Source organism: Oreochromis niloticus, linkage group LG20, assembly GCF_001858045.2.
Source record: "Oreochromis niloticus isolate F11D_XX linkage group LG20, O_niloticus_UMD_NMBU, whole genome shotgun sequence".
Taxonomy (NCBI): domain Eukaryota; kingdom Metazoa; phylum Chordata; class Actinopteri; order Cichliformes; family Cichlidae; genus Oreochromis; species Oreochromis niloticus.
The window spans coordinates 14,323,817-14,610,193 of NC_031984.2; the positions used below are offsets into that span (position 1 = coordinate 14,323,817).

Sequence of the window (286,377 nt, forward strand, 5' to 3'; positions counted from 1 at the left end):
GTACTTTTAGAAAATAGGAACAACAGCAACAGCTGTTGTTGTTTTAAAGTTTTAAAGTTAAATTCTAAGGTTGACTGGATTTTCTTTGATACTACAAATTGTTTCTTACTTGCCATAAAAACTGCTTTTATTCAATTTAATTTAAAGTGATAAAACAGAGGCGATTCTCCATATCAATTTCTGACAGCAGTGGATTATCCTTAAATATATACTTTGATATAACGCCGGGATTACTACAAGCAGCTCTGTGAGTATTGTATTTCAGAGTGAGCATCATCTCAAGTGTCCCCATTCATCTGTAAAACTAAACTCAGGGTTGTCTCTTTTTTCTCACCCCGCGGTCTGGGACTTTAATGAGAGGCGGAGCTGCGGTGGCAGGGATTATTCATGAAAAAACACTGACATTTTTTCAAACAAACGCCTTCGGGTTTTAGTCACTTGCCAGTTAGTGGCGTTTGAGGACACAGAAAAACACAAGCCGACTCTTTTTTTCCCCAGCTGATAACCCCACAGGCAGATTTCATGAAACGCTACGGCGCTCTGACGCCAGACAGCAGGAGACCTAACAGAAGAGCGGAAAAAACGACCGCTTCTCGATGACACGACGCACTGGCCCTTTATTGCTCAAATATTTCAACTTCAATATGTTTTATATTCGTAAAATACATTTTCCCGCCGCCTTTACAATTCTTTGCTTCTTAGTGTCTCCGGTGCTGCTAAAAGATACGACAACGTGTCGGGTAAGTTAAACAGAGTGCACTACAAAAGCGAAGAAGAGCAGGATTTATTTGCGTGAAATTACTGTAAACGCTACATGAGAGTGTATTATTATTATTATTATTATTTCCAGTCAAATTAATGAGTGGACTTTAATCTTTTGCTTCTATTTTGTATGTTTGAACTACAGCGGTTCAAGTTGCGCAACCATGTTTACAGAGAGGAAATGTAAATTAAATCAGAACACAATGATTTAAGATGAATTTGAATGACTTATTTAATTAAGAATAATGAAAACACACGCCAATAAATAAAAAAAACAAGAAAAAAAAATCCTTCCCAGAGACCAACAGTTTCTTGCTGTGACTGGTCAAAAATGGGGGACTTATTTTCCTCACATGTTTGACTCTTTTATGTCGGAGTCACGCTTTTATATGTGATACGTGATTAATGTGGGTTGAATTAAGCTGACTGCGACTTTCATTGGTCTGGATGGCAGCATATGTTGCCCAAAACCTGTATATCCCTTATTATAGCATTAACAGTGCCCTCACAGATATCCAGTGGGCTCTTGAGATGTTCCTCGTGTTGCTCCTTTTTAAAGCATTGCACATGGTTGAAAATAGTTTCAAATTATAATAGGCCTTTTTTCTTTTTAAAATCACATAAATATCTAAATGTTCTTCGTGATTTCTTAATATTTCCTAAACATGTTTTATCTTTCTTCTCCTTACTTTAGATTGGAAACCCAAAAGGTAAGTTATTTAATTTCTTTGACTTTTCTCCTTGTGAAAGTGTGCGAAAGCATCCTAACGCTCTTCTCTCCCTGCACAGATCATGTTGATGAAAGATGTCCTGTGGAAATGATAAGTTCTACAGTTGCTGGGAAGGCTTACTCTGAATGCGTTTCTGTTTATGTCTGGTTGAAAGCTGAGGGTACGGAGTGCAACCACGCCTTCAAAGTTCACGTATCCACCCTAAACACACATGTGGATGTATGTCACCACCTATAAAACTGTTATGTGGCACGACTGACAAAGTTGCTTTCTTCCAGATTTTAACAAGAGCCCGAAGCTTAAAATTCTCAGTCCAATTAAGAAGACACTTAGGCCTACCCTGAAAATACTGCCACAGAAAATACAGGTTGGTGTTACCTTTGCAGCTCCACCGAAGAGTTAGAAATGTCAGTATGACTATGCAGTTCATGATGTTAACAGGTACAGTGGTATCATCTCTCATTCTCTCTATCTCAGCGTGAGAATAAAACACGTAAAAGTGAAAAGTTCAGCTGTTGCGACTGTAACATCCCGCAGTTACCAGAGAGAAACACCAGTCTTCCCATGGTAAGATGGCTTTTTTCCTTCGAACTGCTAAAATATTAAGCATAGTTTTATAGATAAATATAACCTGATCGTGGCTGTTTTTTGTTGTTTTTTTCATTTGCAGTGGGTGCTTGCATATGACTGTGTAATGGCAAACACTAGAAACATTGTTTCCGTGTTCTACAGCACAAAATCACTAAGCTGCAATGTCACTTACAAAGTAGAAGGTAAAGGTGATCTGGAATCTGGAATACAATCTGTGCATTTCTCTACTGGATAAATACACTGATTTTTTTCAGACAACATGCTCTCATTTGATATTTTAATTGTGGTTGTGAACAGAGCTGTGAACATTTAGATTTAAGTTGGTGGCTTCATGTAAATCACATAATTTCCATAGTCATCGAAAACACTTAGTGACTCAACATCACCGGTGCACCGAATTTTGACTTTTGCTCATTATCAAAGCAATGGAAAGATTATCCAGATAGTTCTACGATGCACATTCGTTGTCTTTGAGTTGTTCATCTGCACACACTCGTGTGCCTCCAGTTATTCAAATATCCTGTGGCTTGTTTTGTGTGTGACAGAAAGCCCAGACTTCGATCTGTCTGTGGATTCGTCATCTAAATCTATCACTGTCGCTATGAAGAGAAAATCCATCAACGTCACCACGAAGACTGAATCTTTTACTGTTGCCATGAACACTGAGAAAGTCTATGTCAGACACTGTTACAAAAATATATGGGAATGCAAGGGCGAGCCCGAGCGGTGTCCCCTGACAGTGAGTATTACGGGCAAGTTTACTTATTACCTTGTTTTTGGTAGTGTTTGCACACTTATGTGTCATTCTGTCTGTGAACACGATGGCTCGAAAAGTTTTTAATTAATTCTGATGAAACTTTATTGGGGTCATGTTAACAATTCAATAAAATTTGGGTTACGTCCACTGAGGGGTCATCAAGGTCAACCTAATGCCCGATTGGTTGAAAATGGGCAAAAAAGAATATAACTTAGAAACTATGACTCTTACAAATGTGGTGTGTATTGTCAAAATGTAGAAATTACCACATTTGACCTTTGACCTCTCCTTCAAGGTCAATATATTTATCTAAAGGTCAACGTGGTGATAATGCTATATAAAGCTATTTCAAATGACAATAATGTGTCAGCATGGGTTACTTTTTGAGTATAGTTATTATGGTGTTGTTACGTAGGTTACGTTAACAGGTTATAACTGTTTAAATACATAATATATTAAATACATGTACAATGTGCTCGAATAAGTATTATTCTTTGAAAACAACATAGACTGGTGATTAAAATCTTTTTTCACTTGATATTTACTACTAAACATTTAAATTAATTAACTTAACAATCCAATGAAAACTACAGATGTGCTATATTCACATAAATTAAAACTAGTTACACTTCAAATGATGTAAAGTATATTAAAATGGGTTTCAAGTGGGCAAATTATTGGCCTGCACTTTGCTCTTGTTTTTACTGCACTGCAAACATCTTAAAATATGTTTAAAAAGAACAAAAAAAAAAAAAAATGGAAACATAAAAAAAAATACAGTTGAATTCCCGTAATACTCACTTTTTTAAAAACAGCAATAGGGCTGACCAAAAAATTGTACAGTAACACCAAATATAAGAAACAAACACAGGCCAGAGGGTAAAAGACACAGAAACAAAAGATCCATGGAAGTTAAACAATACAGGAGTCCCTAGAAAGTAACCTAAAAATCACAGAGAACATCTCACACTTGGTCCAAGGCCGGGGACTCAAAGTGGACTTAAACGTAAATATTCCATAAGAGAGTGAGCTGCCTTGACCAGCTTGTGTTGAAAAGTAGGCACGATTTGTTTGTAATGTGTTTGTGTGTGCTTTACAGAGTGATACATCCCAGTCAGTCATTCTCAACATCTCTTACCTGCTGCCCTGTGTGTGCATAGAGGTGAGCTGAGTGTAATCTTCAGTGGAGCAGTATTTTGTGTTGTCAGTATTCTTTCTTACACCAGGTCTTGTGTGCATTGGCAGGCATATTACACCCACGCCGACGCAACGCGGCGTAAAAAGTGCCCAATTGAAGAGACGGGAGTCATGGGTGAGTGTGACTGAGAACGTTTTTAGGCGTTATGATGTTTAGAAAGGGAGATAAGAAACTTTTGAATTGAATTCTTTTTTTTTAAGCACAAAATGTGAAAGCAGGACAACACCAAGCAAATGGTCCTCCGATTACATTAAACTATAAATAAGTAACCAGGTTTTAAGGAGAGAAAAAAAAACTGTGCAGACAAACCAGAGGGACGCACTTCTGTCTGAAGACAGCATTAAAACCGTGCACAAGCGAAACATTCTTCAGTGTGTCTGTGTTCACAGCATGATTCAGATGACTTAGGACCTGAATTTACTGACTCCTAGTTATGGCTGATTCAGTAGAGCGAGACAGATTCTTCAAGATAAGGCAGTTTAATAAAGTAACAAGTCAAAGAGAATAAAGCCCTCAGGGAAGTGAGAACTCAAAGGCTGGCATGGAAAAATGAGTCCCGTCACAGTTTTACGGCAGTTGAAAAACCAAATCCCATAACTTCAGAGCCTCAGCTTACACAATACTTCTTATCCAAAATTGACTTTTTGAGTAAGTATAAGGGTGTCGTCATTTTGCCCCTTCTCAAGCTCCATAAGACCTGGTAGTACGTCCTCCTCTGAGCTCTGTCTCTCTGATGTGTGGCCCTCCTCCGCCTCATATCCTCACAGCACTCAGTGTGACTCCACTTCCACAGTTCTGAGTAAAATCCTGTCTGCGTCACTCAGCCATCCACGGTCATTGTTAATGGTGGTGAGCCATGACCTCGCCTCTGTCAGTGCGCCCCAGGGTGGCTGTGGCTACAATGTAGCTTGCCATCACCAGTGTGTGAATGGGTGGATGACTGGATGTGTAAAGCGCTTTGGGGTCCTTAGGGACTAGTAAAAGCGCTATACAAATACAGGCCATTTACCATTTACAACAGGTTTATGTGAGTTATGTGGAGTTAAAAAAAAAAGAAGCTAGACTCTGACAAGTTATTTGTTAATATGATGTTTTAGTAATCAGACGTGTTTCTGTCATCTAACTCTTTTAATATTCATAAAGTAAAACGTTTTTTAGTAAAACTAATTGGAAACAATATCATGATATTGCATCATTCTGTGATCAAAGAAGGGACAACAACAACAAAAAAACCCAGAAAACAAACAAATAAACAATTTTGGGGGAAAAATGAAAGATGTAACATTTGATTTTGAATTAATGAAATAATAAATAAATATCAAAACACTTTTTCTTCTGGCTCTCAGGAGGATATACCAGTCCTCTAAAGCTAGGACTTCTGGCTTAAGCCATTTCTTTGTATTTGCTTTCCTGTCCATTAAACTCATCAAGAATCAAAGTAGGTCGTATTTTTTAAACTTGCAGATGGAGAATTTAGCAATCCATAATTGTACAAAACAAAAAAGAAATATGTTATTATTTGTCCTTAATAAAGCAACTAATTCTGCAAATAATAGTAATGTGTTCAGTTTTGGACACGTCCAAAATATGTGGTAATGGCCGGCTTTTTGGAAGCCACAGTTTCTCCAACAACAAGAAGAGCCTGAGCTTTGGAAAAGGAGCGCTCTACAGCTTTTAAAATGCTTATCTGTGAAATACTTGATAAATACAAGGCTCTTCATCATTCCCCTTGTCTTATAGTCTTTCACAATGCCAAAAAATGCAAACCTCACACAAGCTACAATACAAGTTTTGTAACACACGGGCCTATCACACTAAAACAAAACAAACCAACTCTTGTAATGCAGGATTCTGCAGCATAGGATGTTACAGATTTCCATAAGCACATCCGTGTCAGTTACTTCCATCCTCTTCTATTGTTGTGTTCAAGGAAGTTTTATTGCATTACCAGAAAGTGCTGCCAACTTTTTGTGTACACTGCTGTAAATCACGAGCATTGACACACAGCCCATTTACCTGTTTTTAATCTGTTTTTGCTGGCCACAGAGAGTACTGTGAGCCAACCACTTTTCTAAACATGTGCAGTGGTTGTGTTCTCTAAATTCATTCATTTAGATTGAATACATATTAAAGAGATTAATTTTTATCCGTATGACAAATACACATAATTACCCACTTAATTAACTTTTTGAACTTATGATCTGAGCTTTGCGACATGATGCGTTTCCTATTGGAAGCAGCCATCAGAAGATGGGTACAGTGTGGACATAAAGGGGCGGACGTGGTCAGCAACAGTACTCAGGCAGACTGTGATGTTTCAATGATGCTCAGCTGATACTAAGGGGCCCAAAGTGTCCCAGTAAAAGGGGCTTCACACCATTACATTCAAATTCTGACTGTGACCCAAAGGTCACAGCACAAATCAAGACTCATCAGATCAGGCAACATTTGTCTGCTCTTCTGTTGTCCAGTTTTTGTTCCTAGCTGACAGGAATAGTATGCTGCTGTAGCCCATCTGCTTCACATCTAGATGTGTTTTGCATTCAGAGATGCTCCTTGGCATGCTTTGGTTGTAACAATGGTTATTTCAGTTACTTATTGTATTCCCGCAGGCTTGAAGCAGTCTGGCCTTTTTCCTCTGACCCCTGGCATCAACAAGGCATTTTCACCCAGAGCTCTCCCTAGATATACTCTCTTGTTCAGATCATGCTCTGTAAACCTTCCAGATGATTGTGTGGAGAAAATCCCAGTAGATCAGCTGTTTTAGAAAGTTGTTTTGACCCTGTCTGCATGCATAAATACGCTGAATTACTGCCATGTGATTGGATGATCAGATATTTCCATTAACAAGCAGTTGAACAGGTATACATAACACTCTGGCAGGTTAATACAAGTTTCAATATGTGCTGTTATGGGGACTTCTTTGTTTGTTTGTTTACATAAGATAATACAAAAGAATCATGTTGCTGTATCCTTTTAAGAGATAATATTGTTAAAGAAGTTATCCAGCAGAGCAGCTGTGACTCCATTATTGATAATACTGCCAGCCTGCTACGCAGTAACTGATACAAGACGCATTTTTGTATTAATATGATAACAGGATTTAACACGTTTCATGGTACTTATATAAAGCTTTTTCTACTCAGGTTGAGCACTTTAAGCACTTACTACAAGCCTCATTCACCCATTAATTCAAGTGTCTTTTGTTTTCTATGTCTAAGGACTTTTAAACTAATGTTCATGCACTCACCCTCTGATGGATGCGTCGGGAGAAACTTGCCGTTCAGTATCTTGCCCAGAGCTACTTAGACATGAAGGTTGGAGGAGCCAGAGTTCAATACACTGACTTTCCACAGCCTGCTCCACCTACTGAGCCGCAGCTGTCCCAAATGAGTTACAAAGCGCTTTTAAAAACAGCAATAAAGTGCTGTACAATAACACCAAACATAAAAGGCAAACACAGGCCAGAGGGTAAAAGACGCAGAAAAAAAGAGCTACAGAACTTAAACGATACAGGAGTAAAAGTAACTTAAAGTAACAGTCAACATCTCACACTGGGTTGAAGTTGATTTAAAAGCAAATGTTGCCTGCCTTGACTTTTTTTCCTCTTTAAAACTCTATAACAGGCCCAAGCGTAAGAAACCCCCAGATTTCTAGTCTTAACCAAACTGAACAATCCTGGTCTATTTCTTCCTTCTTTTAGTGTCGTTACTAAGTTGTGCCAGTGGTCTGATGATTCTAGGTTTATAGTTATGGAACAAGAGACTCTTGAAAATGCACATGCAAAATTAAAAGTGTCTTCATGACGATGGACAAGAAGATGTTCTTTTTTTTGTTATTATTTTTGTCTGTCTCGTTGTCTAAAACTGACCCTTAAAATGCATATGTTCACATACATCTGTGTGTTCATGCATGTCTGTTTGGTGGTGTTTATTGTGATCCAGTGATACAGGTTTGCCAACGTTTGCATCCCGGGAATTATATTGGCATGCCGTTTTAATTTTTTTTGTGTTAACATCGCCTCAACAGATGCCAGAGATGTGTTTTCCTCCTCTGAAATCACTTTCTACACGGACGGTTTTACGCTGACAACACTGTGCCCAGCCAGCCGGCTGAACATCTCTGCCTCCCTCTGCTGGATGCAGCACAAACACCTCTGCACACCTGTGCTTAACTCCACCCTAAAGAAGAAAGACGAGCTTGTAAGCATAGCAGTATCCGTGACAAATATTTGTGGAAAAAAACAGTCTTTTTTTGTTTGTTTTTTAAACACCAATTTTGACTTTTTAACAGAAATATGACACTACTGCAGTGGACAAACACCCTCAGATGTGTGTGCAGGTGAGAAGCACCTAGATGCATTGATTGGAAACAGGCACCGCTACCTGCCGTTTATTCACAGATGTTAATTCGTTTTTACAGCTTTCTGTACAAGGCATACGTAACATCTCTTGCCCTTTTACAGCAGGTGAGTGAGTGGATGTGGGATGGAGGAATTTTACTAACAGCTCTAATAAGTCTCAGTTTGTTTGTGTGCTTTCCCTTATGGACTCAGTCTTCCTTTGTCCCCCACAGATAAGCCTTCTTGGGAGGTCTCTATTGGACCTGGAAGGCAGATGATAATAGTACATGTCATCTCGTTTTCTCCAGCGACGTTCTCAAGCCAACTCTGTATCTTTACTGAGAGTGGATGCACAGCTGTAGGGAAAGCACATTCAGTTACAATGGTTGGTAAAAATATGCATTTTTAATACAGATTAAAAAACAAGGCAAAAATTCATGCTAAAAGACAAATATGTGAACATGTGTGCATATGTTCTCTATTTTATAGGAAGGAAACAGAAGTGAGAAAATAATAAATTTGCCTCTTCACTTTTATTCTAAAAATCCTTGCATCCAGGTAAATATACATACACACATACATGTATGTATTTCTGGATTTTATGCATTTTATCATCTATATTCTCGTGTTGTCGTGCAGGTGTGGCAGTCGGATCCTGCTCGTCATGGAAGAAGAATTTTGTGCCCACACTGTAAGTGTACTCGCAAAACTGAACCTGCCACCATAAGTTGGTGCATCTGAATGTTCACACACACACAACTCCTACAAAGTAAATAAATTCCCCATTATCTGTTTTGTTTATTCTTTCCCGTTTTTCTTACAGACACGCACAATAGACGCGGCTTGTATGCGGTGGCAGTTCTGATATTTGTGTTTGTAGTTGCATTGTTTGGAATTTTTATCCACCGTGCTACAAAGAGGGGAGCTGCAGGTTAGTTCATTTGCCTCACTGCGAATCATGTTTTCATATGAAAAGCATTTACAGTTTCAAGGCACAGGCTAATTTAAATTGAATGACTACTCTGTCTTGCATTTATTTCAATTCATTTCATGTCATTTTAGCTTCACTGTTGGTCTTAAAGGAGCAACTGACACACGTACATTTTCCCATACATTCAGGTTGGCTGTATATCCAGAGGCCACTGCTGCTGGTGTGTTCATCAGGTCAGTCGGACCATATCTCTGCTGTGTGTGCATTAGCCTCAATTCTTCAGGAGGACCTAGGTGCCACAGTATGCACACCTCTGTGGGCGCAAAACTCTCAAAGCCAGGATGAGTCAGGGCCTGGTGTGGCAGATCTGGGCCCACTTCCCTGGCTGTATGGGCAGTGGGATGCTGTCTGTGAGGAGCAAGGAAAAGTGCTTGTAATTTGGAGTCCTGAAGCCAAGAAAACCTATGAGAAGTGGACAATGGAGAGGGCAAACACAGATAAGAGTGAAAGAAAAGAGGAAGACTGCAGAAATGCACACATGAAACACGAGAAAACCAAGGCAGAGCTGGAAGAGGATTTGAAGCAGAATGGAGGAAAACTAGGAATATTCAAAAAAGAAAAAGCTGTTGGAAAAAAAGATGGTGCTAAATTATGTGACGATAAAGACTTGTACCGACAAAAGGAGGCCTCTGCATTGATAGAGCCAATGTTAACAGCTGTGCTGGCTCGCTTAGAAAGGGTGCTGCAGGAGCACAAAAATCAAGAAGTTGTTCTTATCTATTTCCAGGGCCTCTGCCACAGCAAGGACATCCCAAAAGCCTTCAGAGAGGTCCGTCAGTACTGCTTACCCCAGGATTTCAGGGGTTTAATAGGGGAGCTGGGAGAGATGGCAAGAAGGACAACAAGATGGCACTGCTGGCCCAGAGTCCTTTCTAAAGTGCTGGCAATATGGCTGGCACAGAAACTAACTCAAAGGCTACAGACGCTCGTGCCTCAGACACAAGGAAATAAAGTGCAATCAAGAAAATGTCATTGATGAAAAAGACATTAGATAAGCCTGAGCAGTCTGAAGAGGCCTTTGGCTGCCCTACCTGGGACTGTGCAGGTGTACGAGTTTCTGCACGGGTCACCATGGAAAGCAGAGAAGTTTTACTCTCAAGTTTCAAAGTGACAGAAGTGTTTGTTTTTGTTTTTTTTTTTGCTGGAAACACGATCCACAAGACACGGGAGATGGTGTTCCATTGCAAGCTCCTGAAACCCTCACTCTATATGAACTATTCATTACCGAGCTCTGTTGTGTCTAATATGCCACCAGATGTTTTGCATGTTAAGAAGAGGTAAACACTCTGTCCTTTGCACAGCATTTAGCCTCTGACAGAGGGTTCTTTATATTACGTTCGTGACTGAAGCCCCAGTGAACACCTGTCTTATCTGCGTGAATATGCTAACCACTATGAAAATCTTGTTGCAAATAATACCTCACTTTCTTCATGAACACATTTAATATTTCAAAGTGATGTGACAGCACAGGTGACAAACTGCGTGACTGCTGTTTACAAAAAGCCTCAAATTTGCATAGGATTTTCTAAACACAGACATTAAGCCAAAGCTTTCATCCGATTTCCACTTTTACTGCAAATGTAAAATGCGCTTTACTAACGACAAGGTAACTGCATTCATATATTTATCTTTTTGGCCTTTAGTGGACTTAATAACTTTTTATATTAATAACTACTACTTATGACTGGGGCTGCTTCTACAACTGTGTCTACAAGCGTGTTATTGCATTTTTTTTTGCACACATACTATCTCCTGCATTTTAAAAGTGAAGAATAATTAACATTTTTGCTTTTTTTGTTGTATTTTTTCCCATTGTGCTTTTCACTATGCTTATTTAATGAATAGAAACAAAATTTTGAACATGAATGGTAAGACTGGGCTGGGGGACTCAATGAGACAGAAACAGAAAAAGCGAGTATTATTCAAATTATCCAACGGAAAACATACAGTGCAGTGGTTACCTCAAAATCTCAGAGCATTAGAACAAGAAAACCGTGTCTGTGGTACTTTCCCATGTCTTATATTTATTGCAGGAGTTTTATTAACTTCAACGGTGAACATTATGCAAAGTGAGTTTAAACAGAAAAGTAACATCTAGTCTGGATCTACAGACAAACGTGATTGACCTTTGAAGAAGTGTTTGTTCGGTTTCACTAGTTATTCCCTGAAGCTGTTTTCCCTTCTTAAGTATTTTATGGTGACATTAGCCTGCGGCACTGTTTGCATTATAAGAATATGTTTTGAATAAAAAACAGACTGCTTGACAAAAGAATTACTTTGACAAAGTATCTCTTTAATCGCAGAAATGTCTTTTTTCTGTATTTGTCGCCTGTTTTATAAGCTTCATATAATAAGTTGTTTGTTCATTTGAGTTACGCCAGCACAACAGCGACCAGGAGCTTGAGTGACAGACTTGCTAGACAGGATTAATCGTGAAGTAAACGTCTGCTGCATTATTTAGAAACCCACAGCAAAGAAAACACGAAGATTTCCATGTAAGCTTCTAGATCCCTACAAGAATCTGGAGGGTAGTTTGATGTAATACGGTAGCTGCAACAAGGCCACAATTTTATTATGTTACATGAATAAATACATCAAATAAATATGTAAATCAAACAAGTTACATATCTAGCTAGTATCATTTTGTTTAAACTGCAAAGGAGGGCATTTACTCTGGTAATATGTGGTAGACAAATAAATGTATATATGCATCTGCATGGTTTGCATATCTCCCTTAAACGAGCCATGTTGGTCATGTTTCAGGTGCCATAAAATGAGAAGTGAAACTAAAGAGTTTGTTAGTGCAGGTGTTTCAGTTTTCTTGATAAGATTATTAATCTAAAACAGTGGACCTAATAGGCATGTTCAGTCAGAGAGAAGTTAAAGGTATGCAAACGGAAAAAACGAGTCAGCAGCTTGCAAGTGAAAAAAACAACAACAACCATAAAGCGTCCGATGATGGCAAAGTTTAACTGAGCAACACAATGAAACTGCCCGCTGACTCCTTATAACTGTTTCAATCTGCTGCAAAAAATTTAAAAAAAAATAGACGTTAATAACCATAAAAATGTTGTTGTGACCGTTTAAGATAATGACAAACAACACACTTTTGTTCTGATCTGCTTCTCGTTACTTTTTGACTTTCGCTCTTCACAACAATCAGTGTGAGTCATGTTGCCAAGCAGGTTTGTTTTTATAATTTGGTGTGCGTGTGTCTATTTGTGAATGTTGCTGAATGATTCACCAGCCCTGCAGAAATACACTGTGCAGCTGACAGCTTTGCCCCCTCCTCCTATCCAACCTGCGCAGGTGGCGCAACTACACGCCCAACTCCAGATTATTCAGTTATCAGGAAGGGCGGTGAAACAAAATCCCAGGAGCCTCACAACACGTCGCTACTGTCGAGCTAGACATGATCGCGTTGTTCTCGTGCCGCCGAGCTCGGTGTTTTAAGTATAAGAAGCTCTGATTTTTATGTGTCCCGTGAGGAGGAGAGCGTAGCCGTGGAGCAGGAGACGTGCGTCGGAGTGAAAGGGCTTGTGCCAGGCGCAAAGGCGCACTCCAAAAATATGGGTCTCACACTCCGGTGGGTGCCACACGTGGTCTCCCTGCTGTTATCGCTGTGTTTCTGGCTGTTCGTGTCGGCAGGCGCGCTGAAGATTTTTAACCAAGACACACCTGAGTTCACCTGCAGCAAGGTAAGTGGGAATCCTGGGAACTGAGAAATGTTTCTTTTGGAATCAAGCGGTTAAAGAGTCACTCTTCTCTATGGGGCGAGAGTATTTATGACCGCTCAGTTCTAAGCTTGTAGCGCTTGTATTATGTCGACTATAGCGTTTATCATTATCAGGTCAGACACTAATAAAAACAACGCTAGTTATGGTACGCTAGTTAATGATTTAAGTGATCTAATTATAAAAGTGTGTTACCAAATTTTGTTATTGCTATCTTCTTTTTTTTTTCCTTTTTAAAAAAAAAAAAAAAAATGTAGGTGCAAAGGGAACAAAATTTACTGTGCAAACGTCTTTTTCTTGGAAAATTAGGATAAGAGACACCCTGTCATGAGACAGATGTTCATTACTTATTTACTCATCTACCTGAGTCTGGCACCTTACTCCGCCACTCCAATTCCGTGGAAGGTAGCTTGACTTCCCTGAAACTGTTGAGTCAGAAATGGCAGTATTCATGCACATGATGCAGTATGTAACATTACTTACATAAATCTTAACTGTCTTTATTCCTTGACTTTAAGCGGCAGTGAACATCATTGACGTTGGCGTGACATTTTCATAGGCGTTGCTGATTTGTCAAACAAAGAACAGAGATAAAAGCATTCAAAGCAAAAACAAGGAGCATACATAGAAGGATACAACGAAACATAAGCCTTTAAATCCAACACTGAATAAACATAAATGTACACGCAGGAGTGAAAGCAAACAAGTCATTGCAGTAGCATCAGATAAGAGTTAATATAGTGATGAGTGATGGCAGGATGAGTATGGATCCTCTTTAATTCTATAGATGTGGGCAAAAATAAGAGAGAGTGGTGCAGGACACGTAACAGGAGAGAAACAGTGATGGAGAGTGACAGATAGGTTCAAGCTGCGGTGACCCCTAAAGGGAGCAGCCAAAACAAGGGGAAGTAAGATATTGTAGAAGAATTACTCTACTACTACTGCAACAGAAAAGTAATAACAATATAAATAGACAGAACAAGGGAAATATAAATGCATACAGGTTTTTTGTTTTTTTTTAAATAACCAAAATGTTATTATAAAAATATTTGGAATCAGGCTTTCAAATATCTGAAGCTGCTCACTACAGTTGTGTGATAAATTGAAAGCTTTTAACTTAGAGACATATCCTGGATATTTTTTTACAAACTATTTACCAGACATTTTACTTACAATTGTTGACATCAATGGTACTTTTTAGATGTGATTCATTCAACTCTTGTTCACATTTTATTCTTTCTTCAGGGTTTGACTGACTGCCATGTGGATCAAGGTAGCAGCATGATCAGTTCTTGTGCATCCACTCTCACTGTTATCATCTCAATCCCAAATAAACCTGTTTGTCTAAAGCAGAAACGCTCTTGTTTTCACAGCTCCGTTTTCTGATGTCTTTCCTGATCCATACAGTAAAGTTGATGTTACACAGTTGCAGCTCGAAAGCGTTCTCTGCTGTTCAAACAGACAGAACTGCAGTCTTTGCCTTCAAGTCACCATCACTCTACAAGGTAGCTTTGCCATAAATCACTTTGAGAGACTACTGGGACACATTTCATAATGATGTCAAGCATCATATTTGATGGCGATGCTCTTAATGTTAAAATGTTTTCCTGCATTCTTATCATAGCTGTCCAGCTTGTTAACCTGTCGCATGTTGTGAACTAATGTTGTATTTAATGTTGCTGACATGATGATGATCCAAGCCGAAGAAGTGGGTGACGTGATGGATGTTTCTGAGGAGTCGGGGGATGACAGTGAAAAAGAAGGTGTGTGTGTCAAACAGAACAAAGTGTCTGAGTTTGTTAGCAGTTAGAATCATGTGCTTCAATCACAAAAAAATGAAACCTCATATTTTTCCATGACATTTTTCTCTATATTACAGCTTTTGTGAAAGTGCATTTTAGCATCCCGGGAACGTTAGAACGTTGGAAGGTACTCTATTTTAAACAACGCAACTCAACTGTTGACAAGTCGACATATAAGGTAACATTAGGGAAGAGTGAAGGTATTATTTAATGTCTGATTTGTTTTAATTATGGATTAATTAAGTAGTCTGTGGAGGTGGAGACTATGTTTGTTGTGTTTCACTACATGAAAGAGTACCCTTTATTTGGCATATTTGATCAATTTAAAATGTCATAATCATTCAAACAAAAACTCTTACCTATTAAACATGCCAAAATAGTGTCAGTTTTTCATGTTTCCAATGTCTGAGTTTAGGTTTTCCTTCTCCCGTTCCAGTCCAGATAGTAGCACAAGTAAGCATAGATTGGAATTGCGCTTAACTTCAACGAGCCTCAAAAAACAGGAAATAAGTAACACGTCACACTTTTTTTTTTTTTAGGTTGTTGCAAAATTCTATAAGGAAGTAGCACGTTAAATAAATAACTGGAAACAAGCATACACAGAGATGAAGAGGATATTAATACAAAGATTAAACAAAAGGCTAGGGGTATTTATAGACATATGAAGTAATCAGTTAAACACGGAGGGTAACAAGACATGACAGCAACTAATTTAAACAATGACAAATGAGGCACTGAAGGGTCCACTAAACTTATGAAATACAAACAGTAACTAGAATTAAACCAACAAGTACTAAAAGCTCAAAGTAAATTCAAACCTGTACAATAAACTAAAGTAAGAGTCATAAAATCATAATGCAACCAAACATAGCACCCAATACAAAGAAAGGCAGACAGAAACCAGAACTCAGAAATCCACAGAAATTAAAAAACACAAACCCCGGGACACGGCACAACCCTACACCTCCTGGAGCCCACACGAGGGCGGGCCCATGTTGCTCTTTTGGAGCTCAGGCTATCAACCATTAATTAGAGATATTTTGTTGCTTAACAAGTCCACTATTTTTTGGGGGGGATCACACCTCATTTGTATTTTGTGCTTCACTTGAGTTGACTATTCAATTAAGGATGTTGTTTTAAACTGTTCTATTGATGTGTTTCTGCCTAAGTAACAGATATGAATACTTTCTCCATTATGGATAGACTCTCTGCATTCTCATAGAATCAATCTAAGAGCTTTACTAAATACAATTAAATGTTTTAAAGTTTACTAAATATTTCCTGCACTTCCAGCTGCTGTTGAGAGAAAAAGTGGACTTTGGCAGTCCTGTTATGGTCAGTGTAGACTCAAAGAGTCAAAATATGACACTTCCCTCTTTAAAAGACGGTGAGTTTAAGTTAATGGGAGCAAAATTATGATGAATTGTAGAGCAGTGTTACCCAACATTTACTACACCCTCTGTTTTTCAGTTTGTGATAAGGAGCTTAACGGAACTATAAAGGAATGTGGTAAGACACTTTCACAAACCAGAAGTAAAATGCAGGACTGGTAAAAACGGTTTTACACCATTGAGTGAGTTGATCCAGCCAAGTTCTAATTTATGACTATTGACACGAAGGTCCCAGACTCCGTGTGGTGAGAGATCATCAGAGGGATGTCATTCTGCAACTTAAAAACGCTGATGTCAGACAAGGAGATGCAATCAAATGGCAGATGGTTTGGGATAAAATCCCTGCAGAACAGCGTGCATGGGTGGGTCAATATTAAACTAGCCAGGCCAAATTTATATTTTGTTCTGGTAGTGCAAAATCAGCATCATGCATGTTTATTTGTTTAACTTTGTTTTCATCTTTGGCAGCCCGAAGAGGAGAATCAGGTAGTCATTTCATCAGACTTTGTTGCACCATGCCTGTGCTTCCAGGTAAGCTAAAATATTAAGTGACAGCTAAGCTATTGGCAAATACATAAGTAAATAAATATATATGTAAAATAATAAATATAAAATTATTTACAGGCATGGTGGAAGGGATCATTAAAAACACAAATCTGCCCTTTCAAAAACAATGAAGGTAAATGGTGTTGCCTGACATCAACTTCAGAACACATTTGCATGGGACATTAATTTTCAGACATGGAGAATTGCATGTTGTTGTTGTTGTTGTTTTTTTTAGATGCACTCAAAAATATGCAGCACAACGTGTCTGCAACTTTGGTGGAGTCTCATTTTTGGGATGGTGGCACAAGGCTGATCTGGAATGTAAGTGCGCCATGTATACTGGAAGCAGAGGTGTGGCTGTGCAAGAAAGACCAGGTGGGAGGCCAGTGTGAAGAGGTGATGGGTTCCAGACAGAGACTAGAAGCTGAATGGGATGAACGAAGCAACAGATACTTGGTAAAAATGGCAAAAATACTGAGTGTGATGTAATGTAGTTTTCATGAGCCAATATGTTATAATTTTAGAAATGACTGCTATGAGTCAATATATTCTTTTCACTGTGTCTCCAGAAAAACAATGCATTGTTAGCACCAAAAATAAACTTTAAACCTTATAGTCAGAAAAAGGCAGAAACAAAGAAGCAAATAGGAATTTTTTTTTTCCTTCTTCCAAATGTAACAAACCAGACATAAAGCAGACAGCAAACAGTCAGGTAAGATTATTTTAATAACTGGAGTCTTATTTCTGACCATCTTCCTCATTTTGGGTTTAACTTCATACGGAGCTGCCTTGTTTGCCTTGAAATATCTCTGTCATGAGTCACTCAGTTCAAATCATCCTCTGCCCTTTTACGTCACTCAGACAAACAGATATCTACATCTACAGAAGAATGGCGAACAGTTCCAAGCTTGATTCACCTCAAGAAAAAACAAAGAAAAGAAAGAATGTGTCCAACATTTAAATAGATATTCAGTTGTACCAGAATTTGAAGTCTCAACATGAAGTTTTAAGGGGGGGTAAAAATATAGTTTTAAACTAGAATGTTTAAAATGATCCAGTAAATTACCAAAAGGTTGATTTCAACACACCAGAAATTTACACATGCTTAAAAAGCAGAACCATGGGGAATGTGAAGCCATGATGCTTTCTTTTATCTTGATCACATAAAAGAGATCACATTCATGAGCGGTGATCTTACAATATCAGAACTAGATGAAAAACAATAACAGAGGTTTTATAAATGTCTTGAGAATGCAAACTTTCTATTTTTGTTTTGTTTTGTTTCTTTTAATCCTTGAAATATTTAATGTTTGTGGATCATTCAGTGCACCATTGTGTGGGAACAAAGCTTTTTTACAAAAGTTTTTTCAACTGGCTGCAATCGAACGACAGACGAAAAACGCAACTCAGGTGATGCGTGAAGAGCCTCTGTCAGTTGCACTTGTTGATTTGAATAACATGCTGCACTTTGTTCTGTTATGATGGTTCACTGAAGTCAAAAGGATTGGTGATTAATCTTCTCTTTGTTCTTTATCGCGCTTTAATGGCTGTGACTGACTATGACTTTTCTTTAACCCTTCAGCAAACAGGAGAGTTCAATGTGTCATCTCACCCTCTGCTATGTGTTCAGGTGATGCCTCAAACATAAAATTATACATGAAACTGAATGTATTCTTCACTATGCAGACTGTGCTAACATAAACTCCTGCATTTATTTTTAGATGAAGATTAACGGGACAAATTCACCCTTAGAGCTCCAGTGTCCGTTTGCCAGTAAGATTGTGTATTACTATCTATTCGATTAACGGATTGATAAATTCTTTTAAAGCAACATCCAAATAAAACCCCACTTTCTTTCATTAATATGTAAAAAAATAAGTAATTACATAGTGATTTTTTTTTAAATATAACATTCCGTGTCTTTATTAAAGTTTCATATTTTCACATTTTTACAGCATCTCGATTGCGATGGAGCCTGGTGCTCATCATTGGATTACTATTCATGTGTTTAGCAATACTGGGAGCGTATTTGATACAAGGGATTCTACAAGGTCAGTTTCCAGTTAAAGTGTCACTGAAAAACAGAATAACTGAATGAGTGTTCTTAGAAAATATGTTAAAGGCATCTTTGTTTTCCATACAGGCTATGTTTGGAAATGGCTGAAAGACGAAGACGTTAAAGGTAGGAAAAAGCATGACGTTAATTTCACACTGGGTCACCAGTATTTCCACATTCCTTGTTTTCATGTTTTTGTTTCCAAGCTTACTTGGCTTGACTTTTATGCCATAATCTTGATTTGAGTGATAATTCCTTGTAGGTTTGTTTGATCAAATACTGATTATAGCTATTGAAATGTTCTATTTCAGGGGCTGTGGGCGGTGTTCATGTCGTGTTGCTCTACCCACCTGATGATAACCCTTGCCTGCCAGAGCTGTTGTGTCATTTGGGCTCATCTCTCCAGACACTGGGCTTTACTGTGTCTCTAGACCTGTGGAGCCACACTGAGCTCAGCATGCTGGGACCTGTGCCATGGCTCCACTCACGACTTGATCAGCTGCAAAGGCAAGGGGGCAAAGTGGTGCTAGTCCTAACCCAGGCCTCCTGGACAAAGGCTGAAGAATGGGGAGCTCAGCGCTCTGAAAGGAAAAGACACGTGGAAGAAGAAGAGGCAGGAAGAGATTACCCTGGGTCTTCTCGCTGTGCGGATGTTTTCAGTGCTTCACTGAGCTGTGTTCTAGCAGACTACTTACAGGGCCGTGCTGGCGAACGGTTTATGCTGGTGCAGTTTGAATCCTTCCCACCTGAGCCCCCAGGTAGTTTCCGACCGCTGCCAGAACTTTTCCGAGGCCTGCACGTCTACAGCCTTCCATCCCAGAGCCTGGGTTTCCTGACTGAACTGGCTGGAGCTCGTCAAGTAGCTACTGCATCAGCCAGACGGAAAAGAGCAGGGGGGCTCAGGATGGCATCCCGGGCTCTAGCCCAGAGACTGTCAGCATTCACAGCAGGGTCAAATGTATTACGTCTTGTGGGGGTGCACCAGAGTTGTGTTGCCGTAGGGGTGGAAGACTCTGGGGAAACTGTGCCTTTGCAGCCCAGTCTTATCACACCCCCATCCAGCCCTGACATGGACCTGCAGGCCAGTGAAATGGAGTGGGCCTGACAACAGGACAGGACAGCTATGGTTTCGTTTTGGGATGTGCAACCAGTAATGACACAATCTGAACTGTTGCTGATCATTACATTTGCTACTTCAGCTTCTTTATTTCAGGAAAACCTCTGGAATCCTAGCCTGTTGAAAATGAGGCATTAAAAAAATCAGTCATATTATAGCTTGAGCCAGTGCTGCTCTAGGAAAAGCAATAAAATATCACCACCTCCAAAAGAAAAAGGTGACAGCAGATGCAAAGGTCTGTGGTGACTATTTTTGACAAATAGCATGGCTCAGGAGGGCTACAAAATGAGAGTAAAGTGTGGAGAAAAACTCACTGTGTGCACACTTCTGTTTCTATGACACTACTACACACTTGTACTACTACTGCAAGCAAAAGTTTGTGAAGTTCATGAAAAAAATCAGCAGTACCTGTCCCATTTTTGGAGGTTGACATGCATGTATCTTGGCAATTTTGCAGAATGTTAAGAACAACTGGAATTTCTGCATTGATTATTCATAAAATGTGTTCATCATCATCAACTTACACATGCTATTACATGTCTTTATTGAGCACTGTGAGTAATAACTGGCAGAGCAGACAGTGGGAAAAAAGTAAGTGAACTCTGTTTCTCTACCTTTGTTTTAACATTTCCTATAGCTGCTAATGAGGATTTTACCCCGCCCCCAAAACTGTTTCATTTCATTAGTATTTCTGGGATGACTTGAATAAGCAGCACACTTTTATTATCTCAAATTACCTTGAGATGGGCATTTCAAAATATGAATTTCCTTCTTTTTCAACCATCATGTTCACTTACTTGGTTCAGCAAATTTATAATATTTACTTGGCCCAAGGTTAAACCTTATTTTATGAGTAACCAGTACAGCAATACCAGTTCTGTATAACTGCGTATCAATGCGCTGAAAGTAATGAAGAAAAAAGAAACCATAATGTTGTGTTTCTGACTTTATATATGTAAATATATTTAACCAGTTTGTCTTTGCATGTTCATTTTGTTTTATACTGTTTTCTTTTTTTTCTTGTTGTCTTAAATAAAGAGCTAATGTCGGTATGTCTTTGTGACATCAAATGAATAAGCTTCCGTGCATTTGCAGAATAAGCTCGTTGACATTTGTTTAACATGCATATCTGTGAAAGCTTTAAGAATAAAAAAACACATTACAACAACAGTTTTTGTTAAATAATGGTTATTTTTTTTTAACATGTTATTATTATCACCAGTTAGGGGTCCTAAATGCATCTAAGCTTTAATTATGCAGTTAAGAGTCAACCCCAGGATGGTGGTAGAGTGGTCACAGCAGAAGGTTTCCCGGTTCAAATCCTAGCTGAGGCTTTTCTGGTGTGTGTAGTTTGCAAACATGCAGACTACACACACCACCTCCAGAGTGTCTGGAGTGGGCCTTCTTCCACAGTCCAGAGACATACATTGTAGGTTAATTGGATGAGAGGTAGATAAAATGTCAGTAAGACCACTTAAGGTAGATAAATGTGAATGCATTATGTGCCTATCTGGGTATTTGTACCTGTGCTCTTTGCACCTGCAAGCACAAATAATCACACTGTAAGAAAATAATCTAACAATAGAAAAATATTATAATCATTTAAAATAAAAAAAAAAGATTAAACTAACAGAGATTGAAACCAAGCTCAAAAGAAACACGGCAGAGCAGATCTGCGTTTATTTAATATTCAATATTGATAATTATAAATGCTAGTTATGAGGATCTTTATGACACCCTCTCCATATAGTTAGGGCTGGATCAAGTGACACTGAATCTTACCTTAGTTACGCTGCAATAGGCCTGGGCTCCAGGTCATGATGTGCTGAGTGTTTCTTCTTCACTTACCTCTTTTACTCACTCATGTGTTTATACACCACTCTGCATGAATGCATCATCTCTGGCTCTCTTCCATGGTGTGTCTTTTGTATGTCCTGTCTTGCTAACGTTCACCCACAACCAGTTGGGCAGGTGGCTGCCCTCCCCTGAGCCTGGCTCTGCTTGAGATTACTTCCTGTTAAGAGGGTTGTTTAATTTTGGGGGTTTTCTTTGTATTATAAAGCCCAATATGAAGCGCCTCAGGGTGAGTGCTGTTGTGAGTTGGCGCAATATAAATTGAACTGATTACTATTTATACACTATAATTAGAACTGTACTTGAAAATTCGTTTTAGAGATTTATTATGAGGGAATTCATGGTCAGGTCAAAATGGACCTGAACCATAGCATGACGGCATAGAAACATCAATATGAAACATTTAAAGAGTTAAATGTTTACATACTGTTTCATACTTGGACGATGCAGCTATATTCTTCTGGGGGGAATCGGTGACGTATGAGTATGTATGTAAAGCTGGATGCTGAATGATTGGTTGATTGTTTAAATCCCAGCAGGTTTGGGTGGTTCCTCCTTATGGAAAACAGAGAAGCGACTGGAAGCTATTCACTCATTCATTCATCTCACTGCAGCCCAGCACTACGGTACTACAGCTACTCTGTTGCGTTGTGAGCACTAACGGCATTAGCTAGCAAGCAACTGCTAAAATGACACGATTGAAGCGTTCAACGTGAAGTGGATGTCCAAAATGTGAAGCTCTGCCTGCATTTTTATGAACCTGGATCAGCGGGGAATCCGACAATCATCATCATCAGTGGTGCAGCAACAGCAGCAACGGAGGTGGTGGCTTCTTTTTAGTAAGGTAAGACCTGGATCGTCAATAAAAGCTGAAGCTAATTTCAGATTGGCTGCATTAATGCGACTTAGTCGATATTTAACGCTAAATAGCCTAAGGAGGATATGGTAGCCGATATCAACAGTCTTTAATGACACACCGGACAGATAAGCAGACTATGATAGACACAGCGTTAGCTTAAGTTAGCAGCTAACTACTGACCTTAGCCAGCTGCTAGTCGGCTAATTGGTGGTGCTGATGCTGAGCTAACCAGGCTAACGATGAAGCTAAGGCAGGCTAAAGCTGCTTGTTTTAGAGACTAGCTTTTAATAAGTCTAATAAAAATTCATACTGTTCACAGATCGAATTTGGACTGCATTTAATTAAATCAGATTTGTATAGCAAAAACGATTCCAAAAACGTAGGAAGTGAAGGCTGAGATAAATTTGCAAAAAATATATTAAAAAAATAAAGATGGGTACTTTGAACAGTTTAAAGTCGATTAAAACATTTCAGAGGATTAATCACACACACACTACACTTGGTAACATCTCAAATGTGCATTTAATATTTATCTATAATATAAAATGAGTCATAAATGATAACATAAATGAATTATAAAATAAAGGGCAGGAGTATTTCCAGCTCCTTTAACATCCTGTGGAAAGGCTACTTCAGCTTCTTGAATCATACCTAATGAAAGCAGCATCAAATTGCTTTATTTCTGCTTTGTGGAGAAATAATGAGAATCAAACAACCTGAGAGGCTTTCCTGTTTCATAAACCAATATAATTTCTGAGACATTTTCCAGTGCATAACCTATTACTGTCACGTAAACAAATAAAAATGTAAATAAAAACTTGTTATGATAAATGCAGGTGGACCCAGGAAGCAGAACGCACGGAGGCAGAGTTGCAGTGAAGACAGTTTATTTACAGTGAGGGGGGGGGGGGGGGTATTTACAAGGACAACATATATACAACGGTGTATGAATGGGGACGTGGAGCCAGGACGTGCTGGTGACGAAAACACACATAGGTAGTGCACTCGATCTAAAAAAAAGGAGAGGGACGAGAATTAGGAGGGTCTTGCCTGTTAACCGAGAAAAGCTTAAAACTTTACAGAGAGTTGGAGAGCTTACTTGGCACTGTTTAAAGCCCAGAACCTCCAGGCGAGGCAAAACAGTCGAGGCAAAATCCTAGGGAGGAAACAAAACTGCTTACAGTCACCAAAAAGTAATCCAAGGGCTCCAACAGGCAGGGGCAGAATTTCAGCTCTCCAAAAATGCCAATACTCCAACACTAGTCTTCTGTCAGGTAGCTCCTAAAGAACACTTCTGAAGAAAGCATCTGATGAGTAACAGGTGTGCCAGGTTCAGTGACTCACTGCCCCGCCTACCTATACAAAAAGGGAGGCACCAAAAACACATACAGACAAAAACACCACATAACCAAAATCCAACTCCTAACAAAACTAAGCTTCCAGGCACCCTTGGCTTTAAAATAAGTATCCAAGTCAGCACTTGCGCAGCAAATGTTTCAATAATTATAGCTATTTGTAGATCAGAAAAAGAGTCTTACAGCTACACTAGTGTGGTGAAGGTGCCTGGACGTTTGCACAATATGACTGCAATGTAGCTGATCTAGTGGTATTTAAGTAAGATCATAATAATATGGCATTGAATCACTCAATACAATCTTCAAAAGTCAACCATCACAAACATACTGTGTGAAGGAGTCATGAGTGGCAGAGAATTCTGTGAGCATGGGGAAAACATGTAAGACAGTCAGATAGCGATGAGGTACATAGCTGGAGTGAAAGATGGGTTCAAGGTGGGAGTGTGATTATATCAGAGATAAGCTCTAAAAACCTTCTTGTTTCTAGTGGTGACAGACAGATTGACAGCTTAGGTCAGATAGGAGTCTTCGTGGTCTAATGTTGCATATGGCAGTGTGATTTGGGAGAGGTGAAGGTATGATCTGGAGAGAAGAGGAATGAAAGACAAATACCTGTCAACTCATCAATACTGCTGCTCAACCATCCAAAGTAAGTACATAGTATACAAGAGCGGCGAAGAGGACAGTGCAGGCAGAGTGGAGTCAGGGGTAACTTGTGAAAGGATAACCACAAAAGTGAAAGCGAGGCTTTACAAGATGGTAATCAGACCTCCTGTGACATAAGGTTTGCAGATGGTAGCACTAATAAAAAAAACAGAAGCCAGAGCTGGAGGTTGAAGATGTTAAGATATTCATCGAGAGTGACCAGAATGGACAGGATTTGAAATCAAATCAGAGGGTCAGCTCAGGTTGAGCAGTTTGAAGACAAAGTTAGAGAGGCAAACTGTGATGATTGGTCATATGTAGGTGGATAGTGGATATATTAGGCAAAGGATGGTGAATATGGAGCTGCCAGGCAGAATGAAAAGAGGAAGAGCTCAGAGGAGGTTCATGGATATAGTGAAGAAAGAAGAAGAAGAATTTTAGTGCGTTTTGCACAGCTATGGGTTGTATTACAGAGTTTCTTTTGTATTGTCCACCACATAGTTGCGATCAGATCTCTAAAAACACAGTTTTTTCTGGAAGTGTAGGTGCATTTGATGACACTTGCTGTGATGTTTAAACAAAACGTAATTTTTTTTATATGATTTGTTTTTAAACATTAATTGTTTGCATGTTTGTGTGCATGCTGTCTATAGGATCATGTGGTGGGCCTGGCCGTTCCTGCCTGCTCTGGTGCTTCTCTCAGAGCTCTCTGTGGTGAGAGTCCAGACGGCACCGTGCCAAACCTGTAAAAAACTCACTGAGAGTTTCATTAAGGTAGTCCTTGTATCCAAAGAAACTGTCAATGCATGCTTGTCTTCTTTGAGCAGGTTTAAAACCTTAACTTTTATTCTTTCTAGGGCTTGGAAAGAACAGCCAATAAGAACTTTGGGGGAGGAAATACTGCCTGGGAGGAGGAGAAGCTGGCTAAATATGCAACCAGGTAAGACTAAATTTTTGTTGGAGTACCTAGCAAACACCTGCTCATATATTCACTTTGTCTAATACAACTAGTTCCAACTTTTTGCTAAATTAAATTCACATAATAACTTATATTACTAGACATCATGCCCTCTGCATATTTGTATGATAGTTTTGGTAAATATTTGCCGAAAATCTTCTCCCGGAAAAGGTGGGGTTAAATCATATTTAAGGGGTAGGGTGTTCTTACTTCATGACTATGTTGCTGTCTTTGTCCAAACTTGTCGTGTTCCAGTGAAACTCGCCTACTAGAGATAGTAGAATCTGCTTGTGAGAAAACAGATTTTGAATGTAACAGACTGCTGGAGCAGATAGAGGACCAAGTGGAGACATGGTGGTTCCACAGGTAAATTTTTCTCAGCAGCTTCTATGTTTTGTTTGTATGAAAACTGCTTTCATGCATGAACTTTTGTTAAATTGAGATGAATCGGAGCAGCAGGAAAAGGTCTTCTGACGCACATCTTAAAATGTAATTTAGAAGAATGAGTTGCCTGTAGAGTGTGTAGGAGGCACCATCAGTTTCTTCTGTGTAATTGGGTTATGCTGATGTGTTTTGTCATGCCCGTGTCTTAACTTCCTTACTGATGTGATCTGTACATTATACAGACAGCAGGAAGCACCAGACCTGTTTGAGTGGCTGTGTATAGGGGAGCTGAGACTCTGCTGTCCACCTGGACACTTTGGACCTGACTGCAAAGGTGTGGCTTTAAACACAAGCTGCCTTATGTCAACACTGACGACCTAGTCGGTCCAAAAAATATCAAAAATGCGTGAAACTCAGTGATGATCATCAGAATCATGCTAATTGAAAGTCTAGGTTTAAAGTGTAGCGCTGATATCCTGCTTATCCCATACAGAGTGTCCATCTGGACCTGGTGGTATATGTGGAGGTCTGGGCCGCTGTGAAGGGGAGGGTACTCGCCTTGGAGATGGAGAGTGTGTCTGTGATCCTGGGTACTCAGGCCATCTTTGCCAAAGCTGTGCTGATGGTTACTACAGAGAGAAAAGCTCCAATAACAGCATAGCAGCCTGTGCAGGTGCCACAGATTCAGATAATGGTTTCCACACTGTTAAATCCTGCCTGGGGTCATCTAAACTTGACCCTCACCCTGTGACTGTGTCTTTCATCCTTTGTAGCCTGCTACCACTCATGCAAGAAATGCTCGGGGCCGCAGGACTACAAATGTCTCGACTGCAAACCCGGCTGGATCCTTCATGACAACAAATGTGTTGGTGAGTTTGTGGCTTTAGAGTTCACTCAATAGCAATTCAGTGATTCGGTGCCAGCTTTCTGTCGTTTGACATGGCTTGTATGTCTCTTAGACATTGATGAATGCGGTACAGAGCTGGCTCGTTGCCCTTCTAACACCTACTGTCACAACACAGATGGATCATATGAATGCAGAGGTATGCTCTTTTCTCTAGTTACCATTTTCATTTTCCTGGACCTTATTAAATCATGCATATTTTGTGCTGCTGCTGTAATAAGAGGCAGGTTTTTAGTTACATCTGGAGAATATGCGATAATACAGTTTCAGTAGTAGCTAAGTCTCATCACAAAATGTGAGTGGTGTTATTGTATGCTACTTCTCACAGTTCAAGGAATGTTTAAATCAAACTGCATAAAGACATGGACTCATTGGCCACTTAATTAGTTATACTTTGCTCTTAACGAGTTGGACCCCCTTTTGCCTTCAAATCTGCCTTAATTTTTCATGTCAAAAAGTCAACAAGTTCCATAAAACGTTCATCAGATATTTTGGTCCATATTCTCACGCTAGCATCATGCAGTCGCTGTAGATTTGTCAGATTAAAATGACTGATGGGAATCTCACATTCCACCACATTCCATAGTTGCTCTTTTGGGTTGATGCCTGTGGAGGCCATTTGAGTACAGTGAACTCACTGACGTGTTAGTAACATCGTGCTTTATCCTGCTGAAACGATGCTCGATGCTCAGGCCCAAAGTGATCCATGAAAATATTCCCCTTGCCATTACACCACCAGCAGCCTGAACCAGTGGTACAAGGCAGCATAGATCCATGTTTTCATGCTGTTTATGCCACATTCTGGTCCTTGCATCCAAATGTCACAGCAAAAATTGAGTCTCATCAGACCAGGCAGCCTTTTTCTAATCTTCTGTTGACCAACTTTGTGGTCAGCAGAAGCGTGTGGATTGCAGTCTGGATTTTCTTTTGCTGCTGTACACATCTGGTTCAAGCTCTGATGTGTTGGGAGTTCAGAGATGGTTGTAATTAGTGGGTATTTGAGTGACTTGTTAGCTTCCTTTCAGCTTAAAGTATTCCAGCCATTGTCCTCTGACTTTTGGCATCAGCAAGACATTTTCATCCAGAGAACTGTCACTCATATTTTCTCTTCTCTTGGACCATTCTTTGTAAACCCTGTGTAGGAAGATGCTAGTAGATCAGTAGTTTCTAAAGTACTCATAGCCAGGCTGGCTTCAGCATCCATGCCACATTCAAAGTCACTTAAATCACCTTTCATCTCCATTCTAATGCTTGGGTTGAACTTGTTTGCATGCTTGAAATGAGTCGCTGCCATGTAATTGGTAGAGATTTGTGTTCATAAGCAGTTAAACGGGTGTACCTAATATCGTGGCTGGTGACTGTACCATGCAAACGCATCTCAATTTGAATATGAAATGCAAAACAGTTGAGTCCAATTACTGGTTACTTGTTGTTTCTCTTTAGGTGGTGTAGGACAGAGTTCTTCTTCCACAAAGGAATTTGTGGGATTCCCAAAGAGTTACAATTGTAATATTGTAATTGTAATTTATTTGATCTAACCTCACTTGTTGACTTCAAGTTATTTTAATCAGTAATATTTGTGGTTTGTTTTAAGTAGTAAGAAAAAACTGAAAAAAGGGCAAAGATATTTATCAAGTATGGTAACAAAGCCTCATTACTTTTATAGTAAAAGGACTTGATAAATGTGCATTGGTGTTCCTGGTTAAAAAAATCTTTATTATAGCAATATGTAATGCTGACCACTGCACTTCTGGCGTATGCAGGATGTGACCAGGCATGTGTGGGCTGCATGGGTAGTGGTCCTGCCCGCTGTAAAAAATGTGCACGTGGCTACAGATTGAAGGGAGCAAAGTGTCTTGGTATGTATATACAAACTGGCTACTGAACCTCAATATCAGTTTCCTTTTCTCTTTTCCTGATGTGTTTAAACTGGTTTTCTTTGTGTCCTCTTACAGATATAGATGAATGTAGTGAACGTGCCATAGCATGCCCGGGACTCAATGAGGCCTGCATAAATGAGGAGGGCTCCTTCCACTGTGACTGTGCTAATGGCTTTATCAGAAGAGACAGCATCTGTGTTGAAAATAAACCTCCTGGTAAGAAAAAGCCATAAGGAATATGCAAACACACACATGCAGTGTACAGCTTCTCAGACCTCTTGGTTTCTTTTCCTTTTCCCTCTTCAGCTGGCCCAGAGAAGGGACTCTTTGACGATATGACAGATGATGAGGTCCTTGTACTGCAACAGATGTTCTTTGGAGTGGTAATCTGTGCCCTAGCCACCCTTGCTGCCAAGGGTGACATGGTCTTCACAGCTATTTTCATTGGAGGTGTGGCTGCTATGGCTGGTTACTGGCTGACCGAGAAGGGAGACTACATGCTGGACGGATTTCTGAAGGGACGCTAGACTGCATTGGACCGTAGCTTGATTAAAAAGACCGGCCAATTTGGGTAAATAGGAATCAGTTTGAGGCAAGAAACTAGCTTTGCAATGCTAGACTTTCAGGGATTTACTTGTGACTGGGGAATTAATTTAAAGGGCGTGGGTTAATTTATGTGTATGAGTGACATCACATGGGAAGAAGTGAGAACTTGAAGAACATGAAGCCGTGAATCTTTAAGAGGAGTAACGAAGCATCACTGCACTGATAGAAAGGAACTGATCTTACTTCCCTACCTCAGCTGTGTTGGGAACAAGGGTGACATAAAGACCACTACTGATTGTGAAAATCTTATGCATTTTGAATATGATGTCTGGTCTTTGTCTCTCTTGAAAAGATTTTTTTCATCTACTCTATTCATGATGTCCATCTGCGTTTTCACCATTTCAGCTCCCCCTCCCTCCCATAGTTTGAATGGCACATGAGTTGAGTGTGTCGGGTTACTAATGCACTTGAACTTACTGCTGTGGAACATTGGGTAGGATGGAGACGTCACAATTTCCCAAACCCCTCCCCCCCCAGTGAAGCACTCATAAAACTCTGGGATATTTACATTAAGAACAGCCATTTATTTATGTTCACAGAATAACTTTTTACCTCTTTGTCCCAGAATAATTCTTTGTAATAATAATGCATGATAATAGGATTGGAAATGAAAGATACAGCACCCTATCTATTTATTTGTCCTACTTGGCATGGAAGATAAACTTTTTAATAGCTGCTGGGTCACCAACATTACATATTTAAGTACCAGGATCCTGTTACAGGAAGCGGGTTAAGCCAACAATGCTGAGTTTGTTAACCCTGAGAAACATTTTTTCAGTTCTAGAAATAGTTAACTACTTTTCATTTCCTCATTCAAAAGGCCACTGTTAAAGGTCAGAGCCAAGTACATTATCCTGCAGAAGTCAGAATAAAATCTGTAGCTGTCAACCTGTCTGAACTCTACTGAATGTTACTAAAACAATGGGTGTTTAAATCATTCTAATCTGTATAAAGCTTTAGACACATGATGCTGATTAATGATTACTCGTTTGTCATGTTGTAATCAAGTGAAAATGAGGCGGCAAGGACTTTAAAGGACTCTAAAATGCGATTAAATATATTTTAAAGAGACTTGGTCCACATATTGTTGTTCGGTCATGAAATTTTGTCAACATTTTGAAAGACACAGTTTCTAAAGTTTGGTGTCTGAACCTCAACATAGTTTCCACTGAAAATGGCCCAAACCAGTCTCGCCGGGTGTACCCAGATAGCAGTAGTGACCAGAAGTGGATCCATCAGCAGTGCTGAATAGTCTAACATTTTCTGACTTAATGTAAGAATACAGTAAATTGTGCCTTTTTACCGAGTCATCATTAAGCATAAACAAGCTAAATATAGTTGCAACTAAGTAAATACAACAAGGAACAAATTAAGCTTATTTGTTTCAGTTTTATGTGATAATCTTTATATTCCTCTCTTTTTTTAAATTTCACTGTTATTTTAGCTGTCTGGGAAGAGTTTCTCAGTTTCAGTTTGGACATATCCATAGATTGGGATACCCTTTTTTTTTTTTTTTTTTTTTTTTTTTTTAATGTCATATCTGACAGTTTAAGCAATTTTTATCTACTTATGACACACGCATACTGTCTCACTTTGCAGCATATTTTTACTCTGTGCAAAACTGAAAAATAACTCTAGCAAAAAAAAGACAAGTTATACTGCTGCTTGATTTTCTTTGTGGTGTCTTCTATCATTTGATGATGTACCCAGTGAAGGCAAGCCCTTCACTGGGTACATGCCAGTGCATGTCCTGCAGAACCAGTCAGAAGTGCCGGTATTCTCATAAGGTAACACCTGGAAACAACGGATGAAAATGCTGTGCAGTTCCACATGAATAGGATATTCCATTGTCAGAGTATAACTGATGATTACTTTCTTTTTCTACTCATGCCTGTAACTTGGGGTTATCGTCGTCAGAGTTCAATGAACTTGCGGTAAACTTTAAAGCTAAACAACTCAGAGTTCATTTTAAACTCAGTTTTCTGAACTTCCTGGAACAGGACCCAGCTCTAATCTAGATACAAGCGTTTTGTGTTGCCTTTATTTTGAAGTGATATTTATGTTGTCATATTTTATTAATATTTTCTTTATACGTGTGTGTGTGTGTGTGTGTGTGTGTGTGTGTGTGTGTGTGTGTGTTATCAGCATATATTTTTTTAGAGTTAAATTGTAATTCTGGGAGATACATTAGCATCATGTTGGATTGCCACTGAAGAGAGCGTCACTTTTTATCCGTCCAATTATCTATTTATGTTTATTTTAAATTATACTTATTTTCCGAGTGTGGAATGTTGTCCAGAGTCAAAATTCATTAGCGATGTTTGCATTACAATAAAAATTCTGGCACTCATGTTGTTTTTGTTTATTTATTTATTTGATCTTTGTTAGAGTCTCTGCTCCTACACACATACACAAAACAAGGGGTAAAAGATCTGACATTTCCTGTGATTGCATGTTGCATTATATTTATAAATGACGGAAATCAAGAGTAGTTCATCACTGAGATAAACTCTTGGCACGAGTTAACCTTTATAATAAAAACACATTATCATTGTTATTATGTAGTCATGTTAAAAAGAAAGTCCATACTCTTTCAGTTCTAAGGTTTTATTTACAGGATGTAATGATACAAAATCTGCTCCTTAAATTATGTAAATATAACCTCAGACAAAAAGTAAAGTAAAAATGCAGAAGCTGTTTTTTTTCACTGCAACACCTCGACTCTTCTCTTTTTCAGCCATTCGGTTTATTTGCTGCTGCGCTTGGGATCATTGTCCTTTCACATGACCTGGACTCACCTAAACTTCAGCTGTCAAACGGGTGGCTTCACGTTTGACTTTAGAGTACTTTGACATACAGAAGAGTTCACGCTTGATTCAATAACTGCAAATTGCCTGTGGCTGCAAAACATGGTGCTTGACAGGTGATATGAAGTGTTTGTAGCAATGATGTTTGGTTTTCATGTGGCCACCCTTCCAAACAAGTCATACCTGTTTAGTCTTTTTTTTTTTTATTATTATAGTGTTGTGAACTTTAACATTTAACATGATAACCGAGGTCGGCAGAGCCTTTTTGTTTTTGACAGTTTCTCCTCAGTGTTATGCAGTCGGACCCTGGGGTGAATTTTCTGGAACATCCACTCCTGGAAAGCTTAGTAACTATATTGAGTGCTTTTCACTTTTGAATACTCTTTATGACCATATACTATAATAATAATGGATTGGATTTCATATAGCGCTTTTCAAGGCACCCAAAGCGCTTTACGATGCCACTATTCATTCACTCTCACATTCACACACTGGTGGAGGCAAGCTACTGTTGTAGCCACAGCTGCCCTGGGGCACACTGACATACTGACTGATATACCTCAAATTGTTGCTAATAATCTTGCTGGTTATCAATAAATTAAGAGGAAACAGATCAGCTCACCTAGTGTTGCTTACTTTCTGAATTCCTATGGAAGTAATAAGGGTGTACTAACTTTGTCAAACACTGCTTCTGTATTTTGTCTAAATTTGTGTTTAAATAAATGATGACATTGTATGATATGTTCACATGAGGTTGTATTGACCTGATTTTAAGATTTGCCGAAGACCGGATAGGTTGTTGGGTTTTTTTTTAATAACCTGATACAAAAACTGTGAATTGAAAGAATCCAAATGTAATCCAAAAATGTTTTAAAATTAGTTCCTTTAGTGATCCTACACTGTACATTTGGGATCCCATTTTTCCACCTGACACACATGCTACAGTGAGGCCTGAGTCTGACGTTTTGACCTCCCGGGGAGGTTTGACCTATTTCAGTGTTCCACTCCAGTTGATGGGGTTGAGGCGCAGCAGCTCTCTTTCATTCAGGGCCTCCTGGGAACGTGTTAGTGCTCTGTCCCTCCAGCTCTGCTCCATTAGCTGTTCACAAGCAGAGAAAGAAACAAGAAGGAAAAAAAAAAAAACACCCACACTCAGACACTCACTGTATTTTTGTAACCTGAGAGCATGATGAAACATTTCCAGGGCACTACCGGATGGGGCCATAACCACAAAAGCATTAATAGTGGATATATAATGTATGTGAGGGGCTGTACCCTCTTGTTCTCATCTCTGTACACCGCCATTGCTTTGCTGTGCTGGATCCTTTGCTCTCGTTCACTGGCCAGATCGAGACGGTCTGCTTCTCGGAGAGTCTCTGCTTCCTTTATTTTATTGGCCAGCTGCAGCTTTATTGCTGCACATTTCTCCTCTATTTGTCTCTTCAGCTGCTCTCGCAACTCCTTCCTATGGAGATAAAAAGAGCAGCTTTTCTTTGCCAGAAACAACTCTTGCTGTTGTTTTTCAATATAAAAAGGTCAATGCTATCCTCCACTATTTTACCTGTACTCTTCTCTCTCATTGCTGGTTCCATAGAAGGGTTTTCGCCATACCTGATGATATCTGACACAGCAGCTTTCAGTCATTGTCTTTGAAGTCAGCTCTTCAAAGAAAAGATGGAAATGGAACAAGTGATTCAGTGATAGTGAAATTATTTAGTGCACCTACCTGTAATGCTCTCTTCTCTGCATGATCAGTGTCCTCTGGTGGTTGTGTTGGTGAACATCTGGTGTCTCCAGACTGACGGTGCGTTTATGGACAAATGGTGGGTGTAAAGGGTTCAATCTGGGAATACTCTAAGGAGGATATTTATGGATCAGTTTGTTTTTTTCTTGTTGTTTTTTTTAAAACAATATATTTCTATGATAAACCACACAATTAAGAAATCTCTGCATACCTGATTGCTTTTCCAAAACTGTGCGGAGTCTGAAATTACGGGAAATTTCACGGTTGTATCCAACAGGCAGCGACCTTGCCGGACAGGAGGTGCGCGAGGAATACAGACTGGTGTGGAAGCTATGGAGATGGCTGCTGTGAGGATAAAGAAGTGAACAGAATTAAAGGAGAAACTTTTAAATAAAACCAGTAATGCTTAAAAAAAAGGACAACAAATGGAAAACAAAATCTCTCCTTACGTAGTTTCATCTTATACTTCACACTTCTATTCGCACACCAGAGGAGTCCAATGAAACTTTCAAAGCTTCCAGAGCTCTACTTTTCCTCTTAAAGGTGTAGTTGCCTTAGCATTAAATCAACATGCAACAACACATAAAAAAAAATAAATCCAAATTTAAATATACCGGATTGCTATGTGGTGCTGCCTAGAGATTATACTGACGTACCGATGTATGTGTTGAGTATCTTGCGGTGGCAACAGTTGCCTTGGGAATCAAGTTACACCCTGTCAAAAGAAAGCTACTGAATGGAGTGGTACGCATCAATGCACTCATAAAGAAAGATTAGATTGTGCCAATAGCTATATTTAGGGGGTGTCCCTGGATCTCATCTATGTAGAAAGCCTGAGGCAAGAAGGCTGAATAAACCACTCGTGGATCATTTCAACTTTTAACCAGCTTAAAACATTTTATTCAACACATAATAAAAGTTCTTAAAGGTTAGCCAGCGTAATACTGCATAATATTGAAGAAATTCAGGATTAAAATTTCAAGTCCTCCATAATGCTAATATTGTTATATTGTTGGGTAACTGCAGTTTGTGTGATAGAAGTGATTTTCTTGTTTCTGGTCCTTCAGATTCCCAGTTTCTCATGGTTCTCCCACAGCCAAGCATGGTACTTGTTTAGCTTATGATCATCAGGTTTTACCTTTGACACAAGAATCGAAAAAAGAAAAAATTAAACTTGAATTTAGAGCAAACAAATGAGGAAGCAATGGAAGCAACTGAAGTAAAATAGTTGGGATTATACCCACCTGTCTCCACTCATTGATACAGAAGATCCTGTACGAGTCGTTGCCGTACTTTCCAATACCGTGCAACTCAATAGGGTAACGCCACTGTTTAGTTAGATACTCATCTACACCAGAGAAAAGGGATTGTGAGGATTTTTTTTCTGTTTCATATATTGTTACTAAAACCATGCAAAGACTACCAAAAATGAACAATAAAATTACAATAATATATATAAATAAATGGACATTGCATGTGCACAAAGGTAGTTGCTGCTGTAATCCACTAACAGGCAAGAATATCCACCTGAGAAGCGGATGAGTGTTTTGGCTCTAAGCTCATACAGGCCAAGTGGCTTCATAAGTTCAGACATGGGCTTCCAGTCGGCCTGTCGGGTCACCTCTGCAGATGGATAACGCTCAAAGAACTGCCACAGGACTGGAATGGCCATTTTACCTGTATTAAAGAAATGCCAGGGTTCAGCAAAGCTTAATGCAACATCCTGAATAATTAAATGTGTGTGTTGAATCCTACCACTGGTTTTGTTCAGAAAAACTGTGGCTACCAGCAGCTTCCAGGGATCATGGAAAAGAGTTTCCTGTACGAGGTTGAAGGGAGACCGGGGAGGTGTCCACTTCTTGAAGGCCTTCCTCCTCGGTGGGCTAAGTCCTGAGTGTGGACAGTGCACATTTCTTTAAATTACACACTTTATTTATTTCATGAATGTTGATATACATGTCCGACGTAAAAGCATCCAGTTTCCTGCATTAAACATTACCATCTCTGCTGGATTTCCCACTGAAATAAGGACTTGTTTTCCGCTTGCCTTCCAAGCTTTTGGACTCTAAGCAGACAGGAAACATTTATGGATATTAGAAGAGTGAAGCTGCTTTACATCTTTTGGTTGGGTTCAAAGTTAAGTACCTCATAAAATGACACAACAGAGAAAATCATATATTCGCTGAGCACAAAGTGGTGGAGTCCTATGATGGCTTCATTAATGCAGTAAGATTACTCAATCAATTCTGTCCTCCCTTAGACTAATGATGTGATGCACTCTCTAACAATGGACTATTATTCTTCGCCCCCTCTTTATCAGATCTAAATGTATGCATTTTTTTTTCTATTTGGAACATTTTGTGTCAATTAAGGCATTTGGTTTCTTTGATTTTTATGTATTTCTAGCTGCAAATATAGAGGATAATGGAAGACATAAATAACCACTAATGCACTGGATAAGCTCAAATTAAACAGCTAAAAAAACATGAAAAACTTTTACAAATTGTCAGTCAGTGTGGCTCATTCTTACTATTCTGGGATTCTCGAACTGGTGTACAGCTCCCATCAGTGGTATCAGGTAACAACGCATGTTCTTCAGCATCTTGACGACTGTCATCGCCAGTCTCCAGGTCAGAATTAGGAGTGTTGTCACCTTTGCTTTCATCACCTTTTTTCTCGCTCTCAGCGGCAGGTTCAACATTCAAAATCGGGGCCGAAGGCTTCAAATCTGCTTTCTTGTCCTCTTGAAGAATAGACGTGTTTGGTTGATTACTTAAAGGAGCCAGTCTGAGTAACTTCTCTCTCAGTTGGCCTCCTCTTTGGGGGCTCTTTTGCAGTTGTACATTGTCCACTTTTTCTGCGGTCAAAGCTTGTAAACAACCATTTAAAGTTTCAGTAGTTTTGTCTCCATTCACATTCACTTCTAATACACATGCAGTCTTCTGTAGTTTAGTGTCAGCATCAATATGATTTGTGTCGTCTGCCGTCCTCACTTTTCCGCTTTTAGTATCACTTCTGAGGGAGGAAGAGGCTTGTTTGGATTTATTTGGAGGTGCCTCTAGAATTGCTGTTTCATTTTCTGTTTCCTCCTGCTGTCCCTCTAAAGGCTTTTTCTTTCCTCTCCTCTGCTTTACTTTGGGAGGGGGTGCTTGTGAAGGGGTGACAACATCATCTTTGGATGTGGTGAAATCAAAGAGGCTTATGTCTAAGTTACCACTTCCACTTTCCAGGAGGAAAGTGCGTAGGGATGCTCTGGACCGGAACCTTTGCCCTTCGGGACTTAAACAACAGGAAAATCAATTAGATGCTGATCTAAGGGCTTCTGTGGTGCACTTACAGGTAACATCTTACAGAGACAAGATTGTAAAAAAGACCAAAACTGAGTCACCTTGTAAAGTAGACATCTAGTTTGCCTGCTGTCTTGCCTGCTTTCCGCTGCCTCACTTCTCTGATCCAGCCAGGGGGCAATGCGGAAGAAGGGCACAAAATCTCCCCTTCTTTGAGACTTTGATGATTCATGTCCACACTGCTCTCCAGTTCAGTATCTTATCTAGTAGGATGCATTTTTAGTTTCTTTGGAGTCCTGTTGAAGTGAAGACAACGAATAAAAAAACCTTGGCTTTATTGTTAAACTATGAACCTGTAGTTCTTGTTTTGTTCCTGCGAGTTTACTTGGACATTTACAAAAACAACACATACAAGGCGTTTGCTCATTCTACAGTTTGCTCACATAAAGCCACATTAAAAAAAAGGATTGCTGGATATTACTGGGCAGCAGATCAAAAGCAAAGAGCTAAAACGTTAACAAAGGCGTGTGCAGCATACATGAATACTGATCAGGCTTTAGATGTGCATCTTCTTGTCTCGACGTGGCTTTACCGAGTTCTTTCTGATGTCAACACAGAAGCAGGAAGTAGCGAGCAAGTGCGAGTCTGCGCAGTGCGAGCTACTCGCTACAAGAAACGGTACAGGGTGAAAAAACAGAACCAAGCGAACTGCAGCAACCTGTTGACAAAAGAACCTTTGGTGCTTTTTTTCTGTTAAAGAGCGGAAATGAGAGCTGTCCTAGCATGGAAGGAAACGATCCGTGAGCAATGGTAGGAATCTGAGTGATTAGGTTTGCGCTGTCAGCCTCGTCCCGATGCTCAGATGTAACGCTAGGTGGTTAGCAACGGTGGTTGCTATGTAAACTAGTGTTAGCCCGCTAACTAGCTTTAGCATCGCAGCGATTCCATTATCATCAATGTGTGATCTTTTATATCGCTCTCATATTAGATGTCGTGCATTATGTATTTTCCATAAGTACAGTAGCTTATGATGGTTCTTTGGTAACCGATATAATCATAGACGTAGGATCTCTAGTTCTCATTACGGTTTATTTTGTTTGTTGTGCAGAATTGCGTGCTCCTAATAACATCTTTTTATTGAAGAGGCTTTTTAAATAAGGTATTAACTTGTTTGCCATTATTTCCCATTACATTCTTGTCAGGAATTAAGGTAGTCCTGTTTAGTCTAGCATTTAAATGATCAGACTTCCCGAAAAAACAAAAACCGAGTAGGTGTTTGGAGAGATGTTTTTGTGCTGTTTCAGAGGGAGAATGGAAGTCACAGAGTAACTCATAATACTCTAATGATACAATGCCCACTAAAATGTTTATATTGTGATCAGATCAAATCACAATACTTGATATGTTGCAGGAGTCATCTTGGATAGATGGTTGTATCTGAATAGGAAAAATATGACTCCCCAAAAAGGCAAAAGCAGGACTTGTATACTTAGCATGATAACTGCAGTTATCATACTAAGTATACAAGTCCTGCTTTGTTTGAGTGAGACAATGTGGGATACGTTAATAATGCTGAGAAGTCACTTGTAACATTTTAACAACTTTATTTGTTTTCTAATAAAAACATGCTGTAGTTTTTAATTAGATATTTCCAACTTCTTATATGCATAAATGGAAGTTAACTTTTTTGGTGGTGTGATTCAATTAATTTTGAGCCACAGATCACTCACATTTTTTACTCTGACATTAGACAAAGACGTAGTCCAGTCCATCTAAAGTTTGTGACATCTGCTGGTGTCCCTACCCCCAGTGGACCCACTAGGGATTTTTATTCATTTTATCTATAGAGGTTTTAATTTCCTGGCTCAAAACTCCATGCACGTAAGCACAATTGATCCGGATATAGTCAAGTAAAAGAGTGAACGTTTTTACCAGATGGTTTAACACAGTCTTTGAGAGTGAGAGGATGCCTGAAGAATGGAGAGGTGGTACTGATTTTTAAGAACAAGTGTACAGTAACTACAGAGGGATAAAACTCATAAGCCATACCATAGCTATGGGAAAAAGTGTTGTTGAAGGTAGCTTAAAGAGTGAGGTAATGATCAGTGAGCAGCAGTATGGCTTCATGCCACGAAAGAGCACTACAGATGGGATTTTTACTTTGAAAGTGTTGATTGGAGACGTATAGGGAATGTCAGAAAGACGTGAGCTGTGTCTTTGTGGATCTGAAGAAAGCATATGATAGGCTGCCAGGAGGGGAACTGTGGTACTGCATGAGGAAGCCAGGAGTTGCAGAGAAGTATGTGAAGGTGGTGCAATGCAGGACATGTATGAGGACAGTGTGACAGTGGCGAGTTGTGTGGTACAGATTGGTTCGAGGTGAGGGTGGGATTACATCAGGGATTGTCTTTGAGCCCCTTGTTGACAAGACAACATTGTGATAAATAGTGAGAGTGGGGAGCAGTTGGAAGAGAGCTTTGAAAGGTGGAGGCACGGACTGGAAAGAAGTATAAGAAAGACAGAACACATGTGTGTGAATGAGAGGGAGACAGGTGTAACAAGTTTTCAAGAAGCAGAAGTAGTTAAGGTGGACCAATTTAAATATCTGGGGTGAACCATCCAAAACAACAGACAGTGCACAAAAGAGGTGTAGGAGAGAGCACATGCAGGGTGGAGTGGATGGAGACGCGTGATTTTCCTTGTTGTTAGGTGTAAACATTTTTTGGATGTTTTGTGTGTGCGTGTGTGATTTTGAGCAGCTCCCACTTACTGTTTTTAAGTTTTGTTACTTACTGTTGTTAACCCATTTTCACACATAAAAGCCTAAAATTTGATTAAAAAAGGTGTTTTCAGGGGATAATTATCCACAAAGCACAACTGAGTAATATATAGTTAATGCAAAGTGTCTGAGCTACCTTATGTAACAGAATCAACAGAAATGTAAGTATTTTCCTGTTTCTGCCTAAGTTGCATAAATTAGAAAAATGTAACTTATGCTCAGCTAATGTTTCCCCACTTAAAGAAATAGTTGGAGGAATGCCAAATCTCATTTAGGGGAAAAGCCCTGAATTTGTTAATTTCAGAACATTTGGTTTGATTTGTTTGCACTTGTTTGTCCTTGCTAAAGATGTCCTCTGTTTCTTCAAACTCTGAATTTTATGGGTTGTTTTTTTTTTTGGTTTATTCGGTGTATGCAAAAGAAAAAAAAGAAAAAGTCAGTGTGCTATATTAAAGAAATTCCCTAGTTCAATACTGAGAGAAGACACTGGAGCTCCCAAGCTAGTTCACTCCTAATTCCAGTCGCAAACCCCAGATCAGGGAGGGAAGGTTGCATCAGGAAGGGCATCCAGCATAAAATCTGTGCCAAATCAAATATGCAGATCCATCCGCTGTGGTGACCACTTGGGAAATAAGGTTGCAGCTGAAAGAAAGTATTAAAGAAACATTGGACACTTGCAAATTCTCACACTTATGAAACTGGAAGCCATTATTCTCCATGCTTCACAGTGAGTGTTTTCACACCGAAACAGATTGTGTGCATCCTTGCAACCTAGCAGAACTGTTGAATGTTTTCCCTCTTCATAGGAACCTGATTTTTTTAGTGTTTTTATTTATTCTTGGTTTTTTTTCACCAGGATTCTTAACGTCTATATTTCTAATATTTCTTTCATATTTCCTAACAACATATTTACTAATTCACAGTGTTGCAGTGACATGTTTTGGCTTTATCTTCACTCATAAGTTTGTGAATTCCTCCAAAACCTTCAACAGAGTTGCAGGGTTGCAAAACCTTCCCTGTGTGCATTTTGGCACACAGCAATAACGTACTTGTAAAATCCACCTCCATGGCACTGCTAGAGGTCAAAAACTCCACAGGGAACCTCCATTATATGATTTCAGTGATGAATGGATCCTCATAGCTGTTGCTCGTGAACTAATCAATTTATTGAAAAACCATTTGAACACGGATCTGTTCTTTTGGGTTTTTTTCTGCAGCGTTTATGACCTCGCCTTCAAACCAGATGGTAGCCAACTCATAATTGCTGCAGGGCTTCGTGTCCTGGTGAGGCTTTTCTCTTTTCTTTAGCCTAAAAATGCAAACATGTAGAGAATACTTTCATCGTTCACCTCAATTTCACCTCATTTTTTTTTTTGTTCCAGGTTTACGATGCAACAGATGGCAGTATTATTCAGCCTTTAAAAGGACACAAAGACATAGTGTACTGTGTGGCTTATGCCAAAGATGGTACTAAATTGATTTTCACTACATTTTTCTGTGTCAGTCATCTTATTTTTGTTCTTAATTCTTACTCAGTAGTGCATTCTTCTGCAGGTAAAAGATTTGCCTCAGGGTCAGCAGACAAAAGCATTATTATCTGGACTTCTAAACTGGAGGGTATTTTAAAATATACGTAAGCAGCGCTATTACTTATTGCTTTAGTATTACAGAGTTGTAGTGTTACACCACAGTGCACAGTCTGTACTCCTCCATCATTCTTTCTTTTATTTGTTTATCTGTAGTCACAATGACTCTATCCAGTGTGTTGCCTACAACCCAGTCACTCACCAGCTTGCCTCCTGCTCATCTGGTGACTTTGGTGAGTGCACCTCAGTGGGGAACTTTGATAAATGTGACCTAATGTAAGTACATAGAGAAATTAAACCTTGTCGAACTTCTCATATTTTTAGGCCTGTGGTCTCCAGAGCAAAAGTCTGTAAACAAACATAAAGTGAGCAGCAAAATAACATGTTGTGGGTAAGTGAAGTCTGGAGCAGCAACTTTTATGCAGCAGCAGTACATTTTCATTTGTGCATTTATGTTGCTGTGCATCATTTGCTTGCAGGTGGACAAACGATGGGCAATACCTTGCTCTGGGTATGATGAATGGAGTGGTGAGCATTCGGAACAAAAATGGGGAGGAGAAGGTCAAAATAGAGCGTCCAGGAGGCTCCTCTTCTCCTATCTGGTCCATAGCCTGGAATCCCTCCAAGTTAGTCCTAAGTTATTATAGAAATGGAAGGATGTCTCCACAGATTAACACATAGCCACATATGTTTTTGGACTGTCCTTCCAAGATTTTGAGCCAAAATTGTGGAAAATTAGATTTATTATTTAGGTGAATAGTTTTTGTAGGGCCAGCAGGGGGCAGTGTTCAACCAGTGAGTGGTGGACCTTTCTCAATGATGGACTGAATTATGATGCCTGGGAACAGCTGTCTTTGCTCTATGATTCCCCCTACAGCCAAAGCAAAGAGTACAGCAATGAGAACTATGCAGGAGCACAGAACAGGTCAATTAAGGGAAAAATGCAACACAAAGGTGAAAAGATGCAGGAAGTAGGATAAAGATAAAAGTCATAAAAGACAGTAGAGATTTTATTGCTGAGTTGCCTCATATGGGAAAGTTGGTAATCAAATTGTGGTCAAAGCATGAGGTCAGTCAGGGAACAGCGTTTGCTAGAGCTGCTAGAGATTCAGGGTTAATAGATGCAGAGGTACATAGGTTTACGCTGTATTCTGTCCTGAATTAAAACAATTCTGGGAAATTTACATTAAAAGGTTTTCCATTACTTTGCATCACTGAGAGAGTGACCGCCGTGTCCCCTAGCTGAAGGTTGGCTGCTGTGCTTTTCACTGTCATCATTACTTAAATGACAGAAGCCTCATCAGTGCTGAATCTTGTGATTAATGCTTATGTCTGTAGTCATTTTGTTGTGTTTTCACAGGGATGAGCACAATGACATTCTGGCTGTGGCAGACTGGGGTCAGAAGCTCTCCTTTTATCAGCTCAGTGGAAAACAGGTGAATGTCACAACCTATCCTAAACTATCATATTGTATGGCATTGTATTTAATATGTATTTGATAACTTACTAATCATCATGTCATGGCTTAATAGCTTAGACACAGAGATACACTCCACATAAAGATGAGGTTGTGCTTGATGAAGAATCAAACACAGAACTTTCACTCATGAGTTTTTATGTACCATGTGAATCCAAAAGTAAATGTGAAATTATTAATTTAGACACTGTGGACTTCTTATTTTCATTTTTGAAATAAACTTTTCAGTTTTACTTTCTGTAGGCATTCCCCTCCATCCCAACCTTTAGGCTTGTCCAGTGGTGTTACCATTAAGTGACCAAGTGAGGGCATTTAGTCTTTGTATATTGATATGTTCTATTATGGATTGGTCATTTGACTTGGAACAGGCCCATTGGTATGTTACGGGTAATGGATAGGGGGTCATTAATGAAACATATGTATATTTTTGTAACAATATAGGCTTTGAATTTATTGTAATTTTCCACTTGTCATCAGTACATTGTATTGTTTTGCTCAATGCGCTACACTTGCAAGATTAATTCTAACAGTTTTGCGTAAAAATGATTAAAAACCACAAATTTAGAAAATTTTAGATTAACTATTATAGATAAAAGAAACACTGTGGGTGTGATAAACACAAGAGGAACTGTCCATTATCCATTTTCTTAACTGCTTAAACAGTTTAGGGTCATGGGAAGGAGCTGAATCTTATCCAAGCTATCATGCAGTGAAAGCTGGGCGAGTCCTAAGACAAAAAGAGCAATTAAAAAAAAAAAAAAGAGTAGTCACGTATAAAATTAAGCATCTTTCGCTCATTTTAGTTGCTAGAATAGCTTGGTCACTTTGTCACAAAATCTCAAAAAACATTGATTACACATGGTGACACCAGATCATGCCTGTGTCGGTGTACAGACACCATGGTGATTTGTAATATCTATACAGTGTATACAGTATCTTGTTATCGCAACATGTTTGTTTCTAATCTATCTTCTCTGTTACTTTTAACTGTTGAAAAGACTAAACACATGCATGACTAAACACATTTTCATGGAAAATACCAGAAGACTTAGAACATTTTGAAACACTGTCAGTAATATGTGCTCTAACTTGCTAAAGCAATACGACGGCAACATCACAAAATGAGTCTGTTTGTTCAAAATATAGCGTATTTAAAAGTCTTTATGGAGTGTTTCCTGTTTTAATCAGACTGTCAGGGTCTATTGAAACCATAACAGTACATTGGAAGTGGTCCTGCTATGCTTTAATGCCCCCTTCGCAATTCCTCCTTCCTCCTAAATTCCCAGTGGGCGACATCGTAATTATAGACAAATATGCAGTGTTCATTACTCTGCCGTTATGCCTTAGGCTCATATTTTGTCATTGGCCTATTTATCTATTGAACATGCTGTTTTGATTACAACACCAAGAATTGTTCACAATGAGAGAAAATAACTATGGATCGTCAGGGAAGCTTTATCCCAGAGTGAGAAAAACCAGATGTACCAAATGGGGCGACCTGATATGATGTTGTGCAAATGGACTTTGAAGACTGATACAAAGGAGGCTATTTAAACCAGAGAAACACTTTCTTTTTTGTCTGGCTTTTCATCGAACACTCAAAGGAATTGGTTGAATGTACTGAGGACTTTGAAGTGTGCAAGCCCAGACAGTGGGGAGTGCCGGCCTGGGCCCTTGGGCAATAACTGCAAGAAATGCTTGTTTTATTTTTATTTTTAATGTCCTTTTCTCTCTTTGTCTCTCTCAGATTGGAAAAGACAGGACTCTCACCTATGACCCGTGCTGCGTCGGCTACTTCTCTAAGGGCGAGTATATAGTGATGGGTGGCTCTGATAAACAGGCGTCCCTCTACACAAAAGATGGTGTGCGGCTAGGAACTATTGGAGAGCAGAACTCCTGGGTGTGGACTTGCCGGGTTAAGCCTGACTCCAACTTTGTGGTGGGTCCACAGCTTGTGAAGCCAAATGTCTAGAGAAATTGCTCTCACTGTGACATACACCATTATTTAAGTGTTGTGATAGAAGAACGAGAATAAAATGCAACACGCTCAGAGCTCAGACGTGACATTTAGGGTGACATTTGATCCTCTAACAGAGTGCCTCCTTAACTGCACAGATGCACAAGCCGTTTCATTTTAAAGTAACACTTTCCCTGCTTTTCTTTTCACTGTGTTTAACTAAAAGTGACAGGAGAGATTTGGTTGCTAGCAGATTCTCTCAGTTCTGCCGTGTAGAGGCTTTAACAACAGGAACATTTTCCCACTCTCGCAGTCTGTTTTTAGAAGTGTTAATGGGATGTACTGCTACATTGTTGTCTCTTACCTAGGTTTTGGGCTGCCAGGATGGGACCATCGCCTGCTACCAACTTATCTTCAGTACAGTTCATGGCCTCTACAAGGATCGTTACGCTTACAGAGATAGCATGACTGATGTCATTGTCCAGCACCTCATCACTGAACAAAAAGGTGCGCTTTTGCTCTGGTGTACAGGCTTCTGAGTTTAAGATAGGCTAGCTATTGTGATGCCTCGTCAAAATAATTGTTTGCACATCTTACAGCTTCACAGTGAGATGATCAAGCAAAGCAATGCAGACAGCATTTGAGGAGATAAACTTATGAAATTATGAATAACTTCAGGAGGGATTCATTGTCATTTTCCTGTTGTCATATTATTCAAATTAATCTAATGTAAGGGCAGATGGCCTGCCTTTTTAATGAGTAGATATCGAATGTTTTGGTGAACATCTTGCTATAATAGGATTTTCTATATAAATGAGATGGGAGAGTATTTAATTTCCTCGCACAAACGAGGGAGGAAGATTTGAAGGAAAAAAAAACTGAGGGCAAACTTATTCAACAGGATGCATTGGCTAAGATGATTCAACCTTCCTCACCCGCCTTTCATGACTGCTCTCTCCCATTTATCTCAATTTTTTATTCCCCTCAGTGAGGATCAAGTGTCGTGAGCTCGTGAAGAAGATCGCCATCTATAGAAACCGTCTTGCCATCCAGCTGCCCGAGAAGATCCTCATCTACGAGCTCTATTCAGACGACTCCTCAGACATGCACTACCGCGTCAAGGAGAAAATATGCAGGAAGTTTGAATGCAACTTGCTGGTCGTCTGCTCCCAACATATCATTCTGTGTCAGGTCAGAAGAGATAGAGGTCCGCAGTTTTTTTTTGTAGTGGCAAAATATACAAAAACATTCATTTAAAATTGCTTGCGTCTGCCAGAGCCTGTGTGTATGTGTATGGTCTCCAGTGGGGCTGCTGTTCTTTGTGAATTACACTAATGCACACTTGATTGTGCAAGAGGCTGCAGTGACATTTGAGCGCTATTAATACGATGAAAGCACAGTAAATCAATGTTTAGACATTTACTTCAAGCCCAAACAGTCCAGAAATGGAATGGCTGTTCCCCCAGATGTTTCTGCCTAGTTTGCAAAAGACTCCAGCTGTGCATGTGCTCTGTGCGCTCTGTCTCTCTCCCTTTCTCAACCCTCTTCAAACTGGATAAATTAAGACAGTTGAATCGGGGGGAAGGCACCATAGTCTGTTGAACCAGTGGATGTCTCTTGGGTTTGCTCTCTGCTTCTTGTCTCTGTGTGTCTGACAGTCTGGTAGGGAGGAGGAGCGGCCGTAATGCGGCGGTTATTTCCTTTTAAATCTGTCTGTGTGTGACAGAGGTGCTTCAGATCTCTCTATCAGGCGTACTCATGTTTCGTGCCTAAAAGAACTTTTAGACCATATAAACGGGCTGCGTTCATGTGGTCTGTGCTGTATATGTCACTGTCAAATCAAATCACTGTTAATCTTTATGGCATTGCTTTCTTTAAACACCTTTTGATGCTTAAAAGAGCACTGTGTTTAGGATTTGCGAGACATTTACGAGTATGTTTGAATTGCTTAAAGGATGAGATTAACACACTGTGAAACGATGAAAACAGAAACGTTTGACAATGCTGCACCAGTCAGCGCTCCATTTGTCAAATATAATTGAAGCCTCAGCCTTCTCACTCTGCTCTTCTGCAGGAGAAGAGACTCCAGTGTCTGTCCTTCAACAGTGTGAGGGAAAAGGAATGGGTGATGGAATCTCTAATTCGATACATCAAAGTGATTGGTGGTCCACCAGGCAGAGAGGGCCTACTCGTAGGGTTAAAGAATGGCGCTGTGAGTACTCCAAGAAGATCCATTCTCACACAAAGTAACCACAGAAGTGGGAGTCATGCTCACATGTCAGTGCTCCTGGAATTTGAACATAAAGGAAACTGCTGTCTTAATGAAGAAAACATTTTTTTTTTCGGTATATCCGTTACTGGAGTCAGTTACAACACAACTGATTCTCTATTCTCTATTTGCAGATATTAAAGATATTTGTTGACAACCCGTTTCCCATCACGCTGCTGAAGCTAACAACGTCAGTGCGCTGTCTGGACATGAGCGCCTCCCGCAATAAACTGGCTGTGGTGGATGAGCATAACACTCTCCTCGTCTATGACATCAGGAGTAAAGAGCTACTTTTTCAGGTCAGCAGGCAGTGGAAAGGGCGTGACGAAGGAACCTAGCCTCGCGGGCTTTGAATTGCATTTCAGAGATGCAGTGGAGTGAAATAAAATGGAAACGAGCATGTGTGCTCAATTAGTTGCATTAAATACAGGAACAGGTTTACAATAGCCCAGACTTGTATGTGTTTCACAGTCACCTCTGACCTCATTATTCCTGTGTACTTGCATTTGCTTTCCTTACAGGAGCCTAATGCCAATAGTGTAGCCTGGAACACCCAGTGTGAGGACATGCTGTGCTTCTCTGGGAATGGCTACCTTAATATCAAGGCTAGCAACTTCCCTGTACACCAGCAGAAGATGCAAGGCTTTATGGTTGGCTACAATGGCTCCAAGATATTCTGCCTCCATGTGTATTCCATGTCTGCAGTGGAGGTGCCGCAGGTGGGTATTATCTTGTCAGCCCGCTCTTGTGGTGCTCCGTGTGGTGGCACTGGTCTGTAGCCAAAATGCTTCTGAAATAAAAATGGTCAAAATGTAGTAATTTTGTGTGAAACTGAAACTGATGGTTAAAATTGTTAGATGGCTCTTGCTTTTCATCATATGTTACTAGGTCATTTCTAATAATTCCTAAAGTATTCATCCAGTCTTTGAGGAATTGGGCTCGTATGAATTGGAATTTTATCAAGTGTAAATTCCAATTGTCAAATTTCAAATCTCATTATATTATCTCCGTTTGACCTTTTGACCTCTACCCTTACCCTGTATTGGCCGTTATATTAGTGTTCATAATGCCATAGAGTTACATGCTTTTTAAAGCATATTAAATATTAAAGAAGTAATATTTTTCATTTTCTTCCACAATATGCTGTTAAAAGTACTGTGACTCATCGAAATGCGTACCAGCGAAATGCGTTTAACCTTTGAATTTCCTCTGTTGTTGATCTGCATTATTTCTACATGTCTGCAGAAACACGTGCCACGATCCTGGTCATTTTATCATAAATATGGTAACAAATGATATATATGGATGCAATTTATATCAGTTATCGAAAAAAAAGTGTTTCGTAAAGATGCTTTGTTTCTGTTTATTGATTAGTTTGTGGCTATTCTTTTCCACAAATTTGTATTTATAATGCTTTTAACTGTGATGTTGTTGGCCTGCCAGTCTGCACCCATGTACCAGTACTTGGAGAGGAAGATGTTTAAGGAGGCCTACCAGATTGCCTGCCTGGGTGTGACAGATAGTGACTGGAGGGATTTGGCCACAGAAGCCCTGGAGGGACTTGACTTTGAGACTGCCAAGAAGGTCAGCTCTCTCTCACACACACACACGCACACACACACACACACACACACACACACACACACACACACACACATTGTTTTGATTAAGTAAGGCCGGTCTTACCATCCTTCACAATTTACTACTTCTAGTAAAATGAGCAATAGAAATATACAGTACCCTACTCTTCATCATGTTCACTGCAACCACTTAACGTCAAAATATGGACATTACCCAAGTTAGCTAAATCAAAGGTGAAACCACATCCTTAATCAGTCTGCGATGCTAGTAATGCAAATAAGAACACAAAACAACAGATTCTCAGACACAATTATACTAAATCTTTCCTCTCCACCTTTTCAGGCCTTCATTAGAATCCGAGATCTGCGCTACCTGGAACTAATCAATAGCATTGAGGTAATACTAAGTCCTCAGAGGCTTAATTTGGTTATAATTTTTTTTTTTGTTTTCTGTTTTTTTTTTCCTGGCTAGTGTATATACTGACATCATTAAATAGTGAATCATAATTACTGTCATCATACAATAATGTCAGTAATTGTAAGGCTTTTTACTGGACTAGACTTAAACCTCAAACAAAGGAGGAACTTGTATCCCGACTGACCTTTTCCAGTTGAGTCCGCGCTGACATGCAAGCGCACAGCTAAGCATATGCACAAATCCTTAATGATGTGCTTGCTGAGCAGAGCAGAATCTGTTATAGCTTGGGTGTTTCTGCTTGTTCTTATTTGAAATGTGGAAATGTTCATCTTTGACAGTCTGTTTTTGTCAGTAAAATTATTATATATGGAAAGAAGTGTTTCTTTCATTCAATAAAAATGGTGTTTGTTGTTGCTGTGGCTGATGGCAGAAGAGGTTTGTGAAGATTCAACACCCTTCAGTCTTGTGTAACTCTATGTGTATGCAAAGTCACATGCATAACTGTGTGGGTGTGTGTGTGTGTGTATGCATGCTAATGTATGTGACTGTTAGTCTTAGCACTCAACTCAGTGTTTGTGTTGACTGATTTGTAGGAGAGGAAGAAGCGGGGTGAGAACGACAATGACCTGTTTCTGGCAGACGTCTACGCCTACCAGGGGAAATTCCACGAGGCAGCCAGGCTCTACAAACGTACTGGCCACGAATCCAGAGCGCTGAGCATGTACACTGACCTGCGCATGTTCGACTACGCCAAGGTGATTAAATCACTGACTGAAACACATGCTCTTACATATAAGATATCGTATCGATACAGACAAAAACACCTGCGAATCATTGCATGTTTTCGGGGTTTAGAGCATATGGTTTTCTTCAGCATGTGCAGTTATGCCAAATTGGGGCCCTGCACTGTGTTCAGACAGCCCCCCTTTACTGTCTGTCTTTCATCTCCTCATATATCATCAGAATCTCAACATATATCATCTGATCTGCACACGCATGGCCAACTTTTACGCACATATCCCTGTACGACATGTAGTTACAGTTGGAAGTGGGGCACAAAAAGAGAGAAATAAAGCGAGCGTCTGTTCCTACACGAACACTTTGATGAGGGGGTCAGTTGGAGCCGAGACAAATTCATGCTTTATTATGTTTACATGCGGTGCCCCCACTTTTGATCATCACCATTGCACTCGCATTGCTGGAGCAGATGACACAGCCATGACTCGTTCATGTATATTTGTGCTTGAGTTTGTATCAGATTGTATGTGTGTTTGATGTGGCTGCTGTATATTTATGTGGCTGTGTGGCCATCTGGTCCCTCCGGCTGTTTGTTTTAGGTAGGATGGACACCGGAGGGAAAGGCCTTGTAGCTGCCTGCTGTTTGTGTGACTCGCTTCCTCCTGTCTCACACTTGACCCACATGGTTGTGCCCATCTGAACTGGACTTTTCTTTCTCTCCTTTCAGATTACTGTTAGGAATCTGCTTTTGATGAACTGTTGGACATTACATTGTTGGTTGTTGCCCATCTTAATTCCTAATTATTGAATGTGATGTAAAGTTTGAAACTTTCTCTCTCTTGCTGCAGGAGTTTGTTGGAGTGACAGACCCAAAGAGCTCTCGGATGCTGATGACCAAGCAGGCAGACTGGGCTAAGAGCAGCAAGGAGCCGCGGGCAGCAGCAGAGATGTACCTGTCAGCAGGAGAACATCTCAAAGCTATAGACATTATAGGCGAACACGGCTGGGCAGACATGTAGGTGTCAGTCTCTCTCTTAAACATTTTGAAATCCTGCTGCTCCTGTTTAACTTTCTTTAAAACGACCATTTTTGATATGTGTGTGATTTCGAAATATAATTTAAACTTACCCTAGATCTAGTTCTTCTGCTTCAAAGCTTTACAGAAAGAAAAATAAGTTAATATGCTATAAATGTTCATTACATACATTCTCAGAGCTCTCCATCACCTTACATTCTAGGTTTAGCAAAACTGTTGAGCCACTCAACGTTACTTTTTCTTTTGCTAGAAAATTGGAAATAAATGCATCAATTAAATGAGACGTTAAACAGAAATGGAAATGTAGCTATAAGGCAAAAACAGAGTTTGTACAATTCTAACAAGTATGAAAGTCAATTATTGGCATGATGACTTTTATTCAACACAGCTTGAACTCTGTTAGGCACGCTTTCTTGTAATTTCTTAAAGTAGTCTTCAGGAACAGTTCTCCAAGCTTTTTGAGGGACAATCAAAGCTCGTCTTTGGATGTTGGCATCCTTTTGTTCCATTCTCCGTTCAAGATGATCCCGCACTGCTTCAGTAATCTTGAGGTCCAGGCTCTGAGGAGGCTAATCCATGACTGATAGTCTTCCAATATGTGTTTTTCTCTTCAGGTGCTTTTACTGCATTGGCAGTGTGCTTGGAATTATGGTCATGCTGAAAAGTGAAGTTACTGCATATCATATAATTTCCAGATGGTATTGCATGGTGGATCACAATCTGACTTTTCTGTGCTTGTAATTACATCGGTTTTGACAAGATCCCCAACACCACTGGCTGAAATGCAGCCCCAAACCATGACTGAGCCTCCAACATGTTTTGCAGATGGCTGTAGACACACATTGTTGCTCCTCTCTCCTGACCTCCTCCGTACATACTGACGATGACTTAAACCAAAGATTTCCAATTTGGATTCATCACTCCATAAAACCTGTTGCCACTGACTTTCAGTCCAGTTCTTGTGTAGTTTGGCATACATTGTCTTTTTCTAGATCTTGCCAGGTACATTTCTCAGGTCCAGTTTCAGGTTCTTGCTGAACTTCTTTCTTGTTTTATAAGAACATGCCTTTCAAATACCGTTCATCTACTGTAGTATTTTTTTAGGCCAGCTGCTTCTTCTTTGTCCACTTGTCCAGTATCTTCAAATTTTTTCAAGGATAGGCACACCGTGCTAAGATATGCCAATTTCTTTGTCTAACAGCTCTTTGGAATCACCCTGTTGGAGCATAAATGCTTTTTTTGTTCCTGATGAACTGTGCTATATTTAGTATTTCTTTCATAGATTGAAATAAATAAATGTGGAAGAAATTTAGTATTTTTGCAACAGGCTGCTAGTAACAAAGTGCATAAAGGTACAATTTAACATGGGTTCTTTTTCAATTTGTCTGTTATGTGTAGATGTAGCTCCCGTGAGTTAGATAGCTTTTGTTTTTAATCTAGAATGATTCATGGGTAAATGTTAACTGGCTTAACAGCAACAACAATAAAAAAGCAAAACATTCCTCTGAAAATGGTCAGGCCCAAGGTCTGACTAAAAATGAGTGTTAAAACAGCCATTATCCAAAGAAAACATCAGAAAACCTGGGGATCTATTACTCAAGACCAAAAAGATTACAATAAAGTCTGGGTCCTGAAGAAATCAGTGATGAGTTTTTTTCACAGTGCACAGTACTTGTTTTTTTATTTTTACTTGAGTGCTCTGTCATTAGTGAAATGATGATGGGACAAAATACAATAAAAGAGCAGCATTGTCCATTTAGATGCAGAGACTCCTAATTTGACTTGTTGAAATTTAAGTTGCAGTTTGTGTTTTAATTTAATAGCACAAGGCAGCAATAATAAACGTCCAGCAAATGTCATGAGTCTCAGTCACAGGCCATTAGAGCCAGATATGCGAAGGGGAAGCCATGAGGGCTAAAAATGTTCCCAGAAACAAATATCTTTCCATTAAATGGGACTTACTGTGCTTTTCTTCATCTTCCGTTATATATATTGTTACAATGGCTGGTGCTTATAGTAAACATGGCCAAAGTTAATACTAATAATAATAATAGTAATGAAGTCAGCATATGTACAGGTAATCCCTGTAAGCCAAAAGCTCAGACTTCAAACTGCTTTAACTGCTTATTTTAGGGAGTTTACTGATCTTACATCTGTATGATGTCAGTGAGAACCAGTATCCTTACACGAATGTCTCAGGGAGACGACTCTGATTGTGAGCAGTCCACCCACTTGCTGCTTAAAGAAGGAAGAAATTTGTTTCAAACCATTCATTTCAGACAACTGATGAGCTGTGAGGCGGCACAAATGGCTATTATTAGATAAATAAGGATTATTTTAAACTGTGGATCTTGCAAAGCTACTCTAGTAGAGTCTAAGGATAAAAATATGGAGCTGGAAATGAAATTAAGATTTCTCCTTTAAGGTTCTATCATACAGCCGTTATTGTTAATGTGTGCTGTGTGTCTGTGTTGTTGAAAACCAGGCAAATTGATATCTGGTGAGCATGTCAGAACTCCCTGCTGACTCCATCTGACCTGCTCTCTGCACGCTGTAAGTGTCCTGTGGTGCTACCAGTGGGTCAGTGCAACTGACACTGCTGTTGAACATAGTCCGAGCTCTTTAGCCTGAATCAGATTCAGCTCGTGACCCTGACTGATTCCCATTCTTTCTGGGGTCACGAGCATAGTTTGATACAGCAGGGTTCATCTTCTCCCGCCCTCTTTCTGTGTGCTCATTCCTGTCTTCTCTCACCCAGGCTGATCGACATCGCCCGTAAATTGGACAAGGCTGAACGCGAACCGCTAGCAAAATGTGCACTCCACTTTAAGAGGCTGAAACACCATGGCTATGCCTCAGAGACTTACTCTAAGATGGGGGACTTGAAGGCTCTGGTGCACCTGCATGTAGAAACCCGGCACTGGGAAGAGGTCTGACACACTTACGCACACCTGTTCAGCTTATTATAACTTATATATATAAAGTCCTGACAATCACATAAATATAATGTGAAGCATATAGGGCTGCACTTAATAAACTGCTGCGGCACTTGCACTTTAAGCCACAAAGTACACTGCTCCATATTTGGGGTTTGTTCAATTTTGCAGGGATCCTCAGAAAAGTACACTTTATTTGTCAGAGTAACCACAACTGAAAGCAAACAATAAGATAATATGTCTGCCCGATTTCGTTCTACACTGACAAAGTGAAGCCACACACACTCCAGAGCTAATCATCCAGCTTTGGATTTCTCTGAATCCATGCCCACATGATGATTAGCTAGTGAGAAGCTCAAAACATTACTGCAGTGAAAGAGTATCAGCTTTAAATTCTGTTCTGCTTCCAATCAAATTCCTCCATCAAGGCGGATCATGACAAGAAGAAAATATTGCATTTCTTTAATCCATCTGCAGTCTATAATCGAGTTAAAGGCGTTACAAAGATGCACATTGGCGATTTGCATGTTGAAACACTAGAGCCAAAAACAGAACATCAAATTATGATCACATGCTTCTTGCTGTTATGTCTGTTGAAGTCTTCTTGGAATATTTAATCCTCAGAGAGGGAGAGAGAGAGAAGAAAGAGCAGGGGAGGGAGGCAGAGGTTGACAGAACTACTAGGCTTTATGTGCTTCAAGGGGGCGGGGTGGTGGACACCAAGACGAGCCAGACGGCACCACAGACTGAGTTACAGCATAGGCCATATGGATGCTATTCACTGCTCCCACTCTTCTTTAAAACAAAGTATTTCTTTAAATGAATGGGCTCAAAGGGCTGAAACACACATTTGTTCTCCTTTACTGTATGGTATGACTGCTGTGTGATTCTTGGCTCAGATTTTGCCACAGGACATTGAGCTAATTAGTCACCGTGATAGGCGATATGTGTCCACGAAGCACTACAGCAGCTCTTTACAGTTTATACTGTCATTCGAACAGCACGAGACCTGCAGTTGGAGTTCTAATTGAGTGTGAAATCAATTTAGCTCATGCAATTTTCATTGTTCTCGGCTAATAAATAATGGCGAAGAAGTATTTGGACTTAAGGTAACATGTTTGGAAAATGTGCGGTAAGTGGAGTAGAGTCATAAATAGCCAGGCGAGTCCAGCGTTATTCTCTATATGTGGGACTAAAAACACAAGTCAGGCGGTCACAAGCATATAATGCTTCTTCTGTCTTCTGTCTTCTGTCTCAGGCCTTCTCACTGGTGGAGAAACATCCGCAGTTCAAAAACGACGTCTTTGTGCCGTACGCCCAGTGGCTGGCTGAAAATGACCGTTTCGAGGAGGCTCAAAAGGGTGAGCTTTTACATCACCAGCAGGGTTTCACTTTTGCTTTTAGTAAGCCAGTGGGAGAGGGGCGACTTATGTCACAGTTTCTTCTACAATGCATGTTTCTGCTTGTGTTTACATATGGAAGTAATAAGGCCAGCTCCAAAACTGAAATGTCTCACTACTTCCTTGAGATTCTCTATATCCACTGTAAAACATGATCCTCTTTGCTCAAGCATAGCAGGACAGAGCTGGGCTGCCTGTTAACTGAATGACATGCTTCCATGCCTCTAATCACCAGTACTACAAGCGGCTCTGATGATGATTACCAACTGTAACCATAGTTATAATCAGCTCATAGATTTATAATTATGATCTCAGCAGGCATATTTCCTCTTCTACATAATCTTCCTCTGCCTGTCTCCACATGGAGTGCATGACTGAGCAGGTCTGGATGTACTGAAACTTGCCTGTGGTCATGTGTTTTGCTGATTGTGTGTATTTTAGTTCAGTATTGTGTTACTAATGATTGTAATGTGTCAAATTCTGGCCTGCCTCCTGTCCACTGCACTGGGACTTCTCAATAAATAACATTTCAAGAAATGATTAATTCTGCTTAACTCAGGTGAATTTGTTTGTTATATATTCTGGAGGTTTAGCTGGAGCTCACTTGGTACCAAAATCAGGTTCTGATTAGTACTCCCAGGGGTTCAACAAGATTTTGGAGTACATCGTACCTAAAGCATGTCCTATTTCTTAAATTTGAAGTTGTCTTTTATTGCCAGACACGCTTCTCAGTATGTCCCCAAAAGATAATGTTGTTATCTTTATTTTGCTAACAGCACAATGTAAGCTGTAATTGTCTGCATGGGAGCTCTGGCTAAAAGATTCTGACAATTGCTGCTGTGCTCTGCAACCTTGTCAGCTTGGTTTTTGTGTTTCTGTAAGGGGGAGGGGGAGGAGTGTGCGCCCATTACTAACAGTAACCATCAGCGTCTGAATGTGGTTTTTATTCAGTTAGACTGATGAATGTTTGCCATAATACAGCCTGACCCCTGCTGTGGTTGCAGGGGCAGGGTCATTACTGAGGTCGACTCCCTAAAGCTGTTTCTAATTACCCTCTGATTGGAACATGAAGGATAGTGGTCATGTTTATTACGGCTTTAAAGTCAAAATGTTTTGGCGTTTCATATTAAGAAGCTGCCGTCCTGCTTGGAAAGGACTTGTACTAGTTGTTACGTGGGGTTTTTTTGTGTTTTTTTTTTAAATGGGATGGCACTTCTTGTTAAATACTCTAGGTAATATGTAAATGTGTATGTCCCATAATGTACTTGCACTTCTTTTTTCTTGGCTGTAATAACGTTATTTAATTCTATAGAATGTAGTTTCATCAGATTAGTAGGAAAATTACAGACATTTTTATACATACTCCCATTTTCAGAGGTGTGAAAGTAATTGGTTGAACACTTTTTGGACTCCATGACTGCCTATAAAACAAAAATGTAAAAAATATATATAAATTTGCAGCATGGTGGTTAGCACTGTTGCCTCACAGCAAGAAGGTCCTGAGTTTAATTTCACCATCAGGCCGGGTTCTTTCTGTGTGGAGTTTACATGTTCTCCCCATGTTTGGGTGGGTTCTCTGCGGGTACTCTGGCTTTCTCCCACAGTCCAAAGACATGTCGTTAGTGGGGTTAGGTTAATTGGTAACTCTAAATTGCCCATAGGTGTGAATGAGTGCGAATGGTTGTCTGTGTGTATGTGTTAGACAGACTGGCGACCTGTCCAGGTGTACCCTGCCTCTCGCTCTAGACAGATGGGATAGGCTCCGGTCCCCCCGCGACCCTGAAAAGGATAAGCGGAAGAGAATGGATGGATGGAACTATATAAATGCCCAAAAGTTAATTCTGTTCATGTGGATGTAGCGTTTTCAGTGGGAGAAACATTTTGTCACTCATCCAAAAAACATATAAATGGTTTTCAATCTTAAACAGGCAATAAAAGATTTTTATTAAAGCTGAAAGTTTGCGCTCCAGTCACATCTTGATGGACGTTAGCAAGTGCTGTGTTTCCTCCCTTGAGATGCTCTGATAGGCTTTTACTCCAGACACCTTCAGTTGGTGCTCGTTTCTTCAGTTTTGTCTTCAGTAAAAGAAAAACATTTTCTCTTGGGAGATCAGGTGACTGTTGGGCCATTCCCGTTCTCACATGCCATTTGGAAACTCTTGGGTTGCTTTTGCAGTATGATTTGGGTCATTATCCATTTGCACTCTGAAGTGATGTCAGATTAGTTTTTCAACATTTGGCTGAATGTGAGCAGAGTTTATAGTCCTGTACACTTAAGCAGTCACATCATCAATAAACACTAGTGACCCAGTTCCACTGACAGCCATACATGCCCATGCCATAACACTGCTTCTTGTTCCTGAGTGTAACCAGTGGTTTGCAGCTTGTTGTAAACCCTCTGTATTTACAGTCACAAAGGCGTCTCTTGATTGTAGACTTTGAAAATGATACGCCCACCTCCTCGAGAGTGTTCTTGACTTAGTTAGATGTTGTGAAGTTGTTTTTCTTAATCATGTAAATAATTCTGTCAACATGCACTTTCCTTCTGTGGTCTTTCAGGCGTTTTTGGTGTTGCTGAACTGGTCAGTGAAGTCATTCGTGCTGAAAATGAACCAGATTATTGATTTGGCCACTCCTAACATTGTTGCTATCGCTTTCTATGACGGGTTTATTTTCTTTTTTACAACCTAATGATGGCTTCTCTCACTTGCATCGGCATCTTTTTGAAACTCATAAGCTGCGAAATGAAAGCGTCACACTTGGAGTCAATCCAGATCTTTTATCAGCTTATTTTGTCCTGGAATAACAAGGGAAATGTCTCACCTCGCTGTGAAACTGCAATTCATTTTGACCCTCTGAAAATGGTTGAATATGTATAAAAATGGGTTTTACTCTTAAACAGGTAACACAATGTTTTTATTAAAGCTGAAATTTTGCACTTCAGTCACATCTTGATTGTTTGATTTAAATCTACTGCGGTGGTGTCCACAGGCTCAATTACAAAAAGTGTGTCATTGTCTAAATGGACTTAATTGCATGTGTCCCCAAACATAAAATAACAATTATGCTTTAAATTGTTTCTGTAAATTCAGCATTACCTCAAGAGCAGCCAGTCTGTATGTCACCACTTTTCTGCTTTTATTTTTCAGCATTTCACAAGGCTGGACTTCAGAATGAGGCCGTGAAAGTCTTGGAGCAGCTTACCCAGAATGCAGTAGTGGAGAACAGGTTCAATGATGCAGGGTACTATTACTGGATGCTGTCTATGCAGTGTCTGGATATTGCCAAAGGTAAGATGTACAGGTATCTTGAGAGCAACCAGCCATAACTCATTTTTACTGTAATGCTTAATGCATTTTTTTTCTTTTAACCATTGTCTGTCTGAATCAGAAAGTGAAGAACAGAGGGGAGAAATGCTGAAGAAGTTTGAACGTTTTCAGCATCTCGCTGAGCTCTACCACGTGTATCGCTCAATCCAGCGATACACGGTAAGAATACGATACACCTTAAGCCTTCATTTTGCATAGACGTAAGCAGAAAACCGTGAATCGGTGTTTAAGTAACAAGGAAGACATTTTTTTTTTTAGCTGTGCGTACTTGGAAACAATACCTACTATGTAGTTAGCGAGGTAGTCTAGGTACAAAGTTCCTTCTGCATTTTCTCACTTTTCTAACAGTCCACTGTGATTTCTGCCTACGTTTGAATCAACTTTTATACTCAAATTCATCCAGACTGCTGTGTATTTGACAAAATTAGGTCTGGCTCTGCAAGATTATGTCAGTCCAAGAGTGTCAGGGTTTAAAGAGAAATTAAAATATTCATAGAGGGTGTTGGGTAGAGGGACAAAAAAGAGAATTAAAGGCAGTCAGGTTGCAGTTTATTGAAGGGAAATATCAGCTTGAAGGAACCTCCATTATTAGATTCTTGAAACCTCCCTGACCTCTATTACCATCAGTCCTCTTCTCCAAGCCTGCAGCTCCAACTTACTTTCAAACAAGCAGTTCTTGCTTATGAGCCCTGTATGGGTGACCTGGCCTGTGTCAGCGTTCTCAGTTTGTTGTTTCAGCTTTTTGCTCTGCTATGGTCACACCCCTGCAACAGAGAGGCATCGCTGTGATCCAGGCCAGAGCAGGAAACCTCTATATCTCATTTTAACTCTCCCAGACAGGCACTATAGATTTGAACTATCAACTATAGGGATAAAGGGCTGTTGGTGATTTTTTTTTTAAGAAAATGCATCTTTTCCTTCAGGGTACTTTGAGAAGGAATGAGGCACTTTTAAGGGTTAGGCTGCTTTTAGATCAGGTTAAAAGATGAAGGGAAAAAAAAGTTGGAAATGGAGCTTTTAAAACTTTCATCTGAGATTTCTAACACTTTGTGACCCCTTAAACTTACATGTGTATATTTTTAACTGTCTTTATCTGTAGGATGAGCCCTTCAGTTCTCACATGCCAGACACGCTCTTCAACATCTGCAGATTCCTCCTGAACAACCTCACAAAGGACATGCCACCAGGCATCTCTAAAGTGTATCCTAACATTTCAGAAAATGGACTTAACGTAGTGTTAGATCTCAGCAAATATTTTGAAAATCGAGCATTATGGGGGCCTCTTAATGTGGAAAACTCTCTGCGACAAATACATACCATTCTAAAATCACGACTGGCAGAGATAGTGAAGATAGAGCGGTGGAAAATAGATAGACGTAGGGAGAAATCAGGAGAGTTGGCGCCACTCCGGAAACCAAAGTGCTGCTGAGAGAAAGAAAAGGGGTGTTGATGGGGAGGAGGAGCCGATGCCAGCAAGAAACACATTTTCTGTTATCTAAACAAGTGCTTTGATTGCTGAACTTTGCGCAAAAGTGTGCATACAAAAACACACTGAACAGTACGTTTTAATTTGAACACATACACGGTCGCGTACACCCACAGCCACATAGGCAAATCCATGTAGGCACACATCGGACTGGAATGAGGAAGGAAAGCACAGCCTTGGAAGAGGAAATCAGGCCGAGCAGCTGCAATCCTCTGTGGCCAAGCTGAAATGTTCCAAAAACTTTGAACTTAGATTTATAGTCTCAGCAAATTGCATTCAAGTTGGTTCAACACTTAAAACACTGCACGCACACACACAAAATTGCACTTAAAGAGCTCCACAATAGGACGTGCACTGATCAAGAGTCACAAAACTGGGTGTGTAGGAGGAGAATCGAGAGCGGCGGGGTAGAGAGGCAAGGACAGAAACGATGTTGAGTTTTAGGTGATGGAGAAGTGCCTTTGTAGTGCTGTTGCAGCTGCAACTCATTGACCTCTGGTTGCCACTCTCAGAGCTCCTCTAGTAACAATATGTTTCTGTACAAATACAAATAAGCAACTCTTCCTCAATTAAAACACAAAAACCCCTACAAACAAACTAATTTATTACTTTCTGGGCATGCAGTCAGTGTTGCTGGCTTAGCGCAGCTGATGTTCTGCTAATGTAACACAAGTATAAATACGCCCACAATATTTGGAATAAGATATCTACAAAGCAGTAATTCTGTGCCAAATCTTCCCCAGGTTTATTTTTCCTTGACCTGATTATAGAAACACTTTATATGCGCTGGCCAAGCAGAGCCGACAGCTTGGTGCATATAAGCTTGCAAGGTATGCATACGAGAAGCTGCAGGAGCTGCACATTCCCTCACGCTTCCAAGAGTCTACAGAGCTGGGCAGCCTCACCATTCGTTCCAAACCTTTCCACGACAAAGAGGTGTGTGTGTATGTGACGTTTTTGAAATTTTAGAGCTGTGACCTTTATCATATTGGTTAAAACCACCTGTGTTTGCTGCAGGATCTGATTGAGGGCATGATGTGCTACCGCTGCTCCACCAACAACCCCCTGCTGAACAACCACGGGAGTGTGTGCATTAACTGCAGGCAGCCTTTCATCTACTGCGCATCGTCATATGGTCACTGACACTCATACACACCGTGCGCAGTATATGCCACCAAGGAATCTGCTTGTTTTTATGTTATTTTTTTAAATGTCGCATGCTATTTTGTACAGATGTGCTGCCGCTGGTCCAGTTCTACCTGGAGGAAGACATCTCTGATGAGGATGCTCTGTCTCTTATTGATCTAGAAGTTCCTCACACAGATCAGAGGGCTGCACGATGGCAGGATATAGACAATGGTGGTATCCTTTGCTCATCAGTGATATGTTGATATATAGAAAAACAAGGGTTATTAATGTGTTATAAAAGAACTACCGCGCCTTTACTGTGCCGCGAGTCTGTATTCCTGCTGTAACACAGTGCACATCACCTCAAAATGAAGCACGTGGCTCTCCTCTGCCTTGTGACAGTTCTAAGAAGCTGTTTAGTCTGCGCTGGCCTTGATTCTGTACTTGTGGGTAAGCTGTCAGAACTAAGTCATCTTAGCTCTCGAGCTAATAGGGTTACTGAGGCTCTCCTGTCTCATCTTAATGACACTAACCCTCTGAGAGCCGTAGCCACAGCCCTAGTGCAGGGATTAACCTGCATTAGCCAGCAGACACTCAAGGGCACTGAGGTATGCTGTGTTCTTCCAGAGCCGTGAAGTGACTGACAGCCACAGCTAATTTTGAACACTTTGCCTCTTAGAAAAGTCTCTCGGGGATAATTTTCTAAGGGGTTTTCCTGCTCTGCAAACATAATTACTGAAGACATATACGACAAGTAAACAAAATGTGTGAAATGTGTGCATTACCTTGGTTATATGTTCTCAAATAAACACAATAAGATCTCCAATCTTTGAGGATGGATGAGGGTTTGGACGATGAAGAGGAAGATCCATTTACAGCCAAAATGAGCTTTGAGGTAATAAGAAAAAGGACAAAATAGATGAGGTGATTAATATTCTGCCAAATGGGCAAGCCAGCTGGACAGGGTGAAAGGACGGAGTCCATAATGGTTCATTTTTGTGTATAAACAGCAGGGGGGCTCAAACTTTGTCCCAGTCAAGGTGAGTCGTTCTGTGCTGCGCGCCATGAGCAGGAGGGACGTGCTGATCAAACGCTGGCCCAGGCCGCTCAAATGGGAATACTTCCGCTCCCTGCTGCCTGAAGTCAGCATTACCATGTGTCCTACCTGCTTCAAGGTACGGCGTTTATAATGCATTCAGCTAGCAGAACCCAGTGTTAACCACCTGGTCTCCTCTTTGACGAACAAAGTTTTTGAATTATTTCTTTATTTTCCTGTCAAGTTGCTCACACTCACACATTGTGTTTATTGCAGATGTTTCACAGTGAAGATTATGAGCTCCTGGTGCTTCAGCATAACTGCTGCCCATACTGTCGGAGGCCCATCGACGAACCAAACTGACGGTGAACTGAAAGTGGAGCACCTAATTTAAACATTTTTGTCTTCTGATTAGATTTTCTTTAAAACTGTGCAGTACGTTTGGCGTGTGTATATTATAGGAGCAGCTCTTTGTTATCCAAGGTTGAATGGCTGAAGTAATACCTAGTGTTTGTGTGTCGGTCATTACAGAGTGTAAGAAAAGTGCACCATCAGCCAATAAAGCCACTGGATTATTAGGATCAGATTACCCCGGGCCAGTCAGTGATGACATCATTCACTCTATAAGTGTACAGTGTAAAGATATAAATAGAAAACTTTTTTTTGATATAATAAAAAACATATTTGTTGTGCAGAGAATTTTCCTATTCACAATAATGAGATAATATTCTACCATTGAGTCTACAGCTTTATGCACTACAGCTGCACTGTACGTTTCATAACAATACAAGATCATTTGTTGTTAAGTCACAAGAAATTGATTTTTATATGCTTGCAAATATCCTTTCAATAAATTGTATATTGGCAATTTGTAAAACTGCGAGTTTTCTTAATCCTTCAAAGACAATAACTGCCCCTCTTGATTTGTGTTTGTGTCTCTCAGATTCTAATTGCAGTTCACTCAAGGCTATGACTTGAGCTCTGCATTATGCATTGGTTAGGGATTAGGCTTTTACAGATGCAAATAAGTTGGACCGCTCAAGAAATTTCATTTATAGTTGGTCTACTCTGCACGGTTCAGATCACAGACAGTTAGTTTCCTTCCCTTTCCCTCCTACTCTCTCATCTCATTCTGATGCAGCACTGATGCGCATGACAGTAATGATGGGGTTTGGATAACCATGGCTGTTACCTCTCACCTTGAAATTGCTTAACATACTGCATATCTATTTCTGGAGTTTTCTCCTTTGTGTGTGTGTCTGTGTGTGCGTCTGTGAGAGAGAGGGGGACTCTCACATTGTGCGTCTTAATTCCATCTCTCCTAACACTTCACTCTTTGCAAGTCCCTAATCCGACTAGCCTGTTTAAAAGGTGCCGCACCTCCTCAGGGGGCTGCAGAGAACACCTTACTTCTACAAGAGCCGTTCCACCGTCCATCCTTTCTCCCTCATTTCCACTTCAACTACACCAAAAGACTCCCTCATAGTAGTTTATTCTAAAAAGAGAGAGAGAGGCACAGACTGTTTCATCCACTTTTAAGGTCTCAGAAGAAGAAAAGGCATCAACACCCGCAGCCATGAATGGCACAGAAGGACCCAACTTCTATGTACCCATGTCTAACAAGACTGGGGTGGTGCGCAGCCCATTTGAGTACCCTCAGTACTACCTGGCTGAGCCCTGGAAGTACTCTCTTCTTGCAGCGTACATGCTGTTCCTCATCATTTCTTCCTTCCCCATTAACTTTCTCACCCTCTACGTCACTGTCAAGCACAAAAAGCTGAGGACCCCGCTGAACTACGTTCTGCTCAACCTGGCGGTGGCCGACCTCTTTATGGTAGTTGGGGGCTTCACGGTCACTCTCTACACGGCCCTGCATGGATATTTCGTCTTAGGTGTCAGCGGCTGCAATATTGAAGGATTCTTTGCCACATTAGGAGGTAAGAGTCAGAATTGTGTAAACTGTGTTTTCTGTGTGGATTTAGAACAAAACAAGTCACACTTTAACTTTGATATTGTTTTTGGCTCACTCTCATAGGTTTGAATGTGTTAAGCCATTCATTTTCGTAGGAAATTAGTTTGTCTAATACTTAAACTTGAATCTAAGCTTTTATTATTTCATGTTTAATGTCAGTAGAGATTACAAACATGCTTTCTTTCATGTTTTAGGAGAGATTGCTCTCTGGTCTCTGGTGGTTTTGGCTATTGAGCGCTATATTGTGGTCTGTAAGCCGATGACCAACTTCCGCTTTGGAGAAAAACATGCCATGGCCGGCCTGGGTTTCACATGGGTCATGGCCCTGACCTGTGCTGCTCCCCCTCTCTTTGGATGGTCCCGGTACAGTTAGTTTCTGTGTCTACACTCTGTTTGATTAATATTCTGAGGACCATTTTCCCAGTAAAGCAGTTTTATAGTTATGTTTTTTAAAACCTGCAAAGTAGTGTAAATCACACATGCGGCACAAATACTCTGTGTAATGGTGCTGGCGGAAGTCTTTGAGTTATTGTGTGTTGTGCAGGTATATCCCAGAGGGAATGCAGTGTTCCTGTGGGATTGACTACTACACTCCCAAGCCTGAGATCAACAACACCTCGTTCGTCATCTATATGTTTGTCCTCCACTTCTGTATCCCCCTGTTCATCATCTTCTTCTGCTACACTAGCCTCCTCTGCACTGTGCGAGCGGTAGGAATACCACTGCCAAAGCAATATTAATAACAAAGACTTGATATATTGTTTAGCCCTGTAGAAAAATTCCACTTTATTATGTTTTTGGATTCTTTTTTTTCACCTTGCTCCCTTTCACAAGGGGTACTGCACATCACAGAGTCTCTGGAGATGTAAGGGATTTAGGGGCTCAAGGACACTTCAGGAGGGCAGATCCCTGCCAACATGGCAGCTTACACCCAGGTCCTTTGGCTAAAGGGCAGTCTGCCTGCTCACTGTGTCGTCCTGATGCCTTTATTAATAATAGAATAAGAGCATTTATAATGTATAAGTGATTATACACAATTATAATGCAGATTTTCATTTAAATTGGCTATAATCAGCATTCTTTAGTAAGTCTGTCAAATGGCAGTTTAAACATGTGGAAACAGATTAAAATAGGTTGCTTATAACCTACAGAGATTTTTTTTATCTGAATCTGCAGCTCCTCCCAGCTTTGGGGAGATTCAGAGGGAGTTTCAGGGAGACTGTTTTTGGCTGCGTGACCCAGCTTTAATGATCTGGTACACTCTTACTGCTCTAATAGCTTCTCATGTGTGTCTTTTTGATAAGGATACACCAACTGCAAAATACTAGGCAAAAATTTAATATAATACTTTGGCTGACAGCTTATACCAAGTTTACATTATGATAGTTTATTGCACTGATTGGCCTACTGCAGTCAACACAATGTCAATTTTGTGTCAATATATCAACGTTTTTAGCAAAAAAAACCCCTGCATCACCTGCTCTGCACCAAACACTACAAATACACTTTATTTGTCATTAGCTGGTAAACAAAAAGGAGAATCAAGCATCTAAAGGGGAAGATAGGTATAGCTAGTGTAGTGAGAGACAGTCTCTCCTAAAATCTAATCATTCAACATTGGTGTGAAATATGAGCAGGTCTTTACGTATGTTAAATTACATTAGCCTGGTGTGAGCCTGAGGTAAGTTTTCATGCCTAAAATAAGTCATTGTTTGTATTTTTGAAACTATCTTACAGCACACAAAGTTAAAGATAAATTTAAAACCATTACGATTTCTCCATTGAAACGTACAGCTCAAGCACGTGCTGCTTGTAGCTAGTACAGACCTAAAATAAACGCTGATAATGGACTTACGTTCTGCTCAGCACCAAACAGTACAAATACAATAAATCAAATGCATTACAATGCTAATGCCTAGCTAACTCTTAACCTCTATACTAGCTATGCCAAAAAGTCTTGTTCTGAATAACGTATTCAACCTTTGCTGCCCCCATGTGGACAAAAACATTAGTGCACGTTCACAAGTGACAGGCATGAATTCTCATCTGTTTTTGGAGAGGGTAATTGTCTCATGTTAGTGAGAGATCGGTAGAGCTAAGTCAAAACTTTAAGTTCAAAATTTGAATTTCTGAAATAATGCTGCAAAATTCTGACTTACTTAAGGCAGGGAAAAAATGCTTCAGTGGTGGAAACGGGCTTCCATAGGATAATGCGTTTGTTTTTTCCACAACATAAAAAACACAACTAAATAAACAGTGTTAGTCATCTCGGTGGTCTAATCAGTTTTGTTCAGCAGTCGTGATGGGCTCAAGCCTTTTGTTTACATTCGGATTAGAGGTTTAAGTTAACCTGAATCTGTCTGTCAGGCTGCAGCTCAGCAGCAGGAGTCTGAAACCACCCAGAGGGCAGAGAAAGAAGTGACTCGCATGGTCATTGTCATGGTGATCTCCTTTTTGGTATGCTGGGTGCCCTATGCCAGCGTGGCTTGGTACATCTTTGCCAATCAGGGAACTGAGTTTGGGCCAGTATTCATGACTGCTCCCGCCTTCTTCGCCAAGAGTGCCGCTCTGTACAATCCAGTCATCTACATCCTGCTAAACAGACAGGTATGACGAACAAGAGTATTTTCATCAACTCATTTTCACTTTGACACAGTTTTTGCAGGAAATTGTGTGGGCTTCATGTGCCTGATAGCTGTGGTTACTTTTCAGAGAAGCGTTTTACATTGTAAATTTTGGCTGATACAGTAACAAATTTCCTGTTCCGAGCAGTTGGGGTTGTGTTTTTTTTTTCAGATGTGTGTGATTCTACCAGATTTGCCCATTTTCAAATGATTTGGTTTAATTATCTAGTAGTGTTTCCATTTCTTTATCCTTCATTTCAGCGCTCACTTCAGACTAACAAATCGTTAACTTGGAAACTACAGGGATACACTAATGTATTCTCTACTTTGACTAGTAAATCTGAATTTAAGAAGATTTCTCTAATAGTTAATTCGTTTTTTCTAATTAATTATGGCCAAAAATAAAAAATAAAGTAAAATAAAAAAATTTCAAATGAGCAGATAATGACCTGTAATTGTCTTTTCTTTCATTTTTAACCTTTATTTCATAAATTAAGCCATAAGTTCTGTGTTTATAGGTTTCTTTGATTTAAGCATTTCTGTCATATAAAGGCTGAGATGTATTGTCGCCCCTGTTGTTGCATAAATTGCACTTTTTTTTTTCTTTTGAACTCTCAATGATTAAATTTGTAGTTACACTTAAATTTAAATGATTTACACTTAAACAGTTTGCAGGTGTCTTTTTATAGGCAATAGTTTTTCTGATCTGGCTCACTAAAAATCAAATTGAGCTGTATGTGGCCTTGCGATGTAAAATGAGTTTGACAACCCGTGAAGGCGTCATAACTCTGATTGTGATTTGTTTTTGTGCCCTCCAGTTCAGAAACTGCATGATCACCACGGTGTGCTGTGGAAAGAACCCATTTGGAGAAGATGAGGGCGCCGTCTCCAAAACTCAGACTTCATCCGTCTCTTCAAGCCAGGTGGCCCCCGCTTGACCTGTGCTCCCTTTCTCACCCTCTTCTGTCCCATCTGTGCCTGCCTCAGATGGGGACCCACCACCGCCAAGCAGCACTACCTTCAATCAGCCAATCCTCTTGACTTACCTCTCCCTTTGTCTTCTCTGCAGTGTTGCCACTGCACCTTCAAGCGGGACTGACGCATTTAAAAACCAGCATGTGTGTTTTTAATCCATTTAATTATGGAGGGTTCAGCTGGTCTCACAGATTTTAACCTGGCATCCAAAGGGGTGACCACTTGGTGGTCATCCAACTGAGCACCATATGAGCTCTCCACTTTCCAAAAACACACAAAATGGGTAAAAATCCAACTGTAAGTAATTATCACAGCTAATTATGTATCCAAAAACGTGCTTTAAACAGTCAATTATATGAGTGGAATTACTCTGTTTAGATAATCAGATGACTTTTTAAGCTCTACTTTTGTCTCTCTAACTTTATTCTAGTTGCCGTGTTGATCAAGCTGAGAAGGTTAGCTTCTTGGTATTGTCTGAGATGATTAGTGTAAAGAAAAATGGACCTCCTGCAAGAGTCTGTACATGTGTGAGTTGGATGTTTATGTATGCGAATGTCAGAATGCTAGTGTGTGAATTAAGGTGAAAAAGGAATATTACTGTAATGGCTAGGATTTGTGGCAGTTGTTCTGTGTCCTGCAATAAAAACAAAGCTAAATATCTGCATGACCCCCCCTGCCCCTTACTCGTTTTCTTCATGAGAACATTTACAAGGATTTCTGAGAAGTTCCAGATGCTAGCTTGTGGGCTTTTAGGTGGCAGGCCAAATCATAATGGTTTTCAAATGTTAAAATTCACTGTGGCGCTGTAATGCATTTAGAAGTGAACCACTCTGAGAATTAGTATAATAAATGCCATTACTAGACACTTTAAAATCCTAAATACTGTAATTTATTTCACAAACTCTGACAAGTCATTTGGCATCACAAATACAGTCTCTCCTCTGATTATATTGAGCTCACTTTTTTTTTTCTTAAATGTAAATTTCCCTCTTTTAAATTTGATCAGAATCCAACATGATTACCATTCATTGACAAGCACACAGATCAACACTTATATACTGATGCAGCTCTTCCCAGTGAACTACATTACATTTGATTTCATAAATTTCAGTCATTTATATTCTTCGCCCCACTCCTCCGCAACCCGTCATCAACCTGCGAAGCACATTGGGACATATTGTTGAAAGCACCAATGAAAGTCCAACGCCCATCTTCACCGATCACACCTGAGAACGTTGCAGGCTTTAGGAGATGAGAGGAGTTTATCACGGTCCTACTAATCCTGATGAACAGGCCACTTGAAAGCATTATAACACATCTATAAATATTGCTATGGACATTATATTACAGTACAGTGCATCATTGGCTCGTTCCCTTCAGAAAAGGGTTCAGTGCGTTAAGGTTGCCACCAGGGCGAACTGTAGGTCCCAGTAACTGTAAAGACATCCCAAAAAGCCCCATCTCTGAGCTCCCACACATTCCCTCTAAAGCGTAGTAGAGTCCAGTCGGAACTGCGTCTGTTTCATGGATTAATATTTGGGAGAATTTCTTGGCATCCCCACGAGAAAGGAGGGACACTTTGCAAATGTATGATGCTTAACAGGCAGGTTTGAATCCTTTGCTCTGCCGCTTTTCATCCTGGTAACAGTTTGCTTGAAGAATAATAACACTTAAGACGGATAGCTCCTGTGACCGACATTCCCAAGTAACCATGTAAGTGGGAGAAAGGCAGCTGGCAGCAGGAGGAAGAGATTGTGAGCAGAAGATATTGGCAGGTTCAGGCTTCACTGCAGCACTCATAGATGTTGTCCTCTACAAGGGCAATGACCTGCTCAAACTTGTGGTGCAGCTGAGTGCGACGTGCAGTGGGGTTCGACTCCAGAGCGTTCACCACCTGACCGAGGGAGATAGAAAAGAAACACACAACAAAGGAGACTTTCAGTGGCTGTCGAGCATTCATGCATCTATCTATCTGGAGAGATTTAGAGAACCAGCCAGACATAGAAAGTCGAACAAGTGAAAGGGAGAGGCAGCAGAGGAACAAGTGAAGTACTTCAGCCTCTTCTGCTGCCTTCATGCATGCCTCCACACCACAAAAGCGTTCGCTCTTCACATATTTACAAAACCCACATCTGCTCTGTTTTTCATGCCCAATAGTTGTCACCGTGTCAGTGGGATTTATGGGCTCTTAGCGGCAGTGTGCTACCAGGCAGAGCGAACTGAGCTGGGGCGAGAGAATAGGCAATCAGGGGCCATTCAAAGAGCTCCCTGAATCAGAGTCTAAGCCCATGGCCCACGTCAGTACAGTAGCTTGACAGAGGAAAGCAGCTAAACGGTATTATCATGAGGGTGCTCCATTAAAGCACAGTCACCACTGACTAAGCCTCTCTAGAGAATAGTCACGGCAGCAAGGAAACATGGGGGAGTACAGCAGGGGCTTGAACAGGGCTAGTTCAACGCGACGCATGAGATACGAAGCGGCACCTTAACAGTCATTAAGCAGATGGGGTTGTGATTAAAGAGAAGGTAAACAGCACGCTGTTTGCTTAAAGTGAAAGGTATCCGTGGGCTGGAAACAAAGGATTGGACAGACTGAATAGCGGCTGCTGCTAAGAAGATATTCCACACGGAGTATTTTCCCCGCTTAAAACATTTAACACCAGAAAAAAATCCAACAAAATACTGCAGGTTTTCAACTAAGGCATTACGCGACAGGTTGTGAGGGTGTCTACAGTATGTTACATCTGTCAGCGTGGCTGCGATCTTCCCTACTGATGCGTCACGCTCCGATATCCATCTGTGAAACTTAATACAGCAAGTGGGCTCAACTGAGATGTTTCATCTGCCAAATAGGGGCTGTTGTTTCAACAGTTAAACAAATCTAATCCAAATACGAGATCACAAACACAGAACTGTGAATATCTCTTACCTGGTTTCTGTATCTCTTGGCATATTTGTAGATTTCTGTCAAGGCCAGGTTGGTGTTGAATTCATTTCTGTATTTCTGCCGGAGCGATATCAACATGTTTGATTACATTTTTAAAAAAATAAGAACGAGCCTGTGATTGCAGGCTTTTGTGAAACTAAATAACTCACACACAGGAACTTTTGGAATCTTTCACTTACTCGTGACTCTTCAGCCAGGTGAGCATTCATCTCCTGCTCGCTGAGGGGTGGCATGTCTTGTATCTGCTGGTAATAGCATTGCACTCTCTTCTTATACTCTGGGATCTCCTTGGCATACAGCAGCTTGTTGGTAGGCGAGTCCTGGAAACAAATGGCAGCTTTTAGTCAGCGTACTCAGACATTAAGAACACCTTGCAAATCCAGAGGTGTGAAATAAAAACAGCTTTGACCTTAAAGCTATGCCGCCATTTTAGCCTGCTTTAGATTTCCAGACTACTACATTTGTCTTTCTTAGTCTCACTACATTTACCCAAAGTTATGGTTGCTACATACTCTGAAATCTGCATCATTATACATTTCACCTTTTAACTGTGCTGCTCTCGTGCTAATCTAGCAGTAATAAAGCTTTGACAAGAGCTGAACAAAGACAATGTGCTCACTCACAGTCTGCCCTTATTATTTTATGGGTAAACGCCTGCTATTTCCTGCTGATCCATTTTTTCGAGTCTGCTTTCCCCTGCTGTCAAATTCCCTACATTTAAGTTGTGATACCGCCATTCTTGGCCAATGAGGTTTCTGCACAAGCCCATCATTTTCTGGCTGCTCGGCTTTAAATGCCATTTCAATCCAGTGTTTCTGACTTTTCATACCTCCTGCTGTGCAACCCACCTCCCCCTCATCCATGGAGACAGAAGTGAAACTTTACATCAACCACCCGCTGGGCCCTACTGCATCACCGTCAGCATCTGAACTCTGGGATCTTGATGTGGGCCTACGCTTAATTACGATGCTTCTCATTGATGAACAAGTCACAAAAAATGTAACCTCTGTTAAAACCTGATTAAATATTTTTTTATATGCTTCAGTGTTTATTTGCAATAAAACACTCTAAAAAGGACATTTCGTCCAGTCAGTGCTTATGGGCAGGCCAAGGATCGTCTCATATCATACCCCTCACTCCGTCCCCCTACATTTGAGTGAAAGAGCTTCCTCCTCTTGGAATAAAATGAACACTTCTCCCACTTTGCCCTAATAGCGGTTTAATTAAACTGGATGTTATTTGTTGATGAGCCCATCTACACCAGTCTAAAGTGAAACAATGGAGGGAGGGAACCATTTCCTTTGCGCACACAAGGAGACTCGAACAGTTATAGCCGGGGAAGAAACAAACCAGTCTAAACAACTCTCTCCACAGTCACTTTAGGCTCTCACACTGGTGTTTATTCAAGCAGGAAGAGAAGTAGTGAGGCTAAAAGGCTGTGGGCATGTTCAGGTTTCAGTTGTGGCTGCTGTTATGAGCGAGTCTGTGCCAGTCTCTGCGTTGCGTGTGTGTTACTGGGAGAGAGAGAACGGGACAGGGAGAAAGTAGGGCATGGAAAAAGACGGGGTTAAAAGTGAGGGACAGCCACAGCTTTCAGCATCAGTGAAGGTGCTTACAACACACCTTGGTATTTCTATGTGTCATGAGCTATTTGTGTCACCTATTGCATGTTTGTGTGGTTTAATGTGCTGAGGGACTGGATGGCTCCAGCTACAGTTGCTCCTTCTGATAGTGAACCCTCTCTCTTCCTGTCCACAAGGTCACTTCCTGCTGCTCGCCCATCTGCCTGGTAACCCCCCTGTGACCCTATGGCCCTCTATGTCCTGCATCTCGCCAGATAAGAGGGTTTCTGTGGAAACAGCGAGCCATGCTTAGTCTCCTACCCCTCCCTCACCCCTGCTGGCTCCTGCTAATCCAGACCCTACACTCTCCATTCCTGAGGCACATTCACAAACAGGCGACCGTGTATAGAGGTGTGTCAGGCCACCGTCCTTAACCTACAGGAGAAAATGTGGCCATATCCTTGAACCTGGCGATTCCACAGACAGATGTGACACAATAATGAGACACCATGGAAAAATCTGTCATATCGGGAGGTTTTACGTTTGTTTCTACATCCATAGGTACACATCCGCCCGCAAGTACATGTGACTATTCGTTGTGGATGCGCTCGCTTTTTGGCTCGGACCTGAAGTGTATAAATCAGACTGTTTCTCTGTGAAAGAGGAGCATTATTTGATGAGTCCTCGGCTCCCTCCAGGGAGGAAGCCAGTCAGAGAGAGACAGGAAGCAGAGCGTGCTCAGGGTCACGGTGTCTGAAGGATGAGACGGATTTGTGAGCAGTGAGGACATTGACATGCAAGCACACATATACAGACAGACAGATAGACGAATGCGCACACACTGGCGCGCAGCACAAAAAGAGATCCCTGGTGCTCATGACCTTGGATCAGCCGACTGGGCTGAAATAACATGAGGAGAGGAGGTAGATGGGGCTGACAGTCTGAAGGCTTTGGGATGAAGGTTCACAGTGGGACCTGAGGTTTGTGTGTGTTAGTTAAATACAGTAGATACATAGAGCTGATGGACGGATAGATACGGTATGATAAATCAGAGGTTTTTAAGGCAGGCAGAGAGAGCCCAGGGGGGATCTATTTCCATATATAAATTTAAACACACACAGAGAACATCACAAAAAAATGTCAATAAATATACTTAGATAGAAGACTTTTATCACTTGGTGCTTTTCTTAGAATTGTGTTTTGTAGGTTTTTTTTTCAGCTTTAAAGTTTTCCACTGGTATTCATATGGGTTCGTATGCTGGAAACAGGAACTGCAAAAAGCAGCTTTGAAAACGAGAAAGAGGAAGAGACGTTGACAGAGAGAGATGGTGACAGACTCACTTTGCCTAGTTGCAGGTCAGAAATGGAGCAGGCATCGATGAAGGCCTGGGCGATGACAGATAGACATGCGTCCATGTGATCTGTCTTATCAATGTCAAACACAAACTGAGGATTCTTCAGGATGTTTACCCAGAACCGCAGCGGTAAACTGCACAGACAGAGCGAGATAAGCTGTTAAAAGTACTTGCACAAAGAGGCTGACCAAACAGGATTTTAATCGGACCGTTTAGTTGCCTACCTGTTGGTCTTCCAAATGTGCAGGGTGTCTGGGTCTGTGATGCCCCGTTTGTCAGCCTGTTCCTCCAGGAAGTCAAAAAAGTATTTAACAGCCAGAGGAGGGCGGTCTGGAGGGATGCTGAGGATGGCCTGAAAGAGGTCATCCAAGAACTTCTGAAGAGTTCCCTGTGGAGGAAGAGATAAAATGCGGCTCACACATATGCAGACACATGGTTTCATGCGACGAAGGAATTTCTGTGTGGCTTCTGAAATAAATACAGGTAATAAAATATGAAACAGAGAGATGACTTGTGTTTTGTTTTGCCCTTCGATCTCTTGAGTATAGTTACCTTTGTAGACAGCAGGCGTGTCAGGTAGATTTCAGGCAGGACTTTCTTGCGATGACTCTGCCTGTGTGACTTCTTGGTCTCCATTAGCTCATCGTGAGGTAGCACCTATGAAAAAAACCCAGCAAAAAAAACATTAATTGCACATAGGTCAAAGCAGTGAACCCCGACATGAGTAGCTGAATGAATGCACCACTGTCTTTGCTGTACGAAATACCAGAGGGGAATTTTCTGGTTCTTGCATTAGACACATGATCCACATAAGGGTATTTTGAAGCTCTAAATAATTTACAGAAATAGGGAAGTGATGGGATTTGGGAAATTCTCATGGTTTTCCTCCAGTTGCCGTGCACAGCATCATGTCTGGGACTTGCTCATACAAGTCTACATGGGGGTAGCGGAAAGAAAGAAGCAGTCAAATTCCACCTACTTGTGTCAAAAAATGACTACTGAACTGTCCTGCAAAACTAACTATTCACCCGGCAAATTGTATCCAAGGAACTCATTATTCTAAAGTCAAAGGGCCCATATCTTGGCTGACGTTTATAAAAGAGCTTAAGCGGCATTAGTGCTGTCATGTCCTCTCAGCAGCTTTCCTTTTCACCTCCATTCACCCCCATTCTCTCTGTCGTCAGGCCTGCTCTGGGCTGAGTAACACTGGCACGCAGAGGAAAAGCTCGGGTAATAAACTTAGACATAGCTCATAGAAACAATGATTGCCTATGAGGAGATACTCACCAAGTGTACATACTTCTCAGTATCCAGATCTTTAACTAAGGAGAGAGAAACAGAAAATAAATAACATACAGTGAGAAACAATGTGCAATCAGCAAGGTGGAGACCTGACAGAATAAAGAGGATACGGTAGGAGGGAACACAGGGGAGTTTGACAGATAGGAGGAAGAAAAAAAAAATCGGGGGAGATTGACAGGACTGCAAGAGAGATAGAGTGCATGCAAAAGGAGAAAGTGATTAAGGTGGACTGTGGGCCAGTCGAGGAGGGGAGCTGTCTGAGAGAATGAAAGAGAAAGATTACGAGTGAAAGGAGAGAGAAAGGAGAGAGATTAGGGGAGACAGACACACAGAGTCTGTGATTGGTTCTGGAGCCGGTGTAATGAGATGGTAATGCTCGGCCAACGCTGAGAAAAAAGCATTAAACCTTTCTGTTTATATATAGATCTAAACACGCTCGTACGCAAGCATGTGTACACAGATATGAGTACAAGGACACATGTAGAAGAGTGTTCAAACACGAGTACAGGCACAAAGACAAATGCAGTAAATTACTGTACACACCCCGGCAAAGACAAAAGAGAGGCATTTGTGCGGATACACACACAAACACCCTCATAGTAAGTGTGGTCTCATTACAGACTTCATAGCTAGAGATGCTCCTGCCCAACGGGCCTCAGTCCAGACCCTCAACACTGATCACAGGCAGGCAGGACAGTGTTTTCTATTAGCCAGGGAGCACTACAGGCTCATAACACCCCATTGATGCTTTGAAGCGGGAGCCAGGTTTGGTCCACATAAGCCTATTTTTGGCCCATTATGAATGAGAACAGAGGCTTTGATGGACACAGCCTGAGCAGAACTGAGCTCTGGTGTGGTACTGATTATGTAAGGTAGACCTTAGACAATGAAAGGACAAGCCATTAAAGGCTGTATGTAAACTCATCTGTCAACAGCCATAGCAGTCATTTTGTTCTGGGCTGAGATTGGACAATGGGCCAACTTGTGTCACATTTTTCCCCCCCAAGGTGACTCATGCTAATGGAATACATCTATAATGTGGAAAAGCTGCTCTGAATGAAGTTGTAGCATTAGTGTGTGTTATGATTTATTAGGTGCAAGTGTGTTTAGATGTGCGCTTTTGGGGACACGAAGGTGTGGGGTTTCATGCGTGTTTACATTACTGTGTCATGTTCTCGTGATCAGCTACTGTAAGCATGTGCTGGTTTTCCTGTGATGGAGTGGGTGGTTGTATTTATGCAAGTGTGGGCGAGTGCGTGACAAAGAGAAAGCTAGTGGGTGTGTTTGAAGGTGGCGTACCTCTCCCCAGGGTGTTCTCTTTCTTGTCTTGCATGCTCATGGCCAGCGATGCCCCCTCTGGGATCTGTGAAGAGGGAGAAGGTGAAAGGAAGGAGGGAGGGAAGAAAGTAGAGGAGAAAGGGCACGGGGTCAGGGGTGAGCGGGGGTGCACCAGAACAGCGTCATTAAGCACGCCCTCGAGGGAGTGTCCCGCTGAGGGCTTTGCATGTGCGTGTGTGTGTTGGCCTTGCGTGCATCTCGAGAGGTGGCGAGTTTGCGGGAGCCTGGCAGGGCTCATTAAAGTCAACCCACGGTGAAATGGATTGAACAGCCTCGCCGATGAACCCAGACTGTTAGTACATGCTGCAGCTCACTGCTTTCACAGCTCTGTCCCCATGGCTCAGCTAAGACTAAACAGAGCACTTAACAAGTACAGGTAACAGGTCAAAGGGCGAGAGTCACCGAACTTTTGTTTACTTACGCACAAATGGACATGGACATAAGCAAACACACACACGACAAGACATTGTTAATGGGAGAAAAGTGCATGACATTTTACTTTTTTCTTATTTATTTTTTTCATAAAGGCAGTTTGAAGCTGTAAGTAGCATTGCTGACAGGATGCAAGATTCTTCCCTTTAACACTTATTAAATTCTTATATGAGAAGCAACGATTGGCTAATTCCCTGCAAACTGCGTAATTAAAAATGTTTGTGTCCTTTAATAAATGAAAATGAAATAAGTACATTTTAATAATGCTGTACAAAACAAGCTTCTATTTAATTTCCTGTCCTATGGTAAAGCAGTAAATGAGAAACTGTATACATATTAGTGTATTAGTACACAGTATACATTATCAGTTACTCACGCAATGCCAGTCATTACTTTTACTGGTTTATTTAACAAGGACATTAATAATGCACATGAATAAACACTGGTGCAAATGTGCCAGAGTAAGCAAAGAGCCTTTTTTTCTATCTGAGATATTTTTGATAACAATTAACTAACTTTTGAAAAAAAATAAATTTGCAATTTAAAAAGTGGCACACAACTTTTTTAATAACTTTCACAGCAATCATTTCCATAGCACTCTGCCAGGCGTCAAATCCAGATAATAAATTCAAACTTTTGTTACCAGTGAATTACTACAACATAAGCCATTTAAGTCCCCATTAAATCAAAAATGTGCTTTATTATTGTTATTTCAGTTTGAATGGTTGACCTCCAGTTTAAAATGATTTATGCAGCAGGTCTTTTCACCTTTATCTGTGGAAGAAGAAAAGTTTCTTAAATTGCAGTTTAACACTAGGGCAGGGGTGGGCAATTAGTTCTCCCAAGGGCCCACGTGGGAAACTGGGACTGTTGTGGAGGGCTGCAACAGTAAGATGAACTCATTTCTGCTTATTATTAATTTAACTTTTTATAAGCTTATTGGTTTGGCCCTCAACAACAACGAGTTTCCAATGTGGCCCCTTGGGAAAATGAATTGTCCACCCCTGTGTAGGAAATAGGAGTTGGAAGAAACTCCAACCCATCTATCTTCTTCCGCTTATCCAGCTGAGGGTTACGACAGGCTGGAGCCTTTCCCAGGGTACACCCTGGACAGGTCGCCAGTCTGTCACAGGGCCTACACAGAGAGACAGACAACCAGTCACGCTACACCTACAACCAGTTTAGAATGATCAATCACCAATTAATGTAACCTCACTAACCGCATGTCTTTGGACTGTGGGAGGAAGCCGGAGTACCTGGAGAGAGCCAACCGGGACTCAGGAGAACATGTAAACGCCACACAGATGGTGCATTCAAACCCACCACATCACCGTGCTGCCTTCAAGTCCAATCCATTTACACTAAATTATGACTCTAGAGCTGAAATCAGCAACTCTTGTTTTTCAATTTAAAGTTTTAAATTATTTAAAACTAAACCAGCTTCAAAGGTTTTACTTAGCATTTACTAGACGGATGTTTCGAGGAAAAGGTTTTTGGGTAGGCAAGCTCCATTAGAGTACTATGCCAAGTTATTATAGTTTTGTATTTTCTAATTAGATTTCAAGTTTAATTTAATTTTTGAGCTTATGTATTTAACTCAGTTTAGTTTCTAGAGTTGATTTTCTTGTTTCAGTTTTATATTTGTTTGAAAATGTTTCACTTAAGTTTTTATTAGTTTGAGTGTTAGTTTTAGTCTTTTTTAATCATTATTGAATGAAGGACACACATCAGAGGCAAAATTAGGAAAATCAGTACAGACATTATGATAAAAACAGTTAACTCGTAGTCTTGTAGACATCCAGAGTCTCTATAAGCACGTCAATCAAAGCCTCATCTGGCAAATTGTAAAAAATTCTGACCAAACTAACAAATACTAAAACTATTTCCTCTGTATTTTTTTATTTTAATTTAGTTGATACAGTTGACAAAACTGTTTCAGTTAGTTTTATTTTTATTTTTTTTCAAAAGTCTAGTTTTTATGAAAATTTTCCTTCACATTTATTTTCAGCTTTTAGTTTAGTTTTGGTTAACTTCAATAACCTTGATCCTATGTTGAAATCGCAAAGAGGAGAGCATGGGAGGTTACTGTATTTGTTAGATCTGTGTGTGAAATCAACACGAGCCAGCGTTTAAACCCACTTAATGCAGTGACTCACGAGGACTCCATAATTCAAACAGTTAGCGCGCAGCAGCATCAGGCTTCGCTGAATGACATTTAAGTTTGAACTTTCAGAGGAACCTAAAACACTTGTCCCTTCTGATGTGGTTAAATAATAAAAACACTTTTAAGCATAACCCGGCCCTCGAAATGTTGTAAAAATCATGCACTTTTAGTTAACAACTCCCTAATTTAAAATAAATTATACTGTTGCAGATATTGTATACTGAATTGAGCCATCAACGGTGTGCTAATGCTGCAGTAAACGATTTGTGCAGTCACAAAGAGAAACATGGTGCAGCAGCGAACTCCAGCACAAACAGAAACACCTACAAAAACCAAAAAACCCAACAAAAAACGCCACAGAAACATCTCCCCACCCGGTGACAGCCAGTGACACCTTTTACACGGGATGCTTTTCAGTATGCTAATTTGTCTCCCAGTTAGGATGACAGAGAGAGATGCGAGGTAAGACGGAGCCGATCCTGCCAAATGATAAATCCTCGATTCTGCAGCATCAGTCTAACAGACATCAATTCGGGCACCACATGTGGAGGTGTGGCAATACATGTCATACTTCCAGAAGCCTCCTCTTTCCTTGAAGTGCATTTAAGAGATATATGATGGAGGAGGAATGATTTCCGGGTCAAGGGAAGGAACGAGGACGCAAGAAAGCACAGGCAGGCATAATGAAAAGCACCGCATGCTCCAGTTCACACTCTCAGCATCCCTGCTGTTGCTGTTGCAACATGCGGGATATACAAATTCACCAAGGCAACACCCACCACGATGGTCTCTCACAAGCACACACCTGGTAATGGAAGACTGTGTTGAGTTTCTTTCGGCCATCCTCCATCACTGAGGAGTTGTCCAGATCCTGCAAAAGCTTACTGTTGCTGCCTGAGTCAAACCACTCTGGAGGAAAGAAAAAAGGAGAGACAAGCAGCAGCGTTAGACAATTTCCTTCTAAATTTGGAAAAGAATATGCAAGACGGACCGCAGCCGTGCTCTAACTCTCTGTGTCACGACCTGTGGAAATATTCTCGGGCCATTAATCAAATCAGCACTGCAGGCTCCACAGCTTTTGAAAGCAATAACTCTTTGTGATTATGACTGTACACTCTCCTCAATGCATTCTGTCATTTATTACATTGCAGCCTCAGGTTAGTTGAGCTTCATGAGAGGAATTGACCTTTTGCAAAGGAGATTACTATATCTTGGAGGGCTAGGTAGGGGAGAGGATGAAAATAATCAGAGAAAATGTGCTCTTACCCAGGTCGACATCCTCGGCCCGAGGCCACTGGGAGAATGGGAGGTTTTTATAAAAGGCTTCAAGGATTTTTTCCTTAACTTGGCAGATTGTGTCTGTGTTCATGACCCTGACAGATAGGGAGTCCATGCCACAGCCCTGGAAGGACACGTTGATGTTCTGCAAAAAAACAAAAGCATGGGACGATTTGTAAAAATATGAGTTTGGATCGTCAGCATGACATTGTCAGCATGGCATAATTAGATGAGATGTCAGACCTGTGGCTTGGCCTCAATATTCTCACGTAGCAGCCACTCCTCATTGAGGGTGTAGCGGGCTTTCCCTGTGATGGCGTCTATTGAGCCCTTGTTGATCTGCTGCTTGATTGCACACAGCAGCAGGAAAAAAGGCTCACCCACTGTTTCCTAAAGAATTTGCGAAAATCAAAGCTGCGGTAATTCCTTTTAATCAAACTTGTGTGAGTCATTAATTACTCAGCTGAGCATGCTTCTTTCCCATCCTCACCTTGAGGTAGCTATACATGCAGATGGACATCCAGTTGGTTAGCATTTTCTCTACTACGGACTCAGTCCGGCGGAGCATTAGTTTGGGGTTTTTGGAAGCCGACGCATCAATCAGGTCCACCAGCAGATCTTTCATGATACTGGTGTAGTACTCCAGCTTGCCATGGAGGGCGATGGTGAGCAAGGACGCCAGACTGCATCTGAAGGGTGAGAAAACAGATTAGCGGCTGAGACAGATGAGCAAAAACAGGCTCTGGCAAACATGCCCTGTCAGTGTGTGGTCAGTGGAGATTTAAAAATAGCTACATTAGAAAAACAATAACAATATTTGGTCCTCCCCTCAGCACCTGTGACAGCAGAGCCAAATAAAGGTTTGATCTAATGCAGGGAGTGTCTGAGTCAGTACCAGGGGTGCAGGGGATTTCCCTAACAAAGCCCCTCTAATCCATCAGAAAGAGGCTACATCACTCAGTAAGTGCTGATGTTGTGCTGGGAAAAGGATGTGGTCTTGCCGCTGGAATTTCTCTCTGATTCACAATGACAGCCCAGTTTTAGGACATCAGGAAAAAACAAAACAAGTAACACTGATATATGTCTGTATATTTACAAAGCTGGAGCAAAAGGTTTTCCACAAGCTATATGCAACAGATAGAGAGAAAAACCTACACCTTTAACCATGGTCTTGTGTCCTGTGAAAAACTCACTATACATTTGTTTTTAGACCGCAGCTTCAGTTTTAATGTTAAGACTGATTTTACACTGAGTGTTAAATTGGTAAGTCAGAAATTATTAAATAAGTTAAGAAAACAGATGGATGGAAAAAAGGAAGGACTGATAAACTTTGATCTATTCAATGGATTAAACTTTAATATAAGCTCATTACAGGCACAACACCAGCGTAATGAAGCCAATACAAAGTGCCAAAAACTAGAGTTTGTTAAATGACCACTTAAGGCTGGCTGCAGAAATGAGTCAATCTCAATACACTACTATTTTAAAATGCCCACGTTTACACAAAAAAGTAAAGAAAAAAAAGAAAAGCATATGTAAAGTCTGGCACAAAAAATATTTTAGTCTATTTAGCCTGTTATAACTTAAGCATCATTAGTGACTGTTAGTTTCGGGTTCCCTTTTAGGAGGCATAACGTGGATTACTATGTGTCTAACTGTACTAAAAGCCCACCCAAAAGCGATGTGTCCAGATAAAATCAAGTATTTAATTTTTAAGCTACTTTCCACTTATTAAGTTGTATCTGTGTCTGTGCAGCGCACTCATACATGGAACCTGTTTATTAATCAGCCTTGTTCACCATTCTTCACTTCAGTTGTTCGCGGTGTGGTCTTTCGCTTTATCTTATTCAGTATGGCTCTCTGAGAAAAAAATGTTTCCTACCCGTCTACTCGACAGCAGTTTTTCTGTCTGTAGTACAAATGAATGTAGCAGTAAGAGAAGCAGTTACCTGTCCCGCACAGCAAAGTCTTTCTGCTGCTCCAGGGCATGGACGAACGTGATCAGGAAGTGTTTGTTGTTGAGGAGAGTGGAGAACAGAGTGATGCCCTCTTCTATGTTAGGCCTTGTTGTGTTGGTGGCCTGATGACAGAGGGGAGATTAAACAGTTATGTCTCTACATGACTTCACCTTAACTGGATTACACACCTGCTGCGTCCCCCCTAATCTACTTCACCTCCTCTCATCTTGAGTGACCCATCTACCGAACACTTCATCTTTCTATCACATCTCTACCCCGTGTACCTTCAGGCACCTCCCACTCTGGTTTCCTCCACACTATCTGCACGTCCTGCTCCAGTCTCTTACTGCGTGTGATAGTCTCTAAATGCGCCGAGTCGACTTAATGAGTATGGCCTATCTATGAGTGCGTCTAAAGCAGCCGTGTGATGAAGTCTTCCCTCTGGACTGCAGCCATATGGTGTGGTTTGCAGCCTGACAGAAGGAGAACAGGGGTGTCCATTAAGATAAATGCCCGCCTATGAGATTTATTTGCTGTGACCTGGAAAACACTTCCTGGGAAGACAATGTGGATCCAAGGCACTTCATCACTGTTAGACAGGCTCCCCTGGCTGCCGACCCAAAACTAGCGCTGCAGTCTTTACTTTCTCTCGTTGTAATGTGCGCATGCATGTGCTTTCACTTTCAGCACACATTCACACAAATGTGTGTGAAAATGCACGCCCCCCTCTTTTACTCTCTTTATAACTCTTGCTCTGGTCCATCCTTACACACACACACACCTACACACACACACCACCCACTAGAGATCTATTTCATTAAAAAGCATACTGTGAATTTGTCCAAGTGCCTGTAGGAAGTGTGTCTACAGCCTGCTATCAACTTAGCGGGCAGCGCGTTCATTAACAAGCTATCATTTGTGTCCTTTGAAACACCTGAATGACATGCATACATATGTGGGTTCACACAGACAGTACACTGACATAATCCAGACACAAACTTAGCAACCACAGGAAGGAAGGCAAAGAAATCACAATATGCTCTTCTTTATAGCTCACCGACAACAACCTTACCACGAAACCTTAATAAGCTTCAGCGTGACCCAGTTGAACAACAACAAAGTGAAAAAGCACTTTGGCAGGAGAAAGCCTAACCTAACAACCTAATGGCTTAACCCCTCACCTGCCAATCCTGCAGCAGCGGGTGGGTCTCTGGTAAAGCTCGAGGCCCCAGTGCATCATTCTCGTAGACAGGTTGGACCAGACTTTTCTCGTAATCTGAGCACATCTGAAACACACAATCACACACAGAAAACTGTCATACAAAGTCTGCTGTAGTCATAAACACCGGAAGATAAACAGGGGAAACAAAAAGAACTGGCTTTTATGCGCTGGCAGTAAGTTTTGAAATCTGGAGGCAAAGGACAGAAATTCTTGAAAAGGTCCCGAATGACCATGAAAAGGAAACATGACACCGTGACACAAAACGTCATGATCCTTAATGGCTTTGGAGACAAAGTGGCCAAGAGCTAAGAGGCAGCCTTTCAACACAGTCTGTCATTTCAGGACAGCCACGTCTGGCTGGCACTCTAACTGTGTCTAAGTCTGTGTCTAACACTGTTTCGTGTGTGTGCGCGTGTGTAATCTCAGACAACCAGAAGCTCTCATGGAAAAACAAGAGCACAAAGGCTCATTTACTGTCTTAGCGGACAAATATGGCAGAACGCAGACCATGATACATGGGCCTAATCAAGCTAATGTCACAGACTGGTTTGCTGACCTCCACAGCGACAGCACTGAGCTTCAGATTTTGGTTGTGGCCATCTCGTTTATTCAAAGCCGGATGTGACGCAAAGGGGTGAGTCTGACTGAGGATGCACACCCATATGGTAGTAACTTGCAGAGGCTGTCATGCATTAAAGCACGCTGTGCCAAATCATCAGTTTTTTTTCTCGAAATGTCACCATAATTTACGGAATCAACATTATGCTGAGTTGCCTTGAAACTAGCGACTGTTTACAGAGATTATAAATCAAGGGAGAAGTAGGTCATTAAAAAAACCTTCTGCACAATCTGGCCTCTTTTTGCAACCATACATCTGCTGGTATATACAAAAAACACAGCTTTATGAGACTTTGCATCGGCTTCACTTTCAGACCTGGAGGCTACGGCCAGCCTTTTTATACAGTCTGTGGGAGAAACGATACTGCAGTAGCAACACTGGAATTTATGTTTCCCTCCATGTAGCTTTTCAACACTCTCCTCCTCTCTTTTCCTTCCCGAAAACCCCCCAAAACAACAACAAAAAAAAAAAACCAGCGTCCACTGTCCACTGAAACCGACATGGCTGTCATTGCGCAAGATCGTTTGTACTTGCAAAACAGCGTGGGTGTGTGAGTTGAGAAAAAAAGAAAACGATGTGTCTTTTGAGAGATCGGGGGAGAAAGTTTCCATGTCACAGTGCCCACCATTGTTCTGTCTCCTTGAAAGTCCATGCCTGTGGTTGGAAGACAAAGCCTGCTGAGCTGTGCCCGTCTGCACTGGTAGAAAAACACCCACCCACAGATAGGCCCACAATGTACCTTCGGGGTGGATCACACATCAGAAAAATGCTTACCTATAGAGAACATATTAACTGTCCTGCAGGGTGCCAGACTGAGCTACACCTCACTGGATTTCTGCTGTATGTTTAAAAGTTCCAAGGTGAATTTTTACCCTGCATATTACAAGCAGTGACAAATGGGAAATGGGACATGTAGGGCAGAAATATTAAAACCCCAGTGAGAAAAATGGTATTGTCAATGTGCCAGTCGAAATCAGATAACAGGGAATAAATAGGGTTTCTCACCTTGGGGAAGAAGGTGCGTGTGACAAACTGTTTGTACTCCAAAAAGGGGATGCCCTGGCTGCGATTCAGTTCCTTGGTCAGGTCTGTCATGTCGGTCTGGAGTTCTGCAAAGCCTGAAGGCACAAAAAAGAAAAAAATCCCCCCAAAACAAAACAAATGAGATTGAATCATGGGTTCTGTTTGTACACCGCAGTTTCTTCCTGTTTCTGGCTCCTCGAGCTTCATTTGTTGCTAAGTAAAGTAAGCAAGAAATCTGTTTGCAGGCTAATCCAGTAACCATCAATTTTTCCCATCCTGCTGGAAGACTGGTTGATTTCAGAGGAAGCTATTTTAAATCAAACACAGAATTGTATCATTTAATTTCCTCCATCTACTATCATCTTCTGGTTAAATACTAAATATACCAAATCCTAATCCTCTGATCTTTTTCCCCTCTCATCCTTTCTCCCTGCCAAACTGTGCAGCCCATCACGACACGCAGGCAAATATTTACCAAACGACAATCAGAGCAGCCAAATCCAGTCTGAGGCTTTTATCCAAAACATGTGTACAGATCGAGGTTTACATGCAGAAACAGCATCAGCGTGTCCAGACGCTGACTCCAATCTGCATGGCAATGTTGTAGCCACTTTATTGGCTAGCATGTACCAGCAGAGGATAATGTTCACATGTAATGACACGCCGGAGATCTCTTTATAGAAAAGTGCATCCTGTCGCAGGATGAGAGACGTATTTGGGTTACAATGGCTGTTTCTTCAGAGTGTGTTTGTGCAGAAAGAAGAGAATACTAGACCAGAGGGATTTAAAACATATTTCATTACACCGCCAGGTTATTTATCCTCCTGCTCGCTAAAGCATCCTCTGAATCAGTTCACACTGTCAGCTCCAGATTATAAGCAGCAGGCCTGAATACCAAACCTCCCCTCTGCCTCACTCTTCAGACAAATATCATGACACTCCCATTTGTGTAACCTGGAATATGTCAATTACCCATCTTCTTTAACCCTCTCCCCCCTTCGCCGGCTTTTATCACATCTTCTCAGCAAAAGTATCCAGCGCTTTGTTCACACTCGCCCTGAACTCAGCCACAAATCTATCTGTGTCCTCTGACAAAATAACCTCTCCTCTCCTCCTCTCCCTCCCACGCTTCTGCTTCTCCTCAAGCTTGCGGCCCTCACTCCCGCTCCTATCGCTTCCTCCCTCCATTTTTCTTTCTCTATCCGTCCCCCCCATCTCCACACAATAAATCTGGGTGCTCAGATGCCGAGTGGCCTTCACACTGCTTTGGTCTAATGCCCTAGACACGCACACGCACACACACAGACACAAAACCAAACACAAACTCACAAAGGTCTCGTTCCTATAGGGCAGAGGGAGCAGAGGCGATGTGGTCACTCAGTGTGTCTGTCTGTGACTGATCATTTGGCAGAGACTATGTTTCATGAGTCACGCTTACTAGGCACAGATCTGTCAACTGTTGTATCTTTCTCGCACTTCAGACTAGAAAACCTCAAAAACAAATATACTTTTTTGCTCGCACGCGCACACAAACACAGATATACACAAACAAGTAAACACAAACAAGTGTGGTCAATATTTCTGTCTTCACGCAAACTTTTTTTTTCCAAATCGCTGGTCTAAGTGACTTTGATAACAAAGTTTGTACTGGAGTGTGCGCGCGTGTGTGTTGTTCTTATAAACACACCTTTACGGATCTCCTCTCTGATCTGGGACTCCATCTCCTCCATTTGGAGCAGCGTTTTCTGCCAGTAGCGTTCTGCCCTTCGGCTCTTTGTGCAGTACACTACCAGAGCTGAGAAAAAAAAAAAAAACACAAAAGAGTGAGAAAAACACAATGCAACTAATTTACAAAACAACTGCTGTTATCACACACTGTCAACTTCCTGGAAATAATAACAGGGTCAAAATGGGACTAAGAGATTTTCGAATGGATGAAATTATTTTCGTGTTTTTCAGCTTTTATGAGCCCGTGGAAAACACTTTGTGCCAATGTTTTTCGCAGTGAGAACATGAGACGTAAAAATGATTTACGTTTTTAATGTCTAAAAAAATGTGTGCACTAATATTTCAACATTTATGTCACACCCACAAAGTCTGGCAAGAAAAGAAAGGAGGTTGGGTTTTTTTGTTGTTTTTTTTAATATCTGAGAACAGATTCATACTGGGAAACTGTGTGAAAATCCACACTAACACCAATTTTCACCCATACACCTGCCCCACAGACACACTCAAAGATTACAGTGTATACACACACATAAGCACACAGATGGAGTAGACGGTAAGAGGAACACTGTGGTCTTTGTGCAATGGATACTGAAGAGGAATGAAGGGAGGCGCGGGAATCTATGACCCCCGAATTCCTTTTATCTATTTCCCATCTGGAGCACGCATTGCTATAACAGGCATACATCCATCATGTTCTGGTAAGTATGTGTACACAACTTACCCACAGTGCACAGCAGCAGCAGCACACAGCACACTACAATGGATACCACGATGGCCATCTCGCTGCCGCCGAGCTGCACTGTGGCAACTTTGCGTCGAAAGTTCCCCACTTGCACCTAAAAAGAAAAAGGAAATGACAAATGAAACTGGGTCAAGCTCCTTCAAAAATCTGCCTCCTCTATTGTTCTGTTTTAAGTTTTCCTTTCTCCTTCTATGGATTTTTCTAGCACCGTGACTGTCAACTATATCGCCTCATGTCCTACATTTACTTTTGTTTTCTTAGAAGCTAATTTTAAAACATTAAATTCAAAATAAATTACTTTCAGCTCTTAATTACTGCAAATAAAAATATACCCCCCAAAAAACAAGCTACCTATTCTATAATTATCTGACAAGATGTGCAATTTAATATAACGCTTAAATGATCCCATCTCCATCTCACTAGTCCAGAAATTTGATGAAAATGCCCCAGCTGTCAGATCTTTTGAGTCAGCTGCTGGTTAGCTGTTGCAAAAAGCCAACTCTAAAGCTGTGCAAGCATGTTGAAATCCTAGCAGATGCACTTAGAGTAGTGGGAATATCAGCAAATGATGTGTAAAGATAATTATAGCAGCCCAAATGAGATAAAATAAAGGGATTGTTTAAAATGGTTTACACTGATAAAGGAAGAGTGGCGAGAATTAAACCCCTCTTCCTGGATAGTTGGCTAGTAAATGAATGGCTGGAGTCAAATTGTTGTCCCTTTTCCTGCACTACATTGTAACCCAGCAAGGTAATATCCAAAAAGGCAAAAAGAAAAAGTTGAAGGCAGAAGGTTGCAGAACACACAGTAATGAGCAGTAGATGCATTAAAACTTTTCTTTGTAACACAGAGTGAGCGGAGTGCAACAGAAGCAGTTCTTAATGAGAGCACAAGTTGCTGCAAACATGCACAAGCACATCATTTTTTTCTCCATGGGCACAGGTGCACATATGCAGAAAAAAAAATTACACACTGTAGATTTTGAAAAATGGTCTCTCGCTGCAACGAGTCACCCAGTTCAGTCTAACCCAGATGTGACAAGAAAAGAACTTTCACTTCTGCCTTCTGATTAGTCAGCAGGGTCTCTCTGGTCCCTGCTCACATCATTCCCGCTCCTTCCCCAATCTGAACATATTTCATAAAAAGAGACGGAGATAAAAAAGCCTCCAATCCTCAGACCAAATCCTTCTTACAGTGGTCTTACTCTAACGGGGGGAAGCTGGCTAACCGGGCTCCCTCATTTTCACATTCCCTCTTGCTCTTTCTGTTCCAGACATTTATTTACTCAGACCAGCCAGAGGAGGCCTTCTTCCAGAGGTTGCAACAGCCAGGCCTGGTGTAATGGAGGGGAAAATGCCATTGTTCCATGTTCCTGTTTCGCTTGGGGTACAAAAACACTGCTTCCCCACATCCACTTCTGCAGCACTTCAGAGCCAAGCACAACACAGGCGTACAAAAATAGATCTTCCACCAAAAGTAAGTGAAGTAACACAAATGGCCATGAGCTATGCGTCACCCCAACATGTATGCATTTATTCAAATGTGCCAGCACAAAGGAAAATGTACTTGCACTCTGTATTTATGCCCCTGTCAAATGCGCTTGCAAATCATCCTCAGTGCTCGTGTGCAGGCAGCAGACAGCCCACCCATTTGTGTTATGACATCTTATCTGACCCTTGCCCTGACTTTATGTGTTTGCTAATTGCCAGTGTTTATTCTGAGACATCCTGAGAGACAGATGGGGGTGGAGGTTTGCTTGAGCAAGCCACAGGTACACAAGGAGAGAGAGACAGAGAAGGAAGGAGAGGCTTTACTTCTATTTTTGTGTCAAAGTGGAGAAACGCTTCTTACAGTTCACCTCAACTGTGGCAGAGAATGACTAACATATGTTTTCTGAGCTATTTCAGCAAACCACTCGCAGTTTGGCTCATATTTAAATATAGATGAATGCTTTCCCCCTTAATAGAGCCCTATCAAAACAGACCAGAACGGATATCTACAGATGGGGAAGAGAGATGGGTAGGAAAAAGAGGGTCTGGTTTTATCAGGACTGCTCAGGGCTTAGCCATGTCTTGATTAGGGCATTTAATGGAGAATGAAAGAACCGGGAAACAAAAAACAAAGACACAAGTGAAGAGTGAGATCATCGCTGACTCAGAAGATTTTTGGTATCAGTGTGAGCAGTCTGTGCATGAGATGATAGATGAACTGATAAAAGATTAAAGACATGAACAACAATTGGCAAACACACAACTATTTGTTGTGGCACTGTGGCACAGAATGACGACTAACCACCCCCAACTGACTACTATTTCATGATGGAATGCGGAGCGACTACAACCCATTTATAATGCATGTAGAGCGGCACACTCACAAATGACTTGCAGAGCACGCATTCAGATTTTTGCAGATAAAATCCGTTTCAGTGAGCATCACAGGTGGTACAGATTCTGACTAAATGCTTGGCTTGAATATCGTGTAATATTTGGTTGAAACTCTAAAATTATCGAGGTCCAGGCAGCAATATTTTCAGCACAAGTCTGGATTGTACATTTGCATGTTATAGTGTTTTACAAGCTTTAATACTTACAAAGACAGGAAGCTCCCTTTCGCTGGAGCTGGATAGTCCGTTGATAGTGCAGTGGAACAGCTGGTCATTGTGAAAGGTGATGTTGCAGGGATAGGAGCCAATCATCACTGAGTATTCCTCCGGCATCAGCTCCAGATCGCTTGGTACTTTCTGTGCCAGGAATGAATAAAAACAGCCGTCAGCCGGTCAGGGGTAAGATAGCAGAGGGGCCTACTTCGAACAAGCGCAGATAACATTCACGAAGAGATTTACCCCACACATACGTGCAGACACATAGGCATTCTAGTGTGCACGCACAGAAACCGAGCCGTGGCAGGCCTGTCATGCAGCTGTCATGCATAGAAAGGCAGCGGGAAACTCATCCAGTTTGGGCTAGAGTTCAGCTCGAAGCACAAAACATTCCCACTCCCCCTCTCACATGGCCAGAAAAGTTTCTACAAACAAACCCGATCACGGTCATCCGTGTCTGAGCCCAGAATAACATTCTCAGGGCCTTTACAGAAGCCTTTTGAAATAAGATGCATGGACAATGTTTTTCAATCAGTCTAACTCTGCTGCTTCCATTCAAGCCTGGAATTTCACTGCTTAAATAGACACTCGTCTGATTTTACACATGAAGTGTGATTTCACTGACTCAGGAGGTGTAGCACTCAGCTTATTTAAAAAGCAGCACAATATCTTCCGAGGATCTAGTGCAGGATTTTTAAATGCTTAAAAATTTAAAGTAGGGATCAGGGGAACTCACTTTGCAGATGGTGGGCACTGAGTTTGAAAGATTTTTATCAGGCATGACAGAAATGAAAGATGTCCTTCACTTCCAATATGGTCATTTCTTGATTTTGAAGCTTGTCCCGTGTTAGGAACTAAGGCTCAGATCACTTGAACAATGCTAATTACATGTTAATCTTCATTACTTCTTCTTCTTCTTTTGGCTGGTGTCTTTAAAAGTCACCACAGTGGATCATCTTCCTCTGGCACAGCAATCCCCTGCATGTTGTCCTAGACTACATCCATGAACCTCCTCTAAGGTCTTTTTTCAACATCCTTTGTTCAGTTTACCCACTATTACTCCTCCATCTCCACGTTCCTGCTCAATCTGACCTGTCCCTAATTATTCCCATTATTTAGTAGAGTCTCTCGCATATCGTCAAAATATCTGAAACTCTTAGACTAAAGTACCCCTTTTAATATGTATAACATAAGATCTAGTTGTCTGTTCAAGGGTCACGGTGGTTCAGTGGTTAGCACTTTTACTTCAGGTTCGACCCAGGCCGGGTCTCTTCTGCAGGTTCTCCCTATGTTTTGGTTCCTCCCTCATCAAAAACATACTGGGTACGTGCTGCCTATGTTGGCCCAGAGCACTCATGCAAAAGAAATTCTTAATCTGAAATATTTTACTAATCGGTTAATTAAGGTTTAATGAGTAATGCAAGAAACGTCATTCCACCAGAGTTCAATAATAGTTTGTCTAGTCAGGAACGTAGAAACTTCAGTACACAAAGATCAGGCACAGATGATTAAATCGACTGTAAAAAGTCTAGCTGCATTACTTCAAGTACTTTATTTGAAAGTAGAAATCCAATCAGGAAGCCGAACTGTAATCTTGCCACAGAGAGCTCTACTGTGAAACAACAAAGAAGAATTTTAATATTCATCTTTGCAGACTAACGCCAAGGTTTGTGTATGATTGCATGACTCCTTGTGTTTCTTGTGGTTTTACTTTTTATTGTGTCACAGCCTTCTCTGTAATTAATTTGCTATGTAGTGTTATTGTTACTAATAATGGACTAACCTACAAACAGAGAGACCTACAAACATATGAGCCTTTTTGTATGAAATGGCAATTTCCCTTCAATATAAGAATGACAAGTGAGGAAGTATGTGTGTGTTTATCCCCAGTGTGCTTCCTTGTTTTGATTACACCCTTAGGACACTGTTCTGTCCCCACTGCAGATTGCAGCCCCCTGGGTCTCTGTCAACAAATGCTTCCTCGAACAAACACAACACACACACACACATCATACACAGACACAAAAAGCATCAAGCTATCACACCAATATGTTTGAGCATATTCTAAGAAATAGATTTTTATAACCCCAATATGCACAAGATTTTCACACGGAAACTAATAGAAAAGACCAAAACAATGGATTCCACAGGCCGAAAACAGAATAAAGGATAACAAAACCCACCCACATTCCAGCTCAGGTTCTTAATATAGGCTGGCTGGCTAACAAGCTCCCTATTAAACAAACACATTTCTCTTCAGCCTCTCTCCCCCATTCAGCTCCACCACAAGTGGAATCCACCTTCCTAAATCAAACAGGAAACAACAAATGAGTCGACCATGTAGATGGGCTGAACCCGGCACACACCGACACATAAAGAGGAAGCTGCGTCGTGTTCAAACTTTCCTGTCTGTGCTGTTAGTATGTGCATTTTTTACGGTGTCACAGCCAGAAACCCTCTAGGGTGATGAATTCATGCAGACAGGTGCTTAGATCAGCCAGAACGTAGAACATGGGACCTCCAACTAAACAAAGCCCCCCTTCCCCCTTAGACCTGCAACATTAGAAGTCAACACATTACAGGGGACAGAGCCTTTGAAGTGTTTTATATGCCTCTGGTTTATGTGAATATGAATAAAGAAACAGTCAGCTCTGTCGGCTCATAACAGTGGGGGCATTCAGGTTTACAGCAGTTATGCTTTTGAAACCACAAAACAAGCCAGAAAATAGCGTCACTAGTTCAAGGAGTTGAGTATGTATTACGTTTTTTTCAAAGCTCGCCACATAACAACATAAAAGGCCTGATGTCTTCTGATGGTACCTTTAAGTCTGACCAGCTTTTTGATGAAATAAAGTTAAAATGCAAATTATTTGTGTGGCGATGTCTGAAGGGACTGGCAGACTTCTGGGGATTTCTGGGGATCTTTTTGTAGACCAACACAAAGTGAAGCATGAAAGTGATTGAACAGTGTCGCTCACATTGATGATGAGTGTCAGCTGCTCCCCTGAATGGTGTTTAATTAGCTTCTCCTTGTTGGCGGTGAAGAACTGAGGATCCTCCACATATTCCAAGGGAAAGTGACCTATGTGAGGTTCCTCCTCTTCTTCTTCGTCATCGGTATCAGACGAGGAAGGCCTGTCATTCGTGTAAAGGACTCCATTCAGCAAGAACTGCACTGAGGTCGGCTGGGACTGGTTGGATGGAGGAGAGCGGCAGGCAATCGTGGAGGGGGTGAGCACTTCACACTGCTGTGGAAGGACCAGAGAGGACAACAGTTACTTACTTTGAATCAATAATTTATTTGTGTCTGCACATTTATGACTACATCACAGGAAAAAATAAATTTTTTCTAGTGAATCACAAGATCCCACACACCTGACTATCTGACTGAAAGCGTCTTACCAAGCAAAATAAATTAGGAAATAATTAGGATACTCACTGAATGTCCAATTCCCACCACCTGCATGGTGACACTCTGTACCAGATCAAAACCCTGGCCTGTCACTGTGATGTTCCTGCCACCACTGTGACACACACACACAACAGAGAGTCACATCTCAGCTGCGACAAAAAAAATGTGTCAAATTCATACTGACATGCAAATACTTTGGGACCCTTCTCCAACATGAGACAGAGACAGGACAAGATAATAAAGCACACCAGTTTGAATACACTGAAAAGCCTCACATGTCATCAAAGACATGCCACTGCCCTGTCACACTGAAGCTGTGCAATTTAGAGAACAATAGGAAGAAGACACCGAGGACAATATTACAGTAATGACTTATGTCTGTGACTGGGAATGCGAGGAGAACTCCAAAGTATTGCATGTGGAGATTTTTAATCCTTGAGATGTGTGCGGTGGTATACGTACCTGCGGAAGCTCATTTTGGGGCGGATGGAGGTGATAATGGGGTTCCTCTCATAGGTGTATGTGGTGCTAAGCTCTGGACCCTCACAAGTTTTGTTCTCAAACTCTACACACACTGTCACTGGGTCAGTGTGTGCCTGTGAGGCAGGAGGCATGACGCATTCAATTGTTTGAGCTGTTTTCCTGATAAAAGAAAGAAAAGAAAAAAAACATTGTAACCTCAGAACTTGCAATGTCTACAACTGTTTAATCCCCAAAATGTTTCCAATTACAATTGAAGTCATGTTGGCAGAGTTACACAGAAGTCAAAGAACTGCTTTGGAAAGCATTAGGGATACAGGTAAAGGTGCTGAATTTTATGCAGGCTTTAGAAAGCTGTGCAGCCTGAATAAATAATTACAGTGTAGCTGCATTTGTTATCAGCTACAGAAAAGGGCGCTATTAATATGGGCAAAGCAAAGAAAGCTATTTAAATCCTTTGTAGTATATTGGTAAGTATTCAAAGTCACAGAGAGTTTAGAACCACTTGAAATTTGACCAGCTTAACAAAAGTTGCAAAAACTGCTTGATAAGTCGCACTCACTTAGTGATAATGCATTCCTGTGTGGTGTTGACCTTGACTTTAACCTCAGACCCAATGTTAAGGTGTTCCCCATTGATGGTCACTTTGGTTCCTCCAGCACGCAAGCCCCGCTCCGGCTCCATGGACAGCAGCTTTGGGATCTGCATGCAGAGGAAAGATACGGGACACTACTAACAACAAGTCACGTTTATCAGTAGAAATCTGACAGCTTCTGTCACTGGAAAAGACAGGCTTAGTAAAAACTGTGTTTGTGCTCTATGATGCCTTTCTTGACAACAAATAAAATCTTTCCTTATCCTTTGAGGTTTAAATATCACATCTTTACAGATGGGCTGAGACAGCTGCTGACTATAACAATAAATTAGTGAGGAAAACTGTGAAGACAGCCCACGCTGCAGTATGTTAAAGTGCTGCTGAAGCCAACAGGCATTTAGGCCCAAGTAGCAGAACAGCTGTACTGTACTGCGGGTAAGAAGCAATAATGTTCATGCATACACATGAGAAACTTCATGCACACGTAATCATACATGCACAAAAGCACCTACACACAAATAAAAAGCCTCCTTGGGCAAAGATGAATATCCCTGTCCGGCTCTGCAGCTACCAGCATCAGCATTCCTGCTCTTTTCAAACTTTTTATCCCCGCCGTGAACCTCGCCTCCAGGGAAACCTCTTATCCTCACTGACAGGATTCACTTCCTCAGTGCACAGGGATGGAGCAGACCTATTGTGTATTTTTGTTTAGGAGGGGGCGTAAGGAGGCAGATGTTTCCGTCAAGAGGTTTGAGGAAGGAGATGCGGTAGAGGCACATATCCTGTCTCCAGAACTGCTTCCCCTTTCTCTCACATCTTCTCCTGCAGTAAAACACCTCCTGACACTGACCACTTCTGAGATGGATAAGGAAGCTCAGGAGGAGTTCCCACGACAGTCCTCACTATGTTTGTTGTTCTAGATTTTAAAAAAATCCTCATGTATCAAGAAGGGTTTCAAGATTGGGATGATTTCTCTGTGGGATGACTCACAAGGAGATCTGTTTGTAGAAGCTCCAGAAATGACAGCCCGTTCCAGCACTGAATTGTAAAAAAAAAAAGTCTTTGTCTATAAACAAAGAGAAACAAATGGCTTACATGGGTATTTCCACTGGGTGAATACTCTTAGAGACTGAGAGACTGTGTGGGTTGAGGTCAATTAACACAATGCTGGCCAGCTCGCCTCGTCCGGTGATGAATTCAGAGCAAGGGGACATTCCAACAATCACCGTATTTGTTTTTTCTGGCATTCAATGCCGAATGACAATGGTGCTTAGCTTACAGCTCACATGGATGTTTGAAGATTCCCACACACTAGCATTCCTCTGAATCATAAAACGCATCTGTTAACACTTAACTGACACACATGGGGAGGCTTTCCCAGTGGGGAAGGAGCAAAAAAAAAGGAGCATAGATGAAGAATGTGGAGGAAGAGGCAGATAGAACAGAAAGCAAAAACCAGCAGGAGGGTGGATATCTGGAGAATACTCACTAAATATGAGAAGGTCTCCTTTGACTTCCCCGTCCCACTCTGCTCCACATCCACTTGGACAATATCGCTCCTGTTATCTGCAGCCCTCCCAGTGACACACACCAGCCTGGGGACAGAACACCACAACAGAGGATCAGTTAATAAAAGAGAACAATATGAATAACAAGCAAAAAAAAAAATGATGCTCACAATTTTAAATCAATAATCTAATTTGAAAAAAAAAAAAGGAGTCGCTCAACTCAAATTGCAAGTGAGGGAAACCAATATAAGAATGAAAAAGGAGATCTCGATCTGCTAAACAAAGACACATAATTAATCTTGGGGAATAGTGTTATGAACTAATTCATCAATGCCCATTGCATTTACATAGGGGATCCAATAAAGCCCTGGGATATCAGATATTAGGGGAAGTAAAGTTCAAAGCTCCTTAGACCAGATGTGTCTAACCACAGAGGAGATTAAGAAGCTGCCTTTGCTTGTACTCTTACCTCCTGGCTGTGATTATACCCTGTGCCATCAGTGCACGCTCTACAGAGACGTCTCATGTTAATGACACAGTGGTGTACTGAGGCACAGAGACCTACTGTTCTGGGACCTCACTGGGATAAATGCACCAAGGGGGGAACACAACCTTTATCGCCTCACATGATCTCCTTCCAGCTTGACACCCTGTCGGTTTATTTAGTCAGGTGCCTGCTGCTACAGTGGTTATAAATTCTCAGCCAGCGATATATGATTGACAGAGGAGACCCAGGGAATTTACATAAGTGCAGGAGCTGTGCTTAGTGTGGGAGGACCTGGCAGGACACACAGTAGATGGGGCTGGGCTGGGTCGGTCTAGGCTTGGCTGAGGTCAAGCTGTCGGGGCTTTCTAAATATCAAGCCTTATCCAAAGTGACATGTATTCTGTTTTCATCTAATTTAAGCTCAGACCCTCAGCAGCATATAATAACCCTAATTAAAACATAATTTTTTTCCCTTTTTTTCATAAGCCGGAATAGGTGTTAAAAGGAAACTAAAATAACCTGCAGTACCAACCATCTGTTGATAGCAGGGTCTACATTCATGCTCATTAATTACAGAAGCATCAGGTAAAGAATGCCATTACACTCAAATTACACTCCTGTCAGTTATGTGGCATGAGGGCAGACGTGCACCTGTTTGAGAAAAAATGCATCGCTTCACATGCTCTAATTTAGAGAGGAAAGAAAAACAAGGACAAACAAAATGAAACATGACTATTCACAGGATCAAGCCTGAGGGAAATAAGAGAAATTGGAGCCTGAATCAGTCTCAACTTGCAGGGTAGCTTCAGGCTGGGAACTAAACTGTTATCAAAACAGTACATCATATTATATGATGTTTGCTATTGAACCATAATGTTGAGGATAATTCTGCACAGCAAAGACACAAAGTCATTTTTTCCTGTGAAGTACAAGACAAAGGATTTTCTCAGCAGATAGATGCTATGATGAAGTCAGTCAAACTGAAACTAGGTGTGTCTCATAGTTTCAGGAAAGGGTTTAGAAAACTTTCTCATGGCTGTATAAGCCAACGCATTAAAGTATGATGGAAACCCATGAAGGCAAAATGTGAAATGGAAATATTTGATGCGACATGTTGAAAAATGTCAGAAAATAGCAAAAAAATGTCCCAGCATGTCCAAATCTATAATATATACACTAAATATTAATCTTCTTCTTTTGGCTGCCCCCTTTTAGGGGTCACCACAGTGTATCATGTGCCTCCATGTCACTCAATCCATGTCATCCAGTCACACCAAACCCCTGCATGTGGGAGTTGGTGTCTCTGTGGTCTTCCTCTTTTCCCGCTGCCTGGCAATTCTATCTTGAACAGCCTTTGTCCAACATATCCACAATGCTTCCACAATCTGAACATGTCAAAAACATCTCAACATTGCCTTCAAACCTACTCCATCTAAGCTGTCCCTCATTATTCCCATTATTTTTTAGTGACTCTCACATATTCTAAAACTGTCTTTAATCCTAAGTGGAAAATACCCCTTATAATGTCTATAACATCAGGTTAAGTTGCCTTTTCAAGGGTTAGACAGCATGGTGGCCTCTCTAACTTTGTCTCTGAACCACTCAGTTTGAGCCATCCTGCTCTCATTTCTAATCCTGTATATCCTGGTCACTCCCAATGAAAATCTTAACCTTTCTTAACCTTTTAAACTCTGCCACCTTCAGCTCCTCCTCCTGTTCTTTTGTTATTACTACCATCTTAAAACCACACATCATAGTGGGTCTCACTGCCTTCTTGGAAACCTTCCCATTTACTCAGGCTGCTATCCTTCTTTTACAAATCACCCCTGACACTCGTCACCACCCACTCCACCCTGCCTGAACTCTCTTCTTCACCTGTCTTGTACACTGTCCATTGCTTGGATCCTCTCATTGAACACACTCTGTAATATACTGACTTTACACTGATAAAAAACACTGTAAAAAAAAAAGAAACAAAAAAGCCCAACAAAATCTTCACATTGGAGAAGCTGGAGCCAGGAAACTGCTGCCATTTTTGCTTACAAAAATTTACTTAAACAATTAACAGAATTATCAAAACAGATGTTGAATAATTTGGAATAATTTCCTGTTGATTGACTAATCAATGCAGCTCCACTCGAAGTATATAACAATAACTTCTCATGGCATAATTAAATTTCCACCAATTAACTCAGATGAATTATTTTTAATCTTCTGCTAAATTAGACTCTTGCCAGTTACGAGACAATTAACTTCTCAGAGCTAGTGTGGCAGCAGTGACAGTACTTGCTATATATCCCACAGTGCCAAATGAAACAGTGCAGAAGAAAACTATGCACCCTCCCGCATACACAATGCATGTTGCAACACTTCCATGTTTAATTTTTAGATATGTACCAACGTGTCCAATGTTCCAACGATGTGCAATCAGATAAAAAAACATAGAAGTAGACTTTTGCAAGATATGCAGATAATGTGGTGTGTGCATGAGGGTGTATGCTGGATGTGATGTTGATGTGGTGTGATCCTACTCAAAGGACAGGCAGACTCCCTGCAGGACCGCACAGGGCCTGGGCTGACCCCTGCTCCACATTCCTGCATTGCCCCACTGTGGAGATATTACAGTCGGGAGGGCAACATTTGTTCTAGCACTGAGATGTCTCTAATCATTTCTCTTGAGTGGCTGCAAAATCATCAACAATCCAGTCCGTATGTGTCTGGATACAAGTGTTTTCTGGGGCCGAGCTAAATGGACACACCGAAGGCCACTCGAGGTTCGTATGAAAATGATGAAAAGGGAGGGCAGCATGGAGGACCTGAGCCAAACATCAAGTGAAGCACTTCAATAAATGAGGTGTGCTTAGACTGACTGTGCCATTAATTAACATGTTGACACCGGGTGAGAAGAGCATAGCCTCTCCAGTGCTGCACATTTTCCTTTTGGCACACAGATGTGAACTTTCACCTTTCAGCACACGGGCAGACACCTGTCTCAACAGTCCTGGTAAATGAGGTCACATGCACAGGTGTGTGTATGCTTATGAGTAGACTGGGTATATGAAGAGAGCGATACTGACGGCTGGCAAGGTCTTATGAATGAGGGCATTTGAAGCAGACCTTCCTGCTTCAGGGGTGTGGTGTGAATAGCTTTACATTGTGCCTCAAAATTAAGTTGTGAAGGTGATGAGACAGGATCACTAATCAATCACCGGAGTGCCCCACAAGGAAGAAGTAGAAAAATGTCGAGTTTCCCATGCATGCGCGCGTCTGTGCAAGTCAAATGTGCTGACACTGTCAGACACACTGATGTGTTATGATTTGTCAGTGCCACTTCCAGCAATGACGATGTGCTGTCACAACAACCAGCCTTTGGAGCCAATAAGGAATGACAACATGGGATGAGCTCATCCCGGAGTGAAACGTGATTCGTTGTTTTCTACATGTGTGGTTTGGGGGGAATGTGTCAGGCAGTTGGAGTGACAGGTAAGACCCGCAGGTCACCCTAGAACTGGTCTTAATACAATGATTGGCTTCAGTGGAGCAAGACCAGATAAACAGTTCCATTCAAGGAACATTACAGATACGGAATGAAAGTTCGGATGTAATTGTCGAGTTACTGACTTTTCACTGAGTTCTGCTCGAGTCGGAGTCGGGCTCCTTCTGTCTCCATGGTGACAATGTGACGGTTCCTGAGCTTTGGAGGGGTGGTGATGGAGCCATTTAAAATGAGAAGTGTGCTGCATAATAATATTTGTGAAAATTAGCCTCATGAATACATGAAAACTGAGCCACACGTGGACAGTTGGTATTTTAATTTCATGATCGGTGGACCTATATGAAGCAGATCTAATCACTGTCACAGTCATCTGTAATGGTGATTAACAAGAGGAACTATATAAACTGCCCCCGTCTTGGATTGTCTTTAAATAAAAGTTGGTCAAGCACAAATTAAAAAGTATGGATTTCCTCTGCTGGCTTTGATGGTCTAATTGAATTTCTTTTCTTTGTAGCACGCCAAATAATAAACCATTTTCCACCCGACCTCCTAGATGTTTGAACTAGGGTTATCTGGCCTGGGATCAAAAACTTTTACTTTGCTTTCCTTTATACATTTGGCATGTATATAATGAATCCATCTCTATCACTTTCATATGCTCTGGCTAATCTGTGGGTATCTAGAAATTTAAAACATTTTGCAGAAGAAAAGATAAAACCATTTTTAGTGCATTCTTTTTTCTGAGAATTTGAGACTCAGGTGTACTTTATATTTCTACTTGTGGCTAAATTGGCTTCGAGCCTTTATCAACACCTAGAGATCTGCTGGGCTAACTGTTTCTAACTCGTCACCCTGAGATTACCTACATTTCTTTCTTTTTTTTTTTAACTTTAGTCCTATTGTGCAAACATGTAAGTCTGCCCTTATTTCTTTACATTTTGCTTCCAAGGAACCAAACTATAATGTAATGTTTTTAGCAAGCTTTGTGAATCTTTTCAAAGTCTTCTCTTTACCCATTAGTTGCTTTTTATTCATTTTAACACTGACCTATGAGACATTCGAGCATAAAAAAGCAAAGAGCCTATTTTAAATTGTGTCTTCAGACACTCTGTTACAACAAGTTGGTTGTAAAAATGATTTTTTGTCAATTTTTTAAAATTTGGGCTTACAAAAATATTGAAGGTAACACAATTTGACAGGCAAAAAAATAATACATTTTCAAGAACAAGCTGATTTCTAAAGCGATGTTAGACAGAAAATATCTGGAAGTATCTGAGAGTGATGTGTAGTGTGTCCTTAAAAAATCTGAAGAAACTGAACAAGTAGAGAACAACAGAAGAAGTATCAGGCCTGCAAAATGATCTACAGCAGATGAGCAGCATCTGAAAGTCATGTTCTCAAGAAATAGGAAAAAAACAGGACCCGAGAGATGCATCTGGACCTCCAGTTGATTAAGCTACTGTTCACTGAAGCCTCTCCAGAGCTATGACAAATTACAGAAATACTAGACTGAAAATCAGTGCAACAAATCTCATGAAGTCTATAAGACTGATTCCAAGTTTGAAATTTGGTTGAAATTATCAAAAATATGTATGGAGGAAGTCAGTAGAGAGGCTCTGTCGTGGTTTGGGCCTGTATGTCAGGCAGTGGTGTTACTTACAAAAGTAATCTAAAGAAGAGCTCTGAATGTCTTTAAGGAACTATTCCTGAAAACTACTGAAAAAATATCAGGAAACTTGCTTAAGAGACTTTAGGCTGTGGGGGAGCAAAGACATGCATGCAAAAACATGCTTGTCTCTGGAGTGGTGGACAAAATCAGAATACCTGAAGAGAACCCATGCAGGCACAGAAAGAAAATGCGAACTTTAAATATAAAAAGCACCAGCCCAGTCCATTGCAGGCCAACATAAAGACTATAGATGTGTTAAAGACTTAATTTCTAATCATACATTTGCATTCTCATGTGTACCTATAACAGGTGATGTTTAAAAAAGTTTGATGTTGCAGTCGATGTGTGAAAATGGCGTCTGTTTAGATAAATATGCTTACATAAATATTCTTTCCCACCCGGATTAGAACTTTTTCCAATTAATTTTTTTTTTTACCCAAAATCTTTTAAAGCATGGCCCGTTTACTACTTTCTCATACTTTTCCCAGCTGTAGACGTTCCAGTGTAATAGAGGTAGCTTCCACCATCCAATAAAAGTAGGCAGGTGTGACTGGATGATCTGATTCGAGGGTGTTTTAGCACACACAGTGTTCATGTCTGAGATGTACATGTCAGGAGTGTTTCAGTAACAATGAGAAATCTTTCCATCACTTGATCTCCGTGTGTGTGTATTTCAGCCTGCCATCCACCTGAACGCTCACCTGCCTGAAATCCTATTAGGTTACCATGACAACACCATGACGACAGATAATTGTCAGCTATCATCTCACAAGTCCTGACACCAACAATGGTGCGTATTTCATCAGGGTTAAAAAAAATTATATAGCTGGTGTACAGGGCAATGAGTTCAGTTTTGTTATTTCAACACAGCAGATAATGGGAAATGTAGTTAAATATATAAAAGATATAAACGAGACAAACTGATATGATTAAGCAAATTTGCAGGGAGAGGCTGACGTACGCTGCAAACGTGTGAATCATAATTCAGTTATATGTTGTAAAACTTACTCTGTGGAGACAGTGTAGAACTGAGGCAGCAGAGTACAGTTCACATCTCCTATAGAGACTCTCACTGCTTTAGCCCTCCTGCCCAGGTTCCTGCCCTGAACTGTCAGCAGGGTGCCTCCTTCCACTGGACCACTCAGAGGGGAAATCTGTCAGAGACAAAGTGAAAAAAGAAAATATGAGAGGGGGGTAAAAGGCAGTGAAATTGGGCAATAAATTAGAGCTCATAAGTAGATTACCGCCCTAAAAACACTCCACTAACGATGGGCGATAATGAATATGACAAAGAATTAGGAGAATAGAGGTGCCGTCTCTGATGCTGACATGGAGTGTGGCACACACACAGAGATAAGGGCCCATGTAAGTGTTCTTCTGCTGAAGACTGAGATCTAATTGAATAGACACACACTTTAGGTATACACACACACAAAGCAGACTCTTAACTGCGGTAGTCTGAGACTCTTCAGCCTCTAATCCTCTACAGCACATGCAAATAAAGAGCAGACTAAGAGCCCCCTTCACATCCCACAAGAGACAGAGAGAGTGAGAAAGTGAGGGCTGAAGAGCCGAGGTGTAGAGCACAGCAGAAAGGTGGATGAGTGGGGAGGCAATTTAGGGGACTGATTGTCGAGAGGAAAGTGAATGCTGATGGTGGTGGTGAGAGAGCAAAGCCTCAACAGGGGAATTAATGCACAGCACTATTCCCTTTCATCTGTTTTCCTGTGTCTGCTCTGTCAAATTCCTTAGTCCCATTTCTGCTGTTGTTCAGAGGCATACTCTCACGCATCATTTCAGCCCTCGCCTTTGGTCTCTTAACTTTCCATTCTGGAGCCAAGGAAAGAAAAGAAGAGGACCGTCACCTCTCCAGTCGCCATGAAAAATTCAACTTTCTCAGATAACATCTCCAACGCCCAGACAGAAGCAATCTAGCATCATCTTGCCACTGTAGCATAGCTATCCCAGCAGTGCGCATGCTTTTCTGGATGTCCCTCTGGCTGAGCCGAGGTCACGGTGACCCCTCTGTGTTATTAGCCTGGCTCCGGCTCTGTCAGAAACTGAGCTGAAAAATGAAAACAGCACTTCTGTTTGGTCTAGGTGAGAGGACAAGGCTCGGCCCTGCATTCAAATAATTCGAAACCCACAAGACTGACAGCGCAGATAAATAAACCATATATTTCCTAGCTAAAACGGGAGGCGGTTGAGAAAAGAGTGAATGTAGTACTTTTATTATGGTGTGAAAACAAACTGTTGGAATCCAACCCATTACTTACCGTATTTCTGTGAGATTTACACTGCAGGAAATGGTGCAAATGTTTTTGCGGTTATATTAAGGTTTCGGACATTAAGTGTGGCCACCCCGTGTCTACTTACACCGAGTATATATACTTCCTCTAACAAAAACGTCACATTCTTTCACACACATGTAATCCACAAACAGCATATAAATGCTTGTCCGTGCAGTTGTGCACACACACACACTGTAGTATGTCAGACAAACACAGAAAAGCAGCCGGCAATATGCAGTTATTTATTATCACTATGCGTCGTATAGCGCGTAGTGCGTCCCCGCGGTGCCATTGAGACCTGACAGCAACATCAGCTTGCATGCTGTTCATTTACACCTCTTACAAGTCTGTGAGTCCTGATTTACAGCGCAAACTCTGCCAGGCCTCCTGGGAGATCACAGGGTGTGAATGTGCCTCAGCAAAAAGCTCCAGAAGGAAGGCTGGAGCTTTTAAACAAAATTACTCCACGTTCTCGTATTCAAATGAAACATGCTCCAAATGTACATGCGTGTATTTAAACCTGCACCAAACAAACCAGCTACCTAATGAAATCCACATGTTTCCCTTTTCATTTTTGGGGGATGGAGGTGGGGGGATTGTTTTGAGGTCAGAGCTTTCATCTTCCTCTCCTCACTCGACTTCCTCTGCATCAGACTAATCAAGGAGGACGTGAGGACAAAAACAGGAAAAAGCTTCTCACTATACTGTACCCTTCTCCACCCTGTCTTTGTCCAACTAGCTCTCCATCCTCTCTCCCAAACCATTTAGGTCTCACCCAAGTCCTTCTGTTTCTTTTCTTTTCATGTTGTGACTGAACTGTTTTGCAGTTCCTGTTTTGGTTGCCAAAGTACCTCTAATCAATGGATTTTTTTTTAAATTCCTTGAACTAGTCTAGGTATTACATGAAAATAAAGAGCCCCTGGAGATAATAATAAATGTCTCCATTGTCTTACATCAATGAATTGAACAGAGCATTTTTCTCAATTAGGTGCTAAGTGGCAAAGTTTAGGGAATAATGAAATCCTCCTCTGTATTATTGATATTTTGGTGTGAGTACCTTATGACAGAGATTGTACGTGACAAAGCCAGAGCGATGAAAAACACGTTTCATTATCTTAGCAGCACTGTCGCAAGGACTATATAAAAAAGAGCTGCTGCAGTCTGAGTGTGTTTGAATGTTTGGGGAGAGTGGAGCTTTTTTTCTATAAGCTGGAGGACTTGGGCTCTAACCCCTGTGGATTCTCTGGGAAAACACGGCTGCCAAAGCATTGCATCACTCACCCCACCGAACCACAGCCCCAGTATCCTCTCTGCAGCCTGCTCTCCTGAGAGAGCCAGTAGGAGTGTGCGTGTGTGTGTGTGAGAGAGAGAGAGCGAGAGAGAGACAGGGAGTATTGCAACAATAGTCTACCCACACATACTGAATCTCAGCCCAGCTAACTTCAGTCATGTAAGAAGTCCACATAAGTTAGACTCTCACAGAGCATCCTGTTAGTCACAGTATGCTGACAGCTACAAAGAATGAAGGATAATCGTGAATGCTTCAATATGGCCTATTTGTGTGACAGATTGTGGGCTTACGTGTGTGTATGTGAGAGAGTGTGTGTCTGCGCGCCTGCTTTGTTCTGCTTGCCGACCAGGTTTTATCTACAGGAAGTTCAGGCCGACTGAGTCTCATGTGAGCCATGCTTCCCATGACCGCCTACCAAAGCTGTGCTGATATAACGCTTGGTAGCGGCAGAAAAGGCTTGGAAGATGACTCTAAACAGGCTCCCATTACAGTTGGAAAAACAAATGAATACGATCATGCAAATGAGCTCCGCAAACCCTGGCAGTAATCATGATGACGTGACTGCAGTCAGATCCCGTGTAAGATAAATACTCCTTAATTCCTTTTAGCAGTGCGGTTTTTCTCTTGTTGTGGTTGCAAAATCTCAAGTCCCTCATGGTTCTGATCTGTTTTCCTTTTAGCCTTTGTGGTTTTATACATAAAGGGTCCTACAGACATAGCTTTCATGCCCCAGTCCACATGGTTTGCTTATGTACAGCTGTTACACGGTGCAGAAGGTGTTCCCATGGCCTCCTGAGTCATTGCAGGTCGACTCATTTGGGTCTCCTGGGGTCTGTGGCTATGTGACTGTTAGTGTTATCACTGAATGAGCTGCTTTAATAAGGCTCAAACAATACCTTAGCAGCTGATCATGGACTGACAGACAATCTGGGTTTCCACACCATGTGAGTGACCTCATGATTTACCATTACATGGCCTAAATACCATAGGTGTGAGAGGTGCAGGAGGATGAATGCAAGCATTTGTGGCCCAAAGTCATGCACGTTTAACCCCCGATCTTACCTCATGGATCTCAGGATTAGGACACTGATCCCTGATTGGCTGACATTCATCCCTTGGCTTGCAGATGCTGTCACACCAGCCACAGAGGTGTCCCTGATCCTCCCGACCCCAGCACTGGGAACAGTCCGAGCTACCCACACCACAGTTGTACATTTCCACTAGATGAATATGACAGATAAGGGAGAGACATAGAGGCAATTACTACTGTGAGAAAACATTACTGAACTCTGTTTGCCTTGACTGGTCAACTTAATGTACACTCTTCAAGGTATTTTCTTTTAGAGCTTTTATGAAGCTAAGGGCTGCGTGCCCTAAATAAATAGCATAAGGAGTTAGAGGATGATATATTCACAGCTATAAAAATAAACCAGTAAAAAACGGAGAAAGAGTTAGAGGAGTGGAGGAGAACAAAGCCAGGGAAAACAGATGATTACGTTCATGTTCCAGTGTGCCTCCCAGTGAGAACTCCCATTTGTATCACCGCATGTGCATCTGTGCAGCTGACTGTGTGCATATTGCAGTGCGTGCACGCCTGTATGTGTGTGATAAAGTGTGTGCCATTTTAAAATTTGATGACACTGCATGTTCAGAAAGCGACCGTCTTGCCTGTTAACAGCACGGAGTGTCTGGCAGTGGCCCAGGGCTGTTGTTCACATGGTAGACACATGGATTGCAAACAGCACATCTGGGACTGGGATAGGCAAAAACTGGCTTGTAGCTGCACTATAGACAACACTGCCAAGTTCAACAACACACGTCAGTTTTCATCATCTCACTGTTGTCATGGAGCTCAAACTATATTTGCTACAATACATGCGGACATTGCTTGAGAGAGGCATTGATAACACCTTAAAATTGCAGCTCGCTATGTTCTCCAATCATTATGTGTAATTAGACGGTAGCAGGATATAACATCATGGTAAATTACTGGTTGTAGGCAAATTATGTGTTGTAATACACAAACTGCTATTACTGCAAGTGAAAGGTAGTCGCACACTGTTTGTCCCTGTAAGGGAATCTTTATTTTTCTACAGATTTAATAAAACCCATCAATCTCATGAGAACACATCTGGGCATGGGTGAAATGCATTCTGGGAGCAACAGTGGCAGCTATGTCACATCTTTTTTCTTGTTGTGGTGGCGATGTAATTACACTGCAAATACATGAGAGGTGAGCAAACAAATGTAATGGAGCAGTGTTTTCATCTACTCCTTTCTTTTTATTTTTTTTCTGCATGTCTACATAATTATGGGTTTTTATATCTTACCTTTCATAGGCTGGGGGCTGTCAATGAATACATCCTCTCGGTGTCTGATAAAGGCTCCTCGCCTCCTCAGGTTAAGGTGGTAAATCTGACTCCTCTGATTAGTGGAAAGCTAAATAGACAGGGCGGAAGACGGCATCAGCAAAAACAGGTACGTCCTCAATGTTCTCATGTCTTTATTGTATGTAATTTTGCTTCCACTTAGTGATGCTCTAGATAATCATGGGTTTCTAGCCAACTCTTAAACAAGGGTTTAAAATAATTACATCAAAAACAAGTTACAAATAAGCGTTAAACCTAACAATAATGAACCCACTGAACCAGTAAATGCACAGTAGATGCGCCGGAGCTTAAAGCATGTTTATTCAGACTTGGCAAACTCGCTCACTAGTCGTTTCTGGTAGGTCATCGTCTGTACTTACCGTCACTCCACTACACTTGACAGTCGTGCTGTTCAGCCATGTGGCCTCATATCGCTGCTCTGTTCCAAAGTCACACTCCAGCTTCTCATTCTGTTACGCAAAAACACTTACTTTAAGTGTAAAAAAAAGTAAAGCATTTCAAAAACAGCAGAAAAAAAAACTAATAACATGCTGTTCTCACTGTCTCAATCACTGTCTGGTAACAATTGACAACTCGGAAAGAGAACCAGGAAACTGAAATAACCCACAATAATTGTCCCTGCCAGGAAAAATGTGATCTATTCAAATTTCATATTCATAAACATCTGGACTCCCACATCTCAGCAAGTCATCTGGGAGTCAGAGTAATGAATATGAATTCATTCTTCACAAAATGAAAGCCCCGAGTTTTACTGAGCCAAGATGTGTGACGTTAAGATCATAAAGAAGCTCAGATAGGTAAGAGCAGTAAAGGATAAGTGCCTAAAGTGGGAGAAGTAATTTGTCTGTGAATCCAGCCACCTTAAATTGGTCTACTTTACTCAGTCTCTCCAGGCCTCTGCTATTTCGCTGTACTTTTTGACACCAGAGAAGCTCTTTTTTTTTTTGTGGGGGTGAGGGTGGGGGGGACTTGCAATGAAATGCTACTGAAAGGCTTCCTGGAATTATGTTCGGTCTGAACTAATATAACAGCAAACAAACTTGTAACCTCCTGCTTGTTCATTAATGTTTCAGAGAAGCTGTGCGAGACCGTGTTTAAACTTCCTTTAGGTTTGTCCTTACGGAGAAGTGTGGGAACCAAACTGAAATTCTAAACAAAACCCAGAAGGATCCGAGCGATGGTGATGTTTTGGGGAGAATGAATTTGACTGGCAGAACATTTCCTGCTCTGCTGACTTGTTGACAATCTGAAGGCATTAGTCAAACAATGTCAGTTTGGATAAACTTTCGTAATAAAGAGCGTGAATGACCAATCACATTCACGCTGCCCTAAGGAAGAGTGTGTGTGCGTGCGTGCGTGCGTGCGTGCGTATGTGTGTGTGTGAAAAGGGGGGGGGCGGTATGTGACTCAATGTCTGTCACCATAGCAACACACCAGGAGACGGCTTGAGAGGCCAGCCTGGGTTAGGCGTGTGACTGACCACGCCTGGCAACCAGTCAGCACTGGAATTTTTAGCAGATACCAGTTGTGTCCTTATCAGGGATGCAGGATCTGCATCTGGCTGGCTCGATGTGGATTAGGAATGAGAATAAGAGTTTGAACAACTGATCTGGAAGGACTAGCTGAATTTATAATGAGCCCAAGCAAAATAAAGCCGCTGCCTTCTGTGTGTGCGTGCTGCCTCAGACCGACTGCACATTGTACGCTGTGCTGACAAAGACACAACTCAGCGAGTCACGGTTAGATACCAGAGGCACGGTGGGCCCAGACAGCTGAGCAGCGAGCAACTAAGCATAAAGACAACCGCGCATTCTTCATTTTTTAATCTCCGTCTTACAACAAGCAGATCACTCCAGTTTTACTCACTCGTTGACCCAAATCACAGCACACAAATATCCATCTGTGTTTAACTCAGCTTGAAGCAAACACACCATATGCTTGTGTTTTATTCCAATCATTTTCACAACACGCAATTTGGACAAAGTCCAAGTCCAGCTCTATAGCTGGAGGCTGTGTGTCATACCTCCTGGATGTTGCTGAGGGATAACGTGAAGTCTTGGACCATTCCTGATGGCGATGGAGGAACCTCAGAGGAAACCAGGCTGGGGCAGGAAGCGGCATTCTGTGGTGAAGAGGGAGGTTGGGGCAGGAAGTGACATATAGGAGTTAAAGAAAACAATAGCTCCAATGCACACATCCGTGCCTCAAAATACCTGTCCTGTTTATCTGTATGAGAAGGAAATGGGAGGGTGAAGCCTTCCTTTAAAGGAAACAACAACAGCTTCAAATAGAGAGATGATGAGGGATTAGAAAAGCAGACCCAGCGGACAGCGCGATGAGCTCAGCAGAATGGGAAAAACCCACCTCATCATGTCAGTCTGACCTACATCAAAAAACCTTTTTTCAGGTTTAAAAAGAGCCTCGAAATTTTAATTATAAAAACCGGCTTAAAAACTAAGAGCTTCTTGTGCTTGGCTTGTTTATTTATCAGTTTCTTGGGATCTGAAACAGCACACCCGACTGGGATTTATTGCATTTGTACAAAAAGAAAAAAAAAAATGCTGTGATGTCTTTATTACATCAGTTGTCTGCTTCTGTTGGGGATCTTGTGATATAAAGGCGAGTGTTAAACATTCATGATCATACAAAACTTAAACACTGCTGACCAGCAGCTGACCACAGGACTGAGTCACATCCTCTTGTATTTAACTGGAACCAGTTGTGTGTACCCCGAGGGCCAAAGTCTGCTGGGCCAAGCAGGCCATGGGATCTGGCTACACAAAAAACTTACACAGGGGACAGAAATAATACAGTGGCTGACCTCGAAGGCCTTGATAATGTCAGGATTATGTCCAAAAGGACAGTGGCTGGGGAGCTTTAATTGGCTTAAGCAATGCTACACTTGAAGTTTTAGATAAATTTCACACTTTTACAGCCATTTCGTACTCTTGTGCCAAACATTTTACACGATTTGATGATTTGTTTGCTTTAACAAAATACTTTACACCCTACGGGAGTTGACATTGGCAAACATACAGTTTCATTTGTGCTGTACAGGCAAGCTGCAAAATAAAGGGCTATAGAAACCTACGGTGGAAAATGTAGGCGTTAATTTAACTCTTCGCTGGTATCAAGCAAACAGTCAAATTACTTCCAGCCCAAATCAAAGCACAGCGACTCCATTTATCCTCTCAGACAAACATTTCAAAAACAGAAACTTAAGATGCCTGGTCTGAGTTTCTAAAACCAAACCCTTCTGAGACTTTATAGCTGGTTTCCACATTCGTACGTAGTGTAATTGTGACACTCGTAACATCACACTGAATTACCACATCATTACTCTTGCCTAACCCGTCTGGACTCAGACCATTACAGAACACTTAGTGTTTTTGGACAGTGGAGTCTGGATTACGACCGAGGCTCTGATTACTAGAAAACTTAATATCATGAGCTCCTCAAGGCATTTGATTGGTGGATTAAAGGCACATTACTCACCTCAAGCAGGTTTTGATTTGCGTCATCTTTACTGGAGACGCATAGGTGGCTGTTTTGGTCCCAGTAACACTTCCACCTTGTGCTCAGGCAGCTCATACATCTGTGACACACATACACAGAAAGAGTTGAGAAACGAGGACAAAATATTGCCAAATCAGGCCTGTTTTCGCCTCCGTACAATTACTCCCTGTGATCTACTCCCATTCAGCGAAGAGTGTTTTTCAAAAGTTTGGTTTGTGATTCATTTGGAGAGGAGCGCAGAGAGACAGAGCTGATTACAGGCATCAAAGTTTAGCTTTAATAAAAGGAAGTAATGATTAGTCACATTCAGATGCATTCATTCCACAGTTACAACACAGCCAGCAGAGAGGTCACGCAGGGCCAAATCTGCTGAGATGAAACAAAGCGCTTCTCAATAAACACTCAGACTGGTAAATGATGATGTGTGTGTGAGCATGCTGTTGCTTGTATTTATATCTTTGTGAGATCAAGTCTGAGTGTTACACTGCCTACGTGAAGATATTTTGGCAACTAAAACCATCAGCAGCTTGTAGAGTCTATACAATTCATACCCGCTGATCTGAGACAAGCCCACATGCACAGGTTAAACATGCACAGCACTTGCAAACTGTTGGGTGGGCGTGACTCGTCTGACAGCTGAAGATGTCTGTCTACGTGAAATAAGATTTGGCTGGCCAGAGCTTATAGAGAGGTTTTATCTGCTGGACCTTGGTTGAATTTGAAATGATCAGTCTGGCATTAGTCTGGTATTATATATATATGTATTATTGTTAAAGTCAAGAATTCTGGTGAAAAGAACAAAGTCAACAATACATTTATCATACTTGCACATGCTGCCAGTGTTTGCAAAGCCTGTTTTATTTTTAAAATTGTCAAGCAACTATTAAAACACATTGTGTTACTGTGATGAAAATGGGCAAAGTAGTTTATGCACATATACGCTTCCTCCGGCTGTATACTTAGAATACAGCAGCACGAGGAATGGATTCTAATTTAGAGAAGAAGAAAAAAATGAAAGGGCTTTATATTTGTGAACAGTTTTTCACACAAATCAGCTTACGGATAACAGACACACACACACACATGCACACAAGGTAGAGCAGTTAGAAAGTGTAAGGAGAATAAAAACACACAGCACAATCACTCTTGAGCTTATTTGCACACTCCAGCCAAGTTTATTGTACAGTAGAAGTATCTCAAATATCTGAAATTCTTTATACATTCTGTTTTTTATACATGTATTTATTTATTACTTTTTAGGACTCTAGTACCTTGCATGTATGTATTTTCTTGCTCTTTTGGCCTTATGTCTACTTTTGTGGTGTATTTGTGTGTATTTGCTGCTGCAACATTGCAGTTTCGTTTTAGGGATTAACAAAGTAAACTATTTACAGTCACTGTATGAATAAAATCCCCTCTTCCAATTCTAAGCTTTTTAACATATCAAAGCATAATAAAAATATTCTTTAGCAGATTTTAAATTTGGTTGTTTACAATCTGAGATGAACCACAGCACACAACATATTAAACTGCATCATACATATTTAAGACAAATGCAGAAGTAGTAGTAGTGCGAGAAACTAACACATCCTCACTGCTAATGCAGTTCTGCTAATCAAATGTACTCGACTAACTGATCACCAGCAAGTGTGAACGCTTCTTATAAAAAGCAGAAGCTTTGGTAGAGTTTTTGCTGGTCTGGTTCATTCTGGTGGGTGTGTGTTAACACAATGTCAAGGAGGAAACATGAGCAATGATCTTAAAGAAGTGACTGTTGCTGCCCATCAATCTGGGATGTGTTATAAGGTAATATCCAAACAATTTCAAGCTCATTATTGTGCAGTGAGAAAGATTATTCACAAATGGAAAACATTCAAGGCAGTTGCAAGTCTTCCCAGGAGTGGACGTCCCAGCAAATTGGACTGACATGGACCAACAGATTCTACAGGCCTCAGTTAGGATGTTAAATGTTAAAGTTAATTATGGCACAATTAGAAAATGGCTGAACAAGTATGGCTTGTTTGGAAGAGTAAAAGCCTCTTCTACTTTACGAAGAACATGGGAGCACAACGTAGGTTTGTAAACTCACATCTGAGCAAACCGCAAGACTCCTGGAACAATGTCCTGACCAGAGAGGAGATGTTTAACCACATTTGGTGAAAACCAAACACAGCATATCAGAACAAACACTTTATACAAGCTTTCAAGTATGGTGGTGAAGGGTAGATGATTTGATCATGTAGTCCTCTTTATACCAAAGTATTCTAGAGTCAAATGTGAGACCATCTGTACACCAGATAAAGCTTAGCCAAATATGGGCCATGCGATAGGACAATTGTCTGAAGCACAGCAGCAAATTTACAACAGAATCGCTGGATAGTTGTTGCAATGGCTCAGTCAAAGCCCAGACCTCAACTACACTGAAATGCTGAGGCAGCAACTTAAGAGAGCTGTGCATAAATGGTAACACCTTAATGAAGTGAAACAACATTGTAAAGAGCCTAAATTCCTCCAAAACAGTGTGAGAGACTAATAAAGTTGTACAGAAAGCAACTACTTAAAGTTGTAAAGTTTAGAGGTAAATTCACGTTTCATTTGATATACAAAGATCTGTTTATGAGGCTTAAAGTTTATGTACACATTTTCATTTATATTTGATAGCTACATGTTTTGATATTTACATGTTTACATATTTGAATGTTTACACCTGCACTTTCAAAGCTGTAATAATTATGTGTTGAATTTGCCTAGTTGGTTTTCCTGCATTTACCCGAGTCTAGGATTTCCTGGCTTCTGATTGGTTAGTGAGGTCACACTGGGGCTGAATTCAGAACCACATAACAAACCCTCAAGTTACAAAGTTATTGGTTCCACAAGCTGTTAAATCATGGGGTGTGTTTAATTCCCCACACACTGCTTCTGCACAGGGTGCACTTTTTTGTACAATAATAGATCAGAACAGGGGCGCAAAAGATAATATAAGTATATCTTACATATCAAGGTAAAAATATGCTATATTTCAAAATAGAAATTTCTCTTAGAAATGAAAAGCTGATTTATATGCAAAAATACCAATGACAATTTTGCTACCACAGCCTTTCTTGGTCCAGTGTAAGAATGAACAGTGATATTTAGATATGAAGCAGTTTTAGTTTTGAGACCATTTAACATGTAGTCGAGATGATACAGGGTAGTGTTTGTGGATATGTGGATATTAGGTTGTTGCTTTCTGTGTACAGAGTAGAAATATGTCTTTTCAGACGAAGTGCCTAAACTGGAACATCTCCACTGCACATTATGAGCATGAGTAACGTGTGAGTCACTGTGCTGCCTCTGGGAAGAGACAGATGTCCCACACTAGGAATGATAGTGCCTCCAGTGATAACAGCACTCTAAGGGAGTTTCTAGATTGGGCGGAGTGAAGTGGGTGCAAGAGGATGTAGATATGTAATTGAAACGTGTGTGTTCTGATTAAAAGCAGACGGACCCCTCAAGGCTCTTATCAGCTGCACAGTTTCTGTTTTCCCTGACTCCCTTTCTGTCCTACTAAAACACCTATAAACCACCACACACACACACACACACTAAGACTGACACACAAGGATTGTTCACATACACACACTCTCTCCGCTTCATCTAACACTGACAGTAAATACCCTGTGAAACTGCCCTCCCCAACTCATAATGACCACACACACAAATAAAGAGTGAGGCTTGCACTCTCAGGGCCTCAGTGGACACAGCGGTTAAACACACATCCTCAATCACATCTCTGTCAAAGAGAAATACGTTTGAAAGAAAAGATCAGTTTCAGGGGGGGACGATAGAGAAAGGGGGGCGAGGGGGGAGCAAATGGCAAGAGAGACAGAGAGAGAAAAAAAAGAGAAGCAAGAAAGAGACATGCCCAAAACTTGAGACACAAAAAGCAAATACAGCAGCGGGAGAGTGTGTGTTTGAGAGTGAGAGCGTGGCTGAGAGACAATGAGAGCGAGAGAGCACGATAGGTGTTTGTCCTTCTGGGCTGTGTGGTGAGACTGGAATGCCTGGTCTGGCTGTCATTAACACTTTGCCCGGTGACCATTTTGAAAGTGTCGAGGAAAAACTGTCTAAAAACATTCGGGCGCTGACACGCACGCAACCACACATTCTTTAAAATAAGCAAACTAAGTCAACTCGTCAATCTCATAATAAAGGCCTCTTAAAGCTGAAGTCAAAATAATAATATAAAACATAAAATGCTTTCTATATTTACCTTACTAATATACTAGTGGTTTTCTGTTTAAGAGATAAATGGCTAATGTTTTCCCTGAAGAAGTTTAACCTGATTCATTAGATCATGTTTATTTAATGTTTTGTGGTCATCAGTTATTCTAATATTCTAAATTTAGGTGACTAGCATGGGTCAAGCTCTAGCTCTGCTACATTACCCTGCATGCAACTTAATAATACATTTATTTAGACACTGTCATGTGTTTGGCAGGTTTTGGCATGGTTGCAACACACGCTTTCTGCTGTGCATTTAAGAGGAAGTATAACATCACCAGCTGTGTTTTTGCGTACTTTATAAACCACAGACGGTATTGCACAAGTGATTTTATACTTTCAGTAATACTCTTTATTGCAAGCGTTGGCTAAATATTTCTTGTCACATATATGCTATTAAGCCTGACTTTCTAGCATGTGTTTTAGATCCAGGCTTTACACACTGGAGCTCAAAACTGGCAGTCTTTCAAGGACAGCTGTCACTGCGGTACACTCATGACCTCAGATGAGATTGGTTTACTATGATTTTTTTTTGCGTCCTTCTGATAAGAGATTATATTAAGGAGGAAGAGTACCAAAGAGTTGGGACAGACTAGGGAGAAAGAAATGGGAATGCAAATCATGCAAGGTGCCGGGCTTAAATTACACCCACTAACTAATGGATTTCTTGTACGGCTCCTACAGTCTCAGCCTTGTACAGAGTAATAAAAATGCATCAATACTATTTAACCACCTACCACTTATCATGAATATGAAAAGAAATCCTAGCATTTGTTTTGTGGTTACGCTATCCAGGGTTAAATCTGTTTTCTGAGGTGTTTTTTTACTATTTAATATATTTTGATTATTGACTGAAGACAATGTAAAATGTTTGGCAGATGTGCCTCTGTTTCCTTTGCCTTTATTCTGATTTTTTTCTCGCTCCCAGCTAAACAGTGTTATGTTTTGAACAAAGACAATTAAAGCTTATAATAATAAATATGGCAGCTAATTCACTGAACTTGCTAAACCTGAAACAAAAACTCAATTAATTAGATTGAAATGTTCATCAAGAGAAAATTATTGGGTGGCTATTTTGGTAAATGATTAATCCCTTAAATTACAGTTCTGTCAAAATAATCTAACATCAACAGGTTCCTGCTTCTTAATAGTTCAGATATGGTGTTGTTTTTGCCTTTTACTGCGGCAACTTTTATAATTCCTTGAATTTTTTGCAAATGCAAAGGGAAGACGGTGCCACTTGACTCTGTGGTTTCTTTTAAAGGCAGCTCATCTGTTTAGATCAGCGTTTGGGTTGTAAAGCTTGTGCTTTATAGTGTTCATCGGTTTTTATTGACACTTCTGTGAAGCACCATGTGTCTGTTTTTTGTCTCAAAAAGTGCAACACAAATAAAGTTTACTTACTCACGCTTCTGCGCTTCATTAACCAAATCAGTAATTGATTATTCAAGAAAACAATTAGCAGATTGGCAGATAATTAGCTCTTTGCAGCACTAAGAATCAGTTTATTTTTGATCACATCAGTCTGGCATTACCACAAAGAGCCAGAATGCCACAGGGGATATTGTCTCACTTTGTTTTGCATAGTGTATTAATAATGAATTGGAATAAAATACCCTCCACTGACACCTTGCAGAAATGTAATTTTGCTTCCACACGAGTAGCATGACACAGCACAGGACAGATTTTCTAATATGAGAATAAGTTTTGCAGTAAATCACTTTTAATGGTGCTTGCGTGACACTGATGGTTTGCACAGACGTTCAGATGTCAGTATCTAATAACATAAGAAAAACCTGAGTGATGGCTTTTTTCATAAAGCGTAAAACAAAGACCCTCTACTATCCGGTTTCCCTGAGAATGAGTGGCTCTTTAGGGATTATTAACAAAACAGCATGCAGTGATTAAAATCAGATAGAGTATAGCAGTTCCGCACATTACAGCAGAATGCTCATCCTGTGAGAATGGCACTTTGCTCATTATCACCTTCAACAAACCACCATCTAATTTCACACTCCTGGACCTCACCGAGCACCGAGGCCACACGCACATATTGGGTGCAGTCTTGCACACACGTACCTGCAACTGCAGCGTTCACACCTCGAAACTGCTTTCAAAAAGTGAACAAAAGGGACAAATCAAACGCCTTTTCAATCTCCGGGAATCAGACAAACACACACACACACATAGATGCCCCTCTAAACCTGAGATCTGCCCATCAGATAGAGCGGATCCTCTGACATGGTCCAACATGCAGGAGGAAGCCAGCTGGATTGCTTCCAGATATGAGTAAACCCTCCCAGTAACCGGGCCATACAAGTCACAGTCTTTCACATAAACAAACACTGACATGATCTGCCAGACACACATATCTAATTTCCTTTGGATTAATGTTTACAGCATATTAATCCCACATTTGATCCTGTACTGGGAAACCTGGAGCAAGCGAAACACACAATAAGCCTTTGAAGACACGTCGAGAGTATTGAGGCCTAAACAGAGGACAGGGGAAAAACATGAGAGGGAGTGGCTGGGGATGGAAGGTGGCTAGCATTTGCTGTTGTGAGATCACTATAATTGTATTTCACTGGGATTTATTTAACATTAAAGGTTTGTTTTGAGGAAATGTATTGCATATTGAAGCAGCCGATACACTATTTAAGTAAAAGCATCAATATAAAGTAATAATACTCTGTTACTCAAAGGATCTCATCTAATGCAATAATTGTGCAAATTAAAGAAATATTATGAGCAAAATTAAGTCAAAAGACCTCATAATGGAGAAATGTGTCCCCCTGTGAGTGGCACACTATTAAGCTGCTTCATTATTAGACCATTACTGATGCATCAGAGCCTAATAGCATTTTATTATTCTACCTTCCAGGTGAACTTAGTTTCAGCTGTTTATACGGTTCAGCAGTCTTGTCTGAGAACTCGTGAGAGCTAAGTAACACATAATTTGGTATCAAAGAAGAAGAGAACTATTCACGTGTTTGACTTTTTTTGTAAAACACTGAATAATTTAAATGATCAAACAGTTATCTTAAAAAACATCAATAACTCTTTGGTGGAACTGCTAACAACTTACAGATATCTGAGCTACTGGACACAGAACCTGTGCATGGTTCATTTTGTGAGACTGCAAGTTGCTGTGCAAAATGAGCTACCCCTCATTTTTTCATATTTTGCTTCCAGGGAGGCAATTTAGTGACCAGGTAATTGTATCTTTAAGCACTTTGTTACTAACAGCCTGTTGCAAAACACAATTTGCTCCCATTTTTTTTTAGTTTCGTCTGTGAAAAATGCCAAAGATAACACAATTTGACAGGCATAAAATAGTATTTTTGTACCGTCAGAGCTATTACCCAAAACCTTGGCATATCTACCTCAAACTCAACACAAAGCAATATGAAGCCCTGTGGGATCATTTTGACAGAGAATGAAACAAAAGACAGCCAACGCTGAAAGAAGATCTTTGAATGTCCTGCGAGAAGCCTGGAGAACTACTTGAAGAAATTACAAGAAAGCTTGCCTAAGAGAGTCCAGGTGGTTGTGCCCTCTACTGACTTTCAAGAATTATTAACACTCTATTTTTTTCTTATAAACTGTATTTCCATGTATGCTTGCACATGTTTCAATAACCCTATTTTTCACTTTCCTTAAAAGAAATGAGGGTTAGTTTAAAACTTTTGCACAGTTCAAAAGTTAATAAAAATGATTTATCATCGTCACATGATAGTTCATGGTTTCAAGATTGCAAATTACGCTACAACATCCTGCAAGCCAAAATTTTATTTTGGATGGATTTTTAATTTCTCTGAGGTATAGCAGACCTAATAAGTTGAACCTGAAAAAATAAGCATAATCTTTGACTGGAAGTAATTTAAAAAAAAGTAGTATGAAGTAGTATTAAGTATTAGATGTAGAAAAACTCAAATAAAATTTCACCATGTGAGGATGAGGAGGCTCGGGAGGTTAAATGAACTGTTTAGCTGCCTGATCAAACATGACTGGTCAATATGGACAGCAAACAGAACCAAAAGCCTGAGCTCCCAATAATCATGTCCTCCAAATGCAGATGCTCAATATTCATATCCAGATACTTATTTAAATAGATAATAGTATGTGAAATAGCAAAAGTGATCACAAGTAAGCAGCTTTTTTGTAAGTCATAAGGACATGGAGACACTGATTTTCTCCTTAACAATGCACTAACATAGCATATGTTTAATTTACATGAAAACCCTAATCATGCTAGTATTTTGTGTCTAAATCTGGTGAAAGTTGAAATGCAAAGGGTTGCATAAAGAATGTAGAGGAGGAATAAATATAAAGTAGTATAAACTATAATTCCTGAAAATTGTACAGTACTTGAGAAAATGTAAATTGCACCACTGCATCAATGTAAATGTGACTGCGTGTGAACGCATCACCAACTGGTTAAATCAAGAATTTGAGATAAACCAAAGTGATATTAAAAGTGTGACTCACGGTGTCTTCGGATGTATTCTTCCAGTCCTCTCGCAGTCATAGATGATGAAGCTCCCAGATACCACAGATGTGCCATTTACTTTTATCGCCACAGAAACCGTCAGGTGATCTGAAGAAACAAAAGAATGTACACAACAGCGTATGTGACAACCGCTGAAGATGATATCGCCCTCATAACACAAACTAGACAATAGCACATCCTGACGTTACACCGACTTTGCTGCTTTTTGAAGAGATGAAAGGGGAAATTGGATTTGTTCGTATAAAAAATGAATCAAATACCATAACTGTCCTTGAAATGTGTGGAAAACATGGCTGGCAGCTTAGCAAAAAAAAAAATCCAAATGGTTGCCTGTTTGCAGTCTCACCTTTGCCAGGGAGGATTGGTTGATAGCGATTTCGAGCGAGGAGAGGGCAGGTTTGGATCTGAGAGGGACCGGAGTCCAGGTGCACCGTGGCGACTGTAGAAACCCCGGGCTCGTATTCACACTCCACCCGGGAGCCAATCAGATCAGGAACGCTGCCGTTTATCAAGATGCCAACATCCTGCGGCAAGAACACATATAGCAATATAAATAGCTGCTCGTCTTCATCAAAATTAATTAGAAACCTGAATCCCCCGAACGCACAAACACCGACTCCAATACTCCTTAACAGAGAGCGAATGGTGTTGGCATTACTTCAACTTTGTTCAAGAGTTTAAGCAGAAAAATAAAGAAACTAATGTGCAATGAAGAAACAGATGGCACAGTGCTACATTCACATCTAAATCTGGGTATGTGATGAAGTATGACAGACGTATAATGAGAAACATAACACCTCACTGACATGACTGAATTTCAGCTAAATGATTTCAATGTGAGAAAACTAAGGGCGGGATGGTGGGAGCAGGCAAGGATTGTTAAGCAGAGAGGAAGGAGCAAGATGACATATTCTGCAGCCCAGCAGGTAGGAACTGAAGCAGCCGGCGGCATGTGCTTACATGTCTTAAAAATCTTCTCCATTGTTTAGTGGAATTGATCATTTCCTGCCTAAGGCCCTGACTTCCTGCCTGCTGCTTCCTGCTTTTGGGGAGACAACCTTGAGTGGAGTTTCCTGTTGGTGAAGGATGCCTTTGGCTGTGGCAGCTGGTGGACCAGCCACACTGACCCTCATTACAAGCAAATATCCACAATTAATGAACCAATTAATGACCTGTCGTCTCCGAGTCAAGTCCAATTATGATCTGTAATTAAAGGTCAACTATATCTGAGGTGTCAAATTTCCCTGAGCTAATTATCACATTGTTATCTTTTGTTACGCGATATAATGACTGTTAAGAATCACTGAAAACAACAGTTTGGAAGCTATACCCCATAAGCAGGTGACGCAGTCACTCTTTTAACCAGGATATATTATCCTGCCAAGTCTGATTAAAGTAGTGGTCCATGAAATACCACTTACAAACACCTGCAAAGCTACGGGTGAAGATTTTGATGGGTAAGCTCATCATTAATGCAAAAAAGGCACTAATGAAGCCTGACTAGCTCTCAGGTATACTTGAAAGTTGAGTTAAATGTGTGTTTTACATTAATACAACAGACACTGGTAAAGGTAAAGGTGATTGGAAACATGCCCGAATACAGTGTACAAGTACTATAGAGTAAGCTGACATTGGAAAGTCACTGCAAATTACTATTTAAATAACTGATAAAACATATTTTTCTGTCTGCACAGCAGCAAAACACTATTTACTATTAATCGGCATTTCATTTCACCCATTTTAGTTACAGCTAAATATAAAAATAAATAATCGATGTGGTGCTGGTGCATTTTGAACCATCGCTAATGAAATCTGACAAATATTATGGCTGCCTGTGCAGATCAGCAAAGAAATCAGTGCTTCAGTTTTTTGAGCGTGAAACTCTAGTGCTTTATTAGTGTGTTGATTAGCACTAATTACCAGGTATCTGTGTCTTTGTTTTGCTCCTATACAGTCTTTTAAATGAAGCTTGTCTCCTCTGCTAACAGATGTCACTGAACTGGACCTCTTTGCCATTTTGATGATGTTGATACCTTTTTTGGAGCATTTATAATGGAGTTACTAGAATAAATATGTTGCTTCTAGGTTATGATCAATTCAAGAAGTTTTTCCCCTAATTTTGTGATTAGGTAATTTTGCACTAATTACCTCTGTTATAAACACATGAAAACACAAATATTTTAGAAATCTGTGAAAAAAAAGTTGTTAAAACTAAAAATAATATTGTTATTTATTAGGCAAAAAAGAAAATGATATCATCTGTCATAGTCACATTTGAGCCAGTACACTGGATTTGTATGTGAAGTCATAAATTAATTAGCATAACGTTCAACCACTAAATCTAATTTTTCCGATCAGTAAAACTAGAAAATCCCCGCAGTTTGGTTTGTTAATCAAAAAATAATCATCTGCTTAAAAAAAAGTAATTCATGGGTAATAACAATAATTATATTTTGGAATTAAAATTATCATTTCATTTAAAGAGCTTGCATGTACTGGTGTATTAACCACTACAGAAACATAGAAAATGATTTGGGTAATTACCAGTACTGGTAATTTAGGGTAGTTTTGGCATAAACCTTCAATTGGGTGGTGGACTAATATACGCCTGCTAGCACCTACACAGTCTTTGAGTGCTGCTAAAAGCCTTTAGCTGATCGGGAGGAGAGACAAACCCGGCCTCAGGGGGTCACAAGCCAGTGTAGTCTTCATGCGGGTCCCTAGTCCAGACAAATGGGAGGGTTACATGAGGGAGGGCATCCGGCATAAAAACTGTGCTAAATCAAATATGCGTGTCCATCTGCTGCGACGACCACTTGGGAAATAAAGGAATAGCTGAGAGTACCAGACTAGCCTTAGCCTATAACTCTGTACTCCAGCCTCTTATCCATAATAAATCCAGTGGAGGATGTCATTCCAACATTGTTGAGACACCTGGCAAAGTTCTTGTTTCAATTTCTTTGCTGGATCAGTAGAAAACATTAAGGAGAAATTTGCACCGATAACTTCCTGCAACCATGAGCACGAATGTATATATACAGAATATAGATGCACTTTAGATTTTTGACATTTGACTTGTTGAATTTTTCAAAAACCCAGTAAAACAGTGGACTGGGGTTACAGTAACATTTCCGTATCATAGTCCATCAGATCAACTCATGTATTCAGTCCAAGACATTTTCTAGCTTATATCTTTCTAGCTTATATAGGTTTCCAGAATTTAGACAGATTTTTTTTTATTTTTCAGGCTCTGTACTTCAAAACATTCAGTTTTGATTCAAACAGTGATCAGATATTGCCAAGTCTCAGCTTTGATTTTAGTCTGTGCTGAAAGAACTACGAGGGCTTTTCAAACACAGTAGTCATATATCAAAGGTTCAAAAGCAGTCGCACAATCGACTACCAAATATTTCTGTGTGTCAGCTGTGTGTTGTTCCGTTCAACATAAAAGAGCTTCCATATGGCTCAGAGTTGAGAGCGTAGCTATGAAAGTGTTGAAGAGAGAACATGGACAGCAACATTTTTTAAAAGCTGGAAAAAAGCAGATGAATGCTGGCGTTACATAAACGCATGCATCGCTGTAAGCAGGAAGTTGTGATGGTGGAAGAAGCTGCAGTAGCGCACGGCACTGGCACTTTATTTTATTAGCTGAGTAATAATAATAGTCTGTGCTGTAATGGTGAGAGGTGTCAGATTATAAAGGTGGTCATGAGACATCAGCTTTAAATAAACTGTCCCCATTGCAGCCATAACTTTGTGAAGATCAACAGCCGTGCTTGTCTGACTTGTGAAAAGCATGTGACGGTAACAATAACATACAACGAGTTCACAGCACCTTGATGTCTGCCGAGATGCTAATCTCTGCGGGTGTCAGGGTCATGGAAGGACACTGTTGGGGGCCTTCACCCATGCTGATCCAAGAACGAGCCAGCAGCTCCTGAGCGCACTCCTTCTGGATGGTACATCTGGACAGAAAGAAACAAAATGAATATCATATCTGCTACATCATGTGTGTTACATTTTCATGTTGAATCTGTTGAGATTAGATTACAGGAAGAAGAGATTCAACATGTTCTGTATGGCCTAAACTTCAAGGTCATGCACACGTTGCTTTGCTCGTCCAGATTATGATAAAGTAACTGCTTATCATTCCTGCAGCTGGTAATATAGACCATAGACAGCCATATGGGTTTGTGAATCCAGAACTTCAAGGTCGTATGTGTCAAACTCAACGCCTACAAGTCTAATCTGGTCCCTTTTTAAAAAAAAAAAATTATTCGGCCTGCACATCACTTTAGGTTCTCAAAAAATGTTGCCCTGAACAGTAGGTGTCATGGTACTGTGCTTTTTGTTGTAGTTTCAGTTCAGCGGCTTTTCTATGTGTCTTTATCTTCCTACTTCTGATGGTTGTTTCTCCTTTTGTCCTGTCTGCACCTGCATTTGGTTTCCCTTCTTTGTGACTACCCACCACGCCCTCGGGAGTTTCACCTGCGTCCAGTCAGCTGTGCGTGCAAATAGTCATGCACGCACATGACTATGCTCCCCTTTTATTTGTCCCACTGTTGCTCCCCAAAGTCTTTGTGTTCTACTAGATCCATGATTCTTTTGGTCAGTGCCCTGCAGAAGTCAACTCATTTCTGTTAGTTGTTGTCATCTTTCAATAAAGCTCGTCTTTTGTAGGCTCAGACTGCCTCTGGTCTATATTTGGGTCCTACCTACAGAGAAACTTCGAGGGTAAAGAGAAGCCTGGCTATGAGGCGTTTGCGTCATCATTTTGATTCGGGTCTGTGAAATTGGTTCTTGTGAACAGGTTATATGGTAGCCTTGTAGAACTGCACAAGGAACAGAATAATTTTGCTTGACTAAATGCTATGAAGGTCAAACAACTTTTAAACTGGCTGGCTGAGGGCTTTTCAAATTTTAGGCGTGAGGACTATATGAGACATGCATTTTTGATTAAAAACTGCATATAAATAAACCATGTATGACTGTTAAAATGATTCTCATTACCGATTGTGACCCTTGATGAAACCACGTTTGACACCCCTGTTCAAGGTCAACTTTATATTCTTTGTGAGGTGAGTTTGTGTTTTCATTTCATTCCTGGAGTTGACGAATTCTCTCCACTGGGTTTCATGGTCTGCTTGCTGCAGATTTATGAGGTGCTCTGGTCTCCTAATGTCACATTCAGACTTTGGCTGTCAGTTTGGCTGGCTCGACACAAGAGACTACTTGACCTTAGGTCATATGCATTGCTATGGTAACCCATCCCACAGGCACAGTTACAGATAGCAGAATGACAAAACTACCAGTCTGATTCTTAGTCTGTTTGGACCAACAGTGCATCTAGGAATATGAATGCTGGACACATGGTAAGCAGTACCATACATACAGTCGTGTGTATGTGCGCAATCTGCGAGTATAATGAACGTCTGGGACATAAGAACTGTAAAAGGGCACTCAACAAGCAAGGTGGCCTCACACCCTGACTTCTGCTTCACTAATGAACTTCACCACTGGCACAGAGCTCAGTTCATCTGCAGTGCAGACTGAAAGGACAAAGTGACCTCAGAGTAAGGAGAAAAAGAAGAGGCCCCATCTAGCAATGTCCTAACACGGCACATAATGAGTTTGGCACGTCCCACTTCCTTTCCACACTTTCACAGTTGTTTTAAAATAAAGTGTGTCTTTCTGTGCCTGCGCGGCTGTAAGCGTGAGTGTTTGTGTCCGAGAAAGCCAGCGTCCACATTCTCAGTCCCAGCGGCACAGAGGGACTCAGAGGGGCCTGAGGTCAGCTGCTCAACTAAAAATAGAAATAAAGGGCTTTACAAGCCACAAAACAATGTATTTCAGGGTTTCAGATTCTAATTACAGACAGTCATTATAAAAGTACCTCATACAAATATAGTTGTGATCTGTTTTACCACTTTCTTTAAGGAAAATAAACACTTCTCTGTTTTTCAGTTCATGAATTTGGTCTAGTATCAAATATTCTGACAATTATGTCCTCAGATAAGGACTCTTAATAACACACATTCATAACACACATATAAAACACAGTTTTTCAGGGTTTATGTTTTTTAGGTATATACTTGTAAACATTATGATCTCTTATAGTAAACACTATTAACATCAGTGACTTGCCAAATATAAGCAAGTCACTGTGGAAATGTTAGCATGATAGCACTTTACTCAATAGTCAATACTCTCTTCAGTCAGAACTCCAAAGGTACTGAGGTGTGATGCTCCCATCATGTCTTTGAAATTATTATTACAAACCTATAGTTGCCAGTAATCATTCATATTTGTTGAGATTATGAAATAAAACAACTTCCATTTGGGTCATTATCAAGTGCAAACCTCCAGGGCTGAAAAATGAATCCGAGGCTTGAGTGCCTCTTGTGCATTTCCATCAGTAGCCACTTGAGGCTGGCTCTCGAAGCGAATCAATCCCCAGAGATTTCCATTTTAAAATGCCTGACTTCAGCAATTAAAATAAAATGCTTACAGATAATTTCACCAATTATATTGACTGTATGAAACCAATGTTTGGATTTTGTTTGATTGCTTGGGTTGTGTAGAATTCATTTTGACTGAGACAGCTAATTTTAGCACTTTATTTGTCTGCTGCTTCAAACTGATTAGCAGATGTAGTCACGATAAGATGAAACTCCATCCTGAACAACAACACATCACATATTACACCATGTCTTTATTTATTGAATAAAAATTCAGACAAAATGCAGAAATGGTGTGTGAAAAGTACACCATCACTGCCTTCACAGGAATTCAGAGGGTAGGGAGCAGTTGCTGCTAATCAAATACACTCGATTAACTGATCATCAGCAAGCGTGAGCACCTCTATAAAAGTGGCAATTTACTGGTGTGAAGCACTCTGTTGCTAATGCCAAGGAGGAAAACAATGTCCTTAAATAAGCAACTGCTGTTGCTTATCAGTCTGGGAAGGGTTAGATCAATGTTTGGCCATAACAGTGGACGGTGCCACATATGGAGAAAACCAAACACAGGATATCAGCAAAAACACCTCATACCAGCTGTCAAGCACGGTGGTGGAGGGGTGATGATTTATTTTGCAGCTACATGACCTGGGCACTTTGCAGTCATTAAGTCAACCATGAACTCCTCTGTATACCAAAGTATTATAGAGTCAAAAGTGAGGCCACCTGTTTGACAGCTAAAACTTGGCCCAAATTAGGTCACGCACCAGGACAATGATCCCGAGCACAGCAGCAAATCTACAACAGAATGGCTGAAAAAGAAAAGAATCGAGGTGTTGCAATCCAGACCTTATGAAAGCTGTGCACTGATGAAAGAACCTCAATGAACTGAAGCAACAATGTAAAGAGGAGTGGGCCAGAATTCCTCCACAACAATATGACAGAGTGATTAAGTCACACCAAAAAGAATTACTTCCAGTATATTTAAGTGCATTTATTTTTCACACACTGCTTCTGCATTTCTTTTAGTTTTTGTTAAATAAAAAGTGACACCGTGTGAAGTATCCCGTGTTGTTATTTGAGATTATATTTACCTGGTTATGAGACCTATAAGACCACATCTGTGCATTGTACCAATCTTTTATGGATTCATTTTTCTAAGCAAACTTGTTCATCTTAGCTGCTAAGTTAGTTCTTCATCCTCTTCCCTGTCTAAGATCACATCTGGCGTCTTCCTTGTTTATTGTATCCAGTAAACTCAAGATTGTATCTTTAAGTACCGAACAGCTCATAAATACCAGTTGGTATGAAATGAAGCACGCATCCAGGAAACTTACAGACACGCAGTCTCAAGTGATCATCAGCAAAGCAGCGTGGGAGCTGAAACAATTGGCTTATAAAATGCACCAAGTTGCTCAGATCGTATCTTTTTATTCTTTCTTAAAATGGATGCAAACAGTACATAACCTGCTAATTCAAACACCTACTGGATCAAGAGCAGCAGTGAGAAGAAATTAATTCAAAGTACTTTTCTTTTCTCTAACAGTCTGGAAGACCAAATAAACATACAACAGGTACACACGTACGCACTCATCATCAGCCCCACTGCAGCCCGCTGACTTTAAAAGCTTTTCAAACAGCTCCTTAAAATAAACAGAGCCAACATATGCAGCTAAAATATGACCTGAGAAAACTCATCACCTCCTAAGTGTCTGAACGTCAGTGAGACTGTTAAACAGCAGGAGAACATATGAGCTTCTAAACGCACAAACAGACACAAACACATACAGGCAGACACACAAAAGTCGCTGTGAGATAAGCACATGCAGATAAGCATGATAATTTGTGAACAGCAAAGACTGCGTGTGATGCATAATTTGATTCAAATAAAGATATTTAAGTGCTTTCTTGTGACATGTGGCAGATTAGACCAGCACCAGCATGAAAAGAGTGATCAAGGACCGAGCTTTATCTCTGGTGGAGGAACTAGCTTTCTTCAGACAACAATGGAGCATCCAACAAGCGAACAGATATGTTTTCATGCTCACTCTACACGCAGACGTGCAGAGAGACGTCAGCGCCGTGCATAAAATCAAGCAGGCACCCACAGAGACAGTGGTGGCTTCACAGATTGTGAGATCTTGACTCCCCCCACCGTCCTCAGTGTCTGTAGTTGAATGAGACAGTGAGGTGATAGAGGAAACCATCCACCCCCACATATCAACCCCCTGATCCCCTGGGCTCTGGGGCCACAGTGCCAACCCAGCGGCCAGTATGACTGGCCAAACAGTGCATCAAAAACACGCACACACTCATGACATCAGCTCCCTGGTCTCCGTTAGCCAGACAGCGTCACACACTCACGCTGACACTTACACACAGGCTTACACACTTTGACATTTCCTTGTCAAAAGAACCAGTGTGCGCTCTCCCTCCCACCACCATCATCACAATCAACGCTCCTTTGTAGAGGGATAGAGAGGAGGACAAGGGCACTGGGAGAGGAGAAGACAAGGACTAGAGGGAGGTTTAGAGAGGGATGGCTAAATTCTCAAAGCTACTGGAAAATACGAGGGCAGGAAAAGGAAAAAAAAAAACCCAAGCAGAAGACAGCGAAAATCACAAGGGTAAAAAAAATGCAGCGAAGCGAGAAAGGGACTGGGATAAAGAGACGACAGATAGATAAATAAGGAGAGGAGACGGGGAGATGACAGTGAGACAGTCTGACCACATACACATAAACACATAACACTCATCAGTTCCACTCTTCCAGCTCTGAATGGCCCCTGGCCATGCAAGAGCCTCCAGAGCCGCGGCACAGCTCATCACAAAATTCGCTATCTCGTCTGATCTGCTTTAATCACCAAGCAACTCGCACGCAGACAAACAACCCGCAAACAAACACAGCTCGACACAACACATATTCTCCCCGAAAGCCAGTGAATGCACGGCCAGAGAGCCAGTCCTGACAGAGCCACATTAATCACAGTGTACTCTCACTCGCTCACAGTTACACTTCAGCCAAGTCACTCCTCGCTGGGCGCTCCCAGCCTGTCACTCCCTCCCCAAACAACTAAAGAACCAGGGGAGCGCTCCAAACAATGATGTTACTCTCGAGTCTGCGGCCTAATGAAAAGCAAATCAATTCTGCTCAATCCAACAACACTCTTCCAACCCCAAAACACACTCGGTTTCTGCCACTGCTCATTCAGCTGGGCGACATTTTGAAACTGAGAACGAGAATGACGAAAATAGGCAAACAAGCCTCAGTGGGTTTGATTCATGCAAATGCTTCAAGTAATAAAACGACCAGCGATCGTTATTGCTCTGTGCCATCAGTCTATTCTGGAATCGATGCGCCTTTCATATAAACAGCTGACCTCTTTTTAAAAGCAGAGATTTTTGATTTACATCAAAAAGCATGTGGCATGTGCGTGCGCGATACCAAGCGTCTGATAATTTGATTGAATTATGCTTAACTGGCACCAAAGGAGAGGCTGGGAGGGTCAGACAAACAAGTCTGAGGATGACAGTTGAAGAAACAGAAGGAGAGACTGCGTCTTTGTGTGTGTACGTGCATGTGTGTACGTGCTGTGGTTCTTACCTATTCTCCAGTGTGCACCAACCACAATGGGCGTCACCTGCTCCCAAACAGTCGCTGCAGCTCTTCCACTGATCACAATCTGCCACTTTTACTCTCAGCATCTGCACATCAATGCACAGAAGCAAACATGAGCGCACAATCATCTTCAAGGGCGGCCAAAAAGTGGAAAACAAGCGATTTTGTTACCAAGATGCTGACGGCTGTTAAGAGAACTTAAGAAGGATCCTCCTCGAGAATTTTGATAATCTGCTACAGTGTAAGAATATCACTGCAATTTTGAGTCTCTAGGATTTAAACTACCACCCAGACGAAATATGAATATAATATAATAAGCCCATAATGAAAACCAGCTTACAGGCTCACACATAACTTTTGCATGCCTTCATTCAGCACTTATTGACAGCAGAAAGAAATGAATAAATGTCATGTAGTCTTGCAGTAAACACATCATGACATCGAAAGTGTTTATTAATGTACAATAACTGCAGACAGTCTTTCCTAAATAACTCCTACAAAGACATTTGATCTTGTCGTTTTCCAAATGCAGATATATTTCACCGACATCCGCTTACAATCAAGCAGATAAAACAATCTCAGAAAATGTAATTACACATTTGTAAACTCCTACGTGCGGTGTACATCTCCTTAAGTTTCTTGAGGCTACCAACAATCTTTTTTTCTTCTTTTTTTGCTGCTTTGTCTATTTGCAGTGCAAACAAATAAGAACACGCTGTAGGTAAACACAGATAGGCAGTTTGAACCTAGGAAGCGAATGCCGGTCTCAGAATGTAAATCCGTTTAAAGGTTACAGCTAAAAAAAATGCCAGCCAATAATAGTGCCAAATTTAATTTAAATCTTAACAATGTCACGGCAAATGTTACCTAAAAAATGTCATGCAGCAGTTTTGTCAGAGTCTAAAAAGGAGCTGTAGTGTATTTTCTGTGTGCATATCACACTTGGCTTCCGTGACAGGAAGCACAGAGATTTAATAGCAGCACAGACAGCTAACAACCTGATGCACTGTCACTGTGCAGAAACCATAAAGGCCAGAGGTGCAGCCATATCCCGCCCTAAGCCCAACTGTTATCAAACAAATTGGTTTTGAAATGCAGCTCTGAAAGCTTAATGTAGGTCTGCATGCATGTCTGCCTTAACCACAAAAATGGTAGTGTTCTGTTAAGTGAAGTTAAGGAGGATGTACAGGACGTGACCACGTGGTCTCATTGTGGTTATTATGGTCACGCTACGTGCTGCCTGCAAGTATATCCTTACATGATGAGAGGTCATGACATAAAGAAAGTTGCTGTCGTTGGGATCGAAGGTCATGATGTGGTGTACTGCTTCGTTGGCTCGCAGCTTCAGCATCCACTGATTGGCTGTGGTCATGTTCGGTAGTAGAGTCAGCTGCGAAAAAGAGAGATACACATGTTGAATTGCAGAGGTGGAACCACATGCAAAGTGGTGCAATTAAAAAAAAAATAATAAGCTGAACGCCAAGTTCTTGCTTCACATTCATGCAGAAGAGTTTCTCAAGTGTTGACAATCGCTCAGTGCAACCACATTTTCAGTTGATCGAGCAGATCGAGTCACTTTCTCAGCAACACCACAGAAGAAGCAGGTTTTTTCCCACGTCTGTGTTCGGCAAGAGATTCACAAACGAAACTTTTGTCCTTGGAGACTACGCCTACCTGCAGCAAGCACCGAGATGTACAGACAACCTCGATTTTGTAATTGTTATTGCACCATATTTTTGGTGTCTTGTTGTTTGTGTAATGTCAGATGATTTGGCAGTCTACAGTTTTTGTCTGCCAGCGGTCCAACTGAAAATATGAAATCTAAATCAGCAGCTGGTGGAGTAAAATAAGCAGCCACGATGACTGTCTATTGTTAGATGGTAAGTTTACTGTGGTAAAAATCGAGGGCACTGGAACTCTGGACTTTTTGTGTGGTAATTCATATCTCATCTTTAAAATGTGTTTCCAGAAGCCATACCTGTATACAATATCAAATAACGTAATATGTAAATGTAAAATAATGTTTATATGGGAAACAGTCACAGCTGTGATGTTCACAGGACACAGACATTAACAGTAACTGACACCCATGTTCATTTCTGTGTGCAGATAAATTCAACACAGATAAAGAGTCGGTGAGCAGCGCTGGGGGTGAAGAATGACATGAAGGCACTACATGCAATCAAACTAGTTTAAGGTCAGGAATCATAGCTTGCTGGTAGTTCAGCTACATTCACTGGTGTATAGTGTTTCAAAAAGTCTTTTGGATGTGTGTTGTGTATAACTTTGGACCGCTGCTTCTCCACAATAATCAAACTCTTTTGGCCAGTCAAATGATCCAAAGTGGTTTACAGCTAAAATAAATTCTGCCTGGATGGATTGTTGTTTTTTTAAGGCAAGTATTAAGTTGACCTACAGCTTCCTGGAATACTTGGCTATGGCATTTGATGTTTTGAATATAAGTTTGTAAAACTAACCTTTAAAACATTAGGTCATAAGTGCTGATTTCACCATACTATATATATAATCAGAGATCCTGCCAGACACAACATCCCACCTGGATTCTGGTTTCTGCTACAAAAACCTTTTTTGTCATGTCTGACCTGTGAATAAGCGGACAGTTTTTACACTGCCCTTACTTATCCTGAAGTTATCCTTTTATAGTATTTTTAATAAGAGTGGTATCACATGCCCAGTGCCAGTTTCTTTCTTATAAAATAGTCTGAGCTAATTGGCCAAAGTAGATTTCTTCCTAAGGTATATTTAGTGTAGTTCAACGTCTTCATGCTTTTAAGGTAGCTCCCCCAATACAACCAGTGAGTCACGTAAGGGAATAAACCTGGGACAGTTTGTGTAGAGCTACAATGAATGGATGAATGAACAAGGGTACATTGTATGAGAGTGGGATTGGAAGTTGAGGCACGGCGGGGCCAAGACATAGTGACATAGTGGATGAGGAAGTGGGTGAGTGGGAGGATGAAATTCAGATTGGCTACATCTGGGTCAGGACTGAATGAGAGACCCATACAGCAGGGTATAATATTTAATCAGAACTGAATTAAGTATCGAACTGTGCCTCAAAATCTTTTCACCCATGACTAGAATGGGCATAGTGAAGCCGCTGCTCATGGTTATAGCTGCAGTAATAAAAAGAAAGTACAACTTCTATTATTTCTAAGGTTTTTTATATTGGGACATAATTTAAAAAAAAAAAATCTTACCTCAGGTGTAAAATAACAAACATATTCTGTGGTTTTATTATTTATTTAAAAAACGAAACTGAACGTTGCAGTGTGTGAAAATGACGCACACGGTCCTCCCACAGCGTTTCAATCAAGTTGAGGTTAGCACTTTTTCTTGCACATTGCAACATCTTGATTCTTTTCTTTTTTACCATTCTGTTGTACATTTGCTGTCATGTTAGGGATCACTGTCCTGTTGCATGAACCAGTTTGGGCCAAGCTCTGGCTGTTGGACAGATGTCCTCACATTTAACTCCAGAATATTTTGATATAAAAAGGAGTTCATGGTTTACTCAAGATGCCCAAGTCCTGTGGTTGCAAAACACATCATCACCACCACAACTGGTATGAGGTGTTTGTGCTGATATGCTATTTAGGTTTCTCCAAACATGGCACTGTTAATTATGGCCAAACATGAACATTCTGGTCCCCAAAGGGCATTGTTCAGCAAGTCTTGTTGTTTGTTCAGATGTAATTTTTCAATACTAAACTGCCATGTTCTTTTTTTAGAGAGAAGAGCCTTCTCGAGGCAATCCTTCCAAATAAGCCATACTTGTTCAGTCTTTTTCTATCATGAATTTTAACATTTTAACGTGTAGACCTGTAGAATCTGAGATGTAGCATTTGAGTTCTTTTTGCTACTTCTCTTAGCATCGAACGGGTAAATTTGCTGGAACATCCACTCCTGACAAGATTGGCAACTGTCTTGTGAATAATCGTTCTCACTCTAGAATGATAGACTTGAACCAGTGGACCTCACATGGGCTTAGAACTTGTCCCAGATTGCTGGGCACCAAAAATTGTTTCTTTAAGATCATTGCTGATGTCTTTCCTCCTTGGCACTATGGTAACACACCTGAATGCTCCAGACTAGCAATATGACCTTAAGCTTTTATAGAGGTGCTCACAATGGCTTGATGAGCAGCACCTGACTGCCATTTACCCTCACTTCAAGTGAATTCAATTTAATTTTAGTTAGTCAGTTGCTTTTAGGCACTTTACAATAATAGGAAGAAAACCCCAACAATTAAACGACCCCCTCTGAACAAGCACTTGGTGACAGTGGGAAGGAAAAACTCCCTTTTAACAGCTAAGGAAGGGCTAGCCATCTGTGGTGACTTGTTGTAGGTAATGAGAGAAAGACAGAATTAATTCCTGTGGAAGTAATAAGGATGTACTTGGGTTTTTACACTCTCCCTCCTTCCTTTGGCTTATCTTTTGGCCTAACCTGTCATGTTATGTTGTTCATCTGAGGTGGCATTTACCCAATTTTAAGCGCTGTTAAGGACCAGATTATTTTTCATATGTAAAACAATAGAATTCTTTTTTTTTTTAACCACAACTGTACCTCAATTACTCAGTAGGAGGTTACATGAGGGGTGATTGGACTGGTGCTTGGGTGCTTAGAATGCTGTAGCTGTTACTGTGCTGCGTATGTTATCAAGAAAAAATATCCAGACAAAGATTAAATTAATTTTTGTCTGAGCTGCCTCACTCCTTCACTTTTAAAAGGCCAACATGACAGATTAAATTCTTTTGTCTGGAAACTTTCCCTCCCCCAAAGCTAACGTGGATACACAAGAGAGTAACCAAAACTCTCAGTCTTAATTAAATTCATGCATGTATGTATAAGCAATGACTGCCAGATTTAGTAAAGTGATTTTAGTTCCTGCCTTTTATTTCAAATATTTTTTTCATGTTTCCACCTTCACAAATACATTTCATGGGCTCTTTGTCCAAGCACTGTGCCTAATCTCGTTCCACTGACCAGTGATTTATCTGCACAGTGGCCTTCCTGCAGCTCAAGATCATAAAGCAGGTGACATGTTCTCACGTACGCACAAACATACGCACACACAGACACACACACACAGAGCTGTGCAGAAAAACAAACTGTGCTGAGTGAGACTTCCTGTCACGCCGACAGTGAAAACTCTTATTTCTGCGATTTGTTGGGCCTCCCTTCAATGGAGACATCCTGGCATCCTGAGGAAGTGGCAAGCTGACCAGCATCTGGTGACAAGCACGGGCTGTATCACTTCTCCATCCACTGAACACAACAAAACACTGTCAGATGCACAGGCGCACACATTTATATAGGACAAAACCATTACCACCCACTTAGACGTGCTGGTTAATGTTAAACCAGCACAGACAGGAGCTAAGTAAACCATTGGCTTAACCTGTGATGAAAGGCATTATCTCAACCTGCAAGTAACACTGTCGTTTTTTTTATAACACCACCTACCCATCTGCTCGCACAGGCTCGCCTGCTTTTTAGTGATAGTAAGCAGCTGTGCTATGTCCTCACCTCACACCCCAGTGACTACAAACACATAAGCAGAGTGACACAGCGAGGAGTAAGTAAACAGCAGCCCACACACCTGGACAGGGAGCACAATAGGTGCAGAGAGGAGGAGACGTGAAGAGAGCTGTGGCACAGTGAGCCACCAGGTCAGCCAACAAAACACCTGCTGTACTGGCAGGTCGCTCTGACTCTATTCTCCGTCTATCTTCATGCAGATGAAAGACCCTATTCAACCAAGAAGTGCTCAGCTGCTGTGCACTCATTCTCTCTCTCTCTGTGTCTCTGTCTGTGCACGTGTGTGTCTCTCTGTGTGTGTTTGAATGTGTACCTGGGTGTAAAGGAGAGAGAATAAAGATTGATAGAGGTGGGGCAGGAGAGACAGAAGAAGAAGAAAGAGAAAGAGATAAAGTCTGTTTGTTTGGAAAATGAATCAAAGGGCCTTTTATATTTGAGATGGAGTAAAAGAGGAGCTGAGAAAGAGGGGATGGCGAAGCGATGAACTGAGAAGTGGAGGGGTGGACCCACCGAGGGAGTAAAATTGGAGCGAGAGGGAGCGAGATAAAAAAAGCGGACACTGCGAGAAGCAGAAAATGGAAGTCAGCTGTAATGGGGAGGGAGAGACTTCATTAAAAAATGCATGTAATTACAAATTACTTCACTGAGGGCTCTCTCAAAGACAGTAAAAGAGGCCTAACTTAATCTCAACCACTGTTCCCCTGTGTTTAGTCTGAGCCAAACTCACAGTCAGAATCACATTACACACACTAACAGCACCATTAACCTCTGTAACAGCTCTATCCTGAGGGCACACACACTCACAGACACTACCACACACACACACACACACACACACACACACACACACACACACACACACACACACACACACACACACACACAGATACATAGGCAAACAGTGAAAGACATAAAGATAAAAGCACAAAGCATGTTGTTTCCCAAGGTCACTGAAATACTACACACCCTATACAACAAGGTCGACACACACACACGTAACACGTAATCACAGGGTATGCACTCATCTGAGTAAACACATGGAATCACTATACCAGTCACAAGTCAAACACCTAAAAACACAGTCAGACCTGCAATCTAGCAAACAGACGTACACAAACACGCTCATACACACCGCTGCTTACACCATGCCAACCAATGTGGCGCATCCGCTATAAACCATCCAAAAACCAATTACTGCGTGCTCAGCTGGGGCTAAAGCAGTGCCTTCATCTGGGGAGGAAAACAAGGAGTTCTTTTAGCAGGCCTAAACAAAACACCCGACAGCAGAATGGGTTTAATGTTGTGAAAGGTACTAGGCTAATGCAAAACCATAGGGTCAGAAAGCTTTCAGAGTCAGCTTGTGTTGTTTCCACAGACAACTGAAGTGCAGCTAGTTGCATATGCAGGCAGATCTGCTGCTTAGGAAGCTCAGTCAGGGGTGACGAGGAATGTGGCTGAGACAAAATTAAGGAATGCTGGTAATTGGGCAGGAAAGGTTTTCACAAGCTGGACCTTCTGCAGATGTTTAATAGCTCAGACTGCACACCAGCACATGTCGCGACTGAGTCATAAGCCGTCAACCGCTGTTAGACAGCTTTCCTGTGATCTCTCAGACAATAGTTTAAGAGATATTAAAACTCATGATTAGGACTACATAAGGTCCAGGATGGTTCATGGATCAGTGGAATGAGGGGGTTGGTTGGGTGGTGACAATGCAGGGAATCTACAAGTTAAAAGGAGTCATTTCTGCTTGCCCTGTGGTGGCTCGGAGTGTTTCATCACACACATAGGTTTGGTTTATTGTAAGAATCGGCAGCCACATCAGAGCAGCACTACATACCTTGTAATGTTAGAGTTTTTCCAAGCTTCGGGGCTCAACTACATTAAAAATAATAACTCCATTCAGCGGTTGAGGTTAAGCTTGTTTAGAAAGTTCTCAATCACAAGGACTGAGAGTGTATGCGTGCTCATGTGTGTGTGAGTCTCACCTTACGAAGTCGTCCATTACTGGTTCCCAGAAAAACCACGGTGTGGTTTTGCACGTTGTCCACAGACACTGAACTGAGACCTGGGTATTCAAGCAGAGGAATGGCCCTAAGGGGTCTCCGTAATGCCAATGGGTGCTGCAGGTGGGCTGCACCGCAGTCCAGCTGCTCGGGCTGCAACTAGAATACAAACAGAGTGAGAGAGAAAGATCAATTCTCATCAGCTTTCATATGGAAGCATGACATGAAGATTAGAAGAAGGAGAGAGCTGGGCACAAAAGGAGCAGCGTGGAAAGCAAGTGCTGATAGAAGCTATCACACCGGCGTTGCTCATTCTGCTAAATCACTTTTCAGACATCTCAGTGAATACTTGAAATGGGCTTATAAGGGTCTTCAACACTCATAAGATTTTGCTTTTGTCAAATCCTCAGTGGGCAATGATAAAACATTAGTGCTGCGCTTGGATGAGCACCAGGATCTATTGGGAATTCTCTGAATATTTTAGAGCACACAAGAAAAAAAAAAGAAATTAAGCACACTGGATATTTGTAGAGTCTTTTCCCATGGGCCCTTCTGCTCGAGGCATCGTCTCTCTTATCATAAATTGTGTCTGGCTTTCCCTCAGTGTTGGCCTTCAAACTGTCGACTACAAAAAAGATCACATTTCAACGGCCATGGCTACGTAAATGAGGAAAGACTAACTTTAGTCTGTGAGTGGTAAGTGGGTTGTACTGTAGCAGGAGGAAAAACAAAGCGCACAAATCACTTTGAACTAAGCAGTTGTCTATCTCAAAAAGGGTCTGTGGGCGACCGGAGATGGTATTCAGAAAAACTGGTCACGAGAGGAGTGGCCCCGGGGCCACGGCAAACAAGGCAGTGCCAGCAAGGAGGGCAACTTTCTGACCTGACAGCACAGTGGTGGCGAGACAGTCTCCTTTGACCTCAACTCTGTCAGTCAAAACCACCACAATGAAAATCTGGAATTTCTCTGCATTCCTATGAAACTGTGGAAAGCTTTCATTGCTTGTTATTGTTAGACACCGTGAATCAGACAGCGCTTTTGCAATGCTAAAGTTTCCTTGAGGACATGAGTAGGAAGATTGTAATAAAATACACATGATAATATTTGATCCTGTGCTTGGAACAGAGGAGCTATTTATCGGTCAAACATTGGGCTAAATTTAGAGTTGAACTACAGTCAGAAGCACACACTAAATAAAAATGTCTGGTGTTTTACTGGAAAACATAGTAAACTACTGACCCCTTACAATCCTCACATTTGGTAAAAGGGGAGAGTTGCTGGATATGGGAGTAGTCTCACCCTTCCCACAACCCTCAGTATGGCTCTAGAGGGTCTTTCCAGCTATCATGACCTCTACTCCTAACATGGGAGATCCTTTCCTCGAGTCAACAGCTTGAGGGTTAAAGAGGATAACTGTTCGTAAGCATAAATGGAAACTGTCAGAGAGTAGCAGCAGACATGAGGGAGTAAATCTTATTGCAGCCTGAACAACTGTAATGGCCAAGAGGATTCCTAAATCTACAGCAGGTTTATTGGAGGAGCACGTTTTGGCACCCAGTATTACTTAGAAAACGAGGAGATAAGAAATAAAAACATATGAAATAATGATGCAGAAAATATCTCAGTGACGCTGACTTATTTTTTTCTCACTTTCATGTCAAGAAATGGATAAACTAAGTTTCGTTTTCAGCAAAGCTTATGCGATTTTTTAGAGTGGGTTTTATTTGACAGAATGTATATATTTCATTAACATGGCAGCTTAAAATCAGATCAAATTATTACATAAATTAAGTATTTTTATATTGCCTAATTAAATGTGTACAACGCCCTTACCACAAGGTTTCCCTTCTGGATGCAGGCTGAACCGGAGCCCTGTATCACGCTGTCCAGCACCTGAACGTCGCTGCTGGGAGAGTTTGAGCAGTTCCTGCGGCCTTGCCGTATCTCCTCCTCGATGTCTCCAAACTTGAAAGCGCAAAGTGCAGACTTTCTGTCTCCCTTAGAAAACACTCCAAACAAGTACGGCTCGGGGCTTTTCCCATCACCTGCGTGGATCTCCGTGGGGTACACGGACAACACCCGGTTGTAAATGTTCCCGTTAAATCCACACTGTAAAGGCATCTGGATGTAGGATTCAGTGAGCTTCCTGCTCTCTGGCCCGGTGGGTTTTCGGGGGTTCTCGGTGTCCAGGCATATCCTCGCGAGGATGCTGTTGGGCTGGCTCTCCTTGTGGCCCATTTTCGCATCATTATTGAAGGCAATATATGAATAAGTCTTCTGGATGAACGCGTGTACGAAGTTCAGTTTATTTTTGGTTTTAACCTCTTGTTTGATCTTGAATACATTATCCTCGGAAGGGTTAATGTCATAGGTGAAAAGTCTGGATAAATCCTTGATGTTCAAGGAGCGGATGGCGATCTCCGGGGTGTTTTCAAAACGCAGATCTTCTTTGCTGTGGTTTTTGGGGAAAAACTGGGTTCCAGCCCCTGTGTATGTCGCCCCAACCAGAAGCCGGGTGCTTCCCCCGTGGCTTTTGAAGATGAGCCCCACGGTGGATGCGTTCGGATGATTGGCAGCGATGTTCAGCATGCTGGGGAAAACAGTCTTCTCACCCTGGGGTGGGAACTCCACCGCTATCTCTGAAATATTCTCAATTTTTCTGAGCTCACAGAAGCCTTGATACACGGATCCGCACACAACCACGATCCCTTGCTCCCGGTCCAGTTTCAGGAGCTTGTTGTAATTGTCAGTGAGGGATTTGGGATGCTCGCAGGGAGCCTGGGGAAGCTGTGGCGCATGGCACAACAGGTTGTCCTCCACCGGTCCAGTCCTCTTCTCCACTTCAGCTGTCAAGGTCCCATTCAGCTGGTAAATTGTGTTAACAGTAGCCAGGTAGACTCTTCTGGACACTGGATCCACCACGAAGTTATTGGTCTGATTTGGAGACGCGAAAGCCTGTTGGATGTGCAGCGCGCTGGCACTCCGGCGCGTCTCCAAAGCCAGGACGCCGAGAAGCAGGACGGCTATCTCTATCGAAGGAGGCATTTTTCCTTCTGACCGGCTTCCGCGTGTTCTGTGCCGAGGGGTGCATTGAGCAAAGACAAAAATGTGTGTTTGTTCCTACTGCGACAACCCGAGAGGAAAGACTGTTTCCTGCTCAACGCCTAAACCCACAGTGACGCGATAAGCGAGTCGTGCTTCCTTTTCAGGCTGCCTCCTCTGTCCCTCTCTGCCTATCGTGCAGCTCAGCAGTCACTCTCCTGGGGCACACTGAGCCACACCGCCGGGGTGATATTTTAATCATCTTGACAGAATAGACAACAAGGAATAAATAGTTCCAATTGATTTGGTGTTGTGGATTTTCTGGACATCGCCGCACAAAGAACAAACTTATTTTGAGTCAGGTTTCAGCGCTGGTTATTTAAAAATATATATATTTATATTTATTTATAAGCAAAGCATTCTTCGATTACAAATATTAGTAAAGCTGGACTTTGCTGCGAGCATGGGGCGTTAACTCATTAACCCTGAAAAATGGCACTGCCTCCCTCTTAATGGAACGTCCCATCAAAGCGCTCTGTCAGCCCAGTCAGCTGTGATTGATCTTCGTTCGTTGATTAGATCCTGATTCCTTTCAATCACTCAGGTACAATAACTATTATTTAAGACATAATGTGAAGTCGTGCCATATGAAGTCATAATGATCATCTTCCTTTCAAGGTGAGCCACTTGATGAGTCTCCACCCGTGCGTGGTTCCGCTCATCTTGGGGTTAATGGCGGGTCACAAGCCCACCTCCTGTGCTTCCCAGTCCCTCGGCTCTCAGATTAGTTCTGCAGATCCGGAGGGTTTCGTTTTGGGCACATACGGCACGGTAAAGACCGTGAAAGTGCTACCAGATGGGCACATCAGCACACCTTTCCGGTTTTTGACATTCACATCTATCCAACACTGCTTTTGCACGTTTTACCTCATAAATATTCAAGCGCAACACATGTGCCCCCACTCAAAAATGCACGAATATGGTTAGCATTTTTTTCCCCTTTTTTTGCTTTCTCGACGGAGTGTGCATATGCTCACATCTCTGAATAGAAATGAACGACTCCTAGTCGGGGAAAGACAACAAGTGAGTCAGACGCTGCATAAATCAGTTTGCAGGGGAGCCCGAGAAAAGTGTTATCTCTGAATACATGAAATAATTAAAGTTGATGCTAAATCGCGAGCAATCGCTTGTGCCTATTTACTGCGTGCTCCTCTGGGGGACAAACCCACTCTCTCTCCACACCCTCCCACCCCAACCCCCAGTCACTACTTGCTGCTTTCAGTCGGGTAGATAAGTGCGCTCCGTGTTTACCTTGGCGCACAGCCATGCGCATCAAATCTGGCAGTGTAGAAAAGGAGCAAAGTGCTCTGATAAAGTGCAATATAATGACCCCCCCAAGTGCAGAGCACAATGAATGAGCCAAATAGTCTCGACACAGTGCGCGTGCATGTAAGTGCGGACTTTCGTCAGGGAGTAGGGAGCCAGCGGCTACAATGAGGTCTGGCAGGGATGCAGGGACAAGGCGCAGTCTGGGGCAGAACTGTCAGCATCAAATATCCATAGTGAGGCGTGACCGCTGCGGTTTGGTGCTGCTCAATCAAGAAAACGACACTGAACCGAATTAGGCTCAATGTGTGAATGCATTACAGTGGAATAAAGTGTGGGTACACCCGATCTCCCGTTTGTAATAAAACAATATCCGTTGCTGCACAAGCTAACTTTTGGCATTTAAGACCCCCTCCTCAGAACCTGTTTCCTTCCTGATAAGGAGTCACACCTCTTCTCCCCACCCTTAGAGCATACCATTCAAACAAACTGAGCAGTGCTTTCAAACTGAAGAAACGTCAAGGCTTTTCCAGGTAAACGATCTCCATCTAGCGGTCATGAAACGCATCTGCAAGATGACTTAAAAGCACACTTCCCACTACAAACACTGCAAAGAAACATCAGACACACAAGAAAATAAATAAATAAAAAGGAAACAGGTCTTTTGAAGAAATACGGAATGTGCATGAATTAGTCAGGAATGCACTTTATTTATTCCACACTTAGAAAAGGACATCAGAAGGCACTGAAGTGGTTTAGCACACAACCCAAGATCAGAGGTGCTGCTGCAAGGACAAGCTAAAGTCAAAGGTCAGCTCACTCCCAACTTGACTATTGTACCTTTGATTACGCATCACTGACAGATCAATAAATCTGCCTACTGCGTTCAACTTGAGAGGAATCAAGTTTACTCACATTTTGACAAAAAAATGCACTGAATTTCCTTGTTTTTTTATTTCCTGTAGAAAAGCATGTCAGCAGTTTCAACCTGCATCAGCGCTTCTCTTCTCAGAGAGTGTCAACCTTTGTAGTCTCTATCAAAGGCCTGACCTACATGCTATCTATCAGTGTGCTAAAGTGCAGCTGTACAGTTCAAATGATCACAATGTCTGTTAGGAAATCAGCTTCTTGGCATTAAATACAGTGCAGACTAGTTAACGTGCTAGGTCATCTTGTAGTGTCCTTGACTAGGTTAGAAAGTGAGTGAGTAAAAGAGAGGCCGAATGCCGAGCCAAGGAGCTGTACTCATGGAAGCAAAATGTGTAGAAACACACTACTGAGCATCTGGAGGCAAGGTCATGTTCAGATTGCGAATTACTTTCCCCCTTACAAAAGTTGCATCTTCCAAAGACATTCTGGCAAGACATTCATGACATATCTGGAAAGAAGCCACAGCTGCTGCTTGGACCTTTTGGGTGCTTAGGCATCCCTGGGCTAACTTCAGTTTGGCACTGGGTGATAACACCTTGAGATAGAGATACAGTGCGTTCATTTAAAAAAAAAAAAAAAAGAAAGAAAGAAAGAAAGAAAGAAAGAAAGAAAAGATAATACGCAGGGAGACTGTGTCAGTAGTATAAAGTCACATACAGGCAATGTGCATTTGACTGGCATGGCAGTGGAGATGACTTGCACTGTAGATATGAAGCAGCAGCATTCACGATGGTTCTGAGACAGAACTGGAAAAGCACCAGTGGTCTCCCTTTCTTTCTTAACTTGATCACATCATAATGGTGGGGTGGGAGGCCAATTGTCCTGGCAACCTAATTTTACTTGGACAACAGCCCTTTATCATCGCTTTTAAAAGTAAATCTGCTTTGAAGTAATTTTCTTAATGACAACGTGCAGCACTGTATACAAGTTACAAATATGGCAGGCGCTAGACAGCAGCCAGATGTTCTCTGTAGTATTCGTGTGCTGTTTTTATGGTGGGCACACCATCTCAGCTTTCTCCTCTAGAGTCTTTGTGCCATTCATTATCTTCCCTATTTTCAACATGTTCTTTTTTTAACTTTAAAAAAGTAAATGCGATCTTTGCCATTAGAAATTGTAAGTCAGCATGACGCTCATTCCTTCAAAATGTTCTATCTGAACAAATTTCATCACAGCAAGAAAGGTGAAACTTCCAGGAAGGTTTTTCAGCCATGGTTCAAAACTACTAATCACAGCTAAGTAAAAGTTCTCTTCCTAAATGCAATCAACCACATTCTCACATTTGCATGTCTCTACAATTTGTGGCAGCTCTCCAGCCCAGTTTCCTGACTAAACTCCCCTTTGTGTAGAGTGAGAGGAGTGTAATGCTACATGGTACTGAATAAAATAACATTGAAAATAAAATAATATTATTAGAAATAACATTATAATTGATTAAACTCTAAAAGGTAAAAACAGTACAATACTGCATTCTGTGAGGGATAACAACACAAATGTTCATTTTAAAAATGTAAACAGTCTTGTCCTTCCTAAATGTGAATGTTCTCTTCTTCACTCTGACGCTTGCTCTTTATCCAGGCCGCTTCCGAATGTGCTCAGTTGAACCGACTGCAGACTGCAGCTACAGTTACATTGCTTGTTGTCACCAAAGCAACATGTGCTGGATGTAATCTGGTCATCCTGGGGGCTGCAGTGCACGGTGCGTATAACCCGAGAGAGCGTCCCAGTTTCTCCACAAGAAGGCCAGCAGGAGGATGAAGAGGAGGGTGGAGAGCGAGCGTGAGCGCGTCTTCATCAGAGGGACCACACAGTTGGCCACAGTTGAAACAAAGACCAGAAGGACAGCCATTAGGGCCAGCAGCACATTGATAAGTTTTCCCAGGAGGGTCCGGGCTGTGGCATTTTCCAACCCCTCCAACTGGACGACCTGCTGTTGCTGCTGCTGGAGCTCCATCTTAGAGATCCTGGTTTGACAGGCCTCCAAAGCCTCCTGTAGAGGACGCCGAGAGGAAATACAGTCAGCTTAGTCACCAGTTTCATAGACAAAAACTAATCCAAAGCACAATAGCAAGATACTGATCGTTTTACTGTGATTTAAAGTCAGATATGATTTTGCCTTTCCTTTGTTCTCATGTGTGGAAAAACACTGAACAAAAACATAAAAACTTCTCACTTGCTGGAGTGCAGCCTTCTATACTTTTGATTATTTTAAATAGACTCAGGGATCACATTAGACCACTTTGAAGTGCTTTTAATCATGTTTGTTTGTAACTGTAATTGATAAGTTATCCAAAAACATTTAAATATCCTGTACATTATCGATACATGTTACCCATCAGAGATTTTCAGACATTTTCTTCAGCAGCTATGCTGATGACACTAAACTTAATGTGGCTGTTTATCCTGAGGACACAGGACCAACTGATCTCTGTTTAAATGTACCTTAAACCTTCAAATTCTGAATGCAACAAAACTTCTTACAGCTCAACCAGGATAAAATTAAAATTGTATTCAATGATTTGAAAGCTCAAAGAGAGAAACTGCTCTCAAAATTTGGGTTCCTTAAAACTGACTCCAAGTCAACAATCAAAGTGCGATCTCCTACTGATCTCATCTTTAGGGCTCACATGAAATCGATCCTTTATCAAAAATGTAAAGAGCGCCCATTTCTCTCTCACAGAGAAAGTGTTGCAAGCCTTTTTCATCAAGCAGGCAAATGTGTCACAACTCTGCAGCCTAATGCGTCTCAGGAGGAGCGTTTTAAATTACACAAGCTTTTTAAATGAGCAATAAGTTCATTTTATCTTGCATCATTTAAGTATAGCTGCTTTTTCAGTGATCCTATTTTATTAGCTTAACTTTATTGTACTTATATTGCTTATCCAATTTTACTTTATGATGTTTTGTTTTTTTTAACCTATTTGATCTAGATTTTAATCTAGTTTTATTGCTTTTATTACAGCATTTATTACAGCATTTATTACATCCTGTTACTGAAATTTCAGTCATCTGTGAAGCACCTCAGACTCCACCCATTTCAATGAAAGGTGTTTTACAAATAAAGTGACTGTTGGTGATTGATTGTATAAACATGATTTGAAGCCAAAACCTTCTGTTAGGTTTCAAAGTAGGTGCTGACTGCACATTTCATGGCTCTCTACCACCCCCTGCTGTGTAGGAAGGGAAAAACTTTTTTCACGCTTCATGTTGCTCTGTTATGAGCAACATGAAGCGTGAAAAAAAAAGTTTTATGCAGGGACACAAAACACACACACCTTAGCCTTTATGGAGAAGAGGAAAGGATGCGAGTAATGTGAGACATTTTCAGGGGATGGTTAAAGTTTTGAAAAAAACAAAACAAAACAGCAAAGCAGATGGACAGACCAGGGCCTTGAACTCATCTCCTTGTGTACAGAGTCAACACAGACATTTAGATAAGGCCGTTAACTGATGGAGGGTTTGTGCACGCCTTACTAGTGCTTAAGACAGGAAGGTAGAGAGGCCAGCCACTTCCATTATTTCAACACAGGCCCATTTTAGCTCTGGGAGGTCCAGCGTGCAAGCCATAAGTGGTCAGAATAAAATGCAATGCTGCAAAAGTGATAATAAGGCTCAATGCATTCTAAAATGTAATTACTCTGCTGCAGCTGCTTTGACACTCTTAAAGCCCAATTCACACAGGACTAACATAACAGTGGACCCCTATTAATATGGAATAATTGCAGCGGCCTTCTGTGATCTCAGTCTGGTATGATTTTGTCATGTTCGTCATTTGCAAAGCGAAAAAAAAAAAAAATTCCACCAAAAATGATCTACTGTATTGTGCCAAACACAGAGGTCCTGTAATAACATAATTTCAGTGTGAATTGCTATTTTGGTGAATTCAGCTAATTACATTTTGGACAGCATTTTAGATTCAAATTCACTTGGGCTGGTGTCAGTACACAGTGTGGTGACCCAGTCATAGAACAAACAGGTTTAAATCAATCAGAAAGGTGTGCCAGAACATTTTTTTTGTTCAACATTTATTATGTGGCAGCCTGTTTTAGTGAAATCAGGTCTGTAGCTGCCGATTGCAGCTGTTCCAATAAAACGCAGACTTTGCCTATTTGGTGCGAATGTGTTGCACAAAAAACAGGCGTGGCGGCTGATTTTTAAAATCATACGAGGGCCTCTGATAAAACTAATCTGGCATGTCACTTGCCGATGATGGAGGCATTAGTAACAAAAATGGTTGTGAAACAAAAGCACTGCTATGAAAAAACCCCACCTATACACTACAACAGGTCTCACATTTCTCTATGAACTCATAATTATGTCACCAGTTAAGATACTATTTTTAACCTTCCTCGAGGATGACATCTGCCCTTAAATACCTGTAACAGCGACTGTCAACACAGTGACATTTTTCATGTTTACAATCTACCTTCTGCCACCTTAATTTATTCAGGTCTCTTTTTTTTATATTTACATTGCATTTACATTTGTTTCGCATTTTTCCTCCTTGTTTTTTTTCTGTTTTGCAGATAGAGTTTGGTTCTCTAATAGACAAACTAAAAAGCCTCATTAGACAAATCTGTGTGACAGTGAGAGATGTCGTCACTGGTGTGCATTTATCAGTTGTTTTGCAGTGCTTTGTTATCTATCATTACTATGTTGTAATCACTACCATTCCTCATGCATATCTGTTAATCAACATGAAACTGCTTATCATGATAAAAATGGGTGCTGGTGCCGGTGCTTGCTGACATTATCTTGAACTACAAACCTGGATGTCTCTGGCTCTTTCGTAGGACTGGTAGGCGATCTTCTCCTCCATGCTGGCCAGCTCCTGTTTAAGGTTGAGGATCTCATTCTGGTGAAGTTCTGTGAGATCGTTGAGCTGCTCCTCCAGACGCTCACACCTGAGCGCATGCGTAAGTAAAAGAAGCACACACGAACACATGTGAGAGTCTGTGGCATAATTAGCTTAGACAAAGAAACACACGCAGGAATTAGTAGAAATAGACCCTGAGGGCATTTGGCCACATGGCACCTGACTGAGCTGATGACTCGCCCTGGCAAGATTAGGATATGCTTGCTCATCTGCTGATTCAACTGGCCTATCACAAGAGACTCAGCAGTATTAGACTGGCCAATGGAATGTGGGCCCAACAAGAGGAGATGGATCTATACTGCTGTTTATTTTGGCAGGCAAATAAAGCTTGATGGACAGCAAAGGACAAGAATAGACATGGGTCAACTTGACTGTTTCTTATTTTTAAGATGATTTAACAGGTTGGTATAATATCCGGAAAACAGTATATAATGGATGATGACACATAATTTATAAGTTTTACCTGTCTTTTTTAATGTTTAGAAATGATTCCTTTACAAATGTCCACTATGAAATAACTGTGGATATGTTATGGGTGGATTCAGCTCCTGAGGAGTTTTTAGCAGCATTACTGGTTTCTGGATGGAGTACTCCCTCCCCTGGGGAGGGTGAAAATAGCTCCTTAGATGCCATTTGTCTCTGTTGGCAATTTTAATCTAAGAGGGCAAACAGATCACTCTGAACTTGGACATTTTAGGAAGAAAAATGTGGATGTTTCTTTTTCTATTCAAGCTGCTCATTAGATCTGATCTCAGTCCTTGTGCCCTGTTGTTTTAAAGCTCATGCACTTTTGTGCTGTTCTCGGCTTACATGCCAACTGCTGCTTTGAGAATGAGTATAAAAGAATTTGTGCTGTTCTGATGTTAATGTTGATGAACTGTAGGTAAAAGGTTTCTTATCTATTGTGAGCTAATGCTGTTAATGTTGGTAAAATCTCTCTAATGCACAAGCAGGCCAAGTGTTCCTTGAAATGATGAATAGCAATATGAATAACTAAGATGGTTCCAGAGAAGTGTTTCTAACTATAGCAGGTTATTCCTGATTACGCACTGTTGACATTCGCGGGGATTTCTCCTGTTACACACTCAGGCACGTATGGTACAAACATTCTGGTAAGTTCTACTTTTTTTTTCTCTTTACCTGAAGCGTTCTTCCTGCAGTGCTTGCATAACAACTGTGTAGTCTCTTTGATAATGGCTCTTCAAACCTTCCAGGCTCTCCTCTAGCCTTGCCTGGCCATCTCTCAACTCCTGCACCTCCTGCAGCAGCATGTCAAAGCTGGAACTCTGACTCCTCTCCAGTGTGTTTCCCTTGGAACTGGGGGGACCCCCAGGGGCCCCTGTTGTGCTATTAGCCCCCACTGAGCCTGACGTAGCACTTGAGCAGTCATCCTCACTGCCATACTTCGGACTGGACTGGAAGTGATGCCCAGCGCTTCCCAGGGAACGTCCGCCAGTACTTGTCACACCTTCTTCTACTGAAGGGTCATCCAGAGAGTCTTTAAGTGAAGGGATGTTATCAGCACTCCCGAATTTGTTGCGAATAAGGGAGGCGATCCCTCGTGGTTTGGAGACGACTGCACCAGCAGCAGAGTGGGTAGCCTGTGAGAAGCTGGAGAGGCCACCCTTAACGCTATCCACCACGCCCTCGCTGAAGCCTGTGACTTTGGCTCCGACATCCTTCAGGCCCTGCTGCATGTCCCGCAGAACATCCTTGGGTTGGCGTGGGATACCGTTGTGTTCTGCTTCTCGCAGCCTCCGGTGGTAGTGCTCCAGTTTCCTTTGCAGCTGCTGGATGGTCTGTGCCGACTTCTGGTTCTTTTTCTCAAAAACCTGACAGCCACAGAACAGGAATTTATTAGTCAGTGAAATGCAAATTAGTCCACAATAATCCACTTAAAATATATTTAGAAAGTTCCCTCCCTGCCTCTGAGGAAAAACCAAGGTAAAAAACTGATCAAACAGGTTTGGTGTTTATGCACTAATTGTGATCTAATCTCGCCAGCCTACTAAAAACACAAGGCAATGAGGTGCTGGCTTTAATATAAAAAAAAAATCTAACAATGATTCCTCGTTTCACCTGTTTGATGCGTGTGCTTTGCTGTTTGTCGGCGTTGTTGGCCAGTTTGAGGTATTCAGCAACATTGTCATCCCTGGCTGTCTGCTCGATCTTAATCTGCTCTGTGAGCTTGAGGATTTTCTGTTGCAGCTGGGCGATGGCCTGCTTGGTGCGGTGAGGGTCTGGGGTGATATCCTCACCCCCCTGGAACGAACTGTCTGCCCCACATGAAACAGACAGGGGTGCCTGGCCCAGGCCAGTTATTTCCAGCCGGTCGATCTGAAGCGATGAAAGAGGAAAAAAGACAGAGATTGAAGTACATGAACGGTGAGGGAAGAAAACAAGGATTTGAGAGGAAAACATAAAAGGGAGTGAGGCAGGGAGGAAAATGGATGAGTTGCAATATATGAGTTTTTGGTCATTTTGCTGACATGTTGAAAAAAAAAAAGGAAGCTTCTGCATTTTTGTAGCATGCAGACTGGAACGAGACTAATTGAGTGGGTTGAACAGGTCACTTGCGGTCAGTTTAACTAAAGAGGAAGATGCCAAGTAAGTTGTTTTTTTATTCAGGGACTTGCAAAGAAATGAAAGTTAAGGAAAAATAACTTTTGTCATTTTCAGCACATCCACAGAAAACTTAACTCGAAAAACCTGGTCTCTGATTTTGTTGTTCTGGAAGCCAAACCCCCCCCAAAAACCAAAAAAACAAAGCAGGACAGGACTAGCAGGATATTAGATTTGGGTTTAAAGCAATTTCACAGATTTGTCTGTTTTGTTTTTCAAAATGACCCGATTTTATCAACAGACCACGAAACATCTGCACAAAATCCAAACACCATCTAAATTGTGTTTCCCTCAATTTTTCTAAAACTAGACCACCCTATCTGAGACGATGATGAATCTAACACCTTCAATCACAGGTCGCTGGTGTGATTCATTTCCTCAAACACCTCAGGGGAAGAACATTGCCAAGCCTTTGGGAGAGACTGTGATGAAAATATTCTTCTCATCACTTAGTATTCACACAAAATAATCATCTGGACCTCACATCACACCATGGGGGCTCAGGAAGCACAGCAAACTTACACACACACATAACATAAGGGAGTTACACGCACTGGTTATTCATCCGAGTATTTACTACTCAAATCCCCCCTACTGCCACACCATAACCGGTAGAAACCAAAACACCGGAGGCTCACCTGTATTCTGAGCGGCATGACTAATGGATGACAGATGCAATAGTCAACGCATCCGGGAGAAACTAAAGCTCCCGATTAATCACTTTCCTTGTAAACATTGAACAAGAATACAAAAAGAGCACCGAAAAACCTCTATCGTTAATAATAAAAAAAAAACAGTAAAACGAATAAAACATGCGCAAAAAAGCGGCGCTCACCTTTCCGTTGGTCAAACGGAGGACTTTTTCCCAGTGCATTGTCCACACAGTGAAAGCGAGCTGTGCTTTTTCATCTGTTCTGCTCACACTTTCGTTAAAGTGTAATTGTATAAAAACCCCCTCAACGACTCAGTGAAGTTTCGCTCTGTAAGCTCCTGCCACTCCAGCTCTACCGGCGACTTGTTGTGAAAGTTGAAGCACACCTGAAACTCAGTGTACTTGGCAGCGCCTGAAGCTCCGCCCCCTTCCCCACTCCCTTTTCTGAGGGCGATGACATCATCCCTCTAGCAGCTGTCAAAGACAGCGCGGTGCATTACCTGGGACCTTTTCTTATACCTCGTGACTGAATTTGCAAAAATAAACACAGTTGGGAGCCTTACAATAGATCAGGCCACAAAAGCTTTGTCTGTGATTATTTGAAACAACTGATCTGGATCAGTTCTTTGTTGTTGCTGATTAAGTAGTAACTTTTTAACCTACTTTTTACTCAAGTACTGTTAAAACGAGTTCTAGAGAATTTCAGCTTCATGATACCTCAGTAGTTTTTCTTCCAATACATTCATTTTAAAACTCTAGTTAGTATTTGCTGTGCAGATTTTACATATTTTTTTCATACTCAGGAAGAAATTGTTATAATTTACTCTAGTGTGACCAACAGTAAGTTGTACTTACACATAAGGTTGTGGTAAAATGTTTACATACACTCATTGTGGGCATGAGTGTCAAAGTAATTTTGGGCTTTTAATTATTTCTTTAAACTGTTCTTTTTCCAGGGTGGAATGATTGTACAGCATACATCTTTAATTGCTTTAAAAAACAAGAATTATATTCTGTTTTTTCCTCTAATCTATACAGGGTCAGGCATATACATATAGGATCAAAAGTAAACATACATGCCTACTAATATTTGTTTATATATCCTTTGCAAGTGCATCTCAACCAGACACCTTTTGTAGTCATTAACAACCTTCTCGCTGGATATTTGAGCACTCTTAGCAGAATTGATTCATTTAAAATTGTTGGTTTCCTCTCCCCAAAGGCGGGGCTTATGGGAGACCATTCAAGAGGTTACTCCTCCAAACATGCCTCTTGTCCCTGTGACTAAATAGTTCAATCTTTGTCTCATCTGACTATAAAACTTTTCTCTAGAAGGAATCTGACTTGTCCATGTGGACAGCTGCAAATTTCAGTCGAGCTTGAAGGTATCGGTTTTGACCTTTCTTGATCTGGATATTCTAAATAGTATGTTACGTCCTGGCCTAGGGGTTAAAAAAAATGACAGAAATGGGTAAAAAATATTTGAGATCAGAAATTTAAGAGGTTGTGTAGGGAAAACTAAGAGTCTGGACTGTCTGTCATAGAGGAGTACTTAATGGCAAGAAAAACTAGTTAGACGTCCCTTTACAACAGCACGTGCACGCGCATGCACACACACACACCCAAGGGCACATTCCTCTGAGTACTGGTCAAAATTACCAGCAAGAAAACAACAAATTTAAACTTGTTCGCCGACTGGTTTTAAAATCAAGTGGGCTTTATATTGTGTTGATGACTATGTGGCTACATTAAGCAGAAGAAGACACATCTATGAGTCCATTTAACCGGCACATTGTGTACGTACAGTAAGTCTAATCATTATTAAAGCTTCCTGACATCAAGCCAAGGTGATCGAGTGAGCTGGAGAAGTGGAATAGCCTGCTGGGCAAGCACAGAGAGTATGAACAGGTTTCGGAGGAGCACCTGGTCTGTTCATGGCCATAAACAAAGCAGTATTGATAACCTTATAAGAGCGAGCATGAATGAAGCACACACGCTTGATTTGGTTTTCCCCTTTTTCTTCCAGGTGACACAATAACTGCATAATCAAATGTCTGCCCAGTTACTAAAGATAAAGAGAGCAAAGGACAAATAAGCAGTATACTTTGTACTGGAGGACCCTGCAGTGCAGCACAGATAGATTTCAGACATTGTGATAAGAAGCCCTAGTGACCTGTACACACTGGCACCAAACCAACGTACTGATCTAAAAAAAAAACCCGAATTACTATCAGCACATTTCTTCTGTTAGGTAAAGCGAAGAAACCAGTTCAAGCAGTAATGATCAGCTGTGTGCTTTCCCGGCTCTAAAGACAGGTCACGGATCCGCCATGACTGGCCACTGGAAGATATGATCTAATATTACCACACACATAGCAAAGCAATGCTTCATCCCTGGCTTTCAGTTACTAAACAAATCAGCATTGCCTGTACGATCAGTGTCATCTTCAAATGTCTGACTTTTAGTGTGACTAATCATGCAACAAATTAAAGATCATGAGCTGAAGGATCAGGCTAATTTCCCTCAATTAACATAGCCAAACATTTCGATGTGCTGAGCCACTGAAGCAAGAAGTGACACGCACTGCACCACTGGAGTCTGTGCAGCCTAATTAAGGATGTTTTGTGTGTGTGTTTGTAATTTGGGGAGGAGGGTGATTAGACTTTATCAGTTAAAGTGACAAACAAAGGGTTTGTATGGACTTGTCCCCTGCCCTTCAGCTCCTTGCACACACACATGCACACGCACACATACTTCAGAGAAAACCTACTCTACCTATGTCCCAAACCGGGGCCACAGGTTGTTGTGTGTCACAGCCGCTGATCCAGTAAAGCTTGTTAGAGCCATGAAAGGCCACCGCTGACTTAGCATGGATCGACCACAGGCCTGGGAAAAGCCGAGCTAAGCCTAAACACCGAGACCTACGAAGTAAACCTCACACAAATAGGCATTTAGGCAAAAATTTACAAAGCTAATGGTGTTAGATATGCATCACATATAATTAGACACATGCAACAAGAACATCTTGTACTACCCATCTCACTCTCTCTGAACTGCAGAGGACACATGCCCCAAAATCCACTTTGTTCAATGTAGGTCACCGAGCAGAAATTAGACTGTCATACGTCTCTTAACTATTTCTTGTGATCAAAATGTTTCACTTCTCCTTTCTTTCTACACCAGATACATCAGGTGCTCCGTCTGTCTCCTCTGAGTTGAGTTTAATGTGTTTGTTGTTTTGTGAGTTAACTCAGGTGAGATCGGGCACAGCTAGAGTCAGGATGTTCTCGTGGACAAACAGTGGAAATACACACAGTCTAAGGATCTTGTCGCACGCTGATGATATCTACACCCTAACCAGATCAAGGCCAGTGGAATTTAAAACTCCACACTGACCCCGACTGTTGCTTGCTGTTTAAATATGTATGTCTGTCACACTAAATGTTTCAGAATGAAACAAAATTATCTTCCCATTTGTTATGTTTGAGATTCATAGCTTATACAACAGGCTTACGGTATTTTATGTAAACAATACAACACAACGCAACCATGGCACAGCTCACTGTTGTACTTTATGCAAGAAACACCTAAGTGACCTTACCACGTTCTATGTTCCTTGCTGTCAAGTTCAGGTTTTCACTATTTGTGTGTGTGAATGCAAAAGTACAGTACCTTGTTATTCATTAAGCCACGCATTCTAGTTGTGGGCTTCATGTGTTGTTAGTTTGTGTTCCTTAAGAAGCAGCAGTTTCAAATGGCAAGATGCAAAAGTGATACTCCGAGGATGTTGCAACTCCATGTTTCTGAGAAATCTGCTCTGATCCACACCTCTCCTATTATAATATTCCCCGAGGTGCAGAAAAGGTGCCTCCCTTATAATTCAAGTCATATCAGTAAGTTGAGTATGTTATCTACAGAGTCCAATATCCATGAAGGATGAGAACTATTGTAAGAGGGAGGATTTTTAGAGACCCTCTGAGCTATCCCTTTCAGCTCTGTTCATTTTGCACTACGCAGCCGTCGCCTCTCCATTTATATGACTCGTATCTCTCTGACTTTATTAAACACCCTGCATCAAAGCCGATCATCTCTGACTGTCTGAACTTCACACTGCTGATTAGTTGATCTGATCTTTAACCGTACAGCGTAGATATCAGGGAGTGAACACAGTCATCAAAGTAACAGCTTAACAGTACTGAGTGATCTTTGTGGTAGGTTATGTGTGAAATAGGCCTTTAGTGAAACGTTTGCGGGCCCAAAAAGTGTGGTGCTGCATTTAATATTTATTCATTGTAATTTTAATATAAAACATTTGTGCATTGGACTACTATGTGCCACATTTAACCCCAACCCTACTTTCTGCTGCCCTGCATCACCATCTTCTGATTTCAGCTGAAATTGATGATTTGATGAAAATCCACTTGTTGTTTCCTTTAAGTGTATCCAGCGTGGCAACAATGAACCCCATTCACAGGATATGGAAAATTACTAAACTCCATGTGATGCTGAACAAGGGGCAGTTTACTCAACACATGCACTCGCGAATAGCTGAACGCACAAAGTTTCATTACTAATCACTATAATACAGCCAAAGCCTATCAGTGCACACACTAAGGAAAGGAGAGTGCAAAAAAAAGTCTTTTCACTACTGCAAAAACACTTCAGGACAAAATCCTTTTTCAGAGCAAGAGATCTGTGTTTTATTTATTACAGACACAGTGCACACAGCACTCTTATTTTAACTGATATGTAAGCAAGCACCATATCACTATAAACACCTATCCTGTATTCAGCTCACAGTGTTTACAAACATAACAAACAACCTCACACACTATATACACAGGTGGAGACTCACTGTGGTGTTGGGGGTAGGAAGTGGAGAGGTGTCAGCAGTTACCAGGTTAAGGATGACCTCCATGAGTGGGACACGCATGCGTGCAGCTTGGAGTGGAATATTTGTTTGGTCTCTCTATTTGTTTGTGTGTCTCTTGGGGAAAAAATACAGTGAAAGGAAAGGAGAGGAGCCTGGGTCTGGCAGAGCACACATCAGTCAGGACACTTCTCCCAAAAAAGGTCCACTTGACTCAAAGTCCACAGTTGCAAAGACCCCACTGGACAAGGAATTACTGCTGGCTTGATTGAATATCCAGAATCCATAAAATGCTCAATCACTCCAGCAATGTAGCATGACTACCGATAGCTGCAGAGTCTACATTATGTTGTGCTGCTGGTTCACAGGGCTGCTGCTCCTCAAAGCCCATGGACGAAGCTTGAGTTCAAACACACGCTTCAGACAGAGAGCCTATGCAGAGCCAATGCACTTCGACAGGCACGACTCCCACAGAGAGCGTACATTAGTGGAAGAAGAAAGACTCCTCTGGACCAATGAGCCCATCTAACGCAGGTTTGGGGGTGGGTGACAGTACAGAGAATGTTAATCATACGAAGGCTCGCTGCGCTGGATGTAGGCTGGGATAAAAGCAGGGAGAGTTTACTGCGAAGTTAAGCGTTCAAAGCGTCCATCGGGCATAAAATCCTCAGACGGGGGAAAAGAGAGGCAGAGAGGCAGAAACCCAGAGAACGGATGTGAGGGGAGCAAAAGGAGCACAGAAGAAAAAAAGATCCCACCAGGAGCTGTCAGTGAGAGGGAGACGGAGTGAGAGAAGGCGCAAAGGAGAGAGGGGTTGTGAGAAAGCTTCATGAAGGGAGGGAGGGGGGGGCTTTTCTTCTGTTTGAGTTTCTAGGCCAGTTCAGCTCCAAAACATTAGCTAGCTCAGGCAGAAAAAAGGAGAGAGAACTTTTCCATTCCCTCTTTTTAATTATCACAGTTTGATTGTCTCAGCCAATCAGTTTACTGAGTGATCACGCTGTAACAAATCACCTTCTGCTGCCTATGTGCACTAACAGACTGGACTAGATGCTTCTACTGATCAAAAAAGAAAAGGAAAAAAAAAAAACCCCACACTAAACAAAATAACTGTCCAGCAGAAATGCACTAATGCGTGGATAATTCTAGTTTAAGTTGGAGAAATCAAACAACAAGAAAAGACTGACATTATACAGTTGTATGATCATCACAAGGCTGCAATTCAAAAAATATAAGCCTATAATTGGGTCCCTGCGCTACAAAACAGTGGAGTATTGGTAATTTATAGAGAGGATGGCCATAATTAGAGTGCAAAACAGTGTTTGTTAGTAAACAGTCCAGAAGAACTGAGACGGCACACAGTTGTAATTTTGTGTTCAGGTTGATCATTTTCACTGCATTAAAGCACAAATTGGCATCCAAATATACTACAAACACCTTTTTATGAGACTCAGTGTACTTTTCATCAGAATGAAACTGTGGTGTACAATTAGGTAGAAAAAAAAGAAAGAAAAAACAGTGGAAGTAGTGGGTGTAGGGGGAATGGTGTGGAGAGGTACGGCAGGACGAGGGCAACTGAAGACTTCTGTGCCCAAGCCGACAGGAGGAAGAGGGCAACAGGAGCACGAATACAGGCTTTAATGGGAAAGCAGGAGGAGTTTGGGGACCAGAAGAGAGCGGGTAGGAATTAGGGAGAAGAGTGCTTATATAAGAACAAGTCCAACTCGCTGTGAGACGTGTATAGTTGACCCCAGTACTGAATAAAAGGGACACATGGCAGAATCTGTGGTTTCAAATCTGAGCCAAGGCTTTGGAAAATAAAACAGGTTAAACTATATCTGCACATCTGTAGAGCCACTGAATAATAATAATATTTTCCCGTTACTGGCAACCACTCCCATTCAGACAAACAGTATATACTTTTGACTGTCTCTTTAAGTTTTACCTAAAGAAATGGGTAAGTAAACTCTCCCTTAGCATTAAATTACTTTAATAGTGATTACACTGATTTGCTAAAAAATCTGGATTACTAATACCAAGTAATGTTTGCTATAGTGCTGTCAGTTAACCTAGTTTTAGGGTTACTTTTTACTAGGGTAAAAAGTTAACCAGTTAACTACCAGTTACCAGTTAACTAGCTGAGTCTGGCAGTTTTGCAAATAGTAACAAACTTTAAAAAGTAATAATTTAAAGATGGCTGAATCTTCACTTTGGAAAAACCTATAAAAACATGTACAGGGAGCACAAGTACAGACAAATCTTCTTAGAGGCGTCTTAACCGTAACTCTTTAGTTGTTCGGGGAATCCATGACTGGAACTTCTGACAGGTGTTTTCCCATCAGTTGCGATTAAATGACACACATTTTTTTGCTCTACTGTCAGTGTCATTCCAGCCTGAAGACAAATTCTCTCGCAGGGCAAATATGGCCTTCAGCGACTCCTGGCTATCCAGGAATGATCAAGCTTTCACAGTGACTCAGCATAAACTTTGGTGGGATTAACAACATGCAACAAATAGGAAAGTTGCAATGACACAAATCACAGGTGGTGGTGCACTCATGTCATGACAAGTGACTGACACCGGAACAGAAATAAATAGAGACGCTAGCCTCAGAGGCAGTTATACCTCATTAGCACCACATTAGCTGGCTAAAATTAGGGGACAGAAAGAACAGCTGTGACTCACTTTAAGTGTTATTTACATGGACAGAAATTAATTACTAGTAGCTATACATTAACTAAGACAGTAATAGAAGGATTATATGTCTTTGCAATACATTAAAGTGGCACCAAAAGTAAATAATAAATAATGAATCAGGCTGTCAAAGGAAAAAGCACCACATTACCTCTTGAATTAAAAAAAAAAATTGGAAAAGTTCAGATTTTTCAACTAACTCTGTCCATCTTCATCCACAAGTGCCCTGGATTTAATTAAAAACAACTCCACAAACTGGCAAAAACAACCCACTGAGCTCAGGAATCAAGCAATAAATAATTTTCTAAAATAAGGCCACTGTGTTCACCAGATCAGAAAATAACCTAATCTTCCACTTTTCACAGTTGGGTTTATTGGGTAAAATGTTCAAAAACAGAGGTCTTGACTTATAACAGAAGGAACACAAGCAGAGCAATGAAGACCAGCAGCCAACTGGGACCCCCCCCCGAAAAAAAAAAAACAAAACAGCAGGAAGGATTGCTTCAGAGATCACGAGATCCATTTAATTTAACAGAGGATTAGAAACAGGATCAACAAATAGTGGTTCAAAGAAAGTGCAGTATGCTGAATAAACTAAAAGAAAGACGACCAGGATTAACTCTGCACATATAGACAGTAGACGGTTGAATGACCCAAAATTTAAGCTACAAGGGGAAAACCAACTAAAACTTAATAAAACATAAAGATGTGACAGTCATGTCTGTGACTGTTTTAGCTGAACTGTATTTATCAATACGACACAAATGTGGGATTGAACCTTAAACAAAGGATCAGCCAAATCAAGCGAAAAAATGAAAGTGACAGAGGTAGTGACAGAATATTTCACCATGGAGAAAATAAAAGCTCTAAAATACCCCTTCCCAGAGTCCTGACCTAAATCCCATAAAGCACCAATGGGATCGCTTTCTGGAGGGGAAAAAAAAAAACCTGAAAGCAAAGCTGGCTGAAACTCAGAGGAAACTCACAAAAACTAATAGAGAGAATATTTTATTCCATTTTGTGTCAAAACACAGTTTTGTCTTCATTTTAGATTAGACATCTTTTGCATATTGTGGAATATTTAGCCTTAACTTTATCCTTAACATTTTGATATCAGATTAAATGTAATTTATATAATTTATATATTATTTTGACTTGTTGCAATACTTTTTAGGATACCACTAAGGAGTTAAGATTAATACGCATATATCAGCTTCACTAAGAGACATCTGGATTGTGCATTGAAGAGCAAAGTTGGAAATGAATGTAAATTAATTTCAGTTCATATCTGCGTGAATATAACGAACATTTTTGGCAACAAGGTCAGTAAATGAAATGCTTCTGTGACCTGTCATTCCATAAGTTTTATTTAGAGCCAGTACAATTACTCACATTATTAAAAATAACAAAGAACTGCCTTGCAGAGATATAGAAAAGGGGAAAGACCTGCTGAACTGGTGATGTTTAAAGTCAGTAAAGAGTAAGCATGCTTTTCCAGTCAATGACACACCTTTAGGCTACTATGATACATCAGTGACTTTCCTACATAGATTGATTTGTGATATCCTCTAACTCAGCGGTCCCCAACCTTTTTTGCCTCACGGACCGGTTTATGCCCAACAATATTTTCACGGACCGGCCTTTAAGGTGTCGCGGATAAATACAACAAAATAAAACTAGTACCGGTACCGAAAAAAAGAAGATTTATTCATAACACACGTGAAAAGACCCAGGAAAACCGAGTTAACGATAAAAAAGATAACAAAATAACGCTGAAAACCGAAAAAAACCATGAAAACCATACATTTCACACCTGAGCCTCAACTCTCGCGGCCCGGTACCTTCACATCATGGTGACTGTGGAGGCCATCTGAGTACAATGAACTATTTTTAGATGATTTCAGCTTTGTGATATGATACCTTATTCTGCTGAAAGCAGCGATCAGACGATGGGTACTTTAACTTTATTTTTATTTATATAGCACATTTAATAACAACAAAATGTTGGCCAAAGTGCTGTATAAAGATACACTGTGGTACAGGGTACACTGTGGTCATAAAGGAATCGACATGGGCAGCAACCATACTCAGGTAGGCTGTGTGGTTTATGCTCGACTGGTACTGAAAGTGTGACTAGCAAATATCCCCCATGCAATTACAATGCCACAACCACCCTGTACCACTAATACAAGGCAGGATGGATCCATGCTTTCATGTTGTTTACACCAAATTCTAACCTCAACCTCAACATATAAATGTCACAGCAGAAATTGAGACCCATCAGACCAGACGCAATTTTTCCAATCTTCTATTGTCCAATTTTGGTAAGCCAGTATGAATTTAAATTACCTTTCTTCTCCATTCTGGTCCTCAATTTGTAGTTCAACAGGTTATCTCCCTAAAATGCAATGAAGTGCTGCCAAGTGATGAGATATTTTAAGTTAAACAGCAGTTGAACATGTGTACCTAATAAAGTGGAGTTTTTTTTTCACAAAGCTTAAGTTTAAGATGTTTTTTCAATCAAATAAAAGGAAAATGTATTGGTTTCAAATGCGCTTACAGAGAATGTATAAAAATATTATACTAATGCATTTCTTTCTCTAAAACACCTGTGATGGAATAAACCACACCGCCTGTTATGGTGACATTTAAAGCTCAAGTCTGATGTATCTGTATTGTCCTTTTTAAAAGTTTTAATTAAAAAATAAAAACACAAGTTTTAAACTAAATTAAGGATTTTTATTTTTCTTAAAAAAAATATACTGTTTTGATTTAACAGTGCTGTGAGCTGATGACATCACACACAAAGACACAGAAAACAACTTGTGTGGAGGTGTTTACTCAGCCAGCGCACAGGGCCATAATAATGGAAAGTGTCGTTCAGAGGACAGAGCTTAGCGCTGAATTAAAGCCAGGTCTGTGCTCCACAGCCAAAAAAAGTTCTGGAAAAATCCAGAAGAGACAAAGAAGAGACTGGGTCTGATGTAACTGGACTATGGTTTGGGAAAGGATAAATTCTCTAAGTTTTATAAACAGAAAGTTCTGCAAAGATTAACAATAAAATGCAAAACCCTAACCAAACCTTAACCTTGAGCTTGAGCTTTTATAACTGGAGCAACAAGTTACATGTATTTGTCCTTGTGCAAAGGAAATTGTGCATCTAACTGCAGAATTAAACAAAAGTTGTTAGGTTTTTTATGCAGGGGTAACACCACAGCTCGCTCCATGTGACAGTAAGTTGTGTAGTATGGTCTGGTGGCAGGAGATGAGCAGTTACATAAAGGCAGAAGACTGAGAGGTTTGTCTGCACAGACTGATGGTAATTCAAGCCTAAAAGAGGAGATAACCATGACTCGGGTCTCTGGCCTTCTTCAACAATACCTTCCCCCATAACAAAAAGCCCTCTTTCCAACTCTGGCTGTCCAGTTCTCACTAGTCTAGGCTCCAGTATAATCAATGGCCCTATTAGCAGTTACATAAACCCCTGAGCACTTTATACACAGGGACATTTATAACTGGTGGCATCCAAGAGTGTGAAACATCTTCATAGCCAGCCAATTCCTGGCTTCGACAAGAGCCAAACAGGAAGGAAAACAAAGAAATGTCCATAACAACAACCCAAACAATTATCTGTTATCATGTCCTGTGCTGAAACTGACAACCGTGAATGCAAAACATTCGACATCTGACAAGTAATCATGTGTGCAGAATGAATTTAAGTATTACCAGATTTTAGATGTTGGATCAATCAAATCATTAGAAGGGTTTCACGTGTAGATTGATGTATACAGTCGCTTTCCTGAACTAATGATATACTTTACCTTATTTTCACTGGAGCTACTTTTTGCTAAGCAAATACTATAAAAATAGTCCCAGGCCAGCACACTTGTTCAGGGCCTACTGTAGAGACCATGGAAAACTACATATACATGGCATGCCCATTTACCTGCAGTAATGATAGCCTCATAAAGTGGGTGAGGCCATTACACGGGCTGATATCAGCCTAGTACAGACGTAGCCGATATCTGTCTATTCTTCAGCTAATATGTAACAAAAAACTGCAGTACAGAACTACACACAATGGTTTAGAAGTCATGTCGACATCATTAATGTCAACACAGCAGCTATACAGTTTCATAAAATACTTAAATATCTGTATTGTAACAGCCTCAAAAGGCCTGTATGTTGTAGTACCTGAACCTTTTTGTTGTTTTTCTGGTTTTCCATTAAGTTTCTAAGTCTGAATGTGGTATATGTGAGTAATGGATGTATCAAAGTGTACACAGCAAAGCAGTGTGCGTATACGTGCAGGAAAACATAAGAGTGCGTACATGGGGAGACACGGTGTTGGTCTATTGGTGGTAGCTGGCATTTATTGGCCCTGCTTCTGTTTATACTCAGTCATCCTGGTTATGCAACGTGGAACAGAAAGGGCACCGACCCAAAATGCAGACTTAGTCTGGCAGGATGCTGCACAATGTTCGGTACCATGGGGCAGTATGTAAGCCCAAACACAGCCAGCCTATTCATAAGCAGGAAGATGAAGAATCCAGAACAAGCAGTCCCAGCTTTTTGGCCCTGGAGGATTATTTAGTCTGGCCTCTTCTCACTTTTCTCACTCCCCATTTTGCCTCTGTGTTAATCTCACTACTCACTTTTAAGCAGACTTATTGGATGCTCTGGCCTCTGGGTACTGTTTCAGAGGTTTTGCAAGCCTCCACTAAGAAGCAGCTGATTTCATAACAGGAAGACAGATAATGAGTAGAGGCACTTGTCTAGTAGGAAGCTTGTGTCGTTACAGGGGAGCTAAATCTAATGAAAATCTTCTTCTCTCATTTCCAGATTAAGACTATCTTGAAAAACAAAGTTGGGTGGCTCTGGGTATCTTGTCTACTGAGACTAATTTCACAACACATGCACGCAAACGTATTGTTTGATTCCGTGCATATGTTATGAATGCATTTCCTGAGTCATACACACAAGTTGTGTGACTCAGGAAATACACTGCTTGGGTTTCTTTGGTGAAAATTAAACATTTTTCTTACTTACATATGCCATTTATTACTTTAATGATGGCCCAGTTCCATTTAAGTGATTCAATAGCTATGAATTGCCACAAATAATAGCATACTAAGACAAATAAATACAACCATAATTTATAACAGCTTTGTCTGCCTCTTTCCTGCCATTGCTACTCTACCTGCTCTCATTAAAGATTGATGCACCATATTATCTGACATATTCAACATAGGTCTACATTTGAATAAATAATACCTGGTTTAATAAATTAGTTTCCGCAGCTACTGAGATCAAGAGATTAAAACATAAAGCTAAAGAGAATCTCACAAATTTAGATCACAACCAACTACTCAATGAGTAGTATTGCTTATTATCCACAAGGGGGAGCTAAAGCCTAACTATGCTACATGATGTGTGTCCACTGCTGTCCCCTGTGTTAGTGCTTTGTCTGGTATTTCATTTCCTGACAGGTTTCCTGTCAATAAACTCAAGGTTTTGTTGTATTTTTATTGCATTCTTCCCCTATCACTTATCCTGCTGACAGACGTGCAGGCCTTTGTTGTAACATAATTCAGCTCTGATTAGTGAGTAACATCAAAGCACACAGATGACTCGTTGGCTGATAATATGAACAGAGAGGAAGGAGGGACATGTCATGCAGATGGAAAGTAGAAATAATGTAATTGCCTATATTAATTTACAAGACAGGAGATCAAGAGATGAGATATTGTCAGAAAATTAAAGATGTGTCAATATCAATGAGGGGAAAAAGGCAACTACAATCAAATTCAATATAAACTCTCTCTTGACACAAAACACACAACTCATTTCAATGATGTGATGTCTAGTACAGAGGGGAGACCTTGTGAGAGGTGGACAGTGAGAAAATGGAGATTCCTGGGATTGCTACAAACTCACACACGAGAATGAGAGGAATGGCTCTGGTTATTAGTAAAAAGGAAAATATGATGAGATTTCCCAAGAGATTCTGACCAGATTTGAAATGTGTGTGCAAGTGGGTCAGTGGAGCAGAGCTGAGCTCAGCGATAAATAGTTTCATCCATAATTCAACAGAGTCAGGCAAATGATATAGACTGCACAGGGAGTGGCAGGGATGCAGAGCACGACCTCTCCGAGTCTGTTTTTCTGCTCTCCATCTCTCAGAATGAGCAATTTCCCTTTGAAAACAATCCACTGGTCTATCTGAATAAGGAGCAGAAAACTAAACAAAACACTTCATCAGATAGATGCACGCTAGTTTATTTTGAAAACCAAGCTCAAGGAAATCAAATTCAGAGCTAATACTGGCAGCTGGATAAATGAAAGCAAGCAGTGTGCACACTAAAGATGGACCGGGACAGAGGACGGTGTCCGGGGAACAGACATGTAGGTTAAGGTTGACCCAAATATTCTCAGCGAGTGACTGACCAAGTATGTAGCAACCTTGGAACGGCTGAGAAAACAACAAAGACACACATGCGTGCCCACACCAGTGTCACATATACTCACATGAGGCCAAAGAGGAAGGACCAGCTGCAGGCCAAAAATAAATACACAAACGATGACCCACGGACACTTCTTGCTGACATGTGCACATATATGCACGCGACCTCATGCACAGACACCCAATTAAAACATTAAAAAAAAAAACCTATGGTTAAAGTTAAATCATATTATTTTAAGAGGGGGTGTCAGTGTACTCAAGCGGCCACATAATTAAACATAAATACAAAAATGCAGTTCATCTCTGGAAAAGATCTGATAAAGAGGTCTAACAAAAGCTACTTTCAACTGCTTCTTTTTCACAAGAGACAAAGAGGTGTAACAAAGTAACACGCAAGATTATGGAATATGGATTATAAATAAATAACATCATTCAGACACACTTGAAAGTGAACTTGGTTAATACTGGTTCAGACAGTTGTCTATTAATAGAAGAGGCAAAGAACCACAGCAGACTTCTTCCTCATTCAGACCCGGATTAGAAAACTAAGAGGGAACTGAGAGGAAAAACAAAGAACCTCAGAGATTTTCTTCTTTTCTCCACAAGTCTATCCATCTTTCTGATCAACATCGATCTTTACGCATACACCATTGCATCAGTGTTTCAAACAATCCCCTACCCCAGCTCAGCACAGAGGTCTTTCCTGTTTTCTTCCTTTCACACCATAACATCTGGAGGGACGTTTCAACAAGAATTTCACACATAAAATGACTTTTTATTCATTAACTGTTAACCTTTGCTGTGAGCCTGAGTGCCAGACTAGTGTTGTGAATACTAACAGCATGCAGGACCGGAAAAAGGCATTGGCCTATATGTACAACTACATGAATATTCAAGAGCTTAATTAAACAGGCTGAGGATATGCTTCAAAGGGAACACAAACAGAGAGGTGGAGAGTTCAAGCACACACAAAGGAAAACACAGAAACACACACACACAGTGCATATGTATGCACACACTGCATACTAAAGCCTAAGCATGAAATCTACTCTAGAGATAGATATTTACTGTAAAGAAGTCCAGCTGGGGTCTGGTAAATTGTCTAATACAAGTACTTTATTCTCCCAAACTGCCAAATTCCAATTTTACATTAAAAGAGAATGAAAACAGGAAATAATCATAAGCAATAGGATATAAGCGAACAAGCGATATGATGCCATTCACACATGACAAGAAAGTGCTTATTTACAAGGTGTACAACATTAGATTGGAAGATCTGGAAAACTGCACAGGAGTCTAATTTTAGGAAGCACTTCTCTCTCCTCTAGGAAGGTGTTATTGCACTACACAAGCAGATGAGGTGGCTGCGAGATCTGACAGCAAACCTGCAAGCATTCAGCTGAGTAAAGCTGCTGCGACCCTCTTTGAACATCACCCTGTTACCATGGAGACGGGTAACTGGCTACACTGTCTGAGCACTGGACACAGATGAGAGGAAGCCCGAGAGAGCGAGCGCTTAAGAAGGACTGCCTCCAAGACATGAAACAAGGAAAACAGTGACAAGGTAAAGGGGGGTGTGGAGATCAAAACAGTGAAGTCAGAAAAGCTGCTGAGGAAGTGTGACACATTAGTAACAAGCAGTGTAGCAGATTTACATGCTTGTTCAGAAAGGAAACTTCGGGTTTAATTTTAGATGCTGGAGGAAACCGCATGAGATTTCCCACGAGTGTAGAAATCTCAGAGTCTGAAAAATAAATAGAGAACTACAGGTAGTTGCATAAAAGGAGAGATCATTTAAATGTAGAACATTCGCTCACACATCCGCAAACGGACATGTATATTGCATGATTTTGGGCAGTCCAAGATGACAGTTTGAAATATCTCTAAATATATCTTTGGTTAAATTTGAAATGGTGACCTTACCGCATACTGTTCTGCAAAAATTGGACACAAATTCTTCTCACAATAATCATACTTCATCACTTCTACCAGTAATCTTTACAAAGCATCCAAGTGGGATAGGGTATGATGTGCCATGACACTTACTGGTTGGCAGGTCATTATAGACTCCAAATTTGCCAAAGTGTCAAGAAGTGGGGGAGACCTTACTGCAATCTCTGGAAACACCAAAACACCAGATGAGTAAATATCTTGCCAAAGAATTACATTTATCAGCCAAGTCAAGCACTGAAAATGTTCTGGTGTCTCGTAGTGGTGAAGAACCTGACTGAATTGGATGCTTATTTGAGGAAACACATCAAATACTTGCACAGACACACAAAAGTCACAGCTAGCAAGTAATACAAGTAATGAGAGAGCTCAAAACAGGATGTGATAAAGAACAGAGCATCCATTGTATTAAATTCACTGTTGATATAAGCGTTTGCTTAGGTGATCAATGATCAGCCACAGTATAGAATTTAAATCAACCACAACACAAACACATCACTGATGTTTTAGTTGAACTTAATGATCTCAGAAGAAGCAGATAAGACAATATTTACACACTTACATGAACAGAAGAGAAGACTTTGTTTTCATAGATAAGCGAAAGAAGAAGAGTGAGAAATGATGACAGGAATGAAAACTTTCCCCTACAATGCTAGGAGGGGAAAGTTAAGGAAGACAGAAGCATTTGAGAACAAATTTCAGTGTCTGCCCGAAAGTCAACAACATCAAAAGCTGCCAACTGATTGCTTTATGCTGCATCCTAATTTCACTGTAATAAACTGTCATAGTTAAAGTCAACAACCACATAGTCATGATGGTGCCCTGACAGCACACACACAAACACACAGATAGTGCCTGAAAACCAATTTGCTACAGGCTGGTGGTTAGTGAACAGGCTGGGATGAGATCACCTCCAGTGTGTACTAAGAGCACATGCTTCATCATCCTCGTGGCTCTCCCCTGCGTCCACACACACAAACACACGCTCTCTCTTTGCTAAAAGTCAATCGAAACTCAGTTGTTTGATTATACACGAGTCTGACTGCCTGTGACTAAAGGGCAATCTGCTCTGGCAGGGGTTTGTTAAGACTTTACCATTCATTTGCATCAGCACTCTGGGTAAGCGAGACATCATGCTTGTCTTTTGCAGATTTCAAAAAAACTCAATGTCACTAAAATAGTTCAAGGATGAGCTGTTCTGTCCTGATGCAAAGGTCAAAAACGCTTTCATCAACACACAGCCAATAGCCTGAGGAGGTGAGAGACGATGGGAGTGCAGTGATGGGGATGTTAAAGTAGCAGGGACGGAACAAGCCTCGGGGGACCAGGTGAAGTTTGGGTCCTTCCACCGACACTTTTCCTCTCTGCTTTTCTCTTAAACACTGACACAACAACACACAAAAATCAACCCTTCTTTAACGAGTCATTGCTTTTAACAAACACTTTAAAAAGCAGTCCTATTAGGGGCAGCTGTTAAAATTACCAATCATAAATGCATAATTGAAGTGTGAAAGCAATTAGCTGCTATGGATTTTTCAATTAATGAGTTTAATTTTGATGACTAATTTTGATTTAAGAAGCTAAAATACCTGTTATCAGCTGATTAACCGAAAACAAATAATTGTTAGACTTATTTTAGCAGTAACTTAATGTTTGAAAAAAAACCCCATAGGAGTTTAATTTGAATTTGCAAACACTTACAAATTTCAGGTGCACTAAATGTCAAAAGTCAGCACAGAAAGAGTAAAAGATGTATGTGACCACAAACAGAGAGATCCACATATAGATGAAAATCTGTCACTTCCTCTATTCAACCAGTGCATTTGCGATTTCCCTGAATAGGCTATGTGAACCAGGAGCCCAAATGAAGCTATTACATAAACATCTATACTTTCCCAGACATCATTAACAATCTGACCACAGAAAACACACACTGAAACTGGCTACAACACTTACCGATTTAAAACCTAATGGAAACCCAATGGAGCACATGTCCCTTATAGACTACAGAAGGACCGGATTCTCCACAAAGAAAAGAATGAACTCTTTCATTATTGAAAGAGGAGTAATGGGGACTTTTTGGATCTCCAACCCACCCTCAGATCTGTTATTTTGTGATACTAAGTTGCAGACAGTTCAGTTCGCATCAGTCCCCAGAGCTGCCCACCACCCTAAGATACTGCGGTTGGTGGGAAGGTATTACAACACATCCTCCAATCAATGCATCCAACAACTGTAGAGTCATCAGACACCTAGATGGATTCATCATGTACCACGTATCTCCCATATTAGGATTCCTACACTGGCTGCTAGTCAGAGATCAATTTGTCTCTGATCACATTGAAGAAGCTATAGATACAAGATGTTTACCTTATTCATTCAACAAAATTCTTCTTAAATAAAGAAACTAAGACTCAACAACAAAAGAAGCTCAGAGCAGGAGCAGCTATCTCTAAACTATATGTCAGGAGAGTAAAAAAAAAAAGAAATAGCAAAACCTCATGCTAAAACGTGCCTGCATTTCACAGTGTTTGAATGGAAAAGGTGATACTGGTAAATTTAATGAGAGACAATGATACTATCAATACATAAAGAATCACTGTCTGGAGTTGATTACATGACTCAATGAATGACAATTTGACTAAGGAGAAAGAGCAACCTGTGCTTCAGAGATGCTACATCCTCTGGTGCATCCATCTTTTTAGAGAAAGATTCATACAACACGATTATGAAGCCTAACATGCCTCAAAGCTTTGTAACAATTAAATAAAGCCAGGAAAATCAAGGACACTGGACCTTAACCCCACTGAGCACATGGGGACAGTGCTGCAGAGATTAGCAAAGCTTCTGGTGGTCTGGCTGGGTTCAAATCCACCAGCCAGCTGGGCTCTTCTGTGTGGAGTTTCCATGTTCTCCCCGTCCCCGGTTCTCTCTGGGTACTCCGGATTCCTCCCATAGCCCAAAGATATGTATGTTAAGTAAACTGGTGTAACTGTGAGTGCTAATGATTGTCTATCTGCATGTGTTGGCCCTACAATATAGTGGTGACCTGACCAGGGTGTACCCCACCTTCCACCCCGTGACAGCTGGGATAGGCTTCAGCCCCCCAGAGACCTTCAACTGGCTAAAATGGATGGATAGAATAAGACTGAGAAAGACAGACAACACAACACTGTCATATCGTGTTAGGAAAACATTTATCAACAGGTTTTGCACAAGCTCACGGTGTCCCTGCCAGCCTGAGTTAATGTTGTCACTAAGGCAAAAGAGCTGCATATATTTTGAGATTCATGTTTAGTTTTCAGTCAAATTGTTACTGAAAATTACTACGGGATCAAAATTTTTGTATTAAATTCAAAACAAATGTAAAATATACTCAATTTAATATAATAAGCTAATTTAAACCATTTAATAACTAAATAACTTACCAAAAAAAAGTACATCCTATCTTACGATACAGTTATAACAAGACACACATTTGAGTGCATTTTCAGTTTGAATCAGCAAATTATAAAACTGTGCAGATTTGTGGCTTCTACTGCAGAGCACAGCATGCCAAAATAAAAATATAAACAACAGAACACAAAGAATGAACAGGAACACAGGTGTGCATGTGGAGACGTGGCTTAAGGGAAAGAGAAGGGGTCACCTACCCGACCTCTTTCCTTTCCAGTAATTCCCGACAGCCCACTTTTGGATGGGATGCAGATAGTGAGCATTCGCAGACAGGCCCTGGAGGAGATTATGATCTCCCAAGACAAAGACTGCTTCATCTCTCTCAGATACAAAACTCTTAGTGTGAGAGAAGTAGCCTTAAGGTTTGGCTGGAGTTTTTATTTCTACTCAGTAGCTCATATCACACCAGAGTCTATTCGGCTGTCCCTCACCATCTCCTGTCCAAAATGAGTCAGCCTTCCTGAAGCTGAGAATTTCGCACCTTGTAGCCTTTCACGTTCTGTATCGTTTTACTCCTACTCTATCGCTTTATCTCTCTTTGAATAGGACCTAGAGCAGATTATACTCTGGGTTCTAGTCTTTCTAAAAGTGACACCGTGCATCTGTCTGCCCGGAGCATTTGCGCATGTACACGCTGACATTTCTGAGCACATGAGCAACAACCCTCCACATCCTCTTATGATAGCATTATAACATGGTGTTAAAAACAAATAGTATGGGTGTAATCAGTCAATCAATTAATCAGCAGCTAATTGTAATTATATCTCACAGGCTGAGCACCACCTGCAGAACAGCAGGCTTTTAACGGACCTGCTGCTGATTTCCAACACAAGCCTTCTACTCCGTTTAACAGCACTGGCATCAGGGGAGAGATAAATTAAACCCATAGTCAGTTTTAGAGCAAAGCCAACGGAGTGTTATTGTAAGTGAGTCATAAATGCTCCCTAATAAGCAATAATCAAACACAACATTTACCAATAATTACGTCCCTCTGTAACGGCGCCAATCGACTTCATGCTACCAATCTTACCACTGGAGAATGAGTTACTGTTTAACAAGAGCGAAGATCAAGTGCAAACACTGATCACTCTGGTACTGTATGGACTGAATTGCTTAACAGCGAACGAAGGATCAAAAGAAAATCAGTTTACTATAAAGACTGCTGATATCAAAGAAGTGAGCAAACAATGCTTTATACTTAATCATGAACTGCTTCTGCACATGACAGAGTCAGTTTGTTCATTTTGACTGCTCTTCTGAACAAAACTCAAAGAATCCCCAGTTTCTGGCATATTATCAAATAGCAGGAAGATAAAGAAAGGGAGAGAGATGGAAAAATGGTAATGCATGACACAAGTATTACAGAGATAATACAAGGCTGGCAGCAAAAATGTAATACAAACCGGGCTTCAGCTGTGAATGGATCTGTAGCATGGAGACAGGAAGACACATGGTTTTAGTGACTAAAAAAGCCAAGTGTGTTTAAGCTTACCTTGGAGTACTGTCTACGAAGACTGAAGCGCTGCACCATCCTGACTGCCTGAGTGACGGACCCACAGCTGGATCCCCTGTTCTACTCCTCTCTGCTGATATCCTACCAAAGTACACACCGCCTCACATAGTACACTCCACACTCACGCCGAAGGCACACATGCTACCATCCTCTCCAAAGATCCATGTGCACACACATTTCTAGTCCACACCGCTTTAGTCGTCTACTATGCAAACACAAGTGGGGGGGGGGGGGGGGGGGGGGTGAAAAAGAGGGAGGGAGAGCAAAAGGAGATAATAACAGCTCAGCCGTATTGCCCTCTACTCATATTCACAGTGATCCCCTGAGCAACTCTCTTTCTCTCACAAGATACAGTCACTCAGACAAAATACTCACACCACATGGCTGTCTATACACAAAGGATTTTCAATAAATACACACACACACACACACTCTCAGAGAATCTGGAACACAGATGAAATGAGGTCTTACGTTCACACATGCACACAACCCTCCACATCCTCTTCTGAACACAGAAGTGATTCACACACAGCTCTCACTCATCTAGGACAAGGCAAGGTTGCCTCCTGCTTCCTGTCAGTAGGCTGAAGGGTGGGGTGAAGCGAAGGTGGTGGCAGAGGATGAGAGGAAGGAGGGGGAGATTGGAGAGGAGGAGGAGGAGAAGGAGGAGGGACCAGCTGACTATCTGTATTAACTCTCTCCAGGGACAGAGGAGGGGGACAAGGAGGGAAAGACAGAGGAATAATGAGGGGAGAGGGGAGGGGAAAATGTTCAGAAAGGGAGAAAGCAAGAAAGAAAAAAGAAGTGCGACGATCAATGAAGAAAATTGATCGTTCACCGAACATCCATCATTCTTGATGCAACCCTCAACCTCCACTAGCAGCAGACCTCACACACCTCCAAGGTCAACCACGCTGTTACTATGACAACGTAAGCAGGGCGTAGTCCCAGGAAGATAGTTTCAGGGTAACCACGGCGACCGCTCGATAACCTTAATTGCATTGCTGTGTTGTATTGCGGAGACATGACTATGATGGTAGTTAAGAGAAGAGCCAGACAGGTTATAACCTCTGTCAAGGTCAAGCAGCAGAACTCAGAAAGCCTGATGGTCATCCATCACAGCAGCAAGACTAATGGAGCACAGATGTCTGGCTCTCAGCCTTGCTCTGTCACTCAAGGTGAGGTCATTCATGCAGGAATGAAGTATACTTGGTTTTACAGATGAAGAAAGAGGAGAGGGCTTTACTAAATTTAGCTCACACATTATAGGCTGCCGCTTAATGTGGATATCAAGGCCCACTGGTCTAGACTTACTCCCCACCACTGGCTTAAAAGCCAGATAGCCAGACATCCTTCTGTCTAAGACACATTGATACTTTTTCTTGGCATGGCTTACTTCATTAACCAAAAGGATCAGTCTGGTCTACAACAAACATGAGCTCATAAAGCAAACACTCCCAACACATGAACCAAGCCCAGTGCTGCTCACAGCAGGAAGGCTGATCTAACAGCGCCCTCTAGTGGTCATGAAAAACAACTGGAGTCAGGAACACCAAAGGTGGTTAAAGTCAGAACTTAAGGTCAATTTTTACAAGCAAATTAGGAAGAGAAAAGCACTTCCATTAAGAAACGGCAGCTAAATGGCGGAAAACAAGCCAATAATGGAAAAAAAAAAACGAATATCAATGGCTTACACATTGTGGGGTCTGCAGTTTTTAATTTTTTTGCACCACAAAAAAGCGACAAAACAAAGCAGTGAGCAATGTCAATGTAATTAACACACAAGTTAGGGGACGAGATTTCGTGGTCATTGAAACATCACCTTTTTTGTGGAAGAGAAAAGTGAAAAAGTCAGATTTAAGTTTAAGGAACAGACATTGCAGAAATGTCACACCAGTCTACCCTTAATGATCCAGTTACACAGCAATCAAAAATATTGCAAATCTATTACACAAGTTTTACTTAATAGGTGAATTTTGAAGCTGGTAACTACTGAATTGCAGCAACTATTAATCTTCCTTTCCTCATGCAATCCTCATAGAAGCCACACCTTACAGTACTTTTGTGAATGAACATAAAGACAGCACAGTAATAAGGTGGGAAAGTAATTTAACTTTTTTTTTTTATTGCTTAGCAATCCAGGTGACAACCTAATAAAGTTATTTAAGACAGAAAGTAGAAAGCTGTCTTCAAGCTAAACAGTACATTTGAAATATGTTCCATATAATTTATTTCAGAGCTTTGGAAAAGCTGAGTAAAGAAAAATCATTGAATGAGTCGATGTGTAGAAAATCTGACTGTGTAGCATTTGCTGTAAGTGTAGGGCAAACCAAAACTCAAAGTGAGACTCATATGCAAAGGGTACTGTTAAGTTTTCACCACTGCCTGATAATAACAGCTATATTTACACGGGAATAGTTGTCGATTCCTGTCATTAAAAAACCATTTATTATGTACATTCAGTGAAAAGGAATTGCTGTAAAACAAAGATGCAAACAGGTAAAATAGCCCCATTTTACAGGACACTTACATAATCTGCATCACATAAAATTACTTTCAGATAAACTTTTGGAAAGTATTTATACAAAGAACAAAGGCTGGATTATGACCTTTATTACTTCAAGTGGATGCATGATAGAAAATGATTTTTTTATAATTAAATTAAAACAAGCTAAACCTCTAGTTGTGTTCATATGGGCATGTGCCTATTGTTAATCCTGAGCCTATATTTCAACACTGACTGAACCTGCTGTTCTGGAGTCCCATGCAGCTCTTTTGCCCATCTCTTGTGGCTCACTTTGGTTTAGTTTTTTTTAACTGATAAATATGAACATGGAAATTAATTGGATTTTTTTTTCAACATCTGAACTTTTATTCATCATTTAAGTGACTGCAAAAATGTGCAGCCAATACAAGGATTTTAAAGAAACACTTAATATGTCTGTGGCCTGATTGTGTTATTCTTTTAATTTTGATGAATCTCATTTTTCATGGCTGTCATAGATGTATACACAATTAAATGACTTCAGTAACCAGTAGATATGAACTCCAAACAATACGTGGACAGACTTATTCACTTTCACTGCCTCTATGTTGGCTTACTGGAATGCTTGCTCTGTGGCTGGAATCAAAGATGGACTGAAGGGCAGAGATATAGCAATTTTATCCAATTTAGGTCCAAAATTAAATTTTATTCTAAGCTTGTGAATAGATACTCCCACTCTACATGGTCAAATGCCTTCTCCACATCCAGGGAGAGGACACACTCAGAGGATGGAGAATATAGTATACTGAATAAACGGATATATTGAAATAACAGATATTAAAATACGAGTGGTAGAATTCAAATTGGCCATAATATCTTTATAGTCACTCTTCTTTAAAGGTCGACTCTTGGCTAAAAAATAGAATATATTGTTCAGTTTTGTTGGTAATAAATAAGTGAATAAATAAAAGTACATAATAAGTAAACTTTTTTTGATGCTTTAGTTCTGTATTTTTACACATGCAACACAACATATGTTATTATATTATAAAATTAAAAATGCAAACAGCCCACTGCAGAGTGATCACATGTGGTAAAAGATTTGAATTATTTATACCTATTACTGAGGTTAATGTGCAAATTTATATTTAATAGGCTGCCACCTTTATTATAATATGTCAAAAGTTGCTCGAAAATGTCTCTCTTGATAGTAAAGTTAGCCAGACCTTGGAGTACATTGTTATATCTGCTGCACATGTGTGTGCATGTGTTTTGCTAGCAAGCTAGACATATGGCCTTGAATAATAGCTCAATTTTGCGAGAATAATAGTCAGCATTGGGAAAATCCAACAGCAGTAATGACACAGAGCAGGCCCATCTCAGAGCGTTCGCTGCTGAACAGCAGGGAAATTTACATTAGCAGCAAAATGAACCTCAGCTTTTGTTTGACAGTTCACTGACAAATGAGGTGTGACACTAGTGAAAAGAAAAAAGAGGCACATCGATAAACTTGTGTAGTGATTATGATTAATGACTGCTGTCACCTACCCTGTCTGTCTCTTCTGTGGACTGGTAACCTGATGACAGCAATGCATCGCCACTGGAATATCCTGGGGCAGGGCTGCTGGGTGTGGTATCGGTAGTGGAGGAGGAGCGTGGGCGGCTAATATGCTGCTGTGGATCATGGGTGTAGCGGCGTTGCGGGGCTTGAGGGCTACCTTTCAGAAGAGGATCACGATCTCCACTCCCAGATCCCGACCCAGAACCCTTACTTCGCCGGCTCTGCAGGCTGGTCCCACGCCTCATCATGCCTGCAGCGGCTGAGCCCTGGCCAGCTGCAGAAGGAACCATAGGAGCAGAGAAGATGTCAGAGTCAGGACAACAAGACCCTGAGGCATCCTCGGGGGCACAAGGGGAAGTGCCACATGCTGACACCACAGAGGAAGATGAGGAGGATGATGAGGAAGTGATGGTGGAGCGAGAGAGGGAGAGACGTTTACGCTGCTGTTGGAACAGCTGCTTCAAACCCTGGCCAAGAACCCCCACGCTCGCCCTGGCGTTTTGGCTCATCTTAATCAAGGAAGGGTGATCTGACTCGGAAAAGGCCCTCTTCAAACCTGAGCCTTGTGACCCCCTTGTCACAGAACCTGAACTGGGTCCCACCCCCTCTGGCTCCATTTGACTTTTCTCCCCCTGCTGCATATTTCCCTGCTGACACTTCATGAATAGCAGGGAGAATCTGTCCAATCAAACAACCTGCGAATGCCTCCCTTCCTCTCTGTCAGGCATGCAGATGGTCAGACTAGATCACTGACTGAGGGGAGAAGACTAGAAAACAGCAGAGTACAGCAGAGGACAGTGGAAGTGGTGATGGGACTGTGATGGGAGGGTTGGATCAGCTCATTGGCGGTCAGAGGGATCCAAAAGGTAGCATGCATCTTTGACTCAGGAACAAGTGGTCATTCTGGTCTAACAGAGAGAAAGGAGATGGATTATGAGTGGATGAAAAGGTACCTAGATCCAGGTGCAACCCCTAACTTTCACATCAACAACATTTGCATCTTAACATTTTTGTTCCAGTGTTTGAAAATAATTGATATCAATTCAATCTCAATATGTCATTATCAATTATTAAGTAGGAATAAAGCTGGATCTTGGCAAACTAGCACAACTAGCACAAGTACAATAACACAAAAGAGGCAAGAAAAAGACAAAAAATAAAGTATACATAAGTGTGCAGGTTAAGATTATAAACAGCCTGGATGGGAAGCAATCAGAATAGTAAAAAAAAAAGGAGGAGATGAAAAGAGGAGTGAGAGAAGGGTAAAAAGATGATGACTAACATCAGAAGGAGAAAAACCCACCTACCATCAGCCAAACTGTCATTCTAATGTGACTCACTCTTCTGGGTTACCTAAGAGGGAGATGGACAGATGGAAAAAGACCAAAGATTGAGTCATTTTTAAGATTCAGAGTTTCAATCATCAGTCGTTGACTTCATAAGAAATATCAGCGCCTCTTCCTGATTCCAATCAGTTCCTGTGAATATGTACGCTCTACCGAACAGAAGATCTAGGATAATGGGAGGCACACCTTTATGTATGTTTGCATGTGTTTATGTGCTTCTCAAGGAAGTAATTTCAAATCCCCAAAGGCAATTTGTCCTTGCCCTGAGGAAGTATCGAGGGACAAGGATTTCCTCACCAGGAACAACATATATAGTGTCACAGAGTGCATGATATCCTGCACCTTCTGACACAATACAAGTCATTGGCAAAACTAACAGAGAACACACCTGCTAAAATAGAAGCAGTCTTCCTTATTGGTTGATCAGTGATCACCTCATAGATGGGCAGGCAGCCTGAGTCTCCCTCCCATTAAGGACAGCAAAACAAGCAAGCAAGTCTAGAACATTCAAAACCCTGGGGAGGCACAGCTATATACCCAAACTATATCATTCCTTTAGCTGCACTGCCTGCCCATAAAGAATAACGCAAGGTTTATCAGTCAAGCACACACACTCACTCACACACATCTCACAACAGACAGAAGGGTGTGGAGGATGAAGCTATATGCAAGTGTCATGTCAGTTCTTGCAACAGCTACACTGTCAACACCAAAACAAGATGCATTCATGCACATAAAAACATTCCATTTAATTCAGCAAGGTAAAACACATGCACACAGATGCTTTTACTTTCACTGCCTAAATCTTATCTCTTAGCTTGACTGACAAATTCAGGCCAGAGGGTTCTAATATGATTAATTTGGAGGCTATGAGTTGATATAGGACGGTGCCAATCAGTTAAGTGCAACTGTTACCTGCCAGAGAGAGAGAGAGAGTGAGAGTCAGAGAGTGTGAGACAGGTGTTAAGCAGGTTTATTTTAGTCACCTGAGTGCTGGCTGCTGGCTGTACTCCTAATATTGTTGTGCTAACTAGGGTCTTTAAATTTAGTACTTACAATTTTTATGCTGGCAAGTATTCCACAATAAATAATAATATCAAATTATTGCAGTATCCAATCCTGCTGGGAATACTTAACTTTACATCTCTTACTAAATTAATAAATATAAATATTTGATGATGGAATTCAGTTCTGTGCAATGTGCAGACTATTTTGATTTTGATTTTATTTAGATTAACAAACAACTTTCTTCAGCTGATCTCATGCGGATACAGTCTTCCCATGATGAGACTAAATATGAGACTGAATAAAGATGCATGATGACGTGCTCGAAATATGTTGTTTTCTATGCAACCAAGCTCGCCAACTGAGCTGTTTCTCACAGAAGGTGACAAGTTATGCATAAGCTGTACACCGTACTCAATAATACATGCATATTTGAAGACCGTTTCGCACATGCATCGTCCGCTGGCACAGTGAGCGACAGGGAACTGTGAATCACTGATGATGAAGCATTAAGTTTGTTTCAGAGCTTGCGAGTAAAGGCATAAAAGTGAATCCCATCCTGAAGCTGATACTGAAGTCTTGTTTCAACCCCGGTACCCATCCATCCATCCATCCATCTGTATTAATAAATCCCCTTCTTCATCCCCAGGCTGATCCCAACTACAGGATTGGGTGTTTTCTTGATTGCCTGCAGTTTCATTATCAAACCAAATCCTCTTTGAGGAGTCTTTAGAGGACAACCCTTTATTGTCAGACTTGATGCTTGCATCTTTGTTCAGTTTAAGCAAGCCTTGCCAATCCACCTTTATGAAGAGAGAACATTAGAATGTCAGATGGATCTTTAGAAGCAGCTGTTTTCTTCTGACATAAGCTACTTCATTTCATGACTGTATACCGACCAGGATACTGGAAGAAATTGTTAGTGAAAATATGTATTTTGATTGCTCACCACATAATAATGATTATCAGTGATCAACAGCGTCAGTGACAACCAGGGTCAGCGGCCTGTGTGAGTCAGCATGTTGCTCAGAAATTCTGCAACGCTGCCAAAGGTAAATCACAAATCACCACATGAACAACGGCCTCTCTGGAACTCTGTCACCCTCATATAAATACACACAGACATTCTTGTTCACAACACTGTGTCTCACACCAGTCAACTGAGCTGCCATTTGTCCTCTTCTCATTTGCCAGCTTAACTGGAGAAATAGAGGAAAAAGCTCGGCTCAACTTGACTCAGTTTATCAATTTAAAAAATGAAAGATATTGTGATGAACACATAAAAAACTATCATCTTCTATTGAAGGTTTCTCTTTCTCTCTGTTCAGTTGCTCTGCTTGGCAATATATTATATACCACGCTGTAAATGTTCATTTAAGCTCTCTGGATAGAAAACATCTGCAGAATCATTCAGACAAAATGGCTTTATAACACAGATTCACCACCAGTTTGCGAAAAATGACACCCATTATTGTTAATATTACACAAAAATAATAAAACATGATTATTTAAAAAGGGCTGGAGCTCGAGAGCAATAATACTGAGCGCTACAGCAGTTAAATGATAAAACAGACAATCTGCAAATACGCAAAATGTGAGAAAGAGCTCCATAATTAAAATATCTACATGTAAGTTTTGCCACATGAGGACTGTGCCATTAAATTTTGTTCCTAAACAGGACATTGTGCATGAAGAACCCAAAGTAGAGGTCAATCTGGCTTGCATTCACTGACACTGAAGCAGCCATGTTGTTGTTCATTGCTGAACATACAGTTGGTGGACTCAAAATATGGCTATAGCTTAAACAAGCAAATGCAGTGTTTCCAGAAGAGTCTGAGAGCTGGCGTGGAATAGACCGCTCTTTGTTCGCTCTGAGCGCACACACACAGGCCCATCGCTGCTCTTTGTGCTGTGCCTCTTTCACTGACAGACACACATCAATAAGAGGGGAATTAGGCCAGAGAGCTCGGTCGGTGTTTGCGTTTGCGTGCGTGGACAAATATGTGCGTGCATGCTTGCATCAGACAGAGACAGAGAAGGAAGACAGCGAAAAAAAAAAGATAGCAAGGATTATACTGGGTACAAGTGGATGTATCTACATGTGTGTTTGTGTGTGATGCATTTGACCGATGGAAAATGGACCGTATCTCATTCAACAGCTGTGTAATGACAGCATACGCAGGAAACAGGAACAATCGTTATTCTATTCATGTGTGCGTGTGTGCATGTGTGTGTGGTTGGGTGGCAGAGAATAGCACAGTTGTGTCAGCTGTGACAGTGAAGGAGATGACTTCAGCACACTGCACAAAGTGTGATAAGAGAGACAACTCTTTGTATCAACACAGAGAGAGTGTGTAAGCGAGAAAAGAGAGACAGAGGGTTACACAGGCACTGGAACGGGCCCGACTGGATCTAAGGCATCCAGCCGTCTGTGGCGTGTTTCGCCTGGTCGTGTCAGGTTCAACCCAGGCGCTCAGTACAATGTGTCTAAATGAGAAGGTGTACAGCAGGAAGTTCTATGAAAAGGGTAGGCACAACACCCGATTGTGCAAGGTGAAACCCTCGGGGAGGCTCTGGTGCCAAAGTTGTTCTCAGCTTTCCAGGAACAGGACAAACCGGAAGATGTGCAATCATCTGTTCCTGCACGCAGACGTCAAAAAAACAGATCTGTGTTTACTTAATGACACAAGAGGCTGTCACTGGACAATTGCACCGTTTATCTGCATTAATGGTCATAAAGCAGCTTTAGGTGACTGTTGTTGCGATTTGGTGCCGTATAAATAAAACTGAATTGAACTGAATTAATGTAATCTTTACACATTACTCACAAAAATATAATGAATGCTAAAAAAAAAGCAAAATCGAGTGTACTTCATAGTCTACCTTAAAATGTCCAATATAGCAGATTTTATATCTTCTAAGAGAATACCCTCTGTTACCAACCTGACTCTTATTGTATATTTGCATTAAAATTTTAAAAATAAATGAAAAGAAAATGTTAAAAGAAAACCTCAAACACATACATTCGCACACACACACACACACACACACAATGGGAACAAGAGAAACAGCAGGTGGTATTCGGGGTGTAATAGTCGAGCATGTAACAGGTTGTGAGGCGGGAAGCTACAAATAAAAAGAACAGCAAAGAACAGGGGAGCCATTATGTTGGTCTTTTGTGACTGTACAGGGCCATAAATACCATTATATCTCTGAGGTATAGGTTGCACAACCACGCTAGCTGATCAACAAATCTAGGCAGCAAGGTAGTGATGTGGAAGAAAATTGAAGATGAGCAGTGAGTCACAATCAGGTTGCTGGTTTAACATTATGCTGGACGATGTCGTAGGTTTACTGAGGAAGCTTTGTTTAAGGGACACCTCTGCATCTGTGTTCAACACCACAACAAGTGCCTGAATGAATTATTTACAGCACACATGGCACTGATAGTCACACTGATACTGACTACAACACCAGTGTGTCCAACCAGTATAGGTACTGAGGATCTCACTCTCTTGCTGTTTACTAATAAGACAGATGTTGTCATAAGATGGTTTCCAATCTATGTAAATCATTTCAAGCCCTATAATATGGCCTTCACTTACTAACCTGATAGGTGTTTAACAGTAGTAATACCTCCAACTTGACCAACATGTCTCGTATTTCCTCAGCTCTGGCAGGTCATCATCAGCTGTCAACAGCCTGGAAACCACCTACACACGAGCTGAAATGTCATACCAGAGGCTGTGTTAAAGGCGCACACCCATAAGGAATGGTAAGGCGAATGCATGTCAGGGTCAATGCACACTTTGTGCAACTGAAGAGCTAAATCTGCCAAGTCATCAGGCTGTAGGGCATCTCACTACAGCTGAGAGCAATTTTATGCATTCAGAAATCATTTGCATTATTACACATCTTATGGCAAATCTCTGGCCCCGGGTAACCAGACACCCTTTAGCCCACTAGAGGTGTTATTGGGGATCAGCGTATCTAAGCCGTGGCCTTGAATCTTTTACTCTGAGCATGACATCAGGCTCAGCACGTAGGCTGTGGGTCAACAATATTAAGTTTACACTGTAGGAGGAGACTTAAGCTGAAAGATGAAAGCCCTCCTAACCTTCGAAACTTAACACAAAGGATTGTAATGATTGCCATCTAAAGTCAAGAAGACGTAAACAAACTAAAATGAGGAGAAAAGTAAAATTGTACAGTTTTATGCAAAGGGGGGGAAACATACATATTTTATTTATTAACCCTTATTTAACCATGAACTGAACCTCTTGAGATGGTGTGTTTTTTTAAAGCGTGTCCAGACCCAGGTAGGCCATATTGGACATACTGACTTGTCTTATGTTGTTCAACTTCAAACATGAGCATCAGAATGCTTAAGAAAGGTGATTTAAGTGACTTTGAATGAGGCCTGGCTGTGCCTTTTGAGTATAGGTTGGATTGAGTATTTCATAAACTCCCTCATAACCATTTCTAGAGTTTATAGAGAATGATCGTTAAAAAAAAAAATCCAGTAAGTGGCAGTTCTCTTAGAAAAGATAATCAGACTGCTTTAAACAATGGTTCACCAAAATGCCTGGTCTGATGACTCTTGATTTCTGCTGTGACATTCACATGGTAGGGTAAGAATCTGATGTAAACAACATTAAACCAGGCATCAGTCCTGGCTTTTATCAGTGGTATCATTGTTTGGCATACTTTGGGCCCCTTAATACCAATCTAGCACCACTACCTGAGTATTGCTGCTAAACATGTCCATCTATGTATAGCCAGCGTACCAATCTTTTCATGGCTGTTTTCAGCAGGATAACTTGCCATGTCTCAAAGCTCAAATCATCTCAAACTGGTTTTGTGCACATGACAATGCGTTTGCTGTACGTGAATGGCTTCCCCAGTCACAGATCTCAGTCCAGCAGAGAACCTATGGGATGTGGTGGAAGGAGAGATTTGCATCATGGATGTGCATCTGACAAATCCGCAGCAACTGGAGATGCTTTCATGTCAACATAAAGCAAAATTTCTAATGAATGTTTACAGCAATTTGTTGAATCTATGCCACAAAAAGACAAAAAGGCAAAAAAAGGTCCAACCCAGTACAAGTAAGGTGTACCCAATAAAGTCTTGTGAGTGTATGCAACATAACATACAACATTTAACACCAATCTGATGTACTTCATTTGTGCAAAACTACAGATGTGTATCTCAACTTGTTATAAGGTTTAGCTCTTCACATTAGAGAGCATCTAAGCCTTAATAGATCAAAATTTCCTCTTTTTGTTTTTAAAACCATTCCACCACTTGTGCTCAGGAGGAGGATACTGTTACGGGAAGGCAAACTTAAAGACACTTTTCAATTCGTCCACTGAATTTGTTTAAATTTTGTTTAAAAGTGGACAGCTAAAACCTTTTACTAGCTTAAGATTAACTTTATCAAAAAGGGACTGCACCCTGACTCTTTTACTGAAAGCCTATCACCATGGGGTTCATTAGTGCAAGTTGGGACAGGAACAGGTTGATTTAGGTATCTAACAACTGCTTTAAGAGATATTTAGAAAATAAATAAGTTATGCTGCATTAAAACAAGGACCTCAGACACGTTTTAAAGTGCAACCTCTTGTGATTCCACGTGACCTCTGGCTCTTTTCTCCCTCTGCCTTCAAACAGGAAGGGATCAGAGGGAAACAGGCAGCTTGTTGCCACTAGAAACCACAGCCTTTATAAAGGAATTTCACCTTCACTCTGGAAGTGTGGGAGTCAGTCCCACTGGGAAGAATAAACTCAGTCCGTCCACAGTTACAGCATTATTTTTGAACATGAACCCCTGGTAGCATCAGAGACTTACTGTAAAAAAAAAAAAAAAAAACTATCTACATTAAGCTGCATATGATACCTCTGCTGCTCTGTGGGCTTTCAAATAGCAGACGTAGGCGGAAGAGGGTGAAAGAGGGTGAGTGTGGGTCTATGAGACAGAGAGGAAAAAAAAAATAGTGTTTCTTATCTGAGACTAACTTTGTATTTAGAAAGGCTCAACCTGTTGTTGAGAGAAGAGAGCCAAATCACTGCACAAACGATGCTGAGAGTGTTTAGACTCCACGGGGCTGAAAAAAGGGGATTATGTGAATCCTTTTGAATCCCTTACTAATCATTTTTGATGCATCTGTTTAGAAAAAGGGACAAAGAGACTTAAAGCTGTGCAACACAACTCTACAAAGCCAACATTAGATGACGGGGCATCTGTTGTCATGTTAGTCATCCTTCAGCAACAACACTGAGTAGGGGTAAATGAACCCAATATACATTTTCTTTAGAAGAGCATTAGTGTTTTAACACACTCCATCGTGCAAATGGATATAATGGTGATAATCTTAACCAGCAGCATGATGAATGAGTACAGTGGAGCTTTAGTGATTACTTGATTAAACACTTAGTCAGTCTAAATCACTTTTTACTGCAAATAAAATATATTGTTTATGATTTTAGACAAAAGATGACATATCAAGAAAACATTATCCTGCCATAGATCAACTGATAAATAAAAAAAAAGTATAATTTTAATCAGGTTTAATCAAGGAACAATAGAGTTGTTAGTTGCAGCCCTGGCATACATCCATTTCCCTCTTGCAATACACACTTCCGTCCTGCTGCCCTCACCAGCTGAATGACACGAGTTCAGCAACAAAGGCATGATTGCTCACCATTTCCCTGCTTGCTGATGGTACTATACACACTTCTAACTGAATGATTATGTTTGATGTTTCTGCACAACATATTCATCTGCAGCAGAGAGCAACAATTAATAATCAGACACCAATTCTTTTTCTGTGCTCAGTTAATTGTAAATGTTGCCAAATATTCTAGAACACATAAGCACCCATTCATAACTCATCTGTGTGACTTGTTGTGTGACAAATAACATTTGAATTTGAATGTTGGCATTGCGTAACTACATAAGTGCTATATGTACAGTATATACAGTTCACCCTGCAAGTACCGCACCCCTATGAGCTGCTAGATACAACCTTAGCACAGGGCTAACGCTGTACTCATACATGTAGGGTCAGTTTACGGTCTTATGTATTTGATTTGGGACAAAAAATGAGAACACCCAAAAAAAAGTAGCACATTCAATCAAGCACTGTAGCACTGTACCTTTAATTAAAGGTATAGCATGTAAAATTTTCACATTAAAAAATATCTACAAACAATGATACAGATATTGTGTTTTGTTGACTTGTGTCATTTATCCAAAAATTTCCACTTAAATTGAATGCGTCCTTTCGTTCTGTTCCCTTTTCAGTGGCATCAGACATCATTTAGTTGTGTATGATACCATTACAGCGATGTTTAACATGGTCATAAAGTTATTTCATGTATGATTGTTTTGACCACAAATAACACCAGGATGCCTGATGGCTTTATCTGCAACATAACATTAACTACATTAGCCAATGGGTTGTTATGAATAGATGAGTCATATAATAGTACCACTGAGCTACAATCGTGAAGTTAGTCACACTTTTACTATTAACTATTTTTGCACATTGGAAACAACCTGAAAACTGTAAAGCACAGACTTAAAAATATTTTTTCTATGAAGGATGTACAGTACTTTGGAAGGCTTGAGCCACCACTCGTTTCTTGTTACTTTACTTCCAAAAAGCCAGACTGTCCTGTAATTTTTAAAGTGGTCTTGAGCAACAGTTCTCCAGGATTTCTGACAGTTGTTTAGAGTTTTTCTTTGGACATTGGCTGCTTTTTTACTCATTTTCAGTCCAGTCTTCATACCTGAATGAGTTTGTTTTTGTTTGTTAAGATACTTTACACTGATCTGTGTATCATTTAGACATAAAAAGGACCTAACTCAAGGGATAAATCAGTGTTGTGCCTACACGTAACAGACAACTTAAAAAAGAGCCAATTTTAAATTGTATCTTTGAGAATTTTGTTAGGGGCTTGTTGTGAAAACACCAAATGAATTCTTGTTTTTTCAGCTGCATCTACAAATAATGCCAAAGATTATTCATAAACAGCTATTATCTTAAAACTTACACATATTTCTGCATTTTGTCATGTCCCTAAAAAACTTGAGGAAACTGGATAAGTGGAGGACAAAAAAAGATAGTATCTGAAAATCACATCCTTAAGAAATAAGAAAAAAATCCAGAAAAGACCTGACACAGGACCTGGGAGATACATCTGGCCCTTCAGTTGATCCATCAACTGTTCATCAAAGGCTTACCAGAAAGGGTCAGTGGAAGGGTGGCTGTCAAGAGGCCATTCTTAAGGAAGAGAAGAAGGGAGAAAAGGCTAGGGCATGCCAGATTACACAAGACCTGGACTGAAAATTAGTGGCAACAGGTCTTATGGAGGGATGAATCCAAATTTTAAATTTTCTTTTAAAATGTCATCATTATGTACAGAGGAGGTCAGGAGAGAGGTTTAGCTGTCCATCAGCCATCTGTAAACATGGTGGAGTCTCTGCCATGGTTTGGACTCCATTTCAGTCAGTGGTGCTGGAGATTTTGTCAAAATTGATGATACTATGAATACAAAAAAATGTCGCACAGTGCAATGCCATATGGAAAGCATCTCATTACCAACAGAATTATTTATCAGCATGACAATGATCTCAAACACACAAACACCACTGCCAGTGGAGTAAAGACATACCTGGATTTAAAAAGAAAAAAAAAACACATATTGGAAAACTTCAGTCATGGATTGGCTTCCCACAAGCTCAGACCTCAACATTATTGAAGAATTCTGAGATGACCTTGACAGAGATTAGAATAAAAGGCAGCCAACATCCAAAGAGCTTTGAATGCCGTCCAAGAAGGCTGGAGAACTATTCCTGAAGACTACCATTAAAATATGCTTTTTTGACCTTTTATTAGTAAAGATGCATTTAAGACACAAGATGTTTTAAAGACTTGTGCAGACACCTTGTGACAACAAAATCACACAACAGCTTTTCTTATCTTTTTGACTGAGAGATCCCGCAGCAGAATAGTAACAACAACACTGAATATAGATCAAATGACACTGAAAAAAGGGACAGTTATGGATGTATTAGTGTCATGTAGAATAATAACTAAAATATGACAGGAAGTTATTTTAGTTATTGATCTTGCTGAGTTATCGATCACATCCAATTTGAGTTAGAATCATATACATTCAAGGAAAAAATTTTCTTTAAATGACGGGACGTTACACAGTGCATCAACATCGAAAGCAAGACAGGAAAAAAGCCTCTTATTTTTTCTATCAAAAAAATCTCTTCAACACAGCACTCATTTCAAGCACTGTGACAAATCTATTACATGCATAAATTTACAACAGTCCGATTCATTTTATCTTTCTGATCCAGCATCTGCAGCTTTGCTGCAGGAAATGCAGCCTTCCTGCATGCATAGCCAATTAATAAACCCCTGTGACAGCCAGACAAGAATAAAGCAGCCTGTGTTAATCTTATGACCTGATCTAGTATAGGCACATCTACACCACATCCTAAGCTGAAGTGTTACACTAAACTGTGCTAAGATCAGAGGAGGCACCATTTACATCTATAGAAGGCAAGGAGCTGTATTGTGTAAGCATTATTACAATAAACACAAACACACATACACAAAAAAGCAATACAAACATGTTAAACACGTAAAATAACTCTCAATTCTAAGCTCCCAACAGGGAAGGCGCAATGTGAGTGCAGCAGGAACAGGAGGAGGAGGAGGAGGAGGGGGGCAGCGTCATCATGGTGGTCTGACCATCCGAGTGAGACATGAATGGCTGTGTTAGCAGTGCCCTGAAGGGGCAGCCAAGCTCTCAGCCACTTAGCAGAGTAAGCTGAACAGATAGTGGGATACATCATGTCACACCAAACCCTTCCAACCCTCTACATCCCTGCAGAGACTGATTCACCTATCAGAATAAATGAGAAATGATTGAAAACAAACCTTTCAGTCCATTATAATGACACCGGAGTGGCCTTCCTTCACTGCAGAGGAGATGAGGACCTGCTACATCAGGCCCACGGGTCTTCAACAAAGAACACAAAAAGTGAGATGGAAACTGTAATCCTCTAAACGCTTCCTTGGCACATCACTGCTTCTCCCTGCCTGAGTATACGCCTGTGCGGTGCGTGTGTATGTGTGGCTCTGTCTGTCTCCTAGACACTGATAATAATAGGCTGCAGGGGGAAAAAATGCACCTCTGCAAAGAATACTAGGCTTCAGACATAATGAGTCTACAGATATCCATCCTTATCAGACCATGAAATGTCTTTAGGACATCAGTCTGCATTAGAGAAAAAATGACTGAAATTTGATCAAGTGAGAGGTCCTGGCTAATATCTCAAGGCACAGAGGTGCATTAATATGACAGCTGGATAATAAATTAAAAGTTAATTAACTGGGATTAAGATCCTACCATCAACTTCACAAGCAATAAAGCAAATGATATGATGTTACCATAATGGCAGGTGGAAATGTTTAACTCTGTTACGCTGCTTATTTCCTGCTACACAAGACAAACCTACTGTACAAAACTACAGTATCCCACATATTTAATTTAATTCTTAATGACTGCCTCACTTCAAAAAAACAAAAACAAATAACGCTCACATACAAACACTAATGAAGAAATCACGGATATGAAATATATAGCGATCATTACGAAAGATGAGTCGAAAAATTCCGAGTTGAGCAACATTTAACGCAGAGACAAAGTTTCTTGTGTAAATAAGTAAAAATAAGCTTTTAAAATCGTTCAAATATTAGTTCAGTGCCGGTGAAGTGCTGTCAGTAAGCGAAAGCAGTGTGTTAACGGACTCAGGTTGACAGTCCCGTTAGTGTGTCCTTACACAGAGCTGGTAATACGAGGCAATTTCCGCACCGACACTCTTACGGAGACCCAAAACGCATCACAGACACGCACAAACTGACCGTAAAACAACCCCAAAAAACTCGACTAAAAATTTATTTCACACTTACATGGGTGGTCGCTAACTGTTGGAGCTGACGTTCAACGAGCAACACCCCTACTCCGAGTGCCCTCCACCCCTCAGCGCGCCCGCCCTCTCCCGGCTGACGTCATGGCGTAATACGTAACAGCGGAAAGGAAACCGAAAAGTGTGTTAGGTAAAGATGACTCACTCGCATGTTTGAAAACTGATACAGTATATTGTCACAAAAAAGCTTGTGGGAACAAGTCCATGAGAGCCCCGTGTTTTGCTACAAGCAAGCGAAACGCCACTCTTTCCATGGTTGTTGTTTTCTTGTTACGCAAAAGCGTCATCTAGAGCACAGTTAGGGTTACAAGGTTATTATAGTTAACAAACTGAACTGGAATGACTGACTGTTCGCTTTATAATTTCCAATAAAGTTGGGGGGAAAAAAAGGTTATTATAGTTAACGAAAGCTAGATCTGAAAAAAAGTTACCCCAAAAAGTAGTAGTAGTGAAATATGCATATCGCTGTCTGACAGGAGTGAGAACTAGCCATGTCGTTGCAGTCCTGTGGTTCATTCAGTGATTAACAGTGCATCTTAAACCAGAGTGTTCATGTAATTATGAGTTGGAAAATATGTCTGTAAAACTGAGTACGGAAAGCTGAAAAAACAAAAACATTTCTTGTCATGAAGACAATTCAATTTAAATAGCCCAAATCACATGCATCATTACTATTCTGCTCGTGACTTACAAGGTGTTTGTGTGGTATGGCAACAGTAGCTTTTACGAGGCTCTGCAAAGAGACATAAGAACCACAGAGAAAATACCGTACACACATCTCCCTACTTTGCAAGACACCTACATCCTCCGAGGTGTAGGTGTACAGTCATACCAGTCAGCGCCCAAACTGTTTGAACTTTCCCCTCAGAGATACAGGTCTACAGAGATACAAACCACAAGAATAATGGTAAGTACATACCTCAAAGCTATTACCACAGTGAACCCAGCATTGAACTCACCCACCTTATAGACAGGCCGTTCAGTTGTGCAGGTTTATATTTAGCACTGTTATTTATTTATTAGCTCTAGCCCATGCAATACACTCTTTTATGTAACTCTACAATTGCGTAATAGGCAATGCACCGTAACTTCACTGTAATCTGTACATCATGCAGTGACAATAAAGTAATTTTGTATTATCTTAGTTTGTCTTTCAGATAAGCGTAATAAAATGACAGCAATAAAATATTGAAAACTGTGTAATGCTTGCACAGTCATATTAAAAACAAGAACAAGTTCCCGGTGAACGTGTGAGCACTTGTTAAGGTAGCAAATGAGCTTCTTATAGTATCTAAGCGCACACTCATTCTGTACTTGTCTCTCTAGATCTCAGTGCAGCATTCTATACCGCTGACCACAATATTTTACGCCAAAGATTAGAATAAACTGTAGGTATTACAGGTATTGTGCTGCAGTGGTTTGAATCATATCTTTCTAATAGCCTCCAGTTTGGTCATGGGGAGTCTTCTTCACACAAAAAGGTTAATTATGGAGTTCCACAGGGTTTTGTACTAGGACCAATTCTATTTACATTATACATGTTTTCCTTTGGCAGTATCATTCGAAAGTATAACATACTTAAACTGGCATAATGGGTCTGGATGACCTCCGATTAAAAATCTTAGAAACATGGTCTCTAACCAGATACTTACTCTGAATGGCATTACCTTTGGCCTCCAGCATTCCTCAACACTGTGAGGAATATTTAAGTCATTTTTGACCGGGATATGAACATCAGTGCTGAAACACTAGTTCATGCATTTATTGCTTCCAGGCTATTACTATTGTAATCCATTATTGTCAGGCTGTCATAAAAACTCCCTGAAAAGCCTTCAGTTGATCAAAAATGCTCAAGCAAAAGTACTGACGGCCCATAAAGTACCACAACATGGGAAACCCCCATGATAAACAGCTGGAGGCTTTCCATGATGCACCTAGTGTCTTCTTCACTCACTTATTTTCACCACTTTGCATTTAATCTTTGTTATTATTCATTTCTGGCTTACTTTAACAGTGTGTCAGAGTTTTTCCTTCCCACTGTCGTCAATATCTTGTTCATAGGGGTTATTTGATTGTTGGGGATTTTCTCTGTAACTAACCCATGTGGACAGTAAACTACTGACACACTAAAGCCATGGTGATTACTTTGTCAAAGCAAAAATTAGACTGTGCTATACATAGTCATAGATGAAGAAAAAAATATTTTCTTAGCTGTAATAGCAAAACTTTGAATATTTTGCTTTCTTCACTCATCTGCTGGATTGTTCACTGAGGAGCAATGTGTTGACCCCTAGGCACTTGAGCACTAGGGGTCTCTGTTTTCTTCAAGAATGTGCAGGTCTATGTCATGCACCTGCTGTTTAGGTCATATGAACAACATCTGGGGCTAGTGGGCCCTGGCCTATAAATCTCCCAGCACCTGCAGACTGTCTCTGATTATCTGAGGGGAGAGTCCTGCTCTTTTAGCCTTCATTACAGCATGTGTTTTACTTTTTCTGGCTTTTCATTTACACTGCAAAATGCACATCATTACTTTCATTTTTCATAGTTGGTAACTCTCCCATTTTCTTCTTGCTGTCTTTGAGGTGGGCTGTGACAGGAACAAAAACAGAACTGGTGACCTTGTAAACAAGGTTATTTCTATCAATAAGAAATTAGTAGTGCTAACATTTCTTTAAGTATGTCATTGGTTTATCCCAAAACAATTTGTTGTGTCATTTTCTCCTGTTCATGTGGGACTCTGTATTTGTTATCCCCACTTGTCATTTAAATTCATCACTGAAGGTATCAGTAGAGGTACTGCTAAGTTTGTAATGTCTACAGACCAATGACTGTAGAAAACTTCTACAGTCTACAGTCATTGATACAGACCGATTACAGTTTACTTGCACAATTGGCAGACTTACATGTTTATCAAATAAATGTTAAAACTAGACAAACATAAACCCAAACTGCCTGTGGTTTTCTTTACCTAAAAATCCAAAAAATTGAAGTGTGAAGTGAATTAAACTGTGACAAATATGCAAAAAACTGAGAAATCAGAAAGAGCATAAATACTTTTCATTGCACTAAATAAGGGACAGGCTATTACTCTACCACAGGATATAGGTTTCGCAAATTTACATTGCTTGGATATTATTGTCAAAGGAAGGTTTAGTCTGCTGTGGTGGCAAGAAGAGAGTTAAAATGTAAGAAAAATCCTTGTCTTGATGTACTGCCGTGTTACTGTTCATGTATGACATAAACTGTGGGTGGACTAAATGTACAGTAGTGCATTTTTTCATGTCACGCCTGCGGGCCTCACAAAACATTTCCAAAAGGCTGCCATTGGTTCACAGGATGTACTTTGAGGACCCGTGGTCTAGTGAAATAGCAGCATTATAGTGGCTTTAATTAAGATTGACTGAGAAAGTATGAATGGGGAGAAATGAATAGTTCTTTTTTACTGAGAATCCCTATTGAGATGTGCTCGATAATGACTACTTCTCTTTATCCCTAATAGTGGCTTTCATTGAGAACACTGCTGAGTGTGACTTAACCTTTATAACTGACAGACACAAAGGCTGTTAACCTTTGCCAGTTATCTATCAAAGACCACTAACCATTCTCACGTCTCCTTTTTTTAGTACTTCCGTGATCAACAGAATAACATCTTTATTCTGCGAATCTTACCCTTCACATGCCAGCAGACTGAACCTATAAACCTGACAAATGAAATTTCATAAGGTCTTGTTCCAGAGCAAAAGCAAATTCACATAAAACCTGTTTCAACATGACTTCAATCTTTCAGTTCTCACCAGCTTGGAGGACAGCATGACGTGCTGCTAGAAGCATTTCATTTCTGGATAATAAGTGTGAGGTTTCTGTCTCATGGCCTTGGTAGCTATGGAAACTTAATACTGTATCACCAACATTATTGTTGAAAATTATTCTTTTTATTTTTGCCTTTGATTTTAGACCTAATAGGTGTTGAATGCACTGTAATCATGACATTTAGTAAATATACAGCAGCCACTTTTATGAGTTTTAAACTATTAAACGTATGATGTAAGGGTGAACTCTAAAGGCAGCTATCATATGCAAAGTATGTGCAGTATATTTCACATTTGATATCTATTCTTCTATTTATAATAAACTGTGAATGTCCCTTGATCATCATCTTTCAATACATCTTCGATCAGTGTATCTGCATGTTTCATATATTCCGACAGATCCTTCATTCAGTTACAGAAACAATGATCACGTCTGAAGACATTCATTAACTAACTGTTGGTTTATTGTCCTTTTCGATGCTGGTAGTTTTTCCACTAGGTGGCAATGTTGAAGCAGATATGCTGGTGACAGCAGCTAATGTCCTAGAGCTAATCTTTCTGTGCTGTATTTTCCTTGCTGTTAAGCTATGTTAGATTAAAGAAAAACTCATCTTCAGTATTAAGCTGTAAGCAGTTACAGGTGATGATACAACCTGCATGACCGGCTCAAAAATTAATTGAAGAAAGATTCCTGGAAGCATTTTGCCTAGCCATTTGGGGAGAGTTGAAGGAAGAGGAATAAGGAGCCAGTAGGTATGAGGGTCTCTCCCCCCCCCATTTTTGGGGTATTTTATAGTTTTAAATTAAAAAATTTTTACTTTGTAATTAAAAAAAAACATATTGCTGTTGCACCACATCTTATTTGCCATAAGATATAGATACCAGCTTCAGTCTGCTGGCATGTTTTAACTAATTCTAGAAAGAGATCTCATCTTCTTCATAAATGCATTATTCTTTACTTACTTTACAATTTCAGCCTGCTCTCTATTCACACCAACAATAAGAAAGTGACTTAAAAAAAAGAACCTAAATAGCTGTTTTATTTTGTAAATGGTGAATCACACTTTTAATTTGCAGGGGAACATTAACCATTTGAGTCTTTTGGACAATATATCATATGTATATTGTTTGTATGATTCTCCTGATGGGTTCAGATTCCATCTTTGAATGTCACTGAATATTTTGTCACTCAAGTCAACATGGAGGAATATATAAACAGAAAAAAAATCCTTTGGTGGAGGGACAAAATTGATTTGATTTAATGTGGCATAAATGAAAGCAGAGCAGAGGAAAATGAGACATAAGACAGCTGTCTTGTTTTCTTTTTTTTTTTGTGGCTTTGTGTGTGCAATGTCAGATTACCATAAAGATCCAACACAATGAATACGTCATGTAGAAATGGTCGGTGTCACCATGCAGACTGTCTGAGATAAAACAAAAATCTGTATCTATCTTTGGTGTTGGAGATGTATTTAATCATTCAGCAGATTAATATCAGCGAGTTGCATTTCACTTCCACTTCAGATCAGACTCTGCTGGAAGTCTGAATTCATTCGAATTTTCTTGTTTTGCGACATTTCAGATGATCCAGGAGTTTGCTCTACAGGTCATGCTGGAGAAATGGCTACAGTGGTGATATCCAGACAGGGTTTTACCTCCATCATCCTCATCTTGGCCTCAAAGTGACCTTTTGAAATGTAAATTAAAGTATAGCTTTGTGGCTCCATCCATCCATCCATTCAAAATATTCCTGGTCAAAAGAATCCTCAGTACTTCTGTCTGTCACCAGATTGTCCTGTGTAGCTCAGACTTAAATCAGTCAACCCCACTGGATGGACTGCCATTAAATTTAGCACATTGATTTTCAGGTATGTATGCATTTTTGGCTAATAAAGAACCACAATTAGATTAAAAAAAAAAAAAAAAAAATCATAATTACAACTTAAAGGGTAATAAGTTCAAAGTAACTAAGCTTTTCTGTTTTCCGTCTGTTACCTTGGTCATGTTTGTTGTCAACACTCCCCAAAGGCCCAAAAATATGGAGGGCCAGGAGTGACAAAATGAATGAATTAAATATGCCATTAAATACATAATAAATATTTCATCCATCTATTCGCTTCCGCTTGTCCTTTTCAGGGTCGCGGGGGGGGGGGGACTCTGGAGAGAGAGAAATAAATAAATAAATAAATAAATAAATAAATAAATATTGGAATTAAATGAATATTTCAATAATTAATACCTATACATTTCATTTAAAGTATTTAATAAATTATTTCAAATTTAATTAACAACACAATTATATATTATTTAAATAGGGCTAATTAGGCCTCATTAAATAGGGCCTAATGCATATCACAATGCAACTCCAGACACCTTTCTGCGAGGATAGAGATTCTGCAAGGCTCGTACACTCGTACTGTATGGAGGACTACAAGAGAATGAATTGTACAATTTATTTTATTGTACAATAAATTAGAAGTCTAAGACCAGAGAACAAAGGAAGTTTGACTTACTTGTTGTGCTTCAGAAACCACAGCAAAATACAGAGCGTCTCCTCAGCGGCCAGAAGAGAGAAGGATGCCACAACGAGGATGTGGACAAGTGAGTGAAAAATTTGTCTGACAGACAACTTACCCAAGCAGGGGAAAAAACATCATTGCAAAAGGGTTGAACTTTGCTGTGACACCGAGACAAAATCTGCTAGTGGAACTGATCACAGCCAGAGAAACAGCAATTCGAAATAACAACATTGCAGATCTGGAAGCGGAGCAACTACAGACGAAAGTTTCAGCCTGTCTCAGCAATCCAAAGGCCCCAGCATCCAACATGAGCATGGAGAGGAAGGCACTCAAATCACTTAGTAATGACAAACTTATCAACCTTCCAGCAGACAAGGGTAGGTGCATGGTTTTGCTAAACCAGAAAGGCTATCGTAAGAAAGTTTCGTCACTGCTCAGTAACAAAAGTACTTATGAGCCTCTGAAACGAGACCCCGGAAGTGGTTACAGGAAGAGGGTGATTGTCTTGTTCCAACTGCTTCAGACAATGCCATTGACTGGACCTCATACCACAGGCTATACCCAGGGCAATATACATAAACAGGGTGCACCTTTAAGGCCATTTGTCTGTATGATCAACTCAGTCACCTATAACATCTCAGTTTCTGGCTTTGATCCTCAACCTGTTGGTAGGCAGCTCTGAACACATCAAAAACACCTTGTTTTTCATGAGAAAGTGAGAGATGTCATTATGGAGGCAGATGACACAATGGTCTTGTACGATGTTACATCTCTTCTTTTGGGTTCCAGTCACTGAAGCATTGAAGGTAGTTCATAAGAGATTACAGGATGACCCAAACCTCAGCAACAGGACCACTCTCAGCACTGACCAAGTGTGTTTGCTTTTGGAACTGTGTCTTTATTCCACCTATTTCACATACAAGGGTCAGTACTACAGGCAGAAACATGGCTGTGCCATGGGTTCCCCAGTTTCACCCATTGTGGCCAATTAGTAGATGGAAGAAATGGAAAAAGAGGGCTTTGTTATCCTGTCCTGGAAAACCACCAAGTCATTGGTTCAGGGATGTGGATGACACTTGGGTGAAAATCAAATCTCAGGACGTACTGCAATTCACCAATCACATTAACTCAGTGGACCAACGCACCAAATTCACCAGGGAGGATATGAAAAGTGGCAGGTTAGCCTTCTTAGACTGAGATTTCCATTAGTAATGTGTACCGTAAACCTACGCATACGGATCAGTATTTAAGGTTTGACGAAAACTGTTAAAATGATTTGATTAAAATGGCGATTGCACTCCTCATTTGAAAGTCAATTTCTCTTTCCTGTTACCTCACAGATTAGCTATCATATTAGTAATCTCATTTCTGAAATCCCAAAGCAACGCAAATTAGTTTGTGCTCATACCTCTGTACTGCTAAGTAGTGTGTGCACTTGTAAAAAGGACATTCAGCCTCAGCATTTACACTCTGCCTAACGTGGGTGTCCAGATGTTTATGTGCTCTGTGAGAAATTGAAGCGTGTGCATGCAATACACAGGTTCGAGGTTTCTCAACTGACTTTAGCCGTTTTATTTTCGACAGATTGAAAACTTCAAATCATGACTTCATATTCAGCACCAAACATCACTGATACTCTCTGCAACCTTACTGACAATGTGTCCATTATTCATTTAATGAAAATTTTGATCCATAGTCAATAAAAACTTTGATCACAGTCACCAAAAACACAAGTTGTTCTTTACTGTGAGCTGTAAATTTTTAATTTACATGTGGCTAAAATGGCAATCAGCAGGACCTTTTTAGTGTTTGCAACATGCTAACAAGCCGAGTCTGGATTCGAATTTGAAGTTACTGGTTTGACCTTTGGTTTAAAGCACGCAATTGAGCCATTTACAGTGCAAAAATCATTTTTCCTCACCTTCTACAACATGAAAAGTTTTAAGTCTGTCATAAATAATGAGTTCTGCTGTGGGTCTCTCATTCCCTGTCTGTGGAAATAGCATATGATAATATAAAGTCATGTCTTGACATTTAAACCTATAATTTGTTTGATGTCATGATTAACATAGATGAACTTTTGTTTTCTCGTAGCTAAGCTGGTTGTCAAACGTCAAATGGTCATCTCAAACTTGAGGAACAGTCCTTTGAGCTGCACCCTTTTGGACTCCATGATCAATCTCATCCTCTCCCTATACCATGACCTGGTTATGGAGTCAAAGGAGTTTCCTCATATCACAGTCATTCCATCTCCTCCAACAGACTCACCAGCTGGTGATGGTGCTGCCTGCAGGCTCCCATTATCATTCGCAAATCCTGACTCCAGTACTTCCAGAGAAGGTGGATATTTATGTACTGTTATCATTATCTTTCAACTTCTGATAAAAAAAACCTGAAGAAAACTGATGACATGCATCTCTCACTGTCTTCTGATTGGGGCTTCCTCGTTGAAGTCAGGTGACAGCGCAAAAGAGGAAGTCTGCATCCACCTGGAAAAAAGAAATCCATTAATTATACAAAACGCTTTTGTAATAAAAGTAACTATACATATACCAAAGACACTGATGCAGTATTCTTTGCACAATGCAAATTTGTATTTATGGTTTATTGTATATTTACAGAACACGGGGTTCTTTAGTCCACAAGAAACAGGTACCATAACAGAACCACTGAGAACCTCATTTACAACTTTACTTATCATCCTTTAAATGTATGTGAACAAAGACCTGCTGGCACATCTGGTGAGGGTGTGGCCACAGCTCATCTAAACCACAGAGCTTTAGTCCCTCTCGTACTTGGTTGAGTACTGGGATCAGCCACACCAGTGCATGAAACGTGAGGGCACTAATAGACAAGGAGGACAATACTTCATTCATGCCAAATATTTTTTGATAGCCATTTCAGTACTGAGTACACATACTTTATGATTGCTTCTTTGCTCTCAACATGTATTGGTCCCCAAATAACCATGGGACAAATGCCTTTTGTCATCTGCATTTTCAACCTGAAAGCAGAAACAACCATAACGTGGAGAAACGGAATTTCTGGATTTATAAATGAGGACCGTGGGGAGGAGAGCTGAGTCAGGTGACGAGTTTTTCACCTGACCCACAAGCTGGAGTCAGAACCTCTGATCTTTCCTCCTCTGGCCAGGCATACTGAGTGGCACAATCAGTCGTCATGATCAGCGTTATTCTTTGCAATATAATTGTCAAAGGGGAATGGAGGCCAGTAAGTTGAACTGAACCCAAGCACAGTAACCCAGAGTGGAGGCGGAAAGAACATTTTAACAAGGTTTATTTAACCAGTACAAGGGTAACACTTGGTAACGGCAAAATACAGTGACTTGGCTAACGTGGCGTGGTAATCTGGCTGTGAGGAAACAGGACCGTGAGAGCAACTGGAGCGCGGCTGGTATGTAATGGTCACACCGGGGAGAGAGGAGAACGGAGTTAAAACGAGAGCCAAGGGTGAGTTTTGGAGAAGGTGAGTATGACAGTGTTTCCCAGCTTACTTGCAGGAGGAGTGATAGAGGCTGGAGGGAGAGGTGGCGTGAGTCCAGGAGAAGTCGAGGGCGTGAGACGACTGACCTGAGTTCTGTTGGTTCCGAGGTGGTGAGAGGGCAGGCAGGTGAGGCACGGAGGGATTTCTAGAGAGCAGGTATTAAGCCAGAATCCAAAGGTGTGTGTTATTCTGCAACGTGGAGTACCATCAAGTAGGCGGAGAAGAGACGTCAGCGTAGAGCTTAAATGTCCCCAGCCTGATTGCCTCAGGTGAGTGATGCTGTGGTGGCCCTGCCCATGGGTGGATCCCAACCAGGCTCAGGAACCTGGAAATTTCCAGTCACTCACCCAGACCTTGATAAAAAAAATCGTCTCCTTTCTCAAGCACAAACAACCAGTTTACTGCATACATAATTACACCACACCGCAAACATAACTAAGTTTTTTACCGAAGCATCCCGTCAGTAGTATGTCCGCAGGAAAAATAGGTCCATGTGTGCGATGGACAGAAAAAAAAGAAAAAAAAAAGCGGAGCCTCTGAGGCTGTAACGGGGAGATTTTTTTCCTGCGGACATGCTGCTGGATGTTAGGATTTCCGGTCATGTTCTGTAAGAAACAGTTTTGTTTTTGGTCTCGAGCTGTGGAAGGTTAAGTGTGGCCTACTTAGCTGCCACTGATTTTGTTTTGTGTATATGTTCATTCATTTCATTTAAAGGTTCACGGGTCTGGAAGGCCAGTATGGAGGGCCAGGAGTGACAAAATGAATGAATTAAATACGCCATTAAATAATTAATTAAATGTTTCATTAATTAATTAAAATTGCAATTAATTAATAAATACATATTTCAAAAATTTATTAAATGCCCATTCATTATTGACCAGGAAGGAAGCTACTAAAATGGCTTCTTTTTGGCAGAAGATGAACTGTAGAGCTGCTCTGAGGTCCAGCTGCATCATAGGTCCACTTTTAATCCTTTTTGTCCATAACATAATCAGCCTCAGCTGAACCACTATCATTGTGACTGTGAGCATATTAAATACAGCTCTATCCTTAAGCACAGCCCCAAATAGTTTCTAGCTCATTAGCTTGCCTGTAGAGACAACTATGCAACTAGGATGGCTGATATTAAAAAACAGAGGAAGGGAACAATGTGGTAGGGATCTGTGATGGGCTGCGGCATCATCCACAGGGCTGAGACAGAGAAACAGAAAACTGCTCATTGATACCTACAAACACTTGAGAGTCACCAATTAATCTGCACATCTTTGGACTGTGAGAGGAAACCAGTGTAACATGAAGAACAAGCAAAAGGCACACAAAAAAGATCCCAGGTGAGCTGTGAAGCAACAAGGCTACACTGCCCCCTTGTGAACATCATGTGTTCTGAAATAGGGAAGCCCAATGTTACAGCTTTGAGAAGAAACAACAAAGTACTCACCTTATCCACGCTTCTGATCAGTCTGCCAACTGGTGTGCCTTTATCCTGCTGATAGTTATAAAAAAGATTAATGGTGAAGGAACATTTTAAACTCATTTACATCACTAATAATCTCTTTGTCAGCATCTCCTTCGAGTTCTGCCCTGACCTTCCAGGACCCAAGTACCCCTTTTCTGTCTATCAATTGCACCCTTGCCAGATAGAGCCCTCGCACCACTGTTCAGTTTCTCATTGGCAAGTCAAAGACTGTAATTGACCATTCAAATTAGTCTTCCCATGCTGCAAATTGCTTTAATTCATAAATTAAAATTTTGAATCATAATGATTATGAGACCTCTCAGTGGTAAAAATCACCACAGGAGGAGCAAATAAAAATAAACCCTTTTTTAGTACTGAATCCAATATGGGGACAGATATAAGAGATAAATAGGAGTTTGGGTTTTTTACCTGCCTCTCAATTATACAAGCTCTTAATCATAGGGTCGGAGTTGTTCACAAAACAGTACGTGCAGTGCTACCTTGCAAAGCAAGTTCACATGAAAAACATCCTCCAAAGCAGAAAAATAAATAACCTTTTCGCACAATAGTCTCAACCAAGAGTAGGTGGGTTGTAAACAAGTGTCGTAGAAGGGATCTGTTTTTCACATGATCTAATCAGACCTGTGCTCCCATTAGCCAAAGAGCTCAAACAAAGCTTACAGACACTCACACGCAAACAGAAACGCACCTGAATGTAGCATCCACACGTTCGACAGTCAGGCTGTTTTTCTCCTCCCACAGTAGAGCAGAGGATAATGGGAAAGATTAGTGTGAGCGGCTGATGCCTGGCGACCCTTTCTCTGAGAGGGTGGCAGACGGGGATGCTGGCTCTCAGTGGCCCTTGTCAATTAGAGCTTCCACTCTAGCAGGCCGGGTCTAATGAAGAGTCCGGAGCACGGGAGCAGAGTCAGTCAGGCAGGGATTGATCCCTAGCCTGGTGAGGGCACAGTTGGGGGACCAACATGGGAATGCCTGGGGACTGAGGGACCACAACTTCTTCTTCTTCTTCTGCCTGAGGGGAGATATGATGCAGTTCCCTCTCTGTCTTCGTTCTCTCATTTGACTTCTCGACATCATTATGCTCCCTCCTCTGTTAAAAATTATTCTACATCTTCATCTCCAAAGTTCTGCTGCTGATGTACGTCAGCAGTTCAAAGTCTGAGCTCGGTGTTGGTGTGTGATAACACTCGTGCTTCAACCTGTTTTATGGTGAAAATTAAGCTTCAGGCAAATTAAGTTTGACTCACATTGTTAGAATAACCCTGTCAGAACAGTAACTGTTCATGTGGAGCAGGAGTCACTGAGGCTTTTCCATTCTGTTTGAAATTAATTAGGTCTATTCTATGAATGACAGGTTGTCCTTAACCTACAATGTCAGTTTTAAGGAAATACGCTATGCGTGTCCAAGACTGTAGCAACTTTCACTAGTTTTAACCACACTAGTAGCACAGCATTGGGATGGTGATGCTTGTCAGCCCACCACTGTGATTAAGGCTGAGATATTACATTCCCTATTGCATAGATTGTATGGGAGCTCATAGTCCCCAGATGATGAATCACTAATACTCTAGAGCAAAGATGGGTAATTAATTTCCCCAAGGGACCAAATGAGACACACCTCAACGACAGTTCCAGTTTCTCATATGGCCCCCTTGCTCACCCTACTAGGTCTACCAGATTTTTTATTCTAGCACATAAGGTCAAAAAGCTGCAGAATTTCTAAGCACAATATTTATTTTTGTTCAACAGAAAGAAGAAAAAACACACACTCTATATTCTGAGCATGACCATTTACGCTCAGCCATTGATAAGGTCAGGACCCCTCTGCCTCCTCCTCAGTATTTCGGCATCTGTGCAGTGATCAGCATGCTTATCGCGCTAATTGCCATTTGTGCTGTTGGATTAGCATTCAGAAGGAAGGACTTGCCACTAGCTGTTATAACATCAAGTCTACAATGTGGATAACAACAGTCTGTAATGACCAATGCCAGACCAATTTCTCTGTCCAGTGACGGGGTTTGATTATTGCCCAAATTACACCATGACACATTTATTTATTTACAGCGGGAAACAGAAGAATAAGAAACTTACTGACTTTGGTGATACCTTGTTTTTTTTCCTCCTCTTCTCCATATAGTAGCATAAAAAGACTCTAATAGTAGCTCTTAACAAATTTGGTTAATCATTGCCTTTTCCTTTAATGCAATGTGTTTTTGAGTAAAATGTCTGAATTATTGAATGACCTTTTATGAAATTTAGCACAGACATCACCTTTATGATGAATTGGAAAAATTATTGCTATGATAATCAGACATTGGCAAATCTTTCATGGTGCATGTATTAGGCAGGAAATAAATGGTCAGTTCTTGAGGTTGATGTGTTTGTAGGATGAAAAATTGGCATATTCAGGGATCAAAATCAAATCAAATCACATCACATCAAAATAGCATGCCTTGTAGGGTGAAAGTGCTTCATGCGTGCTTTAAGGCTCACTCTGCAACCCCACAGGAGATCTGCAGTAGCTTTCTTGTGGGACTGCATAAAAGTTTACCTCAAAACCTTGATGGTAGCTTTGATAGAAAAGTGTCAGGACACATAATGTATTACAGCTTGCTAAGTGCACGGGGTTATATACTTCCAGACCGATGCCCATGCTGACCCTTGCGCAGTTCTATCAGAACTCGACCGTGGAGTTAAGGTTTAATGGAAGAAGGTGGCTTGATCCAGTGAATCAGGTTTTCTTTCAGAACATGTAGATTTTTTTAGCATGTTTTAAAGAAACACTCGTGTTATTTTCACCTAGAAGGAGCATGTAGGAGTTTTCGCTGCACCGCACAGCTACATGCATAATCTGTATGTGAATCTGGTTTATTACAAATTTTCTGCTGACATGACCATTCATTTTAATTATTATTTACGTTTATGCCTGTTTAGTGTCTAACATTATTTTATGTTTTTTAATTGATGATACCAACAGAGACACCTAAGTAAATTTCTTCCCCTTTGGAGAATTCACTTTCTGGGATATCAAAAGCTTTTCTTAATGATCATTTTCAGTTCAAGGTTTCTGACAGGACTTAAATATTCTCAGGCTAGACGTGAAGTCATTGATAGTCATGGAACAGAAGAGAAGAGGCCTATGAAATATTTTGAGGCATACTGTGAAGACGAGGCCTAATTACTTTTCTTTGAATCTTATTTACAGCCACGGGCTCTTATGGGTTTCCTCATCATTGGGGAATAGCAGTGGGCTGTGATACAAATAGTACATGCTACTGAGTCATGATGTGAGTTATATCTCAAGTTAGACAAGTGGGATTTCCATTAATGAGTCCCCTATAGTTCCTGATGAATATTTGATTGTAATGAGAAAATCAAGTTTAACCAAAACATTCAGTTTCAACAGTGGGACAAGAACTAATCATTTCCCTTAGCAGCACACTGGAAGCAATATTGGAATCAGTTTTCTCTGTGGATTGTAGCATGTCCTCATTTTGTTTTTAACCCCTGAGTGCCAAATAAAACTGATAATTGCAGGTCACCATGAGCGGCACAATGTTTTATTGATTTGGGATAAAGTAATGAAAATAAACGGAATCCATAGGGCACGAGACCACTATAATAAACCTGTGTGTCCAAGCAGAGCGGCATCCTAATTATTTCCAAGGTGCAGCCATTGGCCTTTTTTTAGTTAATGTGATTAAGTTAAGAAACACATGGTGGGAAAAAAATGAACAGTTTAATTGATATATAAGATTACAATGATTTGTTATCTGCCATGTCACTTAAAAGGTGCAGGTGTGAGCAAAAAAACTGGGTAACGGGAGTAAAAATCAAGACAAAGACATCTTTTGACTGAGTAAAAAAAATATAAGACTAATAGAGATTGAATATTCCCAATGTTTTTATTTTAATAAAAGTTTTGGGCTGGTAGCAACAGCTGAAGCTAAAGTTTCCTCTAATCTGATAACAAACACCGGGACAGCATGAGCTCCTGGCGACCAGAAATCAAACCACAGATCAGAGTGGGATTATACACTTAACTGGATTTACTGGAGCAGTCACTTTCTATGGGGTGTAATCTGAAAGCCCCCTTCAAGGATTAGGACTTTAAATAGCAATTTCAAGGATCTAAACTGACATACATTTGAAGGAAATAAACATTTTTTTCCAGTTCTCCATGAGTCATCGCCTATGTGAAATTTGTTTAAATAAGCAGGTATTTCACGTAAAGTGAATAATCACAGAATGGCAGCAGAATAATACATTTATTTAATAAAATAATGTGCCATGTGGGAAAATACACACTTGCAAATAGATGAGAAGATTCATACTAAGCTTGAAAAAAATAGTTGCACTACTCCTTTAAAAACAGATAAGCCTCAATTAACAGCAAAAAAACAGAAGTCATCCTCTCTTACTTCATTAAAATGTTGTTGTTTTTCATACTGATTGTATTTCCTCCAAAAGAACAGGAACATTTTGAGTAATTGAAGCCAAGCTACCGTGAACTTGTTTATAGTTTAGCTGATTTAAGTTATGTATTAATAAGATTAAATGTAAATGCATGAGTCAAATGCTAAGAAAATTAGGATAATACCTTCTCTGTGTCTCATTTGCAGTTTTCAGTCATTGCCTATGTGACAGGATGACTTTCCTAATGCACTTTAGTCCATGCCAATGAGTGAGATTCCTATTCTATTTACACTAACAGGACGTGCCACAGTCAGTCTTATTAAAGTTTCCTGCTGAAGTCTTGAAAGTCATTTTAGGGCACAGTTGTGAAAGCAATTAAAAAGAACATTCACTGTCTGTTACACAGTCTCTTCAGGTGTTAGCAGCTTTATTCTAATATTCACCATGATGACTGCTGCAACTACAGCTCGGGTGACCAGATGGCCCTCTTTTTATACGGTACTGCACAGTATTTTTATTGCTTGTCCTGCGGTTCCACATCTTAGAAAATATCCCACATTTTGACTGGTTGTGTCTGCTGTTTACCCATACCCATGTATGTGAAGGGAAGGCTTTTTTATAGTAAGAAGAAGAAGGTTAGCCTGTGTAATGCCATACTCAAAATTTGTAAGGATTGTAAGCAGTTAGGTTGTATGTAAGTCTATAGAAAATCGGTGCCTTCCATCCTTTCATCTGTAACCTTAGTTAACATTTTCCTAATAACTTCATGGTCTCAGTCACTAGGTTCATGTCTTATTGAATACAAACTTATTTTCATTTTATAAATTATACTTACATTAGATTCACAAATCATGATAAAGCATGGTGTGATAAAGGGCAGGCCTCACTTGTTATTGACTAGTTCTCGTATGATGCTGTATGCGGTGTCCTGTGGTTCAAATCTTGATGTTGTGTCTCTTTCAAAACATTATAAGGGTAAAAATGCTCAGATTGAGGCTTCACAGTGGGACTTTATTTATACGCAGTCAATTTTTCACATATTTCTTCAAAAATATATTAAAATGAAAGACTCAGAGTATTTCTGATATTCTTACATAAGCACAAAGAGAAGTACAACACAAAAACATCCATGCATGCGTGTGTGTTGGTGTGTATGTGTGTGTGTGTGTGTGTGTGTGTGCGCGTGCGCGTGCGCGACGCAGCTCTGACCTTCCCAATGACTTCAGTCTCACACTTGCTGCATTCAGTGCCTCATTAGTTTAATTCGTCAGTTAAAGGGAAAAAGAGTGGGTGGCTCCACCAGTAAGCCATTGTGTGCCTATATGTGGGCGTGTACTTGTTGTTGTATATTTTTGTATAGCTATAGCACCTTTTTGCTATGTGCTACAGAGTGCAGTTGCAGACTTAGTAGACTGATACAGATGGTTATCGTACAAAAGCAGCCTACAAAACTAAAATCTGCATTGAGCCAAAGATATTCTAAGAGACAGAGACTGCAAATAAAAGATGGACTTTGTGAGATAACCTATAAGTCGAGGACATGTTCTGAAATTTCAAAGTGGGTGCTTACAGCTTAAGCAACTGCAGCAGGTGTTACACTTTCAGCATTCATAAGTAATCCAGAGTCCACTTGACTCAAAAAAGTGACAGATGTCTCATAATCAAGGGACAAGGTGAGGTAAAGATGTTTACATGCCCCCAAATGTTTGGTACATGTCCTCACAGACATGGGAGGACATGTACCATGAAAGAAGCCATGAAACTTTAAGCATGCATAGAAGAATGACAACAGTATGGCTATCCAATGAAATTCAATTGCGTTTAATTAAACTGTATACATATGATAACAGTCCACAACAAAGAGTGTATCAAAGCACTTTTATATTGTAAACTAGAGTGAAAACATCAGCAATCCAACCCAGTTTGACTAATCATTTGGCGACCGTGAGAAGGAACAGGAATAAAGGGGGTGAAGGGAAAGAGAAGAGAAGAAAAGGAGAGCACAGAGACTGAGGACAGCACACAAACTATGGTAGAAAGAAGACAAAAGTTAATCACTTGCAGTAGTGGCATGCTAATTCATCAAGAGTGGGGAATGCTCAGTGCATTTTAGGAAGTTGTAACACCCTGAAGGGATGCTTCAGAGTCACCTAATTCATTCCTTATTATAAGCTTTATCAGAAAAGAAAGTTTTAAGAATAATCTTAAAAGTAGAGGGGGCGTCTGTGTGGAATCCCCAACTGGGAGCGGGTTCCACAGGAGACGAGCCTGATAGCTAAAGGCTCTGCCTCAAAAAGAAGCTATGAACCACAAGAAAGCCTGCAGTCAGAAAGTGAAGTGCTCTGTTGGGATAAAATGGCACTATGAGGTCTTTAAGCTGTGACTAAGGGTGGGAAATGTTTTAAACCTTATTTTCAAGGCAAAGTTGTCAAAGCTTTTTAAACTGTTTTCATTTTCAGTTGTGAATAGGTGCCGTTTTTATGTGCCAATAACCACAGAATTATGGCTCTGCTCTGTTTCATTTATATAACATCCTAAATACATTATCAGAAGCCTTACCAAGATGCCTGCTGAACAGTCAGACTTTCTGGTATAACTAAGGCCAAACTTAGAGATTTTGCCATCTCAGGAGGCCAGAGGAATCCATCGATCACCACAGTGTTGGCACAGTGGATTACAGGCTCCCACCTCGTATCTAACTTGGCTGCGTGTTTGAAAAGGGAGAATGCAAGCTGAATTAAAATGTTGTTTCCTCGAGCAGTTCACCCCCCTTAGAGCTGCTTCATTATTTCTCGTACAAGTAAATCTAATTAACACATTACCACTGTTGCAATAAAATACCATACATGGACTTTTGAGTATTTTATTTAAATTATGTCATATTTTTGTTATTTTTAAAGAAGAACATTTTCTGCCAGTGCATCACTTTCAATTCAGCATTCATCTAATTATTTTATTTATTTATTTTTTAATTTTAGGTGATTGAGTCAATTTCCATGAAGTATTATTAAACAAAACTGGATTTCTGGCCCTATAGGCTGGAGCCTATCTCAGCTGCATAGTACAAAAGATGCGCTACATCCTGGACAGGATGCCAGTCTGTCACAGTAGATGCATGCAATTTGTCTTTATTTTTAACCTCCTTAATGAAGCAAAAAAGTCAAAGGTGGTTTTCCTCTGAATATTGCTATTGGTAAGAAAAATTTACAGATTGTAATGGGTTGTGAAGGGAAACTGAACCTTTACTGCATCTCATTCCCCTACTCTCATTCATTCACTACATATCCTGCATAATTCTGCTGTGACTGTCCAATAAAGGCAGTAAATGGCCAAATAAATAAATAAATAAATAAAATCATTCGGTTAGGTAGTGGCATAGTGAAGTAAACCATGGGGACACATGTAAATGGGATCATTTGAAGGTATGCATGAAATCTTTGAGAGGAAAGAAATTCCTCATAAAAAATAATTAATTGAGAACATATATATCCCATCTAGAAATAATTAACTAGCTCAGCTGATCAAATATCAGGCTTAATATGAGCAGAGGACTCTCTCTCTAAAACACACACACACAAAAACGTGCACACCCTTTAACGATGCTGTCCAACAAAATGAGCAATCCTGTTGTAATTTGCCAGTTCTATTGATTTATTCATGAATTGGCTCCTTCAGGGGGCTAGGGGGTGACCACAGGCACACAGATAAATTCTTAAAAACGAGCCCGCCAGCACAGGCAGTTTCTGGTTTTATGAGACTCAGAAATGAGAAAAAGATGTTGGATGTGAAATGAGTTGTTTAGCGTGAAGTACACAGTTTGGGAGAAATCTTTTTAAGTCAGTTTTGGGTGATGTCACAGCAGACCGAGCCATTTGTAAGAAACTAAACAGACTGAAACTTTAAGAAAGTGTTTCAGCTTTTACAAGGCTGAGCTCGCGTTGCAATAAAGCATTTCCTTACGCAATTATTCTGTACCTGTTCCACTTTAATATTAAAGCAATTATCAGCTGTGTTAAGCAAATAAAAGGTGTTTGTGTTGAAGTCTGTGCATGTATGATGAAGTTCAAAAAAATACAACAGGATCCCTGTGCTTACCTCACAATGCTGCAAATTAATATGGATTAATGTAACTGCGTAAAGCTAGAAAGAAAAGCAGTGACAAAGAAGGAGATGGACAGGAAAGAAACGAGGATTGTTTGTGTGGAGGAAAAAAGGACGTGTGACTCCCCTCTCGCTCCGCTGATTACAGATAGAGAGGACTCTGTGGAGTTCTGCTGCAGGTTCCTGCTGCCTCAGTGTTGAGTGTGCCGAATGCTCTCTCTTCTCTATTACAGCCCACAGCGCTGCAGCCATCACTCACACACACACTCACACTCACAGAACAACAACCTCATGCTATCTTTATCCTTTTACTTCTCCCTGCAGATGTCATACTGTTGCCTCCAAACAATATGAGTTCCTGCTAGGCCCTCTTCTCTTCTCTTCTCTTCTCTTCTCTTCTCTTCTCTTCTCTTCTCTTCTCTTCTCTTCTCTCTATAGTTGATATAAAGTAACATGTGGGTGGTGATGTGAGGGACTGTTGTTAATTATTAGTTATGTGGTGTAAGTCAACCTTAGACTAACACTTAGGGTGATGAACCTCAATTACTCCTCTTGTAATATAAAAGGAAATCTGCTAACACTGACAGCAGAAGCTGAGATCAAGATCACTTGATGACACTGGATAAACACGCCCCAAATAAGTCTTACTGTTTAAAAGTTTAGGGTCACATTAAAAATCAAACTTCCTTCATCTAGTATAACATTACATTGATCAGAAATTGAATATCTCCATGAGGTTTGTCCCATATTCTGTATATAAGGGCAATTTATCTGAAATACTTCAACAGATTGCAGCTGTGGGTGAAATTGAATTTTCTTCTAACCGTCATGTGCTTCTCATGGAGAGCACCTAAAACTATATGAGAGCTGAGGCCAGCTGTGGACCTGCGCTCACATGTATAACATGATTATGTCTGCACCTGCTGTAAGATCTGTGAACAGACCTCTCTTGGTACATTTAATCAGGCCTACCTCTCATGACACCACGAGCATAGGTTCAGATATGATGACAAAGATATATATTTTTTAATCAACTTCATACAAATAGCAGTAAATGAAACAAACAAACAAATTAAAAACAAATAACAGATCAATCATTCTAATTTTCCTGGACTAAACTTAGAAACAGCTTAACTTAAATGGTTTTTAGCAAATATTGTAAAAAACCCAAAAATCAAAACAACAACAACACTGCATTTACGGTGTTTATAATAATATATCATTCTATTTTTTTGTAATGTGGTAAGTTGGCAAGTGGAACACTGTAGCTCAAGTCTACTGCCTGATTTTGCAGTTGTCTTCAGTTTTCAGCCTCTCGGACCCTCTAGGATCATCATTTTCTTTCCTCTCATCAGCACCACTGACTGATGCAACAGGCAGCTGTTAGTCACCAGCCAAGGATAAACAAAATCTGCAAAGTTAGACACTGTTGGTTAATTAGAGAGTGAGCACCTTAGGAATGTAGTATATCCATCGCAACATGTGTAAAGCATTTGCTATCATAAACTAAAAATTCGCAAACAATAGTAATTTTTTCAGATACTCATGAGTTACCTAGACCCTATGAAACAAACAATAGACTAAGACAATGCCAAATGAAATCCTGGCTCCTTGAGCCTGGTTCTGCTGGAGATTCCTTCCTGTTAAAAGGGAGTTTTTCCTTCGATATATCACCAAGTGCTTTCTCATAGGGTGTATATGTGTTGGATTTTACCTTTACCTTACAATATAGAGTGCCTTGAGTTGACTGTTGCTATGATTTGGCACTATTTAAATAAAAGTGAATTATTATTTAATATGTCACGACAGCAAAATGTTATAATCATTCGTATAATTAATAATTAAACAGGTAGCTCAGATGTTATAGCGTCATCATGTTGCCTAGCAACCTCCATCAACAAGTTAAAATGACCCATTTTATTATCATTTATTCACCTATAACACTTTATGAAAGCCTTATATCATTTTAATGTCAGGACAATAAAATGTCATTTAGCAAACAATGAACACAACACGTTCTCTTCAAACCATGACAGTTACAGTATCAACATTAGTTTGTCAGGTGCATGTTATTAGCACGTATAGGTAAACCATTATGCTTATCCACTTTTACTATATGACTTTATGTTCAATCAAACAAAATCATACCAAATTGGTAAACAGTGTCCTGCTGATGAGTACAGTATTACAATGGTCAATGGTAACTTTATTGTCCCCAGAGGGAAATTGAGTTGCAGTATGTTCATACACAAAAAACAAGCAAACACACACAAAAATAATCATGTGTTCCTTTAAATCATACATAAATCTAAATGCATGCTGTATATAAACATACATTTAAAAAATGTGATTAAGTATATCAGTTAGCCATCAGCACAAATGCATGAAACAGTGCTATGTGCATGTAGTGGTTGTTGTAATATTAATAAAGACAGTGTCACAGGGTCTTGTACTACAAGCTGTGAGTACCTAAAATACCACAGGTCAAATTAGTAACCTGGACCTTTGGGAAGTAGAAATGAAAGTAAAGAACTGACCAGTAGATACACAGAACAATGCATAGTGCTATGCTGTGGTTTTGAATTCCCCCCATACACACACACAGATAGACTGTTTTGTCTATAAATATTTGAAGACATGGGGGAGTTGATTGTACATACTGTACTTTCAGAGGTTGAGGGTGTCTTTAAAGAATCCTCTTGGGGCTGATGAGTCACCCTGACTGTCAGCCTTGTTGTTTCTTGGCTCCATCAGCACTGGTCTGTTGGCAGGATGGCAGGCCAGCAGGAGAGTGACAAGGGTGTCTGACAGAGAGCAGAGCTGAGAGGGCCACGGAGACAGAAGATGGTGCAAGAGAGAGGCCACACAAGAGCTATAAACTCTAGACTTTTCCTCTGTGTTTGCAAAGCAAACAACAGAAAATGCTGTGAGGGTATCATAAGCCAGGTCCATGACAGAGTAAGAGAGCATGATTACAAAACACTCTTTGAAAATGGTCATGTACACTGTAAAAAAAATCCTAATATAAAAGTATTTTACTGTGTATTTTACAGTTTTGGTCTGTTCTTCTAGAATATCATTAAATGTACATAAATAGACTGTGATTTCACATTTCAAATGTAAATTAACGTAAAATCACTGTAATGTAATAAAAACATAATTTTCTTGTTTTTTAAATGTATTTGTCTGTACATATGCATATTTAGATTGCTAAAATACATTCACAAATGTATCATGATTTCACAAATATGTGTCCGTTATTTGAAAGATTGAACTGTTAAATTCAAATGTAATGCTATGGAAAACTATATAAAATGATTCTCTGCTCAAGAGTTGGCAGTTCGCCTTGTAATCAGAAGGTTGCCGGTTCGAGCCCCGGCTCGGACACTCTCGGTCGTTGTGTCCTTGGTCGAGACACTTCACCTACTGGTGATGGCCAGAGGGGCTGATGGTGCGATATGGCAGCCTCGCCTCTGTCAGTCTGTCCCAGGGCATGCAATCCATTATTATTTAAACCAACTGTTAACTGTATATTTCTGTACATTTAAGTATTATTATTCATATTGCCACATTCATTGACCTTGTTTATAGGTAATTTCATTGTTTAATCACATTAAAATGTTCCTAATTCAATGTTTAAAAGCACTTGAAAAAGGCAAAATCCCATGTAAAATTAGGGCAACAAACTGTATTGTCATTACTGAAAATAACCGTATTTTTATGAGAAAGTTATTTTCTGGTATTTTCTGGTATTATTTTGGCGCCCCAGCTGCCGGAATATTACTGTTTTTTTAGGATTTTTATTTTAACAGTGTAATTAAGGCAGACTCAAGTTCGGTATAGAGCAGAACAGGTTCAATTTCACTTTTAATGATTTCTCCATTTCTGAAACCAGTTACAGTGAAACAAAGTGAACAGATTTCTGAAAACTATCATCTCGCTCTGCACTCCAATGGCCCTTAACGAAAGTCAATCAGAGTTTTGACAGCAGACGAAGAATCGATCTCGGTGGCACTGTGGCTGAAAGACTGGAAGTCTCTTTCTTTCAAGCTTTGGACCTGATCACAAAGCTATTATCAGTAAAAGCTAAGTCAGATGAACAGAAGACAATTAGCTGTCAGGCCCTAGGTGTCCTTATAACTACAGAATACTACAGGCCTCGCTCAGCTCAGAATAAAAAATTTTTTTTAAATGATGAAGACACAACATGTAGTACTAAGAATGGTAAAGAAGGTCTTTTTGACAGAATCAGAATTTATTTTTACCGTGACATTTGAACTTTTCCCTCAGGGGAATAACTACATCATGTTTAGACAACGGAATAGGTCAGACGCAAGTAAACAAGACGCCACAGACATAATTCATTTTGAGCATTAGTTTGGGCTAACAAATGGATTTCTGTTTTATTTAAAATTCTCCTTGTCAGAAAAAAAAGTTTCTCTCTGATTCATACCATCAGTCTCCTGAAATTGTGTGTGTGCGTACATGGACTTGTTGCTGCACGAGTAAACTTTACAAAAACACGTATGGACAAAAAGGAAGCCACCCACACTTCATTTACCACAATTATGTTTCCTCTGGGGGCCTTTTTAGTAAAATCAGTTTAGTTTCTGGGCAACTCAATAGTCCTTCAGCAGTGACAAAAGGCTTAAGTAAAGTGATTTTGTAATTCAGTTGATGGGATCCCATCTGTCACACCTTTGTCAGTCTTCCCTCTTGTAACTTCCTGTCCTTAACGTAATCATACCCATGTCACTCAGCCATACAAAGATTCAAAATTAGAGGGTCTTTGTTATGATCAGTCATTAAATCCATTGTATGTTCAGGTTCCTTCTAAAGTCCTGAATATGCCAGTGATTGATTTCCTATTGTTGCGTTAAAATTCAATGAGCAGGAAACAGCAGATAGTTACACACAGCTGGTCACGTTCTGTATTTTCCTTATGATTTGAAGCCATGCTGTTCCAGCAGCTCATAAACTTTTTATAAATGGATTTTTTTTTAAAAAGAGACAGGACATTATTTCAAGGCATACTGCTACTCATATCTAACAGGCACTATGGCATTTCATATGTCATATTATAAGATGTAGCACTTATGATAGCCTATTTTTGATACTGTATATTACCAAAAGTATTCATTCACCGATTCAAATCATTGAATTCAGTTGTTCCAAACACTTCCACAGACACAGGTGTATACAATCAAGCAACTAGGCATGCTGACTGCCTCACCCAAGATTTTGCAAAAGAATGGGTTTTGTTCTGGAGCTCAGTGAATTCCAGCATAGTACTGTGATTAGATGCCACTTGAGTAGTCCAGTCGTAAACCTTGCTAATAAATATTCTGCAGTGGTATTATAACAAAGTGGAAGTGATTGGGAATAAGAGTCATGAAGTGGTAGGCCACATAAAATTAGAGAATGGCGTCTGCAGATTCCGAGGCGCGTAGTGCGCAGAGATCGCCAACTTTCTGAAGAGTCAGTAGCTACAGACATCCAAACTTCATGCAGCCTTTACATTAGCTCAAGAACAGCTTCATGTCATGGGTTTATATGGTGATCTGCTACTTCCAAGCCTTACGTCGTCAAGCACAATACAAAGCATTGGACCCAGTGGTGTAAAGCACAACACCGATGGAGTCTTGAACAATGGAGACATGTTCTGTGGACGAGTGTAAAGTTTGGCAGAGGGGGCATTATGGTGTAGAGTTATTTTTCGGGAGCTGAACTCAGCCCCCAAGTTCCAATAAAAGGAACTCTTAATGCTTCAGCATACCAAGACATTTTGGACAAGTTCATCATTACAACTTTCCAACAGTTTGGGAATGGCCCCTTCCTGTTCCAACATGACTGTGCATGAGTGCAAAGCAAGGTCCGTAAAGACATTCATGAGGAAGTTTGATGTGCAAAAAGTTGACTGGCCTTCACACAGTACTGGCTTCAACCCAATAGAACACCTTTGGGATGAATTACAGCAGATACATGGTGACTTTTTTTTTTTTTTTTTGCACAGACAATGTACAGTATGTTGCGGGACTAACACACTAAAGTATCAGTCCATTCATAGCTTTTGTACGGTACTGAAATACACACATTTTTGTTTATTTACCCGTAATAACAAAGAGAAAAGAATATTTTATTGTTTGCAATGCAGAGGAAGTGAAGGAGACTTAGGAGCTCTAATACAATATTCCATGTAGCGTTACTTAAGATTTTCTAATTGTAGCTGTTCATTTTAGGCTTTTGAGGAGCATTCTCTTAGGCCACTATACAATTATACTTCTGGCAACATGAGAATGATAATTAAAACATACATGGGCGTCTTTTAAAGATGTACAGTTTTGTGTAAAAAGACAAGCACTGAATGACACCAAGCTTGTATTCTAACACGGCAGAGACCAGCAACTCTTAATGCCCAAATGTTCCTAAATGCTCAGTGTTAATTCATTTTTTTATTGTCAGGTTTAAAGAAAAATGTAGCAACTAGTTCACAAAAGGCAACAAAAAGCTGAGAGTAAACACACTTTTCATGCCTCTTTGAAGAGAATGGCTTCACTTGAAGCAGCTGGCACTCCTGATGAATATCCCTCTGTCTTGTCTCACTCCCAAGGCTGCACAGCTCTGTTGGCATCTTATGGAGCAGTGACAGGACTTTGGTCATAACAAAGCATTACTGTGTGCGCCTACACCAACTCTTTGCAGTCTGACCTTTACAGTCCCTGTAAATCTCGAAGAGAGACAGTGTATCTTCATCCATACCTGCGGACAATTAGGCTGGTGGAACAGATGGTGCTGTCAGTCCTGTTCTTTACTCTAAACAATGGCTGTTTTATAATCCCAGGAGAGAAAACTGATGTGAGAGTGAAACAGCATGGCCCAAATTCAGATGGAATGATAAAAGAAGTGGGAGATGGCAGCAACCCTCAACTGAACTAAATGTCATTAGCAAAGATAAAGCAGGAGAACAATTGTTGAGACCTTGTAGGTTGTGCTTTTTATCTGACACTAACCTAATGAAAACAATGTTATTAGTACTGATACAGGTGCATCTCTCTCAGTAGTGACAGCAAATGAAGATGTTGAGCAGCCTCGCCACAACTGAGAGAGCAGACAGCCCCTTTTTCCCTCTCCTGTCTCCTGGGAATAAGTCAACAGGGTAAATGACTACCTGCTGCTGCAGTCACATATCTAAAGGGGTTTCCTCTGTGACTTGGCTGACTACCTCTGTGGTCTTTCCAAGCATGAAACATCCTGAAAACAGGAACATTTCTTCATTAGCTGTAAAAGTGCAGGCCTGAATTTAAGATTGAAGGAGAAATGGGGAGCATGTGAGTCACAGAAGTGCTTCCATAGTTGCCATTTTTGGCTGCATGTATTGGTTTAACCTAACAGGCACTTGATGGCAGCCATAGGGGTTAAAATACTTACTGAATGCTCCTGTCAAACTTCTGCCCTCTGTATCTAATGAAAAACTGACAACCTCTGTTTTTTTTTTTTACCTATTCTTGTCAAGGTGATGTAGTGGAAAAGATCAGCATTGCTGATCTGACGCTAGATGTTTGGCTCTATGTGTTGCTCATCAAGGATGTCGATAGAGCTGCTTCTCCCACTGATCACTGTGCCAGACATAAACAGCTGCAAGAACTCTATTCTACAAAGGCGCTATCAAGTAGTTCTTAGCACGTCTCCCTGAAGACCACCTTCTGATTAAGAGCTCAAAACAGCCACGAAAACAAGGGAAACGAGTCAAAACAGATGACAGGATGAGCCAAAAATAGCTATGTTTTTTGCTGAATACGCATTAAGGCATAAAGTATATAAAAGCACTATTACCGAAGGATATAAACATTGTAATATGACAACAGAGATGAGACAAAAAGAAATAAACACTTTAGAGGAGGTTTCAGTCTCTTATACTCCATTTTTTATTGTGCTTGAATGTAAAATAATCTGACACTATACATTTTAAATACTTTTACAAAACACTGGGAATGATCACATCTATTGTATCCTAATTGTATGTTTTTAAAAACAGAAGCCAAAGATAACACAGACAGGTACAAAATTACATTTTTGCACCAACAATGAGATTCCCAAAGAGCTGTTAGCAGAAGACTTGGGATATCTTAGCATGGTATACAGTGTAGTGGACAAAAAGAAGAAGTGATTGAATAAAAAAAACAACTATGAACTGTATCTGAAAGTCATGTCCTTCAGAAATTGGGATAAATCAGCTCCTGTGCCAGAAAGGCCTGACACAGGTCCTGAAAAATGCATCTTGCCCTTTGGTTGATCCAGCTGCACTTCACCAGAAATGAACACTCTTAAGGAAGTGAAACAGGGGGAAAGGCTGAGGTATGCCAAATTACACAGAACGTGGACTGAAAATTTATAAAATTTTAAGCTCATAAAAGTCAGATTTTGATCCACCATGCAATACTATCTAGAAAGTTTCAGACTGACTATAGCTTCATTTTTTCAGCGTGATGATTCCATACACTGCCAGTGTAGTAAAAGCATAACTAAACAGAAAAACAAGTGCTATCAGTCCCAGAGCCAAGACCTCAACATTTTTGAAGTAGTGTGAAAAAGGCAGCCAGCATCAAAAGAAGAACTTTGAATGTCTCACAAGAAGAGTGGAGAAATATCCTGAAACTACTTAAAGAAATTACAAGAACATTTGCTTATCTTTTTGACTCTAAGCATTAGACCAATTCAGCTTTTTTCATGTCTCATGTCAAGATTTTTTAAAGTCCCACTCTAGGTTTGTTTGGAACTAGTTCATAAGACGCACTGACTGATCATGTAAAAACCAAACCTGTATATCCAGGAGTGCACTTAAAGACACAGACTTGCTGCCACATGGATTGCTTTCAAGAGATGGTGGCTGAAGGTCTCATGAATGCTTACAGGTATTTTGTCACTGCTGCCAAAGTTGATGATGGTTCAGCTTGCCACCATGAGCTGCTGTGCATCCACGGTAACTGCAGAAACCACACAGACCAAAACAAAATTGGAGCTAATGTTACTGGCATTTGAGTTTCCATGAATTATTAACCTTGTTAAAACTGATCAGAGTTTGAGAAACTGTCTTGCTTGGATTGTTATCAGCTTCAGAGTTTAATTAACTGGTCTGACATCATTTGGCAAAATCTGCTAAATACGTCATGTCACATTGCTTCTATTTTAAAGTATGTGTTTTAATTAGACTGCAGCCTGGTCGGGGTTTTAATGTACAGCGTGGGGTCACTGTTTGTGACAAACAGTGGATAGCAATGCAACATCATGTACTGCTGTTGCTCCAAGAAAAAGAAAAACCTCACAGATACACCAGGAACTACTTGAGTGCATTAATTGCACATTATAGTTAATGGTGTTCCTTTTTTTTTACAGCATTTATTTGCTGTCATTTAGATGTTATTTTATTCAGTAAGGAAGCCATCTATGTTTATTTACAATGCTATGAAAAATATTTGTCTCCTTCCTGATTCCTTCCCCCCCCCACATTTGTCACACATGTTTCAGATCAAACTAATTTTAATACCATACAAAGATAACCTGAGTAAATACAACATGCATATTTTAAATAATGATTTCATTTGTGTGAAATCTGGCTCTCTTGAACAGCATGTCTTCTATCCTGTCTTCCTTCTCTCACCCCAACCGATAGCAGCACATGGCCGCCCCTCCCTGAGCCTGGTTCTGCTGGAGGTTTCTTCCTGTCAAAAGGGAGCTTTTCCTTCCCACTGTCGCCAAAGTGCTTGCTCATAGGGGGTCATATGATTGCTGGGTTTTTCTCTGTATGCATTATTGTAGGGTCTACCTTACAATATAAAGCGCCTTGAGGCGACTGTTGTTGTGATTTGGTGCTATATAAATAGAAATTAATTGAATTGAATTTGTGAAAGGAAAAAAATGCAGTATATTTGAAAAAAGTAATTGCCCCACTTTGTTAAATCACAAATTAAATGTCACTGCCAGACCTGCTGAATCACTTAAATAGAACCTGTCTGACAAAGTGGAGCAGACTACTAAAAAAGATCTCAAAAAGCAACACATCATACCACAATCTACAAAGTCAAGACCAGCTGTGAAACAAAGTCATTGACATCCTCAGTCTGGAAAAGGTTACAAAGTCATTTCTAAAGCTTTGGGACTCCAGTGAATCATGATGAGAGGTATTATCCACAAATGGAGAAAACCTGGAACAGTGGTGAACCTTCCTACCAGTGGCTAGTCTACCAAAACTATTCCCAAGAGTGCACTGAACCCTCATCATTCCAACTATCCATCAAAATAACTCAGAACAAAAGGTAAAGAACTGCAGGCTTCACTTCCCCTTAGTTAAGATTCAAGAAAGAGACAAAACAAAGAGCATACACAGGCAAGTTCAAGGAGAAAACCACTGCTAACCAAAAAGAACAATTGCTCGTCTCAAATTTTCCAAAAAACCGAAAATGTAAATAATTAAAAATGATGAGAAAATACTCTAAGGACTGATAATGAAAAAGTTGAACTTTTTTGAAAGTTTGCATAGTATTACATCTGGCGTAAAATAAAATGATGGCCATGATTCAGGAAGCTCTACTCATGCAGCAGAACAATGTTCCGAAGGACAGCAATTTCACCTCTGAATGACTCAAAAAATGAAGGCATGACCTTAAAGAGGCTCTTCATGAATAAATGAATTAAAACAATTCTGCACAAAAAAACAAAATTCCTCCACAGTGATGTGAAAGTCTCACGGCCGGCTACTGCTAATCTTTGATTGCAGTTTTTTCTGCCAAGGCTGCCACAACCAGTTATCAGGTCTAGTGAGCATTTACATTTGAACAATTACAGCTGATTGAATTTGGAAAGCTTTAATACTAATCAACAAAATCATCATTTACAAATTATACTTTGTATTTATTTGGGTCAACTTTGTCTAACATTAAAATTTGTTTGATAATCTGAGTCCTTGCAAAAACCACCAATATGTTCCAAAATACTTGACCCATGAATTTCTGGTGTTCAATTCTTTCTGGAATGAAAAATGGAAATACTGCACATAGCAGTGTTTTGGATCAAGTCCTAGCTGGAGGCTGCTGGGTCAATGTAGTAATAATAGGATAGCAGTATGGTATGGATTATTGGATAACATAACATTTTGCAGATAATGTGGTACTGCTACTATATGGCTTTATTAGACCATGTCTGCCAAAGCTTCCACTGCACAGTACCAAGTGTTGAAATAAGACTCAACACCTCCGAGGCTTGAGCCAAGGAAACTCAAAAATGGCAAATTCAGTCCCCCAAGGGAAGAAAAAAATATTGGGGTCTTGTCCCTAGGTGGTGTAAGATCATAGAGCCAACACCACCCCCACAATGCTGTGATTGGAGCCATTCCCCAACTCTCTGTGAATGGTACTCATGGCCATTGATCAATGGTCTTTGATCAATATTCTTACAATTTTCATATTAATGATCAAGGAACTGACCTCCCAGCCCATTGTTCCCTCAGTGGTGCTAGTTTCAGTCATTATGCAAATGTACTGTTGGGGAAACCTGCAGTCAGGTCAAGAAGTCATGTGGATGAGTGACAAAACGTTTCTCCCACTGAAAATGCTACGTCCAGATGAACAGAATCAACTTTTGAGGATGTGGTAAGTGTAATTGGTATCAATGTAACTGTGGCAGTAATGTGGAACTCCACAGAAAGCCTATTTTTAATCTCACTTTCCATTAGTAAAAATCCTCTATAGCATTTTTCCCATGTCGACTGCTTTATATTATAAATACGTAAATCACACAGTAATACTGCAATAATTACTGTTGTTGTGCACAATATGAATGTTTTGCACTTGTCACTGGGCATGGAAACAAAGTTCAGTTGTCATGAACCGACAATTAGACTTAGACACCAAAAATAAAAGTTCAACGGATTTTGTTTGCACACAGATGTTTTCACAGGCAATAAAGATTGAACTGCAACTAGAAAACTGTTTGAATGTCTTCTTTCTGGGCGGGAAGCATCGAGGGCAGGCAGATGAATAACAAGTCTGTTTCTACACAACTTTCCCTCTCTGAGTCTCTTCCTCTCCACAGACCTCATTTTTCCAAACACGTTTCTCTCCACATATCCACAATGACTGGAATCATCTGCAAAGAGGAGATTCAGGTAAGTCAAAAGGTAAAAAACTGATTTTTTTTACAAACTCATAAAAAACAAAACACCAGGAACAGATCTACAGTACCACAATCGATGCAGCAACTGAGGGAACTTTTAAATAGAACTCTCCTTAAGTAGTGAGTGAGTAAACATTAGATTGCACACAGGTGAGTGATTACTGAACTGCTTCCAGGAGTGAAGAGAGGGCAAGAGAAAGAGCCGGGAGAAACACACAAGCAGAATTACAAATGTGTGCGCACACACAGAGAGGAGACCATCACAATAATATTGTCAACAGTGCATGCCACTGCAATCAGAAACAGAATGCACATATTTTTCCTGCATGAGAGACATGGCAGGAACAGGCCTTCCCTGTCCAACAAATATCAAAGCAAAATTACAGGTTTACTAATAAACATACAGAAAATGCTTTAATTAATATGTATAGCAACAGTAAAGAGAAAATTTCTTGGCCACAGTCACGGACATGTTTATAGACCAAAGGCAGCTTTTTGGGGCAGGAACGTCACACCAGCTGAAAAGCACTGGATTGGACACGTTATGTTTTGGTGTTTGCTCGACTTCTTCAGGGAATGAACAGCTTGCAGGGCTTGATTCAGCAATAATTTCAGCATGATACCAAGGAGTGTTTTAAACATTATGTGAAGCCATCTGTCGAGGACTTGAAGATGATCAGGAAGTGAACCTCTTGGTGATCCTAAGCACACTGGTGAATCCAACAAGGAAAAGCAGAAAAGATAGAAATCGGGGGTTATGGTATGGCCTAATCACGGCCAGATTTTAATAGTTTTCTTTCATTTTTTTGATTGGGATTTTACGAGGGAGTAATTAAAATAAGACTTCTTGCAACTGACTGACTTTTGCACGAAAAGGCAGCTATCTTTGTTCTCTCTGCTTATACAGATAATCTTGCATAGGAAGACTGTGACTATCCATGTTTGCTAATGCATATTTATTAGGATATTATATTGTATTAGGATACAACTGAAAGTCATACAAGACAATAATGTGCCTAGGGACACACATGGAAATCTATCTAAACTTACCATCCATGCTGATTATGTTACTACCACGCTCACCCACAAGAAGCATTGAAAAATTAATGTTGAGTAGTGTCGTAGGCTTAGCTGTAACAACAACTAGTGGATAGTTACTCTAGAAGTGTGATAGCAATAGAGAAAATTAAGAGGGCATGGTTTTATTGACTGTTTTTCCACCAAATAGGTTTTATTTTGCTTTCTATTTTATTGCTCCATTTCACTTGAGCATCTAGGCCATTTTACTAAAGGGCAGAAAACAGACTGAAAGATGAAAATGTGATGCCAAGATATGTGGTTTCCAGTATTTCTACAAACAAAATATTTTAAAGCTCCGTTGAGCTTCTGATGAGCCATTTCTAAAAACCCAGTGGGAGCATTTTTCTTAGTGCGCGTGCAATAAATTTGACATAAGTGCTCCATTCTGCGCAGAGGGAAATGACAGTGAGGAAGATAACAGCATTTGCATGTTGTGGCATTTACATCTGGTGATAAATATACTTTTAATATGCTTTGTGGCTGCCTACCATTTCTCCCAATTAGATTAACTACACTGAAGGATCTTCGGGGGAGATACTGGAAATGGACTCTGCTGTGTGTCTGCAATCCCCCTCTGTTACCTACAGAAGATGAATGGTTTGCATGTTACAGCTAAACACCTCTCAGTTACAGCTCAGTACACATACAGATAATGATACAAGGGAAGAACAGCGCTATTCTGTTATATCTTCATATATTCCCACATTGCCACGAGGACCACAGCGGGCTGAAAATACAACTAAGTGACATAAAATCTCTCTGAGCTGTATGTGGAAATTTTATGAGAGATTATATCTCAAGATTTGATATCAGGAGCCTTTGAATCTGAAACTATGACACTGCAGAAAAGGTATGCAGAGTCACTGTTAGAAGAAAAATCTGGTCTAACGTTGTAGTGTTTCTTCTTGAACTGTCAGAAATCTGAGTCTGCGAGAAGGAGAGTGATTCACAAGCTCAGTAAAAAGGAAGTTAAACTGGATCTTATTGATATATTCTACAAAAGAACTGAGAAGTGAAAGTTATCAGGCCATATTCCATTGTCTAAGACAGACTGACTTATTTGACAGGATTGGAGGGGCACCACTGTGAACCCGTCTCTTGTTAGAGTGGGTAGCCCACAGTCAGGCCATACCAAGACTAAGACTGCCCCATTTGGGCCCAAGTGTCCTTTGTTTCACACTGGTACTGTGGGTTTGCTGGGATGATAGTAACTCTTTCTGTATAGGTTTGGTAGCAGGCTGAATCACTATGCTATGAAGGGCAAAAAATAAAGATGTCAAGTTCACCAAAGAAGAAATGCAATTTGGGTGTCAACCAGCTTCCAAATTGGATTTGGTTGAGAAAAACAAATTTTAGGATTAGGCTTAAAACTTTCCTTTTTGCTAAAGCATATAGTTAAAGTGACCCTGAATCCTCCCTTAGTTACGCTGAAATAGGTCTAGGCTGCTGGGTCATTCCCATGATGCATTGAGTGTTTCTTCATCAGTCACCTTACTCACTACGTTTCTATACACCTCTCTGCATTTAATCATGATTTATTATTAATCTCTGTCTCTCTTCCACAGTATGTCTTCGATCCTATCTTCCTTCTCTCACCCCAACCGGTAGCGGCACATGGCCGTCCCTCCCTGAGCCTGGTTCTGCCGGAGTTTTCTTCCTGTTAAAAGGGAGTTTTTCCTTCCCATTGTCACCAAAGAGCTTGCTCATAGCTCATATGATTGTTGGGGTTTTCTGTTTTCTTTGTATTATTATAGGGTTTTCACCTTACAATGCAAAGCACTTTGAGAAAACTGTTGTTGTGACTTGGCACTGTGTGAATAAAATTGAAATGAACTGAATGGAAGTGAACTGAATATTTGGTCATTGCAAGGCCCCTTTGAAATACAAATAGTCATGTTATATGTTATATGTACTCACTGGACATTTTATAGTACTGCCTTAATTTTTATAGCACAGATTCAACAATGTGCTTGAAACTGTTATATTCACAGATATTTGGACAGCTGATAGAAGGCAGGACGATCTGTGGTTAAATGTTGTTTAGGCCAAACCTACCATCAAAATGTAGCACTGAGATTCAAAGTCATACAAGATTTAGTAAAAAAAAGTGAGTAAATACACCTGTGATATCATTTTGAAAATTCTAGATTTCCTTACCAATACCCCATCAGCCTTTTACGTTAGAGGGGTAAAAACAGCTCAACCAAACAAGCCATTTGTTTCTATTTGAATCTTATCAGCTACCTTAAAGCAATCTACCTCAGCAGAAGAAATCATGATCAAACAGACCCATGTTCTGCTATCAAGAATACCTATACGCCACTCTTAGCAAGGTTTCAGAGCTATAAGCACTCTGATTTTTTTTTTTTTTATTGAACTGTATTTCACTTTAAGGACTGAGTTACAAAGAAATAAGATATTTTCTCTTTAGTGCTGTCATCATTCTATTCATTTTTTTTCCAAGAAATATTTTCGCTTTCATATTTCTTGAAATACTAAATATTTAAAATGTCACATTTGCCATCGAGCCAGGCGTGAGACTGAAAGATCAGCTCAATCTAGCACGATTACGACTGGTCCCAGACACTACCTGACTGAGACAGAGGGGAGAAAAGACGAGGGGGGATAGACACTCAGGAGAAGAGAGCGAGCACAGTGATAAGTGAGCTGGAGCATGTGGTAGTAGTGCACTAATCACAGTCTCCGGCTGAAGAAACACACAGGCGCCTCACAGGTTATTGAGAGATAATAGGATTCTCAAGGCTGCAGACACACAGCTAAAGACAGAGATGAAATTTGAAAATAAATAATGCAAAGTCATCCTGCTCTCTCCTCCTCTGTGTGTGTGTGTTGGAGTGTGACGTCTGTGCATATTGTGACTTCAGAGTAACTGTTCAGTGTGATGAAAAATGAGGAAATAAGGCATTAGTCAATATGGGAACAGAAACAAACCCAGCTTTCAGAGTTTGAGTAATGATTTTAAATTCCTAGCCACAGAATGGCAAACTAAAAATTCTGTGACACACCAGCGGCTTTCGTGAGTGTTACCTTTAGATTTGGCACTTGTGGGAAATGAGAAAACTTTTGTAAATATGTGCATGAAAGTTAAATAAGCTTGATGTGAAGATGTGTGCTTCGCTTTTATTCCAATACCGAAACACCGCCTTAATTAAAAGATTCTTTGCTGGATCCTCACACGTGTACATTTATCACTCTGTCGACAGTGTAGATGGCACAGCTTAGCTATGCAATAAACACTGTTTCAGCTGATGCCACAGCCCCCTCTACAGCCATTTCATAGCTGCAGGGTTGTCATCACTGTGATTGATCAAGGTCTTGAACAGCTGCTGGGTGCTGCTGTAAAATCACCCACTGTGGTAGCGCTTTAAGATCCCATTTTCGTATTTACTTTGAGCACTTTCTCCATGAACACTGTCTTACTTCCTGAAAATGACTGTAAGTCAAAGATAATTCACCAATTCAACTGGCACAGCTCTGTGACCGAGCGTGGCAGGCAGACAGTCAGCTCTGGCCCCTCTTTAAATTAACTCCAAAGTGAATCTGTTAAACAGTAATAGTACGAGTGATAAGTCGCCTTGAGTGAATGTGATGATATTCCCGCGTGACATTAACATGCAAGGCGAGCTGGTTACTAAAGCTGGTCTGTGTTCCTGACCTGTGACACACTCCTCTTCCACACGTTCACTTTCACCAGCAGCACACCCTGTAAAGCTGTCACTCATTCCCTGCCACAGTGACCTCTGTCAGGCCACTGTCACTTTTGGGGGATAGGATTTTCATGCCGTCCACACACGAATTGTTTATTTATTTGTTAGTGTCCCTGTTTGCTGTTGTCTGCCTTCATTGTGCTTGTCTCAAGCGCTCCTAACACGCCCTTGGTGTCAGAGTCAGACGTCTCGTCTTTTTACTCGCCACCTCTGGCTGCTTTGTTCTCGACTATCCATCGGCACTGAGGTGTTGGACTTCACCTGTCAACAGACCCACTCTCTCCTTTCTGGAACTTTCTGGAAACTTTTTCACTGGCTCCCCTTTTCTAGATGATACACGCTTCATCCCAAGTAAAAGAAATGGTACATATTTATACAGCTTTTCAAAGTCTCTAAGAGAGAAGCACCGTTCACTATGTGGCATATGTCTTCCTGTAGTCCTATCATTTCTTTATTAACCTTTAAGATATGTTTGGAAAATGGTATTAGCCCCGGAGGCAGATTTTGATATTTTGGTTTCACATGGGTAACATAGCTAAAATTACACAAATCAGAAGCTGTAAGCCCACTGGAGCCTCTAAAAGGTTCAGTGGAGTATCTCAGCACCCTGAACTGGTCAGTCAGCTGACCTTTCAAGTGAAATATGTTCAGACCTCAGTCTCCTGCTTCTTTCCTCCAACGCTGTCTGTGCCAAGTCAAGTGTCAAGCCAGTTACTTAACCAGCATTTTTAATCGCCTTATCCCTATCCCTTTTGTTAACTGAAGCTGGAGTCTTAATACCAATGCTGCTTGTTCTCCCTGTGCGTACATAGTTTCTCTCTGGTTATTCTGGCTTCTTTCTACAGTTCAGAAACATACATGTTATGTTAATTAATGATTCTAAATTGGCTGTACGTTTGAGTGTGAGTGTGACTGTTTGTCTGTCTCTATGTGTTAACCCTGACTGGTGGCCTGTCCAGGTTACAGCCCAACTTTTGCCCAGTGACAGCTGGATGCTGAACTGGATAAGCGTTTAAGATAACAGAGTGATAGATGGGAAATAATTTGGTCATTATTTCTGAAGTTTACAGCATGTTTTCCCACAAACTGGTCATTAACTTATGAACAACAGCCTAAATCTGCAGCCCTGTCTGCTTAACTCCTGTGTGTTTACTGTGTTTACACCATTTCCTAATGACACCAACTGTCTTTTTTCTGCATTATGATCTATGAAGAAAAAATGCTTCAGTATTGGTGCATATTGGACAACATAAGGCCCGATACCAGTTATATGTTATAGATTACTGTCAGATTCTTCTCTCATGTTCTTCCTCTAACACAAAACATTTAAAAGCTTCTTCCTCAATTCTTCTTCTTCCTTATTCCTACAATTTTAACTCCTCATTAAATCAACCTTGACCTATTCAGGGTACTGATGCTGACTGTTTTATGTCATTAAAGGCACCCAATAAATGTAATAAAATTGAGATTTTTTTCTGTTGCCACAATAAATAATTAGAAAACATAGGTGATGACTTACTAAGATAGGACAGTAATAATCTAAAATTCAAACTGAACAATGTATTGTTGTCCCCACATCCACTGCCAAGTCCTCCCTTTGCAGACTGTCACACAATAATAACATGAGCATTATCACTTAAATGTAAACGTGTGATTTGGGCTTCCTTGTTGAGATGACTGACTAAAAAAATCTCCAATAAAGAAACGAATATTAGCACTATTTTGCAGATTACTTTGAAGTTGTTCTCATTAAAGCACACAACAAAGCACCGTGAATGTTAGATTTTTAGAAAGATGGCTCAAAAGGAATCTTAATGTTGCTTTTTCACAGGTTTTAAAATAAAGGTGAAATATGAGTGCTCCATCTTAAAGTCACTGCTTTGTTTAGCGTGCCTGAGGAAATCAGAGCCGACAGTTAGACATGTCTGTTTTATATATTTATGCTCATTTGTAGCAGATTCTTTTTTTACTCTTGTCTCACCACTCAGTAGGTCCGAAAAAATACACGTGATGATCTAAATACAGATCACATCCTGCTGGATGACATCACGGTCAGCCTAACACTTGATAAATCACCCTGCTAAAAGAAATTTGCGTCAATGAAAACCCATTATTGAAAATTTGGATCTCAGGAGATAGCAGGTGAAGCAATTTAAGCTCAATGTGAGCGGTATTTGTCCAGGGGCTCTGTGTGCAGTATTCAGGATGGTATAATACAGTATACATGAGCTGAGTGTGTTTGTTTGTTTTCCTTTACCATAACCGTTGACTTCCAAACAGACACCGAGTCTACTCACGAAGAAGACTCTACTGATCTGCACACTGAAGACACACAACAGGAGCTGGGTTCTGTTTTACAAAGCAAAGGAAACTCAATCTAGCTTTACTGATCCTAATCATCCTGAATAACCAGTCTTATAACTGGTTATTAATTGGCTGTGGTAAAGCAAACTTTGTGTAACATATAATAATCAAAAATCTCAGACTGAACAATAAGCTATAGTGTGACAGATTGCATATACTTGCTTAGTTTATACCCAGCCTATTCTGTTAGCATTGGGCTTTTCTAACACTTTCGTCTTTTTACTTCTTGCGAAAGCATACTGGATTACTGCACTTCTTCCTTCTGCTCCACACCCTTATTTTTCTGATGCTGACTCATTGGCTGCCTTGGAGAGTTTCCCTTTAGTAACTGTCTACTTGAGAATAAAAATATTATTCACTACTACTTCCTAAATTGTACTTTAAAGTATACCAAAATTATGGAGCTATACATGAAATATATTTTGTGTTAATGGCAGCAAAATATATAAATTTACACTTTGGTTTAAGTGGATGTTTTTTTCATTTAATTTAACTGATTTTATGTTTTACTGTCCTGTGGTATGACCTTTTCAAAGCACACTTGAATACCATAGTAAAATAAATCTGATAAGGGTTTCTCATCTCTGCCAAATACAGGTAGACAAACAGGACAACACACAGCAATGCTGTGCATCAAGTTTCTTAACAAGAAGAAGAAGTTCATTGTGACTATATACAACCCTAAACCGAACCAGGCTGCAACAAACACAGAGCAGAGGGTAATGAGTCTTATTATTTTCTCCCGACGCACAGGGTGTACACTTAACCTATCACCTCCTCCTGAGGTACATAATGCAGCCCAGAATTCTAATGCTGTGATTTCCCACCTCTGAAAGACTTTCATGTCAAGTGTTTGTGGAGGATGAATGAGAGTGAATGAAAAGAAAGGACGCGGTGTTTTATTCCACAGTCTAACAGCGATAAGAGGAGAATATTTTAAATGCCGCTACACCTGCAGCATTCACTCCATCTTCTTTAATTGTTTCGCATACGCACTCACGAGGACACCACATTCACTGAACACGTTCTGTGGAATCACAAGACTTTCACTGATCGAAGCACATGCCAGCCTTTTAAACTGCTTAAAACCAACTACGTACACTCTTGGGCAATTAATTGGTCCCTTCGGACTTGTAGTTGGCCTCTCAGTATTATACGAGGGAGGGAACTACATGACAGGTGTAAGGAGGTGCCTATACAGATCAGACATGTCCTAATTGTACCACTGTCACTTTTTGTGTCAGTTTGAAGCAGCGCAGTAAGAACACACTATCAGACAGAGATTGGTCCTTACGGGAAATTATCCTTCCTTCTTTACTCGGCTCATAGAAAGAAGCTTCAGTGGTGGGTTTTTACATTCTGTAAACACTTTTAACCCAATCATTAACCTTATTTTGTTACTGAACTAACACTATCATTATTTCAGCATCACAGAAATATGTAGCTGAGACTGATAAAAATTAAAAAATTAAGTTAGACTTTCGGTAAAACTCATTAAAACAGTGCACAGAATGATTTTAAAATGTATTTGCTATTTTTAACCATGTGACTTCAAACCTGCTTGAAGTATTGGATGTGACAGCACACTGAAAACAGGCAATTACAGCATTACACACTCAATTCAATTCATGCTGACATTCATCACAGACAGAGTGAGACTGGAGAGGAGTTCATCCAGATGATGGAGTGATATGACTCTACATAATGGACACAGGCAGTTTTATACAGGTAGTTTAATGAGATCTGGAATGAAGTCCAAGACAAGTCCCATAAAAACGGCAGCACAAGCACAAAATTACCTGACAATAACTATTTTCTTGAAGAAATACATAGTTTCATAAACAGAGTTATTAATCCAGAGTTATTGCTGTCAGCAATTTACCTAAAAACTTCTTTGCAGTCAAGCCCTTATAACCAAAACCAGCTATTATAAAAGCACCCAACTGTATTTGCCTGCCAGCTATATGAATGATATGAATTTCAAGCACTGCAGATATTATTTTGTACAGAAAGAGACTTTGGAAGCAAATGTCTGCAGCTGTTTGCAAATGACACCAGGCCTGACTGGGAGAAAAGGGCTGATGTTGCATTTGCATGAAATGACCCATTAATATGTAACGTTCACCTGTGGGTTTTTCACCTGTGGAAATACTCCAAGTATAGCCAGCTCTGGTCCAGTTATGTAATACAGCCAGAAAAAAAGTGGACTAATTTCACTTTTTGAATGTGATTTTAAATGTGAAGCCATGAGTGAAAACCACCTATAGCTTTAGTGAAGATGACACACTAAAGCAAATGATGAGCTATAGCGACATATGTGATAGTGCCAGGCAGAGTGGAACAAACTGCTTTGGGTAACATTTAATTCTGTTGAAAGTGAAGGGAAAAACATATCTAGAGGTTATTAAACAAAAAAACTGCTTCAGAAGACTTCACATTCTGCCTGTTCTGGTTGCTTAGTGAGTCAACATCCCACTCAGCCATGTAAAACTTGTTAGACCCACCTCTGATACATTCAGCGCTGCTGCTTCGTGACCAGAAACCGCATTAGGCTATACAGTATGTGCTCAGAAGAACCAGATGGGGTGAGCCCACCCTCCTGAGCCCCATGACCTAAGGGTATTTAAGAAAAGCATGAATAGCCCACATCTCGCTACAGCCCTCGTTGGCACACCATAGGAGATGTCCACATTTTATGATAAGATACTGACCATTTTTGTAATCATCTAAGAGTAGCAGTAAAAACAGTACATACTAAAATAAAATGAAAAAAGCACGGAATACACACAGAGACGTATATATATTATAAACTAGTGCATTACACTCAACTGAATTTCGCAAATTTTAAAAATAAAGTTATTTTATTTTCATATATTCATCACATAAATCTCACACAAATCCTACCTTCTGTTAGTCTCTGTCATTGTTTGTTTTTTGCTGTTATTGTTGTTTTTGTTTACATTTCACTGAACACACTCACACACACACACACACACACACACACACACACACATATATATATACATATATATATATATATATATATATTGAGCAGAAGCTCCTATTGGCCGACCATTCACCATATCCAGTTGCGCACGACTTGGTGACATCAATAGGGACGAGGGATCCTGAAAAATTACTCCAGTGTTGGTGTGACGACAGTGACCGTATCGTATAAATGCCGGGACGGAAAGTTATCTGCTCATACCTCTAGACTTGGCCTTTAAGGTCACCAACTGCTGCGAGCGACTGAAAGCAACTATTATCACTGCCGATAGTGCCAGAAACTGGGGAAAGGACAATATTTTACCAGGTGAGGCTTTTAGACTACTCTCATTGGAAATGTAAATATGTCTGCTGGTTAAGGGTTGTTCTTTAACTGATCTGGATAGATCTCATGCATCATGTTTTATTCATATTTATTTGGTGAGTCTTTAGAGTTCTCTTAGATTTCTTTGTAAAACCAATCTTCAAAAGCTGCTGCGATCTCAAAGCCTCAAAGGCTTGGTTAGCAGCTTTGCTAAAACTGGATTTCTCAAGATAAAAAATAAAAATAAAAATTGTACTTTTAAAAAAGTCTCATTTCTATTCAAAAACGAAACGTCTGGTCCCAACATTGACTTAAATACAGTGGTGCAAAGTAGACAACAAACCAGTTCACCCACGTTAATATTGTTTTTCTTTAATATTTCCTATCTAACGTGATCTGTTTCAGACGAAAAACTAAATTACCATGAAGTCGACATGTCTGCTTATCCTTGCATCTCTAACGGTCTGCAACTTGATGGTGTCTGGAGGGCAGAGCATGTCTGCTGAGGATGAGACTGACCGAAAGACCATAGACGACATTATTTTAGAGAGAGCAGAGACTCTTCTGTTACGGTCCATTCTCAAAAAGCTGCAGGATGAAGACGGAAGAAATGGTGCGTAAAACACATGTTAAAAAATTATTTTCTGAGTTAAGAAACTTGTCATAAAATCTTATTTCATACGATACTGATACTTCGGGTATATCTTAGATGTACCTGAAAGTTGCATCACATTCTCAGTAGTTTACAGTTTCGTGCGCACTTTTCAGGTTAAATCACTTGGAGCAACATTTTTGTTTAAGTAATTGATAAACAGTTAACATCGGGAATGCAAGAGAATATGTCTCCTTTATAATTAAAAAAAAAAAAAAAATCAAAGAAACAGGATTTCGACTATCTGCGCACGCGGTAGAGAGAAACCGGGATTTAATCAGTGACTTCTGAAACATTTAAGAGCTACTTTCCTCTCTTGTTTTCTTCCAGACGGGTATTACTCTCAGCCAGAATGGGTGACAAAACGACAGCACCCTGGTAAGAGATATAGTGATGATTTGGAGAAGCGGCAGCATCCAGGAAGGAGAGAAGAGGACGAGGATGAACAGTACTTTGATGTTCAAAAGAGACAGCACCCGGGCAAGCGCGAAGATGAAACGCACTCTTTCCTAGAGCCGCAGAAAAGGCAGCACCCGGGAAAGCGCTCCACGGCGGGTCACAGTTCTGACAACCCCATCCTCCTGCTCAGTGAACTTTCAAAACGGCAACACCCAGGCAAGCGTTACCTGGTGCTGCACAGCAAACGCCAGCACCCAGGTAAGCGTCTTCTAGAGGATGAGGACGGCGACAGGGACTGGGATGCGGACGCGGATGGAGAAGAAGACCTCGCTGAGATGGAAAAGCGTCAGCACCCTGGGAAACGGTTTTGGGATAACTCGAGTGCGGATTTAGGCACAAACAGTCCGTGTGACGTTTTGGACCCTGCGAGCTGCAGCAAGACCAGCCTGCTGCTCGACTTTTTAGACAACGTTAACAAGGGCCACGCCGAGGAGAAGAGACAACACCCGGGTAAAAGGTTTGCACCGGATGAGGATTTAGTGGATGGAGAGTAGATTAGACAGGAGTGCGTATTTCGCTGTATTGTAAACAAATAAATGTATAAATTAAATGACCACAATGAATTATAAAAAATGAAAAAAAGATCATTAAACCTTTTGTGCCACCGCTTGTTCTTTTGAAGACATTTGAGACATCATTACCGCAAGCCATTTGTCTGACATTTTCTTGGAGAGCTCATGCGTAATTGCCATCCAAACTTTGGAATAACTATATAGCTGTACAGACGTTTTTTTTCTTTCAGAAGAGTTTGTGCCATATGTTGATCTTTTAATAGCTATCGTTATTAATAGCATTCATTCAGTTGACGAGATTATTGATTCTTACATTGAGGCAGATGATTAAAACATTAGTCAGATGGTTTTAGCGATGTTGCCTCTGTGAGGCAACAGGCGCTCGTCAGTTCAGCTTGTATTAAGATCAAATTAAAGTGTCTATGTTTACACATAAAAGCTCCCTCCTCTGTTCGATTTGCGTTTCATTATTTTCTACTCATGTAAAATATAATGAATATCACAGCAAATAAATTGTGTCACTGCTTATTTTTCTACATTACTGCATGGTTTACGTAATTTGAAGCTAATGTTGTAAATTAAAAGCTGCCCTTGCCTTAAAGTCAACCACCAATGTTTTTGTTGGACAATAAACGCATTGGTAAAAACGTATGGTTTGCTTTAGTTCCAGTAAATGCAATGCCTCATGGTGCACCATTAAACTGTTGATTCAACACAAGCCTAATTAGTATGTAGTCCAAAGTAGTCACCCTGCCTAAGCCTCTTAGAGAATGATTTATGCAGTTTAATAACAGGCAGAGTGTGTCAGATATCCACTCCCCAGCTTAATTGGGCTCATTCCATCAGAGCCTTGGGAGCAGCTGTCCACCAGCCTGATCAATATGCAAATTATTCATGAAGCATGTGAGTTAACGATGGAGACCTAATATTGGAGATGTTTCGCCGAATTGAGCGCACACACTCACAACTCTAGCGGAATAGCCAAGTGTCAGTGGACTGGCAAAGTGTTTATTATATAATGAGCGATATATATATATATATATATAGATGAACAATTCACACAAAGGCTATTTTAGAGCACCAGAAAAGAAAGTGTGGCTTTGGACTTTCTTTTGGTTGTGTAGGACATACACGCGCTGAAACACATTTTAGAGATTCTGTTGTATTAGTGATTGCATCATTTTTTGTTTATGAGCCTTTCCAATAAAACAGCTTGTGAGCCACCAGGACAGGCTGTGCTCTTGGTGCCAACAGTGATAATGAGTAATTTAACTAAATAAATTATTATTTCATTAAAAAAGAAATAAATGCTTGAAAAGAATATTAAATAATATTCTCTTGAAAAAGAAAATCAAAAATTAATATTTGCACAGTATATCATTTTGTGAAGCCCATGAGACAGGTCGAAACTGAGATGGGAGTCCATACTATTCACCTATTCTCCGTGGATTGCTTTGTACCCTCTTGTCAATAAATGCCAGTCAGCTAAGTGCACAGTCCAAGTAGCCTTTAAACTGTGTTTTAAACGAGTGAAAAAAGGCTGTAGGATAAAACTAGGGACCTATAGCTTATACAAACTGAAACTGGATCAAATGAAGGTTCTAGGGTTACATAATACAGCTGGATTTACCTTAAGGCTCTTAGTTGCAGTTAATGAAGCTGGCCAAACCCAACCACACATCCCAACCACAAAAAAACACACCCTTAGTTATCCAGCCTTGAATTTTTCCCAACCCCCTCCATCGGGAATAACAAACTGTTGTTAGAGTTAAAAAACGGTTTATTTACGGTAGCAGTGCAGGTTTGCACAAAAGACAAACAACCAAAAGTTGGATATAACAAATATGTACTTACATTGCGGAGAAGTTTCCTGATGGAGCGCCAACCGCAAAATCAAGTTTTGTCCCTCCTCTCCTTCCATACCGACTGGATGTCAGTCACATGACCAGGCAGGGCTGCTGGCGCTGTTGTGCTTCTGTCAGTGAAAACGCAAACTGTCAATAACACAGCTACTGTCAGGCTCAATTGTAGGCTAAGTGCAGATTTTTTATCGCGTCCAATAGTCAGTAGGTATTTGTTTGCTTTTGTGCAGTTGGAAGTTTGTTAATGTAGCGTTTTTGAACAGCGAGAGGGGAGAAACGATTGCTAAAGAAGGCGAGAGCAGCTGCTAGCTTTCTCCTGCTAACACCACATCCTCTGTGTGGTATAACGGCGCCCAAAGTTAGCCTAAATAATAAACAATAAAGGTAAGTCCTTTCATGGCTCGTATCCAGCTATCACTTAGTGAAACACCTCTCGTATGCAGCTAGGGAACCTAATACTTCCCGTCCGGTTAAGCGTTTTTTTTCCGCTAAATACGTGGGTCGACTTAAGCTAAGTTTAGCTATTATAATGCAGTTGGAATAGTAATTTATCTGAATGTGCATAATAGTATTCTAATCAATATTGTTACCTTAAATTTATGTATTAATTAATGTATTAATTTTTTTAGATGTTCAATACTGTGTGTAAGTATTGCGCCACACTTCATTCCTTTATATTTTTCATCCAATGAGCCGGACTTTAATGTATTTTTTAAGTGGTCTTGAGCAATGGTCCTACACGCTTTCTGAAGATCTTTTAATGCTTTTTAAAATTAATTTTCAGTCCAGTCCTTGTACCTGACCATTCTCAGAGGAATGTATTTTTGTTTTTTAAGCAGCTTAAAATTGAGTTAACACTTATGGATCATTCAAGCATACAAACATTCTCTCTTCTCAGAGTAGCGGTTTTGGTTCTGAATCAAATCATTATTTTATATGGAGGAGTCCCACGGAGAGGTATAATAGCGTCTACAACCATGATTATGGGCTGCATTTCAGCCAGCTGTGTTGGGGACGTTGGCAAAATGGAATGAATCATGAACTCAAAAAAGCATCACCAGATTCTGAGCCACCATGCAATAGAATCTGGAAAGCGTGTGATTGGCAGTGGCTTCATTTTTCGAGATGACAGTGATCCCAAACACACACCTCTAATGCAGTAAAAGCATACCTGGATAGAAAAACACACTGTCAATCATGGATTTGCCTCTGAAGAACTTGGACATAAACATTATTGAAGCAGTGTGGGGTAATTTTGACAGAGAATAGAACAAAAGACAGCCAACATACAAAGAAGAGCCTTGAATTTCTTTCAAGAGGCGTGGAGAACAATTCCCGAAGATGACCGAAAAAATTAAAAGAACGTTTGCCTAAGAGAGTTCATCCTGTATTGCTATGACCTGTATTGGTCATAGCAAATATTGACTTACAAGCTTGTTAGAATTGTACAAACTACGTTTTTACATTGCAAAATATAAATAAATGATGGGTGGCTCAAGTCTTTTGTTCAGTATTGTATGTGGCCTCAGTGTACTTTTCTCATTCCTCAGTGTCCTGGGATTTTCTCAGGCATTATGGAGCTACTGTGGGGTAGGTTGCACACCCCATGAGATGTGGCCCAAAGTGAGAACGTGCCACTTTGCATCCCCTCTGCAGCAGCACTGACGCTTGTTGTCATGGCCTCCAGCTACCCGCCCCCCTTTGAGGGCACAGGTGAAGTAAAGGAGGGTTTTCTTTGCCCACTGTGCCTAAAGGACCTTCAGTCATTCTACCAACTCCAAGACCACTATGAAGAGGAGCACTCTGGAGATGACCGCCATGTTCGGGGACAGCTAAAAAGTTAGTAGCAGATTCTGTGTTTTACTCTTTGCTACAGGGCTAATTTACTCCTGTTGTGTTCTAAAGACACAAAAATCGTACATTGTACTGTCTAGTCTGGGAAAAAAAAGGGCTTTTGAAAGGAAACCTATTATTATTCATTTTTAGTTTAGTATTTTTATTTGTGGACCCTGCTAGTGTGACTAGTCACAAGTTAAATGTATTCTTGTTTATCTTATACTGGGTCTTGTGTCAGCTTGAAGTTTATCCTTTAGAAGTGAAGAATTTAAGCTTAGTTTCCCCTAAGAGTGTGGATGAGTCTTATATGGTCACTACAGGAGCTGTGTGCTGCAGATGAACATATTAAGTACTTCTCATTTACATCATACAGAGCCAAGAGTAGAAAAAAATGTCTACAGTCTGATCTTGTGGCTTGTAGGGGATATATATATATATATGTACACACAATTTACATATAAAAGAGGAAGTATAATTGGTCGCCTTTAAACAGTGCAGTTGAGTATAAGAATACTGCTGTACTGGATTGTAGGAAATTGCTGTCAGGCTGAATTTGCAGTCTGTGTTGGCTGCTGCAACTTTCTACATAATAGGATTATGATTGAATTAGGAAAAGGCTGGAAGGATGCATGTGCAGGTTGGCTACATTTGCATATTAATAGTACTGTAATGAACTTGAAAATAGAAAAACATGATTACAACAATCGCATGTTGAAAGATGGATGAATAAACTGAAAATGTGGTCATTATAAATATTAACTCTGGATCAGCATAAGAATAACAGATTCAGGATACATTCACACACTGTTTCAATTTTCATGATATTGTCTCACTGTTTTCAGGTTTGGTTCAGAAAGCAAAGAAAGCCAAAGATAAACTGCTGAAGAGGGATGGGGACGACAGACCGGATACTGGCAGTTATGAGTCCTTCTACTATGGTGGAGTGGACCCATACATGTGGGAGCCTCAGGAATTGGGTGAGACTGCAAAAACTGTCATCTGTAGCACTGCTAACCAACAATATTTGTTAATGCAAGACACTAAAGAAATATATTTTTCTTTTGCTTTTTAGGAGTAACTAGAAGTCATCTGGACTTGTTTAAAAAGCACCGGGCAGCCAGGATAGATCATTATGTCATTGAGGTCAACAAGCTCATCATTAGACTGGAAAAGGTTTGCTTACATTACCTCATTTAGACAATTTTTTTTTTTTTTTTATAAATTTGCAACTCATTTACCATAAACTATGATGTTTTAGCTGACATCATTTGACAGAGCCAACTCAGATGCTGCTAAGATCAGAGGTTAGTTTTCATTATAATTCTGAATATTCTTTACATATGTAACTGTGCTTTATATAATATTTTAAATAATAAGAATTTATCCCTCTTTGTAGCCATTGAGAAGTCTGTAGTGTCATGGGTGAATGATTCAGACGTACCGTTTTGTCCCGACTGCGGAAACAAGTTCAACATACGTAACAGACGGCACCACTGTCGCCTCTGTGGGTCCATCATGTGTAGGAAGTGCATGGAGTTTGTTCCCTTACCCCTGGCCCGTAAGCATGGACAAATACTTGGAAAATTCAGGAAACTGTCAGATCTCAAGTCTCTCTGTAAGTGTCATAATGCTGCATGTCTTTTTTATTTAACCTTCAACAGAGAAGCTTATCGCTGGGACTCGAGAAGCACTGTGTGTACCCGGAAGTCCCAGTCAGTCCCAGTCTCCACCAGCGGGAGGTGGCAGCAGCGGGATGGGCTCTAGGAGAGGCAGCATCAGCAGTTTGAGCAGTGTAACCTCCATGCTGGAGGAAAAGGACGACGAGAAGATTCGCTGCTGTCACCACTGTATGGACACGCTTCTGAAGAGACAGCAGAAGTTAGAAGAGAAGGACCATGTGCCAGATATAGTGAAACTTTATGAGGTTAGTTTATCACTTTAATTCCTAATGTGAAGATCAGGTTCTTTATCTGTTCCCATTTGCGTTGCGGTTGATTCTATGAATTGTTTCGCAAGCTCTCAAGTTTCCTTTGTTCTATCCTTCCTGTCATTTAATGTGCTTCTTGTGGAGCTTCCTGTTGTTTACTTGCTTTGAATTTGTCTTCCTGTCAGAGGCTGAGGATGTGCATGGAGAAGGTGGATGAAAAGGCTCCAGAGTATATCCGAATGGCTGAGTCTCTCAAGTAAGCCACATTTAAAAAGTATCTCTTCATACTTTCTTATGACAGCTGTTTATTTTTTAGTTTGGAGAGATGGTTTTAGTACTTGCTGTCATCTGTACACTTTTATAGTGCTGGGGAAACCACTTACAATCTTGACACTGCTGGTGGGTTAAGACTGGAAGTCCAGAAATACTATGAACTCATCGATGCTCTGAGGTATATGGCAGTCATATATATGAGCAGCTTCAAAATTGAACTTTTGTCATGTTTGCCAACTATGCCATTATTAAAGATTAAATTGGCTTCTTTTCTTTTTTAGTAAGAAGATCTTAACACTAGGAGTAAAAGATGATCCACAACCACATCCGAAGGTGCTCCAGCTACAGAAAATGATTCGCTATACCGCCACGCTGTTTGTCCAGGTCAGGACAACTTCCATTCATACATAAAAACACAATGTGTCTTCATCCTTCCTTGTAATGAAATTCTGGAGGAATGACCACTTTCCTGTACTTTAGCCAGCAGCTAAACTGCAGGAAAATTAATTAACTGCAAGCTTATAATAAACTTATAATAAAATTTGAAATAATCAAAGAATGTAGAAGTGATCTCTATGAACACAAAAGCTCAGTCTTCAGGCTAAACACAGTTTCTCCTCTTGGCTCTATATTATGCTTAGTTTGATTATCTCTCATATGGTCAAAGTGGGCATAGAAGACCCAACCATCTTCTGCTCAAACCTTCTGTTTGAATGAGTAAACCAATCAGAAGAAAGTTGGCCTGAAGGGGGCGGAGCAAAAGTGGCTTGGCTGCACTGACAAGGCCCAATATAAGATAACTAAAAATTATTTCAAACTTTGAATCATTCAACGCTCCAAGATAGCAGTAGCTGGAAATAAGAGTAAGAGGGTTCTCTGTAGTATGACTATTATTTACCAGTAATTATTTAACTGTATCAGTGTTTTTACTGTAATCTTAAAGGGATAGTCCATATAAAATCAGTTCAGCTAAATAAAGATGGATATGCAAAGACAAAGTGACCTGCAGAACATTTTGCCTATTGCCATGTTCTTATCAGTATTACTTTACAGGAGTTCACTGATAATGAGCGACCTGCCAGGTCTGTAAAATCTGTTTCTGCTTCAGTCATCATATTGTATGCTGAGCTGATGAAAGTCTGCTGTTGTAAACTAAGCTTTTCTTTGAGAGAAAAATGTATAATGTGTATGCTGTGTATAACCCATAATGTGTTGTACCACAAATATAATATGCTATATGTGTTTTAATGTTGTCTGGGGCTGAGATTTTTAAAAGCAGGATGTTTCCATTTATCATTGCATTATAGTACATTTACACATTGTTTCTGCAACATATCTTCATCCTGGAATTCTTCATTTGTATGAATCTGCCCATTCTTTTTGTCTTCTGTTCCAGGAGAAGCTGTTAGGTCTGATGTCTTTACCCACTAAGGACAAATATGAAGAGCTGAAGGAAAAGAGGAAACAGGAACAAGAGAAGAGACTGCAACAAGAAAGACTGGTGAGATTGTGTTCCTGTATGTTGTTATTATTATTTTTTTCCCGCTGGACTGATGTGGCTAAATGTGTTAACCTTCATGTGATTCCTGTTCAACAGGCAGCACAGGAGGCTCTGAAGAGGAGGCAGGAGAGACAGGAAAGAAACCGTCCACCTGTGAATGCCAATGGAGAGCTGCCCCAGGTCCCCAGAGAGCCACGAATTACCAAAGCTGGTGGTTGGCTTCCCTCCGCGGACTCCGTCCACACACGCGGCGAACTGGAAGACCCCCTTCTGCAGCAGATCGAGAACATTCAGTCATTCCTTCGTCAAGCTCGGGAGGCTCAGAGAACAGACGAAGTGGCCATGTTAGAGGAGAATTTGCGCCAGCTGCAGGATGAGTATGACCAGCAGCAGACCAGTATTGCTCTCGCGCTCTCAGAAAAGCTGGCTCAAGAGGAGAGTTTGCAGCAGGGGGAGCTGCTTCGCTTGAAGACCTGGGAAAGGGAGGAGAAAGAGCAATGGAGCTCTGCTGTAAGCTCCTCCGAGCCATCCTATAAATGGGAGCGGTCTCTAGACATCACTCCAACTGGAGGTCACCAGGGTGAGGAGGACATACCAGCAGAGGAGCTGACTCCTAAGGCAGAAAGGAGTCCTCCATCTTTTAGAGCATTCCCTGCTCTCACAAGCCAGGAGGAATCTCCCCCAAGGTTGAGAAGCTTAGGAGGTCATGTAACGCCTCCTGGCAGTGAAGGCCAGAATAACACCTCCCTTAACCCCTTTGAAGAGGATGATTCCACACCCACCGAAGATGATCCATCCAATCCATTCTTTGAGGACATCAAGAAGGACCACAAAGAGATAACCAACGGAAAGAAAGAATACAACCCCTTTGATGAAGATGAAGATGCAGAGGAGGACAAACCGGCTGAGACTGTTTCACGCAACCCCTTTGAGGATGATGACACAGATGAAGGTAACCCATTCCTAGCGGCCTCAGGAAATTCTCCAGAAGTCTCGACTAACCCATTTGACGGGGATGACAAAGATGAGGTCTTGCCGGATGTGGACATGATAGAGGAGGAGCTGCTGCTACAGCAGATAGACAACATTAGGGCCTACATCTTTGATGCAAAGCTCAGTGGGCGTCTCGATGAGGTTGACCTTCTGACACAGAACCTAAAAGAGCTACAGAAAACCCTCCAGGAGCAGAAGAATAAGAATAAGAAGCACTGACACATTTCCCTCAAAATCCTCCTGATCACCTGCTACTTACCAAGTCCCACAAGGTTAGCTCACTTAATGCGACTTCTGAGCCCACAGAATTTAATTTGGGTGAGGTCTGCTGTATCACAAATGAAGTTCATGCCACAACAAAAATACATACAAGACTTCAGTAGTCATTTCCTGAATTTCCAAACATCTTCCTAGGCTTCCTTGCCTGTTTAGGCCAAGGGCTCGAATCTAATGCACATGTACGATTTTAGAGCACTGCGAGTAAAAGTTAATTTGTATAGGCATGTCTGCAGCTATTTGCCCAGCTGTAAAAATGCAAACATGAACAAATGAAGATAAAACAATGTCACTTTTAATGAATGTTAAATGAGACAGTCAGATGGTTCTCTGAGTAGAATCTGGCTCTTCAGTAGAAGCTCTGAACAAAGTCAAAATGCTGTCATGGCTCTAAAGCTATAAAACGATGAGATCACACATCCTATCATAGCACTGCACTCCTATAGCATTGGCAGACCTATGATGACCCCCCCCCCAAAGATCAAAACAAGATACTACAAAAACACACACAGTGCTTCTTCTACCTTATTAAAACCTGCTGCCTACATGAAGCACAGTTCAACTTGAGATTTGGGTTTGTAGTTGCTGACAGTTTTTTTTCAGAAACTACTCAGCTCTATCTGGAGAAATGGCTTTAAATGTCCTAAATTTGCAGACTTTAATGTGTAAAATCTGTTTCATTGATGTTTGAGGTCTTGTATTGGTGCTTCATTCTGTGGTAATTGTACTTCCTGCTTTTCATTTATCCCTTAGTAAAGAGCTAAAGCTCACATTATTTTACATCTAACTTTCCCACAAATAACTCACAGTCCAAATGACCATGTTATTATTAAACAAGAAGTGGAATTTAAAATTTACTACAAAATTTGGGGAGCCCAGTGTTTGAAAGAAAGAGGTTATTTGACAAAGTTGTTAAATATTAGTGTTTGAATTATAATTTTAGTCAATACGCCTGGACCAATTGGATTTGTAAAAGTAGTTAAAGATGCATTGCACAGAATGTATGTGGCCTGTCACTAAAAGAAAAGTGTAGCTTGTTACACTGACTAGCAAATGTTTTAATTATTATTGTTGCAACCAGCCAGTTAATTAACTCTTAAACTAAATGAAGGTGTCAAACCCGACTTTTTAATTTCCAAAATCTTCAGTTTATTGCACCTGCTATGTCATGCAATAATTATGCTGCATCTTATATCACAGGGAGCCAAAAAAAAAAGGCTTCCTCAACCTGGTGTTTTGTTTTGTTTTTTTGTTACAGTACAGGAATTTTGGCTGCATGTGTGTATTGTTCAGCTGGTAGGCCGGCATGTCAGACGTTACAGCTAAGATCTGTATGTTCGGCATGTTATCTGATCACTAGTTTCACCTGAAATGTCCATTCAGAGTTCATCCAACCAGTTCACCCAGCACTCACCATGCAGGTACTAAACACTATTTGCCAAGGGACACTGTAGGCATATACAAGTGAATAAAACATCTAAAAATCACTGAAGTTCCATTGTGTAAGGAAGTCATTCATATTTGTTAAGACTAAATAAATTCTTAGGTTAATTTCTTTTTCTTGGTCAAACATATATTAACACTACATGAATGCCAGCAAGTATTATCACCTTGAGTGCTGCTCTGCCGGTCCTAACATGACTCTCTCTTTGTGCTTTCAGTCTCCTCGTAGTGTTTTTTGTGTTTGTAACATCTGCAGAAAATTTTTAGCAAAGCACGTGACCACCCTTAATGTTTTGACAGCGTGAATAACACAAGGAGATTCATTAATGTTAATTGCTGATCTTTATCTTTGGAAGTAATTTAACATCTCTGCATTTAAATGAAAATATTTGAAATGGACACGGCGATTTATAAATGTTAGGAAATTCCATCTCAGCACTAATAAAACTGTCTGCAGTAAAATGTGATTGCATTTCGGTTTTGTTTTTCCACTTTTCATGTGAACATTGATGGTCATTTTATTTTTCCTAATATTTACGTAGTGTGAACAAAATAGGCTGGTTAGTAAAGCCACATGAGAAAAATGGGTTTTATTTAAATGCTGACATCACAGTCACCCCATATACATCCATGTGAAGTCTTCAACAGGTCTCACTGTGACGGATGGTTGGTTCCTCCTGCTTCACAGTTGAGTGCCAGTCCTTTCATATAGTTATATAAACACCAAATGAAGCAACATAATCCCGTAATATTGTCCCCGTAATCTACAAAAGTCCGCTGTCCTCAGACTCTACTCCTGTGACGCCGCCATCTGGGCCTTGTATTTGCCCGTCATCTCTTTAGGCAGCGGCGTGGTGCCAGGACATGGCACCTGGCCCTCCACTTCACAGATGCACTCCCTCAGACAGTACTTCTTTGGCCCAAAGTTGGCGGGGTTGGAGGCTTGCATCTTAGCCAGAGCTTCAGCTTGTAGCACCTCTCTGTGGAGAGAGTTGAGTAAAATAAATATATGAACAGATCGCCTGGTCTTAGCTTAGGACATTTGACACTGCACAGTAGTAAATGGTAAAACTAAAAATTGAGGAGTCCATCTTGCTGAAATCTCATTTCTACTTTTTAGAAATTCCTTTGGCAGCAGTGACAGCTTCGGGGTTTCTTGTGCACACCTGGATTTGGGCAGTTTACTTGATTTTTCTTGTTAAATCCTTTCAGTCTTTGTCAGATTAGATGGGAAGCATCTGAATTGCCACCATCAGGACTCTCTACAGATGGTCTGTGGGCTCTCTGTGGACAACTCTTTGACTCACCAGTTTTATCACAGATTTCTGCAGAGTTCAGATCTCATTTTCACTTTTTTTTTTAATCCTAACATGCAGTGTGAACTGTGGGACCCTAAATATGCAGATGTGTGCCTTTATGAACAATGTCTAATCCATTCAAAGAAATCTACACACACCAAGGATAATTACAGACCACAAGATGCACCTGATTCGCTTTGGCGGTACAAACATAGCTCCTTCGCAGTCAGAGAAGTTGTCCTCTTATAGACAGGAAGGAAAAATAAATACATTTTGCTTTACAGAGTATTGATTTGTTGTAGCTTACAGGAAAAAATATCAATTATACATAATTAAAGTTAATTCTGAAACACTATAAAATGGCTCAAAAGTAACCAAACCTAAATATATTCTGATGTGAGCATATGCAGACATCCAGAGGTGTGCTTGAATAGTCTTAAAAAGGTTACTAACTGAGGCAAATGACCTGGAATTATCTGCATGGCAGCCATAATAAGATCTGGTTGACTTTTCTAAATACAAAGGAAAAGTGCTTAAGTGCTTCCTTTATTACCTCCTTTAGGAGAGGATACACTGGATCGGAAGGAAGTGGCAGGTCACCATTAAATGTTAATGAACAGTGATTCTATTTCATGTTGTAACCTGCTGATATGTTTTGAACCTTTAATGAAAGGTAATGTTAAACCCACAGGTGAATTATGAACATTATGCTGCTGTAATAAGATCTGCTTCTGATCAAGGTGAAGATTTATGTATTAAAAGAAAAGCATGATCAAAGTGCATTTAAGGTGCACCACAGTTCTGTTAGCATTACATCCATCATTCATTATGAATTCAGTTTTACATCCAGGTGTATGTTTTTCTTTAAAATTCCAACTTTAGTAATGTAATCATATTTTTTTACTGTTGGTTCTCGTATTAGCTGTATGAAACAACAACATAGGAACACAGGATGAAGTAAATTGCTCATTTTGTAGTCCATCTTCTGGAATTTAGTTTCAATAGGCAGACATCACAGTGTCAATTCAGACAGATCATCTGAGCAATGTGGCTCATAACTCCTTATAAATCGTCCTCAGGGGTTTGCCACTGAGTTCAGGAAAAAGTGATTAAGAAAAGTTATGGGAGGTAATTTTTTAACTATTTGACCACACCCTCTGTTTCATGAAAGGTGATTCACACTTTAAAAAAAAAAAAAAGTTGTATATCTTACTCTGATTTGCCCAAAATCTTCTTAACATGTTGAGCAATCTGTTTGTGGTCCTTCCCCTCCACATCCACCATTACTTGTTCCCCATCATCTGGACAAAAATACAAAAGAAGATCAGTGCAAGCCCAGTTTAATTTTTCCAGTATTTCCACGACAACACGTAAAGCTACACACCCAGGTAGAACTTCAGGAAGGATGACGGCGTCATGTTTTTGAACATCATAATTTGGACCCACGGATTTTTGTACTGAATCTGAGGAATATTGAAGAACACAAACTTTCTGCAAAACACACAGAGAGAGAAGACAATTTAGCTTCATTTAAATCATTACAGGTGTTATAGCTTTCTGCATAAAAAGGCAACCATGCTGGGGATTTTTAAGTGTTTCTGGAAAACTTTCTGTATGTAGTAAACTTCTGAGAAGTAAACTTTAACACACTGGTTAATTTACTCAATTTATTCCTGAATTCATAACATTTTGTTATTTTATTTATCTGTGTATGGATAAATAAATAAATACTTTGGCGTTATTTGTGCACATTATGGTTTGAATTTACTGTGGTAACTGAACAGAAAGAAGATAAAGAGTTAGTGAAATCAGAGTCTAAAAGCTGAATTAATGCAAAATCAACTGAAAACTATTGTGATTAAAAATTAAGTAAAATTATCCAAAACTTGTGTTTTCTTTTTGGAAATTGTGAAGAATCTTGGCTTTATTCTGTGACCAGCATATTTCCTTCAGTGCGCACATTAAACAAATATGTAGGACTGCTGTCTTGCATTTAATCAGTATCTCTAAAGTTAAAAACATCCTCTCTCAGAGTGATGCTGAAAAACTAGTTCATGCATTCTAGGTTCAACTATCGTAATTCGTTATTATGGAGTTGTCCTAAACCAGGGGTGTCCAACTCCAGGCCTCAAGGGCCAGTGTACTGCAGGTTTTAGATATGTCCTTGATCCAACACAGCTGATTTAAGTGGCTAAATTACCTCCTCAACATGTCTTGAAGTTCTCCAGAGGCCTGGTAATGAACAAATCATTTGATTCAGGTGTGCTGACCCAGGGTGATATCTAAAACCTGCAGGACACCAGCCCTTGAGGCCTGGAGTTGGACACCCCTGTCCTAAAGACTCACTGAAAAGCATTCAGTTGATCCAAAATGCTGCAGTGAGAATACTGACAGGGACTGAAAAGAGAGCATATTTCTCCCATATTGGCTTCTCTTCATTGGCGCCCTGTTACCCCAGAATTTACTTTAAAATCCTTCAGGAGACAGACACCCTCCCTACTTTTATAGTTATCGCTGGATTAGTTAACTAAATCTTCCCTTTGTTACACTGCAATAGGCCTAGGCTGCTGGGGCCTTTTTCACTCACCGTGTATTTAATCATTAGTTATCATTAATCTCTGGCTCTCTTCCACAGCATGCCTTTGACCCGTCTTCCTCCCCTCTCCCCAAACTGCTCACAGCAGATGTTTGCCCCTACCTGAGCCATGTTCTGCCAGAGGTTTCTTCTTGTTAAAAAGGAGTTTTTCCTGTGCACTGTTTCCAAGTGCTTGCCATCTAACTGTTGGGGTTATCTCTCTGTTGGGTCTTACAAAAAAAAAAAAAAGTGCCTTGAGGCAACTGTTGTTGTGACTGAATTGAATTTTAAAACCGTAATTTAAAAAAAAGATTTTGTATCTTTCACCATTTTTCTGACATTTACAACAATTCAAGTGATAAACATGACTTGGAAAAAACACGGTACTTTTCACAGTGATGCATATGAGCATACTGTCAGAGTAGTTATAAAAGATGAGCAGGTGATCCACACAGCATTTTACCCCCTCTCACCTGATCCACATGTTTATTGGCTTAGGTTAATAAAACGAGACACGTGAGATCTCAACAACAGCGTGGCTCAAAAAGAGTTGACTTTTTCTAAGTGTATAAAATGAGCTGAAATGTCTGCTCGTCTATTTCCTAGTCGATGCTCTGACCTTGCTCCGTCGCTGAGCTCGCCGTGTGTGTTATAATTCACTGTCATAATCTTCACTCGGTTTTTGAAGATGATGTCGCCCTTCTGGAGATATTCCAGGGTCCTCCTGATCGGAAACCTTCCTTTCATAGGCATCTTAACCTTTTTTATATTTACAAATTACCATTTAACAGCAAACTGCGCGTGCCCGTAGTCAAAAAAACCACACTAACAGAGACGCGTTTTGATGACGTGGGAAGGTCGCTAGCCAAGCGACCAAAGAGTGATGGTAATTGTAGTTTTTGCAAGAACACCTGAGCCACATTATTATTTCCCCAATTGCTAAAATATTAACTTTTTAAACCAATCACTCTTTTTGCCAAAACTTATATTTTGCCTTATAACCTTTAAACACACTAAAACACAGTATACACAACAGTTCATTTGTTGTAAGAATAAGTCAACACAATAACTTTCAATTATTCCGATTCATTGCTTCTGGTATGATGAAACCCGTATAGGCCAGTTAATGTCAGCTAAGAACAGGAAACTGAGGCTACAGCTTCAAAAACTAGGCAATAGATGGTTAGAAAAAAACTTGCCTGGTTTTATAAATCTTAATTTCTGTTGTGATATTTGGATGGTAGCGTTATAATATGGCATAAGCAGCATTAAACCATCGATCCTGCCTTGTATCAACTGTTCAGGTTAATTCTAGTGTAATGGTGTGGGGGATATTTTTGTCACACTTTGAGCACATTGGTACCAACTCAGTGTTTATACACCACAACCTACCTGAGTGTTGTTGATGACCATGTCCATTACTTTATGTCCACAGTGTACCCATCTCCTGAATGCTGCTTCCAGCAGGAAACACACCACGTTGCAACGCTCAGATCATCTCAAACTGGTTTCTTGAACATGAAAATGAGTTCATTGTACTCTCAAATGGTCAGCAGTCAGCAGATCTCATCCAATAGAGCACTTTTGGGGTGTAGTGGAAGAGGAGAATCTATTAAGAATTGAGGCATTTCTGAAGAAAAAAAAAGGTCCAGCCTGGTACTAGTAAGAGGGGTATCTAATAAACCAGCACCTGAGTGTCACAATATACTCATGAGTTTCTTTTCAAATTTTTCTCAGACATTTAATGATATTGTGAGCTCATCTCCATTTTAATTTCATATTTTTTAATCTTTTGTAGAATGACTTTGGAAAGACTTGTCTTTAATTTTTTTTGAAGCCATGAGCAATATGAGCTTAGTGGAGTAATTTCGCCTGATTGTGTGTTTGATTTGACAACACTGTGTGGTTCTGTGAATGCAGCTTGAATATTTTGTGTATAAAGTTTTGCAATAATCATGGAAGCTATGAAAAAGGGGTCTTTGTGCAGTTGTTAAAAACTAAGAGTAAAGACACATGGGAGAAATATATACAGTTTAAAAGATAATCCTCAATTCAGATAAATACTTTTCTCTTTTTTTGGAAACAGAATTTGTGTTTTTTGTGTCTTTTTGGAGTTTAGTTTGCTGTCGTTCAGTAAACTGTAGAATAAAATATTCATGCAGACCCATAAAGCAAGTTTCTGCATTATTAATGCTTCTTTTTTCACTAGTTATTTGATGGCTTTATTTTTATGGGGAAACATCTGTATTTAAAAGTGATCTAAGTAATAAGGAAAATGCTATGGTTGCTGCCTATATTGTTACTAAAGCCTAACTTCCATTCAAGGGAACAGAAAAAAACTGATATATGTTCATACAGAATTCAACTTACCCAGTTCTATCATCCATCTTCATCAAAAATAACTTCAGTCATGTTTTATTTCATGAATAACTGTTTATTTTGTTTAAAATGCGTAGCTTCAGAGAAGCTGGCCTCAGAGACTGGAATGCTGATGCGGGACTCAGTCATTAACACATTTCTTTTATATCTTTTTCAGCGTGAGGTAGAAAGGTAGGGTTGTGACCAACTCGAGCAAAACATGAATGATTTTCTGATTTTCTCAATCTCAATGTTTGAACACAGACATTTTACATAAGGAAAAAAAACAGTACTTTTACACAGTATAAAATTTTAACCATAAGATACTCTGGAAAAACTCCTCTAATATCCTGTAATGTGGGAGCTGCTCATGGTAAATATTTTAAAGCCACAACATTTAAATCCACATTTTCCATACAGCATTTAATAAAATGCGCTTAAGCAACTTTTGCATGCATTGCAATGCTCTAGAAAAATTATAACAATGCTCCTTTTTAGGGCAAACAGCGACAAGATTATAAAACCCTGCTTCAAAACAACATGCACTCATTTTAATGAAATTACATGTACGAAGGTCTTTTCTCACCAGTGCCTTTACGAACAGTCCGTATGGGTTTTAAACCCAAATATTACATCTGACATGTACTTCACAAAGACATAATCATAGCTGACTTATTTATACACCCATTATCATTCATGTTGCTGTGGATGCCTATTCAGAACCATAATATAAGAAGGTAAGCCAATGCATATCTCCTACGTCGTCTCCAAGACATCAATGCACTCGGGACTGGCTTCCCAGAAAATCTTAATTTTTTTTTCTCCATTTTTTCTTTTAAATCAGGGAAACCTGCCCAAAAGTACTTTAAGTACACTTAGTATGCAACGAGCAAATTTGTTTACAACAAGTTAAAGTTTTTAGAAAACATACAAAACACAAAGTTTTAGTCAGCATGAGTGCGATGAAACACCACAAAAGCTGATTGATGTGCACGAGAATACAAATGCAAACATAAAAAACAGTAGCATAGCTACACATAAGTCAGATTTTTAAACCCAAACATTTAAGGTAATCTAATTCCTTAAAAGAAATATTTAGCTGATGATAAATACTGTAAAAAATGAAGATAAAGAAGAATGGTTATGACACTGACAGGACAGAAGGAAACAATATGTAATTGATTGTCATAAAAGGGAAAATTGATGAGGTGATTGCACGGATTATATGAGGAACATACTCATAATAACCTAAAAATAATTGTACCACATAGAAACACAAGCACATAAAAAACCTCTGAGATGTCGTTCAGTATAAGAAACAACATAAGCTCCTCAATTTAAATGGCTAACTTGACTTATGAAACTTTTGTTATTGTAAAAGCGAAACTAAAAGAGAGGTGGTGCACTGAGCTGATTATGCGCTATGAGCTTGATCAATACTATGACATGCTATGAATACTTACTAATGGAGGACATAACTGAGAGTTTGTACCTTTATATACCTGACTGAGTTTGTCTAACTATAATTCAGATTTAACTCATTGAACAACTCCATTTTAATTTCAGTTGTGTCAAAATTAACAAAAGCTCTTTTCCATACATATTGAAAACTCAATTCTTTTAATGGCCTGTATCAGAAACATGCCAATTTTACTGCGCTGATGTTCAAAAAAACTTCCCAGCTTTAAAGTGAACAGATGTCCTCCACTCTAAAGAGGCTTTTAAAGATCTTTTTCACATGCAGGATTTCTTTTAATGTTACTTTTAGATTCTGGACTTTCTGGAAGTTATGCAAACCTAGACAAATGTAACGGAATTTGAAAGGGTTAGGTCAAGTGCTATAAAGACATTAAAGAGCACAGCTGTAGATGCAGAAGATTCTGTTACTTAGTTCAATAGGACTGACTGCATCAGCTTCAGGAAGCATCCCCAGCCATCCAGGCTGTCCAATGCCATTCCATCTCAATCTACCTGAATGACTTTGCACTATGCATCACTGAAAACAAGGGCCTGCTGCAGGATTTAGTACTGCAGTTCAAAAATACAATCCTTACAAGAGAAAGTGTGTACCTGAAGAGGAGACTCACTAAATACTTCAAACTCTGAGAGTCAGGGTGCTTGGAGTGATGGCGTGTCATTCTGTAGAGTCAGAGTCCTGGCTGTTATACTCAGCCGTCTCCATCTTGAGGATGTAAGGAATTATGCTGTCAATAGAAACATTTCCTATTAAGCCAGTGAAGAAGAGCTCCTCTGTGATGCTTGAGTTCATGAGGCGCAGTGCAGGCAGACGAGTCAGAATACGTGTCAGCCTGAGGAATGGAATAAAAATGTAATTTATATAACACATCACTGCATGCAAACACGGTTTTACCTGAAATGGAATAAAGGCCTTCTGCCAGACATCCACAGAAAAGAAAAAGACACAGGAGTTCAGGTTTGTGCCAATGGAGGATGATGTCAGCGATAGACCTTGGTCAAAGTGAACCAATCAAGGCCAATTTTTAGATTATTTCCCCAGTGATGCATTAAATTAATGTGATCATTATTATAAGATTCATAATACAATGAATCTGCCTTGCTATAATATAATGTTGCATTTACATATATAATGTAAGTACATGTCTGGACGTCTACACAGTTTCAAATGAATGTGTGTGTGTGTGTGTGTGTGTGTGTGTGTGTGTGTGGGGAGTGGCTCAGCCTGGTGAGCCAAACCAACACCTTCCAGCAAACCTCATTTGTTGGTAAAAGACTCCACTGTGTGTAGCAAAAGCACAGTGAAGAGTAGAGAAGTACAGCTCTGAGGTAAAAACACTAAAGAGCCAGCATGTATTAACTTAATACTGTTTCAGCTGTTCTGCTCATATCCACTTGCATAAAAAACTAATTAAAAAACATCTCTTCAAGCTGGAAATGACAAATAAACTCCTGGGGTGTGTGCTGGTTTCTCCCTGGGTGTTACAGACTTTTTTGTCTTTGGGATCCATATTGTACATTATGAAGGGTGGACAGTGGTACACTGATGGTCCTCTGCTGCCCAGCCCACCCCAACACAACTACTATCAGTGTTTTCACTTTATTATCTGCAATAAGATGGTAATAGCATTCCTCACATACCAATTCACGATATAGGCACTTGTATCCTGTACAGCTGAATGAAACCAAGAACCCATATTCCTCTGCTCACCATGATATGCTGCTAATCAAGTCATTGGCTTGTCGCTCAAAATTCACTGCATCATACAGCTGGGGTATGACTTATTTAGATTAAAACTCAGATTATTATAGTAAACACTGTCTAAAGGTGTGGCACTTCACACAGCTATCATAAAAATCTTGGGGAAAGTTTGTTATGATTTTTTTAAGCTCTTTAATGTAATCAGTGTTATCGGACAGCAGTCTAAGCAGAGAAGCCCAGACTCTCCCCCCAGCCACCTCCTCCAACTCTTTCTGGGTAATGCCAAGAGAATATCCCTGTCCTCCCATTAGGACATGCTCAGAACACCTCATCCAAGAAGCAACCAACCTCAGCTAGCTGAGAACAACCCATTCTTTAAGGAGAGGTCAGCCACCTTTCAAAGAAAGCTCATTTCTGCTGCTTGTATCCACAATCTCATCCTTTTGATATGGCATTTCTCTACAATGATGCTCCATCTGGTGGCTGGTGGTTGCATAACATTTAGGATACAAACATTTACCAGCACTGGACATCAATTAAAATGTTAACAGTCAGATTAAATGACAGCTGAACAGCAGTCAGACAGCATCAGCCAAAAACTGTTTCAGACATGCACTGCAGACCTGCACCTTCTAGACATTACCTGTTTTTACTCTGCAGAGACAAGAATGCAAGTGTCAGATGCAGTCAGCCTGGATGTTTAACAGTCTTAGTACAGCTCCCTTCTGCAGAGTCTGAGATGTTTTACTGTGCCTACTCGAGAATAGTGCAGATAACAAGCTGGTGAATTCACAGCCTCAGAAAGCCACAGTGAAAATGAAAGCTTCAAGCCTGGCAGACAGTGATGTGTCCCACAGAATGAAACAGGTATATGCTGGTGAGAAGTTGTAAAAACCAAAAAAGACTCAACCAAACTCACAATTAACTTGCGCTAATAAAATAAGAGTGGCATACCATCAGTTACTTTTCCATCTTAGTGCTGGGTATTAAGTTAGGGTATCACTTTCTTTGTATAACATTTTTTTGTCACTTTGCTTTGAATGTGGGTGAGAGTAGGATAGGAGGTATGAATGTACCTGTAGGTGTCATCTGGATATGTTTTCTGCACATAGTCCTGTAGCTCCATCAGAGCTTTCTCCTGGAACTTCTCAATCTGCCCACTGCTATCCACACCTGGGTGATCTGATGAGTCAAACACACAACAGTTGTTCTCCAAAATCATTTGACTGATAACAGCTAGACTGTCCATTATTATTTCTGACACAGAAAATCAGACTCACCTGGGCTGAACAACACTATAGCCTTCAGGTAGGCGTATTCATAGCTGTCGGTCTCCAATCTTGTCATGCTGTTACAGAACTCCTGGAACTTCCAGATATGCTCCATCACCTGTTTCACCCTTTCCCCTGACAGTTTGTCTGAGACAGAAGAAAGTTTCCATTTTGTATAAATATATTAATGGTTTAAGTCTCTCATTTTCTTTAATTCTTTTCCATCTTAATGGTCCGAGAAAAGTTACTTAGAGAAACAACAAAAAGCATGTCGTCACTGAAAAACGCCGCAATTCTTAGTCAGTGTTAGTGGCAAGTGTCATCACTTGTTTGCAATGTAGTTGGCTTCATTAAGCCAAAATGGTCCTAGCAGGGGGGATTTTTAATTTCATTCAATGTGCAATTACATTTCAAAGTTTTGTTACAATCTAAATAAAAACAGCAACAATATGAGCCTGTTCTGATTTCATCACATGTAAGTAATAAAGTTGTCCTCTATGCTTAAGGCCTATGTTTGTTAATAACAAAAAAGAAAGGAAAAAAAAGAAAAATCGCATTTCTTTACTCCTGTTTATATGCGTGTGTGTCCTACTGTGAAAGATGGCGAGGTCTGTGGTCCATACCATCCTGGATGCTGCTTTGAAGGTGGTTGATGATGGCTGCAAGGATGGTCGACAGGTTCATCACATGAGCGCACTGAGCAAGACCCAGAGTGAACAGCTCGTTCCAACAGGCTCGTACCAAACTGGTGTTTGCCTCCTGACTGAGAAGAGAGGGAAAATATTGATTAATAATCATCTGGTAGTGTTTGCAAAGACAGCAGCTTGCAGTGGTTTAATTTAAGTGTGAAAACTCTCTCACCCGAGAGCTGAGAAGGCTGGGATTGAGCGTGCCCAGTGCATGGAGAGGAAGAGAAGTCTAGATGCAGATTCACAGATGTAGTGTACATTCAGATACTCGGGCATGGGGCTGGGCATGGTCAGCTAGAGGAAAGATACAAACACAACACAGCTGAAAAGGACATCAAGTACAAAAACCTTACTGCTGACAGGAGAATGGTAACACAAAGGAAACACAACGCAAGTGTTAAGTGAGTCGCTCCAGTTGATGCACATTGCACAAAATGTCCAGCAGGGAATCTGGTCGTTACATGTCATATTTTTTACTGCTCCTCGTGTTTCCTGCCTATATCTCTGCTTAAAATAAGTGTTTCAACTGCAGGTGATAACAAACCACTTAACAGGGTTTTGCTGTTTATTATAGACCATGCATCCATACTTGGGTAATTTAAAACTGCATAGACAGATGAATAGTCTTGTATTCTGGTGAATAACCTCTGAGTACCACCCACCCTTCTGTGGATGTCAATCGGTATCCCTCAGCTGTCAATCATCTCCAAAAAATGTGCATATTGTTCTTCCCATTACATGTGAACTTTACTCACTTTAAAGCTGACATGGCTGTCTGTGAGCAGTGGTCCTTCCACCTCTATAATAGGGGTCTCCTGGTCTCGACCAATCAGCTGGATCGTTGTTCCACTGACACATTGTGACTTATCAGTCAGACTGTCTTCAACCCCGACTTCAGGTGGGTTGAAGACTTTGGCCAGGGTGTCAAAGGCACTGTGTGCAAGACACAAGCACACACAAAATGACCTTTCATTAATTTCATTGACAGGAAACTTGTAAGTCACAAAAGTATAAATGTGTTCTTATTGCACACATACATGCGTTAACTCCTTAGCACCGCTTTTATTACCTAAATGCTGTTTTTAACACTGTTTTCTTATACACACAATTATCCGGTTACTATGTTCATTCAAATGAGAACAAAAACAATGCAAACTCATCAATGAAATCTTATCTACATTCTACAACAAAAGTTTTAACAGTGTTAAAAATAATGCAGATATTAGAACCCACAATGCATAACTCACAAAATTACCAATGCGGTATTAAACAAATGCAAATAGAGAACTGGTTTGCTTCTGCAGAGACAAAGTAGATTTTAAGAGAACACGAACAATAAGCCACCTGAACCCAAATCTGAACAAGCAAAGGCAAGACTTCTCTCTGAGTGTTGCTGACTGACCGTGTTATCTCGCTGGCAGACTGCTCTTCATGTTGGCTGTCTGAGGTATCACCATTGTTTAGGTTTTCTTTTAGTGAGTCACTTAGGTTGGCCAGTGATGTCACAACGTTGGCTAGCGTCCCCAAGTCTCCCTGCCCACAATCCATCTAAAGACAAATGACACAATCCAGATTATATCCCATCATATAAGCAACATAACCAGCATCCACTGTACATACAACACTGCCTAGCACAGATGTTATGCTCAAACCTCTTTACACGACTTAGAAAAGGCAGATGTTTTGTTTATTGTTACACAGTCTCTTTAATGATTAGATGTACCTTTGAATCAGTTGCCAGCACCAAAGTTCCATCACTCTGGATCACCGGCTGCTGGATGTTAACCAGCATCCCCTGGTCCAGCAAGCTGGACCTACATGTGGTACAAAGAACCATCAAAACAACTTTACAAAATCGTTGGAAACTTAAAGAAGGTGCAAATTTAACAGCTCAGACTCAATGTTTGTCTGCAGGTCTGACCTGGATCCATCTGTCTCTGTATCGGAGATAAACGTAGGTGTGGCGATGAGTGGACTGTTTAGGTCCTTACGAATGTAGATCTTTTGGGTGGAGGCAGCACAGTTGGCATGCCTCTCTCTGGGCACTATGTCGATGGGTTTCCTCTCACTCTGGACAGCTGAATAATTACAGAAGTCAGAATGTGTTAATATTTTCCTCATGCTTACAAGTAAATACAAAAGAACACTGTGCATTTCTACAAGCATGCACTGAGAACCATGCTAATAATATGCAGTGTCTCTCAGAATACTGCAGATATGAGGTACTTCTGGTTTAACTGATCAGAATAGTTCTCAGTTGGACTTCCTGGCAAATTGATGGTAAAGAAAGAGCTGAACCTATATTTTTACTAAAAATAACCCTCGTTGAGTAGCTGTAGGGACAATGTTTCCTAAACAACCTCCTGCAGCAGTATCCAGTGTCATACCAGTCTGTATTTTATACATGCCAGGTCAGGAAAAAGATAGAAGACTTTTTCTGGCCATATCTCACTTATTTCTCAAGGGAACTGAAACTATTTTCTCAGGGACAATACTTGACTTGTTTCTGGGTGTATTTTTGCACTGTGTCCTGGAATTGGATGCACACTCACACTCAGTCTTCATCCCCATCTTAAGGCATTTTCTCAACCGACAGAATTGGCAGCGATTGCGGTGGTGTTTGTTGATGACGCAGTCCTGCTTACTGCGACAGCTGTAAGTCAGATTCTTCCTCACACTCCGCTTAAAAAAGCCCTTACATCCTTCACAACTGACGGCTCCATAGTGACGTCCTGTACACAGACAAAAAAGGTCTTATTTTGTACCTGTGGTTGAGTCTACTGACAATATGAAGCTGAACACACAGCTGGACTTTGTCAAAGTATATGGAAAAGAACCGAAGTATACTCATGTTAAGTGCCTGAAATACCTGAAGCCTTGTCTCCGCACACCACACAGTACTCCACCGGCTGTGGTCGGCTCAAATCTCCTGACTGTCCTAACAACCGTTCCATTGACACTGGATCTGTAACAATCTAAAAAAAAAAAAAATGCATTAAAATAAGAACAAGTTATTGCCAGTAGTGTTGTCACATATGCACTATGTGGCAGTATTAAGAGGGAAATGTACCTGTATTCTTCCTGGCACGAGGCTGTCTGCAGCAGTGAAGATGAGCTGTTTGGCGTTGTGACTGTCTGGTGAGGCCAGGATGACCTTTCCTGCCCCTGAGCTGTCAGCTGTAGTCAGAATGAACTGTTGCTTGGGGGCACTGGATGGGTTCATTGCTGTCACTATCTGGATCTTCTGACCGGTCTGCTGGTCGGTTACAATCTGGGGGGGGGTAAGAGATGAAAGAGGAATGACAACAGGGAGATGTAAAGTGTGGAAGATCCAAGACAAATATTTTAACACCAACATGTTCAGCGCCCCTGCGAAAGGGGACAATGTCAACAGGTTGTAACACATTCAAGTTTAAGATGTTACCTGAATTCGCTGTGGTGTAGAGGGCTCAGTCGAGATGACCTGAAAGCGCTGCGGAGACTCACTCATCACTGAGTCTGATGGAGAGGATGACACCTAATTGGTTAAATGTATAAAAATAATCTTAATTAATAGGTCTGAAACACAAATACATTTCATTTGAATATGCAGAGTTGAAATATTTTGCTACAAAATGGTATACACTTTTATTGTAAGTCAAAGAAGACAGCAAAAGGTGAATTATATATTAAAGGTAACCACACAACCAAAGTGAGTAACACCATCAAAAAAGAAACAAACAAAACAAAATTCATATTGGTTAGATGAAGCAACAACTTCAGACCACTCACCTCTGCCTCATGCTCAGAATCCACTTTCTGCTGGGAAAGCAGATTCAGGTTGGACGTCATGATGAAGTAAAGTCATCAGTGAGGTCTGTTTGGAAGGATGTCAAAGACAATAATTAAATAACTAATAAAAATACCAACTACCCCAGAAGAGCAGGCTGACATTGCATTTTTTTTAAATTAGCGACTCACAAAATGGTCACAGAAGATGCAGCATGACATTGGATGATTTTGTATGGTGCGATTTGGCTGCTGAAGCACACCAATGTCTCACTCACGTGTTCTTATGAATGCGTGACATAAACATTAAAATATTACGCCACTTTAGAAATACTAAATCTGTGCTGCAGCAATGCCTTTGCAACCCAACTTTTAAAATCATTAAAAATTAAACAAAAGACAAGCTTCTCTCTTTTTATATTATATAATAACAAATGCAATCAGTCTTAAAACTAAAAAAAAATTGACAAAACAGTTTCTGTTCACTGCCCTGTCAGCTATATATTAAGCTATAGACTGCCGTATCATCAAACAGTTATTAAAAGTAATATTCTTATTTTTTAGGTAACTTCAACAAAACATTTCACTTCAATCACAAGAAGAATTTATTGCGATTTTTAACATATGGAGAGTATTGCAACAATGTACACTATGATTTATCAGCTTTTTTAAAATTGCAAATTATGTCCACAAGTTAAACTTTGTCTGTATTTGTTTTATCCAATAAGATAAAGTTATCTCACTTCAGTTATTTTTTTGGTGGAAAATGAGATTGTCAAGCATACCAACACTGTCCCTAAAACCTGCCATAAATGTTGCCATAACATGGAGTCTGTGGTCTACATAAATAACCAGAATACAATCAGCTGGCAGCCAGATGAGTCAAGTCCCTTCGACTTGTGCACAATGACAGACCCATTCAGACTGATGGCAACATGCTGGCAATCTGTTTGCATTTAAAATTAGACAGCAATTACTTGCAAACCTTCAAGAATCTTTTTCAGAGTGATTACAGTCAGCCCAAGTCCAGACTATTACTGTTTGCAGAAAGGTTATCTCTGATCAGGTAAGCTATCCAAGCAACGTGCGATAAAAAGTGCTTGTAAACGTGCAATAACCATAAAGGTCTGGACAACCATTTAGTCACAAGTCGCAATCGGTTGCAGAATGTGGAAATAATTATATATGTATATACATTTTTAATTTTTTTGTAGTTGCAAGGATGTTCTTGTCCTATTTTTACTCGTGTGACTGAGCCTTTGGCTTGCTGTGAACTAGGAAGTATCTTTGTCAAGGTTAGTCTGTCCAGTGTTGGATGGCTTTTTAGTCAAATAAATGTTTGCTCAGGTAATGTTATCTTGGGATGGTGGTGCATGAGATGGGCCCTCTTGCTCATAGTATTACCAGTGTATTTTAATTTGTTTAATACTATGTTCATATTTAGTGTCCCTGTATTGATATAAGATTCAAATGCAAAATAACACAATACTACTCTATATAAAATTTTTTCCCACATCCTTAATAAAACCTGAGCAACCATACAATAGAATGGTTCAAAGATCGACAGCTTGGTGTGTTCCTCTACATGTGACTTTACGCTGACTTTAGAGCCATACTTTAGCACTTCTGCATATTCTCACACAGAGAGTAAGCCACCACAGCAGGAGGATTTCACTTAATTTGGCAATATAGCTGACATGTTATTATAGACCACAACACAACTTGCTAAGACAATGCAGTATTTATGTGAAATTCCAGATAAAATAATTAAGCTATCAGTTAAACTCACCTTTACCTTTGTTAAATGTCTATTTTGTTTCTTTTGAAAACCAAAATCACACTCAATATGAAGCTAACTGAAGAGAGTTTGGAACCATCACTGCGTTAGATATTATATGTTATCATAGTTATGGTCAATCCTCCTATACTGCTGCACCTATATTGGCTAATGTAATATTTTCTACCCCTGAATCTTGAGTTGCATCAATCCAGTGCCAGAGTAATTTCAGAGGGTGAAACACTTTTTGGAGATACTAATACCACACCGACATCGACAGAGGCACCAATCATTTCTTACTTTGTACATCTGTCCTCCAAATGGGAAAATATGAAACAGTGTCAAGACTTAAAAAACATAGTATATATAAAGGTGTTGAGACTAACTCCCACTGCTTTTAATATTTTTAAAACTTCTAATTTACTTTACTTTATACTTTATTGTCACTGAAGAGGAAATGTGTTCTGGACTCCAAGTCCCAGTTCCCATCATAGTTATTGTGACCACCACAAACACACAAAGCACAATAAGTCACAATTTAGCATCACATCAACATTAATTGATGTTGCACTAACCCAATGACCTCCACACTACAGACTAATATTCCGAGCATTAACTGAACAGAGCACAAATTAATTTTTAAATCCTTTAAACTTCTGCCAGAAGGTAACAGTAAATACAAGATGAGTTGAATCTCACAAAATGTTGAAACACACATTGTTTCTAAAGTGACTGAGGGCTATGATGACTTTCTGGCCTATGGTTTTTGTGGCTGTTTGCACCACTTTGAACAAACCTAGATTCGCTGTCAGTGTAACACAACTGCTAGTATGTTAAAAAAAGAAAGAAAGAAAGAAAGAAAGAAAGAAAGAAAGAAAAAGTCAAGCTGCACTAGAAGATCTAGAAATTAGAATGATTTTTTTTTTTTTTTAAAGCTGTGATCACCACCTTGCAGCATCTTTATTCTTGCATCTTTATTCTTGGGAGAAGTGTCTAAATCCACCCTCCATTAGTTTAATTCTTTCTAATCTACTGCCATTTAAAAGATTTCCGTCCTTCTCTGTTTATTTGGTCTTTTACTGTTTATAAGAATACAATCTGACAGCCTTCGGGGGGAAATGATTTATGTGGCTGCAGTAACCATACAGGAATCTGATGTAGCTTCATATTGTTTACTGATTGGTCTACAAGTACGTCCATCATTACCTCTTTCTTCAAACGTATCACAACACATAACAAAATGGAGAATCTGGCAATCAGCCAGTAACACCGAAGACGAATCCTTATGATAAATATGTTCGAGCAATTTTGTTTTCAGACACCGAACAGATGAATGTTGAAATTCTGGTGGCGAATATTAAAAAAAGGCAGCTGTGATGAATAAAAGGTATGATCGTAGTACTTTCAATCTACTCCCGTCCCCGGGATGGCAAAGGTAAAAGGGTCGAGTTCATCTGCTGCAGCTACAGCTTTCCAGCGTTAGCCCCTTCAGCTAGCTCACTGCAAGTGAACGCAAGAAGGCTGCAGTGAGAGCCGACTGCAGCTGTGTGCCCCACTGTGGCTGTCATCCTAGCGGCAGGGATTGTTTCAAGTCGACAGCTGTGTCACCGTATTTAACATTTAATTTAGCTGTCAGCAAAACATGTCAGCCTAAGCAGACTGAGACCGATGTTTCACGGTCCATGCCCGCACTCCCAGCTGCCGGAGACGGCCAGGAAGGGAGCTCCGCATCGGCTAGCTTGCTAGCTAGCCGGGAAATTAGCTACGCTCTTTTATGGTCCTGTATGTCTCACAGCTTTCTACTGTTTTCAATCCAGGACTCAGACTTACCTCCAGGAACTGGCGGTCACAGATTTAGGGCGCTCTGCTATTTTATAAAATATTTGTTTTGGTTTTCTTCTGTTAAAGGTCATAGTTCGTGACCCCGCTCCGCCAGCGAGTTGATGATGGTTGAGTTTTTTTTTCCTCCTTCCTCTCTCGCGTCCCCGCGCGACTCCAACACCCCCCCACCCTTAGCGCGAGCCAGACAGGACTGACGTCATTATGTCTGACTGTCTGGAGTTTGTTGTTAAGGTACGTTTGAAACATTTACATAGTAAAAAAAAAAATGTTTCACAACAGATGTATTTAAGCAGAGGATAGACGCACTGTTTCTCCTTTAGTGCGTTTGTGCCCTTCAAATAAAGAGCTGCAATAATAAACTCAAGGCTTTAATAAGTGATTGCATAAATGATTACAAATAGTATAAATATTGCAAATATAAAAATAAAGTGTTTTTCTTTTTTTTAGTCTTATACGATACTGTCAGAATTACGTGACATATACATAATGTCATCAGATATAGACAGATATAGAAAATGTCAGATAATGTTATCCAGTTATAATCTTGATCCAGCTCTAATTTCTTTATATTTTGCTTCCAAGAAGCGAGACTTTCTGGCAATTTCATTAAGTGGTCTTGAGCAATCATTATGCTGGCTTTCTGGTTTTGTTTGTTAAGCCACTTAACACACAACCTACAAATCAGTAAGCATAAAATGACACCTAACTCAGGGAAGCCAATGTTATGTCTACACATAACAGACAACTTGGCAAAGAATCAATTTAACATAATATCTTTAGGCACTTTGTTACTAGCAGCCTGTCACAGAGCACATAAACTATTTCCATTTCTTTAGTTTGAATCTACAAAAATGCCAAAAACAATCTGATAGACATAAAATTGTATTTTTGCACTAACAACGTGATTCCCAAAGAGCTATTAGTCACCTGGCATATATTGTGTGGTGTGTCCATAAAAATGTTTCAAGGAAACTTTCAAGTGGCACTATCTACAGTATCTGAAAGTCATGTCCTTAAGAAATGGGGGGGGGGATCCAGCAAAGTCCTGCCTTTGGAGATCCATCTGAACCTTCAGCTTTTCAATCTACTGTTCACCGAATCCTCACCAGGAATGGTCTCAGTGGTCTCAGGGTAGCTGTCAAGAGGCATTCTGAAGGAAGGGAAACAGGGAGAAAACATATGCTAAACTACACAATAAGTGGAATGAAAATCAGTGTCAACAGATCTTGTGTAGTGATGAATCCAAATGTAAAACTTATAGTTCAAATTGTCGTCAATATGTACAGAGGAAGTCAGGAGAGAGGTACAACAGTGAGTGTCTACGGCACATCTTTAAAAAATAGCGTCGGCTCTGCAATGGCTCAGGGCTGATTTTAGCCAGTGGTGTTGGGGATCTTATCAATGCTGATGGAATTATGAACATTGAAATGCACCATCATATTTTCATCAGCCGTACAATATGATCTGGAAGGCACCTGACAAGAAACAGCTTCATTTTTAAGCATGACAATAATCCCAAACACACTGCCAGTGCATTAACCTGGATGGAAAAACCCACAATGGAGCACTATCAGTCAGTGACTGGCCTCCCCAGAGCCCAGACCTCAACACTGAAGCAGTGTGAGATAATCTTGACAGAGAACAGAACAAAAAGCAGCCACAATCCAAAAAAATGCATTGAAATGTCCTTCAAGAGCCCTGGAGAACTAATTTTGAAGATTACTTAATTAAATTATGAGAAAGCCCAAGAGACTTCAGACTGTGTTAAAGTATAATTGTAGAATTAGAACTGTACAAACTCTGTTTTGGGCTTAAAAATGCTAATTACATGTGTTTGCACATGCACAAAGGCCCATATTACATAACACTTTAGATGAAAAGGCTAAAGATAAAGTAAAATGCAAATATAATAAAAGGTGAAGCCACACACCAAAAAATGTGAAACATATGTCTTGCCCATTGAAATAAATGCTTTTCATTTTGTTTTCAAATCTACACCAAGCATCTGAATTTGTATTATTATTTGAGACATTTTTTTATCATAATCTTTCTATTTTCCTTTTTTATTCTCACTTTTGAAGCAACTTTGCTTTTCTAACAATAATGATGGTAAAAAAAAAAAAAAAATACATGGTACTCATAAATATACCATACCCAGTTATATAAAGTTATGGGCATTGGGCAAGATTTCTTCACATGAAAGTGAATGACTGAAAATCTAATTTATTTAAATTTTTTTCCACACCACTTTAAACACAGTCTACAGTGAATAAAGAGTATCAAACCATCATGTTTTGTTACACCGCACTTCTTTTTTTAACGGGCATTTAACAAATTAAAGAGACTTATTCATATCTTTAATGACCTCTGTTATACATGCAATATGTGGGCTATATGCTCACAAGACTTTATTACACCTTCCTTGTACCTTGGACCCAATTTTGCCTTTAGAGGTGCCTCAATTCCTCATGGCATAGATTCAACAAGGTGCGATATTGGTCCATATTCAAATGAAGGCATCACACAGATTTTTAACCTGCATGTCCATGATGTGAATTTGTCATTCCACCATATCCCAGAGGTGCTCAGATCTGGTGACTGTGGAGGCCTTGTAACGGGTAGTTATGTGAGTTCCTGCTGGCTTCATTCATTCTCTTTAAACTCTGGAAATGGCTGTAATCTGATCAGCAGTCTATGAAATACTCAGGCCAGCATGTCTGGCATCAGCAGCCATGCCACAGTCATCCATCCATTCTCTCACACTTATCCAATTCAGGGTCGCAGAAGGGCTGGAACCTCATCTCAGCTGACATAGGGCGAGAAACGGGGTATACCCTGTACAGACTGCCAGAAACCAGAGTGCTCCATGAGAACCCACGCAGATACGGAGTGAACATATGAACTCCACACAGAAAGGCCCCAGCCAGATTGTGGATTCAAACTCAGAACCTTCTTGCTGCGAGTCCCTTAAATCAGCTTTCTTCCCCATTCTGATGCTCGGTTTGAATGTCACCAGGCCAGCCTGGCTGTGCTGCCATGTCTACCTGCCTAAATGTGTTGAGTTGGCATCACGTGATAGGCTGATTAAGCATGAACAGAGGTACCTAATTGAATGGGCACTGAGTGTATAACCCTATATATCAGTGTTTTCTGAGAAATGGCACATGTAGAAGATACACGGCAGACCCGATCACATACTCGCACTTTTCAGCACACTTTATTTACGGTTGCTGTTTTTACACTCGGCTGCAGCTTTTCAGCTGTCAGCCACACACACCAAGAACAACCTCAGGACCCAATTCATTCCTTTTATGCAGGTGAGGTGTGATTACTGATGGCGCTCCGGTGTGTTGGCCTCCCCTGCCGCCGAGCATTAGTCTTCTGCAGTTATCTCATTCCGTCTATCTCAGATGAACTGTATACTGCATGCATGTTAGTAATTGTTCATTGTAAATATAATTTAGTTATCTTTTTACGCATGGTGGCAAGGATGGGACTACAATTTGTATTTAACTGCATTTTAGAATAAAGGTCAGCCTCATGCGATTAATCAAGGTGTTCAGTGTGTTAAGTGCTAATAGAAAAAAGAAGCACACTTTGCCCATATTTGTTTCCTGAACACAAATTCCGAAATAACCCATTTTTTGACCATTCTTACTTTATTCTGATATTACAACCTTGCAGTGCATAATGCAATTTTTAACATTTATAATTATTCTTTTACATATTAGCTTTCGCACACATTACTTTGTTGACTTCTTATTTCTCTTTCAGCTACTCCCTGTAGGGGTCACTAGGGATCATCTGCCTCCATCTCACCCTATCCCCAGCATCCTCCTCTGTCACACCAACCCTCTGCATGGATTCCTTACACGAATCTTCTATGTTGTTTTCCTCTTTTCCTCCCGCCTGGCAGCTCCATATTCAACATCTTTTCCCAAGTGCATCCACTTTCCTCCCTCTGCACTGGTCCAAACCATCTCAACCTTGCTTCCCCAACTTCGTCTACAAACCACTCAGCCTAAGCTGTTCATTTCTTAATACTTATTTCCTTCTTGGTCACTAACAATGAACATCTTTGCATCTTTAGCTCTGCCTCCTGTGTTGCTGCTATTCGTCTGTTACAAATGACCCCTGACACTTGTCTCCACCCACTCCACCCTTTCTGCATGCTCTTCTTCACCTCTCTTGTGCACTGTGTGTTAGTTTGGATGGTTCATCCCAGGTATTGGGATCCCATCGGCTCAAAGCCGATGCCAAAACATAATCCCATCATCTTAAACCCATCTCTCACCCCTACCACACACCCCACCACTATTTCATGCATGCCCTGCACCACCCGCACAAACTTCTCTGCCATTCCTGACTTATACAGTACAGTTCTCCCATCTTGGCAGACTGTCATAAGCTTTCTCCAGGTCCACAAAGGCCTTCGCTGTACTTCTCCATTAACACTTTCAAAACAAACATCACATTTTTTAGCTTTTTTTCCTGCCATAAACCATACTGACGCTCAGTGATTGTGATCTCTTTCCTTAACCTAACTTCAACCAATCTTTCCTATAACTTCCCATAGCTGGTGATATGACTTAACAGCTTTATCTCTTTTCATTACTACAGATCTGCATATCTCTCTTGTCAAAGTTATGTGTAAAGGTTTATGAATCCCTTATTCCACAGAGGTAAAGCAGACATGGTCTGTATTCCCCTTAGCTCTTTGTAAGTTTTCATTTTACTCTGCATGCCTGTCTTCGGGATACTTCCTGTGTTTTTATCACTTGCTGTGTTTCACTTCTGGTCCCGCACTTCTCAGTCTTTGTCATTAACATCCTGTATACCATCTCCCTCTGGTCTTTTAGTTTATATTTCCCTTTTGCCTTTCTGGATTTTTTTCAGTTTTTGTCCTTGTGAATATTTATGGTCACCCTGCTGCCACCTGAAGTTAAGCATGCTTGCTACCTTTAACCCAAAAACCCAACACTGCCTTCTTGTAGACACGTAGCCTGAGCAAAACATGCAGGAAGTAGCTTCCTTATATGGAAGATTATTGTTCCCAGTAGACATCTGTATTGGCTATGTCAAGCTGTTCATACTGTGGTGATTTCCCTGGGATTTTCCTCTTGATACGTGCAGGGTATTGGACAGCCTGTTACTGTACATTTTATCTTTCCTTTAGCTTGTTTATAATTCTCGTATCGGTTGCGACAGTGAGTTTATTTTTATTCATGTGATTCTCTATTCAATACACCCCAGAGTCAGCACAGCTTAAACTTATCATTTCATAAATGATAACTTTAAGCTTATTATTCATGATAAATGATAATTATGATAAAGGTGTCTAACACCTAGGATGTTTCTGGGTGGTTAACTGTAATGAAAAGAACTACACTTTAAATAAAATACCACTTGATTGCTTCAGTTTTTCCCCAGGAGCAGTTTTTAGCGTGTGATCAGACGGGATAGGCAATTTGCTTACACACACACACTCTCCCAAAAAAGGACAGGAAGGAAACATAACCAAGCATCACCACCAGGTGTCACCCTGCACCATCCCGTGTGACAGGAGCGACTGCAGAAGAGCAAAACGCAGCGCCGCTCCACATTGATTCAAAGGAAATATGATTCATATCTGAAAATTGCGCATTTTCAGATATTTTTCCACTACTTTGGATTTTCTAGTTTGTAAATCGCACGCTGGGGTTTTGCCACTTCATTGAAAAAAGACTGCAGCCAAGACTCACATCTTTGACTGATTCTAAATAATAGGATCAGAAGCTATGATTACAGTCTTTGGATGTCATTTCAGAGCCTGTACGACCATCTGGCTGTAAAGGACTACGTAGCTTTGTGACCTAAACACCACCGACCTTCAAAGCAAAAAAGCAGAAACAGCTATGCCCGGAAAGTCTGACCAACAAACATGGGTGGAGTAACGGGTCTTTATCGCACATAGCTCGACCTTTACCTCATCATTAACGCTTCATAAGAGCTGGGCCACGAGAAAGAGGGTAACGGAGGGAATCGACCGTTTCATATGCGCAGCTGCAAACCCTACTTTCTCAAAAACCAATCAAGCTGCAGCATTAACACAAAACTAAAAGCTGTCTTGGCGCATCCTCCCACTGACACAGTCTACTGCTGCTGCTACTGTATCTGAGACCGATAGAGGAACGAAGGAGGACGCCGGAAGGTTAAAACAAAACGACGCAATGACAACGAGATACCTCTAGCTGTGAAGACGAGGGACAGCCAAGGATTAAAAAGGGGGATTGTGGCGGCCACAGCGGTCTTCAGCAGAGGTTGGTCATGATCGGACGCGCATTATGGGTATGTAAGACCCGGGTAGGAAAGAGGGGTAGCAAGCCTGGGATTCTGCCTTTTCTATGCGCGGTGATAACGTGCTCAGCACTTTCGGCTCTGCTTTTCGTGGACTTCATTGAGTCATGGGTCACCTCCATGGGAATGAACAAGGTGGTGGAGCCGCACATCGGGATCATCCCACCGCAAAGCGTCCCTCCTACCAGATCGGAGGAATTTTTGCTCATGCCTAGCCCACTTGTGTGCCAACGTGCCAAGCCTTACCTCATCATGATGGTTACTTCGGCTCCTGCCAATCAGAGGGCCCGCCAAGCCATCAGGGACACTTGGGGAGGGGAGGTGGAGGTGAGAGGTCTGCGGGTCATGACCCTCTTCATGGTCGGCGTGGCGTCTGACCCCGGACTGGCTAAGCTGCTGATAGAAGAGGCTCGGGAGAAGGGAGACCTGGTTCAGGGGCGTTTTTTGGACACGTACTCCAACCTCACCCTGAAGACTCTGTCCATGCTGGGCTGGACCCGGAGGTTCTGCCCTCAGGCTCACTTCATGGCCAAAGTGGATGATGATGTCCTGTTCAATCCCAGTGCTCTCCTACACTTTCTGAATAAGAGCCGCAACCCCTATGAACAAGGAGACTTGTACCTTGGCAGGGTGCATCTCCATGTGGCTCCGGACCGGGACCCGGACAGCAAGCACTACCTCCCCTCAGGAGCCTACCCTCCTTCTGTCTTTCCAGACTATTGCAGTGGCACAGCCTATGTACTGTCCCGGTCTGCATTGCTCAAAATTTCCCTGGCAGCCTCTGCATCACCTTTATCCACACCTCTTCCGCCCGAGGATGTGTTTGTAGGCTTGTGTGCCCGAGCAGCTGGAGTGCTCCCCTCACACTGCCCTCTCTTCTCCGGTGGACCAAGTGTGCCGTACGGACGCTGCTGCTATCAGGCCATGGTGTCCATCCACCACATCCCACCCAGAGACATGCTGCACTATTGGGCTGATGTGCATTCACCACCTCCCTGCTCCTGGTTGAATGTACGTGCTTCTTTGGGGATTTGCAAAGTCCGGGCGATGCTGGGCACAACTCTGGGGTTGGAGCAAGGATTGTGATGGTTAAGCAAACTCGGATTTATTTGGAGGCTGTGCCTCGCTTCAATACTGTGAACAGCACAAGTGCTCTTTAGGCTGTGAAGCTACACGTGCACTACGAAAACGCTACTTTGTTTAATTTGAAAGCTTTATTTTTTTAAACACCTCAATGTACTTATGTATCTTATTTTGCTGAAAAGGGAAGATCAGCTGGTAGTACAGGGAGCTGTCAGGATCAGCTGTAGTATAGGGGCGTCTCCTGCCTCCCACATTATTACACTGACACAAACTGTAGATGCAGAGCAAAGTTTAGCATGCTGATGCTTTACAGTGAGGACGCACAGCAGCAACTGCATATTGAAACAACATTGTTTAGATAACTAAGTCTAATGATTATAGGCTGCTACTTTCAACACAGGCGCAAGCCTGTGGTCTAGGCCAAGTATAATATTTCAAATGCATGTTCACAAAAAATAGGACTGATATAAAATCACAGGCTTATTACACAGGTGAGTAATAATGAAGTTTTAGAATCACCAGTAATGACTAGAGTAGATTTTTTTTTTTCAAAGGGAGATTTATGATGTTATTCAGCCACAAGGGCACAATATTCACATACAATAGGAAGGGATTACCTTGATTAGATACAGGGATCTTTGGGGGGGGGGTTCATGAAGGCTTCACATTACATTAAATAGCTGAAACAGAATGCACGATAATTATTTTCTTAAACAACTGAAAATAAAACTAATGTGATGCACAGCTAAATATTTATGCATCTGAAAAGTGTTACTTATAAGATTCCTTTCTTATGGCGAGATTACCCACTGACTGGCAGCTTTGCAATGCTGTGCGAGTTTTATGGTCAACTGTGCCAGGCTCGGATGACGTACATTTTCAATGAGGCTGCTATCAGTCAATAAAACCTTGGGCTGTTATTCTCACGCACAGTGTTAAAGGGAAATGCTGATCCATTGTACTCAGGAAAAAATATGTATGACATTAAAGCAACCAATAAACTACTCAGTAATGAAAAATAGGTCTGTGTTTTGTTTTGTATGGAGCAGGATTGAACAGTTCGATAAAACTGTTCCTCCTCTATAAATATACAGCAAAGTAGCAAACAGTTCTGACAGTCTGTCAGTGCTGCTATGATTTAGTTACTTTGAAATACTTAAATTAGGATAAGCATTTATATAAAGGACCACGTAAAATGTGAATCCTAGAAAAACAGCCACATGCACACATACAAATTAAAACATGATAAAATATTTAAAATACCAAAACCTTTAAGTTCCTCAGATGATCAAGTTTCTGCTGTTCTAATTTGATACAAGGAATTTTACTCCACCCAAAGTCGTAATCATGGTAAATATATTCCAGCTTGGTTTGGATTCAGTAATAACAGTACTGCGATTTCAAAATAATAGTCTCAATTCAAAGGCTTGGCATTATGTTGTTTATTTTTAGAATTTAGTTATAACTAAATATAACACAGTTGACATATGGTCAGCAAGTTCGAGGAAAGAACACGATCTGACAAGGTTAAAACTTCTGGGTGACACCAATGCCAGCTAGCACATCACATTATCTGCCCATGCAAACAGGATGCACTTCAGGCTACAGACATCAAATATAGCTTCCTCCGCTGCTCCACTCAACATTGATTAGTTGCCCGTCACAATGCAAGCCCTTATTCCCAGAGGTTCAGCAGTTGGTGTTTTGCTCCCTGCGGTGGAATTATGTGTGCAAAAAAAAAAAAAAACAACCCAAAAAAGTGTTCTTTATGCAAAGTTCAAAGGTCACTCCCATAGAATGCCACTGGGCTTTCAGTTGCACAAAGCATGCTCCTTTTCTATTTCTTGAATCTGTCCAGAGCTGATTTCTGGGTAGATAACGCCGCCTTCTTCCGCTCTCGCTCCTTCCTTTCTTTTTCCATCTTCACTTTGTCCTCCACGCTTTTTCTGATTACATCCTGGGGAGTAAACAAGTCAAGAGAGATCAGCCATGGTCTGCAAATACAGCATAAAAGTCGCTGTGATGTAATTAAATTTCATGTCCTAACTTGGACTACTTACCCTCTGCTCCTCATGAGCCACTTGTTTCTTGCGCCTCTCAATGGCTCCTGCAGAACTACGACCTTTTTTCTTATACTTGGGGACAAACTTTTCTTTAGCGAGTGGATCAAATCCCTAAAAAAAAAAAAAAAAATAAAGTTAGAAAACATGCTTTTAGATTGTTGACAATAATATCTAGCCTACTATATCTTATATCAAAATGTACAGATATCTTAAATAACTGTTAATGCACAGTTGGTTTAAGAGACTGACCAGAACTTCAACCCTGTCTTGATGCCTTTGCTCCCAGGTGGCCTGGTCAACTTGTGCCAGCTCAGTGGGATCAAGGCTGATAAGATCTGGCTGAATCTTCTCCATCAGTGCTTTAACCTCCCATTCCTGCCTCTGCTTCGCACTTCGGTATGGATTTGCATCCAGACCATCAAAGTTAGGCTCACCAGCACCTATGATAGTAAATGATGCATCACATTCAGTTTTAGTCAACAGTAAAATGTATGCCAGGATTTACAAAAAAATAAAAATAAAAAAAATAAAAAATGGACTTATACTTCAGTGAATGTAGCAATTGTAACAACCCATTAGGATCAATCATCAAATTGGTGCACCCATAGAAACTTTTCACTTTAGCCTTAACCTACATAATGTAGTCTAATGTACATGCCCAGATGTAATACAAAATTGAGTCTGACCTGGTACGAGCATGCTGGTGAAACCATCTCCGTGCCCAACTCCGAGGACATCCTCAAAGGGACAGAAGTGCAGCCCCCACACTGTTCCCCGAAGTCTATGAGCCATGTACGGTTTAGTCACTGGCATGCTACATACGTCCTTGTACACCTGCAGATAAAGCATTTCCACATACAACATTAATACATCATATCTACTGTTTATTCATACTGAAAAGGAATGAAAAGTTATAGCATATTGCATGCATGTGGTTTGTGGTTTGTGGCTTGTGGCTTGTGGCTTGCTTGGTGTTTCTGCATTTTGGTAAATGGATCACTTGACTGCAGCAGTGTAAAGAAAGCGGCTGCAATAAATTTAACTAAAGTAGAACTTGAGCCATGTGCCTCAGGAAACCATATTAATGATATCTGCTCAGTGAAGAAGACCTTTCTGACATTGAGCATTTAGAGCAGTCTGAAGCCTGAGTGTTTGGATTACAGGGATATGTGAAAAAATATGATCTTATTAGATCAATGCTTTCAACTGGGTAGCACTTTATAATAACGTCAAACTATTAAGCATTAGTAAAGTATTAGTAAGGGATTAGCGAGCGCTTCATCATTTATATATCATTACTCCTCCGTTAATACATATGTTTATCCATCTGTTACTCTTACACCATGTACAGCTATCACTCCTACTTTTATATTACTGCTAGTAATAATCAAAATCATAGTTCAAATGATACATCTGTATTTAAAAATGGCATACTAAGGAGGAGTAATGCTGTATAAATGATAAATTAAGCACTTGCTAACACCATACTAATGCTTAACAGTGTAACATTATTATAAAGTGCTTCCGAAAACTGTTGTCAAGTTAAAATTGGAGGTACAGCTACTCAAGGTCTGGGACCTAGTTTGGTGTGTGTTGTACACAGGGTTGGCTTCCTCAGATGGGGTCTGGTGTTGAATTAGTGCTGTATGACTCTGGTCCAAACATCTAAGTCCTGCCAACCATGGTAACCATGGCAACCATCGAACCAGAGGGAAATCGCTATTATTATTATTATTATTATTATTGTTATTATACACAGTTCAGAACAGCTTGCTGACCAGCTGCTCTAACCCCATTGCACTGCCTGCGGTTGTGTTGCGTTTCTTTTGTATTGCTCCATTGAATGTGACCTAGGGCGGACACACAATCGTTTTAGCAGTTTCTTCCAATATACCTTCCCAACCTTTTATTTATTTAGTTTTTTCTTCTCCTTATCATTATGACTTTTATATCTACATATAAATATCCATATTTATATGATGATGACGACGACTATTACTGTAGGTGATATAAATATTATTATTTTTACAATAAAGGACACAAAAATGTAGAATAGCAGCGAACACTGTTAATTGATATATGACCTGCTAGTAAATACATCAGGGGGTCGCCTAGGCAACAGGCGCCTGCCCAGGTGTGATAGAGCAAGATGCGAGGTATACCCTGTACAGGTTGAGAATCTTTTGCAAGGCCAACTGAGAAAGCAAGACAACCATTAAAACTTACAGTGACACCTATGGGCAGCTTAGATTCATCAATTACCTAACTCCTGTGGGGGGAAGCCCGTGTGCTCTGAGAGAACCGACGCAGACACAGGGAGAACATGCAAGCTCTACACAGAGAGGCCCCAGCCTGATGGTGGATTTGAATCCAGGATCTTGTTGCTGTGAGTTATCCTGACTGGTGCACTGTTTACTAGTAAAGTGTGGTTTCACTCAGACATCAGAGATATAAATACTTGGATAAACACCCAACAAATCTCTACATGCAGAATTCTGCAGATGTATGTACTGATCTCTTTAGTAATAGCAAGATCACTCCTGTCATCAGTTTTATGCATGTAGAATGTTATCACAAGTGGGCTTCATATCTATTGCACCTTCGCAGAGGGCCTATTTTGGAGTTGAAGACAACCAGGTACCCTGTTCAAGGAAGGTAACGGCTGAGTGAAACACAGAGTCATAATTCTCTCTTTTTTTAAGGTTTTAAGCATGGGGCTGAAGGTATAGCCCCCCGTGACATGGGCCAGCATGTAAGAGTTGTGGATTTTCCTTTGTCTGTGAGTTTGGTCAAGGTATAAAAGGAATCGGGGCGGTGGCCCATCTTCAGAGACTGCTTAGGTGTTTGACCAGAGCGTTTCTCCATATTGCAATGTGATATTAAACCACTTCAAATCATGCTGGCTGAGGTGTTTGCAGGTTTTTTTAACACTTCCACGACAATTTTGGCATCACGGAACAGGATTCCCCAGGAGTGTTTCACTGAATCACAGGCTCGCAGTGACTGGCCACCCTGAGGGAAATCACCTCAGTTCCTCAGTTTTTTAAAAAAGAAAAAAGAAAAGGGGAAAAGCGAGACGCACTTCAGCAACTTTGTACTGAAGCAAAGGCTGCAGAGGGGATGCCCGGCTGCAATAGGTGCTGAGTCAGCGAAACGGCTAGTATTTTTGATTGTGACGAAATGTGGGAAAGAATGCATGGAGTATGTGTGAGAGAAAGAAAAATGTTGACAGAGAAAAGAGTTATATTGGCTGATGTGTGTAGAATAATGATGAAAGAGATGTGTCAAAAAATGTATAAAAGAATCAGAGAGGGAAAGTGTTAACACAGAGATAAAAATGACATTAAATAAATGTCTTAGTGTATCAGTTGGCAGGTGACAGCTAACGGCCCAGGCAGCGGTTGAGGTCAAGGGTCATGCTGTTTGGGGTCCTGGTAGTCATCATGAGAAGATTCCAGAACCACAGCAATAACCACAAAAGTTAAGAAAGATCACTGCATTAGACGCAGAGGAAGACAACAAGGGTGTACGATGTGCTCTGCCCTTTCATCCTACAGCTGTGTTGGAACGAGAGAGTGAACAACAGCATGCCAAGCATCAACTCAGCGAAGACTTCCAGGCACCGTGCTCAAGGGAGGTAATGGCTGAGTGAAAAACAGAGTCCCCCCCGTCTCTCTGTGAGGGGGAAGGTTTTAAGGATGGGGCTGAAGGTATAGCTTAAAGCCTTAGACCCAAGACACCCTCCACTCCAAAGAACAACAACACTGCTTTGCAAACACTGATCAGATAAACCACATAACACAATGCAAAGATTGTTATCTGAAATACTGAAAAGACCGATGTAAAGTTAAGGCAGACTAGAATGTTACCTAGCCCTAATCAGAGATTAAGAACTGGCTCTTATCTAAAACGTGGATTGTACTCCGTTGAGGATAATGACACAGATAGCCTGATGCCCCCGGCCAAGCAGTCATTCCTGTTAAACTTCTGTGAATGCCATGTGGGAAGATGCGTAGTGGGTGGATTGTAATTTATCAAATCTCTGTGGACAAGTCTGCGCAGTTCCACAAAACAGACAGGCACCCAGAGTAATCACTTGATAATGAAACTTAAAATACTGGCACCCACGGCACCCGTGGACTCGCAAACGTGGAAAGTATAATCCCCATTCACATCCCATCACATGTATCAATATTTTATTCTTTTTCTACTGTTCTTTTATTTGATCATAAATTGGATTTTGATTTTAATTATGTAACAGCATGATGGAAAATAAAGAAAGTAAAATAAAGGACAATAAAGAAAAGCTAATACGTAGGACTCTTTACCCTCTTTACCCCCTGAAAGCCTACTAGGAGTCACCCTTGGTGCTCTGATGTTCTGAACTGAGCAGTTTCTGACATATTTCAGTTCTACTTATAAAACAAAATGCCTGAGTGTGCATCAGACATCGGTAGCTAGAGGGAGTGGCCTCTGCAGCTACCCTGGGAAAAACTATTCTCGTGGCCATCAAACACCTCTTTCTAGCATTTGCGTGCGTGTTTATGTATTATTTGAACATCAGCCACTTCCTGTACCCTAACCCAACATTAGATTAGATTTTCTGAAACAACAACCTCAACCTTCAACCTGTGTTTGCCCACAGCAAACCACTGCTCTAATTGCAATGATAATAATAAATGAAAAAAAAAAAAAAAAAAAAAAAAAAAAAAAAAACTCTTACTCTTTACCTTCTAAAAAAATGAGAAATTCCTTTGCCTTACGGAGTCAAAGAGTGTGGAATTTGCTTGACTTATTTCCGGGTACTCTGTTGTTGATACTAAATAGATCATTGGTGAGAATGTGAGCATTGTGTTTCTCTATGTTAGTCCTTCACACTATAAAAGCAACCCTTGTAAAAGAGTACTATTTGTTTTATGCTTGAGAACTCGGCCCGCATGGAATGTTGGTCATCGATGGAAGCAGTAGATAAAAAATGTGATATAACCAGTCTGCTAGACTTGCTCCTGTTGGACTGTCAGTCAGCTCTAGAGAAGAGCAAAGTGATAATAAACCAAGAGCAGAAGTTGAACTGATTGTAAAAAAAAAAAATTAAATAGCAGTCCTCTCTCTGCAGCCACTTTTCACACTATATTTATATTTGATTTTTGTGTGTTCTTCTCCCATTACTAGTGAACTCCACTGGTACCCCCCTCCCCTATCCCGCCCAATTTATCAACCGATCAGCATTCAACAGACACATGTTATCTAGTTCAGGCATCTGCAGTTGGGATTTTGGAGTACTGGATGAGATGGGAGAAGGTTTTACCGGTTTGTGAAAACCCCTGTCTGTTTGATGCTCAAACAGAAATGCATGTGTTGATGGACACATTTGCAGGATGTAATGTTTTTTTTATTATAAATGTGCAAAGTGTGGATCTGACAACCTGAACAACATCCCCCGTGGCTGCAGATAGCAGTCCCCTCTGGCTCAGTGACAAACAGGCAGCTCCAGCAGGAAGGAAGTATGACTTTAGAGGCTTGAAGGCTCTAATGTCATACACCTTCAGCTTCTTATCCATGCCAGATGTCACCATGTATCTGTCAAAAAAAGAAAAAAAGAAAAAGAAAGGAAAACTAAATTAGGTTTAGTTTAGTTTTTAGTAATTAGACTAGTTTCTGGCAGACCAAGAGAAAAATGCAATTAACTGTTCAACAAAAAACTGAGTTCAAAATCATTGACTGCTGCAGTAATATGCCCTATAAATTACAAAATAAACATTTTGCATGGGTTTTCCTGTTTTTAAGTCAAGGATTCTTTTGATTTAAGTTTAGACATACCAGATGTGCGTAAACAACTCCCTTGTGATTGCTGAAGCTTTTACATCTCAAAGAGAAGGTTTTTGTTATCATGTGTCTAAATGAGACTAGAGGAGTTGTCAGGAACATCAACAACATCATCCCATCAAACCCATGAGATCGGATTCAAAGATCCGAAGTTGGATTAATTTGTTGAGGGTGCACAAAAACAACAACAACAAGGGTACACAAAAACAACAACAAGTTATAAGATAAGGTAAAATATACTCAGTGGCCACCTCATTATGTATACCTGTTCATACTCAATTAGACATGTAAAACCTGTCAAGGGTACCTGACAAACCTTCCCAGCAGATCTCAGTAGATCCATCTCTAGGATTTACAGAGAATGATTCAAAAAAAGAAAAGACCTAGTGAGTGGCAGATCTCAGAGAAAATGCCAGAGAGAACAGACAGACTGCTTCAAGTTGACAGAAAGCCAATAACAACTGTAATAACCACTGGTTACGACAAAAGTAAACAGAAGAGCAGACAGACTTCGCTGGGTGCTGTCAGCTAAGAACAGGAAACTGAGGCTACAATTTACAAGTGCTCACCAAAATCAGGCAGTGGAAGATTGGAAAACCCTGCCTGATCTAATGAGTCTTGATTTCTTCTGTAATATTCAGATATTTTGCCAGAATTTGTCAAAAACATCATGACAGCATGGATCTATCCTGTCTGCTGTCACTGGCTGAAGCTGGTGGTGGTGTAATAATGTGGAGGATCTTTTAATGGATCATTTTGGCCCCCTTAGTACCAGCTGAGCATTGTTTAAATGTCACATCCTACCCAAGAATTGCTGCTAACTATGAAATCCCCTCTTTTGATGGCTGCTTTCAACAAGATTCGGCCATATCACAAAGCTTGAAGCATCTCAAACTGGTTTCTTGAACATGACATTTAGTTCATGTACTCAAATTAGACTCAACAACCACCAGATCTCTATCTAACTGGGTGGATCGGACAATTTACATCATTTATGTACAGCCAACAAATGCGCAGCAACTGCGTAATGCTATCATGTCAATACGGACAAAAATCTTTGAGGAATGTTTCCAACATCTTGTTGCATCAATGTCATGAAAAGTCAAGGCTGTTCTGGAGGCAACAAGGGGTCCAACCTGGTATTAGCAAGTCACTTTTAGTGCCTAGGACTATTGTGAAACAACATAAAGGTAACTTTTACAGACATTACAAAACATTTCCTCTTCTCATGTGACTTACGTGCCCGTCTTATCCACAGCGACAGAGCGCACGCCCCCTTGGTGACAGAGCATCTTCACCAAGGCTTCTTTCTGGTTTGGTGACCAGAGGGTGACCGTGCCGTTGGCATGACCTAGGTGGATGATGGCATTATGAGGGTTCTGACACATCACGTCAAGTCGGCCAGTCTTGGTGCAGATAGCTGCCACTTCCTTTCCCACTGACACATCTAAATACTGCAGGAAACTGGTAGCACTCTAAAGAAGACAGAAAAAAACAAAAACAAAGCTGTTTTACAGATAGTCAGGACATATGATTTTGCTTATAAATTTATTGTCAACACTAAATATGTCAACACTAAGTGTTTATTTATCATGGTAAACTCTAAACTGTCACAGTAACACATTCAAAACTGTGTATTATCTGCACTCCTCTGTATTGTACAACACGTTGTGTTTTTGTTCGTTATGTTGTCATTACTGCAACAATGTTTCAGTCCTACTCTCTTACTTAGCTCACACTTATAAGAAGTTTGGGGGGTTTTTTGTACTAGTAGATTACTGGTTTCCCTTTGTAGTCTGGCCAGCCTGACTAGAATATGACATTTGTTTGTATGCAGGAAAACAGTCTGCACGCATTTACCCAAGTTTAATCTGAAACTCGGCTATTGTCCTACCACGATTTAGCTTTTTAAAAGCTTTTATTTTTATCTAGAGTTACACAGACTGCCAGAAGCCAGAAAAAAAAATAATCAGCTGACAAAGCAGGAAGAGTAACTTTAATAACAGCAAGACTATGACCTGAGAAAATTAAAGCTTAATAAAAAAAAAAGGAAAAAAAAAAGAAGAAAAAAAAAAAAAAGGGGTCCCTCGCCATAACGTGGTTCACCTTTCGCGGCCTCGCTGTTTTGCAGATTTTTTTTGGGTGCAATTTTGCATGCTTTTTTTTTTTTTTTTTGAACAGCACATTGTGTTCTGCGTCCTGATTGGCTGTAGACCATCGTCAATCAATCTCGTGCTGCGTTTCCTGTACAGTACAGAATAGCTTGTCAAATTTACATGAATCTTCCATCGCTAGCAGTGTGACTCTGAAGTGCTGTACTGTATGTTTGTAAGTTTTCTCCCCAACAAACACAACAATGTCGACGAAACATTTTGCACCGTCAAAGGCACCTGTGGTAGCACCCAGAAGGCAGAGGAAGATGCCATCGCACAAAAAGTTGGACTTCTGGATATGCTATAGGGAAGGTAGAACCATATTTTTCAGATTATAAGGCGCATTAAGCGAAAAAAAACAGTCAGATAAGTCAAACGTTACTCAACTCATTCTTCTTGCTTCGTCTACTTTCGTACCATTGATTCATTAATGTTGAATTCTCTCGCAGCTGCTCTATTCCCATGTTCTGGTCCTGAAAACAGGGTTTGATCTTCGGTTTCATTCTATAATGCTGGACTTATTTTTCTATGAAGGTTTGAACTTAAACAAGAGAGAAAAGCGTGAAAATGTTCAGGCCTTTCTGAGAAAACTGTATAAAGTTTGTAGTGAGGGGTTTTCCAGCCTTAAAACATCTATAATAATTGTAAAAAATAAAGCTGGCTACTTCGCGGATTTCACCTATCGAGGGTTATTTTTAGAACATAACTCCCGCGATAAATGAGGGACCACTGTATTACATAATTTTTTAAATTATTGTGGAAATGGAAATGCAAGAAATTGAAAGACAGAAAAAAGATCACTGTGAACTCACCGCTGTGGCGAGCAAAAAGTGATAGGGGAGGAACTGCATACGAAGGACGTCATTGAATTTTCGGATGCAGTGAAGCTCTATTCCGTTAGAGTCGTAGATATAAAGCCATTTCTTCTGAGCCACTGCATACATAGCCTCGCTATGAAGCCACCTAAACAAAGGCAGAAATTTGTTTTAGTCTGGAGAAGATCAATGTTTTATTTCTGCTTTGTGTTTCATGAAGGCGGATGACTTACTTCACATCATTGACAGACTCCATCACATTTATCTCACACATCAGCTGTTTGGACGTCCAATCTATACAAGCAACATGGCCTCTCCTCCCACCAAGCAGCAGGTGACTGAAGTGAAGAGAACACAAATATTTGCAAAACTTAAACTTATGAAGTCTCTCTATTTATATCTAAATAAATCTATTTATTGTAAAAACAGGAATCATTCAGTTCTGCAGGTTCACCTCAGCTGTGGTTTAATTTCTTTCCATGTCTTTGTTTTAATTTACAACATTGCTGATTTGCACTCTCAGCTCATAGTAACAGTTTTTTTTTCAAGCACAGAGAATCTCAGAAAAGCTTAAAGAAAGGCAAAGTTTATTTCCTTTGCTTGTACTAACTGGTGAGTGTGCCACTTAGCAAAGAAGCCAGAAATAACGAAGGCCTAATGTCAAAATCTACTTTTGTCAGGAAGACACAGAGTTGGAAATAAATAAGTACGTTCCATATCTGCTTAGAAGATTACAAAAGTTATGAAGGATACTTAACATTTCCTCTAGAAACAGTGAGTTGTCTTGCCAAGCCCATTGACAACTTAGGTGGACTTGACATAAATCAGTGTTTTACAAAAAACAACAAAAACAAAAAAAAAAACACTACATGATGGAGCAATTTGTTAAATGTTAAACCATTTGCTGATATATTGGCCTTTTAAATCACTAAATATCAGTCTCTCTCTCCACAAGAGAGAGACCAAACACTTCACACAGATAAGCATGTGCTGCATGATATTGCATGATACTGACCGTCCAGTCTTGCTGTAATCCAATCGATACGGTCCAAACTGAGACAGTTTCAGATTAAAATACTGAGGAGGAGAAGAGAGCAAGAAATGAACAACACTCACTCTGCAGAATCTCTTCCCGTGACAACTCCATAGCAAATTTATGTCTACGGTTGGAACTGAACCAGCAAACCTTTGCTTGCAAAATGAATGTGTTAAATACTACAAAATCCAAAACAAACTGTAGGTCTTTATTTGAAAACACCACGTCAATTTTTCTATATGAAATAAAACCTCATCTGCATCTAAAATGTTGCAAACTTGATATACAATTAATAACTGTCTTAATGTACTTGTCATTTTATATTGCGCTCTTTTAAAGTTATGACTTTATAATATCTACACAGTCTGCATTTCTTAATTTTTTTTCCATAATTAAGGCAGAAATCTACAGTTCAAAGCTTAAACTTTTATTTTATATATATATGAATTTACATAATAATTAAAAGATATCTTAATTCCCCGGAGTTAAACAGACAATTTGTCAGCAAAACCAAACAAAAGCCCATAATCTATGTTTCTTCAAAATTTCTGTGCAAATTTTTCTGTTTAATAAGTTATTTACACATTCACACAAAAGTTGATAAAAAGGTCTCAGTACCTTTGCTCCAGATGTTATGTCCACAGCCTCCGCAATATCCTCCTGTGAGATCATACATGTGTCCTCATCTTCATCTCCTTCTAAAAACCTGAGATCAGGGACAAACATCACTCAAACGGGACATTGTTTTTTTGTTTTTAAATCACATGATATCTGTCACAAAGTACGATCTAACACAAAGAGGTGAGCATCATTTAAAGGACATTACCCTGCCTCCTCCGGGAGGAGAAGGTCAAACCGGGCTGCTTGTTTCTGGGCCATTTCTGAAGCATCTTCTGAGCGAGCTATGATATCTCTCAGCTTGTGCTGCTTACGGTGAGGCTAGAACAAAACGAACAGAGAAATCAGATGAAAGACAAGCGCTGAACAAAAGAGCATACTATTTTAAAGAAGAGCCACTCAGATGCTTACCTTTTTAAGTTTATCTTTCCTCTTGAATTTTTGCAATCTGTCTTCTGGAATAGGAGCAGGGCCTGGGAATGGGTCAGATTTCTGAAAGAACATGAACATTAGTTAGAACAATATATAATATACAGTCCTATATTACCTATACTAAACTGTAAAAGCAGACTGAATCATGGTAAATATTAAATGCTATCTTCTTCTGGTCATAAGTGGTGCTTCAAACTTATATATTACAGCTAAAAGATTCAGTACAACGCTCATGAATCATCATGGGAGATTAGGCATGCCTGGCTACCTTTGTTTACATAATAATGTGCTTATTTGGAAGATTTTGCAGTGCAACAGCAGCACAAAGGCGATGCATAGGCTCTTTACTGCAAATAAGGGTACCCCAAACTGCACCTTAAACATATTCTAGTGCAACACAGGACCTCACTAAAACAGTTTAAGCAAGAGCAAGAAATGATGGCGTGATTTTTGTCTGTCAACAGTAATTCGTGTACTCTTACCCCTGGCTTGACTTTCTCTCCATCACTTGGACTCTGGTCTTGTTTTCGCTTCTTTGCCTTCTGTGTCTCGTCCTCCTCCTGCTGCTGAGCCTCTTTGCTCTGTTCTGCGTCGTTTTTAACTTTGTTTTCATCCTTCCGTTCCTCCTCCTGGAGCTCCTGCCAGTACCGAGCAGGCGGCTGTAAGATAGGAGCGAACAGTGGCAAGTTAGAAGAAGTGACTATAACGTATTTCGTTATTTAAGCCCAGAAACTTATACACTCGCCTTCGCCCCCGTGTGGGGCTACTTACATTAGCTGCTTGTCGCTAGCAAGAAAAAAAAAACTACCTTACATTTACTGTTTATTAGTTATAAAACTGCGTTCCTCAGCTGCAGTCACAATAGCTTAAAACGGCTGCGACGATGTACTTCTAGAAATTATTTATCTATATTTACCTTCTTCTTTTTACCCACGTGTGTCTCATCCACCGCTGCCTCGCCGGGTGACGCCATTTCTGTTGTATACGTTTTTCTTCTTCTGCGTTAACGGCGTCAATAAACTGTATCTGTACATGATGAACGCCACCGTTCGGTCTGAAAGGGTTACTGCATCGGCTTATAGGTTCAGTATGTGCATAAAAAAAGAAATCTTTATAGTTTATTGAATGATATTCTCTCTTTGTAACAGGATTAAGATAATAAAAAAAAATTGTCAACTTTTTTTTCTTTCCCTGCATATTTCAAATATTTTATTTCAGTCTTGTATTCATCTTAGCCTTTTAATGTTGTCTCATGTTACCACCTAGTGGGTTAAAAGAGAATAAAACTTTACCTTTATCATTCATCGTGAGTAAGTAACAAAATACATAAATAAATAAATTAATAAAAAACACTAGGAATAATCACAACAAAAATATCCTAGGAAATTAAAAAACTATTAATAGATACAATCAATTTTAAAAAAACATAATAAAAGATGGTGATAACAAAAGAAAAGTCCTAAACTGCTTTTTAAAGGAGTCCACATAGTCAGCTAAATATAGCTGGAGTGGGAGACTATCCACAGATCAGAGTTATTCAAGTTTTGTAATGATCTAATTAGTTTCTATTTTTATTTTGCTTTGACTTTTTGCTTTTAATTCAGTTTAGTTGCAGTTACCCCAAGTGAATTAGTCTTTACTTTTCTGAAAATGTTTAGTTTCTGTTAGTTTCAGTCTTATTTTTAGTTGTTATTCATTATTATTGGATTGCGCAGTGCTCACAGTCTTGTAGACATCCAAAGACTCAATAAATGTTTCCATCAAAGCCTCATCTGGCAAGTTTTGCTAAAAAAATGTTTCCCAAATAACAAACACTAATACTATATTTACTCTTTAAAAAATGTTCATTAGTTTTCAAAGTTCACAGATTAATTTCAGTTTGTTTTAACTTTTTAGAAGTCTAGTTTTTAAACTATGATATATTTTGATTTTTTGATTTTACTGAATTTCTTTCTCACATCTAGTTTTAATTTTTAGTTTAGTTTTAGTGAGCTATAATAACCTTGCCACAGACTGAAATACTCTGTCCCCCCAGTCTTTAGACTCAACAGAAACGTTTTTAGCCTGCACTTAAAGTCTTCTCACAGAAGTGTGTTTAAGAAGAAGCTCGATGCCTCAGCGTCACAGGGTGGTGGAGCCCTTCACCCCTAACATAATTTGAAAGGTGGGGTACAGCATGAACTTACTGCCAGCCTATACCAGGGCCCTCTCTTTAAGATGCTAATTTATCATTCCTACCATATTCTTCGGTCTCTTTTGTTTAGAGTTGATCTGGCTTATACTTTACCCCTCTGAATAGTGTTTGTTCGTGTGATCTTTGGTCTTAGAACGTGTTTTGCAAGCTAAAATCTGCAACTTCCTTTTTTGTTCAAACAAACCCAATGTGCAGTCCTAGTTTCTATCTTTTCATTTATTTTTCAGTTCCTTCTGTGAACATAGAATAGAATAGAATAGAATAGAATAGAATAATCCTTTAATTGTCCCACAAGGGGAAATTTGGTTGTAAGAAAGACACATATACAAACAAACAGTACACAAGACACAGAACAGAAACATACACAATTTTTCTTACATATTTACATTAAGGACAATGGTTACTATAAACAGAGTACTGTACAGTTATTAAATTAAATAACTACAGATAAGAGGCAAACCAGGTTGTAGTGCGAATCGGTTGATTAACTTATTGCAGTTACAGCGCAGATGTAAACATCTATGATTGTTGGGAGCAGTTCTGATTATACAGTCTGACATCAATTCTGGTTTTATGTTTACATTTCAAAGATTATATTTTGATGTTTGTGATTTTAATATGTTCCATTAAACTGACCTGCAAAAAATGACTTATTGTTTGTCACTACAGTAACTATTATACTGATGTTCTAACTATTGTCTTCATATTAAAAATGTAAGCATAAAACATGATTTCAGGCATTTTCATGCAGGAGATTTTTGTTATTTTTTTAATACTTGCGAAAGTAGTTAAGCATAACTGCTAAACTGGAACAATAATGCTGATAAAGACCACAAGCCCAGAAATGTTTTTACTCTCCTTGATGTGTTTTGAAAGTAGATGAACTCAGCCAGAAACCCTATTCTCTTTATTCACAGCTATGTTGGATTTGAAAGACTTTGTTCCCTCTCTTAAAACTCTTTACAGTCATAAATAAAAAGCTTTGTCATTGCATGACATTGCTTTTTGTTCAGTGGTCATATGATAACATTACTGTAACGTCATCCAAACTTCTAATCAATGTATTGTATATCGTGCATTTGCAATACTGTCCATTTAAAATTTCATACCAAATAAAGTGCTTTGAATGCATGAGTAATGTTTTCACTGACACACTTTAGATCCTAGAATTGAAAAAACAAATGGGAACAAA

General features: G+C 40.3%; 15 protein-coding genes and 3 long non-coding RNA genes across 44 annotated transcripts; 8 read left to right on the plus strand and 10 right to left on the minus strand.

The window, feature by feature from the left end:
• The first annotated feature begins 377 nt into the window (after positions 1–377).
• On the plus strand, positions 378–11,644 carry LOC102079081 (uncharacterized). The gene is made up of 17 exons (XM_013274523.3): positions 378–740; positions 1,457–1,472; positions 1,552–1,653; positions 1,772–1,860; positions 1,971–2,060; positions 2,164–2,266; positions 2,630–2,823; positions 3,941–4,003; positions 4,087–4,153; positions 8,069–8,241; positions 8,333–8,380; positions 8,462–8,507; positions 8,615–8,766; positions 8,871–8,939; positions 9,021–9,072; positions 9,205–9,312; positions 9,501–11,644. The coding sequence occupies exons 1-17, from the start codon at positions 597–599 to the stop codon at positions 10,346–10,348; spliced, it is 2,364 nt and encodes a 787-aa protein (XP_013129977.1). The 5' UTR covers positions 378–596; the 3' UTR covers positions 10,349–11,644.
• Positions 11,645–12,470: 826 nt separating this feature from the next.
• wu:fl23c11 (interleukin-17 receptor C) lies at positions 12,471–21,188 on the plus strand. Of its 3 annotated transcripts, none has more exons than XM_019349636.2 (16): positions 12,471–13,070; positions 14,352–14,379; positions 14,480–14,611; positions 14,789–14,869; positions 14,986–15,086; positions 16,202–16,295; positions 16,379–16,417; positions 16,528–16,661; positions 16,768–16,830; positions 16,924–16,978; positions 17,081–17,301; positions 18,428–18,475; positions 18,567–18,618; positions 18,801–18,896; positions 18,989–19,027; positions 19,213–21,188. In XM_019349636.2, exons 1-16 carry the CDS (start codon positions 12,942–12,944, stop codon positions 20,004–20,006), a joined length of 2,106 nt encoding a protein of 701 aa, XP_019205181.1. In that variant the 5' UTR covers positions 12,471–12,941; the 3' UTR covers positions 20,007–21,188. The 3 variants fall into 3 exon arrangements, with proteins under 3 accessions (XP_019205181.1, XP_019205182.1, XP_005448753.1); XM_005448696.4 differs by having other exon boundaries at positions 12,472–13,070; positions 14,807–14,869; XM_019349637.2 differs by lacking the exons at positions 16,202–16,295; positions 16,379–16,417; positions 16,528–16,661.
• Positions 21,189–22,448: 1,260 nt separating this feature from the next.
• Positions 22,449–31,813, plus strand: creld1b (cysteine-rich with EGF-like domains 1b). The gene is made up of 11 exons (XM_005448697.4): positions 22,449–22,716; positions 25,385–25,505; positions 25,589–25,671; positions 25,945–26,055; positions 26,316–26,407; positions 26,567–26,746; positions 26,847–26,942; positions 27,033–27,116; positions 28,741–28,836; positions 28,933–29,073; positions 29,164–31,813. Exons 2-11 carry the CDS (start codon positions 25,389–25,391, stop codon positions 29,382–29,384), a joined length of 1,221 nt encoding a protein of 406 aa, XP_005448754.1. The 5' UTR covers positions 22,449–22,716; positions 25,385–25,388; the 3' UTR covers positions 29,385–31,813.
• Positions 31,562–34,733, minus strand: LOC102076950 (uncharacterized). Of its 2 annotated transcripts, XM_005448699.4 has the most exons (6): positions 34,464–34,733; positions 34,226–34,359; positions 33,997–34,124; positions 33,832–33,891; positions 33,546–33,735; positions 31,562–33,369 (listed from the first exon to the last, which is right to left on the minus strand). In XM_005448699.4, the coding sequence occupies exons 1-6, from the start codon at positions 34,471–34,473 to the stop codon at positions 33,259–33,261; spliced, it is 633 nt and encodes a 210-aa protein (XP_005448756.1). In that variant the 5' UTR covers positions 34,474–34,733; the 3' UTR covers positions 31,562–33,258. The 2 variants fall into 2 exon arrangements, with proteins under 2 accessions (XP_005448756.1, XP_005448755.1); XM_005448698.4 differs by having other exon boundaries at positions 31,562–33,735.
• Positions 34,734–34,888: 155 nt separating this feature from the next.
• On the minus strand, positions 34,889–37,960 carry mbd4 (methyl-CpG binding domain protein 4). The gene is made up of 8 exons (XM_005448702.4): positions 37,840–37,960; positions 37,403–37,597; positions 36,545–37,293; positions 36,014–36,079; positions 35,770–35,904; positions 35,542–35,691; positions 35,259–35,362; positions 34,889–35,152 (listed from the first exon to the last, which is right to left on the minus strand). Exons 2-8 carry the CDS (start codon positions 37,531–37,533, stop codon positions 35,078–35,080), a joined length of 1,410 nt encoding a protein of 469 aa, XP_005448759.1. The 5' UTR covers positions 37,534–37,597; positions 37,840–37,960; the 3' UTR covers positions 34,889–35,077.
• Positions 37,956–63,333, plus strand: ift122 (intraflagellar transport 122 homolog (Chlamydomonas)). Its single transcript, XM_019349638.2, has 29 exons — positions 37,956–38,111; positions 41,298–41,364; positions 41,463–41,547; positions 41,635–41,713; positions 41,823–41,899; positions 41,991–42,057; positions 42,146–42,292; positions 43,027–43,102; positions 44,891–45,082; positions 45,469–45,607; positions 46,089–46,291; positions 47,175–47,312; positions 47,504–47,668; positions 47,891–48,088; positions 48,813–48,953; positions 49,293–49,346; positions 49,961–50,122; positions 50,954–51,120; positions 53,900–54,071; positions 55,336–55,438; positions 58,627–58,767; positions 58,868–58,965; positions 59,906–60,006; positions 61,063–61,228; positions 61,310–61,427; positions 61,526–61,654; positions 62,239–62,315; positions 62,431–62,595; positions 62,733–63,333. The coding sequence occupies exons 1-29, from the start codon at positions 38,068–38,070 to the stop codon at positions 62,817–62,819; spliced, it is 3,558 nt and encodes a 1,185-aa protein (XP_019205183.1). The 5' UTR covers positions 37,956–38,067; the 3' UTR covers positions 62,820–63,333.
• Positions 58,988–62,295, minus strand: LOC102077202 (uncharacterized). Its single transcript, XR_003215597.1, has 3 exons — positions 62,206–62,295; positions 60,124–60,515; positions 58,988–59,570 (listed from the first exon to the last, which is right to left on the minus strand). It is a non-coding gene; the product is annotated as an uncharacterized LOC102077202 (long non-coding RNA).
• A 132-nt stretch (positions 63,334–63,465) lies between the features above and the next one.
• On the plus strand, positions 63,466–69,381 carry exorh (extra-ocular rhodopsin). The gene is made up of 5 exons (XM_003438995.5): positions 63,466–64,393; positions 64,623–64,791; positions 64,973–65,138; positions 66,796–67,035; positions 67,871–69,381. The coding sequence occupies exons 1-5, from the start codon at positions 64,033–64,035 to the stop codon at positions 67,988–67,990; spliced, it is 1,056 nt and encodes a 351-aa protein (XP_003439043.1). The 5' UTR covers positions 63,466–64,032; the 3' UTR covers positions 67,991–69,381.
• Positions 68,894–141,115, minus strand: plxnd1 (plexin D1). Its single transcript, XM_005448703.4, has 36 exons — positions 139,690–141,115; positions 137,838–138,014; positions 131,543–131,674; positions 130,270–130,370; positions 124,043–124,172; positions 120,554–120,731; positions 120,186–120,294; positions 111,411–111,510; positions 109,939–110,037; positions 108,275–108,364; positions 107,856–107,964; positions 106,588–106,745; positions 102,952–103,097; positions 96,273–96,378; positions 94,751–94,890; positions 94,171–94,350; positions 93,736–93,820; positions 93,275–93,544; positions 90,288–90,437; positions 87,677–87,791; positions 86,915–87,022; positions 85,210–85,322; positions 83,545–83,649; positions 82,355–82,485; positions 80,896–81,094; positions 80,649–80,795; positions 80,394–80,550; positions 79,933–80,036; positions 76,493–76,556; positions 75,179–75,213; positions 74,444–74,548; positions 74,116–74,279; positions 73,878–74,025; positions 71,154–71,294; positions 70,957–71,031; positions 68,894–69,921 (listed from the first exon to the last, which is right to left on the minus strand). Exons 1-36 carry the CDS (start codon positions 140,899–140,901, stop codon positions 69,805–69,807), a joined length of 5,700 nt encoding a protein of 1,899 aa, XP_005448760.1. The 5' UTR covers positions 140,902–141,115; the 3' UTR covers positions 68,894–69,804.
• Positions 141,116–143,081: 1,966 nt separating this feature from the next.
• tmcc1a (transmembrane and coiled-coil domain family 1a) lies at positions 143,082–189,749 on the minus strand. 19 transcript variants are annotated; one of them, XM_025901599.1, is made up of 9 exons: positions 189,644–189,749; positions 188,609–188,690; positions 182,256–182,370; positions 177,603–177,648; positions 176,283–177,203; positions 150,110–150,367; positions 149,171–149,862; positions 147,923–148,058; positions 143,082–145,144 (listed from the first exon to the last, which is right to left on the minus strand). In XM_025901599.1, exons 5-9 carry the CDS (start codon positions 176,955–176,957, stop codon positions 144,830–144,832), a joined length of 2,076 nt encoding a protein of 691 aa, XP_025757384.1. In that variant the 5' UTR covers positions 176,958–177,203; positions 177,603–177,648; positions 182,256–182,370; positions 188,609–188,690; positions 189,644–189,749; the 3' UTR covers positions 143,082–144,829. The 19 variants fall into 19 exon arrangements, with proteins under 19 accessions (XP_025757384.1, XP_005448761.1, XP_025757387.1 ...); XM_005448704.4 differs by having other exon boundaries at positions 176,283–176,569; positions 177,599–177,648; XM_025901602.1 differs by having other exon boundaries at positions 176,283–176,569; positions 189,644–189,748.
• Positions 189,750–197,548: 7,799 nt separating this feature from the next.
• Positions 197,549–199,958, minus strand: LOC102078170 (uncharacterized). 3 transcript variants are annotated; one of them, XR_003215492.1, is made up of 3 exons: positions 199,944–199,958; positions 199,506–199,848; positions 197,549–198,480 (listed from the first exon to the last, which is right to left on the minus strand). It is a non-coding gene; the product is annotated as an uncharacterized LOC102078170 (long non-coding RNA). The 3 variants fall into 3 exon arrangements; XR_001225078.3 differs by having other exon boundaries at positions 199,506–199,951; XR_003215493.1 differs by lacking the exon at positions 199,944–199,958 and having other exon boundaries at positions 199,582–199,922.
• Positions 199,959–221,071: 21,113 nt separating this feature from the next.
• LOC112843286 (uncharacterized) lies at positions 221,072–235,746 on the minus strand. Its single transcript, XR_003215522.1, has 3 exons — positions 235,617–235,746; positions 231,334–231,442; positions 221,072–221,630 (listed from the first exon to the last, which is right to left on the minus strand). It is a non-coding gene; the product is annotated as an uncharacterized LOC112843286 (long non-coding RNA).
• trh (thyrotropin-releasing hormone) lies at positions 231,950–234,475 on the plus strand. Its single transcript, XM_003438996.5, has 3 exons — positions 231,950–232,142; positions 232,545–232,752; positions 233,122–234,475. Exons 2-3 carry the CDS (start codon positions 232,563–232,565, stop codon positions 233,742–233,744), a joined length of 813 nt encoding a protein of 270 aa, XP_003439044.1. The 5' UTR covers positions 231,950–232,142; positions 232,545–232,562; the 3' UTR covers positions 233,745–234,475.
• A 122-nt stretch (positions 235,747–235,868) lies between the features above and the next one.
• rbsn (rabenosyn, RAB effector) lies at positions 235,869–244,335 on the plus strand. Of its 2 annotated transcripts, none has more exons than XM_005448710.3 (12): positions 235,869–236,008; positions 237,175–237,463; positions 238,303–238,437; positions 238,533–238,633; positions 238,719–238,764; positions 238,857–239,018; positions 239,122–239,384; positions 239,573–239,643; positions 239,752–239,838; positions 239,942–240,044; positions 241,057–241,161; positions 241,258–244,335. In XM_005448710.3, exons 2-12 carry the CDS (start codon positions 237,301–237,303, stop codon positions 242,371–242,373), a joined length of 2,352 nt encoding a protein of 783 aa, XP_005448767.1. In that variant the 5' UTR covers positions 235,869–236,008; positions 237,175–237,300; the 3' UTR covers positions 242,374–244,335. The 2 variants fall into 2 exon arrangements, with proteins under 2 accessions (XP_005448767.1, XP_003438890.1); XM_003438842.4 differs by having other exon boundaries at positions 235,870–236,008; positions 237,194–237,463.
• Positions 244,336–244,627: 292 nt separating this feature from the next.
• Positions 244,628–248,610, minus strand: mrps25 (mitochondrial ribosomal protein S25). Its single transcript, XM_003438998.5, has 4 exons — positions 248,366–248,610; positions 246,556–246,662; positions 246,385–246,472; positions 244,628–244,853 (listed from the first exon to the last, which is right to left on the minus strand). Exons 1-4 carry the CDS (start codon positions 248,497–248,499, stop codon positions 244,664–244,666), a joined length of 519 nt encoding a protein of 172 aa, XP_003439046.1. The 5' UTR covers positions 248,500–248,610; the 3' UTR covers positions 244,628–244,663.
• A 1,549-nt stretch (positions 248,611–250,159) lies between these two features.
• On the minus strand, positions 250,160–262,796 carry nr2c2 (nuclear receptor subfamily 2, group C, member 2). 3 transcript variants are annotated; one of them, XM_005448712.3, is made up of 15 exons: positions 262,618–262,795; positions 259,014–259,098; positions 258,667–258,740; positions 258,313–258,513; positions 258,112–258,217; positions 257,795–257,974; positions 257,164–257,320; positions 256,966–257,056; positions 256,645–256,790; positions 255,998–256,175; positions 255,415–255,536; positions 255,177–255,316; positions 254,563–254,700; positions 254,359–254,464; positions 250,160–252,413 (listed from the first exon to the last, which is right to left on the minus strand). In XM_005448712.3, the coding sequence occupies exons 3-15, from the start codon at positions 258,730–258,732 to the stop codon at positions 252,239–252,241; spliced, it is 1,806 nt and encodes a 601-aa protein (XP_005448769.1). In that variant the 5' UTR covers positions 258,733–258,740; positions 259,014–259,098; positions 262,618–262,795; the 3' UTR covers positions 250,160–252,238. The 3 variants fall into 3 exon arrangements, 2 of the variants coding, with proteins under 2 accessions (XP_005448769.1, XP_003438891.1); XM_003438843.4 differs by having other exon boundaries at positions 258,667–258,759; XR_001225124.3 differs by lacking the exon at positions 250,160–252,413 and having other exon boundaries at positions 254,386–254,464; positions 255,146–255,316; positions 258,667–258,759; positions 262,618–262,796.
• A 6,139-nt stretch (positions 262,797–268,935) lies between these two features.
• On the plus strand, positions 268,936–270,051 carry b3galt4 (UDP-Gal:betaGlcNAc beta 1,3-galactosyltransferase, polypeptide 4). The gene has a single exon (XM_013274404.1). The coding sequence runs from the start codon at positions 268,936–268,938 to the stop codon at positions 270,049–270,051; it is 1,116 nt and encodes a 371-aa protein (XP_013129858.1).
• Positions 270,052–271,466: 1,415 nt separating this feature from the next.
• On the minus strand, positions 271,467–284,052 carry wdr46 (WD repeat domain 46). The gene is made up of 14 exons (XM_003438844.4): positions 283,908–284,052; positions 283,474–283,650; positions 282,971–283,051; positions 282,768–282,880; positions 282,560–282,647; positions 281,921–281,982; positions 281,139–281,243; positions 280,903–281,053; positions 279,177–279,412; positions 277,538–277,691; positions 272,798–272,945; positions 272,361–272,551; positions 272,109–272,222; positions 271,467–272,005 (listed from the first exon to the last, which is right to left on the minus strand). The coding sequence occupies exons 1-14, from the start codon at positions 283,962–283,964 to the stop codon at positions 271,886–271,888; spliced, it is 1,797 nt and encodes a 598-aa protein (XP_003438892.1). The 5' UTR covers positions 283,965–284,052; the 3' UTR covers positions 271,467–271,885.
• Positions 284,053–286,377: the final 2,325 nt, after the last annotated feature.

What these genes read in the sequence shown, in the direction of transcription:
- LOC102079081 (XM_013274523.3), top strand. Translation starts at nt 597, where the DNA reads ATGACACGACGCACTGGCCCTTTATTGCTCAAATATTTCAACTTCAAT. An exon ending in TACTGCCACAGAAAATACAG is followed by an intron (nt 1,861 to 1,970) that starts GTTGGTGTTACC and finishes TCTCTATCTCAG; the next exon opens with CGTGAGAATAAAACACGTAA. An exon ending in CTAAAAATCCTTGCATCCAG is followed by an intron (nt 8,940 to 9,020) that starts GTAAATATACAT and finishes GTTGTCGTGCAG; the next exon opens with GTGTGGCAGTCGGATCCTGC.
- wu:fl23c11 (XM_019349636.2), top strand. Translation starts at nt 12,942, where the DNA reads ATGGGTCTCACACTCCGGTGGGTGCCACACGTGGTCTCCCTGCTGTTA. An exon ending in CTGAGTTCACCTGCAGCAAG is followed by an intron (nt 13,071 to 14,351) that starts GTAAGTGGGAAT and finishes TTCTTTCTTCAG; the next exon opens with GGTTTGACTGACTGCCATGT. An exon ending in CCCTTTCAAAAACAATGAAG is followed by an intron (nt 16,979 to 17,080) that starts GTAAATGGTGTT and finishes TGTTTTTTTTAG; the next exon opens with ATGCACTCAAAAATATGCAG.
- creld1b (XM_005448697.4), top strand. Translation starts at nt 25,389, where the DNA reads ATGTGGTGGGCCTGGCCGTTCCTGCCTGCTCTGGTGCTTCTCTCAGAG. An exon ending in CAGCATAGCAGCCTGTGCAG is followed by an intron (nt 26,747 to 26,846) that starts GTGCCACAGATT and finishes CATCCTTTGTAG; the next exon opens with CCTGCTACCACTCATGCAAG. An exon ending in GAAGGGAGCAAAGTGTCTTG is followed by an intron (nt 28,837 to 28,932) that starts GTATGTATATAC and finishes GTCCTCTTACAG; the next exon opens with ATATAGATGAATGTAGTGAA.
- LOC102076950 (XM_005448698.4), bottom strand. An exon ending in AGTTTTGGAAAAGCAATCAG is followed by an intron (nt 34,125 to 34,225) that starts GTATGCAGAGAT and finishes TATCCTCCTTAG; the next exon opens with AGTATTCCCAGATTGAACCC. An exon ending in CAGAGAAGAGAGCATTACAG is followed by an intron (nt 33,892 to 33,996) that starts GTAGGTGCACTA and finishes CTGCTGTGTCAG; the next exon opens with ATATCATCAGGTATGGCGAA.
- mbd4 (XM_005448702.4), bottom strand. Translation starts at nt 37,533, where the DNA reads ATGAATCATCAAAGTCTCAAAGAAGGGGAGATTTTGTGCCCTTCTTCC. An exon ending in CTAGATGTCTACTTTACAAG is followed by an intron (nt 37,294 to 37,402) that starts GTGACTCAGTTT and finishes CTGTTGTTTAAG; the next exon opens with TCCCGAAGGGCAAAGGTTCC. An exon ending in TTTTCTGAACAAAACCAGTG is followed by an intron (nt 35,692 to 35,769) that starts GTAGGATTCAAC and finishes TCTTTAATACAG; the next exon opens with GTAAAATGGCCATTCCAGTC.
- ift122 (XM_019349638.2), top strand. Translation starts at nt 38,068, where the DNA reads ATGAGAGCTGTCCTAGCATGGAAGGAAACGATCCGTGAGCAATG. An exon ending in GCTCAATCCAGCGATACACG is followed by an intron (nt 58,966 to 59,905) that starts GTAAGAATACGA and finishes CTTTATCTGTAG; the next exon opens with GATGAGCCCTTCAGTTCTCA. An exon ending in CAGCCAAAATGAGCTTTGAG is followed by an intron (nt 62,316 to 62,430) that starts GTAATAAGAAAA and finishes GTGTATAAACAG; the next exon opens with CAGGGGGGCTCAAACTTTGT.
- exorh (XM_003438995.5), top strand. Translation starts at nt 64,033, where the DNA reads ATGAATGGCACAGAAGGACCCAACTTCTATGTACCCATGTCTAACAAG. An exon ending in TCCTCTGCACTGTGCGAGCG is followed by an intron (nt 65,139 to 66,795) that starts GTAGGAATACCA and finishes TCTGTCTGTCAG; the next exon opens with GCTGCAGCTCAGCAGCAGGA. An exon ending in ACATCCTGCTAAACAGACAG is followed by an intron (nt 67,036 to 67,870) that starts GTATGACGAACA and finishes TGTGCCCTCCAG; the next exon opens with TTCAGAAACTGCATGATCAC.
- plxnd1 (XM_005448703.4), bottom strand. Translation starts at nt 140,901, where the DNA reads ATGCCTCCTTCGATAGAGATAGCCGTCCTGCTTCTCGGCGTCCTGGCT. An exon ending in CAGAGAGGAGATCCGTAAAG is followed by an intron (nt 85,323 to 86,914) that starts GTGTGTTTATAA and finishes TTGTGCCTTCAG; the next exon opens with GCTTTGCAGAACTCCAGACC. An exon ending in GGCCGAGGATGTCGACCTGG is followed by an intron (nt 80,037 to 80,393) that starts GTAAGAGCACAT and finishes TCTTTCCTCCAG; the next exon opens with AGTGGTTTGACTCAGGCAGC.
- tmcc1a (XM_013275913.3), bottom strand. Translation starts at nt 176,957, where the DNA reads ATGAAGTGTCAGCAGGGAAATATGCAGCAGGGGGAGAAAAGTCAAATG. An exon ending in AAAGCACACGCATCAAACAG is followed by an intron (nt 149,863 to 150,109) that starts GTGAAACGAGGA and finishes TGTGGCTGTCAG; the next exon opens with GTTTTTGAGAAAAAGAACCA. An exon ending in CTGCAGGAAGAACGCTTCAG is followed by an intron (nt 148,059 to 149,170) that starts GTAAAGAGAAAA and finishes GCATGCGCTCAG; the next exon opens with GTGTGAGCGTCTGGAGGAGC.
- trh (XM_003438996.5), top strand. Translation starts at nt 232,563, where the DNA reads ATGAAGTCGACATGTCTGCTTATCCTTGCATCTCTAACGGTCTGCAAC. An exon ending in GGATGAAGACGGAAGAAATG is followed by an intron (nt 232,753 to 233,121) that starts GTGCGTAAAACA and finishes GTTTTCTTCCAG; the next exon opens with ACGGGTATTACTCTCAGCCA.
- rbsn (XM_005448710.3), top strand. Translation starts at nt 237,301, where the DNA reads ATGGCCTCCAGCTACCCGCCCCCCTTTGAGGGCACAGGTGAAGTAAAG. An exon ending in GTGGGAGCCTCAGGAATTGG is followed by an intron (nt 238,438 to 238,532) that starts GTGAGACTGCAA and finishes TTTGCTTTTTAG; the next exon opens with GAGTAACTAGAAGTCATCTG. An exon ending in TCATCATTAGACTGGAAAAG is followed by an intron (nt 238,634 to 238,718) that starts GTTTGCTTACAT and finishes ATGATGTTTTAG; the next exon opens with CTGACATCATTTGACAGAGC.
- mrps25 (XM_003438998.5), bottom strand. Translation starts at nt 248,499, where the DNA reads ATGCCTATGAAAGGAAGGTTTCCGATCAGGAGGACCCTGGAATATCTC. An exon ending in GAGCTCAGCGACGGAGCAAG is followed by an intron (nt 246,663 to 248,365) that starts GTCAGAGCATCG and finishes TGTGTTTTGCAG; the next exon opens with AAAGTTTGTGTTCTTCAATA. An exon ending in CTTCCTGAAGTTCTACCTGG is followed by an intron (nt 246,473 to 246,555) that starts GTGTGTAGCTTT and finishes ATTTTTGTCCAG; the next exon opens with ATGATGGGGAACAAGTAATG.
- nr2c2 (XM_003438843.4), bottom strand. Translation starts at nt 259,073, where the DNA reads ATGACGTCCAACCTGAATCTGCTTTCCCAGCAGAAAGTGGATTCTGAG. An exon ending in ACAGCCATGTCAGCTTTAAA is followed by an intron (nt 255,537 to 255,997) that starts GTGAGTAAAGTT and finishes TCTTTCCTCTAG; the next exon opens with CTGACCATGCCCAGCCCCAT. An exon ending in TATCCAGATGACACCTACAG is followed by an intron (nt 252,414 to 254,358) that starts GTACATTCATAC and finishes TCCATTCCTCAG; the next exon opens with GCTGACACGTATTCTGACTC.
- b3galt4 (XM_013274404.1), top strand. Translation starts at nt 268,936, where the DNA reads ATGATCGGACGCGCATTATGGGTATGTAAGACCCGGGTAGGAAAGAGG.
- wdr46 (XM_003438844.4), bottom strand. Translation starts at nt 283,964, where the DNA reads ATGGCGTCACCCGGCGAGGCAGCGGTGGATGAGACACACGTGGGTAAA. An exon ending in GATTACAGCAAGACTGGACG is followed by an intron (nt 281,244 to 281,920) that starts GTCAGTATCATG and finishes TCTTCACTTCAG; the next exon opens with TCACCTGCTGCTTGGTGGGA. An exon ending in GCTGTGGATAAGACGGGCAC is followed by an intron (nt 277,692 to 279,176) that starts GTAAGTCACATG and finishes TTTTTTTGACAG; the next exon opens with ATACATGGTGACATCTGGCA.